The 288,358-nt window shown below is 35.7% G+C and overlaps 2 protein-coding genes across 3 annotated transcripts; one reads left to right on the top strand and one right to left on the bottom strand.

The window, feature by feature from the left end:
- Positions 1-68,453: 68,453 nt before the first annotated feature.
- Positions 68,454-163,424, bottom strand: SPATA17 (spermatogenesis associated 17; the record flags this gene model as incomplete). The annotated part of the gene is made up of 10 exons (XM_084283407.1): positions 163,326-163,424; positions 158,084-158,173; positions 155,618-155,699; positions 149,349-149,399; positions 144,664-144,767; positions 124,553-124,676; positions 106,052-106,255; positions 100,662-100,813; positions 91,534-91,669; positions 68,454-68,534 (listed from the first exon to the last, which is right to left on the bottom strand). Exons 1-10 carry the CDS (start codon positions 163,391-163,393, stop codon positions 68,454-68,456), a joined length of 1,092 nt encoding a protein of 363 aa, XP_084139533.1. The 5' UTR covers positions 163,394-163,424.
- A 302-nt stretch (positions 163,425-163,726) lies between these two features.
- GPATCH2 (G-patch domain containing 2) lies at positions 163,727-277,993 on the top strand. 2 transcript variants are annotated; one of them, XM_084283768.1, is made up of 10 exons: positions 163,727-163,854; positions 171,517-172,227; positions 176,494-176,555; positions 182,910-183,092; positions 184,173-184,252; positions 242,554-242,618; positions 245,274-245,313; positions 248,306-248,376; positions 265,007-265,089; positions 277,088-277,993. In XM_084283768.1, exons 1-10 carry the CDS (start codon positions 163,799-163,801, stop codon positions 277,255-277,257), a joined length of 1,521 nt encoding a protein of 506 aa, XP_084139894.1. In that variant the 5' UTR covers positions 163,727-163,798; the 3' UTR covers positions 277,258-277,993. The 2 variants fall into 2 exon arrangements, with proteins under 2 accessions (XP_084139894.1, XP_084139895.1); XM_084283769.1 differs by lacking the exon at positions 248,306-248,376 and having other exon boundaries at positions 277,088-277,209.
- The last annotated feature ends 10,365 nt before the right edge of the window (positions 277,994-288,358 follow it).

Below are 288,358 nucleotides of genomic sequence, written 5' to 3'. Positions count from 1 at the left end.
AAATGTAACATAGACAGCTTTTACCTAGATAAAATTCAGCTGTCGATATGTGAGTACTGACCTCAGAAAACTAATACTAACTGTAGTTGTATGTCATGTACCTTTATTCAGAGCGTTCTGCATCCCCTGTGATGGGTCAGTTCTGCAGAACAAAAATGGTCAGAAAATCAATAAATAGACCAAGAAATGAAATAAAAAGTGGACCTGGTTTAGGCAGGATGTTTTTCCTCCATCAATGACATAAGCAAGCATTTTATGACTTGTAACTATCTGCCTGCTGCTGAATAAATTTTCTTCATACTCTGTGATGACTTCTGATTCAAGAAGAGCAAACAGAGTATAAGATCCATGGCCAGGCCACTCTGAACTGATAATCCTTCATAGATTTTTCAAGTACTTTTACATATAAAATGTAAGACACAATGATATGAGAAAACAATGATACAAAAATTATCTGAAGTAAAACCTGTTGCATTTCCATATTACACAGACCTCAGGAGTAGTGGAACATGAATCTTCACTATTAGTTTCTGACACAAATATTGTCAGCTGCTTCAGGCTGGCGGGCGGTCACCAGTGGGGTCCCTCAAGGCTCCATTTTAGGGCCGGTACTTTTCAATATTTTTATAAACGATCTGGATGTAGGAATAGAAGGTATTTTGAGCAAGTTTGCTGATGACACCAAACTTGGAGGAGTTGTGGACTCGAATGAGGGTGGAAAGGCCTTGCAGAGGGATCTGGATAGGTTGGAGAGCTGGGCGATCACCAACCGCACGAAGTTCAATAAGAGCAAGTGCCGGGTCCTGCACCTGGGACGGGGAAACCCTGGCTGCACGTACAGACTGGGCGATGAGACGCTGGAGAGCAGCCTAGAAGAGAGGGATCTGGGGGTCGTGGTAGACAGCAAGTTGAATATGAGCCAGCAGTGTGCCCTGGCAGCCAGGAGGGCCAACCATGTCCTGGGGTGCATCAAGCGCGGCATCGCTAGTAGGTCAAGGGAGGTGATTGTCCCGCTCTACTCTGTGCTGGTGCGGCCTCACCTCGAGTACTGTGTGCAGTTCTGGGCACCACAGTATAAAAAGGACATGAAACTGTTGGAGAGTGTCCAGAGGAGGGCTACGACGATGGTGAAAGGCCTGGAGGCGAAGACGTACGAAGAACGGTTGAGGTCACTGGGCCTGTTCAGCCTGGAGAAGAGGAGGCTGAGGGGAGACCTCATCACAGTCTACAACTTCCTCGTAAGGGGGTGTCAAGAGGCAGGAGACCTTTTCTCCATTAACACCAGTGACAGGACCCGTGGGAACGGGGTTAAGCTGAGGCAGGGGAAATTTAGGCTTGACATCAGGAGTGGGTTCTTCACAGAGAGGGTGGCTGCACACTGGAACAGGCTCCCCAGGGAAGTGGTCACTGCACCGAGCCTGTCTGAATTTAAGAAGAGATTGGACTGTGCACTTAGTCACATGGTCTGAACTTTTGGGTAGACCTGTGCGGTGTCAAGAGTTGGACTTGATGATCCTTAAGGGTCCCTTCCAACTCAGGATATTCTATGATTCTATGATTCTATGATTCTATGATTGTCTCATTTTGAACCATATGGAAAGATATTTTAAATGTTCTCTGTGCAGACACAGTGCTCAGCTAAAATCCCACTCTATAAAGAGGGGAAATACACCACTACACTAATTCCTACAATGCTTTAATGAATGTCTTAACTCTATTAATTGTCCCAGGCTATCTCCTTTTAAATTACTCTATCTCAGATGTCCTCATTCAAGTGCTGGCAGCAAGACGACTTAGAAGTAGCACTTGAGCTACTTGGAGTGACTTGTCCAGCAACGTAGCTAACTGGTCCAGCATGCTGGTGAGCTCCACTGAACCATGCTCTCACCTCTACCTCTGTGGGGAAGAGTTTCATCCACTTATAACTTCCCATCTATTGTAACTTTCTCTGCAGCAATACTCCTTCAGTCAATGCCTTAAGCACATTGTACTTAAAGAAGAGAGATTTTTGTGGAGGTATCTGTGCATACTGACAATAATGGACTTCCATCTGTGGAAAGATAACCTTTCGGAAACTAATATTTTAATCAGCTTTAGTACCTGTTTATATTCAGAAATGTGCATATCCACATCTGAATAATTTAAAACCTGATTTAATTATTTTTATTTAAGTGATAAACAATTTAATATCTATGGAATTTCTATGGGGAATTCTGTCCCAAGTTCTAGAATCCTTTGTTCTTAGAATCAAGGAGGTAGAAAAGTGTTATTAGTAAAGAAAAATAGTATTCATGAAGGAAAATGGTAAAAACAGGCTAAATGACTTAAGTAAGTAAAACAGAAATCAATACCAGAATCGAGACTGGATACTAAATTGCTGCACTTCAGTCATCCTTTACTCTTTCCAGACAACAATGTTTGTGTCTCTCAATTTCACTTGAACTTATTTCACTTATTCTACTCTGGCAACTTTCTGGCAATTTGACTTTTCTCTGTTGCTTTGCAGTGGTGTGGTGGTTTTACCGTGCTGGGCAGCTAAACCCCACAACCGCTCTCTCACTCCCCCTCCTTTAGATAAGGAGGGGGAGAAGTAAAGCAAAGGACAACTCACGGGTTGAGATAAGGATAATTTAATTAAAGGGAAATAATTATAATAATTAAATAAAGACTACCATGAACTAAACAATTTAACTAAGGGGAAATAAAAGGGAAAGGGGAAAAAGGGAGGAAAACAAACAAACAAAATAAATGAAAGCTATATGGAAGTGCAGAGGAAAGAAATTACTCTCTACTTCCCACAAATGAGCGATGATTGACCACGTCCTTGAAGCAAGGCCTCAACGCACGCAGCCGGTGTTCGAGAGGAGGACCGACGTCTTCTCAACGAGAGCCCACCCCTCCCCTCTTCTTCCTGTTTCCACCTTTTATTGCTGAGTGTGACATCAAACATGGTATGGAATATCCCTTTGATTGGTTTAGGTCAGCTGCCCTAGTGATGTTTCTCTCCTCACTTTTTTGCCCACCCCCTAGGAGGGTTAGAGAAAGGCCCAATGCTGTGCCACTGCTGCTCAGCAGTAGACACAATACTGGTGTGATAACACTGCTGTTCCAGCTACAAGTACAGAGTACGGCACTGTATGGGCTGCTGCCGGGAAAGTTAACATTCCAGCCAGACCCAGTACAACCTCCACCCCTTATTCCATAACATTTGTGTCACACTCAGATCCCCATACTTTAGCATACAAGCATTCTCATCATTATCCCTTGTCCTTTAACAGGACAAGGATTTAACAGGACAGGATTAATAGGCAGATGTATCTTTTCATTCCATAGGTCTTTCTTGGAAAATGTTCATAAGAACTGTTGATGATTAGGTCTTCATCTGCCAAAGTGGTCACTCAAGGCAGGCGGAGTTGGATGTCTGGACACCAGCACCAGCTTAGCTCAAGTCCTTGTTGCACTGCCCGGCTCCTTGCAAAGTTGACCTGTCGTTGATCCTACAGCATCTTCCTACAACATATAACTTAGATTATAGATTAGTTTTCTCTCAATGTCAAATCTCCTTGAGGCACACACTTGATATCCCCATTCTTTTGCATGACCCACCAGGTATACCCTGGTCCTTGGGCGAAGACAATCCCACGAGTGGGTTTGCCTTTTCCCGAGGCAGGAGCAACCCACACTGCCTTCCCCATCCACCTTCCTATATGCACTACGGGAACCTTAGCTCCTTTCACAGTGTGTAGGGGTTTTGTTTCGGCAGGACCAGCACGGCTGTCAGACCCCCTATTGTTAACTAGCCAAGTGGCTTCTGGTAGATTTGTGTCCCATTGTTTCCACGTCCCAGCACCTAATGCTCGTAACATAGTCTTTAACAGTCCATTGTACCTCTCAACCTTCCCAGAGGCTTGTGGGTGGTAAGGGATGTGGTACACCCACTCAATACCATGCCTCTTTGCCCAGGAGGTAACAAGATTGTTTCGGAAATGACTCCCATTGTCAGACTCAATTCTCTCTGGTGTACCATGACACCACAATACTTGTCTTTCCAGGCCCAAGATAGTGTTTCGGGCTGTGGCATGGTTTACAGGGTATGTTTCCAGCCACCCAGTAGTTGCTTCTACCATGGTGAGTATGTACCGTTTGCCTTGGCGAGTTTTTGGGAGTGGTCCGATATAGTCAATTTGCCAGGCCTCACCATATTGAAACCCTAACCATCTCCCCCTGTTCCAGGGAGATTTTACCTTCATGGCTTTCTTGATTGCAGCACAGGTCTCACACTCATGGGTAACCTGTGTGATGGCCTCAATGGTCAAGTCCACCCCTCGATCACGAGCCCATCTGTAAGTGGCATCTCTCCCCAGATGTCCTGATGTTTCATGGGCCCATCGAGCTACAAACAGCTCACCCTTACGTTCCCAGTCTAGGTCCACCTGAGCCACTTCAATTTTCGAAGCTCGATCCACTTCTTTGTTGTTCTGATGTTCTTCAGTAGTGCGACTCTTGGGCATGTGGGCATCTACATGACGTACTTTAACATCCAGGTTTTCTACCCGGGCAGCAATATCTTGCCACAGGGTAGCAGCCCAGATAGGCTTACCTCTGCGCTGCCAGTTGCTCTCTTTCCATTGCTGCAGCCACCCCCACAGAGCATTTGCCACCATCCATGAGTCAGTATAAAGATACAATACTGGCCAATTTTCTCTTTCGGCGATATCTAGGGCTAGTTGTATGGCTTTTACTTCTGCATACTGACTCGACTCACCTTCCCCTTCCATGGCTTCCACAACTCGTCGTATGGGATTCCACACAGCAGCTTTCCACTTCCGATGGCTCCCTATCACACGGCAGGATCCGTCAGTAAACAACGCATACTGCTTTCTGTCTTCTGGCAACTCATTGTATGGTGGTGCCTCTTCAGCACGGGTTACCTCTTCTGTTGGCACTCCGAAATCTCTGCCTTCCGGCCAGTCCATAATCTCTTCCAGGATTCCTGGGCGATTGGGTTTTCCCATTCGAGCCCGCTGTGTAATTAACGCTATCCACTTACTCCATGTAGCATCAGTTGCATGGTGTGTAGTGGGAATTTTCTCTTTGAACATCCAATGTAACACAGGTAGCCGCGGTGCCAAGAGGAGCTGTGCCTCTGTACCCACAACTTCTGAAGCAGCTCGAACACCCTCATATGCTGTGAGTATTTCCTTTTCAGTTGGGGTGTAATTGGCTTCTGATCCTCGATAGCCCCGACTCCAGAAGCCCAGAGGTCGACCTCGAGTTTCTTCTGGGGTTTTCTGCCAAAGGCTCCAGGTGAGCCCATGCTCCCCAGCTGCAGTGTACAGTATATTTTGCACAGCTGGTCCAGTACGGACAGGCCCAAGGGCTACTGCACGAGCTATTTCTTGTTTGATTTGTTCAAATGCCTGTTGTTGCTCAGGGCCCCACTCAAAATAGTTTCTCTTTCGAGTCACTCGATATAGAGGACTCACAAGCTGACTATAGCCTGGCACATGCATTCTCCAGAATCCCACGAGGCCTAGGAAAGCTTGCGTTTCCTTTTTGCTAGTTGGCGGAGACATTGCTGTTATTTTATTGATCACATCCATTGGAATATGGCGACGTCCATCCTGCCATTTTACCCCCAAGAACTGGATTTCCTGTGTAGGCCCCTTGACCTTGCTCTTTTTAATGGCAAAACCAGCTTTCAGGAGAATTTGGATTATTTTCTTCCCTTTCTCAAAAACTTCTTCTGCTGTGTTGCCCCACACGAGGATGTCGTCAATGTACTGAAGATGCTCAGGAGCTCCCCCTTGCTCCAGTGCAGACTGGATCAGTCCATGGCAAATGGTAGGGCTGTGTTTCCACCCCTGGGGCAGCCGATTCCAGGTGTATTGGATGCCCCTCCAAGTGAAAGCAAACTGCGGCCTGCATGCTGCTGCTAAAGGGATGGAGAAAAATGCATTAGCAATATCAATTGTGGCATACCACTTGGCTGCCTTTGACTCTAATTCGTACTGAAGTTCTAGCATGTCTGGCACTGCAGCACTCAGTGGTGGCGTGACTTCATTCAGGCCTCGATAGTCCACTGTTAGCCTCCACTCGCCATTAGACTTTCGTACTGGCCATATAGGACTATTAAAGGGTGAGCGAGTCTTGCTGATTACTCCCTGACTCTCCAGTCGGTGAACCAACTCATGGATGGGAATCAGGGAGTCTCGGTTGGTGCGATATTGCCGTCGGTGCACCGTTGTGGTAGCAATTGGTACCTGTTGTTCTTCAACCTTCAGCAATCCTACAACAGAAGGGTCTTCTGAAAGGCCAGGCAGGGTAGACAGCTGCCTAATCTTCTCTGTGCTCAAAGCAGCTATGCCAAAAGCCCACCGGTATCCTTTTGGATCCTTGAAGTACCCTCTCTTGAGATAGTCTATGCCAAGGATGCACGGAGCCTCTGGGCCAGTCACAATGGGATGCTTTTGCCACTCATTCCCAGTTAGACTCACTTCAGCTTCCAGTACAGATAGTTGTTGGGATCCCCCTGTCACTCCAGAGATACAGGTGAGTTCTGTCCCTTGGTAGCCTGATGGCATTATGGTACATTGTGCGCCAGTGTCCACTAAAGCTTTGTATTCCTGTGGTTCTGATGTTCCAGGCCATCGGATCCACACAGTCCAATAAATCCGGTTATCCCTCTCCTCTACCTGGCCAGAGGCAGGGCCCCTCTAGTCCTGGCTGGAGCGTCTGCCACTTAATTCTTGCAAATGCACAAAGTCTGGCAAATGAGAGGTAGAGGTCCCTTCATCGTGGTCAAGAATAACATCAGCTCTTCTACTGCCTCTGGGGTACTGCCCAATAGAAACTGGAGCAGCATTTCTCTTAGGAGCCCCTCTTCTTGCTGCTGTATTTCCTTTCAGTTCACGTACCCGAGCAGCTAGGGTTGAAGTAGGTACACCATCCCATTTCCTCATATCTTCCCCATGGTCACGCAGATAAAACCACAAGGTGCCACGTGATGTACGTCTTGGGTACTCTCTCTCTTGAGCAGGCGAATGCTGATTCTTAGTGGCTGAAGTATCACTCTGTCTAGATGAGGGGGAATATACTTTCTCCACAAGCTTGTCAAGTCCTTTAGACAATTTCTCCACAGCTGAGACACAGGACTGTAGCGGAGCAGAGAGATTGTCTTCATATTTTTGAAGTTGGCAGGAGACGTCATACATTGTTGGTCCCATCCCCTCATCCCAGTGAATTGCTGCCAGGGTACTGGCATGTGCTGCTGGTGCACTCCGCACAAATTTACGCCACATGGATGTTGTGCACTGGACTTCATCGGGGTCTTGAGGTGTCTGGGCATTGTCCAAATCACTATAAATCATCTCCCGCACAGCTAATTCCCGCAGATGTTGGAGACCTTTATCCACAGTGGTCCACTTGCCTATGTGATATACAATATCTTCCTTATGGGGATATCTTTCTTTGATAGCTGCCAGGAGTCGTCTCCAGAGGCTGAGGGCCTGTGCTCCTCTCCCGATTACTTTGTCGATTACCCTTTCTCTAGAGAGGGATCCCAGCTGCTTGGCTTCATTGCCTTCTAATTGTAGGCTACTGGCCCCAGCATCCCAGCATCGGAGCAGCCAAGTGAGGATGTGTTCACCTGGGCGTCGACCATAATCCTTTCGTATTTCTCGCATCTCACTCAGGGATAAGGATCGAGTGATTTCTGATTCCTTTATGATTTCCGTCTCGTCTTCCTGCTGTTTTTGTGACGGCTCTGCTTTAGAGGTGCCTGCCAATTCCCCTTCTCCCTCCTTCTTAGGAGAGCCTTCTTCCCTTACTAAACGAGCTGACCTCCGTTTCCATTGTTTTGACTTGACTATGGGGGCGACTGATACCATAGTTGGTTGGTCCTCTGGGTCAGCCACAGCATGTGTTACTTGGTCATCAGATTCAGAGACTTCCTCCCTCTCTTCAAGTTGCTGGATGATGTTAAACAGTGTTTGATAGGAATAAACCAGGACCCAGCACAATGCTGCAAGCTGTTGTTCTCCGGCATTATCAGGATCAGGACATACAACTCTCAAACATTCTACCAAGTTTTTAGGATTTAGCACTTGCTCAGGGGTGAAGTTCAAAACTATTGGAGGAGACACTCGTGACAGGTATCTGCTAACATCATCCCACACACCGTGCCACTCACCACGAGACTGTTTCGGGACAGATTCCCAAATAAGTTTTCTAAACAATCGACTAATCTTAGAGAGAAAATGAAACCTGTTATTCAGAATTAGAAATAGCAATACATGGGTTACAGATGGATCTTCAAAATACTCCCAAACTGTTGTAATTATCCCACTGTGAAAGAAGGGAAAGGTACCATTCCTGATATTATTAATAAACTGGTGTCCAGATGAGAAAAGGAAGGCAGTGTAGTTCTGAATATTCTCTGAAAGATAGTTTCCATGGGACCCAAATGATAACAGCGCAGAGCCTGAATTCCAGAGTAAAACCAAGGTCAGTGCTTGGCAGCACAACGAATTAAAAAAAGTGAACACAGATTGTAGCACTTTGTCGGATCGGATATATAGGAGAAAGGAGAATATGACACGAATTGCATGACATATGAACAAAGCCATTATTATTAACAGGGCAAGGAACATGGTTACTAGCAAGCAAGTGTGTTAGTTGTATGCGTTTAATCAATTCTATTGTTATCTCAACCCTTCGAGCCCCACGTTGGGCGCCAAAAAGGACTGTGGTGGTTTTACCGTGCTGGGCAGCTAAACCCCACAACCGCTCTCTCACTCCCCCTCCTTTAGATAAGGAGGGGGAGAAGTAAAGCAAAGAACAACTCACGGGTTGAGATAAGGATAATTTAATTAAAGGGAAATAATTATAATAATTAAATAAAGACTACCATGAACTAAACAATTTAACTAAGGGGAAATAAAAGGGAAAGGGGAAAAAGGGAGGAAAACAAACAAACAAAATAAATGAAAGCTATATGGAAGTGCAGAGGAAAGAAATTACTCTCTACTTCCCACAAATGAGCGATGATTGACCACGTCCTTGAAGCAAGGCCTCAACGCACGCAGCCGGTGTTCGAGAGGAGGACCGACGTCTTCTCAACGAGAGCCCACCCCTCCCCTCTTCTTCCTGTTTCCACCTTTTATTGCTGAGTGTGACATCAAACATGGTATGGAATATCCCTTTGATTGGTTTAGGTCAGCTGCCCTAGTGATGTTTCTCTCCTCACTTTTTTGCCCACCCCCTAGGAGGGTTAGAGAAAGGCCCAATGCTGTGCCACTGCTGCTCAGCAGTAGACACAATACTGGTGTGATAACACTGCTGTTCCAGCTACAAGTACAGAGTACGGCACTGTACGGGCTGCTGCCGGGAAAGTTAACATTCCAGCCAGACTGTAGTCCCTGAAACCTCATTTTCTTTGCACCTGAAGTTTGTCAGTGTGGCAAAAAAAATTGGGCATTTGTGGTACTTGGCAGTTGTTCATATCTCTCAGAAAACATCCTGGTTTTCTAAATTGAGGTGTAACTGGTGCTGACAGACTGTGCATTAACACTTAATGCCAACAGAATGGGTTTTCACTGTCCTAATAAAATATTCTTGTTCATCTGACCATATGATCAACCTTCATGTTGCAGATTATAGAAATGTAATAAATATCATTAACCCACAAATTTTATTTTTGGTCCAAGATTTTACAGTGTATGTAGATTCTGGGATGTCAGAGAAATATCTTTCATCATCTCTGTTTGGAAACCAGTGTTTAAATTTGACAGACCTGAAGAAATTAATTTCAAATTCTGGGGAATGGCAAAATTCTACATCTCTTAGAATTAGCAACAGGATTTTTATTTCAATTTACCAGTTATGGAAGATATGTGGGATCAAAAGAGAGATCTGAACTCAAGTCCTAAGTAATGTACCAAGGATTGAAACACAGGGAAGAATTTGAAAGTACAATCAACCAAAACAGATAAATATTTTGATCCTCAATATCCCCCTATTACAGGACTTTCATTTCCATGCACCGTTTAGTTCACAGGTATCAATGTACTGAATGAGTTTTAAGAAACAACAGGGGATTTATGGCTTTCTGATTTGTTATCTGGGTCATGAATATAAGAATTTCATTCTAGTGTCCTGGAGCCATATCATGCCATTGATTTTTTTTAAGCAGATTTTGCCATTGATTTAAATGGAGAGTTCTGCTTAAAAATCAATGACACAATATGGCCCCGAGAGATTAACACATTCAGAATATTGACAGAAAAGGAAAAATAGAACCTATTTTCTAAAGCTCTTTCTCTTAAAACATTTTCTTCTCCCCAGAAGGTCCAGACATTCTACTGTGTGCTTTTAAGTTAAGCATAAATGTTTTTGAATGCAAGTTAAAAATTATATTTATTTTTTCTAAAACAAAACAAAACAAAAATGCACACACACACACACACAAAACACAAAAAAAAAAAAAAAAAAAAAAAAAACAAACACATATGACTGGCATCCAACCTTTTAATCAAATAATTGACTAATCACTCACTGTGGTACAGCTTCACAATCAACACTTTCAGCTAAATTCATCTCCCCTGACCCACTCCTTGCCACTTTCTCTATGCACTTTACTTCAGAAAATGTTCAGTACACCCCATTAAGGAACACTTTAATTCAAGAGGGTCTGGCTGATCAAGAAAAATTAAGCTCCTAATAACAGCAAAATCGAAAGAAATTTGGACAAAATGACTCTCCGCATCACAGATTTTGTTTACTAGTGGGTAATTAATTCTCCACATATGTTGGGAACATCTGTCGCAGTGACCTGCCATCGTATCTGTGAAATGACTGCTGTGCAGCTCCTCCGCAGGTCATTAGCAGCACTCGGAAAGGAATCTTCCTCTTTCTACCCTGAATGGGCAGCACTCTCTGGGGTGTCCACATCCCATGATTTGCCCAGGTCTCTGCCACCCTGTTTCTCAACTGCCTCCAGCAACTACTACCTCTCCTTCTGAGTCAAACTGTGCTTAAAGGAAGCCCCAGTGTCTTACAGAAAAGTGTGCAATAGAGGAAAATAGAAGGAAAAGGGAAAGGGAAAGGGAAAGGGAAAGGGAAAGGGAAAGGGAAAGGGAAAGGGAAAGGGAAAGGGAAAGGGAAAGGGAAAGGGAAAGGGAAAGAGAAAGGGAAAGGGAAAGGGAAAGGGAAAGGAAAAGGAAAAGGGAAAGGAAAAGGAAAAGGAAAAGGAAAAGGAAAAGGAAAAGGAAAAGGAAAAGGAAAAGGAAAAGGAAAAGGAAAAGGAAGATGGATTTCATATTCAGTTGCATCAACCAGAATTTTGTCACACCTCACCTTCTTGTATTAGCCTTCTTTTGGGCTAAGAAATCCTCCTAATTTAATGCTTTTGCAGCTAAACTGCCTATTCTGTTTCTACTTGTCCAAAGGGCTTTGATGAGAGGCGAAGAGAAAGAGAGCTTTTTTCTCTTTCTGTGCACAGCTTCCTCTTCTGTCTGACAGGGATATCAAGATACCAAAATAAGAATGTGCCAAAGGAAGTAAAGAGAAGACAAATTTTCAGGCCTCATCTTCCATGTCTGTATTTAATTATTCTGTAATATCCAAGGTACAGGAAATCTTCGCTGATTAGCGAAGTGTAATAACTATGAATACTGAAATATTTTCAAATCCCTTCTTTACCATAAGTAAAGCAAAAACCATAATAAACACAAACACAAAAAGAAAAGCCCTATGTCTGTACTTGAAAACCACATTTAGGTCATATGTTGGCCAAGTACTGCTCATGTGCCAATGCATAATCACATGCTTCAGAGATTTAGACGTTATTTTCAAGGTCATGCAGAGAATATTTTTCTGGTAAGACAAGTTCCCTTCCCTCCCCCCATACCCATAGGGACTACAATAAGCTGAGGAGGGTGAACACCTGCAGCTCTTCCAAGACACCTGTGTTTACAGTGTATGCCACAGAGCCAACAAATCTTCTTTCACAGGAAACAGAACAAAACAACAACAAAAGATGCAGACATCAAAGAAAATTAATCTATCTGAGATATCATTATACAGAAAACAAAGCATTTACTATAAGACTCATGTATCTCTCTCCCAAACATTTCATTGCATACAGTAATCCCAGCTCCTGCCATTATTAGATTTCCTTTACTTTTTAAATCCCTCTTCTTACCTTTCCTAAATTTGTATTATATCATGATGTTTAGGTTTAATGTCTGCCTTTAAGTATTTCAGTCTTCCCATCACTTCCCCCCCCCAAAAACAAAACAAAACAAAACAAAACAAAACAAAACAAAACAAACAAACAAACAAAAAAAAAAAAAAAAAAAAAAAAAAAAAAAAAAACACTGTCAAATTAAAATTCTGGGTGGATTTGAGCTAATGTAATCCAGTACAACTTCTAAGGTGCCCGAGAAACAATCCTGATTTACATCTACTGAGATTGCTCTCTGTTTATTAAAAACAACAGAAAGATTTTCTTACTGCTGTTTCAGATAATTGCAGGGAGTAGAAACCCTATTACTAATATTTCTTCTCAAATTAAGAAAATACTTTTATAAACATGCTCAAAAGAAAATAAAAGCACTTCTATTTTATCCCTTCTGTGGTAAAGGCTGCTTCATGTGTAGGCTGAAAACAAGCCATTAAGAAGTTATATTCTGTAAATCATGGTATATATATAACATACATCTTACCATTGAACAAAATTGGTTGTATTTGTTTTGCAAGATACATAATTTGTTTATATGTGTACAAATCACTCCTATGAAATTGTAGCCAGAGCATAGGTCTGGGAATTGGGAGATGGGAACTACTCCTGACTCTGCTGAAAACTACCTGTGTGACCTTGGCAAACATCTTAGGACTCACAGGACTGATGACTGCTTAATGAGATAATCTGCTATGAAAAATGGAGGTGGGGGTATGAGGTAGGAACATATGTGTGTGCATGAAAAGCGCAAGGAGTTTCTGAGGCCAGTAATTACTTAATCAGGCCAGTGTTTTAATAGATCTTACATACAGACTCTGAAATTAGCAAAACTGTAGCCCCACAACAGGAAGAGTAAGATGTTATCATCCTGCTCATACAAACAGAAAACCAAGGAACCAAATCCCAGAATCACAGAATAGTTTAGATTGGAAGGGACCTCTAGAGATCATCTAGTCCAAACCCCCTGCCAAGTAGGATCACCTAATGTATATTCCAAATAATTAATTTCTGTGAGTTGCTTGAATTTCCTAAAGTGACTGCTTCTAAGATATTATGTGTGTATGTTTAGAACAAATATATTATTGCTTTCATGTTCTGTTTTGCATATATTTTCTTTTCGTATTGAAACATTGAACAGGTAATAGCCACCTATGACTAGGCAGCTAGGTCTGCACAAGTAGAACACATCGACATTTGCTTAAGGTCTCTGAGGAAATGCTTTCAAATTTTTAGAGAAAGTGCTTTTGTGTATGCTTTCAAAACTCGGAGATCATCTTTCAAATGTTATCTTCCAAAGGACCAGAGCTTACGAGACTCTTTCTAAAGGAGAATAGGTTTGGACGCATCAGTCTGAATATCATGTCTGTCGTCTGCATTCTTACATGTGAAGTCCTTATGGAGATTTAAAGCAAGCCAAGGACAGTGAGCTGGATTATGTGTTTGCACAATAAGTATGTGCTTTATAAAACACTGTAAAACACAATTCAGAAGAAATGCAACAACTCAATTTTTTCATCCTTTGCTATCAGATAGACATTGAATGTTTCATCTGAACTGACCTTCTAGATAGAATTTGGAAATATTAAAATCATGACAAAAAAAAAAAAAAAGCAGAACTAATGGATGAACTGCATTACCACAGTTGCCTGTTGGTGACAAAACAAAACAAAACAAAACAAAAAGCAGGAGGAAGTTCTGAATGAAACAATGTTTGAGGTGTTTGAGGGAGAACTTGGTCTAGTACACAAGAAGAGAACAGGCTGCCCAAGTAACTCGTTTGTTGCTTTGTCCACGGGGAAGAAAATGAAGTTAAATCACTAATCCCTTACAGTAACAGAAATACTGAACCAATTTTTTGTTTGAAGATGTGCAAGTTTTTTCTTTGTTTTTATCATGGAGACTTGTTACAATGTTCTGTGTACTGCCTTTATTCTTCTTGTAATCACTGACAAAGGAGACCTTTCTGCATGTTTTTAACCAAGAGTCTAAAATGTAGCTGACTTTAAAAGAGCCAGGTTAGCTTTGGAAAGTAACAGCGTTCCAAAGAAAAAAGGTTATCAAAATGGCAGTGGTGACCCACAGGCAATGTCTCCACAAGCCCTTTCAAAGATAGCCTGAAACAGAGATTGATTTTGTCAGAATCTCTTGCATGTTAGAGTTATGCAAAAAGACCATGTTTACCCCTGCTTAGCCCTCCTTCCCACTGCTCCACATGCACCTCCCACCTTTTTTAAGCTGGAAGAAGTTGGAGGGAATTCTTTCAGAGAAAATTTTCAAGGTTTTACTGTCCCCAAATTCCTCCCTTGCATGGCTCCCCCCACACCCTCCAGGGCAGGCCTTGATCCAAACCAATATTATTCACTGAAGAAATTCTGCAGGCTGTAATCTCCAGCTCTCCCAGAGGATTAAAACCAGAAGCCAAATATCTGCTGATGGCTTTGCATGTGCAAATCCACAGCAACTTCATTGAAATCAGTTGAATTAGTCTGGCTCTACACCAGTAAAAAAGAGACACAGATTTGAGTTATTAACACAACAATGGAGAAATTAGATTACGTTAAGGATTTCTGTGATAAAAAAAACATTTAGTTTTCATTTAACCAGTGCAAAGGTAACAGCATAATTCCCTTAAGGAATGTGCAGAAATAGTAACCTATATACAAAGAAGAAAAAATCTTAAAGAGGAGTATGCTGTCAGGGAGAGTGATACTAATGCCCAGGAGAGCTGTATATAATTAGCTGTCATCATTTACATGGTTAGTTTCTTCACCACATACAAAATATACATAATTACAGTTCACTTACAAAGGATTCATTTGCCGTGTTCCATATCTTAGAAATTTTTATGGCACATAAGTCGGTTACTCTTAAAGTTAAAATCTAGTACGAAATTTCTAGAAAACTTCCAAGCAGCACTATCCTGCAGATTGCAGGGGAAACAGCAATGACTGCCAAATATTAGTCCTAAAAATCCTTCTAAGACTCAGTGTTTAGTTATTTAAAACTACATCAAATATTACAGATTTTGCTCTTGAAATGGTAATATTTGAATCAATTGCAAAAAAAATATATAAAATTTGTCACTCCATATATATGTCAAAATTTTAATTCATAAAGATTAATTCAAGATAAGTTAACTATTTCAGCTGAAATTATTAGGGAAAAATAAAGTGTTTTACTTCTTACAAATCTTTAAAAGGTTGCCACTGAGAAGCCATATTTGGGATTTTCAAGGCTGGTCTTTTTGTCAGGAATGGGAATGCAGCCATATTTGAGAAAGCTGTGCACTTCTGCAAAATGTCAGTTCCTGTATGATCTGCAGAGACTTTGGCACATAAATGGCCTAGATTCCAATAGATAGGTCCTCATGAATCAGATTTGAGAAAAAAAAAAAATACACAATGCTTTCCAAACAGAATGGAACCAAATATTTCTAGACCTGACTACTCCTTCAGAACTAGCAAATGAATGTGGTATCTACTGGTTAAATTGATTTTTTCATCTCTCTTTTATTATGAATTCAGAGTTGTTAACATACTACTGCTATCAGGCATTTTGTAAGAAAAAGTGTTAAATACAGGTGAATCATACTCACAAGCACTATATAACTTTCACAGTAATGAGTTCTTCAAGTTTTATTTAATACTTGAGCTTTCCTTAAAAATTAAAAATAAAAATAAAAAATCAGACATGTACAAAAGTTCAGTGATGTTTCAGATCTGGAGTGGGTGGGATTAAATATGGCTAGTGTCTGCATCTTCCGGGGTACCCAGCCTTAAATGGTGGTACAGGAGGTTGGCCAAAATAGAATAAAACCCCATAATCCTGTCATGACAAGCTCTGGATCTTCCCTCTGCAGTATTAGAAAGAAAATTGAGCAGCATGCATAACACAAGCTGGCATTTCCTAACTTTGATTCTCCTAATACGTGCCTCCAACAGAGACAGTGAGGACAAATCAATGGATTGGCACAGCCTGCCTGCACTAGGCACAGACTAAGGAGCACGAAGTTACATTATGTGCACGGACATTTTTAAAGGCTAGAAATTAAATCAACAGAGGAAGAAAATGAATGAAATTCCTCTGTGAGGAAGGAGAAATAATTTTAGAAGAAATATTAATGAATGTCCTCAACTGTAGTGAGAAACTGTCTCTTTCTTGGCCTATGTATCACTACATTAATGAACATGAATTTCATGCTGTAAGTCTGTGGAATAGTCTGACTTAAGAGTGATTGACTGAAATCAAAACCTCAGTGTTAACATGGCATAAAGTGCCGATTTAGTGCAAGTATTCTTGGTTGGCTCAAATTCATTTAACAGTACTTTAAAGGGCTAATATTGTCTTATCAGGCAGTTATACTGACTGTACTTACTTTGCTCTCTCACTACCAGCACAAGAGAAAGTATGCTTTATGGCTAATAATGTCTTTTTTAAACTCTTGACATACAAGACAGTCCTTTCTTCCTCATAGCTTAGGCTGTTGGAGAAGCTGAGGTCAAACGAAGGTTGAGATGGCATACAACAGGGCAGCAGTACTCTGAGGAGAAGGAAAGGTGAAACCTAGGAAAAAGGAGTAAAAGAATAGAAGTCGGAGGGCACTTTTACCATGTCAAGACTAGATCTATCATTGATATGTCATATATATATGTATGTACATGTATATGTAAATATATATTTTTCAGCAAAATACTTCTGGAGCATGATCCAAAATGCATTAAAAATGTCAGTTTAGAAACAGTTGTCAGACAAGGCCAGGGACAAAGTAGGGAGGAAAATATCTTACATGTTTTCATAGCTGTTGATCTTCCTAGAAAAAGGTTCCCCCGTTATTTCCACACAAAGGGAGAAGAAATCAGTCTAAAATATACTAGCCATCTCTGGAAATAATTTTTAGGCTCAACTTATGGGAGGGTGGGTATCTCCAGGAAATGAACAAATCTTCCAACATACGATGCAAAGGAAATAGTGTAGAATATGTAAGAATACAGAATATGTCTTAATTTATTTTAAAGAAATTAAAAAATCTAAAACCCTTTATGTACTCATGAAGGAGAAGAGGACTCCAGTCTGTTTGTTTGCCCCAGAATATAATGCTGAGCCTAGGGGAAATATTCAGATTCCACCCATTGTCTTTTCCACACTCAATGTCCTTCAGATTTCTCAGATCACTTTCAGCTTTGCACTACACAGTGAATATTGGTGCACTTTCTGTATATATGTGTATGTGAGCTACACAGTACATCTGCTTTTAGTTGCATTGTTACTGATGCATATAGTTAAAAATATATTATTATTATATTATATTTATTATATTATATTATATTATATTATATTATATTATATTATATTATATTATAATAATATAATATAATATAATATATTATATAATAATAATAATAATAATAATAATAATAATTGTGCTCATTTCTTTATTGAGTTGATCATCAAGTGCTAGTAGCTGTGTTCTTTGGATAGTAATTGAACAACATTGATTTAACTAAATTGTCTATCTGCACTTTGGTATGCTAACCACTCTAAACGTATCTGAAGACAGGAGCCTGACTGAGAAAAGACAGGAATATGCAGGTACCAAAACTGAGAGTCAATTGTTTAAAAGCCATCTTAAGTAAAAGCCCTGGATTCTTTATGAGATTTGTAACTTTTCTGAAAGGTTTTAACATGGGTGTCCAGGTTTCTACTACATTTCCCTTTGTGGGCAAGCACTGAATCTTTTGCAGAGGCTCAAACTTTTTCAGCAAATGTGAGAAATTGGTTGCTGTTTAAAGAATGTGATTCACATGGCACTTTAACAACGTATTTAAATTGTTGAGTGACGTGGCTAGGCAGACTTGTACCACACCTTCCTATACACTGCATGCAAGAGTGCATTTAAAAATTTGCAAAGTCTAAGCAGATGCTGTTACCATGACAAATCACTTTTTAATCAGTCATAATTTTGCACTAAGTGCTGTATAAACGCCCTTTGTTTCACTACTTAAACTGTCAATGGCTAACAATGGAATTCACAGACTAGTGCCTGTCATTAAAAGCAATGGTAAAAAATCAATACAATTTTTAATTAAAGGTGCCCAATGACTTGAGCTTTTAAGCAATGAATTTTCCCTGCCAGTACATCTTACCTCCAAGCATTTTCAGGCAGTTCAGAAGTTAACACACAAGCATATGGAGGTTTTAGCATAAAGAAATAAGAAGAGAAGGGGGAATGAAGAGAATTCAGGGAAAGTATTTTCTATTTGATTGGTGGTGTTAGGGAAGGGATAAAGTACATAAGTACTGATGTCTGTGGAAACCCTAGAGCAAGCTTTTCATTAGACTTTTAAAAATACGGAAGAATATATAAAAGGATATGCCTGTCAGTAAAATTTGCAATATAGATTTTTCTGTACACACTTGTGAAGAAACAGCTTGAAGAAAACTTCTTATTGCTGTCATTATTATTGGACTATCCATGTTATTGACTGCCTCAAGCATCTTGTCATTGTTTAGTCTCTTTGTACCCCTGAGTGCTCAGTTTTTTTTCTTGTCATGTTTTTACTGATACCTTCTGTTTCTCTGTCATCCACAAATGTGTTTGCTGAAGAAGCAGATGTATGTTTCACTCATGGTGATAAAATCTTCACTGGTTTATCTTTAATAGCACTACTTTTAGAACAGTAGCTGAACACTAATTTCTCAACATAAGAGAAATTTGACAGAAATAGATGATCTTTCTGGGTACTTACTGGATGAGCGTACTTACTAAGTGAGTATACTTAATTTTAAATTAGAGTAACATTTATAGATTAGGTTAAATTTTATCTAAAGACATATAATAAGAGGCAAAAGGACATTTAATACCATAGTATATGTTCATTTATGCTGCTAAGTTATCAAATAATTTTATAACATATGCAAGCCTGGAATCACCTAAAAATCTGAGATTATTTGTGTATTTCAGAAAAATTTGTAATCTTGGTAAGTATAAAAAATATAGATTATGATTTTTTTTTTCATGTAAATAATAATTCAAGGGTTTTGTATATTTAGATTTATAATTGCAACCTGAAAAACATTTGACTATGAACCACAATCTGCAATATGAAAAAAAATGTGTTTGAGGACACAGATTTTTGTAGGACAAATCCCACTGAATTTGACATTTGATTAAATATTGGAGCAATAATGATAAACTTCAGGGGTCCTATGACACTTTCAGAAGATGTATAACAGTATCACAGTATAACAGTATCACAGAATCAGAGAATCACAGAATTGTAGGGATTGGAAAGGACCTCGAAAGATCATCGGGTCCAACCCCCCTGCCAAAGCAGGTTCCTCAGAGCAGGCTACCCAGGTAGGTGTCCAGACGGGCCTTGAATATCTCCAGAGAAGGAGACTCCACAACCTCCCTGGGCAGCCTGTACCAGTGCTCCATCACCCTCACCATGAAGAAGTTCTTTTGCATGTTGGTGCGGAACTTCCTGTGATCAATTTTGTGGCCATTGCCCCTTGTCCTGTCCCCACAATCCACTGAAAAGAGGTTGGCTAAATCCCTCTGCCTCCCACACTTCAGGTATTTATATACATTGATAAGATTCCCTCTCAGTCTTCTTTTCTCCAGGCTGAACAGACCCAGGTCTCTCAGCCTTTCTTCACAGGGAAAATACTCCATGCCCCATATCATCTTTGTAGCCCTCCACTGAACTCTTTCCAGAAGATGTTCCAGTGCCTCACTACCCTTACAATGAAGTATTTCCTCCTAATGTCTAGTCTAAGTCTGTCCTCTTTTAGTTTAAGACAGTTCCTCCTTATCCTATCATTATTTACATCAGTAAAGAGTCCCCGGGAAGAGTAGAGGCAGGGTTTCCATTAGGAGTAATGAAGAAGAAAATGGCTGTAGAAGAAAAACAGCACCAGCTGTGCATAAGAACAGCTAGTAACCCTAGCAAATTAAAAAGTAAAAATAAAAAAAATTGACAATGCATCCAATGGTCTTGCATACAACCAGCATGGCTTACTCATGTTGGTCAAGCTCCAAGAAACACTCTGTTTTCTCTCTAAGCTAGTCCTTCTCCTGTGTTACTTTACAAAGGTTCAGATGCCTGGAATTTGCTTCTTTTATATAGCAAGCCTCATGCATTCCTGTGTGTTTCTTGCTCAGGTTAGTGCAGCTGAATAAGCGCGTGCAGCTGAGCTGTTGCTCCCATGTCCAAAACTGAGAGGTTACTGGGGTAATGGTGAGTGCAGTAGTGGAGCTCTGCAAGCAGGACCTATGTCTGGCACTTGGAGTATCATCTCCCTCTTGGCTCTTCAGGTACCTAATTGCATAACCTTGAACAAGTTGCTTTATTTCTATGCCTCTGTATCAGACTCTAGATTGGCCTTTTAAGTGCTATGAGTTCATCAAGCAAAAACACCATATAAATTTAAAGAAAAAAAAAATAGTGTCCTTCCCCGGTCTCTGATATCTTCCGTGGGCCTGTGTCCTCCATCAATACACTTTTTCCATTCCTGTCTCAGACAGTGAGCAGCAGTATTTCTGGGGAGCTTTTGCCTTTTGATCTCCTCTCTGATCTAATGCAATTGTCCACTGGCAGAAGCGCTGTGAGGTGCAGAATAAAGTAATGAAGCTAATCTGATTTCCACCCCCAACCCCAGTATCTACATGCCCTTATTATATTAGATTCCTAATGAGATTCTCTGTCTGCACTCCAGAAACGGGGCTGAAGATGTATGTATATGTGAGGAAGGGGGGAGAATATTGTGGAAGGTTGCCTCCATTTACATCCCATCTTTAATGGATAAAATCTGCCTGTCCTTGAGTCGCAAGTTATCTACCACCAAAAGATTTCTTGAGGGAGAAGCTTCTGAAATTGGCAAGAAAAAATAAATTCATTTAACTTTGTTTTATCTTTAATATGGCAACCACATAAACACAGAAGCAGGAACAGGGAGGAAACTTCTTGTGAAGGTATTGTGTTTCATGCCTGATAAGATATCCTTCTGTGGAAGGAGCATGTGTTGGAGAGATGTGCCTGAGTTTCAATTGACAAAAGAAACTCCAGATAAATTTGTTTTGTTAGGCAAAAGGCTTATGGTACGTGCCATGTCAATACAGAGCCTACAAGTTTCTAAAGGTAGAAAGAAAGAGCAGTGATGCTCTGTGTCATCCAATTTATTCTTAATCCTCTATAAAAGCAACACTTATCTTTCTCAGCTGTATAGAGACAATGCCAGCTTTTATAAAGAAGATGAGAATTCCTGGAAGCTGAAAATCTGGGCAAAAGTGGCTGCGCCTGCTAAAATTCACATACTGCAATCATGCTTGTTGGGCCATAAGTATGTCCTCTTCTGCTAGACTGGATGAGACAATGAACAGTGTTGCTCTGAGAGTGTGTTGAACATAGAAGTTACTTACTTTTTTCATTGGATTTCAACTAACTCACTGAAATGTACCAGTTACAATGCAGAAACTGGGAAGCATAATGGAGAAAAAACTCCAGCCACTACTCCACTCTGTGAAAAGCCATGTAAACAGGGGAGGTGAAAATCCAGTTTTAGTCTTGAAGGACCAAAAGTTGGTTACTTCAAAACTGACTTTGCCGTTTTATCCTGAGACCATAAAAATAAATAAATAAATAAATAATATATGGATAAAATGCTTTTAAAAGAAGTTTAACAGCCTCAGCTGGGTCCTTCATGGACAAAGGTCCATATCACAGAAGCACTATACATAATTCACCACAAGAGAGCCCCAGAACTAAGCAAGAAAGCTAAATTGCCTGTCACTTCCAGAAAAAGCGTTCCCTTTGGGTCAAGGCTGAAATCATTGGTAAACCAATGTGAAGAAGATCACATCGGTCTCTACATGGACTTCCTCCCTGTGTCAGGACTGTAGAGCAATAAGAGAGAGAAAATGAATGTCTACTAAAATTTCCATGTTATTCACAATTACAATTCACAAGCCAGCACATCTCTCTCTGACCAATGTTTGAGGTACATGTGCGGCTGCAGAGGTGAGGGTATCAATATTTCTAGAGCAGCATTGATTCTTTCACAAGGCTTCTAGCAGAACATGTATTCTGTTCACAGGGGTGTCCTGTCAGAGGTGCAAGCCATTACAGCCTAGTCTGAATACAAAAAACACTTCATTATTACCCTGGATAGGAAATGTTGCTGGTTACAGGCAGTGAGTATGACTTCAGGAGTACAGTTCATGAGAAGTAGATGCCATCTGGCTGTCATTAAGTAGCTGATTGTGGCTATCTGGGATTGACTGGCGATTGATTGACAGGTTGTGGAGAGAAAAGGGATACAGCATGTCAACCAGCTATGCAAACCTTTTGTTTCAGTCTTGTATTTTTTGTCATGTGTATAGCTATCATGGGGGCAATTTTTCTTTCACTCTCATTGGCATTGCAGCATCTATTTCAAGTTGGCCTGAAGTCTGCAGAAAAGAGCAGGAGGGTAGGGAGAGTGTTTGGTCAAACACTTAGACTCTTGGAAAGCAATGCAGCTTAATTTCATGACAAACTAACAGTGTAATTTAAAGAAGATATTTTGTCCCATCCTCACTTTCTCACATAAGCACTTTTCCAAAGGCTGTAGAAATTAACTTTTTTTCTGCTACATTTAGTTTATAACAACTTTAAACATTATAGAAATTTAATAACACATTTTCTAAATGTATTTAATTAATAAGCAGAAACTTAAGTGATAGGGCATATTAAAATAAACTTAAATTAGTCTTGGAAGGGTCCAAATTGCTGCAGTTCAACAAAATATGTGGGACTGAAGTGTTTTTGTCACCCTGAAAATTTGAGGTGCCTTAGCCTTTAATTCTGTTGAGCAAGGTTTGCTTTCTTTAAATATGAATAGAGTGAACTGAAGTTTAGAACTACAAATACTTGGCAAAGGGCTGCAGAGCTGGGTCATGTACACTCTGCGAGTGGTCTCTATCAGGGCTCCACATTACATGAGTGAGTAGGACACATTTTTTCTACATTGTACTTGCATATATTCTAATGAAAATACTTAAAGTTACTTGTGATTAAGCCATCTTTACTGAACACAGGACTTGAGGTTTCACTGGTACAGTCCTGGGGCTGACAAGCAGCCAGATGGCAGAGATGGTTGCTTGTAGGGGCTATTCCAAACTGAGAGAGGATGGGGCAGGAAGGCTCCAAGATCAGGAAACATGTCAGTAAGGCAACAAATCCTCTTGAAGCAGCTCAAGATAGTAAATAGCATCTAGTGACTGTGCCTGAAAACATAGAAGTTAAAAAATATATCCTTTTCATTGCAGTGGACTAAATTTTACCCCAGTGAAGGCTTTGTGAGTGGGACAATCCATGCTCATGAAGTGGCTTGTCTGCGTCTAAATTAGGCCTTCCTGGTTCTGCTTGGGTACAGTTTGTACATTAAGCTGAAGTTTCTCCTTGGGCAAAACATTCTTTGATTTCAGCACCAGGACTGTTGTTTCTAAATAAAATATTACAATATCTTGTACAGTACCTACATTAAACCAAAATAGCTGGTAAGCAGTCCCTTTTGATGTTAATGGGGATTTCTGTTTAAAACTTAGCAGTGCATTGCATCATGGTTACATAAAGAGCAGTTACTGAAATCCAGGTTTTCTACGTAGTTGGAAGAGCTTTCAGACTAAGCAGTCATCATTTTTTAAGTAAGTTTCTACAAATGTCCAGTCATTTTAAGAGAAAAAAAATAAAAATAAAAGAAATAATTTCCTTCATTTTTGACTATCTGTAGTAAAAAATTCTAGGGTTATGGGGAGGGACTTTCCTGCCAGGCAGCAGCAGGAACAGAGCTGCCCCATGATGGGGAACAAACCAGGAGCAGAGGGTGACCCCAGCAGGTCAGTGCTGTTAACTATCACAGCACACTTGCACAGGGGCAAAAATGGACAACCAGAGCTAGAGGCCACCAGCAGCCCCAGGAAACGCTGGGGAATCATGGGCAGAGGTTATGGGTAGGGGCCCCCATGTGAGACTTGTCAGGGTCATTCATACCTGTAGCTTTCTACTTTCTTTGATTACAATATTTAATGCACGTAATATGCCAACTGGGTTTGAAGAAACATTCATATAAAGGTCATTATTTGTGTAAATGCTTAGAAACCAGTGTAACCCAGAATATGAATTAAAATACAGTGTTTTCCAGGTGTAAAAACATCTAAACTAGAATGTATAATATCTTCATATACCTCGTAAACGGCTGACTACATGCACAGAACATAACTGAATCCATTCAAACAAGTTTTAATAGTTCCTATGGTAATTACCTAAGAATCATCTAAGTAGATAAAACAAAAATCAATTCATACTTGGATGACTTGATTTCTAAATGTCCATTATTTTTCTGATGTTACTAAATGGAATGAAATATTTCCCAGGAAAGAAAAAGGTAGGATCCCAATTTGATTAAGACCAAGTAAACAAGGTGGTATTTATTTATTTATTTATTAATTTATTACATTTACTATTTTGGTGCACTGATACAGAAAGTAGCTCTAAAACACAGTTCAATCCCTCTTCTCCAAGTCAAATCTTGTATTCCAGCATGGTAAGCCTAGAGTGTGTGCTCTCACAATGAAAGAAAAAATAAATAGCTAGTATTTTACAAATTATCACATGTAACTCAGTATTTTATTCTGGGAGTGAACAAGACTACTGCTGCTTTAAGGAAAGAAGATCTCCAAATGGTTTATGAAGTGATAGATCATATATAAATAGGTTGTTTGCTCTCAGTACAGATGCCATCATTACTAACTACTTTCAGGCTCTTTGAGAGCTAAATAATTTCGTAATGCATCATTGAACATTTAGTTGCTTCGCTAGCAGATGGTTTCAGGGGTCCATCTGCTCACAGCAATGTTTTCAACAAGCCCCCTTCACCTTCACCAAAAGGTTCAGAAGCATTGGAATATTCATCCCTCACCACAGGTGCCTTTCCTGGAGCCTCCCCATACACAGACAGAGTGGGTCGCACTCTCAGAAAGACAGAGGTAGTTTCTGAAATGTGTGACTTAATCTATTGTGTATAGACTACTTCTGCCAGCATGTGAAGATAGCAGCAATATTAGGAAATACAAAGCACCGGGTTACCTGGAAAGCAGCTTTCAGGGTTAGATTTTTAATAGCCTCACATCCAAATACAAAGAGTGGAATACATTTTAACATGAATAATTCTGTGTACACAGTAACAGTTACGTTTAACTTTGTGTACACTGTTACTTTTAAAATAACTATTCTATACAAGTATAAAAATAGTTATATATATACAAATATATAAGATACTATTAAAATTTATTCAATTCTTTTTATTTAGATGCATACATGGTTAAAAGATCAGTGTACTGCGTAAATATCCAGGTACCAGCTGCTAAAGAGAGAAATCTGATATAGTAGAATACAAAAATGTCAAATATACATTGCCTTGTAATTCTAAGAAACACAACAACCAGGGAATGTTATAGTAATCTTCCTATGAATTGCCTGTCCTGTACTAACTCCCATGCAGGAAATGCTGTGAAGGAACTCAAGACCAAGCTGCTAACCCTTTGTTGTCCTTTTCAGTTCTAAAGCTTCTGAAAATTTCCAGAAACTGAAACACATCTCTGACCACTGAAGGGTGGTTTCATGATTTTATTTTGGCACATGACACCATTTGGCTCTTACTATTGACTGTGTAGCTTGGTGGAAGTGGCTACAAGCAAAGCACTTCAGCTGAAAACTTCAATTTCTTGTCATTTAGTCTGACTAACTTTTTTTCTGTGAAGAACAGCTGTAGAGATACTCCCATCATTACTGAAACATTAGTGAAGCTGTCTTCTGAGCATTAGCAGCACACTCCTAGAAAAAGCAAACTGACAGCAAATCAACAGTCTCCTTTTTGTAGAGTACAGCTCCAAACTTCATTCTCATGAAAGATTAACCTTGAATTTTGTAAGTAGCAGGGTAATACTGCTGTCTGCAGGTCAGGCCATACTCAGATCTTTCTGTCTACTTCTGATTCAGTGAAGCAGGACAACATACCTTTCTAAAGTTTATACTCAGAGAGTCCTAAAAAAAATCTATGTATTACCTTGTCCTTCCCACAAAAACTTGGCAATTTAACATAGTAAATTTGAACATTTACTGGACAGGAAACACAACAGCTCATCCTGAAGGTCAGGGTTTTCAGTAAAGGGGACAGATTTCTAAAGCAATATGAGGGAATTGGGGTCTCCTTCCTATTAGGTGAATACATCAATCACTGGGTAATGCAAGAGACCATCCCTAATTTTGCACGTTTTGTTGGCGTTCCTTGTGGTTGCTTTATTTCTCTTGGCTCCTTCCATCCCTGCTGTAATACCATGTTGTATGCTGAGTGAACTGTTGTAACATCTAAAGTCTTTATTTCGCCTATCTTGGAGTAGGATGAAGTGTAGGGAAGAATGAAATTTGAGGAGGATGCATTATTTTGTTTAGCTGGAAAATAAAGTTTTCAGATTTTCCAGATATTACCAGATTGCTGACAAAAGATCTCATATTACATCAATGCAGGTACATCAGTCATTGAAACGCTGTTTGAATCTCAACTATAGTTTGGGATATAAATGTTTTTCTCTGCATAAATATACTTTTTTTTTTTAAATCATGTACAATAAATAACAATTGTAAACAGCACTTTTAATAAAAATCTGTCATGTAAAATCATTTTATGAAAGGAGAGGTTTTATCTGCACTGTACTTGGGAGTTAACATGTCAATAAAAAATGTGTTTTCCTTAAATATACAGATAGACTGTACCTGCCAGAGTAGGTATAATAAACCAACAGTTTGAATCTATGGATACATGATGGTTAAAATAGAGTCCCCAACATTATAAAAGCACTCAAATTGAAAAATTAACCATTCAAAAATGTAAAAGATTTTTCTGTAATGCTTACCAGCATTATATATTGTATATTCAGCATGTGTATAAAGCCACAAAATAATAAAAACTATCATAATTTTGTGTTCAAAAATAGCATCAATGAGATCCAAGCAATTTTATTCTTGGAAGTAAGAGATTGCATTTTATACCAGCACTGTCATTCCCATCTATACTGTCTACTTTGTTTTGTTATAGCATCACATTATTGTTTTAGATGGCTGTGTAAGTTTGTGATACTGCAATCTTTCTCCAGTGAGTAGCATCACTTACATTTTATGAGACTGCTCATTTTAGGAGACTGTTCTTTTTTGCAGGTGCAGAAACTCAGCCTAGATAGCAGGTGATTTTTTTTTTGTAGGTGATCACATATTCATCACAAGAGAATTTCGTGTTAGAGTGGACAAAAATCTGACACCTACCAAATAATTAGTTCTAACTACTCTTGCACATGATAAATAAGAGGGTTAGAAGATACAATCTGAACAAATCCTTGTCATTTACACCCTAAAAATACTGTGTCAAAAATCTGTTGCAAAAATGTTCACAATGCACTCTCTAAATAAGGGGTCAATAATAATAATAATAATAATAATAATAATAATAATAATAATAATCGGTCAATGAAGTTCCCATGTCTTTGGTGCAGTGTACTGTCCAAGTTAACTGAATGCTTCATGAGAAAAGTAAAATGTGCAGATAAGTGATTGCATCTTCTCTTATCTGTGACTGCATCTTACTCATCTGCTACTCTAAATGTAAATTCAATTTTTTGTTCTGTGTCATCAAGGATGGCTCACATCAATATGGCTTGGGTCTCGTTTTTAAAAAACAGAAAGAGTATTTCTACATATACACAACTTTTCCAAAGATTTTTAATAATTGCACTTGTGAATACAAGAATGGAAGGGGGAAATACAACAGAAAACTGCAATATATATTTTTTACTACAAAGAAGAAAACTTCATAAAAACATACCAAATATTGAAGAGGCTCATATCTGATTCAGAAACTAATCCCACCTATAGTTTTTAAGCAATCTGATAGTATTTCCTTTCTTCTGGTGTTTGGCGAACCAGTATTTCTTCTCTGTTCAAATGACATGACAACTTTCTCTTCATTAACTTCCTCACTCTGAATTTTGAGTAATTGTCCACTGGAACAAAAACTATAATACTTTCAAGCTACCAGCTAAAACTTGGGAACAGACAGCTGTGAACAATCCAAACTAAAACTGAGGCTGACTAGCACAAGGTGAGCCCCTAACAGAAATACAATCCAATTGGTCCTGATTTCTGACATTGAAAGCCTAAAGTAGGCCTTGTTTTCCTCTCCCCTGTAGACTTTGCCAGGATTAAACCTCATTCAGACCCTGAGTAGTCAAAGTCAAATATCATTACTCTCATTCCATTGATCCATTTCATAGCACAAACCATAAGCAGCAACCAAAGTGGAAGAAAGGAAAATGAATAAAAGAATGTGTGATAAAGATGGTATAAATATTACAGTGAACAATTAATAAAGAGAATATTTAGTCTAAAGAAATTAAAGTGAACTGTAGAAAAACATCAATTAGATCTTTTAATAACATTCTGTTGAAAACATAAGAAAACATTTAATAAGAAACAATCTTATACTAGCAGAAAGATATTTGGTATGTCTTTAATATCTCTGACTTCTATGTATTTAAGTTACTGATTTATAACTTGAATCACACTTGAGTCTTTGCTGGATTGCTCATCAGAAACAACATGCCTTCAAAACATACATGGAAGTATGGAAGCACCCTAAAAGAGAAAAAGAGTCAATAATTGAATCTGACATTTCACTAAAATTGAGTCATTTAAATGAAAAATCAAATCAGAACAAATTGATTAGTATCTGCTTTATGACATCTTTTATGCAATGTAAGAGGAAATGTTACCAAATGTAAACTTTATTATCTGAGATTTAACATTAATTTTCTGTTGGACTGAAATTTTATGAGAGTAATCCCTGTTTGAAAAATCCATCTGCTTCCAGATCAGGAGAGATTATTATTATATTTTTTTTTTTTTTCTTTCTCTCTAGAGAAGGAATTATGGCCAAAAAAAAATGATGAGACTCCAGATCTTGTTCTCTATGCCTCACTGTACTAAGTACTCCTAAATCTTTAATTTATCTTGTTGTGATACACCAGAAAATTGGTGTAAGATGGACGGGGAAGTTGCAGTTAAAATACATCAGCTCAGATTTTTCTATGTTTTGACCTAGAACTAACATGACCTATAGCTCTGCTATGTTAGTATAATTCCAAATCATCCTCATGTTAATATGATATCATTTTTATATGATTATATCACTGTAGTTAGTGAACCTTAATAGTCATTCAAAAGATTGGACTGCCAGTGCTATTTTTATTATATGTTTTGAATTGTATTTCTCATTTCAATGTTGGAACAAAACAATTGTGAATTAAAAAACATTCATTAAAGAAAAATATCTCCGGCATTTATAAAGATACTACAGCTACTGAGTAACTGACCCTTGATTTTAAAATGTGTAAATTATAGTGATTAAATCTAAGTCAATTTAAGCATTTCATTAAACATGAAGGATTATGTTGGTATCTATGTATGATTTCAATTCATTGCTAGCTGATTTTTTTTGCTTCTTATTACTAGCCATAGCAGTCATTATTCCCCTGTTTTAGATGTTCGTAAAAACTTTTAGTGACTCTAAATATCTTCCATTCCAAAGCTATATTGATGAAAAGTATTATCTTATAGGATAACTTTTAAATGAGTTTAAGAAATAAACTAGAAGAATAATCAAGTAAGAGTTTGACGTGAAAACTAAAGTGCCTTAAATCATGAACACATAAAGAAAGAGAGTGTTGGAGAACAGAAAACATTTATTTCTTTGTCTAAGCAGTGATTAACATACACATATATTCATAGATATTAATACTTTTTTTTTTCTTTTTTTTTTTAATTAGGCCCATGGAATTAATACATTTTAATTATAGAAACCTTACCATGAGGCTCTCCACTATGTTTCAAATACAGAGCAAGATCTACATAATGGGTTCTCAGACTTTACACCCACTGTACTTCATCTACTTCTAAAGGAAGTCCGATAAGCCTTGACTGATAGCTTTTCCCTTTTGATGCCACCACAACATTTCTAATCTTCCAACATTGTTTCATAAGGAATTTGAGTCATTTTCTGTCCTGACTGTGATGTCTCTAATGTTAGCCTTGCTTACATGTCTAACAGAACACAGGATGTTTCCTCTATTTCTGGCCTCTGGGTCTTTCTTTAAAAGAAAAAAGCGAACAAACATGCCAAGTGGTATAAAAAAGTGGGATGTCAGGGCTCTGGAGAAATACTGACATTCCATGTCTACAACCCATATTTTTTAAGGCAGTGTACAAGTTGGAAAACCACCAGTGGCAAGAGCAGTTGCCATTTTGAATTTTATTCCAACTCTCACAGTAACACCACAGAAGATACTATCAAGCTTTTAGTTTCTGTTTACAAATGCAGGTAGACAGTGGCCTAAGTTGGAATGATGCAAAACATGCCAAATCAATTACTGTATAAGTCTGGGGGCTGCACAGTTTTTATCCGTATAGAGAGAGCTTGATGTCCACCAGATATGTCCTTTAAAACATGTAAGTAAATAAAAATGAAACAGATAAGAGATGAATAAAGGGAAATTTTAGCCTTCTATTTATTTGCAAATTGATGAATTATAAGTGTAGGGATAACCAAGCTTGTGTTTTATGAGATATTTTCCTGACATTACAGAGTTTAAATTCAGAATTCATTTTATCAGGAAGCAGTTGTCTTTTTGCTGAAGAATACAATTCAATAAATTATAGAAAATAAAGCTTCCCCATTACTTGAAGTACAAAAAACTTTCTTATATTGTTGTGTGGATGAACGTTATCCTCAAACTGATGTGATTTTAATTTATTTCACATATGATCGAGAATACTAATAACCTCTTATAACTAATTTACCTTTAAATTTTTGTTAGTGTGTGTGGCAATGAGTATGTTTATCTAGTTAAAATATAAGTCCAATGTGGCACATCGATCTGCTCTGACACATTAATATTGCTGATCTGAAAAGTCTGCCTGAATTTTTAAATGTAAGTTAAAGCATTAAAATTAAGGTGACTTTTAATTGTAGCTGCAAATTGTATAAAGTTCCAAAAAGTGAGTATTAAAATCAAGCCAAAAATATGCTGTGATGTAATTGAGTCTGTACATACAGAATTAAAGAATAATCACATTATTTCATTAGTGTGTTGCCTATGAAAGGTAACAAAACAGTCCATTAAAATAATTAATACACATAAGAGTAAGTTTTATTATTCTTAGATGGAATTTGTGGTGGCAATAATTTTCAATTATGTTTCTCTTGCTTTGTTTAGATACTGAAATTCTATTCTCTTTGACAATGGAGTTTTATTCATAAGCATATATCAACCAAGAAAAAAAATAATATTTTAGTTTGATTTATTTATAATCTTAAATCAAATGGAATCAGTCTCACCTGCAATAAGTGAATCTATATCATTGTTTTCATTTGAAGATTTGGCCATGTTATTTAAAGCCTAGTTTCTGGGTAAAATCATTAAGATTTTTTACATAGAACATGGTACGAGGATTTATTTTCAATAATAATGACAGGATGCTTCTCTGACTAATCATAAAGAAAAGCTTCAATTTCTAAAATGCAAGATTACAATGTAGTATACTTGAATATTCACTCTTCTTGTTGTTTTGAAAGCTGGGAAATAGTTTAGTTTCGCTTTATTATAAATATGTCTGTGCCCATATGATTGTTCTGGAGAGGAAAATATTATAATGTGCATAAAACAATTTATAGGAAAATGTAGTGTGCATTTAAGTACTGCATGAAGCTTTTGCACTGACGCACTGACCAGTAATTTAGTCCATACCAAAGTAATTATTTATAAGAAGTATTATTTACAGAATCTTCAATATATCTTCCAGAGGTATACGCATTAATTCGATATTTTTTTTTCATTATAAAATTACCAAGAGACTTTTCAGTTTATAGGCAGCATTTTTAACCAAGTTCAGAACATAGATCATAAAGCTTATATTTTCTTCTGAAGAAAACAGAAGTTTGTCTCTTTCAGACTTATCTGTGACTTATCTCACCTTTAAGAAGAATCACAACATCTTTGAAATTTTGCAACAACCCTTCAAACTCCATCTTTAATTCATATGGCTTTCTTTCCTTATCTGCAAATCTGATTGTTCTCATCATTTGGAGTTAAGAAAACTTCTAGTGTTGGACATCTGAAAGGCAATTAATTCTATATTTTTAGAAAGGGTGTTTAATTACATCTAAAAAAAGTAACATCAAGTTGTTCTAGGGTGGAGGAGAATGGATGAAGGCATCTATTCAACCATTTAAACAAATGCCCTGTGTTCTTTTTGGAAAAGACAGGGGCTCCCTGCACCCATTTCTGCTCCAATTTAATGAAGTTGTTAAAGTAGCAAGACTGACAGGTTAATTATCCTTTATAAAAGGGGGACAAATTGAACTGTGTCTTTCCATCATTTTTTGATATATCAAGAAGCTCCTGAGGTGCTCAGATGCCACTCTGGTGAATAGAACAACTAATCCACTCTGCTATTCTTTTCTGACCCTGGTCCCCCCATCGGGGCCTTGCAGTATATTGCAGTTGATTTTTTGTTTCGCATTCAACAGATTCCACTTTATTATAAATTCAGAAGGATTTTTTTCCTCCATATGTTGGCTGACAGCTCCCCTGAAATAACTGATGGCTAAATTTAAACTCTGATGAAAATTAACCCGAGTGTTAAATGCAAACAGGAGCTGCTTGGAAAGAAAAGAGTTATCATGGTAAATGCCAAACAGTGGAAAATGTGTGTAAATTAATGGAGTCTTACTGGTGACAAGCTGTCAGGCAGTTTGATGGCTCTCGCTAGTACTTCAATCCCACTGAAGTTGGCCAGAGGGCAACATGGACAAGTCCTGCTTTTCAAAAAGACCGCGGGATGCTTGACAGTAACGCTAACTAGATCATCTAAAGTTCATGGTCAAATAAGATATTTTTTTTTCTTTTTGCAAAGCTTTGCACTAAGCGGAGTTCATGCACAGCTGGGCTATGAATGAGATATCAAATTGCAGCTTCAGGATAGCGGTCAAAACAGAATGCAGATTTTAAAGATCAGAGAGTGATGGTGAAAGGAATTCAGTTAATTTCAGATAGACATTAATATTCTTGTATTGCTGTATTTGTTGAGCACAGAGCAGTGCTTGAGGGCTTACTCATCCCTCTGAAAAGGGAAATCATCCCTTTTCAGATTGTATTTTAAATGGGTTTAAAAACTGATATTCATTTTACTCGTTAATTGAATCCTTCAACTGACACATCCTTCAACTCTAAAGAAACCATTGATATATATGGTAAGATATACTTTATCCACTATTTTTTATTTTTCTCTTCTGTTTTATTTTTCAGCATTTGTATGCCTTATATTTAATAAATTAATTAGTGCCCTGCTGCCTTCAGGAGCAGTGCAGTCTTGCTATTGACTTCTATGGAAGTAGTACCTAATTCTGACAGCATCTACTCTCATATCCTCTGTTCAAGCACAGTTTTAACATTGATTAAACTAATTTAATATGAATTAAGTTGAAACCAGCATAATGATTCTGGGTGTGGACTACACTTTACAAACCTAAAAGAGTCTGGTCCCAGCTGAGTTTTTTCCAAAAATTAGAAAGAACCATCTTAAAGCAAGTGTTCTAATCATGAAATCTTTTGTTATTGTTCTTCTTGTTCTTGTTCTTGTTCTTGTTCTTGTTTTTAATTATATTCTCAGTCAAATTAGTCAAACTTTTACTTAAATCATTTGTAGATTGGGCATGGAGTGTGAGACTCTATGAACTCTCACTCCTGTGGATAATTCATGGTCGCCAATGTTTACATGTAACAGCAATATTCCTTATGAAAATGGCTGTCTGTCATTGTCTGGATCATTTAGATTAATGCTCAGACAGACTGTTTTTAAAATCTTGGTAAATGTCATACGATGTACAGAGGAATTATATTTGAATAATACCTTGAAGAGGACAAAAGATGAAGTACAGAGCTACCCACCATGAGCCATCTAACTCATGTGACCCCCACTGCTTCATGTCACCTCCTGTGACTGATGTCAACTGTCCACTGATCTGTTCCTCCGTGGCCTTTCTCCATGGATTACAAATGCTTTTGCCAGTTCAAAAAAGGCACCAACTTTTTGACATTCTACTTTTACCTCCGCAGAAAGTTGGCTCCCCCATGAAAATGATCTCTGCCAAAAGATCAGGGAAGACAAGATTATGTCCAGAATCAATTAATCCCATTTTGTCTATATAAAATCATTTCAGTCTTGACTTCTGATATACTATGAAACTGGAGATCTGGACTAAGAAATCCTATAGCTTTCAGTATACAGTTTCTGTTTTACACTTGGAATTCTTGATTCTTTTAGGTGAAACAGAAGTAAACTAACTCATAACTGAAGATGCATTACATTCACTGTAAGTTTTCTTTCCCTGAGCCTCTTCTTTGTAGAAGGAAGAGTGACAGATGATATATTATTACAACCAGGTATTTAAGCATAGCTTAATGATGAGCATTGAAGCAATTCCATCAACTTCTTTGAGATTTCTCATACGGTTAAAGTTAGTTCATGAGTTGCTAAATCATATCTGCTTTATGTGCTTAATGGTTAGAGAGAAGAAAAATGTAGTTTAAATAGTCTGAATTCTTTGATTCATTTACTTGTTAATTGTACAGGTAGATGTGGATTATACAGGGTTGTTTTATGTGTAAGTCAACACAACACTGAGAAAGCCAGTGCTCTTTATAAAGCTGTCCTTATAAAGTAGCTCAAAAGAAATGATTAAAATGGAAAGGAATTTACAATCAGTTCCATAAATGAATCTCTCAGAAACTTAGAACCAACACTATGTTGGTTACTTTCTAGATTTCTCTCCCATGCCTGCAATATTTTTGCTTTTTCTTATATGAGGAAGACTTCTTGGTCAGTAAACTTAGAAACAGTCTCATAAACTATTATTCTAATTACCATTTCATAGTAATTTTTTTTCTCCATATTTTCATAAATTTGCTGTGACAGTAATATGCATTGCTGTTTTTCCCTTTCATCAATCAATTTTAAAATCTAAATTATATAGAAGGAAATCTTATCATTACAAAAATGTTTGCCAAGAGAGAATCATTCAGTATTGTTTCCAAGACTGTAGCAAGGTGAGGTTCATAACTGTGAGCACTTTAACTGTAAATCTTTTTTCTCTGACCTGTACAAGTTAAGCTGTGTGTTTCATAATTTTCACAACCCTTTTGATTCTACACTACTGTATGTGGGGACAGAGGTGGTTTATGAAACAGACTGGAGTAATCCTGACTTTTTTTAAAAGAATGGGTTTTTTGTCGTTACTTCAATGAACTGGGGGAATTCCTCTGCAAAATTTGAAGGAGATGAATTTTGCCAGAACTTTGAGCTAGATATTGCACCTGTCATGTAGATATGATGGCACACAATTTGCTCTCCTGCTTTGCTTCTACCACCTTTTGCAGACATACAGAAAGGCTGAGCACACCCTTACCTCTGAGCACCCAACAGCATAACAAATACATGATCCACCTGAAATGTATTAAATCCATACCTTCCAGTTTCTACCCTGGTATTATGACCAGTGATGTATTATGTACTTCTTTCTTTTGCATTTTAAAATGCTATAACAAATAAAGACTGTCATTCATACATTTCTACAGCACACACCATAAGGAGACTCTTCTCCATAAATAGGACCTATTGACCAAATAAATTATTTTTAGAAAGTACTGTATTAACCTGATCCTTGAAGGTTCATGTGATATTCAGGCCTGTGAATTTACTAACAAGAAATCATATTGACCACGGTGGAACCCAGTGCAGGGATGACTGCAGTTGTTTTTACATAACAGTATTTTGAAGGTACATGGTCAGCCCCTTTCCTTTTCTAGTTTAATGGCATGTGTTCAAGCTCCAAGACAGCAAGGTTGCCAGTCTTCTAGACTTGGGGACATTTGCTATATATATTGTCAAAAATATCAAACCATGGATTCATCTACAGGAAGAGGAATACCTTCCAGAACCCTTAGTTTCCACTAGAATCCAAAAAAAAACAATGAGAACAGATGAGTTCTTCTTATCTTCTCCATGCACACAGAAGGTGCTTTGCAGGACAAACACAGCATGCTTAACACCACATTTGCCATATGTTTTAGGTTAAATGGACCTCTCATGGAAAAGAGGGGCTGCAAGAAACATTTAAAATTAAATATCCAGAGCCTTGTGATTCAGGACCAGGTCTGCTTTCTACTTCACAGACAGCACCCTTTATTTCAGACACCATGGGATTGCTTCTTTCCTGATGTATACACAAGTATGTGAAATCAGAAGGTGGAATGGTATGCAGCCTTGGTGAAACCAGAGGAACCAGCTCATGCTCAAGTGCAAATTGCTGTGAGCCAAACGAACTGGCTGTGTAGTCAGAGCAGGATTCAAGAAAGGCCGATATTAGAAAGAGCTCTACAGCAGAGAGCACCTTAAAAGCAACTAAAATATGGAATCCACAGATCCAAAGCAGTAATGTGAAGCTGCTGCCCCTGCAAAAAAAAAAAAAAAAAAAAAAGGTTCTATGTATCTTAGGAATGTTGATATGGTTGTTACAGTAAATGATGCATCATTTACTTGCCTAATCAATAGAAAGCTGATTGACTATCAAGTGTGACTTTGGCAGTCTTCCTGAGCCAGGAGATTTAAAGAGTAAATATTTTCTAATTCTATAGTCTTAAAAAATAACAAAATAAAAATCACAACTCCTTAGGGAGCTGTAATCTTCAGTGCCCAATGTTATCCTACATATTATAACGCATGGTTGTGCAGAAATACAGCTAGTCTCTTAAATTCTCTCCAGAACAGGATGCAGCAGGGATCTGTCAGCATGGTCTTGTGTGAGTGTTATTTGCACAGCTGGAAGTGTAGAGCAGATTAGACTAAAATACTTTTAGTCCTCAGCCAGTGTCTCTTGCACAGAGCTGTGCTGTGCCATGCGTCAGTCTCACTGAGATCTGGCAAAGGGACTGCTAATACAGCTCATTTCTGCTTGGTGCTGACATTACTTGTAGAGTTCCTGCAGTATTTACCACTCTGTTGATGCTTCAGCCCAGAACTACTTCCCACTTGGCGAAATTTAAACATGTCCATAATGACCAAGTCCTGTCATTTGTATGCCTTGCAGCTCTTCTTTGAACAGTCTTTTTAGTGACTGCATAATAGAAATTTATAATTGATCCTTGAAAGTTGACTCAAGGATGACATTTTTTCTGATGAACATCCTGTTCCTTGAGATGGAAAATCCCTATCCTTTCCCCAAAGAGACTTGGCATTGTTTCATTTAAAGGAGGGGTCTGTAGGAAAGAAGGAGAATAACCAACCTAGAAATCTAGGTTTCTTCTGATATTTTCCAGGTCCTTCTTCTAACAACAAGCAGGTACATGAGCACAATCCCATATTTCTCTGCACTCACTTTTTGGTGAGGTGGTGAGGGCTGCTTTTTTTTTATAATATCATTATTTATATTTTTTTTACATTATCATAGGTAGTAGAAGCTGGTTTTGCTTAAGAGCTATTCTACTACATGGACTAAAAGAGAGTTTGCTCCCAACTTTTGCAAAAAAGTAAGCAAGGATAAAGAGAACTCCCAAGCAGTATGTTTAGGGAGGTAAGAGGAGAATGTGTCAAAGCTGATGAGCTGAAAGTCATGGCAAGATGCCAGGTTGATGGACAATGCTGAAAGGGATCAAATTAGAGAGATGGGATTTAGCAGCAAAGAGACCAGGGAGAAACAATAGTTAACATAGAGAAGGTAAAATGAGGAGCTATCTTCTAAGAGAGAAAGTAGGAGTGATGATATAAGGTTACAGGACAAATGCAAATAGAGCAAGTCAAGACAGGTAAATGCACCTGATGTTCAGCTGACTCTTCATCATGGATGATGCAGTATGAGAGGAAGAAAGTGGGTGAGGAGAAGAACAAGGAAGCCATCAGTCAAAATCAGAGAGGAATACTAAGGGAAGGGACCAAATGAAACTTGTGGCAGCAGAATTAGATGGTGACTGAAAAAGAGAGAAACTGAATCCTCAACTGAAAAAAAAAAAAAAAAAAAAAAAAAAAGCAATTAAAAATTTAGAAGGGAATGGGAGTAGCCTTTTGCACACAAGTCATGCAACATCTGGGGGATGAACAGCACAGGCAGTACCACAAGGAGCCCTTGTGCCAGTCAGTGTTGGAAGCAAAGAAAAAAAAAAAAAAGAATGGAAAGATCTTGAACACTCTTGTGTTAAGAGACAGGAGAAGAAACAGATTGAGAATAGTCACAGGGGAAAGATGGAAAAGTAATATGAAGTAGGAGGATGAAAAGCTGGCCAACTTTGTACAGGTGTCACCAAGGGCTGGGGAAGAGGGAAGAACTGGGAGAGTTCCTCATTAACAGTCCTTAACAGTCCTTTGCACCCTGTACAAAGCAGGATCTAAAACATGTATTTCTGTATATTTTTAAACTGATGACGACAAGATTTACAGTAGAAGGTTAACTTCAGATTTGTATCTGTAAAGTGCTGGAAAAAAAGTCTCTGGAATGCTGTGTTACTAGTTTTCTTGCCAGACCACAGTTATTAGTTCTTTTACCAGAGCATCAGTTGTCTTCCCTAAAGTCTATGAATCTGCTTTAGTGATAATACTGACCTTTTGACCTTTTGCTTATTTTTCTGATGGATCAGAGATTAACTTTCATGCTCAGTCAATATATTATTACAACTTATAGGCAGATCATCTGACAAATTATTAAACAGGGTGGCCTATGGTAACTCTGTTGTGGATATAGAGGTGCTTTTTTTTTCCTTTCCCTTTCCCTTTTTTTTTTAATTAACATATGATACTCATGAAGCTCTGGTAATTAATTTGTTAAAATATTGCAGAGAAAAGGTCTACATATGTTTAAGATACTAGTTGTGTTTTGTTTTGTTTTGTTTTGTTTTGTTTTCACTTTTTCCAGCTCCTATTTAATGCTCATTAACAGCTATTCAACTTAACATCTTCAAATCTGTTGTTTCTCTCATTCTTTTGGTAAAAAGATCTTTTTACATCACCCATAAAGAAAGAGGAATTCACTCCCTTGAAAGTGCCTACCTTTCCAATTAGTGTATTCAAAATTCTACATTTTCTGTTTGCCTGCAGGTATGTTGAATGAAAGAAGATTTCAGACTTCTCCAGAAACAACTTCACTAAAAATATTAATAATAAAATACTAATATAAAAACTCCTACCGAATAAGATGCCCCTGGTCTTGTTACCTTTTTAGATGTCAGAAAACATTTCCATGAAATGTGTTCTTACAAGCTAGTCTGAACTGCTCTGAAATGCTCAGTGGTTTGTGTTGAGTGGCATTACTATTGCAGACCTCTTGTAAAGGTGTTTTATCAGATGATGTTTTGACAGATTTTTACAGGCATGATTTTGTTTTCCCCTCCTTCTTCTATGAATAATTGGAAAAATTGATTTAAAATCTCTCCCTCTCTTGTGCATTGAGAAAAAAAAAAAATATTTTTAAGTCTTTACCTACTTTTGAAAGGCAATTAAAAAAAAAAAATGCTTCCAAAACTCCTGCAGTTGGAATTGCTGGAATTACACTGCTGTTTGGAGTTAGCAGCCCATAGGCCAGCATTAATAGATAACCAAGCTTCTTGCTGGTTTAATGCAGTATTAGCAGGCTCTCAAACATCCTGAGCGTAAAGAAGCAGTGCGAAGCCTAATCAGTGACCGACTTTCCGATCCCCAGCGGATTAAAAATAACAAGCCTGCAAAGCAGAGGAGCCTGAAAGATGCAGAACTGTCCTGTAGCGCTGTATCAGTCTACAGGTAACTGACACTGCAACTTCCTCTAAATAACTCAAGCCGGTCTTGCTTCTCCATCTTTTTACCTTCCTTGCCATCTGTTCCTGCTGCTCCTGCAGCCTCCCCGCTCTCCTCCCACCAGGGCCTGTCTAAGCAGAAGGGTACGAGAGCCTCTGATGAGGTAGGCCTCGGGCCCCTCCATCACTCCTAGCCACGAGGAGAGCACCAGCTGTCTGGCTTCATTTGCATTTTCTCTCCAAAATAATGAAATTAGCCATGAGTATCCTGAGGTGATGTGAGACGCAAATTTAGGCTCAATGTGTCAGTGTGCACTGGGGAGGGAGAGAGAAGGTCATGGAGGCATTCAGAAGATGCTCACAGCATGGAAATTGAGGGCAAGAAAGCTTCTGCCTGCTGCAAGAGGCACAAAAGCCCTGCAACTGAGGGAGACGCTCAATGTGCACCGAGCCTTCCCACTGCTCTCAGCCTATGTACTCACATCCTTATGCAAGACAGATATGTCTGCATCGCACCAGTAAAACCTCCAAAGTGGTTGCCAACAGAGGGATAAAATACAGCTGTGTTTTAGCTTCTTGCCAGTCATACTCAGGTCAGCAGATAGCTGAAAAGTATGGCTAGACAGTATTTTAATTTGTAGGTTACAGAAGTTTGTGAGGAGGCCACTCTTGCCTCCCAACACACATTTGCCACAGTGCTACCATTTTAATTATCACAGTATTTGGTCATTTAGGACTTGCCACAGCTGGTGCACAGCATCACAGTTCCCTCACTCTCCTTCTTATTTCTTGTTGCCTGAAGTAGAGAGGAAAATGTTTGCTGAAATATTCCTAAAACTACTGCTAGCACAGCTGAATGAGAACAAGCTGAGATTCAAGCCTTGCAAGCTCTGTTTGTGCTATGGATGTTTGCTGTTTCTTCTGGTTTTGCTCTTACTCTTTGCACATTCATAAATTGTGTATTTATAGAATATATGAGTAAGTTGGTGCTTCACATTCTGCAGTGTCTTTGTCTTAATATTCTCCAGTGATAAACATAAAGAATCTTTGGATAGTCCTTAGGTTACATGTAAAAGAATTAGAACAGTGGACTACTACTGCATCTAGATGAAGACAAAAAAAATTTAGAAATAGCCATTTAGAAATAAAAAAATAAAATAAAATAAAATAAAATAAAATAAAATAAAATAAAATAAAATAAAATAAAATAAAATAAAATAGACAAAAAATTACCTTCATTTGTGTGTATATTTGCTCATAGAAGCTTACGAATTACTCTATGTATGTAAGCAAATTATTTTGAGAGAATGTTATGAAATATTCTCAGAAAGCTTTAGTCTATAAAAGTTAGTATTCACTCACAAGTGGACACTATAACAGACTTATCCTATCAAAGATAATCAATGCACTCTGATTGTACTATCAAATGCTCACATTAAACTTGAAAAAAATGGAAACAGTTAGCTATGCATCATGAGCTTATCTCGGGCGATTAGTTTGAGCAATTAATACATTCAAGAATATGGTAGACTATAGACAGTTTAGATTATCTATTATTTCAATGCAAATTATTTGCTCTACTGCAGCAAGCTAGCTACGTGCATATAAATGTGTGTGTGTGTATGTGTGTGTGTGTGTGTGTGTGTGTGTGTGTGTGATGACATATAGTCCCAGCTTCCAGGACAGATGTGGCAACTCAGGACACCTCCTTCTGAGGTTGAACTTCCATTTGTCCCTGTAGAATATTCGAGTGTTCCCCCCAATTTTTCATCTTTCATTTCATGTATATATCAACTTCATGGGTTTTTCTTCAAATAGGTTTGTTCACAGGGTCATAGAGTCTCATGTTGGGTGGCCCAATTTAATCATAAATATTTATCATAAGATTTGAGTATAATTTGTCTTGATTTGCATTAATTGCAAAGTCTTGGTGATATCTTCAGCTCTAATTCAATTCTCCACTTCCATCTTGAAGCATATAGTACTTCATTATCCGCTCTCTGTTACCACTGTTCTCCACGTGTGCTTAAAGAGTAAATAAAGGTAGAATAAGCCAAGATGGTCTTGACTAAATTTTGAAGTCTTCCCATTATTCTGAAGTGAAAGAAGACATTTTAAGATTGGCCCAGAATATTTTCAAGTTTGTTAGAATTTCCAATGGTTAAAGACAAATGGTTTTGCCATTTGTAGTACAGCAGAACTGTACTTGTAAGGTTAAGATCTGACTAAAGGTAGTATCCAGCACCTGTGATATTTCTGCATTTTCTTAAGGAGGACATACACATCTTTTTCTGCAGCCATGAAGAGGAGTAGATTCGCATGTGAATGGTTACTGCCCAAACATAGGAGGCATCTGCTTCTTAGGGCTTTCAAAGTCCTGGTTTTGTAATATTTAATTTAAACGTCAGATACTTATCTAATGATGTAGATCTACCTATTTTTTCTCAGTTGCTTAATTCATTGTATCTCCCAGGTATTTCTCTGCTTACTCACAGTTCCGTATCATATATAATTTCCACTACTGAAATAACTTTCCAGACATCAAGCTATGAAAATATTTGGTTAGTAAAATGTGTAATCCAAGTACATGCTGAAAAATAGTCTCAAGAACCCAACTGTATCTATTTAATTATTTTTTTGGAAACCTTACATCTTTTAAGGACGGTGAGCATGGATGGTACAAAGTGTGCAGATTCTCTGAGATGGAGCAAGATAAGAAATACTTTGGCATCTACAGTTGTTCTCAGATCCACTCAGGATGTCTCTCTTGATTTATTCACCAGACAGAATGATTTAAAGATATGATAAAGGACAATGGAACGTCTTTACTACATCAACCTTTAATAGTTTAAATTGCAGTAAAATGAATTTTTTTTTTTTTGCATTCTTACTTTCTTGCAATCTGGTTCTCACCTCTTCTTTCTATTGCAAGTTATTTTTCCGAACATACCAATGACTCAGACTTCTTCAGTGCTTACTCACCACTTATAATGATGCACCTTTCCTGACAGCTCTTCATGTCAGTCAAAAGTCTGGGTCAGGCACTTATCAATTGACCCTGTGTTAAAGGTAGACCTTCATTTCAGCATCTGTCAATAGCATCTTTTGATGTATTTAGAGTGGAGGTTGTAGCAGTAGAGTGATTGCTCAGTATCAGCAAGTGAGCATGCATGGAGTTTGAAGAAATGGAAACATTTCTAAAGCTCTGAATCCAATCTGGTTTCTGGCTTATTGGTATTTAATAAAATAAACCTTTTTTATTCTTTGTCTAGAGGAAAATTCTCATTACACTAGCATAACTGGGAGATGTGCTCATAGTGAGAAATGCAGTAAATCCTACCAATGTGCACAGCTAAAATCCTTGCTAATCTCACATCTACTTTATAATAGCAATGAAAACAAATAAAATGCTGGTCTCTTGTACCGTACTAATGTGGAAGGAGAACCTTTTGATTATTAGCTGCAGTTACCATGAGCTCCCAACTTGGGATGGTGTCTACACTTCTCCTTCTGAGGTGTTAATCACAAATCTGCCAATTCTGTCCCACTTACAAGACAAGGAAAGAAATGTGAACATGTAAAAATTCACAGAGGGGCCCAGGAAAATTTCCCTGACACACTCCTGCTGTGACACCACAGCAATTGAAGAAGGCCTGTCATTTGGTTGTCAACCTTTGACCTCAACCAGACATATTTTGAAATGATGTGAAAAGAATTGCTGTGCTGTACGGCTGGCTCCATACAGCTTTGCATGTCTGTCCTTGATGTCAGTCAAAAGTAGTTAACTGGCACCCATGGAGTCTAAAAAAAAAGCTCCTTTAAAATATCAGTAATGACTTCTGTTAGCAAGACTAGCTCTTGTCAAGTAATGACTTTATGACATAAGGTATTGTTTATCTAGGCATCGTTCTCTTACTTGCATTTTAATGAGCCTAATTAATAATAAGTTAGAAGTCCTCAGCTATTTCTTCACAGCTGGACCATATGCACTAATTACACTGAGTGTGCAAACTTAGACTAATCCCTTCGTCAAAAGAAATATTTTAATTTAAAAACCTCAACGTACTTTTTTTTTTTTTTCCACTTGATTACTTTACAGATGTAATCTTTTCATTCTGGCAAATTTGCACAGAATCAAAGTAAACCTGGGAGTGGGGGAATTCCATAATTTATAATTTTTCTAGTGGTAGACTTCATTCTTAAAATAATTGAGGAAGATCTTTCAAGAGCAGAGTGGTGTCAGGTTCATTTCTGTTGTGCGTTAAGTTCCATAAAGGTAAGGGATAATCATTTTTAAGTTGAAGGATAATCACCAGTCTCTAAGACTAGATCCTTCCTCAACAGAGTTATAAAGCATAACTATTCTTAGGTGCAGACAAGCTGGAGTTGTTTCTATTGTTAAAACACAACAGAATGTATGTCACCAATTGAACAATTGCATAAAAGTGATATTATTACTTTGTCTATTAATAACAAAGTAGTCAATATTAGGTGAAATATTACCATTTTTAATTACTAAGGGTGGTTTCCCATAAATACGTATATTTGTAAACTTATGAAATTGTTTTTTATAATAATTCCTAGTCTTCATCTTATAAGGTAAGTCACTTGAGTAATTTATTACAATTTGCTTCTTTTTCAACATGAAAGAGGCTATACAGCATTGTCACAGACTTTTAATGGCACATTTAACTATACAACTCTCCACAGACTGCAATAGGGCACACTAGGGGCTACAGTCAATAATTACAGTTAATGTCAAACAGGTTCTATTTTTATATTAGATGATTAAGTATGCTGATAAAAAAATAGTAGCAGTATTCAATTACTAAGAGAAGGATGTTCAAAAAAATTCAGGTGTCAAAATTCTCTCACCAGATATGAAAATGTTTAGTCATCAGACCTTCTTATATTTTCTAACTTCATATGAGTTCAAGCTCACATCTGTCTATCTTCACAGCAGAAGCAGAAATCAAACAAGCCACATGAAACATGGAGCACCACTGATAGGATCACTGTTGTCTAGTTATGTTGCTTTCAAAAAAGTTTTGACAGCATTTAATAGTCCATTTATCTTTTCATGTTAGCCAGTAAAACATGCTAGATTCATAACCTTATTTGGGGACTTTCAATTTTGAGTTCTTTCAATCAGTATCCCAATAACAGCAACCTCAACATATATTTGGGTATATTCTTAGCAGGTGTGTTGTGTACCTGAGCCCAGGTTTTCTACTTTTTACAAGTTACAGTGCCATATATGGTTAGCAATGCTATTAGGTGAAGTGTCCACAAGTATCCTGTTTATATGGATTTCAGTGGCAGGCCTTGAACGAATAAACTGACTTAGCAAATGTTGTTATCTGAAGAAGTTTGATTACGAATTAATTCTTCTACATGTACGCATTGAAAAGATCTTTTCTACAACAAAACATGATGTTAGGCAGATAGATCAGCCTGGAAGAACATATAGAATTTGTGAGGACTTTCAGCAAAGGAAGAATTGACCTGATGTCATCAAAATTGGGTTGCCAGACAAAGAACCAGTTTCAGCCTGGAAACTCACTGATGTGGAACCTAAAATAGTTATTTGTGGAATGTCAATACTCCCAAGCTGATCAGGGACCATATTTGTAAAATTCACATTGCTTTAAGGAATAGAAAAGCATTTTCAATTTAATTTTGTTTTTCTTTTGAGAAAGGCACAAAGCCTATGCAAATGTGATTTTGTTTTTCCTTAACCAGCTATTTCTGCTTTTCCCACTTATGGAACTTCCAGTGGAGTCAAAGGACAGTTCAATGAAGATTTTAGATATATAGTGTAGATATTTCAGGGAATTTCATCAGTTCTGGCATATATTTTTGAGAGGCTGTTCAGCCTTCTAAAAGTTTTTGTCAATAATTTTTTCCTGATGTGCTCAGCCTAAATTTTCTATTTCTTATTTTCATTCCATTATCCTCTGCTGCACTTTACTGTACCTTTCTATAATCCTTGATTCTGACTCATCCACCCTACAGATCTTTGCAAACCATTATCTCATCCTCTCCTATTTGTTGTTTAGCCAAGCTTTCACTATGTATCTTCAGACCTTTAAACCTTTGTTTCAATGAAGTGCTATTAGTCTTTCAAGTATTGACTCCAGAAATATAATAGTTCTTTCATAATGAGTTACTCCATGCATAATAGTTTGCATGAAAAATTAATAATGATGCATTATGTTCTTTTTAGAAAAGCAAATGCAATTAAATTAAGAATATATTTTACAAAACTATAACAAGCTTTGTTGTAATTTGGAGCAGAAGAAAACTTTACAGAGATACAATTAAATGAGTTTGAGGTTTCTATTCCACATTGTTCTCTCAGAAATCTGAATGCTATTGATTACTTGTCTAGTTTGTACTATTTCCCTGGGTCTCACCAGACAAACAGAGATATTACACCGGACAATCTCCCCTCAGTTGAACACTTTTGGTCTCTGCCTGTTTTATAAAGCAGCTTCCTCTATGAACAGACTTACTAATCCGCAGGGCAACACACAGCTGGTATTTTCTGATCTGTAAATCATACCTCCAATAGCAGCCACCACTGTGTCTAGGAGATTATTAGCAAGGTAAAGATGCTTGGTCAGAAGCAAAAGAATTAGTTTTTTTGTTTGTTTGCTTGTTTGTTTTTCTCTGTTTTCTGTCAACAGCTGCATATTTCAGAAAAGACTTTTCCCTGTAAATATTGGCCTAAGATAAGCTTTTTTCTTATGGAGATGCACGTTTTTGGAATAGCTACTGCACACCTACTAGTGTCTTTGGTGCTAGGGAGAACTCTGGAGCCAGATGTTGTCAGCACCACTGAATGGAATTAAATCAAATAGTGGGCAGAGGGAAGACAGAAGAAAGGATCCTGAATTTAAGTCCCTTTGGTTCTCTTTCTGAAGAACAGCCACCCACTACAGTAATTTGGGGCTTGATCTAAGGCTCCTGGAAATCATAGAATTATAGAATGGCTTGCGTTGGAAGGGACATTAAAGACTATTTAGTTCCAACACCATAGGCAGGGATGCTGCCCACTGTTTGGCCAAGGCCCTAGCCTTGAACATCTCCAGGGATGGAGCATCCACAACTTCTCTTGGCAACCTGTTTCACCACCTCACTACCCTTACAGTGAAGAATTTCCTCCTAATAAATAGTCTAAATCTATCTTCTTTTATTTTAAAACCATTGCTATCTACACAAGTAAGAAGTGCTTTTTATTAGACCCCTTTAAGTACTGAAAACTGCAATGAGGTCTACCTGGAGCCTTCTCTTCTCCAGGCTGAATATCTCCAGCTCTTTCAGCCTTTCTTCACAGGAGAGGTGCTCCAGCCCTCTGATCATCTTTGTGGCCATCTTCTGGATTCTTAACAGATCCACGTCTTTCTTGTGTTGGGGGCCCCAAACTTGGGTGAAGTACTCTGTGTGGGGCGTCACGAGGGCAATCACCACTATTGACCACACCTCTTTTGCTGCAGTCCAGAATGCAGTTGGCATTCTGGGCTGTAAATCAGCCTGTTCTCATTTTTGGTGGTGTTATTAGTTATAGCAGCACTGTCACTGCACACCCATAACCTCCAGTTGTGAACCCAGACAGGGAAAAAAAAGAGGCTAATCATACCTAAATTACATTCTCTGTACTTCATACCGATCCTAAAGTTTGTTCTCTGAGGACCTTCCAAATAGAGACACAAAATTATATTTCCATTGGAGAGCTAAGAATATTTCCCCTCCAGAAGGTTAGAGCTCCATTTTGAGCTCAACCTTGATATATTGTCTGATACTAACTTTGTTTTTAAATTAAGTCTGGGCTCCAGAGCAGTGCATTTCTGAGGTGCTAATACCATGTTCAGTGAAGAAGAGGACATGGCTTTGGTTTTTCCAAGGGAGAGCACCACTGTAAGAATAAGAATTTAAATAGAATGCTATTTATAAGGCACAGAAATTACTTTTAATATTATAAAGGCTTTTATTCTTTGCTTCTCGTAAAAAAGATCCAGCTAATTTAGGTAAGTACACAATATGCACAATTATTTTTAGCTATGATTAATGTATTAATCTAACCATATGAAATTAACATATTAGTCTTGATATTACATTTGATGTCAGATTACTTTTCTGTCTTAACATTTTGAGAGTTTGAGGAACTGTTCTGGATGAATGTAGGGAATAGGAATGTGATTAATTTCCTTTCTCTTTCATCTTTTTTTTTTTTTTAATATATTTATTTATTTATTTTCTTTTGAATATAACTGCAATATTCTTCCCAGAACATACTGGGAGAGTGACCTCATCATCTCTCAGGCCAACCATTCAGATTTTTTAAGGGTCATTGTTATTTCTATTAAGAGCTCAGGTAAGGCTTTTACTTACATTGTTCTTTTTTTTTTTGCCATTTATGACCCTTCAAAATGACACAAAATGGGTTAGCTGAAGGTTGTTAACATATCCAGTGTTTACTACTGTAAGATAAACATGCTTTATGTATAGTGGCAGGTTGTTGGTTTTTTTTTGTTTGTTTGTTTTTTTAGGTAGCTATTTGATGTTGATCAGATCTTTTAAGCGATAGAAGGGATCCCAGTGGAGTTGGAATAGTAAGCAGAGGGTAGATGAGGCAGTCAAAAGCTCAAACTGCAATTTACCACATGGTCTGTGTAATTTATCACACAAAGTCTCTGACACATATGTGGTTCGTGTGCACCCTACAAGTATTTGTGTTGTTCCTATCTACTCACTTAAGATTTTACCCAACCTTCTCCTAGTACTGGAAAAAGGTTAAGTTGCACTGAGAGTTTGCTACTGTTTAGTCTATAGAGAACAATGTAGTTATGAAAATATTCATAGCACGGATTTTTCTGAGAGAATCATAACAAAATGTTTATTACAGCATATACTGAAAATAATGCTTACCTTAGTGCTCAGCCTAGGTATGAATGTACAAGAAAGAACACCTTAAGAACCTGACACAGTTTAGTTTAATCAGAAAATACTTTGTGCATCTCTATAATCTCTAAATGCAGTACTGCACAGAGGTGTTAGTGCTAGCTAACACATAGAGATGTATTTTTTGTGGTCTACAAATAACTGCATAGATATTAATGAGATTCAGTCATTAGTGCTAGAGGCAACATTTCTCCTAGATCATCTTATTTGTTCCACATTTTTATCTCCTGCTGCATCAGAAGGGTTTAGTTTGCTGGAATTTCTTTAAAAGTTACATTATGAAAACAGTGCAGACATCATGTTGTGTGCACCTGATAATGTTCTGCATGATCAGTAATTACTACAAGGCTTTGAGCTTTTATGAAAACACTGAAACAGAATCAGTGTTTTTTTAGAAAGGGCCTATTGATTAAAAAGCAACACACCTGTATTATCAATTTTATTCAGCTGTACCTATATATACTATCCAGGTACTTCAACAAATGAGAATGTTACCAGTAAAGGGTGGATAGCCACTATTTCTTAATCACATTTTAAATTAAATATAAAAACCACTGTGAATACTGTACAAGTTGTTAAGAAAACTGTGTTAACGTGAAAATAAACAGAAGAATAAGATACAAGGTTAAGGGTAAATTTTACTGGCAATATAATTTAGAAAAGGAGTCGTGATATCCTGCTATCAATATCATTTGATATCATTGCATAACACATTTCATGTTTTGTCTGAGGTTTGACAAAAGGGATATCCAAGGAAAATGAAATAGGTTTTAAAAAAAGATAATTAAAAAAAAAAAAAAAAAGCATTGATTAAAATTCTTTAAGTCCATGGTAAGTAGAGTAGTTGAAGATAGGATGACTCACAAAAACCTCAGTGTGGACGGATGAAAAGATCTATTACTCCTAGGTGTGCAGGTATGAACAATGTTATATCTCATCCCAGCTAAATGTTTGGTGAAAACTGAGTGAGGCACTCTTCTTTGATCTATTTTAAGAAAAGTATATTTTCCATACTTCCCCTTCCCTTTTCCCCTCCCCTCCATGATAAATATAAAAGATGGATTTTAAGTCAAGTCTCAGGTGAGTTTTATTCTGTGGAAGTCTAGGGAGATATAAGGCTGTACTGAAGTCACTTCTACCACCCTGAACTGTTACTTAAGAAAACTACTAGAGCTGCCAGATGAAGCTTGCGACATGCTGTAAGTTTAATTATGTTCAATTCATTAACACAATTAGAGTTGTGCACAATTTATTGACACAGCCAGAGTCACTTAGAAACAGCTATTGTCATAGATTATTGGGACTTTTTCTCCATCCCTATATGCTGAGCATGATTCCCCAGCAAAATACATCAGTCAGTTATTTGGGAACATGTCTTTGATGTAAGAAGTTTGCAAGTTTGCTGTTTTCTCTGAATAAGTTTAGTTGCATTGTACTGAAAAAAAGAAAAAAAAAAAAAAAAAAAAAAAAAAAAAAAAGCCTGAAAACAGAGGTCTTAATGTGCCTTAATATTACACAGTTATGAATGAATCTTCTGCTAAATTTACCTACCAATCTATTAGTTGATAAATGACAGACACATTTCAGGTCCAGAACTTGATCAAAATCAGAAATCCCTCAAAATTTGTGGGGAACTCCTCTAAGAGCTGCAATTTTGTTCTGCTCATAAGTTGCCAACATATCTCCATGGTACTTTTCACAGACCCACTGTGATAAGGTAACCAAGCAGATGGAAGAATATGACATGAATTATTTTGGGCTATCTTTCCCAGTTTGCAGCCTGATTTCTCTACTTTCCCTCCACCTTGAGACTTAGAACACCTAAGTAACAGAGAAAAGGTGGACATTAATTCTTTATATTCCTGAATGTGTGAGGAGCTTATGTGAAGGGTCCCTTCTAATCACAGATGTTTGTGGAAAAAGCTCATTTTGAGTCTGTGTAGTGCCAAGAGGCTCGTAAGGACTGTTGAACAGTCCTAGTTTCGTAACTGATAGATGATGAAAGAATGAAGGCTGTGTGCATATTGGTCTTCTTTCTTTTGTTTTCTTTAATACAACTTTAAAAGCACAGCTCTGTTCCCCTTGAGCATCTGGGCACAAAAGAGCCCCAGATAAAACAGCGAGTTTCATATAAATTTACTTTTAATACAGAAATATCAGCTAGCTAGGAACATACTAAAATGCATGGCCATTAGAAATCTATTTACAGCAGAGCTCAGAAGCAGCTTGATCTATTTTCCAAGGAGGTTTTTGCAACTGTAGGGACAATACAACAAAGAAAACCAGAATGTGGGAAAAGGATATACTGTTTGTGACTAATTTATGACAGTCAGGCAACAAACTGGATCATCACTGTTCCTTTCTACCTAATAGAACGCAGCAATCCACAGCTCCACATTGTCTGCTTCACAGATTTATTTCCTTGGAAATAAATTTGATTGGAATAGTCAGTTTCCAGTAGATCCTGACATTGATGTCTACAAAACTGCATGTGACTCTCTATCTCTGTTGCATCCTACGTAGAATGCATAAATTCTACACATAACTTCTCACCACAACTGTAAAATGGTCTGTGGCATTAATATGTGATGCAGAGATATATCTAATAATACAGTTAAGCTGATGGATCTACCATAATTGCACTATTAAAAAACATATATACTGTGCATAGGTTATTTTGCATGCAAGCCATAGAGCATCTGAAGGCCTTTAATAGCTATCATAAAAATTAATAATAAAATATGCAAATGATAAGATACCATGAAAATGGCAGAGGAAAAAGATGACCTGTATTATATATAGGTTATGTATTTTTTATATATATATTCCTTTATATATATATTATTTGTGTATGTATATTATATGTATTTTATATTTTATGTATATTTTTAATATACAGGTTATATATTTTAGATGATGTAGCTTACATATGTTGTGGTGCTACTTACAATCAGTTAATGATTTATTGTTAAGGTTTAATGTTTTATATTCTATTTAATTATATATACTTTTTATATTTTATATTTTATTTAAAGATTAGATCTCATAATGAGTTTATGCAATAGTTTTTCATGTCAGAATACTGAAGGTAGTCAGTTGTATTTTGGTGGGTTCCCCTTCTAAATGAATCTCTCGAGCAGGAAAACGAAAATACAGTTCGATGTAATTAATCAGCATTAATCTTTCCTGCAAAGGAAGAACCCAGAAAAAGTGCATTCATGGCCATGAAAGAGGTTGTGATGGTAAAGCTAAACTGCAAATCTTCTATCTGACCTATTGTGTCTTTAATGTCATTAAGTAAATACAAAATAATCCACTGAGTTGCTCACTGTGAGCATTACTCAGGAGCCAGTAATGGACTGGCAATAACAGACAGCCTTTTTTATCATTAACTGAAGGACCAGGAAATATGATTATTTGTAATGACGTAAACGTCTCAATGTGCAGCATCATGAAGAGATCCCAAGTCAACCCCAGGATAGTTGATTCCAGCACTCTTGTGTAGACTCGTGTCCATTCTGGGAAGAAAAGTTGTACTGTGTCCACACTATCTCCATTTAGCATTGCACTGTGCTGTGTTAGACACACCTGTCTGCTTAGCACCTGTGCAGGAATTTCTTAAACAGGGCTGAAATGCACTGACATAGACCAGCATTGACTCCGGGAAGGGAAGGGAAGGGAAGGGAAGGGAAGGGAAGGGAAGGGAAGGGAAGGGAAGGGAAGGGAAGGGAAGGGAAGGGAAGGGAAGGGAAGGGAAGGGAAGGGAAGGGAAGGGAAGGGAAGGGAAGGGAAGGGAAGGGAAGGGAAGGGAAGGGAAGGGAAGGGAAGGGAAGGGAAGGGAAGGGAAGGGAAGGGAAGGGAAGGGAAGGGAAGGGAAGAGAAGGGAAGGGAAGGGAAAAGTAACAGAAAGCTAAAAAAAGTTAACCTTCATAACTTAGCAACAGTTTTCAATCTGTAGCAATGCTTTTCACTATTCATCACTAACTTTTTTCTTCACATTACCATTTGGCATCATTATTTTAGTGTACTATAGCACTGAGTCTTTGTGGATCTACTACTGCTGTATCTGTGGCAGGAAACTTCTCTTTAATGTATCAGGGATACAAGTTCTGCCCCTGGGTTCCCAAAGTATCCACCCTCTTCTTGCCTACAGCACAAGAAATGCATTATCTTTGAGTCTGAATCAGTTGAGTGGCTGAGACTAAACTCAAAGCTGATTGATGAAGCATGATTCATTCTTTAATTAAGCAGAAGCTACTAATAAAAATGGACTTACTGGATGATTTGTGTGATTCTTCCAAGGCGGCCATATGTGCCACACACTAGTAGAGGGAAAGGGTGATATGCAGCTGATGCTGGGAAACTACAGAAGAGGAAACTTGTTAAGATAGGCTATTTGGGTGCTGTTGCTACTTTAGGGAAGTATATAATTAATGCCCACCTCAGTTATCCTTGCTTCTGTGATAAGTTGTCCTCTCCTCCCCCTCTGCACCCTTTAAGCATTAATGTTTGCTATCAATGCTGCTCCCACAACATCATCGTTTTACTTCCTTAGCTGTGACTTCAGCATTTGGAAGGGAATAAATTCCTTGAATCAGCACATAGCTGAAGCTGGAGTAGAAGCACACTTTGTGGGTGGGAGATGGAGGAGGCTCTTGGAAGTCATTCTTCGTGCTGTAGGCAGGCAACCAGCAACTAGCTGCAGTTGTTTTAGCTAGGTATGCAGTTCGCTTCTTGAAGATCCAAACGAATTTTAGTAAGATGGTATGACTTTGTAAGGAGAGCAGTGGCATTACCAACTAAGTAACAGCCTATAACTTAGGATGTTATGGCAATGTGGCAACATTTTTCTGTTTACCGTGCATGGTCCGCAAGACATCTTGCTGTAAGCCAGAAATGAGCACAGAATGCAAAGGGAGAAGAGATGTGTAATGTTTATATCCTCAATCTCTCCACTCTGTGTGTTTGAGAGTTAAATCATTATTTCCTGATCTACATTCCTTTACCAGGCTGAGGAAAATTGACTCTTTCACCTCGTTTTTTTGATGATATCTTCATGCATCTTCATGGTGTTTTTTTGTTTGTTTGTTTTGTTTTTGGTGAATTCAACAGTTTCCATCAACTTTTATTAAAATCAACCTGGAAGTGAGTGACGATGCAAGAGTTCTGTAGGAAAGGAACATGAATTTAGCATAAATGAACAAACCTAAACCTTAGAAAAGAAGCAAGCCTCTTAGAAGTAGACATAGAAGGAATGCTGTCCATAATAGGTGTGATACAGTCCTTTTTTTTTACTCAGCACAGCTGAGAGTACAGCTACAATGTTGAGTTTCAGATGCCTCTTCTGACAGAGATGTAGCCTAAGAGAGGGCAACCAAATGATCAAACGTCTAAATAGAAAGAAAATCAAAGAATTTTGATTGCATTTTTTAACAAAAAGAAGATACAAAAGAAACATACGAGTGATCTTTATATTTCTAAAAGGCATGTGGTAAAATAGAAAGAAATAAACTTTTCTCTGTGCCCTTGGTCAACAGAATAAAAAATAGCAAGTTTAAACTGGAACAATGGTGATTCAGATTTAAACGTTAGGAAAACTTTCAACTAACAAGGATAGTTAAACATTGGAATATATTGCCTAGGGATATTTTGGAATCTCCATGATTGGAGCTTTATAAGAACAGGTTAGACAAACATCTGTCAGGAATGATTTAGGTATAGCTGATCTTGCCTTGGGGTAGGGGGATGAACTAGACGACCTCTAAAGCTTCCTTTCAGCCCTCTTTCCTACTATTCTATTAAAAAAAAAAAATACACAAAATGATTGCATATAGAATTGAGCTTGGCACCTTTTGGTAAACCGCATTGTTTCTGCTTTTCTGTTGTTCATTTTGCAGCTCAGCCGTGCTGCACATTTCAGGTTTCAACAAGAATCTTAAAAAGCTGTTTGAAGCCAAATAGTGCTCTGGTTCTTTTACACTGTTACATTTAATTAGGGTTTCTAATTAATCTTCTTTGTGTATTACACTATACTCAGCTATCAATGTTAATAAAATCTTTGCTTAGTTTAAGGACTATCTGAAAGTTTTCATTTGGAAAGTGAGACCATCTGGCCTCTCTACCTCACTAGGATTAGACTCTGAGTAAAGTGCACTCCATCTGTTTCTGAAATTCATGTACATATTACACAAGAATGTGTGCTGGGGCAAAGCTAAGGAGGGATTTCACTGCCAAGATAGCAGAAATACAGTCAGATCTGTCTAGAGAATCTCTTTGATATTCTCAAGGCCAAAAAAATAAAAAATAAAAAAGTCCTTTCCAAAATGTTATCAACATCTCTTCAGAGTAGGAGTGTTTATTGTTTCCCACTGTGTGAGGTGAAGTCTTCCACTGAGGATATAACTCAGCACTGATTATATTTAGTTTAAAATATTGAAATGGTGATCTATGTTTTATACTGTGATACATGTGATGGTGATACATGGTGATATGGATACATGTGAATGGTAATACATGTTTTATACTTCAGCCTACCCTGAATATTACTGAGGTGTCCCTGACAAAGATGAAATAATGGAAACTATGGAACTATGTTACTGACAGTCAGTAAGGTTGTGTACAACAATCCCACTTATTAAAACTCAGTTCCTGATCTATCGTGACCTCAGTCCCACGTGCTTAATTGCACTCCCTGACAAAGAGTCCTTCCTCAGCTTTCCTGTAGGCTCTCTTTAAGTACTGGAAGGCTGCTATAAGGTCTCCCTGGAGCCTTCTCTTCTTCAGGCTTAATAATCCCAGATCTCTCAACCTGTCTTCAAAGGAAAGGTGCTCCAGCCGTCTGATCATCTTCATGGCCCTCCTCTGGACTTGCTCCAACAGGTCCATGACCTTCTTCTGTTGGGGACCCCAGAGCTGAATGCAATATTCCAGGTGGGGTCTCATGAAGGCTGAAGTAGAGGGGGAGAATCACCTTCCTCAGCCTACTGGCCAGGCTGCTTTTGGTACAGCCCAAGATATTGTTGGCTTTCTGGGCTTTAAGTGCACATTCCTGGCTCATCAGCCAACACCACAAGTTATTCTCCTTCGAGCTCAATCCATTCTTTACTCAGTCTGTATTTGTGCTTGGGATTGTCCTGACCCAGGTGCAGGACCTTGTGCTTGGCCTTATTGAACAGGCACACCTCTCATATCCCCCTAAAACCCCACATATAGTGTCTGACACCTCACTGACTTTATTAGACAAATTGAATGCATTGGAGTGCATTTGATTGACTTGCTAAACAGGGTACAGGATGCTAGAGGGAATTTTGCTAGAGGGAATTCTGACAGTTGCAATGTTTTCTCAGCTGTTGTTATATGGTGGCTTTTTTAAATGATCATATATCCTGATAACTAGACTTCCCTGTCTTCTCCCTTTAACCCATACAAAATGGCTTATTTGGAGCAACCTAGTGGTTGAAGCCCCTGTTATGTGGATTCTGTTCCAGACATAGCACACTCTTTGTTTTAGCCACTGCCCTCACCCTATTACTCAGAGAAGACAAAAATAAGTTATAGAAAGTCACACCCAGTCACCTAACATGTATTTATTTCATCACTTCAAGCCCATTCCCATCATTCTGTTCTGATCTGGGTTGGAAGATATTAAAAAGATCCTGGGAATTACAGTCCATATGAAATTTTGTGTCAGTCACAGGCTTCTGTCTATCACTGGGTGAAGATCCCGAGTTAACAAACTATTTTTCATAGTATTTTGATATGAAACAATTTTTAAAGTTTCATTGCTATTGGATTGAAAACTTACTTCTCGCTCCACAAAGTATACAGTGAATATCACATTTCCATACCTTTTTTATTCAAATTTGTTTGCTATAGTAAATAGACTGTATGCATGGAAAAATGGTACATCCTGTTTGTTTCTCATTCTTTTTGTCTGAGAGCCATTGAGACAAGAGATACACAAAAAATCTTTGAACATTAAAATTATTCCATTAAAAATTGTGATGGGTATGTGGAATTTCTTCCTCTCTTATAATGTATATTATTTTTTGTTCATTTGTTAAACAAAAACAAACAAAACCACTGACAACAATAAAGGATAGTTTCAAGATACAAGTATTAAAATATGTTCCCTGGATGTAAAGAAACATTATCTATGACTTAGCTTCCTTAGCTTAGCTGTTTAAAACTTCAGGTAGATAACGGTGACTTTCATTGATACTGGCAGATTTATGTGGCCATCACTAAAAAGACCAAAGTGGCCTTGATCAATGTTTTGAATGGATGAGGTATGTACTTGCTTTCCATCAATATGAGACATGCATCACTACTTTTCCTGTCTGTTTTGTTTTGTTTGTTTAGTTGTGTTTTGTTTTGTTTTGTTTTGTTTTGTTTTCTGTTATTGTTGGTTTAGAAAAGATCAATTTTGACCAAGTGCAAACTAAACTCTACTTGAAGCTCCCTGTTATAGTTTTCAATGGAGCAGAGATTCACATAAAGATTTGCATTTCTCCACACCTTCCTCTTTCCTGATAAGTTCCACTTCAGGTCTCCAAATGAAAGTTTGTATTATTTGGTCACTAATAGTGCTATTGTATTTGGGAAAAAAATCAACACAATCCTTTTTTTTGACTCATTAAAATCCAGATTATATCTGTCCTAGAATCCATCACCAAGTAACAAATACAAGTAGGTTTCATTATCAGAAGGGGCATCATTAGGATCACAAAGATGAATAAATTATTTTCAGCTTTTAATTCCATATGATGTTGTAGAAATATTTTCTTAAGTGTATTTTTCAAAGTCAGCTCTGTCAAAAAAAAAAAGTGTTAAAATACCCCATTTTGCAAATTCTTCAAGCAACCTATCAAAGGACAGAGAGCTATAAAACACACAATGCTTACTTCTGACATTCTAGGAATGTTTCAAAACAAGTGAAAGCAAAATGCTTCTGAATAGTCCCAGTAAACCAAGACAGGTAGGGTTAGGCCCACAGCTGAGACCCTAAGTTAACCTCCATAGTTCTTCTGATTCTGCTCCACAGCTGGCAATTTATTTACCTCTTTAGCTTTGTGCTACATCGCAGTCCCACTAGTAAGCAGGAAAACATACCTTCTGCTTTAAGTTGCTTGGGAACCACATGTAATTCCAGGTTCTTATGTTGATCACTTCTGAATTAAACTATTGTACTGCATACTGTGCAAAACTGTGTTCTGATAGATTAGTTTCTAATGCTTGTTGAAGTACCGGGCTGTACTATCTATAGTCCAAAATTGACTCCAGAGAAACTGAGAAGCACTGAAGAGATATGTATTTGACACAAGTAGTGAGTGGTCCTCTTAGTCCTATCTTCTCTAACATTTTCTTTCTTAATGGAAGAATTTTTGTTTCTATATGAAAATCTATTGGATGATGCCCTAATAAAAGGGTTTTTTCTGAAATATTTTTATGCTTTAGCAGCAATTCATACAAGGCTTTTGTAGGAGAAAATGACTCAGTTGTTTCTAAGCTTATTCACTTACATTTTTTTCATAGAAAAGTGCCAAAACCTATCCTCCTAGTCCTTGCTTCTAACAAGATAGCAATAAAATACTCAATATTTGAATTGATTTGCTAATTCTATGTGACAATCTGAGTAACAGATGTAACAGCTAAATGTGTTCATGCTGTGAAGAGTCAGTTTATCAACATATTTTGAGAAACATCATGGCCAGATTCCTTTTATCAATGTAACAACTGGGGCAACCTACTAGTTGTCAAGCACAACCGAGGGTTAGTAGTGACTTGTTCAAGGTGAATCTTCTCTTAACTGTCACTTTAGGCTTTGTGACCAGAGAATTATGTTACTGAGAAAATGTTTGCCTCTCTTCTAAACTATGAGTAATCTAGAATTTATGACTAATTTAGATTTGAATTAAAATTATCCAGTGCAGCGTAATCCATGTATGTATAACATAATGAGGAAAAAAAATGAGTCTTTCAAATTTCAGCTGTTTATATGAGCCTTTAATATTACAATAGAATCTTTTGGGAAAAAAATACCAGAATAACATAATAACAATTCCCTGAAGTTTCTATTTTTCTAAGTTCTTAAATTGACAGAGCAATTTTTTTTACCCTTGTTAAGACAATCAGCTTTGTAAAAAAACAGACAAACAAACAAGCAAACAAATTGTATTTTCTTTGACAAATCTTCATCTGTTCTTATAAGAAGCTATGATGAAAGGCTGCATTTTTGCATGCTTGAACAACTTCAGCTAGTGTGGCTTTGAAAATCATATGCATGTGAACTCCATCACAAGGTTACCTATATCAGTAGCATATGTGAAGTATATTATCATGAGAGATGTAAGTGGATTAAATACTGATGTAGTAAAAGCACCTTGTCATTTTAGATACTATTGTACTTGAGGAGGAATCATGCAGTCTTCACTAAAAACATTATATTAAAAAAGAACTGCACTTTGGAATGTTTCAAGTATATTAAAGATTTTTAGGGGAGGGTGATTCAACATTTTTTACAACAGTTGATTTCTTCTTAAAGCATAGTAGCGATGAAGGATTAAATAAACATATGGATATATTTTATGAGAAATTAAATATACCATCACTGTTTTCACAATACTAGAATATGCTGGGGGTTAAATGGAAATAAAAACTTGAGAACTGGAGCAAATATTCTTATCTTTTAACAAGAAACGTACCTTGTTGTCTTAAATGCTCAGATCACACCATTTGATTATGCATGCATAAAGTATAAAGTTGTCAAAAATCTTTCCTTATTCTCGGTGTTTGGCAACAGCTGTGAGATATATGACCATGAATAGAAATGAATGAGAGCTAAATCATGTGTTAATCATTCCCAGAACTAGGTCAAACATAAGCTCTCTCTTGATGTTTACAGACACAGCTGCCTGTCACGGTCATCCTCTTCAACTGTCATTAGACTGCAAGTGACGAACTAACAAGTTGCAGGAGCTGTGGCCCCAAGTATCTATGTGAAAAGTGGTCTCAGTCAGAATTTCTGCATTCTCAGAGACAACAGTGATTTTTCAGTTCATTTCTTACTGCAGAGACGCTGATTTGAGTCACCCCACTGTAGATTTATAACTATTGACATGACAGGTTTGAATACAACAGGGACTGATTAACATCCTCACCCAGAAAAATTCTTCCTCTTCCATTTTCCTGTTTGGCATTTGGATTAAATGTTCCCACAACTTGTAATATGTGTCACTGGCTAGATTTCACAGGGAAGATTGTTTCCATGGTTCTTCCAGTCACTACTTTCTTTGCTTGTTTGCCGTGGTTCTTAAGCTTTCTCTATGGTCTTTTCCCTTTTCAACTAATTTCTTTGTTCTTTACATTTGTACAACAATAGCATGGAAGGGTGTCTGTTCTGAATAGGGCATCTGAACCTTCTTTGTGGAACAAAAACAGTCTCTATCCTCACAGTACAATTCCCACAAAAATGTGATGGACAGAGACCCTGACAAGTCCTTACATATATGGAATTTAGCTCCAACATCTTCCATATCTAGTTTCTATTACTGAAACAACTATGTATTTCAGTGTGCTTGCATCTGATTGCATCACTGTAAATTACTTTGGAAACAAAGCCCAGAAATTTGGCTAGTTTAAGTAATCATCTGGACTAAAGAGGAGTTGGTGATGAAATTTAAGTTTTAGAAAATGCAGTTGTCACTCAATATATTATGTGATTTAGAAATAAGCTGTCCATTCAGACCAATGGTTGCAAAATGTTCATGTTTATGTCACTGTCATAAGTGTGTTCAGGGGACTGTGAAGAAATCAGCAAGACCTGTCTGTTTTGAAGAAATGTTTAGATGTGGTACAAAATCCACACTGACTGCTTCAGAATTCTCCATTTTCTCTGTTGTCGAAAGTAAAAGATTGATGGCAAACCAATTTTTGCCTCATCTGCAGATGGCAACATTTTGTGGTGGAGGAAATCAATACATTAATACAGGAGCTTGTATTACAGGAGAGAAAGAAATCTTACAAGAAACAAATTTCTTGAATATTTAAGCTTTTTTACTCCCAAATGATCTTTAACTAGTTTCTGTTAAATGTGTTTGTTTTTTTTAAATGTCAGCATAAACTAGAGGTATGCTATGTTGCAGTGAACATGGAGCAAGTGAGAGGACAGAAAGCAAAGATCAAACACAGAAAAATGCAAGAGGGTGAATGATTCCTAGCAGGAACATAGTAATCTCATCTATCTGGCACACAGCTTTGGCAAATAGGCAAAATGGAGCCAGCAAATGTCTTCTGAAGTAACAAGAGGCCATGTCAGTCTGTTTGGCCAACATCAAAAAGAGTTAACTAAATAGTTTTATTCAAAACTAGTAGACACATGTGAGATAATTATTGCTGCAAAAAGCACAAATTATGGGCAGTCTGTCTTATATTGGTTTTACATACTATGCACATCTTAGCAGTGACTCACTGGCCCAGATTTTGGTTAAAGTATCAGTAAGAAAAACTGATAATGGTCCTGTTCAAGACAGAGCACATATACCAAGGGTACATTATTATTATTATTATTATTATTATTATTATTATTATTATTATTATTATTATTATTATTATTATTATTATTAATGTTTTGCACCTGTTCTGCTTATATATAAATTATTAATATCTACAGTTCTACTCCTTCCTTCCTTCCTTCCTTCCTTCCTTCCTTCCTTCCTTCCTTCCTTCCTTCCTTCCTTCCTTCCTTCCTTCCTTCCTTCCTTCCTTCCTTCCTTCCTTCCTTTCTGCACCTTTCTACCAGAGTACCTCAGACTATACATCTAAAAAAATGACAATGAACTGAAAGAACCATTGTTACTAGAAAACAATATGATGGAATCAAGTGAAACATTTAGACAAGGAATCACCATCACACCACACACAGACCTACACAGAAAAAAGAGAAAAGACAGCTAAACCTGGCCTTACCTTCTTTTCAAAATAGTACAAAAATAGCATGTTTTTCTAATTTGTAAGCACAGTCCTGCTTTAAAGATAAAATCATTGTGGCATGAGCACAAACAGCTTGTAATTACAAGTGGTCCTTACTTGTACTACGAGCAGATATACAGAATGTAGAGTTGTTTTGTTTTGTTTGTTTTGTTTTGTTTTATGTTGTTGAATAGTGTGACCCAAAATGAAAGGAATCTTAAGATTCATTAGACAGCATAAAATAATGAAGTGTAAGAAAGAGGGTTCAGTTTGGGATAATTCAAACCTAGTTTATGTTTGTTATTGGCTGTTATAATAGTAAAATTACATGTGAGGATGCTATCATGCCACACATATAACAGCACCAGTAAATGTTTTTGTTTTTTTTTAACTGAATGGTATACACATGAAGCCTTGGTGTTTTTTTTTTTCTTGAAGTGCCTGAGTGATTTATCTCAACAGACTACTGCACTTAGGAATTTCTTAACCAAAAAATTCTCAAAGGAAGCAGTTTAACGCAAACTCTCAATATGTCACATTTTGGCAGTGATTGCTTAATGCAGCAGTGCACTAATGAATTGCTCCACTGCATCCTCTGATCATGAATATGAATCGGAGTACTATAAACTGAACTCAATGTACTGATAAGTGACTGCATCTGATTGTGCCAGCAGCCAGATGATTTTCTCATTAATGAGCTGAACTATTAAAAGATGGAAGAATATGAAGCCAAGCCAGTTTTGCATTGTCTGAGCTTCTTTGCTGACCAATAACCTTTGTCAACTGGTGAAAGAAAATACTTCAAAATGTGTTTAAAAAATGCAGTTAAGACAAATAAAAGCTCCAAGGCCCAAATTCTGTTTCTGATTAGATGGATATGGTTCTTTTGTGGTTGTAGTGTTTCTGTTTTAATATCCAAATTTTAAAATTATGGAGTTACAGACATCTTCTGCTTTTCAGTCTCTATCATTCTACCAGTCTCTACAGCTGGAGACCCAGCACCTCATTCTCCTAACAGACTCCTCTATACAGAACTTCTTGGCTGGAGGGATAGGCCAAGAGGAACCTCATGAAGTTCAACAAGAGTAAATGGCAGGGTCCTGCACCTAGGGAGGAATAATACCAAGCACTGGTACAGGCTGGGGGCTGTCCTGCTGAAAAGCAGCTCTGCAGAGGGGGACCTGAAAGTCCTGGTGGACAGCAGGTTGACCATGTGCCTTTGTGGCCAAGAAGGCCAGTGGTATCCTGGGGTGCATTAGGAAGAGTGTTGCCAGCAGGTCAAGGGAGGTGATCCTCTCCCTCTTCTCAGCCCTACTGAGGCCACATCTGGAGTATTGTGTCCAGTTCTGGGCTCCCCAGTACAAGACACACAGAACTACTAGATTGAGTCCAGAGGAGGGCTACAAAGATGATTAGAGGACTGGAGCACCTGTCGTACGAGGACAGGCTGAGAGAACTGGTCCTGGAAAAGAGAGGACTGAGGGGATACCTCATCAATGTGTATAAATACCTGAGGGGAGGGTGTCAAGAGGATGAAGCCAGTCTCTTTTCAATTGCACCCAGCAAGAGGACAAGAGGCAACAGGCACAAACTGAAGCAGAGGAAGTTCCATCTCAATATGAGAGGTCACTTCTTTGCTGTGAGGGTGACAGAGCACTGGAACAGGTTGCCCAGGGAGGTTGTGGAGTCTACTTCTCTGGAGATATTCAAAACCCACCTGGATGCCATGCTGTGCAATGTGCTCTAGGTGATCCTGCTCGGCAGGGGGGTTGGACTAGATGATCTTCAGAGGTCCCTTCCAACGTCGGCCATCCAGTGATTCTGTGATTCCATGACAAGTGGCAGATACTTCTTTTGGAATACAATTAATCTGACAGAAATATTTCTGAAATTTGACCTTCTCGGGATCTTATTGAATGTCAAGCATTGGTAGGTCAAACTCCATTATTATTTACAAGCATTACCATTTTGCTTTGCTGTTTAAATGTGGTTACATCTCAGCTGGAGACAACCTTCATTATAAATCCAGAATGAAGAATCTAGATCAGTTGCATAACCCCTACTGTCAGAACTTCTGCTCCTGTATAAATGTGAAGCGTGACTTACTTTAAAAAGCAACTACAAATAAACAAACAAAACTGTTGCTTGAAAGCTGCTGCATCATATTTGAGCAAGAAAAGTGTACAGAGCAAATCAAAATGTGGTAAACACTCTTATAGTAATTTTACCTGTAGAGGGCATTACAAGCTAAATGTTTTCTATGACAAGTGTTGAGAGCATCTTGGATCAGATCAGAAGATAGTCCATAAATTGCTTAAATTAAGAGATTTTCTGTGTTTACAACGTCAGTTATGTAGGAGTCAAACAAAATTATTGGGCAGCAACACTGAAAGATCTTTAATCCACAGAGTAACCGCAGACAGATATTGTAAGAAGAAAGGTTGCCAGATATTTTCAAATATCCCTGAAACTTCTCATGATATGAGATCCTGTGAGCAACTTGTAGCAGATGACTGTTCCATTTTAATGACTTCACCTGAATTCTTTTTATAAGTGCTGTGATCCTCATTGGTGGTTAAACCCAAAGATCATCAGGACATCGACCATTAGCATAAATGTCTTGAATCCTTAGCACCTGTCATGTAGGGCAGTGTATCCAGTATTGGAATAAATAACATTATTATTTGACTCTGTCAAGATCTATGATGATCTAATGTTACTCCAATAGCAGTGTGTGTCAAAGTATTAAGTTCCAGGCTTCTTATGCATTAGACAAAGGTATCTACATGGCATAGCAATATTCTGCTAATGAGGTTCTTCCCCGTATCTGCTGCTTCTTAAAGGTGTTTGATAAGCCTCTTTAGCCATGCAATACGAAAATGATCAACAGTACTTTTCTTCCTCTTTGCACGTGGATTAAATCAGTCCAAATCAAAAAAAAATATATATGTGTTTCTATGGCTGAGCAGCAAGGATTACACACCTACAGCTGTCCACTGAAGATATATTTTGTTATTGTAGGAATCGGCAATGAGGATGTTTTGGTATATGTATTAATATATATGTATAGTATTAGCATATAGTATATATGTATTAGTATTCACATTTTTTCGAACACAATTAACTAGATTACATTTAATGAGACAATTAGAGTAACTGGTCTTTTTATTTTTTCTGAGGACTTATAAGCAACTTCTTGTATTTATCTCTTTCTTTGGCATTGCAGTGATTCTTTTGATTTTTAGATACTGTTGTGAGTAGTATGCTAAATGTCATATCCCACCACGTTTTGAAAGAGATACATATCTTTCAGACTCATCAAAATCCATGAGTTTATTTCAAATTTTTAGTGTTTCTTTTCCCATGTCTCTATCTATATATATCCCATGTTATTAAAACATTGAAATGTAAGAATAGACTGCAATGTCCCTTATAAAACAAAAAGATCTTCTCTGAAGTACACACCATTCAGTCACAATTTTCTTAATAAAGAAAGCCTACAGTAAATAAAATATTTACAACATATTACTAAAAACATTTCAAGAATTAATTTTATAATTGAAAGTGATATGGTAAACTACATCAGTAAGAAAGATAATCAAGAGTAAATTAAAATCACTTACACAATCATTTATTGATAGACAGACTGGTTACATAATGATTTCATCAAAATCCTTATTGTGATGGTCTCTATATTATTGTAGTGATTAAAAATATCAAAATTTTAGCTTTAACTGGCTTAGACAAAAACTGTAAGTTTGCAACATGCAAACATTTTAATTTAAACAAGAGAGCAAAACAACATTTTCTTCACAAGTCACTTTCACTTGCTTGCCAGAGCAGATTACCAAATAGAAGTGCTAATCTGTCCCAGGGCTAAATTTTGCCTTCGATTTCTACATGCTGTAGAGATTCTTGTATTCACTTGCATATTATTTTCTCAATTGTCATGATGTCTGATTCCTCTACATAACAAAACACTACTGGTGTTCCTGTACTATATAATTCTGAGCATCTTTTCTAAATGTAGTCCAACATGTCGAAGAGGAGGAGCAGAGAGGGGAGGAGTGGAGAGGGGAGGTGAGGTGAGGTGAGGCAAGGTGAGGGTGGATGCTTATTTATCTAATAAAATGAACAGACTTATTTGTGTGTCAGAAGGTTTCCAGGAAGTAGGTAGTAGCTTAGAAACTAAAAAGGGTTTTTTGTTTGTTTTGTTGATTTTTTTTTGCTTGTTTGTTTTTTAACTTGTTAAGTGGAGGAAAAAGTATATTATATATATATACACGTCTTTTGATTGCTATAGATATATAGATATAGATGATTAGATATAGATATAGATATAGATATAGATATAGATATAGATATAGATATAGATATAGATATAGATATAGATATAGATATAGATATAGATAGATATAGATATAGATTAGATATAGATATAGATTAGATATAGATCAGTCAAACAATTAAAATAAATTATAGAAGTGTTACTTTTAACCTTCACTTGTGCTGCAGGGTCTTAGCTATAGAGCAGTATTGCAGCGCTGGCCTATATGGTAGGCTTTGTTTTGTCCTCAGGTCAGACATACTGAAAGGAAGGAAGAGAAAGAAAGATTAATCTGATAAAGACATTGCCGTTTCTAATCGGACTGATGGGAAATTGTGGTATGGAGCTCAAGAGGCAGCACAGAGTGAATTACTGTGAAGTGATGAACTACCTTAAAGCGGAAGCAATCAAATAGATAGCTCTCGCATCTAAAAATTACTGTGGCATCTTTATTCATCAACAGTTTTGCACAAGTGTATCATGTTCAATCCCTTCCACAAACAACTAAAGCACTCTAGCTACATTTGATCAGATTAAATCTTAATGGGGAGACTTAGCCAGTGAGGCGGTTGCTTCTCACTTCCCAGAATTAATTTCTCATTTCCATGCAGAAGAATAAACTTTTCAAAGCTTGACAACAACACACTCCAGAAAGTAGCAATACTACAGCTCAGGTTCTGCACTCATTATTTACTATAGTGGAACTACAGTATTTTTGTGTATGATAGCCCTAAAACATTTCCATAGAACCAAACAGCTGAAACTCCATGGAAGCAAAATTTTTGACTCCTAGTTCAGAATGCGTATATATGCATTTATACAAACCATCATCACATGGATCTTCCTGCACATTTGGAGAGAACAAAAGAGTTGAAAAAAATAAAAATAAAAATTCAGTAATGAAAAGCCTAACACTGATTATCTGATTCAAATATTATAATCAAATACTATTTGATCTAATAACATTTGATTCAAATACATCCAAATGATATGAGGAGAAAGCATGGTATCCTAGAAAACTCAGCAGAAAACTCCTGTAAAAATTCACTTGCATAATTTGAAGAATTAGGTTATGATTTGGTCCCAGAAAATCCTGAAGTTTTTTGAGTCTTTTAAATTAATGCGCTCTGAAGACATTCAACATTTTGCAGTTCAATTGCATGCTAGCAAACACAGCAGTCAAATATCAGTTTTGTGTGCTCAGATGTGTTCTTCTTTGTTAAGCATCACATGATCATGATAAGACTGACACGGGACCAAGAGTAAACACATAGATATTAGCAAAATAAATAAATAAATAAATAAATAAAAATTAAGAGGATATAGGAAAATTGATTAAATAGTAAGGTATATATGAAGCTGTTAGAATTTTAATTTTTCAGCTGTGAAGTTGCATCACACACAGAAGAGCTAAAAGGCTTTAAAATAGTATTATCCTTGTATAAACTATAAAACTATATATACTATAAAAATAGTATAAACTTAGCCTACCTAAGTTTATTGATCATATGAAGAGATGGAGCAGTATACAAAAAAACATGTATACTAACATAAAGGATGACGAACAACAGTGATGAAACATATCTACAATTGCGAGGGAAAAGATAGATGTTTTTCTCAGTGTTAATTTCACTTACAAATCTGTAATAAATACCATATGTTTCTGAGTCTTTTTTTACCTTGTATCCTATAGGATACATTTAAATAAAAGATAGCATTTTCAGAAGTCATTTCTAAGAGCCATTCCATTTTCTTATGATAATACTGACTTTTTTTTCAAAACAACAACAACAACAATCTTTGATTAATGTGGAAAGCTGTATTGCTTAAAGATCAAGCAAAATCAATTAACAGTACTTCAGACGAAGCATGCATCACTTTACAGAAATAATAGTTTATGGGACATTCAGTTGACATACTGCTATGCATTTCTTGAAAAGCATTTACTGATTACTTATCAAGTGTCTTACATTGTATAGTTTACAGAATGATTATGTTATTTGTCCACATCTGGAATAAGTTTTTCCAAACTTCTCAAAGAGTACAATCGATGGTGACACTGTTTGAAAGTCCTAAAGAAATAAAAGAGAAACAAACAAACAAACAAACAAAAGTGTTTAGTTTTCATGGCTTTACATTTCATTTTTTATAGTACTTTAAAGCACTAAATATTGTCTTCTGGTTAAATTTCATTGTATAAATTAGAATGTAAAATATGAAAAATAATGAACATATGAAATGCACATTTATGGATAGGAATTTGGAGAAGAAAACAATAATTAAATGACTTAATTGCAAGCAACTATGTGCATCAAATGTATTTCTAAGTACCTATAAACACTGCAAAGACTTCCTGTCCCACAAACCAGATTCTATAGTCTTTTTTGACTCATGGTATATGAAATTCTGTTCTCTGTGAGAAACAGGTAAGTTAAAGACAGAAAGTTACTCTCACAATATTTTAACTTTTCTATCTTGGTTGAACTTAAAATGCAAATATTAAAATAACATGAGAAAGGGTTAAAAAAAATAAAAAATAAATTAAAAAAAAAAAATTGACCATGGAGCTGTGGTAGAAAGAATACAGGCAGGATGATTTCCAAACACTTTTTTTTTCAAAGGAAAAGTTCTTGGTTCTCACATTGATTTTTTTTATTATTTTTTTTTAATGCAAATGCTTACAAATCTGAATTGAGTCAGGGAAAAATAATTGAACCTGTGCCTTAGAGTACAATGAAAGTACATATCACAAACAGGAAAGACAAATAAGATAATTATCCTAAACATTATTTTCATTTAGCTATTTACTAATAAATCATTGTTTCAATTGTAGTGAACAATTAGCAAGACCTCTGTGAAAGTGTTTCATGGAAACACAATGAGTCATTTTGTAATGGCTGGTGCCATGACTGGATGAAAGCTAAAATTAGTACTTTCTCGACACATTTCACAATTTGAAATGTTTGGTTCTCTCTCAAAAACAGAATTATTATTATTTTTTCTTTCTTTTCCGAAAGAAGACATAAAGCAGAATTATCATTTCCTGGATACTTTAGACTTAACCTAGATCACAGCCCCATGTCCAGCTGAACCTCCATAAGCAAGCAGCTATTATTTCTTGTAAGCTCCCTGCAAACTCAGGCTCACCTAAGTTTCATCTACACTGCATATTGCCAAACTGTGACCATATTATTTCTTAAATCTCAACCTTAAAGTTGTTTGGAGTAATTCCTTCAACACTCTATTGCATAATTATTAAAATAGCAAGGTAGGCATTCACATTCAAACTGAAATATTCCCTATGTGGTATGAAAATGCCCCATTCTTAACTTTTTAGAAGATTTAATTTCTAATGTATCTTTAATGACTTGTACCTCACATTTTCTTATCCAACAGAAATAACCTATTTGCATATCTTTACGTTATACCTTAAGAATGGCACAGAATTTTAATTTTCATTGTGTGTTTGGCATCACAAGCACCTTCTTAATGCAGAGGAAAAAAATCCATATAATTATTATAAGTGTTGTTATAAATTTAGCATAACTGTAAATAGTTGCCTTCTAAAGTGAAGCTAGTTACATTTAATTTAGTAAATTCACTGGGCTAATATTTGTTATTTGAATGGGGAAAAATAACAAAACTCATAAAGGAAGCTCTAGTTGGAGAGAAAGCAAACAGATAATACAGCTATAATTTAGGATCAAACAACAATTCAGAGAAGAAAATCCTATTATTTATTTTGAAAGTAGGAAATATGCTTCTTATCTACATGCAGGACAGTGAGGTACAGTTTAACAATTTGGATAAAAGTAGACAGGGTGAGATGAAGAAACCAGTATACACCCCCAACATCAGGATAAAATCAGGAACGGTGAGTCTGAGCATTGAAGAAGTCCACATTTGCTGGAGCAGACGGCTTTTGCTATTAGGATGCCTGGCCAAACAAAAACAATTGGCTGCCAAAATTAGCTCCTTGGGACGATTTAGAAGCCTTTGAAGTGAACAGTTTTTTGAGCTGGAACTAAGCCCAGGTCCAGCTTCAAACTCAAATCAAGATGACAAAGAGGAAATTTTCTGTGCCACACGCCCCCTCAGTGTAAGATTACTTTGGGTTGGCAGCTGTACTGTTTATCTTGTTATTTAAAGCTATTTCACTAGATACTCACAACTGAGCATTTAAACAACTGGCTCTGATTATGACGACAACAGTTATGCTTGACCACATTTAGGAAACATCACACAGTCTGATGGATAATTAAATTATTGCTGGCTTTACAGTTTGACTAATTAAAGAAGTTTATAATGAATACGAGATGAATGTTGCACGAAATGCACAAAAAATACAAATATATTTTAGGAAAACATACCCAGTCATTTTTGTATTTAAAGATACAGGTTTTATTCAGTTTTGAGTGGTGTAAGAAATTAAAGCCTGAAAATACCACTTAGCCTTGCAAGATCTTTCTTATAGCACTGAAGAGAGTCTATCCCATTGTATCATTGTAGCAGCAAAGAAGGGAAAAAAATTGGAAGTCAGAATCTCATGTCTGTAAAATTTGATAATGAAATGTAGGTTCAGATCTTCCAGCGATACACTGAATTGCACTGCTTTTTGATTCTGGTACACTGGTATATCGAGCCCCAGCAGGATCACCTGAAGTTTAAGCTGATTGCTACAGGGTATAGAATTTACAAAGTAATACAGATAATTCTTTTGAAGCTGCAAGAACAACAGTTGTGAATGTAGAAAACCAGGCTCCTTCAACATTGTTTTCATCCTGTCAGTCCCTCATTGTTGGTAGCTGGAATGAATTAGATTACAAATACCAATTCCCATGTATTGGTGAAATAGAGTTTCTCAATCTCAAGATCATAGGAGTACAGAGCTGACTCTTATTGATTTTTTTCCACAATGCATTCTCATATTGTACCATATAATTCTCAGCATTGGAGACCTGTAATTCTCAGAACCTGAGAACTACTTTTAAATTCCCAAAACAAGTTAATGCAACACTTCCTTTTTAAACTTGTCAAGCTTTGAGTCTTTTTACTCTATCAAATTGTAAGTGACTCAATCTAACTGACAAAGCTTAACAAGACCTATGGACCTTTTATGTATATTTGACTACTTGACTGTCATGTATGCTCATCAGTTCCAAACAACGGAGTAAAAAAGGTGACATAAAACCACCAAAGATTTGTCTCAATTTGCACACTCTGATGTCATAGATTTGAAATGTCAAATGCTTATACAGTATCTTTGAAATGTTATTACTAAAGCAAATTCTAAAGAAATTTTGCATCTGATTATGTGGACATACATAAATACAAACACAACATACAGACAAAAACAACAGGGGCAAACCAACCAAAGCTTGCAGAACAATACATGCACGTATGAGTATCAGCTTAAAGGACTTTAAAAATTGCCTCATATTTCTGTTGATGAATTTGCACTAAAAATGTTTCTTTCCAAACAGTCTTGAGTGTATAGTGCAATTTCTTGTAATATAAAAATTCACTTTGGAATGAGTTAGGAAGTATCATCTTAGAAATGTAATGAAGTGGAAAGTCAACTACTTCAGTCCAAAGTAGGGAGAGGCAAACGGCAGCAGCATATCCACTCACATATGTTAAGTCCAGAAAGCATTGTTACAATCATTTATACACACTCCTCTATACACACTTCAGATATCTTTCTACAGCAAATCTATCGGGTACATAATAATTACAAAGCTGATAAGCACATGACAAACTTGGAACAGTAAGCTTACAATAAACTAGTTTCTGCCTTATAATCTTGCATAATTTTTCTCTCTCTTTTTTTTTTTTTTTTCATTTTGTTGAGTATTTTGTCCAGTTTGGGGCCCCTCACTATAAGGATATTGAGTTGCTTGAGCATATTCAGAGAGGAGCAACAAAGCTCCTGAATGGACTAGAAAACAAGAGTTATAAGGAGCAGCTGAGGGAATTTGCATTGTTTAGTCTGGAGAAGAGGAGGCTATGAGGACAGGAAAGCTCTGCAGAGGGATCTGGACAGGCTAGATCGATGGGCCATGTCCAGTTACATGGCATTCAACAAGGCTAAATGCCAGATGCTGCACTTGGGTGATAACAACCCCATGCAGTGGTATAAGCTTGGGGAAGAGTAGCTGGAAAGTTGCCTGGCAGAAAATGACCTGGGGGTGCTGGCCAACAGCCAGCTGAGCCAGCAGTGTGTCCAGGTGGCCAAGAAGGCCAATGGCATCCTGATCTGCACCAGAAATAATGTGGCCAGCAGGACTCTGGAAGTGATTGTCCCCTTGTACTTTGCACTGGTAAGATTACACCTTTAGTATTGTATTCAGTTTTGCATCCCTTGCTGCAAGAAAAATAATGAGCTGCTGGAATATCTTTGGAGAAAAGCAGTGAAGCTAGTGAAGGGACTAAAAAACAAGAAATATGAGAGGCAGTTGAGGCAACTAGGATTTTTTAACCTGGAGAAAAGAAGGCTGAGGGGAGACGTTATTGCTCTCTACAGCTACCTGAAAGGAGGTTGCAGTGAGGAGGTTGTCAGTTTCTTTTCTCAAGTGACAAGTGATAGGATGTGAAACAACAGCCTCAAGTTGTGCCACAGGAGTTTTAGATTGAGTATCAGGAAGAATTTCTTCACAGAAAAGCTGCTTAGGTTGGAGCAGGCTGCCTAGGGAGATGGTGGAGTTGCTATCAGTAGAGGTATTTAAGAGAAATACTGATGTAGTGTTTAGGGACATGGTTTAGTGGTGGAGTTGGTAGTGTTAGGTGATGGCTGAACATAATGATCATAAGGGTCTTTTCCAGCCTAAATGAGTCTATAATTCTATGATGAAAGACATATGAACACAGCACTAAGGGGAATGGTTTATTGATGGGGCTTGGTAGGTCAGGTTCATAGTTGGAGCAGATGATCTTGAAGGTCTTTTCCAACCTAGATGATTCTATGATTGTATAAATAGAGATCAGGTTACACAAATTAAAGTTGTTGCATACGGTTGTATGAATGTAGAATTCCTTCATAGGTTAGGAAAAGTAGCATGAAAAACTACTTCAAAGATAAGTTGTATAACCTGTCGAAAGGAAAGTATCACACAGAATCACACAGAATTTTCTAGGTTGGAAGAGACCTCAAGATCATCGAGTCCAACCTCTGACCTAACACTAACAAGTCCTCCACTAAACCATATCACTAAGTTCAACATCTAAACCTCTTTTAAAAGACCTTTTAAAACGTCTTTTTAAAGACCTTGTCCTGTCACCAGGCACATGGGAGAACAGACCAACCCCCACCTCACTACAGCAGTATTATCCCCGTTGTGTTGGTTCAGAGCACAAAGTTCGTTTCTGAGCCAGTCTAAAAATATAGAAGATGCGGTATGATTGCATGATGTCAAACATGATGTCATGTGCTATGCAATGTTAAAACAATCCATGCAAAGTTTGGATCTCAGAACTTTTTTTGAGTGCTGGGATATCTGTTGCTCCTGTAGAGACCCACAACTGTACATAATTTCTGTTAGGAATCAATGGCAGAAGGAATAACTGAAAAGTGGGCACAGCTGTTAGAATCATAGATTTATCTTCATGCTACTGAATAGTAAAAACAGGGAACAAAACTCACTTTTCCCTAACTTGAAATCAATATCTACAGATAAATTATAAGATTTTAGAAAATGCAATGAGAAATTCTGAAAAACAAAACAAAACAAAACAAAACAAAAAAAAACAACAAAACACATACTGTAGCAATGTCCGTAGTTTATGGCAGGCACTCTGTGCCATCTCACTTTTTCCATAATACTAGCACAAAGCTCATGTGCATACCTGATTGGAAAATAAGGCAGCACTGCCATTGTACAGCCATAGTCTACAGCCCTCTCTGTTTAAAACTAAGCAGCCATATTTAAGTATTCCCTATGATCCTAATTCTTGTAATAGTAAAATTAGAGTTTTAAATTGAACTGTCATTGTAAGCCTCTTGACCTATTAATAGGCACAGAGGTCTATAACAAGGAAGCAAACTAGAAATGGCAAGTTGTTACTCAAGTGAAACGTTGATCCAGATAACTTTTATTCTTAGCAAATTTATCAATACTGGTTAACAATATTTCCAACTATTACAGGGCCTTCTGACATGACAAAATGAGTGTAACAACCCATTCTGTCAATACAACACAAATGTCATTTCAAGTGCTCAAAACCCACTAAGCTACCCTAAAAAAGATTGATTTATCTGCTCCAGTGTTTCTTTGGGGCAAACTTTTCTTACAACTGAAACCAATTAGTGGGCCTGGCACTTGTAGTGCAGAATGTAGGTCAGCATCAAGTAATAAAAAAGTATTGACTTTTCTCTGTCTGTAAGCAGCATGAAAGGGGTGCCATGGCCTTGTCGTATATGAAAAGAGCTCCATTAATTTCACTTATTTCAACCAGGGCTGTCAAATACTAATGCTTCTATTGCACTTTTCACACAAAGTACATTGACACCAATCCTGGCCCCAGTGAAACAAGTTTACAATATTTCAGTTAGTGAAAGGGGTAGTATAATTTTTAATTCCCTGTTGTACATTAAGACTCTTTAAGCAGCATTGCTCATAAGACCTATTGAGAGATATGAGCTGGGACATTAATAATGGCTTCTTCCCCATGGGCAACAAAACCTATTTCTTGTGCATAGCTTCAATAGCTAATTAGACATAAACTTCAGGATATAGTTTTTTGGCATGGCTCTGTTTTTTTGTTTTGTTTTTGTTTTGTTTTTTTATGTTGTTGTTGTTGTGGCTAGTGGGCACAGATTGCCAGTTCTGCTTTCCAAAAATGAGGAATAGGTCTTCTGTGGCTTAAGGCTATAAAATTGAAAAGCTAATGTGTTAACCAATTAGGTCAACTAGCCCCATCAAAAAAGAGATAATAACAAAAGCCTGGATCATGCCTTAGGGACTGGATCTCATTGTGTCAGTGCAGAGGTATTGACTTGCAGAGAAAAGCATGCTTAATCGGAGATCCCTGAACTATAGTAGACAAGTGACCACTGCTGTGATGAAGGGGGTAAAGTTATGCCCTTCCCTACTTCAGCCTGTCAACACAGTACAGACAAGAAAGGCAAAGGAGTCAGCATCTTCCCACTTGGACTGTCTACTACCATAACCTATTCTAAACCCACTACACCATGTTCTTTTGGGTAAGTGCAATGATAAAAAAACCAACACAGTGTTTCCATGAAAACTTGGAAAACGTTATCTCCATATCATGTTGATCAACACAGTAACAGTCAAACTGACCTAAGATGTTATGAAACTGTTTCCCTCCATTCTCAACAATTTCCCTCCTAAAATGTTTTTTTTTTGTTGCTGTTGTTGTTTTTCCTCAATTGAAGTTTATGATTGTTGAGGGCTCTGAGTGTGATGTCTAACTCCTTCCCTAATTATCTCCTGTGAATGCAAACAACATTAACAACAATAAAACTCTTTGATTTAAAAAGACTGGGTGACTACGGTAGAAGACAATTTTATACTTGCTTTAATGGCTTTGTAAGAGCAAATCTTACCCTTTGAATCAACTTGCCATTAGATCTCAAGATAAAATGATATTGCATAGACATCATAAAAGGGAACTTTATAACGTTCTGTGTTACACTTACATCAGACAAGTTTTTTCCTACTTGTTAGTTTTAATCTTTTATTGACATTATTATAATGTGTTGTAAAAACAAATCAGAAAATTATGTTCACAGTAGGAAATCTAACAACACCATTTTAATATCCTATCTTCCAAACAGAGGCAGAAAAAAATAATTGCTATATAATTTATATAAAAAACATTTAATTATTATTAAATTTTCATGGAGCTTTACAATTACTACTGGCTTTTACACTTTAAATCTTTTGGAATTATAAATAATGAAACCAAAATCAAACATGGTTTGCCAAAAATTATGAAATGTTCTGGCTCATGAATTCAAAAAAAACACGTCTGATAAGCATACAGGTTTTTCATACTTCCTGTATGATGTGTCCATTATGAACAGCACAACAGTCTATGCTCTTCTGTGACAGCCAAACATGGAAATTATAACTCTATTCCTCACTTCCTCTAATATTCTGAGGAGGAAGCATTCTGCTACTAATGTGGTGTCACTGAAGTTTTCTTTCTTAGCTTAGCAGCTAAGCTGCATTAATTGGTGCTTTAGAGATAACTGGCTAATGCAAGACAAGCTCTAAAACTTTTTGTTCTTCTCATCAGTGTAAGGTAGGAAAGGGGAGGAGTTCTATCCTTGAAAAGAGTCTATTTCTGCTCATATACGGTTAGAAACACCTCAAACAAAGGAAGAAAAGCATATCCCACTATACCTTTCCACAGTGGCTCAAATTAAGCTATGGCATGATAGAAAGTAACAATCCTTTTGAGAACACAATGGTTTGAGCCATTCTACAGAAAAACACAAATATTACTGAATGAACAACATATTTTTCAATATCTGTGTTTATTAAGGATTACTTCATAACCTACTGTGCTTTCTCACAAGCAAAGGCAAGTTATTTCTTGTTTTTGATAAAAGTTTTGTGTAATGAAGGGCAAAGAAAAAAATGAGAAGTATTTGGTCCAATTAATTATTTTTCTTAAATTTTGTTTCTCTAAAATTAATCTGGGATCTGAAGCAAGCTTGTCCTTTTTGTCATGTACAATATAACCAGCAATGGAGATTTGTGATCTGAATTTGTATTCATTAAATTTACTTAGCACCCTACGGTGACTGCAGTTGCCCAATAGGAAGGAAGGGTAGAATTCCCAACTGTACCTTCTAAGCTCATTTAGTCCATTTATGGATGACCTGATAGCCAGACACTTCCTGGTTCTTCCTCCCAGACATGTTCTAGCTCTGTGATGCTTAAATATATACACATATGAATTCTTCTTTATAAGTTACTATGTAGATAATGAGTTTATGTATGTATATATAGCTAATTAATGAGAAAGAATAAATAACCTTTATGTAGACACTTTTCAGGTACTCTTAGACATATTCAGAGTCAGTATCAATATTATAAGTATAGTTTGCTACACAAAGTTATAGTGCATGTGGTACTTTGTTCAATGTTATGAAACAACATCACCCAAATTCTGTTCTGCCTAATGTCTGCATTTGAACCAAAATTGTTAAAGATATTCTATTTTTTTTTTACCTATTCTATTTTTTACAAGTAAATTGAATTAAGAAAGCAGTGTGAATTTCTCCTCAAGCTATTTCATACTTGGATACCCTTGAACTTTACTGAAACTGGGCTAAAAAGCAAATGTGCACTTGAAAATAGTTGTTAGTACTCATAATACCAAGAGGTGTTTATTTGCTATTGTTATGCAAATCTCTACTTCTTGCAGGGTGTTAAAAAACTATATATATATTTGAAGAGTAGATGTTCATCTTAATTTAAGATACATAAATAACATTTTATTGGGTATGAAAATACACTGATGAGTAATGTATAAACTTATGAAGTTACTAAATCTGAGATAGAACGACACCTAAAACTACATTCCAATGTACAGAAAATGTACAGACCTTTAAAAGCATCTGATGAAAATTAAAGGACACATTTTTATTATAGTGGGCATATTTTTAAAACCATTCCTTATCTTGTCCATCACACACATTCTGCTAGCAAGAGGACATGCACTAGAAAATAATGCACTTAGGGATAAGTATCTTGACTTATGCCATTTATAAGCTGCCCCTTTCATTGTCTAATCTGTTCAACCATAACATTCTGATTCCAGTAGAAAATTAAGTCAGTGCCAAGCGCTGACTGCCAAGACAAACTCAGAACCACTTTTAACCTGCTGGACTATATCCAAAAGATGTTCAACCTGCCAAGATCAAGTTGCAACTACCTCTAATTTGCCAAAATCATGCCACTAGGAATTAAGGAGGAAAAATTTTGAATCTAAATCCTCATCAGAAATATATATATTTATATATATTATATATATTTATTATATAAATATATATTATATATATAATATATATATTATATATATATTATATATTATATATTATATAAATATTATATATATATTATATTTTACTTTAGTTATAAAAAAAATATATATATGCTTTTAAAAGTTTACGATAAACTGGCAAAAAAAAACAAAAAACAAACAAAAAAAATGAGAGAAACTTTAGACTTTAAAATTTCCTTAGATTTTTAGGAAATCTTGTGTTGTACAGAGAGTAACTTCTAGCATATTAGTAGTTATAGTTTGTTTTTCCAATATCAACATGCGCTAGATATTTCTGAACATCTCTATTATCAGATATTTTCAAGGTTTTCAGACTCAAATTCACATCTTGATGCAAATTTTTTGAGAGAAATGAGTCTTCCACTTTAGTGGGAGTACTTTTAATACCTTAGCACCTTTATAAGTAGCAACTGAACAATAAGATTAAGCTTAACTTTTTATTATATCATGTGTAGGATCCGTGTTTTTATATGGTACATCCAGCCAGGTATGCAGTACATTTTCTTGTATCTCACTCTTCATAGCAAGCATCTGAAATGCCTGAAAACCTTTATAAATTGAGAGGATATACTGTACTAGTAAAGCAAGGATTTAAAGCAACATTTCTCTATAGTAACACAGAAGGACAGACTGTCACAAATTGTTATTTAAATGACATTTCCTTCTTGAGAAAGTCTCCTCATTTGTTCATCTGACTACAATTAATTATATTCAGTTCTTAGTTTGCCAGTTTCTCTAAATACAAAACAGGGTTGGTATTCACTTAGCTCAAAGATATTTACTTGAATATGTAAATGAATAATGTAATGAATAATTACTTCAATTTCTGGGAAGTATATTTGGAAAAACTTCCAGTTCTTAGTGATTTAGGACAATTGACATAAGTATAGGTAAAATCTTTATTAAGTGAGAAGGGACAGGTACAGCAATTATATTTTTTTCCCACACAATTCTTACAAGCATTTTGTCCTAACTTCAAATGAAAAAAAAAACCAGAACTTTTACACAGAGAAAAAGGTTACTGAAGTGAAGAGCTCAGCCAGCTCTTTATAGAAAAAGAAGACTGTTTCATCAACACAATGTATTTGATCTTTATAGTTTCACTAAACATAACGTTGTTATTGGAATAAGGATTTATTTATTTTTTTAACATATCGGTGTATATGATCATCACACCACAATACTTGTTAGCAACTGAGTTTACACTATTATCATCTGAGAGTCTGCTATACTAGTTGCCTTCATCTTCAATTGATAAGAATTGGCAATCGCAAGAAGGATCCCAGTAGATGGTAAGTTAGAAACATGAAAAGCATTTTTGAAAGTTATGTAAAGTTTAGTATAATTGTGTTTCCCAGCTGCAATACTACTTTTTGTTGAATCATTTTTATATTTGTCTTTTATGCTCCACAAGAAAATAAATAAATAAATAAATAAATAAATAAATAAACAAACAAACAGTGTAACAGGGATTTCAACCAACTCTGTTTTCAAGGAGAAAAAAAAAAAAGTATATTTAAAATGTAGTGTAAAATAAAGTTACTTATTAGATATTCTGTACAACATGGAAAATTAATGATTGGTGAGCTCTATAGCCACCTAGTGTGAATAAGAGTGCAATTTTATATAACATATTGCTTTGTTATAGAATTTGTGTATGATTGTTTAAGAAAACAACTTTTAGCTTTAACAAAAGAAGTAACTTGAAAACAACCAACTCTATTCAAGAAGAGAATAGATTCTTATTTTGGTGCCATCAAATGAGTTTAGCTCATAATAATCATATGATTATTATGAGCTAAATCATATGATTATTATGAGCTAAATTCACTCTACAACAAAAACTCTGCCTTCTCAGCTTACTTTCTCAATTACTCTTTTCACAGAGCATCATTTAACTTGATCAAAAGCTTTCTCTGTATCTGGGAAAGGATGTGCTAAATACTGTGCTACTTTTCTCACTTTTTTTTTTTCTTTGAAAGCTAATAGAAATATATTATGGCATAATAGAGATAAGTTATGAAGTATGTACCAGTACTTCAGAGATAAGAGTTCACAAGACTTTATGGGTCTAATTCCAAGCATACACTTCCTTGCACAGACTGCTGCCAGAGCCCTTTGCCAGAATGCTCAGGGAGGTGATGTCTTCATGCCTGTTGGAGCTATAAGAAAGATGTGTCCACTGTCATGTTCCATGCAGGGTGTACTTTTTCTGGATGATATTTAAAGGAACTTGAACAAAATTCATGGCATGTCAAAAAGAAGAGTAAAGATGTCAAAGAGGGTTCCTCATGGTGATGAAGGTCTCCTGCTCCTATTCTTTGCATTCTCATTCCAAAAATGGATATGATTAGTCAAAGGGGCTTACAGCAAAATAAACATTCTTTATTCTCTCAATAAATTACTTTCCCGTGGCACACTCCAAGTTTCCTGTTTTGTGAATATAAGCTACCTTCAGAAACTGAAGAAACTGAAATGACAGAACAGGAGAAAGAGGACTTTCTCACTTTTTATGCAACTACTCTGAAGATCTGCTAACACTAGGAAAACTAGTCATCTCCTACCCTATGTTCACAAATGCTATAACTACTCAATAGGTCCTAGGCTAATATCTATTGTCTTTTCTTCCCCATCTTTTATTTATATATAATAGCATATTTTTGCATGTCTTTTTAAAAATTTTCAGTACTGCTTACTCTCCTTTGTAAATCTACTGGTTCCTTGGTACAGTTCAAGGAAAAGCATCAGCATCAAAGATAATTCACTCGTGCCACAGATTTGTTTTGGCACTGACATGAAACTAGTTCTGTCAAATATCACATGATTAAGACATTTCAGGAAGATAAACGTTTGAGATATATAGAGAGACAAACATTATTTTAGTTTCAACAGTGTTCAGAAAAATGAAATTAATTACAGTTATTAGCACAAATTCAATAAATAGATTACTTAGCACACTTGAACTAAAATCATGCTGTCTTGGTTCTGATATAAATACGTGTCATATATAGTAAGCATGACAACTTGTGCAAACATACTCTATGGTAGTATGCATGCAAAAGTTTATTTCATTTTTAATCTGTATAACTTTAAAACCAAATTCTACGTTCTGCTGTATATGCTGAGGAAAGAATTTAGCATTATAATTTAACATCTATGCCTTTAATGTCTATGCAGAACTTTCAATGTATAGCTGAATACTATTTTATCTTATAAATGAAAATGAAATAGGAATTTTTGAAATGTTTCATATGCTAATTTATTCATTGATGGTGTAGTAGCAACATCAGTTATACTGTAAAGTTTCCCATACTTCTTTGAGGATTTTGGATTTGACCTGATGTGCTGAAATACTTTGAATAGCAACACATTTTGGTTTTTCTGCTGCCAAAGGCTTGGGCATCTGCAAAAACTACAAATCATGACAAACTCTTTGAGTGATATATGGAGGACCACAATCCACTAGGAAATAAGCTAAGACCAACTCATTCATTTCATTTAGGTCCTTCAGTAGGATTTGAACCATCCAGCCCACAAACCATGTCTCATGAGATTGCAGTATACATTCAGCCCACTGTAATAATGATTCATATACATATATGTGTATGTGCTTTATTGCTACCTTTAGCTGGATTAAAAGCAATATATCAAGTTTTATATTTCTGCCTCTTTTATTAGCTTTCTAGCACTTGATCAGCTGATAGAGGCAATAATGAAATGTTTTTTTGTTTTTTGTTTTTTTGTTTTTTTGTTTTTTTATAAACTGTGGTTTGTAAGTCCTGTCCTGAGACTGTAATATTTCAAAAAATAGCCTAAGCTTTGGGGAAAAAAACAATTACAGAAACAGCATTAAAAATGCCAAGCACTGGGCAGAAGCAATTCTGGATCAGTTTAAAAAAGTGATTGATGAAACTCTAATCTGAGCTGAAGGAACAGTTTCACGACAAGCTGTGACCATTCCACACACTTCATTAGCTGCCATAATTAGCCTGGTGTTTCAATTTGTTAGAACTGGTGGGGACAATTTTACTCAGAATGCAAACATCAAAAAACAGGGTGCCTCTGACTTCAGAAGGGACTGATGAGAAGCTTTTCTAGTCTCTGTTAACTGAAAGATTAATTACAGCTGATGGGAGGCTGTACTCTGATTGTCACTCTGTCTATGTGCATTACTTTTAGCATTAGAAGAAAGACATGGTTGACACTGCACTGCTCAATCAAGCAGCTTCACATTAGTGTACAAAGTCTGTTAATATGCAGTGTTTTTATTGTTTCTCTTTCTTTTGTTTTCTAAGTTTGAGCCTCTCATACCTAACAAGTTACACTCTGAAAAAGCAGGGTATTCAGTTGCTAACGATCAATGTTTATCACTTATACTGCCATATACAGTATACTTCATATACTTCATACAAAATACTTCATACAGGTAAGAGAGATCCTAACAAAACTCAAGGCCATGGGCTGGAAATATTGTTAGTTCCTATTATCATAGTCAAAATGTAAATTCTTACTCAGATAGACTCATCGTGGAAAACAAAAACAGTACAGTTAGGAAACAGACACTGTGTACATCACAGTTTTTAGCTTAACCTATGTACCTTATCTGCTGTTACCCCTGTATGTTAACTCAGAGTTTGTAGGGTTGTTTAAATGAAAATGAAGACTGAATTTGAAGTGCAAAAGTTATTCTTGAATAATTCCATAAATCTCATTCTTGAATATTAACACATGCTAATACACTTGTTCATAAATAACTCCTTATGTGGTTCTGCTTTTCAGTTTCCATACATATTTTATGTTAAGATGAACAAAACCCATAAAGTATGTAGGAGAAGAAAGAACACAGTTTCTATTCTTGATCATGGTGGAACATCCTTTTAACTTGTGTTTGTAAAGGGCATTTTGAAAATAGATCTTCATTGGCATTAAATGAATAAATACTGAAGTGTATTCCAAAGTGAATATCATATTACTATTAAAATTGAGCAAACAAGTCCAGAGTTGATTCATGATCTAAATTTTAAAGTAGCAGTAGCTGCTTATGTCAAACCATTAAGACAAGCAGTGGTCTTACTTGCAGTCTCTCATTCACTCCAATGCCAGTGCACAAAACTATGCAATTTTACTATGATTTTTCCCTACTCAGGTAATGTAGACTACTCCAAGATTCTAGAGCACCATAAGAATTTAGTATATTTTACTGCACTGAATTTTACTGTTCTGAGAAAAACGTACACTTGCTCTCAAAACAACAAAAACGTCCAGCCTTTCACTCAGCTTGGGCATATACCTGACATAACCCATTATTTGGAGTAGCTACAGGCATTAAAAACACCATAAATAGTACAACTATTCAATCATAATAGATCAGTGCTATGAAATATTTCATTCAACTGTCATTTCAAGATGTGACATTCTGCACTCCTAAGTGTGCCTGTTGCAAGAAGCCAGCAGAATGTGATTCTTAGACTTCAATTAGTAAACCCAACAGCAATGTGCACTTAACGATGAGATTTTAAAAGTGTTTTTTTTTCTTCCCTGCAAAGATGGGTAACAATATTATTTCTAAGGAATAGGAAGCAGGTTGCATTTATCTATATATTGATTATATTAATCACTGGCCAGATTGTTACCTGATGAAACAATTAGCCTAACTCCACGAACATACCTTTTCTAAACAAGCATTGAGGATCAGTCCTAATATCTCAGAGGCACTTTTGAATACTTATATAGGTAATCTCAATCTTAGAGAGTTGTGAAAAGCTTTGTCCCTGGTCAACTGTTTCCAATGCCTGACTACTCATTCTGAGAAGAAATTTCTCCCAAGTTCCAACCTGACCCTTCCCTCACACAACTTGAGACCATTCCCTCTAGTCCTATCACTAGTTACCTGAGAGAAGAGACTGACCTTCAGCTCCCCACAGTTTCCTTTCATGTACCTTTAGAGAGCCTGTAAAGGTTTCCCCCAAGCCTCCTCTTCTCCAGACTAAACAAGCTGGAGAAACCAGCTCCCTCAGCCATTCCTCACAGGACTTGTACTCCAGGCCCTTCACCAGCTTCATAGCGCTTCTCTGGACATGCTCCACTCCAGGGCCTCAATGTCCTTCTTGTAGTGAGGGGCCCAAAACTGAACACAGCACTCGAGGTGCGGCTGCACCAGAGCAGAGTACAGGGGGACGATCACCTCCCTGCTCCTGCTGGCTGCACCATTCCTGACACAGCCAGGATGCCTTTGGCCTTCTTGTCCACCTGGGCACACTGCCAGCTCACATTGAGGCGAGCATCAATCAGCACCCCCAGATTCTTTTCGTCTGCACAGCTTTCCAGCCACTCTGCCCCAAGCCGTTGCATGGGGTTATTGTGGCCAAAGTGCAGGACCAGGCACTTGGCCATGTTGGTCCTCATCCCATTGGCCTCTGCCCATCAACCCAACCTGTCCAAGTCCCTCTGAAAGGCCTTTCTACCCTCTGGCAGATCGACACTTCCCCCCAGCTTTTGCAGATATGTTACATTAGTAATTGCTAGTGACTTCAATATCTAGATTTTTGTTTTTAAATTCAAAATAAAGATTAATTGGCTGTGTTGAAATGCATTATATTTGCCAGATGTATAAGCAAATTTCCTGAATCCCAAGAATACTGAACAGTCCTTCCAAAACTGTCATCAAAAGTCAAAGCCAAGCACTTCCCAGCTTAGTGCAAGGATTTGCAATTCCAACAAACCAAATAACTTCAGAATAGTGAACACCTAAAACTAACATCAATTTAAAAATTTCACACTAACATTTCCAGCTCAACTGATGTTTGCACTAAAAGTTCTACCACACCTTAGTGTAATGTACTCGAAGTGTATAATGAAGGAATTAGGCAAGATACTGTGTTTCTAAAGCTTTTTCTCATTAAACAAGAGGCTTTAAAATGTTTAAGCAATGTATACAATGGGAATTATTTATGAAGGTAAAAAACATACATATATCTCCCTCAAAAAACAGTGGTTAAAGTTAGCTCTTACTAAAATGGAAGATTTTCTTTCTATGCCACTAACATACATGTTGCATTATTAAATGAGGAAGGTAGGCAAAGCAAGACATTTATCATCCTACAGACAAATGACACCGGATTGCTAGTTAGACAGTATAATAAGGACCATCTAATTTTCTCTTTTGAATCAATTTATTCTTCAAAGCCCTGGATCATCATCAAGGGACTGAATTTTCCCACTGAGAAATCACAGAACTGAAAATCAGGTTTTATAAAATATTCAACTAGTTGCTGACAAACCCTTACAAATAACCACTAGAATGGATTTGATTAGAAAAGTGGTGACAGTATCTTTTTTATGCAAATATCCATCTGAATGGTTTGACTCTTCCTAGTCACTGCATTGTTTTATTCCTTCTTCATTGTACCCTGTAAGTCGCCAGTAACCTTCATCAGAAAGCTATTCCAGCCTTTCTTTTCATCCTTCTAAGTATCAACACATCATTTTCTACATTTAGTTAAACAGTAGCCATTTTGTATATTTTAATTTGCTTCATAATTTTAACCTTCTTTCTACACCTAAGAAAATCATTTAAGAGATGGCTTATATCTGGAAAAATTATGTCAACTGCCACAAGTTGAAATTTTAATTTACTTTCCTAGAAGGCTGAATGGATTCATCTTATGAAAGAGATTCTAGTCCAGTGGGTCAGAGGTAATGTCTGCTGTTCCTGCTGTTGAATTGACATACTCTTGGCTTTCTGAATGTTTGCTTCTCAAGAGGGGCAAAATTTAGAAGTAGTAGACTTTGCAAAAGCAATTTTTTTTGTTACCCAGTTTCAGAGACATCTTGCTCATTAATCTGGTCCATGATATTAGCTTGGGCACCACTGCTTTTTTTTTTTTTTTTTTTTTTTTTTTTTAAAAACACTACCTGTCCAAGAATGTAGCTAAATGCCTGAGCTTCAAGGAGCTCACAATTCTGCAAAGTAATGCTGTTGTAAGAATCATCCTATGTGAAGGCAGGCAGTTCCACAAGCCAATTATCACAAGAAGACACAAAGTGTTCTGACTCTCGGGGGTTGTTCTGAAGACAGCAGAGAGATACACGCTACAGAATATTGACTTTTTATGAATAATACAGAATGCACTGCTGTAGGACCAGATCCTTGGATTTAAATTGTTTGGTTTGGTGTAGGACGTATGGTAAGAAGCAAAGTGAAGGAAAGCAACTTTACCTTGGAATCAGATAGCTGATAATTCAAACTAAAGGTGCATTTGGAGCATCCAAATAGATCCATCAAGTTATGCCAGCAGCAATAATTATACAGGAGCCATGTCATTGGCTGGAGATTGCTGAAGTGCAACACAATTTGGTAACAACCCTTATTATTCCTGACACGGCTCATGAGGAAATTGGTAGTGTAAAACACAAACTCTTAAAAGATCACCTAATAATTCTCCTACAATAGAGTCACTTCTAGCTGCCACATTATGTCAGTTCTGCTTTGCTTAGGAAAACATGTTGCATTTGCATTGGGGAAACTAAGAACTGTTATTGAAAGTGTCCTGGCTCTTCTCATTGTATATTTGTAATTTTGTCACAAAGCATACTAGTAAATATGGCCTTAAAAGTTTCAAAACATGTAATACGGCTGACAACATAGATCCACATTCCTCAGGAATACCACACTGTATTAGAAAATATTCTTGTATATTTCTTCTCTGATTAAAAGGAATAGAAACCAAGCAAACTCCCTTAAAAATTGTCCAGGAGTCACAGTCACAGTATTGAGAGAAAAAGTTTAAAACTTCACATATACATTATACTTATCTCAATTATAATTGCTGCAATATTAAGAAAAGTCAAGTTAAAATGAAATTTAGTTAAGTTTCTGTATAAGATAGGGATGGAAGAACATTAGTAGTGTACCAATTCTGCCATATGACATTGACCAATAGACATAATTATAATATGCTGTTAGTCCCATGTGGGATAAAACTAGTTTTCAAACAGAACAAGTCACTTCGCCCTCTCCAGTTTTTTCTTTTCAGTAATACTATATAAATGTAAATTATCCGTAAAACCATAGGACACAGTGGCCTCAGAAGAATGTGAAAGAGAATAGGTTGGCCATGTAGAACAGTCAAGCCTGCTGTGGAAGGCACTGAGATTTTCAGGCCTTGTAATACACTTATGTAATTCTTCCCACATAGCTGGAACTTCAGGTCCTACCTGATAAAGTTATGCCACTTGTGCCATAACTTGAGTAAGAATGAAAACTGCTGAGGCTATTGAAGTTTTAGAGGTAAAAGACTTTATACAAAATAGCATGATTTTTCTGGACCTACAGAGAGTACTCTTTTGCACCACAGAAAGTCCAAACTTAGTAAAATAACGTGAGAGGAATTATGCAGATGAGACATTCAGAGTGACTTGATCCTTGCAAACTTCTTTATGGCAGAAAGCAAGTTAGTTAAAGATCAAGAAATTTCCTATTGTCTGTTATCCTAAATGGGGCACTTCTGCCAATTCTTAGACAAAGACAAATTTACACCTACTGTATATCAATGAAACTCTATACATTGTATTATCCTAATGTCCTTTATAAACTCAGGCTAAAGTACTTACACACACCTGGTTTTCTGTTATATTATTGTACAATTTAATTAAATACTTCTGCAAATTCATATAATCTCAGCTGAAGGCAACCACCACCCAACTACATTGATTGAAGATGTTGATTTTGCTTTTATCTACTCTGGCTGAATGTGGACCTGTCACCTCTGCCTCTGGTGGCAAAAGTGGAAGCAGTATAATTTTTATAACAACTATTGCCTGCTCTAGCAATTACACAACACAACATGAAAATGACAATGTTGTTGCCCAGTTTCTACTTCTCCAACAAAAACAGAATTGTGTTGGTGGTGCATTACAAATGGTATTTTTTCTTGCCTATGTGAGGCCATCATAATCAGAAATATTTGAACTTGATATTTGATTAATGCTGGCAGTACTCTATAAGTGATTTCCACTCAACGTCTAATTATTTATTTCCTGTTATTAATGGAATGAAACAATTCAAAACAAACAGCTAGAATGACTGTTTTGCAAGAAGCTCATAATCATCAATTCATACATGTAGAAATCTTCCTAAAATTATATTACACTGGCCTGTTGAACTTGAAAAGCATATTTTATCCCAATCAATGCATAAAAGTAAAATTATCCATAACTAAGGCATGTTTCTCTGCTGTACAGTTCAGCTGTAATGATCCCCACACACTGCACTTGCACATCAATTATGATAATCATAATCACGGTCGTTAAGCTGAATGTTCATTATTATCAGGATGCTGGTGACAGCAGATTCAATCATCGGGTGCAATGGGCAGGCAGTCGCAGTCCCACCCAAGTTTCTGCAGACAGCGTTGTGCCACATTAAATCTATGATGTGTTCCACATCCCACTCCATTCCAAAAGCTGTAGACGGTAAAGGTCAACTTTATGTTCTGTGCAATATGCTTAGGTTCTCTAAATTAATTCCTTGCAGTACTGGATATTTTTATGCTTTGTAGATAATAAAATTCTGTTTAGGGCCAAAATGCCTGTGCAAATAATGAAACAGTGATGCAGTTGTACTGTAATTCACCTATAATAAGGTATCAAAGGAAAGAATCTATCAACAAGGAATGCCTTCAAATGTCATGTCCCTAATTTTCCAAATAAGAAAACAGTAAATGCTGTCATTTAAGTCAGTTTTCTAAAATGCATATGCAAACTAACTCCAATACCAATTAAAGGCCATAAACTATCATTTCTGCTTCAGTAAATATGAACATATGTGAGTGTTTTGACAACTGAAAGATTATAGTTAGCATATTTGATCCCCTGACTGTCCAGCTACTCTGGGACCTATCACTCTAGATTAAACTCACAGTGACTAATAATTTTTTTTTCTTTATATCAATACTTCTTACAGAAATCAAAGGCATTCCAAGGTATTTAGACATATATTAATACAACTTTAAAAATAGGCAAGCATTTTATATTTTCATAGTAGTTAACTAGGATAACTAGATTGTTTCACTAGAAGTATAATATTTCCATTTCTTAACTCGTTTATTTTTAATGAAGATTTAGAGTACAACTGTTTTTTCCATTAGTTTAGTAACTTCTTAGAAATCTATGTGGAATGATTTTCAGATTATAACTAGATGAAAGGAACTATTAACTTTTCTCACATACCAATGGTAATTACTACGTTTAGAGGAAGTCTATGCTAACACTGTTTCATTTTCCAGAGGAAATATAACAATACAATATTTGTCATTGTTGCTCATTTTGCTTCTAAAGTAGTTATATAATTTACATAGTAATCTTTTTGAGACCTGAATTAAAATGCACACATATAAACACATAAAAATCTGAAGGAAATAGAACTCAGACACGCTCATGTACATAAACAGAGAAACTTTTTAATACTGAGTTTATATTAAAAAAGCAGCTAATATCGAATAATACTTCAGCAGCTCAGTGGTCATTGACCCACTGATCACTGCACTGCCTCCTTGGAAGAAATTACAGTTTTTCTTACCAGCAATGATTAGATGGACTTCTTTACTAGAATACTTTAAGAAGCCAACTATACAACCTGGCTGGGTTATCAGCTATTCAGGTTGTAATAAACACTGCATTCACATAAATATCACCTAATGGAAAACCCCAAAAAAGGGTTGTGTTAAGCAACATGTTAAGCAAAACTCAGATTGTTTTTGGTAATATCTTCACACATGCCAATTAGCCTGGTGATTAATTAATAGAAGATAATTTTGTTCAGAGCCCTAACGTATGGAAAATTTTACTAGATTTGGGAAATAAAGTAACAGAATTCACTGAAATTTTAGTTCTGAAAGTATGACCTTGTACCTGCCTATAGGACCTCTTCCATTAAAATGAAGAAAGGAGGTGGAGGGGTTTTTTTCTTTTCTTTTTCTTTTAACAGTAATAATGACTCATTAAATAAGTGGGTAGGTCAGAAAGAGATATTTTCCCCTCTTATCGCTCTGTCTGAGTAAGCAGCTCCTAACTGAAGCTTCATTTTAATTTAGAACAGGGGTTGGAAGACTGTAGGTTGTGTTGGATTAATGCATACAGCTATATACCCACAGAGATTTAGGCTGAAATCTATCCAAGATAGCAAGAAAAGCAATTTTAGTGGTATAAACTATGTCCTGTAATTTATATTATATGCATCATGTACATATGATAAACAGTAGAAATACCTTTACTTTGGTTGATATTGGTATCTGAGCCTGATCAAAAACTGCTAAAGACTGGAAACGTCTTTACAGTATAAAACAAGTAGGACCAACAAATTTTATATCATTTTTTTTATATATCATGCTGGTTCCATCTTCATTTCCTCCCATCGGTGTTTATATACATTAATATAAACGTATATATCAATGAGCCTGTATGAGCCCTGAGCCTTCTCTTCTCCACATTGAAGGGTTCCAGCTCTCTCAGCCTGTTCTTATAGAAAAGGTATTCTACTCCCTTTGAGGCCATGTGCTGGAACTGTTCTGTCAAGTCTATATATTTCTTGTACTGAGAAATTTTAATGTGATTATGATTCCTAACACAAAAATAAGTAATGAAAATATATGCACAAATTCATGTTAGAACACTGTTTAGGTTCATTTTCACCCTTTTTCACCCAATGAACTTAAGCAATACAATATTTTATATTTGTCCATTTTTCTTCCATAATTTTCTAAAGGTTTAGCATGTAAGAATAAATATACATATGTTATATTGTATGCCATATGTTGTCTTAAATCAGAAAAGGCATAACAGAAACAAAAAAATTTGCAAAACTGATATAACCAGATCTGTACTTATACATGCTCTTAATCCTTACCTTCTAGGTCAGAGAATTGTTGATGGCCCAAAGATACCCAGTGGATTCAATGATCTCAGAATCAGGCTCAAACTCACATATAATAGCAATCTAAAAAAGTAAGCCATTCTTTAATTTTTGTAGTGACTTACCTTGCCTGTTACCCACTTATTCGGCTGTACTTCTCGGAAATGTTTAATTCCGTAAGTTTCTTCGCCATATTTGCCTGACCTATGAATTGATGGATCATACTTCTCATTTTTATGATATGAAGAAAATGGCAAAAATCTGAAATTCAAAACATATTTTAAAATTATGGCCTACTCTGGATGCCACAGAAATCATGTAAATAAGATATCAATGAAGCAGAAAATGAGGTGGACACAAGTTTATGCTATTTTCCTCTACCACCTTGATGGTACTGTGGCAGAGCTACTGCAATTTCTTTGATAATTGCTTTTTAATAAAATTTGGAGCAAAGTGATAGAGATCTTCAATAGATAAAATGAAGCCTTGTAAGAAGATAGAACGTGGCGCACTTGCATTACCAGATTAGTACTTTGGCTATATTTGCACTGCTAACTGGTGTGGTTTAAAGAGGGAATAAACAGGGACTGGTTTGCTGTGTTTTCCTTATTGACATGTGCAATGCAGTATGTGCCATCAGTCAATGGAGGCCTCCACCATGCAAAAGTAGAGTTCACTTCTGTAGAACCTTTCATCCACCTTACAAGTAGTGTACTCTAAAAGGCAACCAACACAACCTCAACCTGATCATTCCATTCCATCAGGATGGATGCATTTCAAGCCTACCGACAGTGTAAGTATAAACCAAGACTAATTCACAGCAGAAAGAACTTCTTTTGTACCTTAAAGTAGAAAATGTATCCTTTGATAACCGTTAACCAATGCTATAGAAGCTGTAGTCTAGTTTAGACGAATAGAAATTTATACAGATAGTACTGTTGGCTTTCATGTATTAGCAGACCACAAAGCAAATCAATGATTAGTCCTAAATACACCAATCATGTACTTTGAAGTTATCAGTATGCCCTAACCATCAATCTTTTGGGATTTGATTCTTTCACCTTTAGTCATACTGAGGGTGAACTCCCTTCTTGCATACTACCACTGAACAGTGAAATTCCAGATGCCTTCTTTGGTTATAGAGGTTGTTTTAAGATAGATATTCATAAAGCTTGTGGACACCTACAGATTTTCTGGGTAGGCCCCACAGTAAACTGTATGGAGGAAGGTGAAAGACATCTCATATATAACAGATCTGCAAGCGATCCTACAAAGATATCAGTTCCATCTGCCCATTTTAGTTTGCAAGAGAGTTACAAGAGCAAAAAGATACATTTTAATATGAAGGAAAATCCCATAAATGAAGCTTATCATCTCTGGTATTTCAAAAAGAAATGGGTGTTCTTGATTCTACAAGTGCAGAAAAAAATATTACATGGTAAAATTAGAAATAAGTTTGAAGAGTTTAAAATATCACTTTAACAGCCACAATAATAGGTGTTGTTAACTAAAACCTTTTACTAGGTGAAAGTTTTTCAGAACCCAGAGTCCCAATACAAGGTATAGTCAAACACATTTTTGATAAAGATGGGGATAAAAATATGTTTCTTCCTGTTTCTCAGTTGATACTCACAAAATGATTTGTTTACACTAACCAATAAATCAAGAACTGTTTGGGTGAGCTTGTTTATTTGTCTTAAATTATATGCCTCTCTTTCCACTTCATAAAAAGAAACTATTTAACAATATTCCTAGCTATATCAATTTATTCTATCTAGTACCACAGTCAAATGTCATGTAAAGTTAGCAAAAAGAAAAACACTGAGTTAGCAGACTTAAATTATACAAAGCTATAGTAGTATGTGTATACTCATGGGAAAAGACACTCACATAAGACAGATTATGGTACTTGTAATGCTAATTTGCACATGGGATGGACATCACATGCACACAAAAATTAATGTGGCCCCAGTGTCCCAGAGAATACATCGAAGGTGCTGTGAGCCGGCTGCTCCACTTGCAGTTTTTATCACTTCTGAATTGCATTTTAATAGTACATTTTTCTTTTGTTCAGACATGAAAGAAAATTGGCTTTCTCGGGGGATTGGATATCTGAGAAGGCTAGCAGTTTAGGGATTTGCCCATATATGCATATAATTTAGTTGAGCCATAACATTCATAATTCAATATGAATACCACATCTGTAAAATTTATACACAAAACAGCAAAAAAAATAAATAAATGAGAGAAGTAGAAGATAAAGTAAAGAAAACAATAAGGATTCTAGTTGTTTCCCCTATAACATGTTCTATGTGAAGGGCTTGATTTTACTGTGGACCAGTTCAGCTTCATCTTTTTTGGCAAATCTATTGATCAAATCAGAGTTTGGAAAATCTGAGTAATTTATGTTTTACCACATTTCCGAACTTAAATATCTATGCATATATTCTAACATTTTAGGTCACAACTAACATCTTGTACTACATGTAGCTTAGCACAAATGTAATCTTCCACATTTTACTGCTTATCTCCTGTAAGACCATTGGCTGGTCTATGTGCTGTACAGCCTGGAATGTATGTCTATGGTTGAGGAAAAAGTTAAAGCAACAATGAGTTTTTGAGAAAGAACATTGAATAGTAAAAAAAATACTGAAAATGAAATGTAAGAACATTAACAATATGTTAATGGGTATAATGGCATAATGTAGTAATTATTTTTTCTTCTGTCTGTAGATCCACAGTCAGAGCCACCTGAGCAGTTGTTGATAGGGACAATGATCTAATGACAAGAAAGGATCATAATCACAAATGCAATGTCTGTTTAAAGCAACCAAATATTGTCATAATTTTATGTAAATAACTAATAAAAATACTAAATGTTGTTTATTTGTTTTAGGTAGATAAGCAAATTAATAGGAATCATACGAGCATCATAATACCTCTACCAACCAATGATAATAGTAAAAAGCAAGAGCACTGCAATATACTTCAGTAATGGCATTGTGTTCTGTAGTTCTCTCTCTATACCTGACACAGCTTTTCCCCAAATTAATGACAGTATGTGTTCTGAATGTGACAGAAGAGAGTGATGGAAGGAGAAGAAAATTAAATCCAGACAATGGTATGATAACATTATAAACTGCCCAACCTTAGACCTCAGTAGTTTTTTCCCCATAATAAGCTCACTTCAGTGGGATTCTTATATCTGGGTTTCAGCTTTTCTTTGTGATTTCAGTGTAAATTCAAAAGTTCTTGAAAGCTTTCAGTAAAACTGACAGAGACGGAAATAGCGGGATGAAAGACGAATCAAATTCCACATTACTGTCATATTGTGCCATAAAGCGTAATCAGTATAATCTGCACCTTTCCAAAACTGTATGATTTAATGGAAGGTGAATTCTCCCCAAAGAAATACACTTAAAAAATGAAAAATTATTTCATTCCACCCACTGCAAAAGCTTCAATGAGAGTTATGACAAATAATACAATCAAGATAGGGTGAAAGAGTTGGGACCAAAAAGCCTCGGAGCCTTTGACTTAGTAGGTAATCCTAGACCTGACAGTTTATAGCAGCATATATTTATATTTCAAAAGATATCCTTGATATCCTTTGTTGTTAACTAAAATTGTGTTCTCTCTCCTTTCTATCCTGTACCTCTTTGCTACCACTAATTTAATCTTTCTAATCCTTCTTTTCCACACATTTCAGCCCCCTTGTTCTCTTTCTTCTTTCATTTCATCACCTATTTTTTCTTCTTCCCATTCTGTCTCTTATTCCATTATTTCTTGCTATTTTGACAGGAGATGGAAGAGGCCTCTTAGATGCTAAAGGCTTTCTAGTTGTTCTTGATAGATGCTGTAGAAGGTACTACTGGACTCTGGTGTCTATGGCAATGCAAGAGGAGAGAAAAATCTTCCTATGCAGGAGCACAAACAGGAAGGAGGATTTGTCAGGGAGTGTAGTGATAGAACAAAGGGTAACAGTTTTAAACTAAAAGAAGATAGGTTTAGATTAGATATAAGGAAGAAACTTCGCATAATGAGGGTGATGAGGCACTACCAGGGCCTCCCAGAGAAGTTGAGGATGCCCCATCCCTGGAAGTGTTCAATGCCAAGTTGGATGGGGCCCTGGACAAACTGATTAGGTGGAAGGTGACTCTGCCTCTTCAGGATAAAATTCAGCAGTATTCACTTTTTCTTCTGTCTAAATGGCAGCAAGCAACAGGGCAGGCCTTCAGCAGGTTCTCTGGATCTCTGAAAAGCAGTCTAGCAGTGCAAACATATAATATTGATAGCAGAAATGCTTCACTTCACCCAGGCTACTGAGAAAGATCAGGTAGGAGATCTACTGCTAGACTATCCCACACCCCTTGGCACTGTAAGAAATATTAACACCAAAGAGAGGTAGGGTAAATATTCCTAGATTTTTCAAACTTGCACAATATTTGTATGTATTGTATGTTTTGGTAACTTAGATATAAAAACACTACCAAAATTTTAGCTCTAGATGTGTGATAGTGCTGTTAAATTTGTACCTAAACTGGTTCCGTGTAACAGTAATTACAGTAATTCATTTTTTATTGTCTTGACCTAACTGAAATAAAAAAAAAAAAAAAAAAATCCTCTCACTTTAAAGAAGACCACGAGCAATTAGCTCCAAACAAACTATGCTTCACCTTCTGGAAGCTGTGAATCTGATGTGTTGTTGTTTGTTTTTTTGTTTGTTTGGTTGTTTTTTTTTCTTTAATTTATTAAATAAAATGCGTAATTCATTTTAAACTTTCAGATTTGGGTTTCACCTAAAGTCATTGCTCAATCTAATCCAACAGACTATCTTTTCACTTAGTGAACAAAGCAAGAATCAAAATGGTTTTCCACAGCAAAACAATTGCAACAGGACAGTCATTACATAGTTCATAATGAGTGCACATTACAAATCAAAGTGTAATTCACAGTATAAAGACAGCACATTTTACTTACTGTATCTAGTCAGATTATGTTTAGCACAGTATTTTTTCCATGAGAAATTTTGGGTGCATTATTATGTTGTGTGCAATATACTAAATATCGATGCTTTTTCAGTAAGCTCTCAGTCATTTTTATCCTAACAGCAGCAAATCCAAGAAGCCTCTGTCTGTTTTTATTTAACCCATGTTTGCAATAATGTAAAGTGGCAAAAGAAAAAAATCATCCAGTTCTTGTAGAAAGTAAAAGATCTCTTCTGCAGCAAATTCTGGAACTTCTTAATTATACACTGACTTATCTGCATCCCCAGTGTTATAAAGTACTAGAACTTCATTAGAAAAATTAAGATGGAAAAATGAAGGCACTACTTTGTAAATTTCCAGTGGAAATTAGCTGGAAGAAGCAGAGGAATACTGGATCAAAAGAGGGTAATCATGCTTAACTGTGCCCTAGAGCACCCGCATGTATAATACGATTTGCACAGTAACTACCTCTCCTATTACTGCTTGTTTGGAGTATTCTGTGTTAATGGGGTTAGCTAATTTAGTATTTTAACTTAAAAAGACTCTACTGATTAATAAATGTTGCACACTGTGCTAGTAATTAAAATAAATGGAAGAGTTACAAATAGAAGTTGAATTGTTAAGAAAACATTATCTGAAAATATATGATAATCCCTGTTTATCATAATACAATAACAGTCCGGAAAATATGCAAATCGCTGAAGTTGCAAAGCATATGAAAAACTAAGCATAATTTGAACAAAGTTTTCAGATGTGTTATATTTGCATGACATAAAACGTAGTGGCCATTTTCACTAGGCTAATTCAGAAATACAGTAAAAAAAATCTTAAAAACATGCAAATGAAAAGATTTCTTAAAATCACACAATCTCATCAAAACGAAGTGACTTGCTTTTTAAATTTTAATTTAAAATGCCATTTATACTGGGCATGTCATGATACTGATGACTCCAAGTCATTAACCTTTCTGTAAGTCCATCCTTTGCGCACAGCACTGTGTAGTGCAGAAGTACCTACAGTGGTTCTAAAGGAAAACATTGTCTTGCCAAAAATAAACTTGTGAGGAGCTTGGTACTACAACACTCACACAATGTGTGAGGCATGGGGTATGCAAACAATGCGCTGTGCTGCACACAGGTGAACCAGTGTGTTCAGGACTAGCTTGGCTACAGCAACTGGTACAGCACTGAGCACAGAGAGAGCCAGAAACTGAGACGACTTGCCTGTTGTCACACCAGCAGCCTACAATGGATCAGAAATGCTCAGCTTTACACTATTGCTGGCTTATCCCTATTCTATCACCACATTGCAACTCATTCTGACATATGTTGACTTTATATAGATGTTTAATACTACACTCTCAGTCATGAGGCATATTATGTGAGGCAGATTTCAGCACTTAATGAAAATAATTTACATTTTCGTTCTCTGGAAAATTAGGCAAGCACACTGCTGCACGCAACTGAGTAAAGAACTTTTCATGCTTAGTGATCTAAATCTGCTGGATCCAGCAGTTGGTGTCTCAAACTAGACACTAGTTTATTAAGCGGTCATCCCAAAGGAGTCCAATTGTCATTCCTATCCAAGTGTAGGGGGAAATCACTCCATTTGTATGAAAAATAGCACAATAAGGCAGTAACAGCTTCAATTACATGAGAAAGAGGTATCACTCTTATTAGGCTAGATTACCCAGTTGCTGTTTCATTACAAAATAGGAAATTCCAGCAGTTGCTTCAAGCACACACATCATTTTCTTGTTTTGGATTTGTACTGCTTCTGCCTGCCTCAACCTCTTCCTTGGCTTTCTCTCTTATTTCTGCATTCATCAGAAGCAAGAAGTTTCTCAGAGCTTGAAATGTTTAGAGAAAACATATTACCTCTTAAAAAAAAAAAAAAAGAAAAAAAAAGAAAAGAAAAAGAAACAGAAATCAGAGGTGGGTGGGAATTCTTAACGTCTGATATAGAAAAAATATTGATGTTTTATACCTGCTATCTTAAAAGATAATGCACAATACTCATTCTGCAAAAATAAGATCAAGGATTGAGTTTGTCATTTTTATGCAAATACTAGCTTTCTCCACAAACTCCACACACTTCCTCATTTCTTTCTCTCCTTACTTCCTAAAATAGAAGAATGATCAGCATACAACCAGGAAGAAATACAGTCCCAAAGTATACAATTACATGTAAAGAGACGGAAATCTGTCAGTTCATAATAGGCACTGCTGAGAAAAAAATACTGTAGAATCTGAGTAACCCTTTGTTGACTCCTCCCTGGAGACCAGCATACCACAAAGCAGCTGCAGCACTGCTAGTGAGTCTTAGTCCTGATGATGACCTGCAGCTCTGTCATCACCTTTTCAAGGTTACAGATGTGACCCTTGCATGGTTGGTTGAATCTGAAGCACAAACGGAATGATCACAGCCTGAAAATGTATAATACACTATGCATTTAGTGCACGTGAAGCTGAGAATCACTGCTTCTGTGTATTAAGGATGGAATGAAATGCTTCCTTGCCCTTAAGGTAAATAAAGACCTCCAATTAATATCTGTCCCCCAATCAATTAATATCCCCAGTCAATTAATATCCCCAATCAATTAATATCTGTCAAAGTTGGAGACTCCAAATTTGAAGTGTACAAGACCAAAGCCTTTACAATTCACTAAGTGGGAAGAAACAGCAAAATAAATATTTCAACATATGACCTTCTGAAACTGTTGACATAATGACTTCTGGTGTAAATCATATCAAATAAAGACCAGGCCATATAGTCGTTCCCATAAATGAAAAATATAATCCCCCCTCATTTGGAATATATAATCAAAGCCTATCCAGTGTAAAGAACACGTTAGCTGAAAGAAAGAATCTTAATTATTACCCAGTGTTTTCTAGATTTCAGTCGTGAAAGCTAAAAATAAAAATATTTTTAAAAAATAATAGCAAAGATCACAGATGAGATTTGAAAGTTAAGCTGCTTTTTCCCTTCTCCAACGATAAAAAAAAAAAAAAAAAAAAAAAAAAAGGAAAAACGAGAAACCTGAAGTACACTTGTAACTATTCCCTATTACACTTTTGGTATAAAAGGGGTAAAAAATACTACATACAGTTTTTGTAACCAAATATCACAAATGACATTGTACAAATGTGGAAAAGTTGCTGAATTAAAAGATTTTCTTTCAAAATTGTTTTTAAGTAGAAGCTCCTTTGAAAGCCACTATTAAATCAGGGAAAACATGGGAAAAAAAGATCCAGCAATTAAAACAAATGCTAAAACATGCAAATGCAGTTGATTTTAGCATTCTTAAGTGCCAGTCCTTAAATTGACGCAGGCAATATGGGGCTGATAGCAAAGTATTATTCATTTCCAGTAAATCAGTAGATCACAGGCTGCCCACAAGGAAAAGGGATTCCCTTCTGTGCTGAATTCTGTTACTGAAGTGTCAATGAATTGCCAAGAGCAGTGAATTCAAGGGTAAAGTTGACAAAACATCATTTGTTTTTAGTTAACTACAAACCCAGAAAAAGTTAATTAATAGGTTTTATTATGATTGGGCAAAGGAGTTCCATCCCAATAAAAAAAGAATTGGGAATATTTTGGTGATTGCCTTAAATGCTGGGGGACGGATTATGTCTGTAATTTCGGTTTGTATGGAAAAGACGAGGCCCCTCTGATGCTATTACAGATGCCATGGCTCAGGAAACCAAACTGTCACAAAGATTTTACAGTTTTTTTTTTTACTTGTAAAACAGTTTTTTACTTGTAAAACAGTTTTTACATCATGTTCTAACATGCAACCTATGCTCCCTTCCCTTCCAAGTGAGCTTTTGTAGTTTACTGGAAAGAAAGCATGTCTCAGTGGCATGCAAGAACATATTTCCTCCCATAGTCTTTAAAATCTTTTAATAGGAAGACAGAAATAGTATTTGTTCCTTGACAAGGTGCATATGGCAAAAAGGAATTTGCATTTGTTTACTAATTTCCCAGTAAGTTCATCTGTTGTATCACATATTATTATTATGACATGTTCTATTGATTCATAGATACGGATGGCACATGTCATACAAATACAAGATAGGGTCTCTGCCCTGGGAAGTTTATAATCTAAGAACATAGAATTTGGAAGTATATACAGAGAACGTTTGCTACTGAGCTGTCAGGTTTGACGTTTCATTTTGTCAGGCATGAAAGGTTTCTGAAACCAATGAAATAAAGATAACATCCTCATAACAATACAAGAAAAAAAAAAAAAGAAAAAAACTTACTCGTTGTCATGTATATGGTTTCTCCATTCCTCCCTTTTCATTTCTGCTCTGGCCTTCCCTAGTGGTGAATCGATTGATGCTGCCACTCGCAAGGTTGGTTCCAAAGGCTTATAGCGCTGCCGCAATACCTCAGCGGTATCACGGAAAGGCCCCTGATGAAAAGTATAGGATAACGTAAGTGTTTTATTGTGGGGCTATAGTTCTTTCTTTTATTCATGAGACATCACCAATGAATGAGGACACAGAGTGTCTGGGAAGTGTAGCAAGACTTTTCTTCCAAAATAATTAAAGCAGTTCGTTTTGATAGAGAGTTACAGATAACACAAAGGTTGATAACATGCTTTAAAGCCCCAAAGAGAGAATGAGAAATGCGTACTCTGGATTTATTTAGCTACTCATAAATATTTATTATTTGAAACAATACATTGTTAGAACTTATTAGGAGACCTTATTTTTTTCCTTGGAAAAAATACTGGTGAAATAAAATTTGATATATAAGTGTTAACTTCATCTAGATTCTGTTTAAGCAGGAAGTCTCTTCCTTTTCACGGGATAAATCATGTTTTACCTTAAAGAACACGCTCTTTTCAATTTAACTATAAAACTATGTGGAAGAGAACTTAATACGTGACTTAAAATACAATTCCTCTAATATAATTCAAACTAACGTCTACAAAAATGGGACTATATAGTCTATTTTTGAAATGTCTAATTCCACATTAATCTCAGTAGTCTTAAAAAAAACTAAAAGCTTATAATTATTTCAGAGATGTGTGTATATATAACATATATACACCTACACTCACAAAAGAACATATGTGTATATGTATATATATGTTGTTTTTTTTAAAGCAGACTATTTAATAACTGATCAAACCACTATTTGCCATTTAACAACAGAGATAGAGAGCAACAGAAAGTCTTTTTCTACACTGTCAAAGTGATGTATGTTATGTCTTCCTTTTAGCACTAACCACTGAACTTACCTCAAGTATAATTAGTGCCATACTATGCTCAGGACAATTTAGTGGCAAGTCTAGATTTAGAAGTGTTATTAATTAATTTTTATTTTATTTTCACCATTACTGATCCTGCAACGAACTAGTAAAACCTTCTGAAACTATAAGCAGACAAAGACTCCTAATCACAGGCTTTATTCTTAAAGATATCCTTCTTTAAATAGGTTATCACTAACAAGTCACAGCTGGAGTTACTGCAAGCACTGAGTGAAGACTGTGGGGCTAATAAAAAGAAATGATTCACGCCTCATTTATGTTCACTTATGTTTTACATTAATAGAAACCAATAATAGGAACCAGTTACCATAAAAGTCATGGACCGTAAATAACACAAATGGCAAATAAGTATCATCTAGTACTTTTCACAGCTGGACAGGAGGATTGCTATATTTGAAAGTAGTTAATGGATTTTTATTGTAACTTTACTTTTTAAAGGTACAGCATCATGATTTGGAGATATTTTTAAAGATCATAGTAAGGAAGTAATGATAGCATTTATACTACTTGCAAATATTTTCTTGCTTTTACTTTCTAAAAGTGTCCACAAAAAATATGCATTCATTTAGTATGACCACAATAAAGTTTTTTTTTAAACCAGAATAAAAATCGTTATTGCCTTTAAGAAAATAATCAATACTAGAGAAGATCATTAAAACTGGTAAACAATGTTCTAGTAACACATAATCTAATGATCAAGATATAAAATAAGGTTTAACTTGCTAATGAAAAGATGAATACTTTGTATTGCAAGATGTTTGCAGAGAAAAGAAGAAAGAAGTGTAGTGTTATCAAATATTATAATGATAGATTTTTTTTCTTTTAGAAAATAGTCTTCTTCATTATAAAATATTTATTCATATTCCACCAGAGTAAGGGCCAAATCAGATGTCTAAGCAAGTTTTTTTTTTTTTCTATTTTTAATTTCTAAAAACTTCTAACTTTCTCAATTCATAGTTCAAGTGAAATTAATAAAGCACAGCAAATACTAATGGAAGGGGGGAAAAAGGAGTGTATAAACTATGCAAAGGTCTCTCCAATAAGGTTGTCATCATTAATGGTGGTGCATATTGTAGAATATGAAGTTAATTCTAAGCCTTCCCTGCATTTCTCTAAAACACATATTTGATGAAACTTGCCCAGCAATAAACAATTACTGAATCTATGTAAGATGACAAGGCCTCTAAAAAATCCATTTGCCTATTTGCATTTTACAAGTTGAACTTTAAAATGTATGTAATCTGCAGTAAAATGGTGCTCATAAATATTTTCATATCTGCAGTGCCCACAAGCATTTTGGGCATCTGGCTTCAAAAGGGAACCAACAGTTTTCACCCTGAAAGCAACTCAAACAACTCCATGTTCTATTTTGGAATGAATAGTATAAAAATTCTTGCTACTGACTGGTCTGCCAAGTAAAATGGTTAGCAGGGAGGCAGTCTTACTACTTTACCATAAGAAACTCATGAAAAAAAAAAAAAAAAATGAAATCTTGTGTTCTTCGCTGTTCCTATTCCATGACAGCCACCAGCATACAATATATATATATATATAATTCCCTAAAAATGGGGATGTACTTTCTGTTATTAATGCCTTTGAAAGAACACTTGACTAATTTTAGAATTATCCATTCTTCTATCAAACTGTAATTCTAGTTAATTCAGTAATAAAACTGATAGGTCTGTTATAACTAATGTGTAATCATCGTTAAAAATTTTCTTTTAAATACACTATATCTCACATACATGGAGTTATATATAAAATGCTAAATACCAACTTTCCCAAGAGAAAGCTAGTAGTTAGCTTTTTTTTGTTCTCTTAAGCTTATGTAATTTACATTCTCGTATAAAATATCCAGGCATATGGGCAACACAATTTTTAGATACCTGAAAAATCAATAGAGTAACAAGTGGCTCACACTGGACCTGAGATATATAAAATGTTATCACAGAGAACTAGGACACAAGTATAGGTAGTAATTAAATTCCTTATTGTCACACTGGACAACTTTCAGGGTGATATGTTCTGATGGGTTTTCATTTCCAGCTGTTTCATCATCTCAAACCAGTGTCCTTTCCTTAGACAATACAACCCTAAATTGTCAAAGTGTTGTGTAGGGATTTAGCCGTGTGACTCCCATTAACATCAATAAGAGTCACGCAGCTAAATCCACGTGCTGTGCTTTGAAAATTTACCCCACAGTGTACATCCCAGGGTGCTGAAAGGATTAAAGTATTATATAGTAAATTCCCTCTTTGAGGTGCAGAAAATAAACAGGGCTCTTCTGGTTTGTTCTAAAAGGCTATCTGTGCACTACTGCTGTGAATGCATCTGAACTTAGAAAGGTCTATAAAATATTCCAAACCCAAACAGAATCTTGTAAGATACTTTATATAAAGTAAAGTGATTTTGAAAGAGCAGCTTAACAACTCTGAGTTCCCTCTTTATTTAAAAAGCATGACTTCTGTACTGACAACGCACCCAGTCACATCCCACTGAAGGACTATAATAGCCCCGTTGGTCCCAGAAGGTAAGGCTATAATGTCATATGTATCTGTTTTTGAATTTACTTTCAACTCCAAAATCCCTGATCACTAAACCGTTGACTCATGCTTTGACTTGGTTCTAATATGAGTCAATGAGATCGTTATATGAGGAAGCTCAAATAGTCAAGGTGTGGGGATGGAAGGAGGGAAGGACAAAGGTGAACTACCTTGAAGTTGATCCTTACATATGGACACACATATATATATACATATATAAGTTATAAGCAGTATGGATCTCTGTGAGGCTCACCTCTATTTATTCAGATATATTTTGGCAGATCTGTATCTGTTCCTCATGCTTGAACCCAATTACCTTTGCATTCACATCCCACCACTGGTATCAACTCATGTTGATACAGAGAAGTCAGATATGATATAAAGGTGAGAAAAGCCTCTTCCGTGTCGGTTAGCCCATGAGCCTATGGCTGTTTCCACTGAAGAACAATGTCATTTCAATCAGTAAAACACAGGCAAATTGCATGGCTACAGATAGTTTGAATTCAGCTGTAGAATTATACAATCATAGAATGGCTTGGTTTGGAAGGAACCTTCAAGATCATCTAGTTTCAAGCCCCCTGCCATGACCAGGGACACCTTCCACTAGATCTGGTCACCCAGGGCTCTATCCAACCTGGCCTTGAACACATACAGAGATGGGGCATCCACGATTTCTCTGTGCAGTCTGTAACAGTGCTTCACCACCATATGAGTAAAGAATTTCCTCCTAACTTCTAACCTAAATCTCTCCTCTTTCAGATTGAAAGCACTGCCCCTTGTCCTATCACAATATACCCATGTAAAAAGGTCATTCACCATCTTTCCTATAAGCAACCTGTAAGTACTGAAAGGCTGCAGTGAGGTTGCCCCAGAGCCTTCACTTCTCTAGGCTAAACATGGAAGAGAAAATTTAAAGATAGCATGGAGTTCAAAATAATGTACAAGAAGTTCTGAAGTTATTGCAAGTGTTCAAAGTCAAGCTGGCACTAAACATATATGTATGAGGTACATAAAGCAGAAGTTCAGTAGACCATGCAAACTGAAAAAAAATCTTCAGAAGAGATAGAAAGACAGTGTATGTCTACCTCAAAAACATCAGATATTCACTGGCAAAAGCTACATGTCTGGATAAATATCCACTCATCATCAACTGAGGAACATAAGGGTCTCAAAAGTTTATAAATATTGGTCATATTCCCAGCAGGTTTAGATAATAAGGTGGCAAATGCTCTTTTGCCGTTTAATGGGACGTTATTACCTCAGAGATCTCCATTAATTTATGGGAGAGGAAAAAGGTTATCTGCAACATATGCTGAAATCAACTGAAATCAAAATCCAGACCATGACAGTTAAGGAAGGGAGCTAGGCATCTAGACAGTTGATGCAGAACATGTAGAAAATTGTAATTACTGACACACAGCTAGTTGATGTAAAAGTACAGGAACTACTTTATACTGCGAGGATGTCTCTTGGTCTCCACGTGGAAAACACAAAAAGAGTAATAAGTTATTTCAACTGGTTAATTTTATCTTTAATTTCTCCTATTTTTCATTGATTTAAAATTGGAACTTAGGAATTCTCCTTCTGATGAATCAGGATGATACTCAGTTATGTGAGATCTTCTCTTTGAAATCTCAGAGGTGACTTTGTTGTTTTTTTTCCAAAAAGACAAAAGCAAAGACACATTTCCTTGTTTTACATACCACATACGTCTCTTTTTCCTTAAAACAAATTTGTGTCAAAGAATTACATTGTGAAAGCAAGCACTAGTTCTATAAATAAAGAACATACACAAAATATTTTACCAAAAAGAGACACTGAAAACTGCTACCTGAGGTTTCTGTCTGCCAATAGGTGGCAGGGGTTCTCCTGCATGGAAAGTTGGAGGCCTTTTACAAGTTGGCCAGTCATAAAGTTCATCTGTGAAGGGACTCTTCACTTGCTGCTGCCTGTGGCTCAGTGGCTTTGACTGCCGGAGCAGCAGTTCCATTGGATCTGGGGATTTTCTGAACGGCGAATTATATATGCCTGCAATCTGAATAGAAGATGGGTTTACCTTTCACTTCAATTAACTCACAGTTGCAGTTACAAAAGTGTTTAAATAGGATAGTGTAACACATAATCTGTTTTAGCCCTCCCAGTGGGTATAATTTTCATTTTATTCAAGCAAGAAATACACAGCTGATTTTCGTGGACCTCAAGCCCTCTTTTCTTTTGGTCACATCTTTCCTCTTCTACAGTAATAGTCAAAGAAATATACTGTTTTTTCCTTAAAAATAAGGTAAATTGTACAAAATTACAACTAGCTTTAAAGACAAGTATTATGCTTGTTTTGAAATTTAAACTTGTTTATGTTTCTTTAAAAGCCATTTTAAATTACTATGCATAACAGAAATAAAAATGTATATTACTTATTATTTCTAAGCACATATGTAAAGGCTAAAATAAATATCCATACAAGGAAAAAGATAATTTTTGTCCCTTTAGACACTGTGTTAGCTAACTCGCAGTTTGGCATAAGATGGTTGAAATTACAACATATTTAAAAGTAAAACTGAGAGACTGGCTACAGGAAAACACAAGAATATTTATTGAATACCAAAAAATAGTAACTGTTGTTTGTTGTGTGTTTTTTTTTCAGCAAAATTTTTTATTACATTTCTTTAACCACTCACATCTATTTAGTTTTACTAGTATAAAAACTGTGAAAAACAAAAATTAAGATTAAAAAATATGAATTTTGAATTGAACTAAAAATTTACATTCTTCATTTAATTTTGTTTCTTTTTTTTTTCAGAACAAAGAAACAATATGCTATTACATCAGTAGTTGCATTAGTAGTGTGATATAATATAATAATTTCTAATATAAAGCATACATTTCAAATTCTTAGCTAGTAATCTCTATCATTAACAGTCTGTGAATATCTGGCAAGACAAAATTATATGGTAGACTGGTCCCAAATCATTCTGAATGATGATCATTCTACATTCTTAGAAATGTAGGAATTTTATCAGTTGTATATAAACAACACTCAAGCATATGTGAGTTTACTGAACAAGTTATATCCATTCTGGTTAATAATTACTATGTGCTAAACATGAGAATTGGTGTACCAGATTCCACAAAGCCACTAAATTTCCAAATTTCCAATAAAACAGACGAGATGCTTAAAAAACATTGGCAAAATAAATAAATAAACTGCTTTGCTTTAAGGAAGATTGTATTTTCTGCAACCATATACAGTATAACAGACTTTGACGGTAGATCAGTTTTGCTCAGTTATAATATATCATGTTTTGCATTTATCATATTTATTTGCTTTGAAGCATTGAATAAACATAGAATAAAAAAGACATCAGTCACTGGTTGTTCCTTTAGTTTTCAGGATGTCAACTATAATGGCAGAGATCCATGTTTCAAATAGCAGATAAGCAGGATTGAAGGGGTGACTGCAAAATTGCAGGTCCATCTCTGTGATCTGTAAAATCCAGCTGCATTTCAAGGTTTGGTTCTACACCTCTTGCTCTTATTCACCTAAACATCTCATAAACTTGCGGATTCTCCTTATGATTTATTTTTTGTTGTATTTCATCCATTACCTTGTTACAGTTTTCTTATCAGTGCAGCATAGTTTTGCTTGTGAACATTCAGTGACATGCAAGTCTTCCATAAGCACAAATTCCATATGTTGTCTCAGGTTTTTTTGAACTATTGAATGCATTCCTGCTACGTATTTGTTACACAAGTTCTCTCATATATAAAATGACACAGTCAAGGTCTTCCAAACAAATTAGATTCCAAACCAACCATGGTCATATAGCTCTTCACCCATTAGTCCTACCATGCCATCGGATCTGTCTATACTATGAATTTTTGCCTTTATTTTGCTGATGACAGTAAAATAGAAAAGTAATTGTGATTACCATCTTTGTACATTTCACTGAATTTCACTGTACTGATACTTTATCTTTCCATCCATTCCTATGTCCTCTGTGTTCAGTTGTTATATCCTGACTAATGTGGAGAGTACATTCTAGCCAAGCCACATGGCCTCTGCATAGGGCCCCAGGTAGTGAGAAAAATACTGCTCTTTTACTGTATATCTGCAGCACACATTTTATGGAAAACTACAATATAAATGAAAATACAAATGTTTTCCATGAGAAAAACATCTTCTTGTTCACCACTGAGAATCAGGGTGTTCTGAAATAAACTATTCTGCCATAAAAACGGCATGCTGAAGTTTCATCCATGGATTTATTAATCAGTAGGAAACCCTGATCGGGGTTTTTAAAAAATCCTAAAATTTACACAGCTTTTTAAGATATGTTTAAAAATAATATAAAAATAACATAACATAAAATAATAAAATAATAAAATAATAAAATGCCAAAAAGCAAATTGGTTAGGAAAATTTAACAGAAGAAAATTTAGATTTCTTCAATCACACAGCACAAGATTGTTTCTTGTTTGTTTCCACAAAGAATAAAAATACAACGTCTTAAATATTTCAAACATTTTTCCTTTAAAGAAATACAGGCAACAATAACTTTAAAGTAATGTTTATCTGGGCTCTGAGAAATGGCGTGACTTCTATCATTCACATTTACAGAAGTATTAATGGACCTATGAGTATAATGGCTTTCTGGAATGGCATTTCATAATCTATATTGCGATACTATGTATGTTCTTGACATTTCTTTGTTTAAACATTTGGCAATAGAGGAATCTGTATTCAGAGTTCAAACACTGAAATGCAGTGCACAAATAGGATTGGCTTTCAGCACTTCTAATGACACCAAAATTAGCCATAATAGCTTTGGGAACTCACTGATTCATTGTCATTTGGATTGTTATTTCTGAAGAGGTGCCTGAACATAGAGTCATCTTGTGCTGTTCTTTCTTTCATATATTATCAGGTTAAACATACATAAATAGTGTATCAGCTATGAAAACAGATTTGCAGTTTTAGTGAGGAACATTAGTGAGGCCAGCTAGACACTTTGCAAGATGTTGCTTCTTCTACAGTTGAAGCTCTTTGTGAGATCTGGGTCAAAATTAATTACGAACTGCATTTTAACTAATGATTTTTCAAGCAATCCTGTTAATTACTTTACATTTTAATTATATATGTTCAAGTATTCGAACAGACAGATAGCAGAGCAATCAGCAGAGTTCATATCTAGATGGATAAAATTAATACTAATTTACTCTAAAATCCCCAAGGTTTGTGGCTAGGATTTAAGCCTAGATTAAAAATTGGCAAAGTTTGGTAGCAGAGACAAGGGGATGAGTTTGGTTTTACTTTCTAGTTCAGACCAATCTCTGGCAAAATTCCTTCACTTTAAAATATCTCTGCAAATCAGAGTCATTTTTGTGACTCCTTGCTTGTGTGTTGTGTGCTGACGGATGTGCTATTCATTCTACCCTTTGCAGGAAGATAGCAGTGTGCAGAAATCTTAAGAATCTGGAGGATCAAAGGTTTTGATACTTAATAATTTTTCATATCTTCCTGAGACCAGTACAATATATTAAAAGCATTATTTCACCTTTTCACTGCTTTAATGCAATATCCTCTCAACTACAAAACCATTGTAGTTAATACTGCTTTTTCAGTGGTAGAAAAATATATGTCCTGAGATACTACTCCATCCTTTGGAATCAAAGTATGAGGTAGTTTTTGATTTTCTTCACTTTTAGTCCATACAAAAATATGCTACCATCCCAAATGTTATATGTTACAAAAAGTACCTCTTCTGTAGTGAGTATGACACATTTTTCTGTACCTATGTTCTTCACAACTAAGAAGGTCCTCTGTCAAAGCCAGCTTTCTGAGACTCCATTTCCAGGAACAATTTTCTAAAGTGACAAACACTATGGGGAAATCTGTGCTACTGTTAAAAAACCTGCAACTGAGTTATTTGCAGTACTGTCATGCTGACTTCCAACTCAATAAGACCAAAGAAATCTCAGGAGGGGACTCTGCTAATAGCTTCTTACTGACCTCCTTACATCAGGCTCTTCTGCTGAATGGTGGCCCAATGGTGAATATGGCAAATGAGGTGTGAAAGCACAGATTTTTGTATTTTTATTTTTTTTATAAGACTATGGTTCTGACTCGTCAGGGGAAAAAAGAGAGAGAGAGAGAGAGAAAGAGAAATGAGTTATACTATAGATATATTTTTCCCCTAGAATTCTCTGCCTCAGACCTTCCATCATGGAAACCCAAGCATGACCTGGAATATTAATTGTGTCAGGTCAACCATACTGGCAAATGTATCATTTGTTACCCAGTCATCCTTAGCATTACATTAGTATTTTGAATCATTTTGCATTTCTAACACTCTATCATTTAGTTTTCTCTCAATCATTTTCTTATTTTTATAATTAATGGTGGCATATAAAGAAAAAATAATCAGAAAAATAGATATTAATTTAATGAAGGAAGGAAAAGGAATCAAGGAAAAATGTCTGTGTGCATGTTTTAAATATTCTGTATCTCTTCCACTTCTTATCCTAATCTTAGTCTACACTGTAGCATTTTTGTCTTTTCCTGTTTATCATTTCTATAAGCAGAGAAAAAGTTAACTGTTACTTAACAGCTACTGTTCTGAAAATAATCACACCTGCAAAATTAAAAATCAATGAAGTTGAGCTGAAGAGTAAATGTAAGCATGAAGTTAACAGAAAATGTATCCTCCCTCATGTATTTTAAATATATTTTACTGTAATTCAACTAAACTATAATAAAGGTATGCTCTGTTTTAATTATTTTTCCATATCAACTCTGAAAGTACAATAAAAAATACCTTTGATGGAGGAAGCCTTTTCAAGCAACTGCCACGGTAAGAATCTAAATAAGGTTCTACTTTCTCAGTCTGCTCTTTTAATAAGGAGTTAAATGACTCCTTCTTCAAAATGCATATAAGGAGATAGAAAATACTTCAACAAAATGAGGAATTAACTTTAAAATTCTTTTTTTTCCAATACATTTTGTACTAAAAAAAAAAAAAATAAATCTAAGCAAGCTGAGAGAAGAGGTAAGAGATCTTTAAAAGCCATAAAAGTAAAAGCATGAAGGAGAGCTGTGAATGAAATATTTGCTAGAGAAGGGATTGCTGAATCAACACTGACCAGTGCACTTCATCATAATTATCAGGACATACTACTGCCAGGGGATTTATAAAAATCCCACTCAGCAAATAATTGCCCTGCTGTTAGGAGATAGTCGGAGTGTTAACACACTGTCACAGTCCAGCGTTTAGTAAGATATTCAACATTCAATTACTCTTGCTGAGAACTAAAAGGAAATATGATCATTTCTCAGCTACTGCAGTTATGCTTCCACATGAATTCCAAAGAACAATCTTGTTAATCCCCAGATATAGTTTCTCTAGGAGGTAAAAGAAATACCTCAAAACATTAATGATTCACAAGGAAAAAACAAAACAAAACAAAACAAACAAGCAAACAAACAAAAAATCTTGTTTAAATGATGCTGCAGCAACATCTGTAAGAAAATGAATTTAAAACTTCTAAATAACTATTTTTTTAAAACTTCTAAATAACTATTTATGTTTATTACAGGCTGTAAAAATTTTCTTTAAATTAAGAAAATAAAGGGATAACATCTTTAACATAAAATGTATTGGGGAAATAGTCATCTATTAAAAATTTGTATATAATATCCTAGTAGCAAGTATAATAAAATGATGTCCACTAAATCAAATTTGAAACTTCAAAATATTTAAACCACATGACAGTGTCTTCTCCTAGGAATAATCTGTGACTTTGTGATTAATATGGACATATTTTTATATGAGAATTAATAGATATAGCATAAGCATTATTCAGATATTGGAAAAAAAAAATTCCACATTCCAATTCAAAAGAAAATATCCTTGCCATGGCTGATAATAGAAAAAAATGTCACCCATCCAGCAAAATATATAAATGTCAGTTTAGTGCTCACTGAGTTAATGCTAGTCCTTGGGCCTGATCCTGTAACCCTTATAAAATCATACTTAGGAATTGTATCTAAATAAGAATTGGAGGACCTTACCTGTCATTATAGATAAGGTATTTTAGCTTTGTTTGAGATAGAGTTTTATGTAAAGACTGAAGAATTCATAAATGAGTGATGAGTAGTGTATATTCTTTCAAGTGGGATTAATTACCTGTCTTCTGCCTAATATATATTCTGTTTAAACAGAGTAATAGAAGCATTAATTATTGTTATTCTGCTTTTCAGATTTTAGTTAGCTTAGTTCAGTCCTTTTCATCTCTGAAATATTTTATTGATACCAAAATAATAGTACAATCACATTTTAAATACACATTTGTAAGTAAAACAGGCTGCAATTCTATGGACTATACAAAGAGGTGTCAAGGAAACATTCAAGTCCCTTGTCCTGGCCACAGATCATAAAATCAACCTCTAAACCTGCAGAGACACTAAGCTCTGTTGCAGGAAGCAGAACTGTAACTGAGTCTCCAAATAGGCAAGAATTGCTTGGGTTTAGACAACAAGATTAAAGATAAATAATAGCTTAATGCATGGATCACTATGTCACGATATCCAAAACACAGCAGACAAACAAACGCTGAGGCATCCCAAAAATATATTGTTCTTTCACTGATTGACTCTATGACCAAGGCATGTTCTGTCAAACCTAATTCTTATGCAGGCTCTTAATGACATGACTAGATCAGGAATAATAACTTGAATGAGTGAGTGATGGCATAGGAAACAATACTCATGATGAAGATACAAAAGAGACATTCAAAGTTTTTTATTGACTTCACATGTGACTTCTAACTGATTTCAAACAAGCAATTTTAACTTACTTAATGACTTTATTTTAGAAATAGGAATGGTAAATTACATTAGTGTTATCATTTGTTCTTTAAGTGCTAGAGTGAATATAGGATTATGTACAAATTCTACAAACCTCTAGAATCATCCTGCTTCTACAACTACCCTGTATAAATGGAAATTGAAGAAAAATCTCTGAAAGCAGTTTCATTATTCCATGTCTCAATAACTGCATGTGAAAACACAGTTTTTATTTCCTTACTGCACAGGAATATTTTGAGGCTAAAATTATTTACACTCATTAGAAGTTTCAAAGAACCTTGACACACTTATGTAAATGTGACATTATTTATGTCTTTAAAATTAAACTTTCTTCAGCTTTCATTGTGATAACGCAAAAGATTAGCTTTATGAGAAAAAAATCAACTTGAAAAGCACTCTTTTTCTTACTGGAGAGAGAAAAATTTTTGTAATTATACCATTTTGAATTTGAATCTTTGAATTTGTAACACTAGAGGTTACCTAGGGCAATTATACCAAAAGACTGGAGAACCTCTACTTGCTAGAAATAGAAATCATGTGGAAATTTACTTTGTTTTTAAAAAAAAAAAAAAAGAAAAAAGGCAAGAGAATTCATTCACTTCTCAACTAACAAACAAAAAACACACAACCAAATGATGTAACATTTAATTGATTTTCATTGTTCCTTATGTCTGTTGCATTGTGTTTACACATGAATCTTCCCTTACTGATACAGGTTTATTCTGACAGATTTATTAAACAAATTGCTGCAGTAAACCTGTAGGATCAGACAATGATTAAAACCTCAAAAAGTGGCAGTATGTTTAACAAACCACTCTTCAAAGAGACTAATAAACGATGAAGTGAAGGGAGGTTTAAGGTCCTAGTATTGTAAACAGGAAAGAACAAAGAAGAGGGAATGAAGCCATGTTAGTTAGATTAGTACAGACAGTCAGAAATGAGTAGAAATATGTGATATGTGAAATGAATATGATAACAAAACAAACAAACAAACAAAAAAAACAACAGCATTTTCTTAAAAGACTGTTGAAACAGAAAAACTGGAAGCAAAGAAAATGTAAAATAAAGATAAGAAAACAAACAATATATGAGGGAAGATATACAGTTCTCATGATGCCCATTGCAGGACAAATGCATTTCCCAAATCAACAGTATGTATTAGATACTAAGAAAGCATTGAATATTGAATTGAATATTGAAACAGTACAAGTTAATGAAAGAACTTTACTATTATTTACTATTATTATTCACTTGCCTAAGAAATGAAAAACAACAGAATTGGTGTGTACATCACTCATTTTGAAGCCTCATTAAAGCAAGGATACCATCAGTGCCACTTCTTAATCAATGAGGTTCGCTGTTGAGAAATGTATGGCATTTTATCTTCATGACTTCTCCCATGCCATCCTTAACTTCCCTTTACTTATGCACTCATCTCTTATTTAGCATCTACTTCTTCTGCTATTATAGGTTCAAAAGTTACCTCAGGAAGACCACACATCACATCAAACTTGTATACAAACCAGTTGGACAACTACACATCATGCGACTGTATTCCAATAACTGTTTCAGGAACATCAGTGGAGCTCCAGACTGTGCAAGTGTGAGCGAATGTGGCTCTGTGTGTGAGCTATTTAGTTCATATTTGTACTGTTGTAATTTCCCTGCAATATAGATTCTTTCTTAAATGTTTGTACCACAACATACACAAAGCCCCCATTCAATATATAACTCCCTCATCATTTTTCTGACCCTGCAGCAATCCAACCCTTTTGCCACCTCAATTGACAGTAAAACACAAAATGTGGTCATGTTTTTTTTCTAAGTTCTCAGCATGTACACTTCTGATAGAACACACAGCTTGTCCTTTAAACTCTGCCATTAATCCTACCCACAGGAGTAGAGCAAGAATTTTGTTGCCCAGAAAAAAACACAGAAACACAGATTATGCAATTCAGATGCTGAAAAAGTTTATGTAGAGGGACCTTCTAGCTAGTGGATTTTTAAATCACTAATTCTGAATACAGAGATCTCTATTATGCTATGCTTGCACATGCTTAGTATGAGTGACATGCCTTGTAACAAGCTATTTAACAGCAGCTCTGGGAAATATCACCATGCCTACATGGACAAACCTTTATACAACTCAGTTGTAGGTCTTTGCATGGGATCAATAACAAAAAAAGAACTCCAGCTTTACATACTATTGTGTATTAAGTTCTTTTTAACAACAGATAATTTTCCAGTGTAAAATCATTCTCATTTCTTTGGACAGTAAATTACAGCCAAATTTTCTTGCTGATGTTAAAAGTAGAAGGTATCTAAAATGATTTTATAATAAGGAGACTCTAGGAAAAATAGACAATGTAGTGCTGTTGCAGAACATGGCTAAAATGATTAAATTTGTTCTATTTTTAAGTTCTTTCACTCACTATCTCTACAAAATAGAATGAGAAAGAAATGAGAATGAGAATGTCTTTTTTTTCTTTTTTTTTTACCAGGGAATGTATAAAAGGGAGAAATTGGAAACACTTTCACTTAGCACTTGTACTTAAATAAGACTTTTGAGAAGAGTGAATGGGAAGGACCCAGTCTTAGGGAGTGGTGGAAACTACTATTTGACTTTTCACTGACAGGAGAAATACATCTGGAATGGTGCATAGCCATTTAATTCTTATAGAAGGTAGGTCACTGGACTTGTTGAACCTCAGTTTGTTCACATGGGCCCACTTCTCAGGCTTGTCCAGGTCTGTTTGGATGGCATCCCTTCCTTCAGTTGCATAAATTGCACCACTCAGCTTGGTGTCATCTGTAAATTTGCTGATGGTGCACTCAATCTCATCATCTATGTCACTGATAAAGATAATGAACAGCACCGATTCCATAACAGACCCCTGAGGGGCACATACCACTTGTCACAAGCCTCCAGTTGGACATAGAGCCATTGACCACCACTGTCTGGGTGCAACCTTCAAGCCAATTCCTTATCCACTGAATGGTCCACTCTTCAAGTCCATCTCTCCAATTTTGTTTCAAGTATTTCTAGAATGAAGAATCCTAAAGGGCAAAAGCTGGCCTCAAAGTCTAGGTGAACCAAACATTTCTGAGTGTGCATACAAATAATTTTTTGAGTTCAGAAGCAGTGAGAGTAACCCTCTAGATATAAATATTTCTTTGTTCAGGTACAATGCCTTCCAGAAACACAAACAGCTTAGTTACTGGCCACTTCTAGTTTACCCTATTTTGTCCTTCTTTTTGACAGGAACATTAAACAGCATTAACTAATATTCCTTCACCAGCAAACTGAGACTGTAGGTGTGTATAGTGTCCCTTGAGGCACAAGAGTTGAATTATTTTCCTATAGTGAATACCTGTGAATAGAGTGATACATCTGGCTTCCAAGATGGAAGTGAATATACAAAGAAGGCTTGCTGATCAAACATACCTGCCAGAAATACTGCAAGAAGGATTTAATGTACATTGAGAATCCTCTTGAAAGAATATTTTATAAAAACAGAACACTGTAGTATAAATTGCTTTATATACTAATGCCATTAAAATGTAGCTGCAAGTCTGTCTGAAAGCTAGGAAAGCTCACTCTGTCCTCTTTAATTTAAATGGGATTTTTTATGGTACAAGCTTTGGAAAGTAGTGAGAAACATCTGACTTCTTGGCAGAGAAGTGATGAGTGATTAAACATCCATGGATAGGTGGGGACATTCAGTGATTGGGGCACCTACATTAAAAAAAAATTAACCATTTTAGTTCATCTTCAGGAAGTATTAGTACTTATAATGAATGATAATTTAATCCCCTGAATGTTTTAGAGACAGGATAATAAAATTACAACAGTAAAGAGGGAGGAAATAAAATGTAAAAGGTAAGAGCTAATTCATTCTTCATGCTAGCTCAGTCCTTGGCCTTTCCTGAACAGGCACTGCCAATAGTAACAAATTATGTATAATCATTTTGTGATGTGGACTGTTCACTCGGGACTAAGCTCAAATGACCAAACTTGCAGCCTTGTCTCTTAAACTGTGCATCTGAAGATCAAAGGACAGTGCTTTATCCACTGAATCCTCACCTTTATAAGAATAAAACTGCCAGGTGTCCAGAGACAGAGTTGGTGTCAAACAATGTCATTTTAGACCAATTGTTTTTCAAGTTCTTACAGGACAGCACATTATGTTAGAAGCATTTTAATCAGTTGTGCCCTCTGAATATTCATTACTCTGCTCCAGGAAGAATTTTGTGGATTTAATTTTTCCTCACTTAGAGCATTTATACCTAATATAAGCGCAGTAATTTCAATAGAACTAACTCCTGATTTCCAGTAGTGTAAACAGGGGACACATATACTCCATGTAATGCTAATGAATTGCAACCTCTGTTGGCAGGAAAAATGTAATTAATAAAAACAATACAATTATCAAATTTATGATAATTTAGCATTGAATTGAATTTAAATACAGAGTTAAAATATTTTTATCATATGAATTGACAAACAGGAAATAAAGACTGATGTAATTGATAAAAGTTATATAATTTTGAGTTCTACATTAACTACAGAAAATCAAAACAAAAGCTCTGAAAAAAAAAAAAAAAAAAAGCTGAAATGTAACTTCATAGCATGTTTTTGCTTTATACAAAAAAATCCCTAATCCAAACTCCATGGAAGTCTGATAAATGACTTACATTATCCTAAAGTGGAATTGCTTATGGAGCATGAGTGTTACTCAGAGTAAAAGCAGCAAACTCCTGGGAAATGTTATCTCAGTTCTAGTTCTACCTAGTTCCAGACTACTTCTACCAAAAATACTTACTTATTTTACAGCATCAGCTGCTGTATCACTACAAGTCATCTTTTTCAATGTATGAGGGCAATGGGGATAAATATGCAGCAAATACTGACCACATTTCTAAGCACATTAGCCTTGACTCAACAGAAAGATGACAAGACACTCCAGCAGGCACTGAGAATTGGAGGAACTACTACAGTCCAAAAAGACAACACATCTTTTTATTGGCAGCTATTGAAGAAATGCAATAGATTTTTTTATTTTTATTTTTAAAACAGTAAAGACCTACTATTATACATGGACTTTATTTTTCTCTTGCAGCTCTAAATGACCAAGTTGCTTATGAGCGCTATCTGTTCATAAACTGCCAAATGATATCAGGGAAAATTGCCAACATTACTAAAGAGGAAGGAGAATGATGGGCTTTATTGTTGCTTGGAGTGGAAGAGGAAATCAGCAGACACTCATGAAAAGGAGGAGAAAGAATAAGGCACTTTGCAATTGCATATTCCCCTATGACAGAATACCAGAGACAGTATATGCTGTGAAAACAGCATGCTGCAAAACAATACTGCAATGAGAATGAGTCAACTTGGTCTTCAAATGAACAACAATCTAAGGGCTAGTGTTGTGGGCTTATGTTCTTTTCTGTTGAAGTTACTCCTTCTCTGAGAATCATCAGGAGATAAAGGAACTGGAGGAATACAGAGGCAAAAGCTCTGTAAAATGTTCTTTAATAATCCGTAAATGGAAAGCTCTACAACAAATGTCCTTCAACTACAGAAAATGGGAGAGTGTTCTTGGCTTCTCATTATATTGCTGCAGTGCCTCATTTTATCACTTTTCCCTAAGCATGTGCTGATGGCCACCGTCAAAGATAGGATGCTGGGCCAGGAGATTCTTCAGTTTGACTCAGATGAGTCTTCAAATTGGTCAGGGCCGAAGAGAAAGAAGATTCTGCTATATATAAGTCAAGAGTCTGGGTAGGCATACAAACACAAGTGCACAATTCATGTTTTTCAAGGTCTCAATACTTAATGCATTCAGAGAAAAGATCCCACAGAATGGAGGACAATCTAATCTCAGCAGGTTTTATCACAGAACATGAAATCCAGTTTTGGAAACAAGTCCACCAGCCAGAGCAATGATAAGCTGCAATGATATATGTATAACACCACATTCTTAATAATGTCAAAGTTTTGCAATTGTGTGACAAAGGCTTCAAGTTTTTGTAGACATTATATGACAAAGAACTTTTGCTTTCTGGACTAGTTTTACATTCATTTTTCTCTTAAAAAAAAAAAAAAAAAAAAAAAAAAGGTAATTATTTAAGAATTTTTGGAAAATTATACCAGAATACATTTAACTGCTTAGAAGCGGAGAGGAAAGTTGGAGAGAAGAGAATTAAATTCCCTTTTATTTCACCCAGTACATTTGTCTGTATGGAAAAAACTAAAGAGTAAAGGGAAAAGATCTTTTGCACCTCTGGTTCCCTAATACTTTTCTCAGTGACAGAAGGAACGATAATAGCTTTTTTTTAAGCTATTAAAAGTTTTTTTAAGCTATGAGGCTCAGAAGACTGTTTCTATAGTCTTTTCCCAGTCTCAGTGACTTAAAAAGACATGCAACACTCTGCTCCTACCACCACTTCCCTTGCTCTGGCTCCTTCCACTTACCACTGCCTTCTCCTCACCACAAGACTATCGACATGCAGGTCCTCTACCTGGGTAGTTAGAGTAGCGCTAACAGCAGTTACACGCTTGTTTTCAACCAGAATCAGACTCACCTCAGCATCATTGTCCATCTACAGATACTTAAACAATACATGTCAGTATTCTAGCTTGAATAGTTCTTTGGAGTTATTCTATCATATATTAATCATCATTTTAATGCTATGACCCAAATTTCCAAAATTTGTATCAAATGCTAATGATAGGAATCACTCCACCACACTGCAACAAATGAGGGCTCTTTGTACCAACTTCTCAGCCATTCTGTGCTTCTGCAAAGTGCCATTAATGTATTCAGTAATTCCAACTTTTGTTGACCTTACAGACAGCACTTTGCAAAGGATAGTGCTTCCTAAAATTGTTAGCCTTTTTTGTACGACAAAGAGCAGAAGGTATTCAATTACAGTGAGTTTTTTGAATACACAGACAGGATATACATGGGATATACATGTATACATGTATACAACAGGGATATATGCATGTATATGGATGATTTGTATAGATTGACTTATAGTAGAAAACCACATTAGATATCTAGTTCATTTATTAGTGATAGCTGAAAAAAAGGATCATTAACACTGCAGTAGAAACTGCACATTGTGATTATGGAATAATAATTTTTAAAAAATCTAATTTTTAAGTTTTGTGTCTCAACAAGAACTTGTAACTCATTCATTGTATGACAGATTAAATCAATGAAAAAGATAAACAGAAATAGATCTGTGCTGTTATTTCTATTGCATTACCAATAATAAGTGACAAGAAATATTCTGAACAAAGGCAAAGGCTTGTTAAACTTGTACTATAATTTGTATTATGTTCATCATAAAGTCAGAATTTATCACACTGTTAAGCTAAAAATGGAAAAGGAAAATGTTGCTACATATATAAATAATTTTAAAAATTGAAATAGAGGATGTTATTTTTAAAACAGAATTTTATTTGGAAGACTCATGTTGCCACCTCAGATTTATTTCTTACTGTATTTTACACTAGAATCTTGCAAAAAGCAACCAGTAGGTGGAGCAGACAACATAATTTATCACTTGATAATTTGACTTTATTTCATAATTATGTTCCCACAATTATGTAGGAGAAATTTTCTTCAAACAAAAGAAACCCATGTGAGTCAGATATTTCTTGGCTAGTTACTGGAGCTACTCACATATATAGCAAACTGATTAAAATCTCAACATTTTATAACCATGAAGTTTTAGATCTCATACTTTATTTCTCCAGACATTATTTGGCAACCAACTTAGTTTAAATCAAATAAAAATTTCATTTCTTTTTTTTTCAAGCCAACTCTTACACCTGTAAAGAGCATTACATTTTTGTTGTATGGGTATTGCTGGAAATACAGGAGAAAAACAAAAACAAAAACAAAACAAACAAACAAACAAAAAAAAACCTGTTACTTAGTAAAGCCAAAAAGACAATTTTTTGTGTTTGGAAGCTGGCAGGGTACATAGAAAATTCTACTTTCACAGAAAGACAAACAGTAATTCTATGGCAGCAAATTAATATTATTACTGTTAGTAATTATTGATTATGCAAGTAGCCAAACTTGTTTAGCTTTGTTTTCTTTAAAATTTTTTGCTAAAATAATTATTTAATTCAAATGAACAGAGTATGTGTAGTAAAATGCTTGTGTAAATACAGTGTATTTGTAATAGGAAATAGCCATATTTTGTTAAGTTTCCATGGCAAAATAAATTCAGTTGTTTGCAAAAAATATAGGAATATTGTAAAGTGTAGTATAATAGTTTACTCTTTTTATAAATAAATCATTTCCCTTAATGTCACTGTTTCATAGCAATGGAATTCAGTACACACACACACAGAAGAAAGAAAGAAAAATTTAAAAAGTAAAAAAGAAGGTAAAAAAAAAGTGAAGAACTGTAAATAAAACAACTTAAATGTAGGTATGCCTATATAATATTTTGTAGCAAGATCAAACTCCTTTTGCTTGAGATTAAAGTGTGCACACACTTATTCTGCTCATATTTGGAGCTGACTTGAAGCTGTGTAATTGCTTTAATTCTACAGCTAATATACCATGCCTCTCAACAGGGCTAATTAGTTTGGGTTCAGCCCCATGTTATAATTCCAGTTTTGTTTGGAAAGTAATCAAAGCAAGCTCGTATCTTTCTAATAAGACTATGTGTATTAACCTATACAATAACTATGTGTACCTGGTAACAATAACAGCAAATAATGCATACTATTTTTTTATTTTTATTTTTTTTACTTTATAAAGGTAACAGTTTCTGGAAGAAATACATGTAAATGTCTCAATAGGAAGCTAACATAAGAAAACAAAAAAAATAACATGCTGGCTTCATCATAGGCCATGCTTTTATGTAAGTACTCTAAACCCCTGTATATTTATGACACCAGCATTTGTAAGATTTACTTTTGGAAATGTAAAGTAATGCTATAAATTAGAAATTGGCACAGCCTTATATATGTATTTATAATCTGTGGAATAAGAAGAGAAAATTTTGCATTCAATAAAGGATTCATAAATTTTAAAGACAGAAGGGATCTCTGTATTGTCTGCTACATCATGCAGTGCTACATGCTTGATCATCTCCCTGCTTAACCTGTAACATATTTCTGAGTTGAGTTTGTAGGCTTCAGCTTGTAAGGAATAGAAATTGACACAACTTTCTTTACTAAAATTGAGGAGCAATAACTTCTTAATTCCTTTCTTTCCATAAGTAAACACACTTTTCTCCATGCTTGTAGTAAAATAAAAAGATTCACAACTATAGGATATATTTGAAACTATTATTGCAAATATAGATTTTTTTATTGCTCTCCGTATAACTTGCCTGAATATCTGTAGCCTTGATCCCTGAAATGGCTCAGCTCCATCACTATGGAAACTTTAGCAGATCATCTGCACAACTAATTGGGCTTTAGTTAATACGACTCTACAATAAATCCAGTTCATCACTCTCCTCTTTTCATTTACTATGTCCTCTGCTTAAAAATGATATTGTTTCCTTTACTCACTCAGAAGTGTTGACTTTTGCTGCCTGGTTGTACTGATACAATGAATGGACCTTGCTCGGTAATCCAGTTAACTGTCCTCTGAAGACAGCAAGATGCAGTTGTAGTTAGGTCAGAACAGCAGGGATATTGAGAGCAAAATGCCAGGAGCAGACCATCAAAACAGTAAATTCTGCACCAAAATAATTTGCCCTCTATCTTAGGAAGATATCAAATTCTATGACTATATAGAATTGTGGAATACATAGCTTGATTACAATTATTACTTACTTCATATATATGTATGCTGTTTTTCAGGTTTTTTGTAAGTGTTCCTTTAATTTACATTCATTCATGTTTTAAAGTACTAGCTTAGAAAAAAGATGGTTCTTGGAGCATAGTTCTGTGATAAAGGAAAAATTTCTGTGGGCTCCAAGTCATACACACAAAATATCTTAGCAGGCAAAACCAAGTATACTTTTGTTGTGAAAAATACTGTTAATTAAATTCTAATTCTGCAAAATTGAGACCCAAATTCATCAGATCATCATAGTTACTGATGCCTGCTACTGCAGTCCTCCAGGTGGATGGCTGAAATATGGGCCTGCTTGCTATTCCTTAACAATGCATTACAGTTTGCTAAGCCAGTATTATCAGAAGTGAACTAAGTTTACTACAATTTTGTTAGATCACAAGTCTTCCAATGTCTCTAACAACCTACTTTTTCTGCTCCAGGTAAATATATTGATGTTTACTTATTTGGTTTACATAAATTGCTCATACATAATTTCAGCTACTAACAAACTCCCTTGACAAAAGCCTATTCAGAAAACTTTTTATTTACTAGTATTTTAATGGGCTTTTTTTTTTTATTCAAATAAAATTACTTTTGTTTCAAATAAAATTACTTAAATTTTATTTACAAGTTCTTTTTTAGTGACTGATATTCAGTCAGTGCAACAATATTTCTATTAATGTATAGAGTACAAATGATTCCCAAACAGAGGAAAAGATTAATTTTTTTGGCAGTAACTAACATCGTATTTTCCTGCTTTAACATTTCTTACACACAGATTATAATTAATTAGATATGAAAAGCAAGAAGAGTAGGAATCAACAAAAGACCACAAGTATTTAGTTCATACCAGCATACCATGATTTCCCATTGTTCCTTATTCATATGAAGAACAACCAATTACCAAACACTTATGGATACAAAATCTTTTTTTACAAAAGTTTGCAAAAAGGGGACTAATAATAAAAGGAAAAACCACAAGCATTACCAATCATATTAATTTTGTATAAGATACATATACTGCCATGGTCACCTGTCTGCAAAGCAGCTTACATAAGAAATCTTGAAAAATATATCACTTTTATCAATACAAAACAAATTAATCAGTAAATATTTAAAATTTATGAGGCATTTCTATGTAAAAACAATCATTCTAAATAAGCTGATTCAGGCAGTTCTAGGAAAAGCTTTCACTGAAAAACTGCATTTACAATCTATCTTAAAAACAAGCAGAAGACAGCACTAGTCCCAGCATTAGCTCAATTAAAAAAGGAGGGGGGGGGGGAATGAAATCCCTTCTCAGCTTAATAACTTGTTAGTTCTTGACAAGTGCAACAACACAACAATAAGCCAGTCAAAATGAGTTTTTAAAGCGAGGTTATGCCCTTCGTGTTGTGTTATCACAGTGGCAGATCAAACTGCTGACTTGGACTCTTTCTGCCAGCAGTGCTGATGCTGCCTCTATGAAGCTGCTGTCATGGAATAGTCATGGTACCTGCTCTTGCCTACAGAAAAGCACTAAATTGAACTCGAAGTAGTGTCTTTGTGATACCTTTTCAACAAGTCATGTCCCATTCAGCCTGCTAGTTTATCTTTGTCAGGCTGGGGGCCCAAGTGGTTTGCATGAGCTGTCAGGGACAGGTATACCAACCTGCTCAGTACTAAGGAGGTAATGCATCTTTCGAGCTTGGTATTTCTTTTCCTTTTCTTTCTTTTCCTGGTCCTTCTTTTTCCTTTCATTTTCATTCATTTCTGCGTACTCTTGGAGTTCATTCCTGTAACAAAATAACTCTGCTAATTATATGCCAATAATAAAAGACCTGATCATGTTTTATTTTACTTTAACCCTTTTATAGCTTCATAGCTTTCGGCTATTATCTATTAGCAGTATACTGACACTACTGGAATGGAAAATTACAGTTCATTCAGTTCCACAGCAGCGTGGATGTAACTGTCAAGAAATAGAATTAAAATGCTAAAACTCTAAACTGTATATTAGTTCATGTAATTTAGTTATTATTTTGAAGATTATGTCAATTTGTATTTTAATAGTTTGATAAACTTGCATTTATATATGTCTTTTTGTTGTTATTTTTAAGAGTCATTTTAGTTTGAATTTTTCTAACAGAAGTTATTTTAATTTAGCAATGTTCCTTGAAAAAGTATCAAAATAAAAGTTGTTCACTTGTGTTTTGGTTAGTGCTTTGTGACATTTCCTTCTTATCTGCAAACAGGAGAGACGTTATGGCCTGAAAAAGGATAGCAGACATGGTGATAGTTGATATTCACTCCTGGGCCTTTTGGCCTTTTGTGAGTACATGCAGTTGGAGAAGAACTGGATGTAAACTTTTTGTGCATGCTATGTCCTTAAGAGGAGTTTCCATAGCATTAGGTTTCTTGCACAGGTCAATTTCTACTCTGCTCTGATAGCAATGGTACAGGACACCACAAGAGACAACATAACTGCCTCAGAATACAGTGCATGGGAGAGGTTTACAAACACATAGTGCCATCAAAAAGATGGGTCTCTCTTCAATAAGGGATTCACAGGATCTGTGAATCACAGATCACAGGAAATGATTTCATTGTACAAAAAATAAGGAATTGTAGCTAATCCCAGTTCCAAAGAATGGAGATTCTAACTGAACATTTTGAAGACAAGTGGTCATGGATTCCCCCTCAACGCCTTTTTTCATAGAAACAAAATTTTGTGCTATTTGCGTAGTGCACAGGTATGAAATTCTATTACCCAGTTCCAAAAGGCCAGTTTGATTACCATTTGTTATTTTTGTTATTACGAAATAGATAGTTCAAATTAACCTTTGTGCCAAAGACACCAAGAATATTCAGTCAAGCATTTAGATTGTTTAAAAGTTAATTAGGTGAGTAAACTCTAGGCTTTTTTTGTTTGTTTGTATGTTTAGCATGTGAGCATATGATAAAATAAAAAGCAAAGATAAATACACTGATCGCATATCTGGATCATTTAAATATTTCATCAAAACTGAGTATTTAGAGAGGTCCACATTAATGGTCTCACTTGTTCCAATGGATACTAAATAAGATGCTCTAGGATGAAGGTCAAATCCTGTCAAAATATGCATGTGGGTAAGTTTGCTAATGTGAAAGATCCCATTGGAAATTCATATTACTCCTGGAATTGTATTTAAGACTGTGAATCAGACTTATTCTAAATATTTTAATTATTGTAATGTTAAATTAGTTCATCAAAATATGTGAAAGAGCAATACTTGCTTTATAAACATGAAGACTGAAACTGCATTCTTAAAAGCAAGTTGTAATGTAGAATTTATATATATTTTATGCTATATTTCAAGTTTTTATCAACTATAATAAGTAAAATATTAAGTATTTACACATTTTATTTCAATCATACAAGAAAAAAATAGAATAAAAAGGAAATAGCGATTGGAAAACGTACAGGTCTTTCAATCTCTGGAAGTATTTTTTGTTGCAGTTTACTGTTAAAGTCTGCTAATACAATATTTCATACAAGGTTACTTATGAAGCACACTGACGTTTAAAAATCACCATGCTATGCTTTTGCAGCAGTGTAATTTTTTTCCAACATAAGATTAAATTGCAAAATAAATGAATTACTTAGAGTGGCATGGCCCCCATTTTGCCACCCTTCTCTTGAAAATTGCTTATTAATATGAAAAAAGAAGTTGGAAAATAGCCTGTTTTACTTTATGCATAGTGTTTCGGGGCCTCAAAGCCTGCAGAGCCAGACTAGCTGCACATTTTAGATTGTGTTGGCAAGCGGGTACGATGACCTTTCTGACCTGCATCTCAAGGCTATTATTAATCGCTAAGTAACCTGGTAAAGCCAAACAAATTTGTTTCCATTGAAGGGATCTCTATCTGTGTCTGAGAATTTGTGCTGTACCAAACAAACCTCATTAACTGTGTCCATTTTTGACAAAGAACTAGGAGTTGGAGAGATTGGTGACCTTTCTTTGTCCTTAAGGTACAAATTTCAGAGTCACTGCATGTAGGTACATAAGCATTTTTACTTGAAAACTCTTTGCTCTATATCAATCATTCATAAATAAATAGATAAACAGAAAAAGCACATAGTATCAACACTGCTCTTTTATTTTTTGCCACTTTACTTTCAATATCAGAGCATATGATCTGTTTAACATATTTAATACTATTTCTTGTTCTTTTTTGAATACAGGCATCTGTTCAGCTTTACCACTATCTATAGCTGATGAACCGTCTATCAACATATTACTAGAGTTTATTCATGTTCTTGTGTACTCATGCACTTCTTCCAACAGTGAATATGGAAGCTTTGTTATCTAGAATACAATCTATGATGAAATCTTCCAAACAAAAATATTGATAAGAATACATTTGTGTTACAAATGTAATAATAACGGGATGTAAAATGTTTCTCATCATCATTAATACAAATTTACAAAATTATTTTGTATATTTAATATTCAGCATATGCTGAAATTAAATAGAAATCAACCACTGAATAATTTTTTTTTAAAAAAAGGAAATTAAATAGAAAGAATGTCTAAAATACTTGTAGAAGTTCAATACAATTCATGATCCTTTTAGATTGTACTATCATTCAAATCATCATGATCCTTTCTGGATTGTTACACCTTTTCATTAATGCTGTACCCTAACACATTTAAAAGTTTGTGGTTTTTAAGCAGTTACAAGTAATCTTCAACATACTTTTGCAGTCCATACATTTTGTCAGTTGTGCTACAATATATCTATCACACATTATACTGTTCTGTAGAGATGTACAGAATATATGGATGATTCTGTCTTGGGGAAGAGAGCTCTTAAAATGATTCTTGTCTGAGAAGCAACACAAAATAAGAGGTATGTAGTGGTGCAAACATTGCTAGACTGGAAAGAATAAATGTTTTATCATAGATTTATTCTAAAGTTATTTGATATGTCTTATTTATCATACTTTCAAGGATTTCAAAGATTTGAATAGCAGCAACAAAGCCAGAGATTCTAAAAATAGACATGAATCTACTATTTCACTTGTTAGTGGATTAATACCCACACATTATGCATTGTGTAGTAGGTTTCACTGTTACTATACAGAAAAAAAAAAGTGTACAAGAGATATAGACATAAATCTAGACTTTTAAATGGAGTTAATGTTACACCTTCAACATATTTCCCTGCTCAAAGAAAACAAATCCAATTTTCCATTAAAGTCAATTGAAAATTCCATGAAATTAAATGACCTTTGGATTGAAACCTTAAGTTTAGGCCCAGCTTTCTCTTTGTTCACTCAAGTTCAATCAGCGATAGTAAATAATGTTTTCATGGGACCATCTGATATTAGGAATACTGCCTATCATGCATGATCCATAACTTTCTTGTTTGTGGACTCTCAATGCAGTTTGTTTCAGGAAGAACTTTTTATGCTTTGGTGTGAAGGGGGAGAACTGAATACAGAAAAACATTTTGGCCTGCATGATTAAAGCTTCACCAAATTTGTTGAGAGAAAAAGAGTTCTATAAATGCAAAACATGTTTTAGGTTAATTAATAATTTTGTTATTTTCATAAATAATCTGCCTTCTGCATGACTTACAGTTAGAATAGTACTGCTTATTAAACTAACTTACAACTGAAGAAAAAAAAAAAAAGAAAGAGCAATTTATTTTAACACATAATTTTTTCATTATCTTAAAGCTTATCTAAGTATTTTAACAGCACCTACTGCATCTTCCTACAAACTTGGCTTCCCCTACATAACAAGTCTAACCAGTGTTTCTTTCACAGAGATTTCACTGAATACCTTTGTAGAGGAAATATGTGTAAATTTTGACAAATACGATGCTTTATCACAATCTAAAAACTGTTCAGAAGAATATCAACGTTTGTTAGCACAAGTTTACCATGAATTTTCTTGCAAAAAGGGAACATACTGAGTAATATAAAGTGCATTTTCTTTGAAACAGGTAATATTTCTTTCAATTGAAACCAGGCATAGGATCATCAATTCATGTGCTTAAAGACCACAATTAAAAATGATTACATATAAGAAATCTGTGAAGTAGTTATTGATTTGTCAATGATAAAATTATTTGCTTTATATAGTTTGACAATAAAACATTTTCATATGACAAGGTAACTTATTTTTAGTCTGGTACTTCATTATGCAGTAGGCAGCAGTGCAGGTTCCAGCTATGAGATGCAAATTTGGTTGACAGTACTCCTGCTGTCTGTATAAAGGTTAAAAATATACACGTAATATTGTTCCTGGCACTTTTGGAAAGGGCTTGAAGTGATGATTTCAGCAAAATACAGATTTTCATAATTCTACATAGAGTTTCATCATTTTACAAATTCATACTGACCTACATTTATTGAACTTTATTAAACTACTGTGTTCCGTTTGCATTTTCATTGGAATTCTGTGATCCTTTGATTAGATAACCATAAAATAATAATAATAACTAAACAGAAGGGCATCTGAGAAAATCAATAGTTGGTATTGTTTTCTAGAGTACCCAGAAAGAGTACAAAGTTATTGTGATTTTAAATGATTCCTGCAATACAGCAGTAGGCAACCTTAACATAGAAGATGAACTAAATTGATTTTACCTTCCTGATCATGTATCATCCTCCCTGTTCAAAGAGGAACTGAAAATGAAATTAGGGGGACAATACTTTTCATATACCACTGCATGCCACTTGATTTCACATTACATTGGTGTATGCGAGAATAGAATATGACCTGCCATGTTATTATCATTTGACTTTACCTATTTTATTTGGGTAAAAGATGAAGTATATATAGACTTTCCCAGGATGTAAAAGTAGTTTAGAGAGCTTATGCTTTAAAGGCAAAGTTTTAACAGAAAACACGTACTACGTTCTTATGTTAGCCACAGCTTGATCATCCTCCACCTAGATCATTTAAATTAACCTGTTCAGATTTACTGAGCAGAGCAGAGAGGCTCTGCAACCCCCTACTCCTCTCCACCATGGCATATACTACCATGTTACATGACATATTTGCAACTGTGAAGCCTTGCCCAGTGAAATATGTGATAAATCCATTCTTAAAGTATATTATTTGTTCTGAAATATTTGCCATAGTATGTTATTCAAATACCTGAAAATTATACCACTCATTGGCAATGTAATGATAAAAATTGTTCTTTTCTCTGTGAAACACCAAGAGGATTTCACAGTGTATTTGCTCCAAGTGTAACAAAACATAAGTGAAAAAGTTCCAGAAAGTGCTTCTATAATTCATTGTTACTTTGTTAGATAGACATTAGCTAGTATAAAATTAAAAGAGCTACCCCATCAGACTGATTGCAGATATATGCATTAGTTTACATTCAGATTGGGATGCATTTTTAATACAAGGACAGGTATTTGCTTCTTGATAATGATAAAATCCCATCATTTTCAGTAAAAGAAAACTTTTAAAGTCTTCAAAGTAATTATACAATCATTTTGTTGGGAAAAAAAAAAAAATCAATGGTTAGCTCTGTTTTACACAACTTCTTATGCTGAGCCACTCGAATCTTGCAAAAATAATTAAAAAAAAAAAAAAAAGCGCTATTCTGATTAGTATTTTAAAGTTGTGGTTTGTTACAACATAAAGATGCATGCTATTTCCTACTTTTTCCAACACTTTGAATGTTTAAATAAAAGTAAACTAAAAGGTTAGAGAATAGGTTTAACAGCTTGCAAACATCAGGAAACTGATGAACTGTGCAAGAGATTCAGACAAGAATCAATACTTATACTTCTTTTAAGGTATTGTGTTCATATACCACAGAGAGTTCCCTGTTAAAAAATGGGTACTTACATTACTGTAAGGTATGTGCTGTCTTCATGTATCTGTTCAAGTGGCCTTTTATGTTCAAAATCATAATACTCAGCAACGCAGTATGTGTTTACACGCATATCCTAAATGTCCTCAATCTCCTCATACACGTTTTATAAACATAAAAGATGGGACAGGAGCAACTGTCATTCGGTTCCTTTCTGCTTGTAGAGGATCAAGGAAAAGCAGAAATATACACTAACAGTATTCCTTGGGATCTAATGAAAGGAGATAAATGGCTGGAGTTCTCCTGAAGACTGCAGATCAGAGATGCAAAGAAAAAGTCAGATCTCAATCTGCCTTGCATCAGGGAGTATTTTCTCACAGAGAAATTAACTGAACCCCAAGTGATTATCCTTGTAAGGGAACTTTAAGTGACTCCAAAGAGTAGGGTCACTTAATGTCAATTTCTGAGCAGGTGTCCAGTCTGCCAGGTAAAGAATGTTTCCACTGTCCTGAGACGTTAAAGTCCCATACAAGCAGCTGGACTTCTGCAGGCTGAGTTGACATAATCACCTGATGTGGTAATAAAAATTATGTCAGTCAGGTAAATGCTATTTTTACCACTATTGTATGCACAAGCACACATATACCTAGATTTTTAAAGCTTACAATGTCAAGAACCAGAGAAAATGCTCAGCAGTAGAAGGAACTGGGGGGCAGCTTGCTGCCCTTGAATACTCAATACACATGTGCATCCTGACAGAAACTCTTGATCAAAATGTTTGATCTCAAGTTACAATGGAACAGACGTTCAATGGTGCAGTCAGTTATTAGGGTTATGAGGTCTAGAACACCTACCACAAAACTAATTATATCAATCTGTTCGACAACTTAATCATGACACATCTCTCTTCAAAATCTGGAGGACTATTACCATTCTGTCATTGCAGTGCAGTGAACATGAAACTAATATGACTCCTTAGGATGAAAAAATAAACAAAAATAAAGCGACTGTGAAAAAACACCCCATAGATTCTATCATTAATTTTAAAGAAAGAAAATCATAACACCTTAAAATTCCATTATCCTTTGTGCATAGTGGAACATATTCTGCCCAACTTCCTGTAATTACATAGCGTACACTGACAATGGAATTAGGTGACATACCAGTTCAACAGTCAAGGTCCACAGTGTGATCAATACACTATGTAGGAAATGTGATGAACATAGCAGCGAAGGGCATACAGTGAATGAATACCTTGTGTAGATCAGGAGATCAGGACACAGCATGTATCAGCTGATAGGAAAGAACAGACTGATGTATCCTTCCAATTTCCACTGCTTCACAGTTACTCAACAGAATACAACAGCTTTTGAAGATACTGGTAACTGAGCCAGTTTATAACTAAAAAAGGATTATTTTCCCTAATCTATTATACAGAATTTTCTAATTAAGGTTTAAATATCAAGTTATACAGAACATTTCCTCACACATATTTAAAATCTACCAAATTATTTATTTTTTCAGAAACATGTAAAATTAACAGTCCAAATATTTTTCCTCGAGTATATAAATCCTTAAGCTGAATTTACTTCCTACAGATTAGCAACACAAAATGCTGTGCACTTGAAAGCCATTTTTGTAAATGGTCTGATTTAAACAATGAAGTTTTGTTAGCTTAACTATTTTGATTTAATTAAATTTTAAAATCTACCCATTGTGGATGTAGCATCAGAACATCAACACTACTGAAGCTTCTCTTGGTTGAGGAACTGTATCCAAGTATACTGGTTTGACTTCACTTATGCTCAGGTTTATAGTAATATAGCTAACAGTAACAGGAAAGAAAAAAAAAACAACTATGGACAAGCATTCGTTTTGCAAATGGGTGCAACTATTTAACATTTTTTCATTCCTTGTGTGCTTGTTATTGACCTCTTCAAGGAAAAATCACCCTTAAACAAGCTTAAACAGCGAAATTAGTAACTGGGGGTAACAAAGCTGAAATCTGGTCCTGAATGGATTACAGATTCCTAACACAAATTAGTCTGATGGCAGTTCAGCAGAAGTGATCATTTCTAGCACAGTGTCGGTGCTAAGCTGCTAAGAGAGCAGTCAAGTTCTTAAATTTTCCAGCAACATATGAAAGAAGATGTCTAAACATAGATAACTACCAATGAAAATTTACAATGAATGTCACGTGAAAGTATTTTTTATCTTTTGGCACTGTAATTCCCAGAAGATTATATGTGCTACCATCTGCACAGTAGTAACTAGAGGAAAGCACATTGCTATGTTTTGCTACAGTAAAGCTGTTCACATTACTAGAACAAACTCCTTTAACCTGTTATTTCTCTGCTGCAGTGCAGGACAACATAGACAAGCCTATATTCCTTTTACCTTCATATATGGTACTTGGCAACAGTTACAATATTCAACATTATGTGATTTAAAAAGCAAACACAATGTTATAACTTCTAAAGGTCATCAGCCAAGTTGATTTTCTTTCTCAGGGTATTAAGCAACAATTTGACTCAGAGGCCTACTGTCTGACTCATATTTTTCACTTTCATGTAGGAGCTTGCATATGTTTGCAAACATTTTGTTCACATTAAATAGGTTTTACAATGGCAAGGCAGAGAGAGCTTTTCTGTATTGACCCATAACACAGAGCACAGAAGTAATGCCAAATCTCACAACTTCACAGTGATGGTTTTCTCAAGTGACAGTTTTCTCAAGTTCCGTAAGTATGGAATTTGACTACAGAGTTTGTGTTACCAATTGAGCATCTATGATGTCTTTTTTTAATAGAATCATAGAATGGTTTGGGTTGGAAGGGACATTAAAGATCATCCAATTTCAACCTTCCTGCCATGGGCAGGCGCACCTCCCACTAAGCCAGGTTGCCCAAAGTCCCATCCTTGAACATTTCCAGGGATGGGACGTCCACAGCTTCTCTGGGCAACCTGTTCCAGTGCCTCACCACCCTCTGAGTAAAGAATTTCTTCCAACTATCCAATCAAAATCTATCTTCTTTTAGTTTAAAGCCATCACTCCTTGTCCTATCTCTCCACTCCCTGACAAAGAGTCCCTCCTCAGCTCTGCCTTTAATTATTGGAAGGTTGTTATAAAGTCTGCCCAGAGCCTACTCTACTCCAGGCTGAACAACCCCAGCTCTCCCAGCCTTTCTTCATAGGGGAGGTGATATCTCTGATCATCTTCATGGCCCTCCTCTGGACTCATTCTAATATTTCCTTCTTGTGCTGAGGGCCCCAGAGCTGAAGCATAGAAAGCATAACAAAGCACAAAAGCATTATGAAGCATAAAAAATTATGAAAGGTACCACAAAGAACTGGATTTTTAACATAGCTAATGCAATCATTCTGGAAGTGATCTGACCTTTTAAAGTATTTCAGTGCTACTTGTGTGTAGCGCAACTTGTGTGTGTGTACTTGTTTCACAGCAGTGGCTAATGAGGGATCTGAATCTATCAACTAGATCCCAATTCTTAAAAATGCTAGAATACTGTATCTCTTGTTGCCTTAAAAACATTGAAGTCATCAACATGCCAAAAAATATGCATTTTTTAGGCAATAGGACACTCAGTTTATTCTCTGAAATTTGGTTTCTTCTTTTTAAGACAAAGTACATTCAGTAAAAGATTTAGGCATCCTAAAGGAGTTATCCTAAAGGATTCATGCTAAGGAGTACTTCTAATGTTTAGATTCTTTTGTCTATATCTAAGCATATAATTTTTAATCTGACTTCTTGAGTAAAATACATTGCAAAGCTATATGATGGTGATGCCTCCCACCACCAAGTACAAGTAGACTAATAAGTGCTGCATCATTTTCGGTGCCATGCACCTGAAAAATCAGATGTGTCTACTAGATGAAGCTGTAAATTTCTTTTTGTTTGTTTGTTTTTGTTTTTGTTTTTGTTTCAAACAGCTAGTAAATTAGACAAGAAAATAATAGCCCACCTGAAGAAAAAAAAAAAAAGTTGAAAAAGTTTGCTTTAAACACTGTCAAGCTGTTTTGGTTTGAAGGCAGAAGGAACCATGAAGTTCAAGGTAAAAGAACTAGGATTTAGCTTCACTGTCAAGGATAAACAGCTTAATGGGTTCATGTAATTATCCCTACAAGGTGAAGAGTCTGAAGAATTTGAAAGGGGGATAACAATAGGAAAATGTTTTGCACAGCTTAAAACAAACAAACAAACAAATTGCATGCAAGACTTGTAAAGTGCGATTCACAGAGTTGAAGAAAAATTTTTTATGACTATGATAAAAAGGTATATAAAACAATACATAAGCTGACAGAAAAAAACATCAGAATAATAAAAAAAGTTATTTTTATTTCTTTATCAAAAAGAAAACTAAAAGGTTGCTATATTAATGTCTGGATTCTGGATACTAAAGGTGTTTTCAGACTAGTAGAGGAGGATATAACAAGAAGCTACGGTTCAAAGATGAAATGAAAGCAATTAAATGGAGAAATTTGGGACATACTTTGAATGGCAAAGGTAATTAGCTCCTGAAGTAGAATACAAAGGGTATTTTCTATCTTTTGATGTTATTAAATCAAACTAGATCTTGTTTAGCCAAACCTTATTGTGCTTTTTAAAATATTGTTATAAATTGATGGATATGATATTAGTGGTAGATCTGAAGTCAGACTAGACCATCTGATTCAGAATATTAATTTACTATGAACATCACTAGAGAAAAAAAAAAAAAAAAAAAAAAAGCCATGCATATGTCATGCCTCTTTACTGTTCTAGACTGTAAAAATATAAGAAAATTATTTTTTTCCTTTGCTTATCTGAGTGAGCTCAGAATTAAGAGAACTCTTAGCACAAGTGGCTGATCTAGATAATCTAAAAGTAATAAACCAAAAGTATTCATTCTTCTTCTTTTTTTTTTTTTTTTTTAATCCATTTTTGTCATTTAGGCCTTTCTTCAGAGAAAAAAAAATAAAGGAAAACACAACAAAGTGATGATAAGAGGCTATATGCTGCTTTGTATCTCACACATTTTTGTGAGAGTTTGTAGAATATTACCAACACAAAAGGAAAGATGATGACTTGCCACCATAAAAAAAAAAAAAAAAAAAAAAAAAACTCCAAGAAATATCAATAAGCTATCCTCAGTGAAAAATCAGGTCCTGAATTTGCAAAAATACAAACGGTTACATACCACACTTCTAAGAACAAACACAACTGCGGTGTGGTTCTTTTCAAAGGATTTCACCATTGTAGCTTCTACTTCTCTCTACTTCTCTCACGTAAATGTGAAATGAGAAATGCTGTCTAATCTCAGAAGCCACTCACTGGGTAAGGCAATTGAAAGAACACCTTATTTAGTTTGGTAGTCCTTAGCATACCTGCCATCTCAAAATGCTAACATTTTGTAAAATTCTGAGGTATGCTCCTTATTTAATAATGAGCTATGAAGTAAGTGAGCAGGTTAATGGTAAATTTTTAGTTTCACTCAGTCACAGTATCTTACAACATAATAAAAAAAAAAAAAAAAGGTGTCTCAATTTTCTTTTGTTTCTTTGGAGAACACAAAAATAAGCTAAAATCCAACAGGTTCTGGAAAAGATGTATGTGAAAACTAAGTACTCACTGATGCATCTGTAGATGCACACCCTCACATATGACCTGGACTATTTGAATAGCATAGAGCAAGCTTCGTTACTTAACTCTGTACACAAATTGCTTTAGCAAACAACAACAACAACAAAAATCTATTTTTTAATGTAGCACAAATTCATGCATTTAAATGTTATGCTTTGTTTTTGAACTGAAAATGTTATGCTTTGTTTTTGAACTGTACACCATCACCTCTTTATAATGACAGAAGAAACTATTCAAATGAGTTGAGTAAATGGCACATAAAATTTGTCATATTTCTAATGACCTAGACACCTGAAATGACTAGTTCTCCGAAATGCACATAAAAAAAATATTGATATACTTTCTCACAAGTCTTTAGTCTTCAGGTGGTAGAGCTCTTCCCTGATAACCTGGTATAGCCTGTATATAGATGGCCTGTCATGTCTCTACAATTAGATAAAACCAGAACTGCTATAATTTAATCAGTTACAACCTGAGAATTATATTTTGAAAATCAAGTTTATTAATACGTAATCTTTAGGTAATCATATTTATCCTCCTAATTTACACAATATTTATGATACTCTACATGTCCTTGAAATAAGGAACAGGGACACTACACTATGAAAAAGTGTCCTAGCTGCTGGAGTTCATAAATTTTGTTCAGCTTTGGATGAGTTCAAAGAATTGCCATGTAAGAAAAGCCTTACAGAGGGAATTTATCTGATTATGGCAGTAATAATTACCCAGCTGTTTATTGCAGATAGAGAAATAATTCATGTAGGCAATAGGCCGTGGTGGCAATGACACTCCGCATTTAGTAAATATGCAAACTGTTCACTTCTAATTAACCAAGCTAGAGGATGCCCTTATTAAATGTATAAACTAAAAGTGCCTTCCTGACAAGTGATGAATTGTTACATTGCACAAACTCTTGCCACAGAATTACTGGAGTGAACTTGGGGCTTAACTTCATTAAGAGATCTTGTGGGATAGTTAAATGAGGATGGACAGCATAACAAGACCTACCTGACAGTCAATGATATGTTAGAGCTTAATGAAACTGTACCTCTTCCCCTTTTCTACTTATTTTACAGCAAGATCCTGCTTCAGACAAAACGTAAGAGTGTAAAGCCTGCGTATGTAGGAGAATACAAAATGCTAAGGTTAGTCAGTCTGTAGAAAATGTTTTATGAACTATCAGTAATTTTACAGACCAATTTCAAAATAAATACGGTTTAATGAGTTAATGCCAGGACCTAAATTGTCTTTCTACAGACTCCGATTAATTTTTTTTTCTTTTGATACAGGTGAAATAAAGCTTAATGCTTAAGCTACTAGTCCAAATGTGGTGCTTAGTGCTGTACAAAAAAAATAAAATTAAAAAAAACAACAACAAACAACCTTCATATTTTTAAAGACCACAGTCTAACTGATTACTTATGTTATTTATACTATTTATGCTTATCTGAAAAACTTGATCTATATTACACAGAACTAGCTAAAAAATACGGTAAGACTGCCTTCGTCACTTGCTCAAGACATACATAAATAGAATAAGGCACAACTGAGGTGTTTCTAGCTGAATCTGCACTGGGAATTTAGCTTACTTTGTAATTATAATGGCTCCTACCGTAACCTCAGTACAATCAGAAAGTGCTTTCCTATGGAGTTAAAGCAAGGTATTGCCTGCTCTACAGCTTTAGCCAGTTCATTTCAATTGCATGACCAAACTAAAAAGACAAAAACTTAATCTAATATGTCTTGGTTTGCAAAATGCACTATTAAAAACCTATAGGAATAAAAGCATACAAGTTGTCTAAAAGGATATATGTATATATAGATATGTGTTAATATCTACAAAGGTAGGTGAACATAAGACATGAAAATGGGTTGATTTCTCACAGTTTTTTTTATGCTCTGAATCTGTGAAGAAAGCTGGATTTATGGACAACAAAATTTAAGAAGAAATAACCATCACAAATTGCATGACTGCAGATAATATAACTAAATATGTTATCACAAAGAGGATTCTGATAACTCATTTTTTATATCCTAACATCCTAACAACATCAGGTTTGTAGCCATGGAAGTACTCTGGGATCTTCAGTGATCTGGGATTTTAGTTCCAAGTTTCCTACCAGATCTAGCAGTTACACCTAAAGTCCTCTGGAAAAGGCATAGATGGCTCAAGTTCTGTGTACTACCACTCAAAAATAATATTTAAATTAAAGAAAGCATAATTGGCACTTGTTTTTGTTTCTCTATCTCCCAAAGAAAGCTAGCAGGATACATTCACATTCAGAAAATTCTAATACAGGTAGATCAGTTAAAAAGCATAATCTGTTTCTTCTAGATATCTTTGAAGACAAGCAAAAGAAGATGTGTTGAAGATAAATTAGTTAATTAAACATGAAGCGAAAGACAACATTACAAAAATGAGCTTTTTATTGTTGCAAGAACTCCAAGGAGCTGTCTGAAAGGCTTTGGCACTAATTGAAAATAGACTACAGAATCAATTGCTTCTGCAGTCAATGAGGAGGAACATTTTAATTGAATTATAAGACAATATATACATTCTTCAAAACACTTTGACACTTGAGAAAATAGCCAGCACCTGGACTTATCTTTATCAGAAAGAAGCAGACAGATGGAGGCTGAGCAAGTTCTCCTCATATTAGTATGACAACCCATGATTTATTTCAAGCCCTCTTTATGAAAAACAGCAATACCTCAAAAGTTTTAAGAAGCAAAGTGCTTGTCATGTTAAAAGTAAATAGGCCTCAGTAATGCTCCAGTAATCAAGAATAAGCTCCATGCTCTTACTTTTTTCAGTTCTACAAGATCATATATATTTGCAGGAAAGCTAAACATTGGATTAGATCACCAGCAACACATAACAGTATTGTATTTCACATAATATTTCACAATATTATAAAAAACTAGACTGCATAAAAGACATGGATATATGTATTGACAAGGAAGTGATTTTTATCACTTTGTATTCTCTGTTTTGCTTGCAATACCAGAAGACTAAGAAGCTTTTATAATGACTGAGATACTAAATCCACTAATACAACAGCTAGTCAAACTTGGATGAAAATCACACTATTGCGGGCCACACTCAAGGTCTTTTCACTACTAAAGCTAACAGTAGCGGAGAGAAAAATTTGGTGTTAATCCTCTAAGTGTGTGAAATTCATGATTTATACTCATAACAGTGTTTAAATACATTATAATGCTCGTTAGAGCTAGACTCGGGTCTTAGTTTGCTACCTTTAAGTCAGCGTTTATTCAATAGCAAAGAAAGCTGAACTACCTGCCTTGATTACATAAGCACCCCCTACACCAGTACCTTGCCACTGCTTTGTTAGTTTTCTGATAGTGCTATCTTACTGAGTTCTGTACCTAGGAAAAAAATTAAATGGTGCCATTCATCAGCAAATGGAGCACTACATCCCAAAATCTTATCTCTACTTGCACACCTGACATATAGCAAAGTTGCTTTACTATAGTTTAAAGGCCACCGTGTAGATAACCTTAGTCAAAGAACTGTAAGTTAATCACACTGTTGGGCAACTGACGTTATCCATAAATTCTTCTGATATAATGGCACCAGCATGCTAATTTATGTGAATTGATGTCCATTTGCTTATCATGGATTGGAAATTGTTTCACATAAAACAAAATTCTAATGCATCATATGAAGTCATAGTCTATGCTAATTGCTTTTGGCATATTTACCATTGTTTACTATTTTACCAAGTCTTAGAGATGCTGGATGTAGCTTTAAGAATGTTTCAAAACAAGGTATTTCTCCTCAAAATGAAATACACTAACTTCAGTGAGAAGTAAAGGAATTTATTTTAATGCATGCAATAATGTATATAACCAGCCAACTAATCCATATTTGGAAAGAATACAGTATGCATTGGTATTTTATTGAGTACAAATGGGTGCTATAGATGAAGAATTATTACTAAAATCTAAACAGCAAAATTTAGGAGGAAAAAAAAAATATTTAAGACTGTGTTTCCTACTTGATTGTTTTGGAAGTTCCTAATTTCATGCTATTTTCAGTTGTGTCCAGTGCCAGGACAAGAGGCAATGGGCAAAAACTGGAACACAAGAGGCTCTGCCTGAACACCAGGAAGCATTTCTGTGCTGTACAGATGAACGGAGCACTGGCGCAGGTTGCCCAGAGAGATTTTGGAGTCTCTCTCATGGAGATCTTCAAAAGCTACCTGGACATGGTCCTAGGCAACCTAGTCCAGGTGTCTCTACTTCAGCAAGGACTTGCGATCAGATGACCTCTAGAGGTCCCATCCAATTTTAACCATTCTGTGATTTTGTGAAATCTTTCAGGAATATCAGAATTCAGGACTAAGAAATTCATTTCAAAGTTACACTAAAGCTAAACTGTGCAAAAGTCAAGAAAAAAAAAAAAAAGAGTGCATCCTTATGTAGACAGAGTTTAGAGTTCAAATTCATTCTTTTGTCATTAGTCAAGGGACTCTTTAAATCTCTTCTTAACTTAACTACTAGGGACTCTACTTGGGACGCCCACAGCCATCAAACCTATCTGGTTCTACGGAGGTGGCAAGTAACGGGAGTGCTGGAGGAAGATCTCTCCATTCTTCAGCCAGTCTGGGAGCTAAAACAGACAGCTATCTTTAGTTCATGTGAAAACAGCGCCTTAAGTTAGGATAAACAGTCTGTTAAGGTGTGCAAACTCACACATAATATGACTATTATTATTTAATTATATTTTAGGTCAATTTCTGTTAAATCAATTTCTGTTAAACTTAATTACATCCCTCTATGGCTTTAAACTGGGGCAGCTTCTATTAAGTTTACTTTCTCCTGGGGTTTTCACGATAAAGACAAATGATAAAGGTCTGGCTACTAAATGAGGGCAGCTATTAAATAAGGACGGCTTGTATTAAAGCTGAATGGTAAAGATGTGGCTATTGGTTGAGAAAACCCCTTAGTAAGAGAAGTGCCTTGCACTGAAAAAAAAATGGAGGTAGAAGGAGGAGAGAGAAGGCAACCAACTCTGTTCAGTAATTCATGTAGCATACTGGGTTTTAAACTAACAGAACACCCAAAATTCCACAGTAACTTTTGTGAAGTTTTTCTTATACAGAAGCAAGTGATTGGTAATTTTATATGGCCTCCTCCTTAATGAAAAATGAGAAAAATAAGCACAAGTTCTGGTTTGGACACAAATTAAAACTGTACCTTGAAAGCACTTGCAATGTGCTTTCAAGCAGCTGTTGATAAATAAAAATTCTATCATTATTTTTATAGAAGATTGAGAAACAGGTTAGGACTGCATCATAATTTCAAAGAGAATACAGTTTAAACAAACTTTTGAAGTGATAATTTTTACATGTGTATTTTTTGTTTGTTTCTTTCTTTTTATAGCACCCAGGTTTTTAAAATCAGTTTCTGTTTTACTGTGGTTCTAGCACTATTTGTGGAGAAACTAGGTTCTATACTGGTACTGGCACAGAACTAAAGCATATATTCTGATGAATGAAACTGTAAGACAAATGAGAAAGCAATTGCATTGGTTTGCATATCATGCTTCTGTTGTTTTGTGGTGTTCTGGAGGTGTGAAACACTCAAAGGCTGCTTAATGTAAGTGCACAAGTGTATTAATGGCTCTGTCTGCCAACATGTAAATTTCCATAATGCCGAAGATGGAATAAAACACAGCCAGTTCATAAACACAGTCCTTCAGTTTCAGACAATTCCTACTGTTTTTTACAATGAACTGTTACAATAATTTTATATACACATAAATGGTTATTAACAATGAAGTTATACTCTTCCACTTAATGTGAAGGGGGATGGAAACATACAGAGAACTCCTCCTCCACCTTCAGTATTCCTAGTAGGTGTTTCCTACTCTGGGCCACCTTGGGGCCAAAGCAGTTGGCAGCAACTTAGCCCAATGACAGGAAAATCTGTTTGGCTGAGGGCCTACACCTGATCTTCACTAAGCATCTGTTAGATTTAATCAAAAGAATGTTGAAGATAATTTACATATTAGTTTTCAAATATACTCCAGCAAAGAATTACTGCAGGAATACTTGATTGGACTTGAGAAAAGACACATTTTTAAAAGTGAAATGACACTTATTCTCCATTTGATCAAATTCCCCATACAATTCATTTTTATTTTCATTTTTTTAATCTGAAAGATTTTTTATTTTTTTTTTCTGAAAGAAAAATATTCCTGTGAACTCCAGAATACAGAATTCAGACTGGCAGAATATCAATATACCTGTAGCCAAGTAAGTGCTCAGAGCAACTTTGACACATTTTCATGTACTTAAAATTATATTGTTCACCTTATCTGTTAAAGAAAAACTGCACAAAAGTATTTATTGACTAAAATACCTACCCAATACATATGCCTTATGTTTTTTAATGAACTGAAATAAATACTATGGAATTTGATGAACATGTGAAAATACCGAAACACAAAAATATTTTTATAGTCCTCCAAAATCACATGTACCCAACAGAGATCTATTGTGGGTGTAGAGAAATAAAATACAAAGCTCCCATCAATGTATTCAGTACAGCAAGAATACTACTTGCTATCTTGTTCTGTTTGCACACATCAAAGATCAATGTAACTGATGACTTGTGAGCTTTGTTTCAGGCTTAGGCAAAGTGAGAACTATTATGAGCACAGAGGCAGTTTGTGTCTCTGCCGTTCATACATTAATCTTCGTTTTAAACCAGAAAAGTTATGGCTTCGTTTACTTTCCCTGATTTAAACCAGTTTTCCTCGGATTTTATCTTTTCTAAATGAAAAAAAAAATAATCCAAGGAATTCTAAACAAGAAGATATGACAGATTTCTTTGAAGGTACTGTTGAAGAGATGACAGATATTTTAAGTTTGGCTTTGCCGAGTTGTGATCTAACATTCTACATAAAAATACATTTAAATGAACAGTAATCAGAGATTATGTGTTATCAACATGTTTCAATGTGATGCAGGAGTTATGACACTATGACAAAGAGGATGTAGCAGCAACAATAATAGTGGAAAATAATAGAAATTAATAATTAGTCTTCAAAAAAAGGTGGTTAATTTGTGTTTTACATAAAAAACATGCATATGCTATTTTCTATAACAGACTTCTAGCTGAAATGCCCCTGCCATGTGATCTAGATGAAACTTCCAGAAATATGACTGCCTCATATTTCTCCATTTCAAAAAGCAAAGACTTGACCTAGGTTTCTGTACAACAAAAGCTGCATGGATTTTGTGCAATACTATTTCACTTACACTGAGAAAGTAATACTTAAGTTTGGCTAGTGAGTATTTTGTTTGTGAGTACTTCTGTTACCTGAAGAAATAGTTACGTACCAGGACATCAAGTGAGCTAGAGGGGTTTTATTAGACTCTATTTTAGAAAGCTTTCAACTTAAGTACTGGGAAAGACAGGGGATAGGAGAAATAGAGTAGCAGCAGGAGCATACAGTAATAACAGTTTTAGCTAGAATTCTAACAGGGGAACCTGTACTATAACCATAAGACAATTCTCCTTAACTGTGTCCACACAAGGTCTTTCACAAGGCCTGAGGTCTGCCCACACATTCTCCACAGAGAGTCTTTAAGCCTGAAGAGGTTCTGATGTGCTGTGACTGTTCCAGCACTTAGGCCGATGTGTACAGGAATTCATCTAAGCTTTTGCTTTACAGGCATGCTCCCCACAGAGCAAGCCTCTTTGCTTTCTAAAATAGCCTCAAGTCTGCTTCTACAATGTACAGTCACCAATAAGACAACATGAGAAGCAGGGATCCCAGCACAGCAGCTTTTTAATTTTTTTCCCAAGTGATTGTGAGAATTTGAGCAAAGGCAAATAACAACTAAAATCAATTAATATTTATACTATGGCTCAAATCTACACTTTTATGATTTGGCAATAATCAAATTAAAAAAAAAAAAAAAAAGGCAAAAAAATATCTTTACTTCCAGTATACTGGAGGAAAAAAAGCAGTTCAACAAACCATATTTAGAACACAATGATCAATTAATTTTGAATATAGGTGAAGAGATAAATTAAACTGTTATAAAACCAGAGTACTTCCGGTTCATTCAAAGAAGTAGAATTCATAACTGTGTAAATGAGAACAGATTTTGGCACAACATACACTGGCCAAGAATTAAAGAGAATAATGACTGAAATATATGCATATTTTTGACAATAGAAGGGATCCTACAGTCAAATAAATAATTCAATTACTGCCATAAACTTCTTACAAATAAAAGAAAAGGAAATTAATGTTTTACCACATACAGTTTTTATCTTTACCTGACAATCTCATTATTCACAGAAACGGCTTCCAGGTATTTCTTCAGTGCATAATAATTATGGATATATTTTCGGACATAATATCCACGCCATCTTTTCTGAATCTACAGGAAATAAAAACTTGTTTAGTATATTTCAAATAGAAAGTTCCATGCATATTAAATGTCTGTAGTATTTCCCAAAGAATAGCATGTCTTTAAAAGTGATATCAAGTAGATGTGCCACTACATTTCAGTGAAGAAAATGTGGGTGGGATGTAACATATTGTAGCTAAATGGTATTATGAATTTAATATTAAATGTCAAAATTAAAAAATAATATCAAATTTTAAACCACAGTTTTTGCTTGAGTATAGCAATGAAAAAAAGAGTCTGCTGCTGCCAGAATGGTAAAAAATAAAAATAAAAAAATAAAGAAGTGATACCTATTTTCTAAGGTACAGAATACATTCCTTATTCAATCATCCACTTCAATAATATCTTCTGTGACACCCCCTGCTATGTGCTCTGGATATGATCTAAACTGAATGGAAGCCTCCCAGTAACTCAGTGAATAAGGCTTTCTGAAAACATCATTTACAAATTGCAATTGTTTCATCTCACATGTAAGATGATGTGTGTCTCTTTGTTACACATTAGTTATAATCTTCTATACACAATACTATTCCTCCTGCCAAACAGGAGGAACTGGAAAAGGAAACCTTTTTATCTGTAGCAAGTCCAGAGATTATAGTAAGAACAGAAACTATATAGTGTCCTCCACAAAAAAAGGATTCAGTCTGATGCATTATAAAATGCTTTATCTTTCCTTACCTCTTATTCCAAAGTAGCATGGTATAAAAGAGGCAGAAAGAGCACAATGTATATGTTTGAAGAGCATCATATTGTGTTTGAATTGGGAAGAAGGCAAGGAAAAAAAGCTGCCCCTTGCCCAAACTTCTAATCAGCCTTTGCACTCAGCAACTGCATAGCCTGTATCTTTGAGTCCTGGGAGTGCTCTTAAGTAACAGGCAAAATTGTCTCCTTCCAGTTCCATTGCAGTCCAATTCTGTACCAGTAACTATGATAACTGACAAAAGTTGTATCAATTTTGCAACTGCTGCAATTTCCTGAGCTGAAAACAGTAACATAGTGGAGCTGCCTATATGAAGTCTAAGGGTTGCATTCTTTCAAACTCTGGTATTCTCTGGTACCATTTTTCAATCACAGAAGCCAAAACTATTGTTTAAAGTAAAAACTGGCACTTAATCTAAACTGATGATACCTGGTGGTACAATTGTGATTATCTCTTTATCTAAGATTTAATAAGCATCACAGAAAAGCTTTCAGTAAGTCTTTGAGTGATATGTTGCCAAGAAAGTAAAATGATCCACTAAAGCTATGAGGAATAATAGGATATTTACTTTTAGTGTTAGCACACCTTTCTATTTCCCTTTTTTGCATCACCATTTATTTCTTGTCTTCTCAAACACGACTCAAAACTAACACAAAAAGTTGCTATTTCCTTTTACCTATGTGTCACTTATTTGCTTTTAATGAAAAAGGTTTGTGCTCTGGACATTGTTACAATATGAATAAATAATAGTTATGTGAGCAGTTGAACATGGGAGAAAGAAAGGTTAATGCTAGCCATGCTCCTTTTCACAAGGTGGTAGTAAATTTCAGTCTTTGCAACTCCCTTTCTCATACACAAGTGCATCAGGTTAAAAAGGGATATAGAAAGAGGAAAGAATGAGTATGCCTTCAGAGATCTGGGATTAAGCAAAATCCTTTGCATGTGAATAAGGATCTTAGCTTTGTTTCTCTGTTTGGCTTCAATATTTCTCAACAAGAGCAACTTGGCTCCTATATAGCTGTGTGCTCATTAATGCAGGATTATGGTCCCTTTGAAACTCTTTCTGACAGTCTTCACCTTACAGATATAAGTATAGAACTAGATATTTGTGGGTTAAAGGATCAAAACTCAAACTGAAAGACAAAGGGTAAAATTGTCTAAAGCTATAATTACCTCCAATGGGCTCAGTGTACCAATTAAATGCCACATTCTACCTTTATTTACACCACTTTCTGTCCAGAATGACCTCACTGACTTCAACTGAATGAAACATAAGTAAGAAAAACTGCATTATGTCTCAAATTATTTTATGCTAGATTTCTGCTTCACTAATTACTTGTGTCAGAGATTAGAAGACTGAAGACTAATCTCTTTGGAAAAGAGCATTTTACACAAAGATCCTGATGATGTTCTTATTTGCAATGTGAAAGTTCTAAATGTTTGCTTTTATAATGAAGTATAATGTGTTATTACAATATTTCTTTTTAATTCCAAGGTGAATGTTTTAAAAATTCTTAGGAAAAAAAGAGACAATGTGTATGCCCTTCAAAGTAATTAGCAAGTTTCAACAGTGATTGGTACAAAACAATTATTGTCATTGATCAGCACTGAACAGATAATTTTAAACAAAGTCATTGTGTGCTCAGCAGATTACAGCTTGTTAACGGGCAAGTTCTAAATGACCTCTTAAGCTAGTCAAATCAATGATGCATATTCCTCATTAAGTAACATCAAAATGTAAGTGGTCTTATAAATAATGTTTATTTTAAGCACTAAAACAAATGGCAAAACCTTGATATATCAAAAGCCATCTGCTCGTGGAAATATTTTTTTCCCTCGGATTACTTTTGCAGCTGAAAATTTATAGTACCTTAAATCTTTTAGGAGAGAGAATAATTTTGCAAACTAGTACTCAAAAGTAAAATTGATCGAAACAAGTTCTCTCTTTTAATTTACAAAGGTGAAATTGATAGTTATGGTTACAACTAAATGCAATACAGGGAGACAGAGTTGTAGACTAACTGCAAAACTATGAGCATGTGCACACCCTCAATAATATTTCTAATATCAAAATCAAAAGGGCCTATCTAATCAGTGACTAGCAACTGGAATAAACATTCAATAATAAGGCAAAACTAAGTGTCAAATAAAAAAAAAAAAAAACACTGTTATTTTTCTATTTTCAGAATACTGAAGTGAATCAAGTTCACAATGTGTGAATGAAAAGCACTGTTGGCTTCGGAAACGTAAATTCTGGCCATACATCTTCCATGCACAAAGCCAATGGGCCTCAATCACTACTGACCTGCACCTTGGTTAGTTCTTCAGTAACCAGATAATGACAAAAAAACAATTTAGTGTTTCAGAATGGTAGCATTTAAAATCTGTTCTGCAGATATGGCTGCATAAGATTTAGATAGAGGAGAATTGGATTCTGACATTTGCAACTAAATAAAGGTCTGTTCTCTTGTTTTCTACTGATTTAAATTTCCATTAAAGAAAAGGACGACTGAAAAAATGGTACTTTGAAGATTTATATCACCTAATGATTCAACATTACATTTCCATTACAAATGAATGGGAACACATTCAATTTCTTTCAAAAATGAAAGACCAAATGCAAAACTCCATTTGACTAGAATACATAATTACCTTTGAAATTTGGTCTTCAAGTGCCTTCTAAAAGTACACAGCCAACTTTTGAGAGATGGCTTGCATCTCATGTTTTCCCACTGATTTCAACTGTATGAGTATACAATATTTATCCCCTGTGGAATACTTTCAAACCAGCTAACAAAGTAATAAACTAAAGCAATTGTGCATTTCTGAGCAATTTGATCACCTTCCCCTTTCATTTTTCTAACATACTCTAAATGTAAGATTCTCTTTTGTGTCTTTGAAAAAAACAGAAACTAGTCATAAACCTGATGGGAACCTAATGACACATCTCTTGACTCTGAGTTATCTGGGAGAGAGAGAGACCACAAAATTAAATTTCATTCTGGGCATCTTCCTACTTCACAGGAATCTCCCTGGCTTACTCTCCATCCTCACCACATCCCTACATTTGGTACAATTCAAAATGTAAGATGCCTTACCTAAAGAAATACAAGCCACTAAAGTAAAGCAGTTCTTTTTCACAAAACAAAAGAATTAAGGAAGGTAAAAAGATTTTATCTCAAGGATTATCTAATGTCCTTACCTTGTTTGTTTTCTTTATTTGCTTAAGTACACTAACAAAGTTCAGGAAAAAAATAAATATGCTAATTTTAGTTTAAGATATTTTGCAGTTTTCTCCACAACAAACTTAATTTGCTGTATATTTATTAAAGTTCCAGAACTGCTTACAGTCTTCTTCATCTAGCAAAAATCACTTGTAATATCGTCAATGAGATCAGTGCAGTTCCAAATCTATTTAAGCAATGAACTTGTCCTGTGTGGTGTAACTCTTTTGAGATTCAATACTTCATTTTTAATGTACTAACAAAAAGATATGTACCACTACTTCAGTGAACACTGAAGTCCTATAGTTTGTCAGAATATTAGATATATGTCTATATTTGTATGAATACTCCCAGATAGAATGTTTGTTTTATTATTATAGTATATGGTAAGGTACAATGAACATTTAAATGGGGCAAGCCACACACAAATGCCTTAAATTCAGCTACAGTTTTCAAATACATCCCAGACTACTGAGTGTAACTTTAATTTTTAACTATGTACTATTTCCCGCTGTTGCCATCAGCATATCAATCAAGTGTATATTATTCTGGTTTGCTCATTTTATTAAAAGCAAATTCGGATCGCAATTGACTTTTCATTTGTTTAACAAGTGAAGAAATATTTACCCTGACAGCCATTTCATTGTAGAAATTCATCTTCATAATAAAATATGCTGTCTGTGAATCAAGGAAAAAAAAAAAAAAAAGATGGCATATATTTCAGTTACACAAAGACAGTGCTCCTATTTTTACATATAAAAGATAAGAATCTTTATACATAATACATAATAAGAGTTCTAGGCTTAGAGAGAATAAAATCAAACTTTGTATTGAAGAGATAGGCTTCCTAATACATAATGCAGGCTTAACCAGAAAAATCTATGGTAGTCAAACTAGGAGCTAATGGAGATATATGATCATAAAATGCTCTCCGCTGAGTTTGATAATCAATGGTGCTCTACTGAGAGTAGAATAACAAAGCAGAAATATTCACAAGTGCTGGTGACACATAGTATTGTATGATTTATTCACTGGGGTTCTTTTAGCCAAAACTCACAGAAACATAAAAGGAATTCATATTTCAAGACGTCTGGTTTAATGAAAAATTCAAAGAAATGCTGTCTTCAGTCGAAATCGTTCAAGGATACGGATGCAGTGATGGAGCAAAATTGTGCCTTCCAACCATCTGTACTAAATGTTATGTACTTAGCTGCCTCCTGAGTAATCCTTGGGAATTTTGTTTCATTTAATATTCATTTCAACATCATAAAATCATAAATACAATGATACCATGTTATAGTGAATCCCCTGATATAGAAAACATTTTCTGAAGTCCTGGTTTCTTTCCAATAAAGTAGAATTCCTCTCATAGTGAACGAATCCCCTATTATACTAAGCAATCACTTGGCAGCATAGGTTATTTTAATGGATACATCACTTTAAACTAAGCTTTCACATCTGTTCCGCCCTCTAATTACAAATGCAAAATGAACATAATTCACAATTGTATCATAAAAAGTAAAATATAAGTACTTTGAATGCAAGAGTATGTCCTTTATTTAGAACAACATGCAGCTTTTATGTGTTTCTCATGTTTTAGACACAAATCAAAGGCAAAAGTGCTTTCCCCTGATATAGTGATTTTCTCCCCCATGGCAAACAGGAATTCACTATAAAAGGGTTTCACTGTAATTAGTGTTATTTGAATTGCCTAGTCTGATCCAAAGCAAATTGTCTGTGGAGAGCAGCAGGACTGGATTATTTATCAACAGTCTGGGCAATTAAGAAACAGTTGGCTGCAATATGTTATTTACAAATGAACACAATGATGCTACTTCATTTTAAATTCTCTTTCTTCATTACATTAAGCAAGGCATAATTCCTGCAGTTTAATTAAGGTACATTTTAAATGCTCACTTTAATATTGTACCAATCTACTAATAACAGATACAGGAGAAAAGATATTCACTATTTGAAAGAAAAATGCAGGACTGCTAAATTAAAAAAAAGAAAAAAAAAGTTTTACTTATATATATATACACACATACACAAGTGCACTTTAGCTATACCCATATATATATATACATACATATATATGTAAGAGGGAATCTCAGTAACAAAGGTATGAATTAGAATAAATAGTGGACTCTATCTTCACTTTTCTCAGCTTAAATGTTTTCTAAGTGATGCTAACTGTAGATATTTGAATGAAATAATGGTTTCCAGGTCTAGGTATGTGCTTAAACAGTTCAATTAAATTGATGTAATTTTGCTTTGAAGCTCATCTTTTCTTTCTTTGGAAGAGAATGCAAGAGTTTCAGCACCACCAAATAGATCCATTACATTTTTAATGGAGATTTCTAAGCTTTAAAATGATCGCTATATTTCTGCCCATCAGTGATTAAATTAAACAATTTCATGCTTTTTTGTTTATTCTTCTCATATTTGAAGGCTGTGACCACTTTGATCTGAATTCACCCTAATTCACTGAAGACCCTAACTGGGAGGACTATTGTCATTATGTTCTTCATGTCATCATTACTGAAACAGGGAGATCACTTTTCCACAGCACTTGGTGAAGTACTGAAGGGCTCTGCAAATGCATCTCTCTATGCTATTTACAGAGATAGTCAATGGCAACTAGGCTCCTAACTCACATACCCCATTTAGGTGTGACAAATCTGGGCCTTATGCTACCACTACTTAACAAGGTCACACATAACAGAATGGGATTTATACATTCCTGCTTTTATTCAACACTGCTCTAAATCACAATTCAGTCAAATGGAGAATTGCTCTTACCACTTTGTCTTACAACTTTACCCTCGGACACAGCCAAAGTCTGTGTTGCCGTCTAGGTTTGTTTGCAAATGGATTTGCCCTCTGTTTTCTAATCTTGATTATCATGCCCTAAACTCTGTTACCACAAGTGATGGACAATGTGTTAATTCCTGTTCACAAAAGCATAGGCATAATTTAATGCTTAATTCAAGTCTGCATTTATGAGCTTTCCTAGTAAACAAAAAATTATTTTCTAAACTGGGTCCCTATTGTCCAGAAGACATGTCTCATGTCCACTTTTCTCATGTTTAAGTGGAATTTATTGGATTTCAACTTGTGTCCGTTGCCTGTCATCATTTCACTGGGTGCCAGTTCCAAGGTCACATTGCAGGCTGAATCTCTGGGAAGAATTATCTCACCATCCCATTCACACTCACAACCACCCCACCACTTCCAAACTATGTAGTGCTTGTATCTGTCTCTGATGTTTATATATGTCTCCCCACTAGTTTACTTTAATGGCTATGATTCCAGAATATATTTGAATCTTTTTTGTATAAACTGCTGGGAACTTAATCTACTTTATCATTTTCTTACTATTTAAAAACACATTTGGGGACAACTTACAAATGTGTCCTGATCGTGATTAGTGTTTTCTTTGTATTTAAACAGATAATACAAGGTAACATTTCAAAGGAGAAATAGAAATTTGATTGAAAGTAGATTTAAAGAAGGAATGAACATGTGGTCTAAGTCAACAGGCACTTTTTTTTTTTTTTTATAGAGCAAATATGCATTTGCCTAATTTCTATTGAACTGGGAATTTAAAATTGGTTACTGAGTTGAAGCTAAACTATTTAAGATGATTTCAAACTATGCGCCATAAAAAACTCACTTTTTACAAATGCATATCCCTCCAAAGTGAGCTGAAAATATGCCCATCATGAATACCAACTTCATATACCAATGAAATGTTAGAATTCTATTTGCCTTAGCAGGTGATTTCTTGTCTTTGAGAAGCATTAAAACAAGGAACACTGACATACAGTTTGATTCATGTTCTGGTGTTTGCCTGGTTTTAAAATTCATCCTTTCCTGCAGATATTACAAGACTTTCAGAACCCACTACTACCAATGTAACTAAGGCATTAAAAAACCTACAGGGACTCAGTTTTTAATTTTAGTTTGGTATCATTATTAGGAATCGAACTTTTTTACCAAAGCATCTATAGTTAGAATACAGAAAGGCACGTAACTCTGGTCATATAAGCACTATAAATAGTGGGATTATATGACTTAATATATTTTAAAAATCAACAGAAGCGGCACTAGAGGAGTTACAAATTAAATACTAGTAGTGATGCACATATGGACAGCCAATCTGATGAGCCTCAGCCTTTGTTATTTTCCGCATCAGTACCACTCACATTTCACAATTTTGAATATAATCATTAAAATGATTTATTATCAAGTAATCATGGGTATTTTGTGCATATGCTTTGCCTTGTTTGCTGGCAGCAGATACCAATCCAGTTATTATCATGAGAAAAATTTAAAGTGACCAAATAGTTTTCTATTTAACAAAAAAGAAAACATAAAAAAAAATCTGTTATGTCAAGTGTATTACTGCATTTCATCATCAGGAGTCATTACAAGTGTTATTAGCAAGAGTTCAACACATATTAATGAATCTTTTAACTTAAAAGCTCCATTAGTCTTCTGAGAAGATTTTAGTTTCATTTTAAAATTTTCCAAATTTCACCCAGTTCATTAAAAAATTAAAATTCACCCAGTCATTGAGTGTATAAAGATAGGGATGAATATAGGGAATGAACTTGAACTTTGTATCTAAATCTAATCTGAGAACATACAATATCGAGTACAGTAGTCAAAAGGGACAAAAAGATGCCTTTTTATCTGCTACTTGTATGGCTTTCAGGTTGGCTTCCAATCAGGCTATGCTACTTAGTCCTCTCTAAAGAGACAACAAGCACAAAATGAAGATTTTGATTGAAAATATGTTTTTCTATGTTGATTGTACAGTTCATAAGCTTGCTGACAGATTCTGTTTAAAGGTCTGGCTAATACTAGATAAGTGCCAGTATCCAGAATCCGGATGGATTTGTGGTAGGATTTAGAATGTGTTTTAAGTGGGTTTACCCAATATTTTGTTATATGTTATTCCACAGAACTTCAGAGTTGTCAAGGGCTTGTCAGTAATGTCTATTTGAATAACAGCAAAAATACCAGGCTTTATTACATAAAGTCTTTCTTCTTTTTCTTTTCAGAAATCTATTTTAAGAATGGAAAGCTAAGGAGTTTTCATGGTGCTAGTTACCTTGGCTGGGTTATTATAGGGAATGTTAATTGGAAAGACTGTCTTCAAATGTAATGGGCAGATTTAAGAAAAGAGTAAAAAAGAATAAAGAAATAATAAAGACAAGACATAAAACACCTTCCATATCATAGATACATTGAGAGGTGGGACTTCTGTGAGTGACCTTTGAAGTTCCAAACCCTTGCTCAAAGCAGAGTTGATTAGAGTAAATTGTGCAGGTCTTCGTTCAGTTGGGCTTTGAGTATTTCCAAAGACAGACTCCATAGACATGGCTTGCACTCTCTGGACAATTCATTCCAGTATTAGACCACCCTCACAGTTAATCAAGCCTTATTTTTAAGTGGAATTTTATTTTTTCCAATTTGTGCCCACTGCTTTTCATGGTGATACCACAGGTTGGCCCTCTGGGAAGAATTAGCTTGCCATCTCACTTACAGGCTCACTCAGAACTCTGCAATGGACAGTAGGCATGGTAGTGATGTATTCATTTTGTATCTTATCTAGGCATGACTGTTTTTACAATCTTATTACATAAAAATAAGTCTCTGAAGTGACATCTTTTTGTTTAAAATATGAAAATGATTACTATTAACAATGAAATTAGCATTTCAACATGGCTGCACGGATGCTTTATTTTCATTAACAAATTTTAACATTATCATATCTCTCTTTTTCTAAAGAAGGTTTTCTAGATTAAACTAAACTTCCTTAAACTCAGAGACAATATTCAGTTAAGTCCCCCCTATTTTTTGTTGTTGTTGTTTTAAAAGACTGTTTTAAAACAACAACAAGCAAACAAACCTATCTAATCCAACTATTCAGCTATCTAACTTGTACTCAAAAATAAGAGCATTTTAGAAGATGGACTGAAAACCACAGCTTGGAAGGATGATTCATAATTAAGCCAGGTAAACTGGAAGAGCTAAAACTTTTAATTAGGTTACTGATAGATTGGGGTAGGGGGGTGGTGGTAATAGATAAGCTTTCAGGCACACAAGTCCTTAGGCTCAAAAACATAGGAGGTATGGACTTTAGCCCATTATGGCTCAGGTTTTTTCCTTTTGCTTGACCTGTTTGTTTTGACTAAGAACAGCTGTTTAACAAAATTCATCATGAATAAATGACTATCAGGTAAAAAATATTGTAAAATATTAACATAAATTGATAAATTAGTGAAGCTAACTACATGTTAAGAACTTGATTGGTTTATGTTAAAGACAAATTAGCTCTTTCTTAATCTCCTAAACCTGTTAACAAAGCTTTTAGCCAGTATGCTATCATATACTTTTGCTATCTTCAACTCTGTCAAGGGAATTAGATTGACTGTGATCTGCTGTGTGCCTTAAGGCAAACCTCAAATACTTCAAGGTTCATTAAGTAAAAAATTTAAACCACTAAAACATAGAACAGCAGTATGTACAGTCATGGGCTTATTTTATTTTAAGAATTAAAAGTTCTGCTAGTGGGAAAAAAAAAATCTTGAAAAGCTCCAATCCTGCAATTAGCATCATGCAGGCAGGCTTCTGCATGAACAGATCTTATTGCTGGTTTGGGAACAAATACTCCAGAGCTGCCAATGCTTCAGCACTAACTTAACTTGACCACCATGAGTGGGTTTACTGAAATTAATGGCACTTTTCACGATAATAACAGTTAAGCACGTGTTTGTGTATATCAAGGATCAAAGTTTCAGTTTTTTAATTTCAAAGCAAATGAATGAATTACTTCATTCTTATTCTATAAATATGTAAACAAGATTTTAAAACTAGTTTTCTACCTTCACTATTTTTCGGAAGTATCTTCTGCTTTGAAAACCTCTCCACCGCTTCTGTATACAAATCGCCATTTTGTTCAGATGTCTAAAATGAAATATATTAAAAAGAGATAGTTTTGAAACATTAAAATGCAACTGTAAATACATAATTTTCTATTATTAAAAATAATGTATACTGTATTATCCATACTTGGACACAGGATATAATATCCTGCATTACCCATATCCAAGTTGGATGGGGCCTTGAGCAGCCTGGTATACACGGAGGTGTCCCTGCCCATGGCAGGGGGGTTGGAATTAGATGATCTTTAAGGCCCCTTCCAACCCAAACCATTCCGTGATGCTATAATTTTATGATACTTGAAACAGAAGGTCACAGCAAACATACTTCACACCTACAGATGTGTATATATGCTTGTATATATATATGCACACATACACACTTCTGACCTAATATTTATACACATACATTGTTGTTGGAAAAACTTTCTTCTATATTATTAAAAAAAGATTTATGGAATAGCTGTAAGAATGTGATTTACAAGATAGATGATTTTAGGAACTCTTTTAAGCAATTTACCTGACCAATTCAAAATCCATATGGGGAAGAATTCATACCACCTAACTATGAACATCTAATTTAGAAGCCTTGTAGTACAGCAAGAGTCACTCAGTGGAGGCAGGCCTTTCCAGCAGGTGATTAAAAGCAGCCAAATGTGAGGGTAATTCAGAACACTCGCAAATGACTATATTGAAATCGTGCTCCTAAATCCATCCATCTTTGGAAAGAGAACATTCATCTTTGGAAAGAGGACTGTGAGCAGGAGCACTGTACATGGTGGCAGAGAAAATTATCTTCTACACTCAGTGATTTACTTTTTCTTATATGCTCCTTATGACTATGTTGTTCTTCATATGTTACAAAAGTCAGGTATGTCGTTAATAAATATAGATATGTGTTTGGAAGAGCAAAGTTCATATCAAATAGATTGGCAAAGACACTTGGGATTTCACTTTCTTCTACAGCATGCTGTTGTTACTCATGTGCTGGAAACAGAAGGGCATTCCTTAGTCTTCTCTGTCTTTGTAGGGGCTTTTGACATGGATAGCATAGCTGATATTCCTTGGAGGGCTGAAATACCATATTTGTTTGCCTTCTGAACACATGCATGTGATGGCTGCATCCTGTGACAACACACTTGAAGCAGCAATGGACAATGGATTACCAGTGTTTCTTTTTCAAACAAGTGCACATGTAGTCTGTACCCATTGGTCTTTCAGTGATTAATGTTTTTTAGCCTAATAATTCATTAGGCTCAATACAATATATCTGGGTGATACAGAATGGCTTGTGACAAGCATGAGGTCAAACTAGAAGATACAACAATCCTTATCCTTCACAGTCTTAAGTTTAATGAAGATAAGGAAATTCAAGGAAATGAGTTTGACCAATTGGGCTTATGACCAAAAATGAAGAAGGGTCTTCTGGGTGGAGGGACCAACTACACTGCTTCCAAAAATATGTTGTATATGGCAATTTACAGAAAGAGTCATTGTTTTTTTTTTCTTTGTTTTGTAAGTGGAGAAAAATATGTAAAGAAAGATCTTTAAATACGACTTGTTCAAGCTGAGCTGTGGAAGTTAATTTTCTACAGCAAGAATCCTGTTACCATACACTTACTAGGCAATTTTTGTCTAAGATCCACAGTAAGAGAGATAAGAAAAGTCTATGTAAACAGCTTAACTGAAGAACGTTATTTTCTCCAGTCATGTCAACATCTCTCAGACAATACTGTCTATTAGTATCTATTAGCATAGCGTTGGTGGGACTGCCAATTATATTCTAAGAGTTTGACTTATGAAGTGGTATCAAAATAAGTACTTGTTTTCTCATTGAAGTTATTCATGGATAATAAGAGAGTGTCAAAGGTGCCCTGCCGTGTATTCCTCATAAATAGGGGAGGGTCAGGCTGGGGGGGTAGGAAAAGGTTCTTCGCCTAGAGGGTGGTCAGGCACTGAAACAGGCTCCCTGGGGAAGATGTCACAGCACCGAGCCTGGCAGAGTTCAGGAAGCATTTGGACAATGCTCACAGACATAGGGTTTGATTTCTGGGGGTCCTGTTTGGAGCCAGGAGTGAGGCACAGTAATTCTTATGGGTCCCTTCCAACTTGGGATATTTTATGATTCTGTATTGAAGACGGACTGTTTCTTTGCTACTTATTAGCTGCTTACTAGCACCTTGCCATTTTAATTGCATATAGCTATGAAAATCAAAAATAATTGTTTTTTACAGTGGCCCAGCATATGCTTCATTCAATTTAAAAGCAGAATAAATGATAGACTGTTTTTTTTTTGTTGTTGTTGTTTTTCAAAATTTTCTCATTTTATTAAAATCAAATAATACCATGAGAAATTTTGGAACTAAATTCAAGTACAAAATACAGATTAAAATAAGCCTAATATACTACCTCAGATAGGCTCGGACTCTGCATCCTCGAAACCAGCTCTGAATTTTGACAGCAGCTTTGTACTTTATTTTTCTGTCTTCATCTACACATCTGAAAACATGAAAAGTAGTAGTTACAGTAATCATAGAAAATATAAAAAGTAGTAATACCTATCAGCATGATAATTTAGTACCAAAACAGAAAAAAAGTCCTTTTAAAATATTTCTTACTGTTGAAGCTTGTGATGTTTTTCCCTGAATTTTTCACCTACAGTTAAAATTTTAATTCTATGAAGTTTAATAATATTGCATAACAATATAATTTAGGTTAGTTGTATAGTGTGAATATAAAAAAGTTAAGTCCCCTACAGAGGACTGGAGACTTGATAGCCTGTAATCAATTTTAAAAATTTAAAAATGAGTACAGAAAGAAGGACTAAAAAAGATTGCTAAATAAATATTAAATTTATAAACTTTATTGGGATTAGACAGTAATGGAAAAATGAAACAGATTGCTTCAGAACAATACATGAATGAACCCAAACCATGCTACCTACTACTACAGAACTAAAATATTTTTTAAAACATATGAAAACTAAATATGACTGTAAGCTACTGCAACACTAAGGTATCACAACCTACAGGTGATATAATGTTTGGAAGAGTGTAATTCTTATTCCCATACAATACTGAATACGCATGTCAGCAAATTATGTTCTTCTGTTGTAGGTGAAAAATCTGGATAATTCTTTAATTAGGTCTGATTTATAACAAAAACTCGACAGCTATGTATAAAATTGGATATCCCTGGGAATATTAAGTAACTTAACTACAGTCAATATTATCATAATAAATATCAATTCAATCAATAAGAAGTGTTTATTAAGGGTAAGAACTAGTTTTAAAACATTGTTTTACAAACAACACTTTTATTTTTATATTACTTGAAGAGTAATATTCTTCATCAGTATATCAAAATATCTGGTATATCAGAAGGGAATTTAAAGAAGATAAATATGGAAAAGAGGAAGAGATGAATGAAGAAAAGTGAGAGACGAATGTAAGGGGAAAATACAAGTTAGAACAATGAAAGCATATGAAAGAAATTAGATGTAGAAATTTGCAAATTTCAGAAGGCCTGGAATGGCAGAATATGGAATCTAAATGTGGCTTAAAAGGAAGAAGAAGCCAGGAATTAGAAACAAATGTTATTAGTAATTTGGAGAGATTCCAAAGCGATAATCACGGGGATCTTTTACACAGAATTATAGTAGTCAGTGCAACAGTTAATTGAGTCTTGACAGGACTTTGTGCACCGGGAATTCAAAGACATGGATTTTGGAGATAATGTAAAAATGAAACTGGCAGATTATTGGTGTGTGCTGCAGGCAGGCAAGGAGGGAACAAAATGAACCAAAAGAATCAGAAAACATGCTGAGATTGCATGATGGATTAATACAGATGCCAGAAGAACTGATGAAGTAGAAATGATGCAGAGAAAGATAAAGAATTTGTTTTTAAGTTACATGAGAAGAAAGGTTATCTATAAAGAGATACTAGTAAGGCAGCTGAAGATGCAAGATAGATGGAGATGGAGAATTAATGACTTCAAGGAAATCTTCAAGAACTATTAGTTGCCAAAGACTGGTGTTGAATGAGGAAGTACAAAGTAAAGGCACACGCAGAAGCAGAGAAAGAAGCACAAGGACCTCATCCTCATCAAGTTAGAAAGTAATTCTGTGAGATAGTCTTGCCTGTCTTCTTTCCATGGCTATTAGGAGAATGGTAATTGTGACAAAGCAAAAAGGCACATAAGGAAAACTGTGAATCTAAACGAGACTAATGAAGAGATTTTTCAGAGAATTAAAGAAGAAATCATGACTATGATGAGTCTCAGTGCCAAGGGGTAGAAACCAGCTATGAGATCATCTCTAGCTTTATTTATTTGTTGTTTGTTTGTTAGTTTTTCCAAATGTCAGAGTCAAGTTTATGAACTTAAAATTTTATCTTAATATTTTATATTTTTTATATTTTTATCCTATTTTTTTGTTAGCAACATGTTTACCAAATAGTTAAATTTCTTGCACCTGCCACAGAATAACAATTAGGCTACTATTAATTAGTTTTCTTATCTAGCTAATATTAGTGAGTTCTTGCTGTTGTTTCAACATTAACTGCCTTGGAAAACACTAACAAAAGCAATTTTTATCTGATAAATTAGTATTATCTTCATTATATGTCATGAAAAACTAAACACCAATTTAATACCAGAGATCAAGAAGCGTTAGCTTGGCTGCTATTATAGCAGCTGGTGCAGCATGTGCCTCCACATCACGTTACAGAAGCACCCATTTTTCTCATCATCTGACATGCATCAGACATGTTCCAGAACCTAGAAACTGTGGAAAAGAGATCTTCTTTTTTACACAGGACCACAAAACAAGTCAATATTAAAGCTGACGTATATACTAGAGGGCTTTCTTGCTATTTTCTTGTCTAGCTTCCTAGACTTCATAGGAAGCAGCCACTTCCAGAAATGAGTTTGATGAAAAACATATGAGCATATTTGAAAAACAATATGAACATATTTGGCCCTGGCCAACCAGCCACAATCACAGCCTGGAAATAAATGTGGGACTGGCCTACTCAGAGGTGGTAGCTCCCAAACCAGTCCTATCCATTGGGCACTGGCCAATAGCCATGGTCTGCTTCTGGAAGAGCAGAAGCCCAGCTGAGACGTTAGAAGTCCTTACAACTTTTACTTAAGTGGATCAAGAACAGACTTATGTTTCTTGCAATATAATTCCACAAGCACTTACAGCTGGCCTTGCCAGAAAAAGAAGTGGTTTGGGGCTTAAGTCGTTGAAGGCAATATCTGCCATTCTGATCAGAATGCATAGTTGTCATACAGTTTGAATTAAGCTTTCAGAGTTCCAAATACTTCTCAAAGACTTAAAAAAAAAATAAAAAAATAGTTATGATCAACGTCTAGCATATAGATGTTACAGCATATAAAAGTAGGCTCCTGGAAAAATAAGTGAATATACTAACAGGTCTTGTATATTCTAATGCTTCTGCTGAGAAATTGCAGCCTCAAGGTGCAGACTTAAGGCCTCTTTGTGTTGTACTGTAAATGGGTAAGTCCTCCCCTAGAAAGGTACTTTCCCTAAAAGGACAGACAGTTTAGAAGACCCCATGCTCTGAGACTAATGCAATTCTGTGTAAAGAATGACAGGAACATTATTAAGATCAGAAGAAGAACCATGTTAAATCGATCACTGGTCTAACCACAATCAAGAGGCAGGACATTACAGTCATCAGCCTGTCCTGATCTTTAATGGAACAGATGTAAAGTCGTGAAACAGCAAATGCATTCTGAAAGATAAAGATGGTTTTCCAATTTGGGATTTACTTTACGGCACTTCAATTACTGTGCTCCCCCTGCAGCAGTAATTGCTAGCAAGAGTACTTAGTTCTCACCAGAGTCACTTTAAGTCAAGCTGCTCTGGACGTTCTGTATGCTCTTGATGTTATACTAAGTTCTGCTTTTAGGTCTTGATAGATAGGCAAAGAAAGAAAGAGTTTTGTTTTGTCTTAAAATTTGCTTGGTACACATGGAAATCCTTCAGGCTTTACCACTGAAGGTAGCTGCAAACAGTGCAACTCATACAAACAAACAAACAAGTACTTTGCCATCTATATTCTTCTACACTGTCTGATACTTTATAACAAGTTAGGTCTTTTGGGGGATCCAGTATTTCACTGCAGAATATTGGCTTTAAAGAGTAAAGTGTTTTTTAAATATATCACATATTTTTGTATGAATACTATCCAGCTACTTGTGAATGATGAGTGAGTTCACAGATTACCCTTACTCATGCTCATAGCATCCCAAATTTGACAACTGTAACTGATGTATTACTTTATATAGAATAGTTCTGCAACTGAAACTAAAGTTGTTCTTTCATTTTGCACAAAATACTTCAAAGACCACTGCAAAATTGACACACTTCAATACCCAAAGTCTATTTTTTAAATTTAAAAGGGGCCCATCAAAATCTCTAAACAAGATATTCTGATATGTTTCATGGTTTTACTCACAGCTTTGCTGAAAAAGTTCAAGATTTTCACCCTAATGACAAATATCAGATTACTGATCAGGCCTTTAGTTGCTCAGATGGAATGCTCTCATGTAAATTCTCAGCTGAAAAGCTCTGAATTTCAAGAAGCTGATGGATTATAGCCTATTCTTAAAAGGAAACAATTCATTTTTGGCAAGCTGTGCCAAAAAACAAATCCCCAAACATCCAGCATGCTGCCCTCCAATGGATTTCGACGTCTGGCTCAGCCTGCTCTTTATAACCTGAAGTATGTGAAATACAAGTATAGTCTGCTGTAACTGATGCTCATTTAGTGAACTGCTGTGTGTACAGCCATGAGAGTATGAGCTAAAGTTCAGCAAAAGAATGGGAATGCTCTATATGCAGGCAGGACTTGACCTCTCAACTTTTAGATATGTTAGAGCCGTGTTAGTCATGCTAACATTGTTGTAATTGGTTTCTAAAATGACACATTAAACAGTGAAGAAAAAACAGAAGTATCCTGGATATGATTTTTTTTTTTTTCTGTTTGAGTATTAATGTTATATGCACGCTAGCAGCAACAATACATTTGAATAATAGGGTTTACAGTACAGGTGCATGAAATATTAAGAGCTCTCAAAATATCTTATTTCCTAAAATCTGACATGTGAAAAGTTGCCACCTTCATGGTCAGAAAACCCCGCAATGCAAAATGGCCCCTCCACAAAGGGGACACTAGCGGGGGGATCCTGTCAGCGTGCTGCTCTGTAGGTGGAGATGTGGGTAGGACAAGCATCTCTTTCTTCTCCTGGCATAAAAAAAAAAAAATCTTTCACTTGGCAGAAAAAGACTAAACGTATCTCAGGTACTAGAAACACAAGCTGTACAGTCTGCTTTACAGAGCTCAACTTGAAGCAGTGCGGATCAGAGCCACCAGCTCTCTCAGCGACGGGGGGATTCTCTGTCAATCTAAATAAATAAGTAAATAAATAAATAAATAAATAAGCAGACAGCGGACAAGCCCAGGCCGGGGAGGTGTACGGGACCACCGCAGGCTCCAGCCCCTGGCTTTGCGGGCGCCCCTTTGCCCTCAAAACGAGCCGGGGGGCCGGAGGGGGGAGGCTGCGAAGCCACCTATTTTTGGCGGAGCGCCGCCATCTCGCAGCCGGGCCCTCCGGGTACCTGTTCCTGTGGAAACACTCCTCCCGCAGCGCCGGCAGCCGGGCCCGCAGCCGGGCCAGGGCGGCCATGCTGCCCCCGCTGCCCCCGCCCGCCCGACGCCGCCGCCGCCATGGCAACGGGCCGTACCACCCCGCGCCGCCCGCGGGTAGACCAGGCCGCCTGCGGGTAGACCAGGCCGCCCTCGGCCCGGCCCGGCGCCGTGCGGGGAGCGGGGCCGGCAGCGGCAGCCCCGCGGGGAGGGACCGAGGGGACGGAGGGGGGCGGTAAGCGAGGAGGGGGCGCAGTGCTGCCGGCGAGGAGCCGGGGAATGGGAGAGATGGTGGCGGCCGCCTTCCTGCCGGGGCCCGAGCCGCTTCCGGGCCCTCCCGGCGGGGGCCTGCGGAGCAGCGCGGCCGCCTCCTGCCCCCGGCCCGGTGTGTGCGGAGCGGCGCAGCCTCCCCGGGGAGCGGCCGGGGGAGGGAGGCGCCGGGTTCATGTTGCGGGGCGCCGAGCACAGCCCGACCCCAGCTCAGGCGGCGAGGACGAGCTGGTGAGGGCGGGCCGGGGGGCGCCGGCCCCCGCGGAGGGCCCCGGGGCAACGCCTGGGAGCCGGGGAGGGGGCGAGGTGCGGGGAGGCGGGGGGGTCCCCGCTCCTTGCTGCTGGTCTGGGGAAGGGGGGCTGCAGGGCTGAGGGGGGCTGCAGGAGAAAGGGGCTTGGGAGGGGGGCTTTATTTTCGGGGAGGGGGTGTGCAGGGCCTGGACATGCCCCTTGCACGCCTGCCAGGCTCCCCAGCAGCAGGGGGAGGAAGGATTGTCCCCGCGCTGCTGGAAGAGGACGGCGGGCACGCAAACGAAAGCTGGTGGCACGGGGGAGTTTTATTTCTTGCGTTGTGGCAGACCTGTCAAAGGCCCGGGCGCTTTGGTGGAGGTTGTGGAAACGGCCGGTGAGGTGTGGCTGCCGTCCTGAGGCTGCTCGGTCGCGAACCGAGCATCAACAAGTGTGGCTGCAGCCGATGAGCAAGGAAAGCTTAGCCAGTGCTGCTGCGATGTAATTCACACGTCAGCTGTTGTGTGTAAGCCCAGATGTTAGCATAGTGACTCTACAGGGTGTATCGTTTTCTTCATGGGACTGTGGAAACTGGGTAACAGAAGAGAGCAATGTGGGTTTTATTAATATGCCATGGAGGCGTAAAGGCTGTAGGTGAAGAGACTCGATGGAACGGAGCTGAAAAACCAATTGTTGTTTCCTTCAAAACTTGCTGTTTTTAATTTCCTACGTGAAGTTTTCAGTATCTTGTGGTATGTTAGGTACCACTTGATGTGTGTAACTTTGTTTCACTTTAACTAATGGGAGTGGAGAGGAGGTTGGTACTTCTTTTATTTTGTTTTTCTTGAATATTGATGATAGTTTGAGGCCTGGGTTGAGGCTTTGCCACTTTTTCTAGAGGGAGCGTTATTGTCGTGGTTTAACCCGGCTGGCAGCTAAATACCACGCAGCCGTTCGCTCACCCTCCCCCCTCCCTCTCTGGGACGGGGGAGAGAAATGGAAAGTGAAGCCCGTGAGTTGAGATAAAGACAGTTTAATAAGACAGGAAAATAATAATAACATAATAATAATAACAATAATGTTACAATGGTGATAATAGGAAAATAATAATAATATGTACAAACAAGTGATGCACAATGCAATTGCTCACCACCCGCTGACCGATGCCCAGCCTAACCCCGAGCAGTCCGGCCCCCTCCCCCCGGCTAGCCACCCCTATATATTGTTTAGCATGACCCCATATGGTATGGAATACCCCTTTGGCTAGTTTGGGTCACCTGTCCTGGGTCTGTCCCCTCCCAGCTCTGACTGCACCCCCAGCCTACCTGTTGGCAGGACAGAGCAAAAGGCTGAGATGTCCTTGGCTTGGTATAAGCACTGCTCTGCAACAATTAAAACATCGGGGTGTTATCAGCACTCTTCTCATCCTAAGCCAAAACACAGCATTCCACCAGCTACTAGGAAGAAAATTAATTCTGTTCTAACTGAAACCGGGACAGTTATGTATACAGTCACCTGCAGGTAGGGTTGCCAGGTCTTCAACAGGTTTTATTTTATAGATCACTTTGCTTCTTACATGGCAACAGGAAAAAAGAGGAAGAAAGAGGCTTAGTTCTTAATTTTCTTACAGAACGAACTTCTTCCTCCTACATTTCAGCTGATACCACCACTTTGTGTGTGTGTGTGTGTGTTGGGGGGGGTAGTATTTCTATGGCTTTTTAGGTTTTGATAAATGAGAAACAGTCCTAATTAGAAAGCATTTTGCATAGATAGTATACAGTTCTAGAAATAATACACCAGCATTGGTAGGCATATGGATGTGCCCGTAAATGTAACTTCTTTTGGTTGTAGTCTGTAAATCTTCAGAGAATGAGGTATGCTCTTCTGGCAGAATTATTTTTATTTCAGTACCAAGACTGTCTATAGTAGTAACTCTGTCTAAGACGTTCATAGCTTGTATCTTCATTCTGGGAAAGTTTTCATTATAGACTTAACATGTCTTTTTTCTTTAAATTTAATTATTTTGTGTCTATATATATTCATTTGGTTCCAGAGACTTTAAAAACAATGTTCAGCAACACAAGGTACAGGAGCTTGGCATATTCTTCTGTAACTGTCATTAGACAGTTATATATAAATACACTGCTTAGAGTTATTCAGCACAATTATTGAAGCCCTATTTATTATCTATAGGATTGTTAATTTAGTAATTCTGAAATACTGCTAGAAGTCAGATGTACTTCTTCCAGGTTTGTCTGGCCCTAATTTTCAGGAGGACCAGCAACATAATCAGCTGATTAAATTCCATTTTTCCTCAAATACTATTAACTTTTCCTCGTGTAGATCAAGTGCAGGGGAATTCCTAAACATGTCTAAAGGAGTTTCTCAAATGCACAGTCAGTACCAAGAATTGATGTGCAGTGTGTAACAGGAGGTATAAAACGTTGCTTGTAGTTGTGTATAAATAAATGTATAGGAGCTGTGCACCAAAAAGAGTTCATAGAAAATCCCAGCAAGTGTAGTAAGTGCACATATTTCACTGTAGAAGTATGACTTCCATAATTTTTCATTTTTTCAATCCCCCTTCTGTACTTTTAGTAGTTTGTGAAACTGATTTGTATATATACACATAACTTCCTACCAAAAAAAAAAAAAGTTGCTATACCTCAAAGATGAGATATAGCCTGGGATTTGGGGTTTGTTTTTCCTTTTTCAGACATAGGCATGCTTCATTGACAGTCTCCTAACTTGTCTCAAGAGTCCTTGGTTCTTGTACTTGTTCAGAATATCTTACATGAAAGTCAAAGTCATTTTCTGATGCTTAGTTCTTGTAAGTTTTTGTTTTGACTCAGGTTTTTAAAATGTTAAAGTGAAGGTTACTTTTGTATCAAGTTTCTTTGATCTGTTTCTGAAACTTACTCTGAATGTGGTGGCTCTTAGCCTTCACAGGAAGCACTGGGTCAGATCCTGAGAAGCGGAGGAGAGCAGGGATTATCTGGTGCTCTCAGCTAGCTCTTCTGCCCCCCGTGACGGTTGGTGCAGGGCTGGAATGTGGTTTGCTAATTGTGTAACTCTGAAAACCTGATTGTGTTGGGGAGGACACCTAAAGACACAGATGGATGCAGACATGTAACTGCTTTGTGGCCTCCTGTCAGCGATGGCCGTTTGATGGCTGTCGAGTTTAAATAATGAAGGCTCAGCTTGTGTTTCTTATACATACCATAATCTTCTATGTAATGTGGGTTTATAAGTTATTTCCTCACCTACTGTAGTTTCTTGCTAGCTATTTAATAATTTTTACTTAGTTGTCTTGCTTTAATTTGTTTCCCCCTTTATGCATATCCCAAGAGCAGGGATAGCTCTTGGGTCTGGAATCTGTAAATTCTGCTGGCCAGGCAGTGAGATTTATCATCTGCTGCACCCTCCCAAAATCTCGCATCTGTTGACTCCAAAGTTTGGTCACGTTCAGTGATAAAACAGCAGAGGTCTCAAAACTATTGTTTTGAGAAAATCGCTTCTGATGCGAAGAAATGGGATTCAAATTAGCACCTGTCTGGGAGTAAAGGTACAGTGCGAGTACAACCAGTTTACAAGATGTTGGAGAAACAAGATTATATAAAGTCAGGATTTATAATCCTGATACTTGAGGAACTACTTGATTTGCTTTTAGCTTGTGATCAAGGTTGGTTGTGATGGCAGCAAAAATCGTGGTTCTGAGGAAATTGCTTTTCTTTGGATTTGTTATTGAGGGTTACTTTTCCGAATTGGTGAAATGGATGTAGTATAAGTATTGCTGTAAAGAACTCTTTATCTATTTAACATAAAAATCTACAGAACCAGAAGGTAAATGTAAATGCAGCTGTCAGATGGTTTAGTAGAAGATACTACCTCTTCTTAAGAGTCCTGCAACTCTATTAGCTGTCCCATCAGTGTATTAAATGTTTGTTACATGTTCAGTGAGTGGTCAGAGCTCTACATTGTTGTGTTTTAGGTGGGAAGTGAATAACAAAAAAAATATGATAGTCGACTTGCATTGAAAAATTAAGTGCCTGTTACTTCCCTCAGTAGTTTCTACACTGAATGTTAATGCTTAACACAAACTGTATTGGAAGAGGTGAAAGCAGTTATGTTGTTTCCTGCAACCAGTACTATTATGGTCTGCTTTGGTAAAGATAGAGAGGAAATGGGTCAGCCTTTAGTGAACTACATTAAAATTGCTTCAGATAAATGTAAAGGTCAGTGTGGGCAAACTATATTTTCTTATAGTAAAATAGAATCTTCTCCTAGTGAAGACATTACAGTTTATTACTAGCTGTGGGCTGTTGCTGTAACAGCATTTTTATAGCCTTGTGTGAGTCATGCTAAACTATGGCTCAACTTATATTTTATGTACCACAATAGGCTGTTCCGCACTCCTTATTACAATCTGTGAAATTTCTCATCTTAGTGAATGCAGTTGATACTGGTTATGTCTTTAATACTTTTTGTCTGACTTCCATTATCACAATTATTTTTCAACCAATTTCAAACACAAATACTTTCATTACAGTAGGCAATGATGATTGAAATATGTGCCACAGGTTTGGAATACAACCTTGACAGCTGGTTGTGATCAGGGCAGAAAGCTGCAAAACTGGACTTGTCTGACAAATAGTGCAGTAGTAGACACATGCTCCTGAATTTTGGAAACAGGTTTCAGTTTAACTCTTCTATCTGGTTGATGATGCTTCAACTACAGCATGAGAAATGAGAGATCCAATAAAACGAAACAAAAGAGATTTCTTGGGCTTTCAGGAGAAGTAAAGTTTTAATGTGAACCACTGACATGTTGAAGGTACAGTGTGGTTAAAAAGCTGAAGAATGGTGTGGTTTTTTCCCAAGCTACTACAAAGGATCTTCTAGTGTCCCAAATTGATCAATTCTCATAATCATCCATTCTAAAGTAATCGTGATATTGTCTGATCTATCCAAAATGTAATGCAGTTAAGGTACAGCTTTATTATGCACAAGACCATGGCTGCAATTAGTAGGGTAAACAAGATCACTGCCCTATACAGATCTTGGTTTATATGTTGCAGCTTTGAGATCAGCGAAGAGCTGTGATATTCAATAGAAATGATAAATTGCAGAAACACTTAAGATTCAAAGTTGTAATTTAGTGGAAACTAAATACTTCACTGCTTGGGGCCTTTTAAGAATCATGCTGTCCCTTTACTTCCAAAACACTTAATAGTGTTCACTCCTCTTGAGTTTCGTCTTTTAATCTGACACCATCTGTATTGATAGTATTTATTGAAGAATTCAAGGCAAGGTTAGATCAGATATATAAATCCAAAGTGGATATATTCTGTTTGATCTTGAAGTATTCCATAGAAGTAAAGCAACTTTACCAGCATACTTGCGCCATTATCTGAAGTAAATTGATATGCCCACTGTAGGAGCTACATTGATTTTAGTGATAGCTATCCATATGGATTAGGGATGCTGAATTGAATGAATTAATCATAAACTGTGGTGTAAGACATTAGTATCCCCATTTTACTTTGTGCTGCAGGGGAAGCAGCAGAATGGGCTGCAAGAATGTATACGTTCCAGTTAATGTTTTGGTATGGTAGCAGGAGAAATCTGTTCTTTCTGGGAGATGAAGGTACCTTTAAGCCTACTAGTTAGTTCTGCTCTGGATGTGAAAGCCTGCAGCAGAAGGGCTGGGCTAGTAGCTGTGGGAACAATGGCTCACACTAAATCTACTGGAGCTCATCTGAATCTTATGCTCCTTTATATTAACTCAGAAGGATAAGAAAGCCCCCTAAACCAGAAGAGCATCTTTTCTGATACCTGCACATGAAAGGATATCTGTCTTCACGGGGTGTTTATCAGTAAGGCTAAAGTGGCTAGTGCCCCCCCGGCAGTGGTTGTAGCTGCTGAGAAATGTGGGCCAGTTCATCTATGTAAGTAAATAGAAAAGCCTGTACAAATATACATGGACTTGCCTTTACCAGTGATTTAAGTTCCTACTTCAAAAGCCAAGACAAAACAAACAACAACAAAAAAAGCCCACTACCCTGTGATAATAAAAATTTAGGAAGTAAAACCAAGATTAGCTCTAAATCATTGTAATGGCACATGTCTATAAAATTGAATCCAAGATTAATTGGCTTTCTCTTCTCTCTCTGGATTTTCAGATAATTATTGCTTCATTTGAAACACTTTTCCTGTTCTGTTCTTTCTCTTGTTTCTGAGAAGTATTTTTATGTGATTATGGAGGTTATGATGCTTGGGAACCAAATAGCTTACGGAAACTTGTAGTATTCTTCCAGAGCTGTTTTCACTCATTACAAGATAATATAAAGATTCTGCTGTACCAGAGCAGAAGAAAGCAGATGAGCCAGAGAAAATGTTACGTTAAGAGGGAGTAATGGGACTACAGATTTGAGCAGGTTAGAAAAAGATATGAGAAACAAATGCAAGTGACACTCTAGTTTCAGGAATTCAAAATGAGCTTGAGTTTGTAGCACTCTGTGCTTCTGGTAATCTTGCAATTGGAATGTGTGAGTATCTGTGAAAAATATTTAAAAGGATAATACGTCTTTATGTAAGAGTTTTCATGACCAGCTTGGGTTTATTCTTAAAGTGCTCATCAGTTCCTTCATTAATATTTAACACTTCTTTGCATTCTTTGCGTTTGTAATCGTCACCAGGTAGGCATCTTTAACGCTGGAGCTCGTGGTGAATGAGAGGATTCACCACGAATGAGGATTAGAGTTCATCGGTCTATTGATGTTCTCTTTTAGTAGTTATGTTCATATAAAGTATGAGTGAACTTACTGAAGCACACTGAGTTAAGCATGCTAAATGCTAGTGAAATTTGAGAAGAGAGGAGTGAAACATGTAAAAGATTAAGGCATCCATCAGACAGTGTGTGTGGTTAGGGATCTTTTTACTTATACAGGCGTGTGATTCTGTTGATGGTGGTGCCTAGATGTGGTAGGAAACTTTGCATTTGATACTTCAGAATTACTCATAGCAAAGTATTCTCTCAACTTAATATCACTTCACTGAATCAATATTTTAAAAAATGAAATAGATATTAGCCATTTGGAAAGATGGATTTACTATTTTAAAAGTCATCTATTATCCAAGAATTGCTATCTTCGTTTTGGCATCTAGGTAGCATCAAGAGATAATTATCCTTTAAAGATTTTATCCCAATGACAACTCTTAAACAGAACTCGCTAATACACTACCAAGGAGTAATATTACATATTCAATTTCCCATTCATAATTTTAAAACATGCTCCCTGCCTACAGTTAGTGAGTGTTCTTGCAATGTGGAATCCCTGAAAATCATAAAAATGTGATGAGAAAAATTAAATACAAACAATAATAGCAAGGTCAACAATAAATAGGGGAAAAAAGATGCTCTTGTTTCCAAGACAGAAAATTGGGATGGTAACATTTTAAAAGGTGTACTAGTGTGTTGCAAGTAGAGTAGGACAAGCTGGCAAGGTTTTGGATCTCATCAGAAATAAGGTGATGTTCTAAGATGGCCATTAAGACTCCATTGCCTAAAGTGACTAAAATTATTTTGGCAGATGAAGTTGTATTTGACACTTTTCAGATTCATTTGTTGGTTTCTTTGTTTTCTTTTTCTCTTGGAAAATACAGGCATTTCAGTAGGACTATGGAGGAGCTGGTTCATGATCTAGTCTCAGCACTGGAAGAAAGTTCAGAACAAGCCAGAGGAGGTTTTGCTGATACTGGAGATCATTCTCGAAGTGTGTCTTGTCTTCTAAAAAGACAGGCAAGAAAAAGGAGGGGACGAAAAAGACGCTCATTTACCACCCATCATCCTTGGGAGACTGGTCACTGTTTAAGTGAAGGTTCGGATTCCAGTTTAGAAGAATCAAGCAAAGATTACAGGGAGAATCATGCTAATAAGAAAGACCACAGTGACTCGGATGACCAGTTACTGGTTGCTAAACGTAGGCCTTCCTCAAACCTAAATAACATTAGAGGCAAAAGACCTCTATGGCATGAATCAGATTTGGCTGTGGACAGTTTAGGAAATAGAACTTTGCGTAGGAGAAGAAAGGTGAAAAGGATGGCAATAGATCTGCCATCAGAAGTTTCTAATGCACTGACAATAACTCAACAGCAGGATAACAGAGATCAAGAAATGGACAATGACAACAAATCATACCAACATCAAGAGTTTTCCAAGAGCAAAGTGAAAAAAAGGAAAGTAGCTGCAGTTCGACAAGGACCAGAAGTCTTGGATGAAGGGGTAGTAATAGAAAACGAAGAAGTGAACCAAGCAAATAAGGACAAAATGGACTATGAGGAGCAAAAAGGCTCAGATGAGAACATGAGCGACAGGTTATTCTTTCTCTTCCTTTTTTACAGAAACTTTACCTGTTTGTTTGCTTATGTTACTATTGCTAATGTTGGAAATATTTTTTTCTTTAATTTCAAAGTTAAATCAGTAGTATCTGTTTTTAAAAGTTGCTCATAGAGTTGTTGAGTTTTTTTTCTCATAAATCTAACATTTTTAATGTACCAAGCTGAGTTGATCAGGCTAAAGGAATTCAGCATAAAATAGTCATGTAATAGAGGAATAACGAAGTAATAATACATTCTAATTGTTCAAGGTGAAGAATGACAGAATGCACTGATGATTAATACGTTCTTTTTCTGGGTATTTCAACTGGTGACAGTTCTCAGACATTCTTACAGACAATAATTTAGATTTTCTAATTTCTAGACATTGGTGCTTTGATTGTTATCTCGTTTCATCAGAAAGGCTGTCAGTGTTTAGATTTGCCATTTAGACAGTATGTTCCTTTGTGTCATGGGCACGAAAAGTCTGCAGGTTGCTAAGGATATACATCATTTATGAAATGCAAAAACCAATTTACAGTTCAGAAACACCTGAGCTTGCCATTAGAAAAATGGGGGAATGATGACCCTTTGGCAGTACACCTCATCCATCCATTCCAGACAGCAGGCATACTACAATGGTAATTGTTTCGAAAGTACTATTTTGACAACACAGTAAGGTGTAAGTCATTTTTCCACCATACACCAGGGACTTTACCTGCAGGGCCTGGTAAGCCTGATTATGTTTATCCCATGTGTCTGATTCTGAATGCAGAACTGTCAACAAGAAAGACTCCTATTAAAACTCGCAACTTCAGTCACTTGCTTGACAGTACTACTGTCTCTGGTTTTATTTGTTGTAGGTATTTTATCTATAAACTGTTGAGCAGACAAATTGGTTGTTTTAATGACAGCAGTATTGATAAGCGACTAACTCAAATTATTGTCAGAAAAGTTCTTCCAAATCTTTTTTAATTACATGCTGGTTTTGTCCCTCACCTGCAGACAACAGTTGAAAGAGCAATGTGAATCTTGACTCTTAAATTCCTAATGTCTTAACTAGTAGAACAGAAGCAGTATTTCAGGGCAGCAAGTTTGATTTCAGACTTCTCACTTCAGTGTTAAAGTTATGGGTTTGACTTGTCAGGGAGCCTTTAGAAAATGTCCTTTCCTTCTTTGATACTGAGAATTGGCCTCCCCCCATATTTGGTATTTCAAGACAGATAATTAGAGTCATAGAAAGGCTCGGGTTGGAAGGAACCTTAAAGATCATCTATTTCTAACTCCCCTGCCATGGGCAGGTCTGAAAAGAAAGTTTCCTTGGAGCTAGGAACTGTTGCATAATTTACTTTATGTCCATATTCTGGTCACGTTTTTATTTTTAAAAGACTTTTCTTTTATGTTTTTAGTTCAGTGCTCAGGCTTCAAGCTCATAAAATGTTGGCATCTATATGATTCCAAAGATTATTTCCTTTGCGCTTGGTTTTGAGCACTGGAATTAAGATTTGTGATCAGAGCATGCCCCTTTCTCATTCTCCCTTATCCTTAATGCTGAACTCCTTGGCCAAGTTCAGACAAATTTGGCAATGTGCGGAGTTCTGGATGATGATTTAAAGCCTACAAACTTTGGCATTTGTTTGCTTTTTAAGTGGCTAAATAGTGAAGAAATCTCAATTGCTGCTTTTGAAAATGAGAGCAGTTGAACTCAGTCCTTTCATGCACGAGATGCCTCCCCTCCAGCATCTGCCAGTTCCTGTGCGTATGGAGGCTGCCCAGTTTCTGGGGACAGGACTGAATGGGAAGCAAGGTCACAAGTTAAGGGACACTTTGCTGGTAATTATGACTATTAATCAAAATATTTATTTGCTTCCACAATTGTGCAAATAAAGTTGTAAAAACTTTTTGAGTAGCAAAGGTGTTCCTTCCAAGTTTTTGCTTGCTGTTTTATAATTAAAGGGATCTGTAGCATTTTTCTTTTTCCCTAGAAGTCTTTCTGGGGGAATTCTCTTTACAAAGCAGAGGAATTAGCAAAGTACAGTGTTAAAATTTATTAAAATTATAAATAACTTCCATCATAACAACTTTCATTTACTTAGATATTAATATGTTAATTCCAGAGGTTTATAATTTATTCAGTGAAATGATTGCAATGTGGCAGTTACCTCAGGTGTGGCTCCTGCCTTATTTGACTGTAGCTGAAGGGGAATGAATACTGGCTGCTGTGGGATATGTCAGTGTTACAGTTTATTTATTTATTTATTTATTTTTGACAAAGGAAAATAAGAATAATTTTGAAAGCTTCAAGTGGTTGTTTTCATGAACTGGTTAGTCCTTCCATGACAATTATGGCACAACTCAAATGTTTTATTTAATTAAAAAAAAAAAAAAAGTCTGTTCTCAGATAGGAAGTCTTGGCAAGAAAAGTGGCTGAAATACTAGGGTTGAAGGTCTTCCAGGCTTTTAAGTACAAAGAACAATTTTTAATAAATGGGTGGGAAGTACCTATGAAAAAGGGAGGGAGGGTGTTATTTTTTGGAGAAATGTGTAATGTAAACTTGTGCACAATAAAATGTAAGGAAAGTAAAGCCATGTGTTTTGTAATTAAAGTGAGGATGGGATGCTTGCTAGAGAGCAGTTTCTAGGCCTTGCAGCATCAGGAGGTTCAAGTTGTGGTCTCCCTCATGAAAGATGGTTCCATCCCCAGTGCTTACAATTCTTTGTTATGCTTAGGGCAATTGCACAAGTTAAGTACTTAATTCTCTGTTCTTATTATATTATGTGTAAAAGACGTACTTTATTATAAGTACAAAAAGTACTTATAAGTACTGCTTATACAGTAAGAATACATATCAGCAAAAGATACAGCAAAAAATTAAGAAAACTTCATTTTCAAGCTTTAAAAAAAAAAAAGAGAAAGGAAAAAACAAAACAAAAACACCTCACAGCTTATTGGCTCTTGATATCATATCATTTCAGATCATGTTGGAATGCCTCCCAAAGGAAGATACGAAACCAAATAATGTAGTTCCAATTAAACACAAATTAGACTAATTTTATCTAATTAATCTTAGCAGCTCAAAAATATAGAGGCTTATTTTTGAGATTAACATTTAAAAGGAAATAGTTTTAAGTGTACTAGTTATTTAGAAACAAAAATTAAAACTAGTCTAAATGTGTAAAAAGCTTAACTAAATTGAAATCAGTTGAATATAAGACTGTATGTATATAGGTGAGTGGAGAAACATAAACACACCTCAACTTCTTTTTACATACGTAGCTTGTATGAAATGTTGGAAGTAACTATAGTATTTATAACTTGTATTTGAATGTGTATGGTGAAGTGATTTTTTTCAAATTGTTCTACGTTTCATTGTATGTAAAATGTGATGAGATTCCTGTGAAGAGAGCAGTCCTGTTATGAAGTAAAGTAATCAAATGGTTTACAAAAAATTCTTTCATGTGAAACTCACCAAATAGCGATCTATGTTATTAAAAGACAAGGGAATATTTTAATTGGAATATTGCTTGTAATGTGTATACAGCAAAGAACAAAAAACTGCCAACTACTGATATTTTTTAGAGAGAAGTATGTGCATGTTGTGTACAGGCATTCTGATTGGAAGCCCCTGACAGAAATCACAGAAAAGTAAACTACCTTGCACTTTTCGTTGGTGCTGTGACCAATGATCATACTTTCTCCAGGGTGACGTTTATTTTCACTTAATTGGCTACCATTGTTGAAAACTTTATTCTTTCTTCCCAAGTAGCATGTTATGAATCCTAAAGCGGTGTCTTTTCCAGAATATTTGCAAATGATGTTTGGAAAGGTAATATGATTTTTTTTCAGACTCCTATACTTCATGGGCTGAAGGGAGCCTTAGACTGCTTTTGATTGAGACTTCTCCTATTTTATTGAGCAGTGGTGTTCCAGGATCAAGCTGAATTGCACACCATAAGAAAGGAGCAGTGAGCATTTGATGGAAGCAGATAATAAAATGCATCAATTGTGTCAGCACCTCGTTGCAGTCACATCTGGCTTAGTGTCAGGGTACCATTAGATTCCTGTGGTTTTATGTGCCAAAAATAATATGCTTTGTAGTTAATGGAACTAGGATATTTGCAGTTTGATTAAAAAAAAAAATCCTATTTTGTTTCCGATCTTTGTTGTGCTTAAGTTCCATCTGAGCACAGCCTTGTCTCCTTAAAATTTTACGACTGAAAGATCAATTGTTCTTTTGATCTGTTTCTTTCTTTCTCTTATTACAGTGAATCCAGCAGTCTGAGCAGCAGTGATGCTGGTTTGTTTACCAATGATGAGGGAAGACAAGGTATTGAAACAATCTTACCCTTCTCTACCCCTCCTCAAACCACATCAGTTGAAATTCTGTAAGCGTTACAAGTTATTTCATAGGTTAATTACTATTTCAGTTGTTATTACTATTTTAATGAGCTGAAATATAGCTTTCTTTCAGGGTTTTTGAAATGTTATGTGTGGGTGTCCTGAATCCATGACTTAATCAAAAACCTGTCTTGAGAAACAGTCTCTGTAATACAATAAACTTAAAAAAAAAATCTTTTGGAGATGTTCAAGGTATCTATACTAATAATTAATTCTTCAGTGGCTCTGGTTTTCTGACAAGACTGATCATAATACTGGCTTTCAAGCTATTTTCTTGACTCTTCCCTGTGTTTATTTTCCCAAATCGTTACAGCAGGATTTTATGATTTGTTTTCACCCAGAGATGGCATTTGCTAAGCAGCCATTCATTTTTTAGCAGTCTAAAACTGAAATCAAAAGATGCACCCTGTTTAAGTCTCTTCCCTCTGAAAAACTTATATTTATTTCACTTTAAATTAAAGATTCCAAAATTTCCTTTATTATGCATGATCTTCTCATATCTTTTTGTGATAAAATAAAGCTATTGAGGATGGAGGTATAAGACTTTTTTTTTTTTTTTTTTTTTTTTTAAGTTCAGTATTTATTGCGGTCTTAAATTAAGTGCAACTCATTTACCTACATTATGCTGGCATTATAGTACCCATCTCACAGAATAGGAACCTGCTGTCTTTGACAGTACACAACAATGAGGCAAAAATAGTCTGTCAGGTAATTAAGACTTGCTTTTCCATTGTCAATTCTAAGTTGATGGTAATGTAAACTATTTTCTTACGTAGTTTATCAAAGACTATTTCTCAAGCCTGTGCAAGAAAATGAAACTTGCTATTCCACAGCAGTGATCTAGGTTAAAGGAATGTTCTTTCTTAAACTCTTCTGTTTTTTCTCTTTTAACATTTAGGTAGTGAGATAATTATTTAGACCATAGAACAGAGATGTCTTCCTTGCTCATGTGTCCAAGGCAAACAAAAACTTGTGCTATGCAGACTATACCTCTCATTCTGTTTTTACTTGTTTTAACACATAGCTTTTCTAAATAATTTAAGCTGTCTTTGAATGTTTAGATCAATCTTCTAACTTCAGAGAAAATTTTCAAAATAAGATACTTCCAGAAGATCTCCTTTTACTTCCCTATGTGATCTTATCTTTTGACTTGCAGTTCGTAATGCATTTCTCCTCTACATTTATATGTAAGGTGACTTACCAAACTTCATAATTACATATTTTTGAAGTACCCTTTGAATATTTGTATCAATATTTTGTCCTTAGATAGTGAATTCTGTTATTTGAATCTTTGAATAATAATACCAAAAATGTCAGTTGCTTTCTGTTTTTCTTATGTTTTGTGGGAGGAGGAAAGGGGAGGGATCAGTGAAAAATAGGTTTTTTTCTCAGTATGGGAAACTTTTTTCAGTTGGCTCGGTTGGAATTCTTCTTTATGTCTGTTTGATTTTTGAGTCTTGATTCAATTTCAATGTCAGGAAGAAAGTGTTAAACCTGAAATAGTATTCTTAATTATAAATAAAAAGAACAAGAATAATTAATCTTGAGGGTATTGTCAGAACAAAATTTTATTTTTTTTCCCTCTAGTTTGCACTGGTCATTCTATGGTTGTGATCAGAAGTCCATTAAATTCACAATGAATCTCATTCAGATATTTTTTAATCTGCATTTAGCTTTCTTTTTGTGAAGACTTTTCCATGAAAGTGTTATTACAGACCCTACTGTAAAAACAAAATTACTTATTTTCTAACAATATTTATTGCCATCCCAAAAGCAAAATGATAGTAATTTTTATCTTTTTATTCCCCTTATGAAATAAGATGATATTTTTATTTCTTTGAATTAATTTATAGCTGTGTTGAGATGCAAGCAAGACTGAAAACAGTGAAGAAAGGGGAAAATAAGTCTGATTAAAAACAAAAGAGAAATCTAGGTGAAAGAAACAAATCTGGAAGAGGACTAGATGAAAACATTAAGGGAAGAACTATCTGATTTTGTTGGCCATCGTTAAAAGCTGTACTCCAGTTCCTGTCTTCACAGTGTCCCTCTTCCAGGATGTATGTTCAGAACATCAGCATCTTGACATCATTTGTAGTTCAAATTTTCTGCACTTCTGACTTCAGGTTTCTGCTAAGTCAAGTGGAGAAGCGGAGATTGATTAATGTTGCCTCGAGAAATGCTTAGTTTAAATGATGTGCCTGCCATCATTCAGAAATTTGGGTAGCAGAGGATAAGAGGATCCTGTTCTCCAGGGCAACGTTTGTTCATTTTGCCTCTCTGAGGTTAAGAACCTGCATATCTCATTTATTGCAGACAAATACTCTTTATAAAATCCTAATTAATTCCTAAATTAATCCTACGGGACAGACTTTCTAGAAAAGAAAGTGATCTAGGGCAGCAATTTCTGAGCAGTTGGCCGGAGTTAAATAATTCAGTATTCAGTTCTGAACTCAGGAGTGACTGACCTTGCAACTTCTAATACTTTCCAAAATTTTTTGTTTGTTTGCTTTCTACCATATGAAATGTACTCTGTTCACAGACTCTCAGAAGAATTTCAACTTTTAAAACTGTGATTTAAGAGCACCAAGTATAGACTTAGTTGGGCATAATAATGGGATAATCAAGATATATTTTGATTGATGTTCACCATTGTTATTTAAAAAAAAAAAAAAAAAAAGAATTATTCAGCAGAAAGTCACCGAAGAAAATAGTGGCTGAACTATTAACAAACCTGCAGTGAGATCTTATAAATTGTATGTTTTCACAGGTTTGTAAACTGGCCAACGCTGGAGTGACATTTAGTGTAGTTAGCAAAAAAACAAAATCCTGTGCAAATATAAAGCCCATGAGCCAAAGTATGGAGGTGGGAGAGCTTGCCAACAAAGTGATAAACTTTCAGCCACGGTTCTTTTTTTTTTTTTTTTATCAGAAATTCTTGCCATTTCCCTTTTTTTCCTTACTCTTTATTTCTAATATCATCTTTATAAATGGCTTTTTTTTTTTAAACAATATTAAAAACTAACAATAATGCTATGTCCAGTGTAGGAAATTTTTGTAAGCAGTTTTGGTAAAGAAAAGAAACGCCTAACCTTTTATTGCAACATATCATACAACATTAATTATAGGCCTAGATAATAGGATTACCTGCAGTTTCAAGGCACTTTACAAGTTGAGCTTTCAACAAAATGCAAACAAATCTAACGTTATTCCAATACTAATCGTTGATGCTGTTTTTGTTTTGGTTTTGTTTGTTTTTTTGGGGGGGAAAGGGGAAGGACTTCCAACCAGTGATTGGTTAATTTACAGTTGGAATCACTTGGCTCAGTGTCCCCAGAGAAGCCTACAGGAATAATTTCCTAAGTTTCCTATCAGAGATGCCTTATAATGTAACAGAAATGGATGGCAATTAGATAATTATGTAGATCCAACACCACAATGAAGAGTATAGAAAGAGTAATTGTGCAGAGGGGAAGCTTTAAAAATAAAAATAAAAATAAAAATTAAGCCAGGAACTGAAGTGCCTTGAAATTTTTACAATTAAGTTGACACTTCTAAGTCTTAAATTGATTCTAATTGATTCATATTTTTTTTCTTTTTGTTGTAATTGAGCATAAATTGCTTCAGAGTAAATCCTTGAAGCATTAGTACTATCCACAAGCAAGTTTGTTTTATTTTAAATAATTGGATTGGAGGCATGGGCTCAGAGATCAGTTTCTGGAGATCTAGAAACGTTTTTGTCTTTACTATATCTGGAAAGAATATGATGATTTGATGCAGTCTTGGACTGAATAGAAGTAGTGTTCAACAGCCCTAAGAGGAAAGGACAGTGCTGTGAATCTTTGGAAACATTTTGAAGTCAGAAATGATTATTTGGATTTAAGTATTACAAATAAAGTAAAATAGAATTCAAGTATTTGGTTACCCCCATCTTAAACAAGGAGGCCCCTGCATTATATTGTCTGAGATGTGGAACTGATTTAAATACAGTCTTCCCTGACTCCTTTTGAAAATGGGATCTCTTTAGGATTGAGCAGCTGTTAAACAAAATGGCCATGGGTGTTCTCACCTGGATAAGAATAGCAGTAATAGGCTTATGCTCATCTTGAGGTGATAATCTGATTGAAAATAGACAAAGGATTCAGAGCAGTTTTAAATGGACAGATAAGCTTAAAAAACAGGTATACCCAGGTCGTGGGAAAATCCTACACGGTGCAGATCCAAAGTTTTGTATTCTGTCTTTGGCAGTAATTGGAGTGCTTAGGAAATAGCATAACAAGTAAGATGTCATATCTGCTTGTTGCTTGACATACTAATATTTTTGATGCACAAGGATGAAAAGTCCCATTTCTTGTCATGTCCCCTACCCTGAACTGTAGCCAAGGTACTATTTCCACTAGCCACTATTTGCCTTATCTTACAGTCCACCAAACCTGTCTTAAATTCTAGCTATTTCTTCCAAGATTCTTTTTGTCTAACTCTTACAGACTTCTGTCCTTGAGCCAGTTGTGAAATCCCATTTCAAAATTCTCTCCTTAGTTTCCTAGATATGGATAACAAGACTTAACTTGTTAGTTAAGTTTTACTTAACTAAATAGTTCCTGTAGTATTTCTTATTAGTTAAGGTATCTAGAGCTCACTTTGTACAAAAAATATATTCAAACAAAGTGTGTTTACACAAACATTTGAAAAATCTAAACAAAGAAGTTCAAACTTAAATTGATCTGTGGTTTGGAATTAACTAAATGGTGTGATTTTTTTTTTTTTCTCCCTGCCACTCAGCACACTTTGACATCGTCCAAAGAAACCATGCCTGACTAATGAAACAAGGATAGAATTAATGGTGAATGCCTTTGTGAAATGTCATAGCTATAATTGGGGAGTAGAATAAATACAGTCAATAATCTGAATTGTGCCTGAAATGCCAACATGCTTAACATGCTGTTTGGACCTATGAATCTCTTTCCACCCCTGTTTTTCCCTTCCTTCATCTAAAAGTTCCTGTTCTCTAGCTTCTGATAATTTTGCTGTTAGTATTATAATTAAAGATGAAAAGAACCTTTTTTTGGTAATTGAAATGTGGCAGGTAAAATGTGACTTAATTAATCTACGTTTCTTGAAGTGCTTGTCCTGACAAATACTTGCATGTATTGTTTCTTGTGCTTGGAAAAGTATTCTTTTCCATGCCGCAACTTATTTGGAGGAAGTGTTCTGATTTATTTATTTATTTTTTTTCTCAGGTTTTGGCTTGGGTTCTTGTTATTTGTGTTTTCTCATTTGGGGATGGAGTGGCAATTAAATTTTGCACAAATGCTTTTTGTTCTTGTTGTCTAAAACCTTGCATTTCTCTCTTGCTTAGTCTTGCATAATTAAAAATTGAAAAACAAATGGTTTATGTGCAGAAATAGTGAGTCATGATTTGGTACTTTGAAGAAGAGTTAAAATACAGAGCACACCCTTTGAAATCTAATTTTTGAGTGTAAGAAAGGACACTTGCCAAGTCTCATGAGGCTACTTTCTGATATTCTATTGATTACCTGTTTTGTTTAAAAGAACGTGTTTTAAAAACAAACATAGCAATTTATTTTAATTGCTGGTGTTTTTTTATATGAAACATATGAAATATGTTCAAGATCAGATTTTCAGTCTTGTCTTTCGCCTTTGCCATGTATTTAAATACTACATCTATAAATGTTAGTAAAGTGACCAACTTTGTAGTATAATGCAGTGTAATTCTCAATCACGTGATACTGTCAGTTTTCATTTAAAATGAACTTTTTCAAAACTTATTTCTAAATGAACTTAATCAGATTAACTTCATTTAGTCACATCTGTTCATGATTGTTTTCCCCTCTTACTAGCCATACAAATCATGAAATTAAGCTAATTATATACCATTATCAACTGCAAAGAACTAGTTTCACAGTTTTATACCTTTTAATTCCCTGCTGGAAAATAAGACTTGTTTTTTGTTAATATGTAAAGTGCAGTAACTTAAATGGATTTCCCTGCAGTTATTGCCAAAGAATTAACTAGTTCATTATTGTTTTTTCACTATTGTAGATTGGTTTTAAAACATTACATTTTATGTTTTCATTGATGGCAACACTTGTCATACTATTGAGAAACGTTTTCCAAATAGAACTGCTATATACAAGTAATTGTTGTACAGATATAAAGCAAAAGAAATAATTGTCTTGTCAGTGTTTATTGATGGTAACATCTGATTTTTATCTTCTCTACTCCTCCCTCTTTGGGGGAACTGGGGGGTACTGTCCTCACACAGGTGATGATGAGCAGAGTGATTGGTTTCATGAAAATGAATCTGGTGGAGCATGTGGAATTACGGGGGTCATTCCGTGGTGGGAACAAGAAGACTCTACAGAACTGGAGAGAGAATTGCCTGATCCAGTCTTTGAAAGTATCTTAACGGGTACTTTCCCCCTTATGTCCCATTCAGGAAGGAGAGGTAAGTAACAATCAATCATATGCAAACAGTGGAATCACTTGGGTACAGTAGAAAGGTGTCTGTGGGTTACACAGAATGTGCTGAATGTTGACAAGATCTTGGAATTACCAGTTTTTCTTGAATTTTCATTTTTGAGATATCATTAGGCAGAAATAGTCAGAAACTGTCAATGATTAGAAAAGTCAGAAGGTGTAATACTTGGCTTATTTTTATAGCCTACTATTTTATTGTCTTGATGTTTGCATTGAAAAGAATTAAACATTATTTAAAGCGAATCTCTAGAGTTCTAAACATCACGGAAGCCGGGAAGAGACTTTATAAATTCATACATTCAGAGGCTTGAAAAACTAGTGTGGTCATCTGCTTTGCTTTAATGGTCAGGCTTTATTGGTTGTAGAGAAGAGGTAAGGGTTCATTTAGAGCACGGATTGGGGTTGTTACTTAGAAAATTATTCAGTATTCACTTAAAAGCATTTTAAACAACCGTGGATCCAGTGTGTCCAATGGTAAGTTGTTTCAGCATTTGATTGCAGCTAGGTATCCACTCTTGTTTCAAGACTGAAGTTGTCAGTCCTCAGCTTGTTGCCACAGAATTTTTTTGTGCCTCTTGCACAAGGATCACCTTTCACATTCTTTTATGTAAACAATGGTCAAATCAACTTTAAATTATTTCTCTGCACACTGAATGCATTAAATTCTTGTGAGACTTATTTTCTGGGTGTTTGCGATTTTTTCTTTGATCTTGGTCTAAGGATTAAATGTGATGAACATGCATTCTGGTACTAATACATTTGTAAGTGATGCAAAATGATTTTCCTACTGTAGTTTGGTATGTTCTGCTTAGGTAGCCAGTTGTGCATAGAACCAAGTTGGCATCTATAGAGAGACTTCATTTTCATGACAGCTTAGCTTTTCTCACGTATTTCCCATTCTGTGTTCTTTGTCTCTGCGGGATTTTTTTATGAAGATACTTTTGTTTAACTGAAGTTAGATTAATAGATAGATATGTAATGATAAAATTTCTTGGTTGTATGGTGTATAGGAAATATTCTTTAATCAATCCTTCCTTCTAATTTGTAGGTTTCCAGAGTAGATTTAGTCATCTTCATGGAATGCCAGCAAGAAACATTAAAAAGGCTTCAGGAAACCAAAATGCATTGGTAGGTCCTTTCATTATTATAAGCTTGTATGAGCTATTGTTGCTTTTTTGTTTATAAAGGAATATTCCTCATGCCTGTTTAATATTGTTATTCATAGGTAATAGAAAGGTAAGACTACAGTGTCACTGCTGCTATGGAATATTTCTGAGTACTTGAATGGTAGAAACAGTCTGTGATTGTTCCTCAGTACTTATTGTGCACTTCATGAAGGGAAAGGATCTTTGGTTTTCTTTTAATTAACAAAATTTTCAGTGTATATCATGGGGGTATCAAAATGTTTCTCCCATCTTGAAAAGAAAATCAAACCAAAGTTATTTCAAGTTTATCTAATACTGAAAGTATTCTAGGATGGGTATGTGTTATAATACTGACTTTTATTTTTCATTCTTTCCCTTTCCAAGGTCTGCTTTCAAAATGTGCCCTTATTTTCTTTTGTTTGACAAATATTGTTGGTTGACTAAGGGAGAGGGCATACACAAAAAACATAAAGCCAGTTAGTGATACACCTGTAACAGACATCACAAATTCCTTTGGACTGAGACTGTTCTAAGGCTATGAATACACAAGAGTTATTTTCTTTTTTAAGTGTCTTCAGCTCTAGGAGTAATACTTATAAGTGAAGGAAAAAATCCAGCTGTCTTTGCTTTTATATATAATCCAAGTCATTCCATTTTCCCATAGCTTTTCTCTAAAGTAAGATTCTAATGAGTTCTTAAGATTTTTTTTTTTCTTTGGAGGAGGGCATGAGTAGAGAGTTGATAGCTTAATTTACAATGTTAACAGATATTCATTGTAGTACAGTCTGTTCCTTTCTTATCAGAACAGTATTGGGAAAACAAGGAAGACTCGTGGAAAACTCTTTTATGCTGGGATATATTTATTACACAGTGATAAATACTGTGGCATCGATGTTCTCTATTTAATAATATTAAATGTTTCCATGTTTTCATTTGAACAAAATAAGGTGCTTCTGAGAAATGTAAGAACTATTGCATGTGCAGGGAATAAAAATGAACTGTTAGAAATTTCCCTCATTTTGAAGAGGGACAGTTTTTATAATTGAACCCTCTGTCCAGTAATTGCCATTTGGAGCTGAATAAGGTGCCTTAAAACCTTGGCCTGTGATCTTTGCTGTTAGTGGTCGTGAATTAGATGAATGCTATCTAGTTCTTGGTTTCCTATCTACCTATTTTTATTTTTGGTTCAGTGCTTGCTTGAGCATATCTGGGATTTGTAGCCCATTTTCTAGGCTTATTGCAATTTCACTCTGGTATTTTATAGGAGCTATTATAACTGATAGGTTAGCTTCATGGTATTGATGATACATGGCTTAACTACCCTAAAAAGGCCTTTTCCTCTAAATTGTAAAAAGGTGATTAAGTTTCAGTTGATGAAGATATACTGTGAATGTGTATATATAATAAAAAACCCCTAATATTTATTTTCTGCTGAACTTTCTGGATTGTCTTTAGGAGCCCATTTTGTCTTCCAGTCATGATCTCTCATATATAAAGACGGTATCATATTTCCCTTTGTAACAAATATGCAAGCTGATCTACTGAAGACTGATAATTCAGTTGCCTCCAGTTATTAAATAAATCTTTTACATAGCGTTGTGAAACAAAGTTGACATGTGAACACACTTAAACCACTATGTTTAGGCAGGAGTGCGTATATAGAATGGATGTGCAGTTGGCTTTTCAGATACAGAGTTTTCTGACCTTCGTAATGACTGTGTTTGTGGGCACATCTGCTGCGTCTGTCTTTGCAACCATAGCTGTATAGGCCGGAGCTCATCTACTTATGTCAGTGATTGCTTCTTAAAGAAATTCTTTTTTAGATACTTCAGCAACAGAAAGTCATTTAATACCTGTGACATCTGATAACACAGAACAAGAAGTAATTACTGCTCTTAGATGGTAACAGTGAAGGCGAGCAAGAATGCTTTTAGAAAGATTAATATCCTGAGAAAAGAACACTGTAGACTCAACTCATTGAACAGAGTTGTGGTGTGACTTATTTCTTTCATTTTTAACAGTAAGGAGTCTGATGTCTGTATCACTGCTTATACACAGACTTTTAAGGGAGACACAATAGAAAATGGAATTTCCTGCCAAGATGATTTCCTAAAGCACATATATCACATATATAATATACTCTATTCAGTCTAAGAAAGTGTTATTTGTATCCAGGAAATGTGAGAATATACATAGCCCTTTGCAAACAGTCCGTGTGTGTCTAAAACTTTTTTGGAAAGATTTAGTTGAAGGTTCATGACTATAGCAGCTAGTGAAGCCTTGACGAGATTACTGGTTGAGGGAATGCAAAATGCATAGCTATGATAACACCTTGATCATTAGCCTCTAGGAAAAATTGCTCAGGTGTCTTAGTGTAGGAGAAACATCAGCCTAAGGGTATGATTTTTTACTTGCTATATACTAAGGAAACTACCAGCTTTAAGTCATTTTCTCACCCCAAATTGTAGAAGCAATGGGAACTGAAAGCAAGGGGAAAAATGCTGCTCGTTGCTCACCAGTCAGTGAACTTTAACTTGGAGTAGCAATATCTGATATGCAGTTTGCCCAGATGCTCTTTCTGCAATTCATTGACTAGTTATATAACTTAAACTCTTGGACCTTTCTATCATCAGTTTATTGCCTTTGAGTCAAAACACTTTTTTTTTTTTTTTTTTTTTTTTTAAATAATTGTACAACACTGGTCAAATGAGAGAAGTAAAAACCAAGCATGCAAATGCAATGCAAATACTGTGGAAATCCTTGCATAATCTAAAGTGCAGGTGGAATGAGTTGTCATAAAGAAGGTAGGAAAAAGCAGAGCAAGAAAATGAAAATAAAAACACTTGTGATGATTATCCTTTGCATTGTTCAATCTACTTACTGAAGAAAGGTGTCTTTTTTATGGAATCCATAAATTAAATACTTTGTAGAGCATGTATTTTAGCATACAATTATAATGGCTGGCATTTCATGTCTGTTGCTTTGCTTTGTGATAGCATCATTTGTAACAGTACATTCTTGGAAAAGAAATAGAAAAACTTGTGGCTGTGGTTTTGATCATGCTTGTGCCTGCCTGTGTCATTTTTCTAGTAGCAATTTGGTAATTCTACTCAGAAACATGATACCAGTACTTTCAAATCATACCAGTATTTAGCAAACTTATTTTAATGTTGATTGCGTGAAATTCAGTTGTTTGGTTGAATTCTGTGGTTGCATATGACCTAGTTCTAAATACAGTTCCTTGCACAGGATAGGGAGAGATGTACACTTCTGTCTAAGGTCTCTTACATGTTTTCTTTTCCGGCCTTGATTCTCTATCTGGGCTAATATCTGGGAAGTGATTTCACTGGGTTAAAGTGCAAAAAGCATGACCAGTAACAATGATGCTTTCCTCTTAGCTCTGCCTATTTTTCCATCCATTACTTTTGTCTGTGTCATGGGTTTTGATTTTCATGGTATTAAAGAAAACCTATTTTAAATCTTGTATTTGTAGGATTTTATTTTATTTTATTCTTAGCACAGTTGTACTATAGTACTAAGCTTGACTATATGTAGTAAATGTATATGTAATTATTCAAAAAGTGTGCAAGGAATGAAATCTACGTTCTAGATACCTGTTATCTAAAGATCAAAGATCTAGTGTCCAGGGTATGTCTGTCAAATGCTGCGACTTTTTTCAAAAGTTCCAACATAAGAGCTTTCCTTTTTATTAAAAAAAAAAAAAAAAAAAAAAAAAAAAAAGTGAAGAGAACTAGAGAGAGCTCACGTTTTTTTTCTTAACTGCTCTCAAAATAAGAAAATCAATTTCTAAGTTTTTTTTCTAACTGAAGAAAAAGCCAAATGTGTTTGGGCATTTTTTTCTTGTCAAAGTATTTTGGAAATTCAGTGAAGTGATACCAGAAGGGTAACCCTGTTACAGATCTAAAGGAATGTTTCCTTAAAGAGCAAGTTGAGCGTTGTTTTCACAGGGTCAGTCAGAAACCTCTTCATGAATGCTCTGCTGCAACTCTTGGGAAAAACACCAAGTTTAAATTTTTTCAAGTTTAAATTTGATTTGGTTTTATGGGCAATTCTTTCACACTGAATGTGTGACATGTAGTCAGATAAAAAAAAATAAATCAGTTTCAGTTAAGTGAATAATATAATTTAGCTGTGAGACTTCATTTATTTTCTTCACATAACACCTGTCATTTGGAGCAATAGTCTCTACTTCACTCACTCTTCTACAGAGTTTGATACTAGGTGATGATATGGATGATACTAGATACTATCTTATCTAGCAGGATATCAAAACAGTCTGGTGACAAAGATAAACTTATGTCGGATTCCAGTCTCTCTCAGTCAAGATCAGGACATTAGAAACTTTATGCTGCTAAAGCTGTGAAGGAATTAGCTTTAAAGTGAGTAGGAGCCTTTGCTTATTTTTTTTTTATAATGGCTTTTTGTTACGTTGCTTGTCACCAAAAATATTTCTAACTCTTCATTGAAACATTTCTTGTTCCACTTTTCCTTTTAATTTTTTTTTTAAATATTATGATTTGTGCTCGTTTTGTAATTGTTTTCAATTCATACCTACTTATGAAAAATGTAGTGAATAAGGCATACTCTTTTAATTTTCACTTTAGTTAACTCAGTATCTTTGTCCTTTCTTCCTATGTCATGAAACTAACTTTCTTGTGGAGCTGGTGGCTTCTTGCATTCATGTGGTCCCTGCAGATAGGAGTTTTCAGATGGAGGTGAAATTGAGGCTGTTAGCAGAGGAGGTGCTGCTGTAATGGCAGGTTAGACCCCACGTTTCATTCTTGCAGTGTTCAGTCACTGTTGGCTAAAATGCTACAGTGTTCCTGAGGAATGAGTCAAATAGCAGTCTTCTAAACTTCAGAACTTGATCATGTTGAAATAGCTTTGTTTTTTAAGAAAGCAAAAAGAAAAAAGCTGCTGTCAGATTTCAAAGCTCCATTATAAACAATGTAGGTTTCAAAAATGGAGTGTAAACATTAGGGATGATGTCAACTTATCTACAATGTTCTTAACTTCATGTATCTAATGTGTATTGTAGAAGTGCTTACTGTTCTTACACCTGCCATGTATTTCACATAACAAGAGATTATTTTTTCCACAAATTAATTTAAGTGCATTTTTGCTAAAGCTTTCACATATACTGACACAAGCTTGATATAATTTGTTCTACCTGCCATGGTGAGCGCCTGATGGAAGAGTAAGTGCTTCCTTAGTGACTTCAGTAATTGCTTTGTATAATTACCCATCAAAAGAATCGTAATTGTGTCTGTACCACATTTCATAGGAGGTTAGTATTCCTCGAAGTGGTACTGCATTCAAGGCGGAGTTAAATATTGTGTGATCATTTAAGGTAGTGTACCAGAATTAGAAGATCAGTTTTGTCACTATAGTTGTCAGTGATGCAAAGTACTTTGAATTCCATCTACCCTTTATTAAATCTGAGTGGTTTAATAGTCTGTCTTTCAACCTATGTGTTTTTTTTTTAACCTGCAGAGTTTTTTGTGTCACTTATAATTGTCTAATTAAAAACTATAAGCACCTTGGTATCATCAAACCAAGCACAACTACTACTTGAAATAAAAAAAAAGAAAAAAATCAAACATAAGTATGTGAGCATGGTTTTGAGGAGGGAAGAAGGTTCCCTGAATATTTCAGGACTGACTGCTGATAGTTGGTATGTTGTGGTATTTTCGGTAAATGTCATGTAGTATTTACAGCAAGGAAACTTGTAACTGAAGACAGGACAGATAGATCCTTTTCTTTACAGAGCAGTGTGATTTGTTTAGGGTGTTTTTATGAAATCCTCAAATAGAATGAGTTGCAGAAATGAATACTTACTTAAATATGTTTATTCAATATCAGACTGTGATGCCAATTTTATATGAATGGTTATAAGCAATTCTGGAGTGGAAGGGCCATTCCGTGAAGTTAATCAGTCAATTAATAATGCTTCAGGTTTTGAGGTGAGTTACAGGAAAATATGAAATACCTGCATTTAGTGGTCTCCTGATATTTTTCAATGGAAAAGCCTATATACAGTACTGATACGATCTTTTCAAAAGCATAATGGTCTTTCTGTTTTGTATGTACTTAAAACCATTTGCTCTATTACTGAATTACATGTGATATATTAGGACAACATTTAATATATGTACATATATAAAACAAAAACAAGATGACAGGTATATAAACAGGACAATAAAAAAGGTTTGCTGACACCAACACAAATGAATTGGAGCCTTTCAAGTAATTACTGGTTCTTGCCTTTTAGTAACTGTCCCTTCACTTAGGACACAGTATTTGTTGGTTTTTTTGTTTGTTTCCAAGTGAAGTGAGAGTCCTTTGTAGACCCTCATAACCAATCACATGAGCCCTTTCAGTGCAACAGTTCTGATAACTGCTCAAAAAAAGTTTTACTCAGCCCTTTGCATTTTGATTCAGAAAATTGCAAACTTTAACTTGCTTCTGATCATATGATTTTAGTTGTTCATATGTCCTTTTCTGTGTATTAACTGTCCCTCATTTGTCAGGTGTTTTTAAAATGTGTATGCCTAATTACGAAAATAACTTCAATTTTCTGTTGTTTCTCAGCGTTGACTTAACACGCAGGCAGATAGTAGTTTTAAAAGTTAAGGGAGAAACTTATCCTCAGTTCAGAGAACTGAAAATTGTCTATTTAGGCGTTTTTTACTTCCAACTGATGACCAAACTGTTGCAACTGTCTTGTTTTAGATGAGTATTTTTAAAACACTCATAAAATCAACTTCAAGAGCATTAAGAAAAAACATGACCCATTTTTCTTCATCCCTTGACCTCCTCCTGTTGCATTGCTTAACTCTAAAAGATCTAGTACACAAAGACCTAAACAAATAGCTACAATAATTTGATTTATTTTTTATTCTCTATAGAACGGAGTCAAATTGGAGAGAAACCTTTTTGCTTGTTTGTTCTATGCTAGTACACTTTTTGAAAAAGAAAGGATGTGTGTGGTGATTGAGATTTTCTTGTCATACTCCTGTCTCTTTTTCTTTTTAAATCTGGGATCTAATCATTGATGTAGGTCTAAGGCAATTTAAGACAATTTACAGTACCTAGAATAACTTTAAGAGCATAGCCTGTGAAAGTTACAATAAGGCAGCTTTCCTGTGCACTAAAACGTAGCCCTTAAGTAAAAGATAAAAAATGACTGCATAAAAACTAATTTTTCTGAAAAGCTAGCATTTCAGTGTTAAGTTGGGCATAAATGTTTTAAAATATATTGTTATCCCATGTTCAGGAGAACAGAATACTTTTGCTATATTTTGCCAGAATGTGAATTAAACTATGTAATAGGCACTTCTCAAAATACTTTAAAATTGTAAAGGGTTTATTAACACTTTCTTTGTATACAAACTGATATCTTTATTACATTAATTCCCTTATATCAGTGATGTATATGCATATTTTCTTTAAGCTTTAATGTGATTTCTGTTGTAGGAAAACAAATTTAGCTTCATTTGCATAGGGTGTTTTACTGAATTTTGTATTAACATTACTAGAATGTGGAAAATGTTTTTAAAATATTTGGAGGTTGATGGATTAGTACTCTTCAAAGGGAAACAAAACACTAAATATTTCTAATCCTGCATTATTTACCGCTTGGGTGGTTAAATGCTACTTTAAGCCCCATAAAATTAAAAGGGAGAAATCTGCCAACTGTAGCAGGAATTGGATTTAGGAAGAGTGGTACAGAGCCAAAATATTGCTACAGAATTAGATGTCAAAAATCTTCTTTAATAGTAGATATATAGTTCACAGTGCCTGGTTATGATTAATACATTTAATCTAAATCACTGAAAGTTGCTCTCTCCTTTTCCATAAAATACAATAGGACACAAATCAGTTTTACTGTAGGTGGATAACAATTGGAAAATAATGCATCTTCCCGCCCAATAAATTGTCAGTTATACCTTTTAACTAAAATCGATTCATCTTTCCAAAATTTATTACAATTTCTTATAATAAATCTTTTCAAATGTTTATTCATTTGCTTTTTGATACATTTGTGCCACTTTTGCTATGGTCTAATGTTTTTTCTTTTGATTCATTGTAAATTAGAAAATCTATTTTGAGTCAATTTTCTAGTTAAGAAGTTAAAATCTATAACCTAGCCATTTTTTCATGGTCTCCTTTGCACATTTTAATACCCTTGAACTTGCATACAATCCAGTAAATTCTGATCAGAAGGTGATTAAAAGACTTTCCACTGCAACTTCTTGACTGAGGGCCAGATTCATAAAACAAGTACTTACGAGATTGTTCACTGGCTTTCTCCTGCATATCTCCCTGATTCAAAGAGGAAGATTGAAAGAATTACAGCAAATGAACAGATATGTAGGTTTTAGCTGAAGACTTTTAGTGCAGAAAATCAGAATTGCCTCTTTGAATTAAAATCCAGCTATGACCAGAGTATGACAGAAGCCTCTTTCTGTTGTCTCTTTATAGCAGCAAGACTGTAAATAACTAAAGCACTATATATAGTTTATCCAGTACTGACCTCTTAAAGCATGATAATCTGCCTTTTCATGTTCTTAAAATAACATTTTTGTTGTTGGTTTTTAAAGAAGAAAATACTTTAACAGAAAACTTTCACCACTTTCACTAATGATTGATCTACTAATCTGCATTGTGAAATTGTGTTCACTGTTCAGCAGTTTCCTGCTCTGTATATAATAAAATGTGTCAGAGAATGATAGCCTTAATTTTTTTAAAATCTACCAATAAGAATATTTCCTGTTCTGATCCAGTTAAGTAATGTGATTTTTTAGTCACTTTTCTGTCAAGAATTATGTATGAGAAGCTTGATGTAGTATGTAGACGCATCAGATTTCTTAATGCACAAATCCGTTTTGTTTGTAATATAAATGTCAGTGTTGGCAGAACAGAGGGAGAGGGTTAGGAAATGTTTCAAATATAACTATGAAAAAATGACATCCATAATTTGAACTTGATCTACAGTATCACTTACTGGTAAATTTGTATAGCTGAAAGCATCTTGGGTTTTGAAGTGATTGATTCCAGAGGCTTAAAAAAAATCATTTGTGTGGATGGATTGGAATTCATTAATTTTACTAATTACACAGTGAAGAAAACAGATGTTTTCTTAGGCAAAGATCAGGCTTTAATTACAGGTCTTACCTTTTCATCTAAAAATAGTGTCAATATGTTCATGTCTCTCAAAGTTTTGTTATATTTCTGTGGATGTTCCATTCTGTTTGTTAGGCCTTAATTACACTGTGTACAAATACAAATCATACACATACACAGAGTATTTACAAAAGTTTATATATGCCATAATGCACCTATGTAGAAAACTCTTCAAGAGTAAGTTGCATAGATAATACCTCTTTAAAATGTCAAAATCAGTACTCACCAGTTATTCTATTTCCCATTATAATAGTGTGTTACATAAATACTCAAAATCAATTCAAGATTCTGGAAAGGGTGAGGTTCCAGCAGTTATCTGAATCTGTCTAGAGTCTCCCTAGAACTCTTACTCTGAGGTAGATACTCTGTTGTAGAGAGTACAGCCTGTGTGCTGAAGGCAGAGTGAGCTACCATAGAATCAGAGGTAGAGCCTAACAGAGATATTATGTGTATTATGTGTGTTTGGTTTTGCCCTTTGGCAAACTGTTATAAATGTGATGTCTGTTTTAATTGCTTTAAATACATATTTGTCACTGTCCTGGGACAGTGGAAATCACCTAACTAGTACTAACTAGTACTAATAACTGGAAAGATCCAGAAAGAAATTACCTTTGAATGCAGAAGCTTGACAGTATGAATATAGAAGGAGTAACTGTTTTTGCCATGTGCTTGGAAGAAGCAATAAGAGAAACGAAACTAACAAAGCTTCAGTAATCATGGCTGGTATAATGAATATTTAATGAAGTAAATTGATACAGAACTGCAAATGAACTGAGATCTAACAATTGTAGTACTAGAAAAACACTATCATAACTTCAACTTCATATAAATTCTTTCAGTTTCTCAGAATTTTGTTATTTTATCTTCCTCAGACCTTACTGTTTCCCAATATTTATTTTGAATTTTTTAAAGAAAATGCATATTTTGGATTGAAGATGGTTCTCATAACTTCTCAGTGCAAATGTGTTTTCTTCAAAATGAGGAGCTTGTGAACAAGATTATTACCCCCCAAAAAACATGTTGAAATTTACGTACATTAAAGCAACACAAAATGATAAAACATTAAGTGGCCAATATAACCCATTAGTAGCAAATTCCAGTAGTTATCCAGATATTGCATGGTCTTTTTCCTTTAGATGTTATGGACTGGGGAGTTGCTTTCCAATAAACAGTCCGTTTGGATGTTTTTTTCCACGTTTTGGTCAGGGAACTTATTTTGCTTTTTTTCTGGTGACTAAGATTTGTGCACAGGGCTTTGGGTTGAAAGAGAGATTAAACATTATCTAATTCCAACTCCCCTGTCATGGGCAGAGAAACCTCTCTCTAGATCAGGCTGCCCTAAGCCCCATCCAACCTGGCCATGAACACTTCCAAGGATAAGGTGCACACAACTTGGGGGCAACCTGTTCCAGGGCCTAATCACCTTCACAATAAATAACTTCTTTCTATTGTCTAATGTAAATCAACCCTCTTTTAGTTTAAAACCATCACCCTTTGTCCTATTGCTATACTTCCTGATAAAGAGTTCCTCCTTATCTTTCCTGTAGGGCCCCTTTAGTTACTGGAAGGTTGCTATAAGGTCTTGGAGCTTTCTCTTGTTTTGGCTGAACAATCCCAACTCAGCCTGTCTTCATAGGAGAGGTGCTCCAGCCCTCCAATAATCCTTAAGGCCCTCCTCTGGGCTCATTCTACATGAGTAATTTCAGGGGAGCTACTGGTACAGGTGATGTGGTCAGCTCTCAAGCAGGCCTATAGTACAGTAAGTAGGCCCAGAATGTCTCTTGAATATGGGAAGTTCCAATTTGACTACCTGCTTTAATTGTAGTAATGTATCGAGATGCTGTGGGACCTTGCAGAGTAGGTCCATAATCATTTATTGTTCTTTCAATGCTAGGTTAATAGACATGAAGCTACTGTGTTGTATTAGATTGCATCCATTATATCTGTAATCTGCTAGTTTACCATATAGCAATGCTAAGAGTAAAAAATGTTTTTATTTTGTAGACATCTTTCACTAAAACGGCAGCAAAATTATCCAAGATTACTGCAAACTATCAATGTACTATTTTTTTACTGGCTCTTTAAGAGAGGATGGCAACCTTCCTATTCATGTTGTTGTATGCTTTTTAATATGTTCAAAAATTCTAGGTTTCTTTTGGGCATGTTTCTTCTATAGTCATTCTGTTAAGCTCGTAATGCAAAGAAATTTTAGTCTCAAATAATTGAAATGAGCATGCTGCATTATGAAGAACATGTTTGAATCAATAGCTCTCAGGGCTCATAGTGTTTTGATAGGATAGTCAATGTTATGATTCCATTGAATTTTCAATTATGCCTTTGTTGCCATGATGATCAACTGTAGAAGTATTATTCTTGAAAGGAGATTAATTTTGCCTCCTGTGCATAGAAATGTTTAGGGAACAGGTGGATGTTTAGACAGATTACTCTGGAAGGTAAATAATATCCTTGACGTATTGTACACTGTGCTGTCTGTGGCTTTCAAAGAGTGTTACTAAGTGCAATTATTTCTTACGCCTTCAAAGAAGATAAACAGGCTCTCTTGTCTACCTTAACCTAAAGGGAGACAGAAAACTGCCTGGAGATTCAGGTACATCTGGTGTCCCCTTAATTTTATTCTGTCTCGTTGGAGGAGCTGAAAGTGGCCAGCCGTGCTGTCAGCATATGCGGAGCCCAGAGGTCTCAAACGGCCTTGACTTGCACAAAATAGATTATTCCAGTAGGGTGACTGAGCTGGTCGGCTGTTAAGAGAGCTAATCAAAGCAGACACAAACCCAAGTATAATACCAGTTACTAGAAACTCGACTGGCGTCAGACTAATTAAACACCGAAAGCAGTCATTTATTTCTTTATCAAAATTATCAAACTGGTGAAGTGCACACAGCTGGGGAGAGGTGGGACTTTTTGACCTCACTTAACCTTTCTAGTATAACTAAGAGGATTTGTCTTGGCAGCCCCCTCTCCAAGGGGAGATTGTTGAAACCATTAATGATCTATTCTTTGGCAAAATGCCTGGCACAAATTCTTTCTGAGCAGACTTTTTGAAAGCTTTGTGTGTTTTCCTTTATACGTCTTTTAAGTCTGAGCATCTGAGGAAGTCGGTTTTCACCTAGGTTTGTTTCTTTAAGTTTAGGAGCCTTTATGCTTTCTATACATCGCTCTATTTGATCCATATGTACAGTGTTGGTAGTATCATCCAGATGCATAGCCTGACAAAACAGGATTGCTTACTGTTATTTCTTTGAGCTACAGCATCTTTTTGCTTAAGAATGTGTCTCTGAATAACAGTTTGGGGAAAGCTTCCAAATCCCAGGTACCTAAAGCCTTCTCCAACAAAAGCAGTAATAATCCAGAACTGGATTCTGCATTAATTCTCATATGCTAATTACACCTGGTCAAGAAACTCTTAGGCATTTGGCAGGGTCTTACCTACCCAGGGGCAAAGGCTGATTTGAGAGCTGTCAAACAAATGAGTTTAGACAGTTTTCTTTTGAAATGTGTTACTCTGAGGTTTTGTCACATGCAGCAGGATGGTAGATTGTTGAAGGCTGAGACTGGGACAATCTCAACAGGATTCTTCACAACAATTTGCTGTATGCTTTGTTTCAATTTGTTTAACCTGCTTCTCAGTGAGCAAATTGAACCAAGAACTTTGAATTATACCTGTTCGTGGTCTGTGTGGATCTTTCTCTTGCCAAGTGATTTACTGTTCCAATATTAATCAGTTGGTGTGCTTTCCTTGGTTTAGATGTCTCTAAATTCCACATACATTTTTGTTGAATTTGGGGAACACTAATTTGGTTTTCTGGGATCGAAGAATGGGTGCTGCTTCTAAGACTTTCAGAAGACTTGACAGCCTGACTGCATATTTTTAGGTTTCACTTAACCTATAGAAAATGAGTCTGCTGAAGATCTAACAAAATGGCTGTTTGCAGGTCGACTGTGTATAACATGCAGTTAGTAAATATTATCCATTTTGACCATTACAAAGAACTTTACTTTCTAAAGGACTTCTTCCTAGTGCCTCTTTGCAAAATCCCTTAGCTGCAGTAACTTTCACTCCCCCTTGACTTTTCTGACTTCACTCTCTTCTCTGTTCCCAGTGTTACCCACATTTCCTTTTTCATATGTCCTTTAAACCTGCATATGTACATACAATTCTCACAACTGCTAAGAGTTAATTTTGAAAGAAGCGGTGTATGATGTGAATTGTTCCAAACTCCAGGAACTGGCTGAGTTGAAGCTGATGTCTCCCTGGAGAGAAGGTACTAGTTTGGGCATCTCTGCCCACTCGCTGTCACAAATGGAAACTTATTTTCAAGACATCTCTCCTTGTTGAGCCAGTTGAAATTTGCTAATAAGCATGAAAGCTAGTGAAGGAGTGGCAGGGAGATGAAAAGTTGCAGAGAGTTATGCAGGTTTCTCAGAAAACCATGCTAAAAAATCATATCATGAAAGCACAAGTAGAATACTGACTTTGTGTGGAACAAATAGCGCAATAGTAAACTGTCTTTACAGGAAGAAAGTTCTCAGCATAAAGCATAAATACAGTATTAAGTATCCATTTATATTTACTAAGTACTACGGTCCCAGTGTAAACTTGCACATTTGTTTTTTAAGGCTGATGGCTTTCCTGCTAATGGGTATGTTGCAAGCCAAAAACCAGTTTCAGGTCAGAGAACGTTTATTGCCGATTAACAAATTTTCATTTCTTGTTCCTGATAAATGGACCAGTGAATCAGTTCCTGATGAATGACCTGGTGAACGGAGTGAAATCCAGCTGGCAACCGGTCATGAGTGGTGTTCTCCAGGGGTCGGTGTTGGGGCCCATCCTCTTTAATATCTTTATTGATGATTTGGATGAGGTAATTAAGTGCACCCCCAGTATGTTTGCAGATGACACCAAGCTGGGGGGAAGTGTCAATCTGCCAGAGGGTAGAAAGGCCCTGCAGAGGGACCTGGACAGAATGGGTCGATGGGCAGAGGCCAATGAGATGAGGTTCAACATGGCTAAGTGCAGGGTCGTGCACTTTGGCCACAATGACCCCATGCAGTGCTACAGGCTTGAGGCAGAGTAGCTGGAAAGCTGTGCAGACGAAAAGAATCTGGAGGTGCTGATTGATGCTTGCCTCAACATGAGCTGGCAGTGTGCCCAGGTGGCCAAGAAGGCCCACAACATCCTGGCTTGTATCAAGAATGGCGTAGCCAGCAGGAGCAGGGAGGTGATTGTCCCCCTGTACTTGGCTCTGGTGAGGCCGCACCTCGAGTGCTGTGTTCAGTTTTGGGCCCCTTGCTACAAGAAGGACATCGAGGCCCCGGAGCATGTCCAGAGAAGGGCTACGAAGCTGGTGAAGGGCCTGGAGCACAAGTCCTGTGAGGAGCAGCTGAGGGAGCTGGGGTTGTTTGGTCTGCAGAAGAGGAGGCTAAGGAGAGACCCTACTGCTCTCTGCAACTGCCTGAAAGTAAGCTGTGGGGAGCTGGGGGTCAGCCTCTTCTCACAGTTAGCTAGTGATGGGACTAGAGGGAATGGCCTCAAATTGCACCAGGGTAGGTTCAGGTTGGAAATGAGGAGACATTTCTTCTCAGAAAGAGCAGCCAGGCATAGGAAGGGGTTGCCTAGGGAGGTGGTGGCATCACTGTCCCTGGGGCTGTTCAAGGAAAGGTTGGACGTGGTGCTTAGGGACATGGTTTAGTGGGTGATAGTGGTGGTAGGGTGATGGTTGGACCAGATGATCTTGGAGGTCTTTTTCAACCTCTATGATTCTATGATGCTGAAAAAGAGTTACCAAAATCTGAATAACAGGGGCTTATGTAGAGTTTAGACTCTGTAAGTCTGTGTTCCCATGTGTGTGTGTTTTCCTATCTCTCTGACGACTAGCAATGCCTTCCCTTCCATTTGATATGTATGCAAGAATACCCATCAAGTCCTAAAACAGGGGGAAGGGTATGGATTATGAACATATAGCTATTTATGTTGATTTCTTTAGTACTGTAGGACTGAATCCTCAGTACTAGTTGAATGGATAGCAATAAACGCTCATGATTATTTTTTTATGCAATACATCTGCTTTTAAGCTATTGATTTCTGGTAGTTTGTGAATTTACTAAAAAGAGATTCATCTTGGGAGAAAAAAAGCAATACTGGAATACTGTCAGAAGAACCTTGAAATTGAATTATAGCTTTAATATTCAAACTGAGGCATGTATTGTTATTTGTAGTATATGTAAAATGACTTTTATAGATGAAATTTAAAATCGGTGACGCAGAATAGGGTTTATAGTGCATGGGCTTAAAAGAAGAAGCAAGGAAAGATCTTTGATGTAGAGCATGTGGCAGAAAGATGCATATTTATTAAATAAAGTAATTTTAAAATGGAGGTATGGTGAAAATAAAAGGTTGTTCTTGCCAATGTGTTATTCAGATTATATTGTGTTACCAAAAACAAATGCAAAGTATTTATGCTTAAGTATTTTATTAAATATTATTTATATTTAATAGGAACTAGTAATGTCATGAAGTATTTATCTTGCAAAGCAGTATAAAATAGCTGTGTCAAATCTTAATGTTTGAGGGTTTTTTTTCTGAGCCTGATGCTTTGTACTGCGGTGCCATTTCTAACAGGATGCTGTGGCTTCTCGTCCCTAGCATTCAGTCTAAAGTGCCAGGCTCAGCCAATTGAGCAGCTCTTTGATTTAGACCAGAAACTGCAGAAAAATCTGTGTAGGGTTCCTTAGCAGTCATCTTAACATCTGCATGTTAGCAGGGTTAAGTGTTCAGAGAGTCCTTGCATAAGGTACCAGCTCGCTGGAAGCTGCCTCCGTCCACAGCCGATCTTGCATCGTGTACCCCACTGCATGGAGCCACATGTTACGTGACCCCAGGGCATTAAGCTTAAAATAATTGGTAAGAATATTAAGGGTTTTCTGTCGCCCAAGGATGAGCTAAAATGTGTTGCTTAATTTTGCTGCTTTCAGACAGAAAATAAGCCAGCAATTCCATTCTCTCTTGCTTCAGTCCTGTGTTGAACTTAGTGTCACTGCACAGGCAGGTCTGGATGAGGAAACAGGAAAGCCACGTGGTATATTTCCATATGTTTCCTGAACCCCTGAAAAAAAAAAATAATAATACAGCATTTTCTCTTAACATGAGAGAAGCTCCTGGCGTATGGATATGCTGGCTGAACTTTAAAAATAAATAAATAAATAAATAAATAAATAAAACATACAGTCCTCCCTACCCCAAAGCCAAATCCCCCAATGTACCCACCCTGTCCAGTCATACTTCGACACTCTAAGACAGAACCCTTGATTTGTGGCTTTTCAATGAGCTGGCCGTAAATATCATGTGAAACACATGGTTGCATTGTTTTCATTTTTAGTGACAAGATCATGGTAAATGTTCTCTCTTAAAGATAATAAATAAGAATGATGTATTAAATAGCCTTTGTTAGCTGGTCAGCTCTCTGAGCAGGTACAGTAAGCTGGGAAACTTAGTGTGAAAATACTACAGGTTGGTAACGATACTAGTACACTTTGGGGTTTCCATGTTCCAGCTGAGTTTGGAGGTGATTTTTAAAACACCTTTGTGATTTATTATCTGCAGTACTTTCTCAGAAGCAGTTTCTGACTTCGTGTTTTGATTGTAGCTTCAGATACAGGTTAGCTATTAGAAATGAATATTTTACTGCTCACTGCTTACAGGAAATGGAGAGGAAGAGAGGCGAGTAATGTTTTTTCTTTATAAGAATCTAACTACTGAATCCCAGTTTGAGTTATTTAGTACTGTCTCTCAGTTCAAATGTTCTCTTTAAAATAATAATGTATTTTACCATTCATTGCAAATTTAGCATAGCATCATGGTGAATGAACAGTTGGCCTTTTTAGCACTAATTTGTTATGATCAAAGTTGTAGTAGAATTTCAAATCACTATGAACTTGATGAATTCATCTGCGGAAACAGCAGAACCTTTGATTATATGCTAGGTTATAGCAAACAGGGCAAACACAAAGAAGAGCAGTAGTGCTGCCAAGAAGAATTTTAGTCTATAAAATTGGTATGTAATGAAGGTGACATGATTATTTCTAAGATAAGCAATTATAACTTTATAAATTCAATACTGAAAATGTCATTGAAATATATTATTTTTTCTTAAGAGTGGATTATATCCCTCTATCACAATTGCTCTTCAGTGCTAAAGAATAAAAAATGAGAATCACAAAAAATAGCTATTATGGAATATATTAATTAATATTTCTTAAATTTGAGATTCTTTTGAGACTTTTCCTGCTAATTCTTAAATAATTGCTCTTTATATACATCGTTAATAGGATCTCCCCACCATCATCCCTTTTCTTAATGATTTCATAACAAATTCAAAAATTAAAGGTTTCTAAGAGTTTATTTTACTGACAAAAAGAGACTGGTCTTACCCCATAGTAAGTTTAAATATATATATATATATGTCATACATTAGCTATATTTTTGTGCCCATGTTAAAATGTGGAATTGAGATTGTGGATTTTAAATTTATGCACTTTTACTGAAAGTTTATTAAAGTTATTACATCTAAGACTGTGAGACTAGGAAAGCTAGCAAGGTAGTTTTGAAGTAGCCAAGGGAGAATGTATGGGGGCAGTATTATACCATAAAAAACAATTGGGGAGTCTTTACATTTGAGACTTTTAGAGCTGTTTTATCTGCTTTTCTTCTTCTGACATTCATTGTACAGAAAATTGCCTGAGTCTACGTGACAATAGGAAGAAAGTGGAGCATAATGCAAAAACAGACAAACTTAGAGAATTCTGATCATTTTCCTATACTGTACTTTTTTGACTTTATTTACTATTAGTTTGCCGTTACCTAATGGAGTTCATTGCAATGTTTTTCTATTTTTAGCTAGTACATGTTTTCCAAAAGGTTTATTTTTCTTACATGTTACTTGCACCTGAGTGTTGCAAACTGTTTTATCTTGTCAAAAATACCCAAGACGAAAACCCCTCTGATTTGTATGTGCTAAGTGCATAGATTTACTGCTGCAGTTTGAACATTTTTAAATTAAAATATATCTCTTGTTCCAAATGTATTGATTGATACATCTATTTGTCAATATTACGTAGAGCAACTTTTCCAATAAGTTAAAGATCTGGCAAGGCAGGTTACATTTAGTGGATTAGTTTAAGTTTATATTTCTGCATGTTACCCATATGTGTATTCTTGCTCTTTTGCCCTTTGTGCGCAGTCACTGTTTGGGATACTTGGAATGGCCCTTAAATGACAAAAGATGCAGCTAGTTACACTGTGAATTCATACAAAGCTGCAGTTATTCAAATGTGACCCAGCTTAAATTTTCTGAGTTCTGAACTCTAAACAAGTACCTAAAAAGCCTTAGAATGTGCTTCAGAACTCTTAAGCTTAATGGTAATAAAATGGTAATGAGTTCTCAAAATGACCGATTATACTGTAAATGCTCGAGTAAAATTTTTAGTTTTCTCTCTGTTTTTTGGAAATGATAATGAAGCTATATTTTCTGTCCACGTCTTGTCATCAGCTAGCTGGTTGTACAATAGTCACTTGCTGTTAGAATGTATGTACAAGAGTTACCATTGCAAATACTTTCCCCTTACCTCCCTTTTCTGTTCTTCTGTACCTGAAGGTTAAATTGTTTGATTTATTCTAAGAAAGCCTGTGAACAAATACATAGTAGTTGATGGACTGGGGGGTCATCTTCTAACTTATTCTGTTAAAATTTCTTTGTCCCTATCTGTTCATATCTGCTCAGCCTATTCTGTTGATTGCTGACCCTCCAGTTGCTTACAGTCTAGCAAGTCATCAAGAGATTGTCTTTGGTAATGAAGGATACAGGGTGGAGGGCTCCCAGCTGAAAAAGAAAGTGACGATCACTCTGGAAACTGCATATGCAGTTATGAGGCAGAGCCTCGTAACACTGGAGCATCCAAGAATGCTGTTGAGTTCTGTGGTATCTGCTCTGTGCACGCACAAGAAAAATTATTTATTCCCAAAGCTTCTTCATATCTGTAGATGTTTTAAGTTAGAAAAAAAATAAATCAGCACCTTCCTTTGTCTCCCCAACTTATATTAATTTGAACTTCCAGGTATCATATCTTAGACTTTCTAATAATGATGAATGTAAATACATAACTAGAAGTGTTTAACCTTCTTTGTGAAAGCATCTCTTTGTGTTATTGGTACCTCTGTTTCTTCTGGCGCACCCTGTCTGTTTTGTTGGTTGGAGGAGGAGGTTGTTTTATCCGATACCATTCTCTGGATGGAAAGCCAATTTTTTTTCTAGTTGTTCTTAACAGCGTTTTCTGTGGAAATGAGGTAAGCTGTCATCAGTTTTCTTCTTCCTTCTTGCTTCATTCTAATAACTTCAGAAACTCATAGTTAAATTTGACAGAAATAAATGATTATTAAATATCTAAAGTTTCTTGAAGAAGTTGTGAGGTTGAGGTGACAAATGTAGATTTAGTAACTTCCCAGAGGAAAGGCTATGACATAAACTCTGTTATTAGCATGAGAGAAACCCATGTGGGAATGACCTTATAAATGCTTCAACATTTGATCAGTGTTTGTTCCTTCATTAGATCTCAAAGTCAGTTAAATGTCAGGTGTAAAGCCATAAGGAGCTAAGTGTAGCTGCTTGTTTTTATTGTTTGTTTTTCCAGTTTACTGTATCCAGAACACTTATGAACAGGTAGAGATAGCTAGAATAAAAGCTTCAGAAACAGTGATTTTATTGATTTGCTGACAAGTTCGGTTATGTTTAGCAATTAGTGTCTGCTGTTACCCTTAATTATTTTGACAATGTTATTTATATTTCAGTTCACTATACACAAAGCTTTGCTTACCTTCAGAAGGTGTACTGATTCTTTTGTGATATAGTTGGATCTATGGCTGTAGTGACCTCTAAGTCTTACTTTAATTTTTCTCTGAGTATTCTAAAAGTGTTGTGTTTTCCTGTTTAAATAGTGTCTAAGGTTAAATTTCCCTAAGGTACTGATAAAAGAAGTTTCTTGGCAAATTTTCAAGAAGGGCAGGTCCCTTGAGTTTCAAGAATGATGGGTCAAGGAGGAAGCAAACGTGCTTCCTGGTAGCCCAGAATAAGAATTGGGTCTTTGCTAGTTTTATTCAGTTGAAGTGTGTAACAGAAATGATAGTATACTAATTCTTTGAATTTGGACTGTATATGAAGCACATTTATTTCAATCAGCACTAATAAGTATTAAATAAAGTGAAATAATTATTATGCATACATCTTCATACTTTTTTTTTTTTTTTTTTTTTTTTTTTTTGTACCTCACTTGGAATTTGTAGAATTTTAACAATTACATTCCTTTTAATTTCCTTTCACATTATATTATGTCACCTGCCATGCTGGATGCTTATTTGGACCAAATAAGAAATAGTATATTGAATATTATGATGCTAGAAAACTCCTTGAGTATGATAAGTATTTCTTGGATTTACGTAGGAATCAAATTTGTGGTTCAGTACTACTGATCATAGAGTTTAAAAAAAATAAATAAAAATTCAGAGCAGGGTAATTCTGTAGCAATTTAATACTTTTGCTGGAAAAAAAATTGTTTTTGTTATTCAAAAATAATGGCATGGAGGAGATTAAAGATTGTGTAAAATTCTCTTCTGAATTACAGCAATGTCTGGTAGTTTTGCCATATTTGTCAGTAGTGTTGACAGCCTTGTTAAGAAGTACAAACAATTAAAACATTTAGTACATCATCATAACTTCACTACAAGCTTCATTCACATTGATTGACTTATATCCATTACTCTGAAAGTGTTGGATAACGGTGAATGTTCACCATAGAAGGAAATTTTTTACTTAGTTTTAGTATGTTGTTGTTCTATGCAGAAACACAATTTTTGCAAATTTGTCTGTGTATAAAAAGAAAATAAAGAGTGATGATTGTAGCCTGTGATAAAATCTGGTTGCAGCCTGACAGTTATTTCAGTGACAATAATTAACCAATAAGAATTCCAGCTCTGCCCTTTTTCAACATTACTTGGAATATTAAAAAAAATTCCCAAACATTTAGAACGTAACTTGACAATATCTAGAGTCCACTGACTTCATGAGGACTGCTACATTTAACTGAGAAATTTTTATGGCTTTGTTTATTTCATTAAAATTGTTCTCAAAAACTAAGAAAAATACCTCTAACATAACTTACTTGTATTTCTTCACAGCTTTCAGATAATTGAGGCTGAAGTGAGTTGTCAAGTTAATGTCATGTCATGTGCTCTTGCTGTGGTACTTTTCTTCAATACTGTATTTAGGTTTTGGCATGGTTTTACGATTTAATGGAAGGAAATGTATATAACTGGTACTTCCAGAACATGCTCAGAGATATAGTACCATATTCTATATAGTACATATTTTCTTCCTATCTGAGTTTTTTCAGGCTTTCTGTAGCAGGAAAACAAACAAACAAACAAACAAACAAAAAACAGAACAGCAATGCTAGCTGTATACTCAGACATCTGCTTAATCCTTATCCCCTTCGCATTGTCAATACCCATCTAATTCCACTTTAACAACAGTAATTGGCTGATGGAGTAGCAGATATAGATTTGTTTTCCTGATGACTCCTTGACTTTTTTCCTCTGGTAATACTAATAGAATTCCAAATCCTTACTGGTGTGATCATGTCATGAGTAGGTCAACAGTCATGTCAAGGTCCTATTGGAAACTTCATAGCTAACATCTTAATTTAGACTTAGCTATCTTTTTTTCTTGTATGTGCAATTGTAAGCAATTCTTCCACGTATCGCACTCATTCCATTATAACACAATTCATTTGATGCAAAGGGAGGCAGTTCTGCATGTGAATTGTTTACTGAGTTGTAGTTGGCCATGTATGAATTCAGTAAGCCTCTTTCCAGGTGTGATGCATTATTTGAATTATGTCAGGAGCTTGAAGGAAGAAGAATATTGCTTGCTTGTTAAGATTTTCTGTTATTTCAGTCGTTCAGTTAATGAGAATTGAAATGGGTATTTTGTGTTTTTACTACTTAAGAAAAGCATGTCTGAAAACTGGATATGTAAGGTTTCTTGAGTGGTTGAGTTGATCCAGTGGTTTCCTGACACCAGAAGGTGTTTCCTTTTCTCTTGCTTTCTTTAATTATATCCTAGCTCTTAACCCCTTTTCATACCTGCTCCAGGCCGTGTTCATTCTTCTTCTATGTCTTGCAACAGCTTTGGGTTGTAAGACCCATTTCTGAGCTGTATCAATTCACCAGAATGGGCTAAAAATCAGACATTTCTGTCTGGGTCAGCTTTCTGAGCTTTTAGTGAGCCGGAAATCTTCTGGAGCCACTCAGGAGCATCAACTCTGACAAGAACATGAAGTTGATGTGGATGGAAAGGGGGGGAAGTGGAGCAGCTCCCTTTCAGTAGTAGGAAGTCATTTAGGACAGACTATGCTTCTTGGTGGGATTTTGCCTTCAGTTTTCGGTTATATAACTTAGATTTGAGAAGTAAAGCTCCATGGTTTCAAAACCTGTCCAGGTTTGGGGAGCTAATGACAGTCTTTCTCATCCCCATTCACCTTATTTTGTTTTTTCTATTACCTGAAGCTTTATATTTATTTTTTGCACCAGTATATATCCAGTGTGGGCATGGGAAGTTTGTCTTGTTGCCTTTCCTGGACTAGAAGCAGCATTGCAGAAGTTCTTGTTACTGACTTGAGAAAGATCAGAGTAGGCTGCATGTGCTTGCATTGTTAGAAGTAACAACTGATTAAACACCTTTTGCCTCTTAAAGCATGTGAGATTTAATTGAGTGGTTAAGAACCAATTTTGGCAGAGACGTAATCTCACTTAGTCGTTTGGCTAACTGAACAGTACTCAGTATTGAAAGGGTGTATGCAGTCCCTTGATAGAGATTCATGCACTTGACCAAGTGCTTAAATTTTACAGGGAAACATTTAAATTCAAGTGCTTTGGTAGTCCTGCACCAGAGGCAATGCCTATCTGGGGGATTACCACTTTTAAATCAGCAGAGAATGTTAACCAGAGTCTACAACCTGGTTTACTGCCTTATCAAACTTCTCTGTTTTTATACTCTGTCTAAAACCTTCATTTTGTGAAGTTGCTGACCAATTATAGTAAAGTCAGCCATTGTTAGCACTTCTGTCTAATGTGTTAAGTCGTCTTAACTTTCCTGCCAAGCATCAAATTCTCTGTTTAGAGGGGTTTATTCTCCCCCTCTCCTTTTTGCTTTCTTCCTGTTGCTCACACATAAACATTATCTTCTATATTTTGTTTATTCGTGCCAAGCCATGTAGGTCTTTGATTTCCACTTTAAAGTATAGGTACATCCCATATTAATTATACTGTTTGAGAATTTGACCAAATATCTGAAATATGCTCACAGAAATGTTCTTTTAGTCTAAAAAAAAAAAAAAAAAAAAAAAAAAAAAAAAAAAAGCACAGAAACTGCTTTACTATAATGAATACTGTTTGTTTATTGAAGTCCTGGTTATATTGATTTGCTATTGCCAGAAACAGAAGTGCAGAAAGCAAAAAGCATAGCAATCTGTTCTTATCTATAGGAGTATCAAATTTTCCCTCTTGTCTCTAACTGAAACAAGCAACAGCAGTTTAGGATGTTAATCTGTAGTTTTAGAAATATGAACCACCTTAATATGTAAGCCTTCAAGAATGGTAATACTGTGTTAAATTCTTATATTGAAATACTTCCATTTGATAACATAGACAAACGATTTTGAAATGCCACATGTTGATACATTAGATGTTGTCATATAAAATATACAAGAAAAAATCATATTCATTGGCCTACTACTGCTTCAGGGAAACACGCTGCATTTTCAGTGTAGATGTAAGCATGCACATTGTATAATGACCAAGCGTTATAATATTCATAACTTTCTGTGTAGAGTGAGTATATTATCTGCTGCCTAGGAAGAAGTGGCTGAATTTGATTCCCTGTTTCATGAATATTTGAAATATTATTTTTGTTGAAATATTTCATTTTTCTTAAACTTGCAGAATCCAGTATCACTGAAGTGTATTTGCATTTGTAATGTATGATAATTTAGGTATTAATCAGACTGAGATACGAATATGATAGTTAATAAGGAAAAGTGCCTTGAAATTATGTATGTTATTAATCTGAAACTCCAAATAATCTTTTCCAAACACCAAAAATCTGGATGTAAGACTGTAGTACAGTTTAATTTGGAGGAAGAAAAAATAAGCTTTTTTTTTGCTGTCGTAATACCTGTATTATATTTTGCCTGCCATTAACAGTTTTGCTTGGAATACTGGAATAAATTGTGGTGATCTACTTAAATGAGAAGTTCAGATTTGAGATAATGTCTTGCTTCATTTCACCACATGGACAACTGGGCAATGGAACTGGTTGCCCAGAGGGGTGTGCAGTCTCTGTCTTTGGCGGTTCTCAAGACCTGGCTGAATAAAGCATTTTGTAACCTGGTTTGACCTCAGTTCTGAGTCTGCTTGGAGCAGAAGGCCAGACTAGGGGTCTCTTGAGGTTCTTTCCAACCTTAATTATCCGGTGATCCAATCTTATGATCTTATTATATTGGGAAGTACCAAATCGTAGCTCTGTTTTGTTTTTTAATACCCACTTCTGCTCCCTTGTTGGATTACTTTTATCCAACAGGTTGTCAGAAAAACAGAATGTAACTGGGGTCCAAGAAAATGACCAAAAATTTTTTAATGCATATATGTTTATTTCCTCAATGGAGGAAAAAAATAATTTTTATATATATATGTATATATATAAAAGAAAATACTGTTTCAAATTAGAAAATTGGCTTAGAGGCATTTGAATTGTTAATATCAACAATATAAAAATTGAGAACGCTATGATCGTTCATCTGAACTTTTATGCTAGCACCACTTCACAGGGAAATGTTTTCCTGCTTTTTCTTTCCTAATGTAAATTAGGTTTTCTTGGCTTTTGGATTCTATTTCCATCTCTCTTATTCAAGGTGGAATAGGTTAAGTCAGCAGTATGGCTTTTGTTTCAGTACAAAGCTTGAAATAGTCTTAATCTTCCCCTACTAGCACCTTGAAGGTTAACAGCTTATCCAGTGTCTTAAGGAGAAGTTAAATGAAGCAGCTCAGCTGGCTTAGCAGCTTGCAGCCCCTAAAACGGGTGAGGGTAAGAGAAGATGTGCATTCTCTGTTGATCCTGCTCATTTCCGCTACTGGAATAGTTCAGTATTTCACCAAAATTACTCAGCTTGAATCTGTCTGCTCGCTTTCACCCTCCTACCACCCCACCATCAGCATTTTACTGCATAGAATCAGCTCGGCTGGTAGAAGGTGCCAAGTACTATAAGAGCAACATAGGAAAGGAGAGGGTAATGAGACCTGTTCCTCTCACCCATTGCAGTATGCAGTTAACTCAAGAAGTTTTGTTTAAATAGTAATAATTTCTACTAGTCCAGAAAAGATAAATATTGAAAGAAAGCATAAATATGGACAGAGTTAACTTGTTCGATTGTAACTGGAAGGAGTTAGTCAGTTCTAATGCGGTTACAAATTGAAGATTTTTGTTCCTAGCAGACTTGTGTTACATGCCTGTGCTTGTTTTCTGGTGTTCTCACAAAGTAGTAGGTACTTTCCAAATGTAAAAAGCACTGTCCCTGCTACAAGGAGGTAAAAACAGATGTGCAGAGGAGATTGAGGGAAGTAGTGTAGCAGGGTATTTAACCGTTGGCTGGTAAATAAGAATAAGCTTTTGTTGTGTGTGGTGTTTTTGTGTTTTTTTTAATTAACTTGTCAGTATAAATCAGTTGGATTTCCCATGGGCAGCATTGCAGATGAGGGTCTTCCAAAGGGAATTAACTGGAGGAAGGGTGAAAGCTATACAGATGAGTTAATGAAAAATGTTCAGCGCACAAGAGACTGAAAGAAATCAAATAACTACAAATGCTAGAAGAATTAAAAAATTGCAGAATCTGGTCTGTGTCAAGGGGAAGGGAGATGGCATGAAACAAAACAAGGCAAAATATGTGTGGGACATGAAAAATGACAGAAAGCTTGAATTAGGTTTTGTGATATTGCTGGTACAATTCAATTAATCCTGTAGTCTGCATGTCTGAAACACAAACCTTTGCCTAAAATGAGAATAGCAGACAAGGAGGAAGATTTGAGACATCAGTATCATTGCTAGTCACAGTCCTGAAGGATTGTTAGAAGGTTTTGGAGATAAGAACAAGGACCAGGTTTTGTCTGTTCTTGGTTAGATTTTTATGGTTGTGTTTGGTTTGGTTTTGGTTGCGTGCTGATGTTTTTATTAGGACTTCACTGGTGTTAAACTGAACATGACTGAACTTTGGGAGAAGTTTTAGGAAAGGAGTTGAGAACTGGGTTAGATGAAAGCTAACAAATGGAAAATTTGAGATCAGTCACATTTGAGAACCATCAACATGGATGTCCAAATTAGCTGAAACTGAAAGAGTTCTGAATGGGTTGCTGAAATTACTTCCCATTTTAGCTGGGCAGACCAGTTGAAATGGCCTAACATATTGAGCACACTGGAAGATCTAGCATTTGTCTAAGGGAATCTGCAAAGGAGAAAGTTCAGGGAGAACGGGTGTTTAGAGCTCTCCGTTTTAGTGAAGTCCAGACTCACATACAACATGCATTGCCATACTTCTTAATTGTATAAGAGATGTTCACTAATAGCAGTTAAGAAGCTGGTCCCAGAGAAGTTATTTCATAGGGTCTAAATAAAATAATTTATTTTTGGAATCTCAGCACTTACGTAAACAGTGAGACTTCCAAAGAGTGATTCAGAACACCAATGTTAGCTGTATGTTTCAGCAACTTCTTTTCATTTCTCCTCTTACCATTCTACCCCTAGCAGATGTTTGTTGGTAGAGGTTACACACAGTGTGTAGAAATACTTTGGGTAACAAGATAAAATATGATCTTTGCTTACTTAAAACAGTACCATTTGTTTTAGATGCTAAGATAACAGCTTGGCTTGGTAAGAGCTCAATTTACTTATTTGCTTGCTTGAGTCTGAATTCTGTTTCCTTCAGAAGTTTCTTTCTGTACTTTCATACTACCACAGTGCTATTCTGTTTTCAAGCCTGATTCTTATGGTGCTGTAATTAGCAGACAGAGGAGGTTGATCAAAAAAAAAAAAAAAAAAAAAAAAAAAGACATCTACTGGTTTTGACACTGAGAATTAATTATGAAATAAAAGACAGATTTGTGCTCAGGCTAGAATTAGCCTAGCAGTTCAAAATATAAGCAGTCACCTTGGAATCGTGTAACAAAAAGTGACACCCTTTCTTTTACTATAGGCTAAATATATCTTGTGAACTTAAGTTAGATAAATCATCTGTGTGTCAGTTCTATCTAGTATTCCATTTAATTAATTTGGAAAATAGTTGTTGCTTTCCTTTGACAAGCACAGAGTTCATGTTTATTAAATACTTTGAAAAACATAACTATTTCTTTTAAGTGGTTTAGATTATTATCAGAGAGGTTGTTCATTCTTACTACAAAAAGGTGACATTCAGCACAGCATTGGTAGCTGGTTTTAAATGAAGTAAAGTTTCAAAAGAGTATCTATAATACCGTTTTTCAAACCCTTTAATTAGCTTTTGCATGGAATACCTTACACAAAGTGCTGGCATCGTATTTTGCTCTTGTTCCTTGCAAGTGAACACAATTTGAATGCCATTAATGCAACTTTCCTTATTTAATGCAACAAAGACTTCTCCAAATATCTTGCACTGGTTAATGCAGAAACAACATTGTGATAGTGTGTTAATCTTGAGCACACAAAGAACCACTGGAGGGTAAGAGGAGGACATCTGTTGGATAAGCTTTCAATATGATGAGAATGATAAGAGACCTACAACTGGTGCAAAAAACAGCTAACCTTTTACAGTATGTGATTAAAAACCAATGAATATCTTCTTTTCAAAATTTGTGTATTGATGTAGAGAGTAATAGCCCCATATTTCATAAGTAGACAAAGAGGGACCTTGCATTGGAGAAAACTGGCCATTCTAAGCTGCCACAATTTGTACTAGCAACAGTGACCATTTTAAGTTTAGGCCTACACGTTCTGGGTGGGTTATTTTTATGATGGCTTGTCACTGTGATGGACGATCCCCTACTACCTCCTTTATGTATTTGTCAGCACAATAGTAGTTGTAGTACTTTTATAGTAGGAATTTGTAGGAAAAACTGTAGGAATTCTTGAGAAGATAGTTAATTTATAAATCATCTTGGAGCTTTGCATAACTAATAAAAAAGGTGTTATTACAAAGAAGTAGTTGTTATGAGGATGCTGAGAAATCAACTTTGGGAATTGCTAATTAATTTCTTCAATTCCTGTAGAATGACATTCGACGGAGTTCTCATGTATTGTCTAGGTCCAGTGCCATTGAAATTCCTATGGAGAGTCAATCTTCCTTTCGAATACAGAATTTCTTAAAGGATTTAGAAAGGGCTTGAAGCTATTGATATTCCCTTCAGGAAGGGGATCAGCAATTGATCAGTGGTGACTATCAATCATAATGTATACAATAGTATGCAAACATTTTTTTAGGCCACAAAACAAGGTAATTTTCAAGCTTTTATGGTAGTTGTTTCTGCTTAGTTGATTGCAGTCTAGCAACCAGAAGGTTATTCTTAAAACTTGTAAAACCACATGTAGAGCTAGCTTATTGCTGTCAAGAAGGATATTCTTAAGTTTTGTACATGAATGGTTAGTATTTGCAGTAAGGAGCTCTTCACAGCTCCATTCAGACGTTACCTATAGCTCTGTTTTCAAGAAAGTAAAATTTTGTGCATCTTTTCTGAACATAAATACACGATGTCATATCTGCCTTTTCTTTGGGTCTCAGTACTATGTACAAACTTGTTCTGTTTCATTACATTTCCATTATACAACGTGTATCACTTTAGTTACCAACACTGGTGAAGTTTTGTTCGGACTTGTATGAATACGCTCATATCAGTTACATATTTTCATAAAGCACAGGGGGTGGGGGCTTTTGATGTCAAGTAATGAAATGAATGTGGAATGGAATCAGTTCCTTACTCATTAAATCCAAAAGCACCTGCTGTATTATTATTTGGCTGTAAACCAAAAATAGAATGGTTTAGTTAAAAACTAGGAGGGTAGGAAGGGGAATCATTTAATCAAATTTATACAGCTTTCTGAAAGTTTTCTGGAACTAAAGTAGTTGGTGATGTAATGTATGAAGTCAAAGAGTATTTTGCTGTGATGAGGAAAACTAATGGAAACATTCACTTGGGGTAAGACAAATGGTATTAAATGAGAAAACACACCATGAATTGCAAATGGAGCTGAGTTAATTTGTTGCTACAGTAGTGTTGCCCTACTGTTAAATGAAGGCTGTGTAATTATCTTGCTGGCAGAGATAATGTCAAAACCTCATTTCTCCTTACATGCCTCATTTTTACATGAGGGCTAATTGAGCTGCAAGGTGACAACTGATTATATATGGCTATCATCAGGTCCTCTTGCTCAATTTGCAAATAATGTTATCTTTTTTAAGTGATGATTTTTATCACATGTCAAATTAAAGCATTAAAAAAAAAACTTTTTAAAGCTACTTTAGTAATTTGTAACATAGCATTTCTGTCACTATTTTATTTATGTTTTTCAGCATTAATTAATACTTCCTCTAAGATTCTTGACATCCATTTTCTTGCAATCTCTTTACTGAAAGCACATAGAGACATGTACTAATCAGTTTTCTTCATGCCTCTTGATCGTTATGAATGAAAGGGCCCTTTATAATCCAAAATATATTAAGTTTTCTTTAAGTTTTCTGTTGGGATTGAAGTTTATTGGAAATGCCACTGAATACTTCGTTAATAAATATTTGATTTAACAAATACCTAGGTTTAAATCTTCTACTTTTTGATCGTGCATGCATGCTTTTAAGTAACTTTTGTTTAACTGTGGGATTTTTAATCACTTGTTAAAAAGTTATGGATTCGTTTTAATTAAGGCTTCATTCCTGGAGATGGTTAACGTTGGTATTTTCCTTTGCTGTGTTCCCTTCAACCAGAAAAAAATGACTGATAAGGAAGCAAGAAACTTTTTTCCAATGTAAAAAGTTCAAAAATAAACCAAGTCAATTCTCTTGAACTGTAGTGTACAACCAGTGGGAGGTGTATCTGGTATGGTGACACTAGTAAAAGAATGTGTAAGTATAATTTTTTCATAGGATCTAGCATGCCCAAAGACAGTGAAGGCAATGTATGCAGGGATGCTGTGTCAAATAAAAGCAATATTCCCTCTCTTTACAGATTGGCTTCTTGAGTGCCAGCTTTGCTTGTTAGTGCAGAACTGAAGGCCTAGGCATGGCTAATGCCATTTGGCCTGACGCTTTTTCGTGGCCTCCTCAGTCGTTGCTTTTCCCTTACATACATTGCAGTCTCCTTTCAAGATCCCTATTTTTTTTTTTTTAATTCTGCTGCAATTGCAAAAACTGAAATAAAACCAGTTATTTTTTCATTCTAATATTGTAAAGCAACAATCTGGATTTGTGCGTTCCTGCCCAAAAGCGGTGAGCTACAGAAGTAACACATGAGACAAGACAAACCTTAAGAATATGCTGGGCGAAAAAGAAATTTCAATTTCAAAATCAGTCACTAATCCCAAGGCTGGGGGGACAATTTTCATAGCTCTTCTAAAAAAAAAAAAAAATGCATTATTTGGTAACACTGCTCACAAAATACATGCCATATATTTGCCAAAAAATAGATTCTGAAATCTTAGTTTCTTGACTACACTGTCTCCTTGCAGATACAACTTATGTTTAAGTGGAACCTGGGAAGTTTGATATCCTTGTAATGACCATCTTGTATTTTGGAGGACTCTGACTCTTACCAGCCTCTCAGATTTCTAATCAAACCAGGCATTAATTGTAGTCTAAATAATATTTTAGTACATTTAAAATAGGAAAGTATTTTTAATTGTGAAATTCCAAAATAGACTAAGCCAGTTTGTTTTGCATTAAATACATTTCAAAAGTAAAAAAAAAAAAAAAAAAATCATAACGTTTAACTGATTGGAGTTAAACAACATTAAACTTTTATGTTTGCTAACTCCCCATACTTGTTCAGGTTTCAAAGCAAATATACACTTTCATTCTCAGATCTTTTAGTAAACTTTAATATGTGTTTTTAAAATTAGTAATGTAGAATTAATTCGTAATTGGACCTGATAAAATTAAGCCCTGATTTACACTTTCAAACAAATGAAATAATGATGCAAGACTGTCTAAATAACTATTTAAGATACTGCCTATTTGTATCTTATAGTGTAGGAAAAATACTCACCTTTACTGGAAATCTTATGATTGGGATCTTAAAGAATTTTTACTTTATTAGATGGTTCTCTACTTAGAAATTAAATAATTCTACTTTTAAAAAGAAACAAACAACTTGAAGACAATTCTGTACTTCTCTTGCTTGTTTGACATCAGGGAAGGAAAAAAAAAAACACACACACACAAAAAAAAAAACCTACAAAGCTTCTCCAGGATGAAAGGAGTTACTTGAAAGTGAAATGTGTAAATCCATCAGTAATATTTTAATAATGCTGGGTCATGTTGAGTTCTGAATAATTTAATCGGTGTATGTTTGCAGTTCTGTATGAGATTGTTGGAAAATACCTTTTTAATGACTGACTTGAACCCTGAACTATTTTTTTTAATAACAGTGATGTTCATATGATAGTTCTGTAAGTCTGAGAGTGTGTAGTAAGTTTATACTTATTAAATTCTTCAGAAATGTAACAGTTCTCCCTAACGTAATATAGCTGATACAGGAACTGGGAGGATACTGCCAATCTAACAATACCAGAAAACTTAACATCTTTTTTCTTGGGCTTAAGCAGCACACATACCCATTAACCAGCTCAGACTTGCATTTTGTTTTCTAAAGCTGCATCTTTTGAGTGACTTTTAGGTAAAAGCATTTCTGCTGTGTTTACTTATTACATACTGTGAAGTCCTAGTTAACCCTCTTACTTGGCGACCTTCAGTCCATCTTAAGACTGAAGAGAATTTTAATTCTTCTCCTTCATGAAGTCCCTTGGCTAAAACCTTGGCTTGTCCCCTCCCTCCCTAAATGACTGCCTGTAATGAATAACAGAAGCATCACTCTTGGTTTCCATATATTGAGTTTAATATTTTTAGAATATTGTGGACATTAGAGAAATTAGTAGGTTTTCTTAATAAACTGTCCAGGACAGCCAGTAGTAGAGAAATCCATGCTTTACAAAATTTTCACGTAGGATAATAGTAATTGTTCTAATAATGAAAAAAAAAAAAAAAGTGGCTATTGAGTATTACAGTAAAACCAGAAAATATTTCAGTGGGTAGTAGGAATGGAAGAGATGATGAGGAAACAGTGTTCTGGCAAGACAACATTTGCATTTTTGGAAAGAATTTAACGTTCATCTACTTGAATGTGTACTGGTGAAAACTTAAGCAATAAGTAATCCATTTCAAATTCTAAAATGTTTGTGCAGTGAGAAACCCATGATAAAAGTACATGATTCTTTCAAAGATTTTTTCCTTAAGCTGTGTATTTTTGATTTATTTTACCTCAGCACATTCTGCATCGTGTTATTTTGTAGTCTTAAGAAAACCTATCTTAAAGGTACACTCCCATTGTACTTAGGATAACATTAGTTCATCTTAGCTACATAAAATAGCTATTAGCTTACAAATACATGAGAACTAGTACACAGACTGGCTGGATCATGAAGCAGGTGTAAAGTTTTACTACCTTGCAAAAGGACTTCAGGGATGCTCTGAAGCATGTGTGCACCATAACTATAGGTGAAACCCAGCACTCCAAAATGTGCAGAATAATGGTTCCAAATGTACAAGAGTAACAGCAGTGGTGTTTGCTGCAGATGCTTGTCAGGACTTGCAGAGCTCTGTGGATGTTAGGCTGCCCTAGCAAGTGACCTCATAATTTCCAGAAGCAGGTGGAGGTGGCAATTATAGCTATGGCCACTATCTTGAACCTTCTGTAGTAGGTGATGAATTGTAAATGGCTAGACCCAGTGCACAACAATAAACTCAAATAAATCTTCAATGTGTAATAATGACAAGACTGAAAGACTGGCAGTTATAACAAGGCTGCTGTTGTCACCCACTTTACTGTAGCCTTGATATCCATCATTATCAGCTGGAGCTAGCTCAAGAGTCGGACAAGAAGGTCTGAAGAAGGATGAGTTGTTTGCGCTGAAGCGTCCAGTAGGTCCCATCTGGCACAGAGTAAATGGGATTTTTTTGCCTGTTCACTGGGCCAGAGCTGTCCATCATCTTGGGCAGATATCTGATCACTTCATGCTGTGGGACAATATGGCTTTGTGCTGTTTGGTACAGCAATGGCAATTAAAATAACTAAATTTTTCATTTACTTCAAGCTTCTGTTTTACCTTAGCCAAAGGTGATCCTAAGAAGTGATCGTCATCTCTGCATTAATAGAACTTTTTATTTTTTTGAGCCAGGAAGTCAAGTTAGACAGGTCAGTGCCAAGTTACTGAAAACATTAAGGTGGAAATGGAAAAAGATTCAGAAAAACATGCAAGGTAGAATTTTTACTTCTGTTTTCTCTGTAGCATGCTTAAGATTACCTGAAAATATCAAAATACAATGCGAATTGGCAAAAATACAGAAGCATAGTTGCTGTTAAAGAAATAGTAGGGTTGCTTAGCCCCCAGCAAGTTTCCTGTAATTACTAAAAATCCTAATTGTCTTAATGCATCTTAATTTAATATTTCTCTCTGCTAAATACAACTCTTTTGAGTTTACATCATATGTGTAGCTTTCAAATGTATCTGTTAGACAAGCATGAAGGATTATTCAAAAAATTGTTGTACACTAAATAAAAATGTGAAAACTTAGTTTAACATGGCATCTTATCTAATATTTGTTTGATCTTCAGACTTTTCATTGAGATCATAGGATTAATCAACATAACATGTTAGTCAGTGAATCCCAGATTGATTTATTTTTTCCCTCCTTAGGTGTAGCAATTCTTCAACAGAAAACAATTGAGTTTATTGAATAGTAATTTATGAAGTCAATATAATTGCACTTTGTGGATTTGTTTTGTTCTTGTGCTTTAAGATATTAAGAGGAATGAAAAAAAAAAATTCCCCTCAGATGCCATCATTTTAAAATGAAGGTTATTTTATTAGAGGTTAGAATTTTATAGTATCTGGATTGCAAGCAGCTTAACAGCAGTTTCTTCTCTAAAGCTGTCTTATTTTACATTCATGGTAGGTTCTTACACAGCTTAATCCCAGCTTTAAAAGATTCAAACTTGTGAAGTGATGCATTATAGATATGTAGAGTCAGGTGTTCTTTTAATTTTAAGAGTATTAAGTGCAATGGGAGAATATTATTCTGGTTTGTATGTTCTTTTGTATATATTTCAGAAGCGTTAACGTTTTATATACGCTTTAGCTGTGAGAGTAGTTGTCAAACAAACATTTTAATGTCTGTGATGATTAAAAGAAAAGTCTTTTGAGATTTCTGTCCTTCCATAATAGCAGGTTCAATAGCTGATGTCCAGGCAAACTGACATATGATCACTCATGTTTTCTTTATTTCATAATAAATCTTTGAGCCTGGAGGCATCAGACACATGCAGATTTCTCTGCATTTTAGAGTCTTGATGGAATAGCAACTTCCGAATTTAAAGTACTGGCATATTGGTTTCCATCTCTGTAGACTTAGCTCAAAACAGCAGTAGCCACATGAAAATATACGTCAAGAACACTGTTTTCTCATACTGGAGTTTAGGCAATTTGTTTTCAGTCAGAGAGCTGTTTCTAACCTATTTTTGGAGCCCCTCTGTGGCCTGACCATACGTTCTAACATAATTTATGGTGGCACTGTAACATATGGACTTTTCATCATTGTCCAGCTGAAATCCTCTGTTGAACATGGATGCTACCCCCATAAGCTCCCAGAGCAGGTATTTTACAGTACAATTTAGTTTTGTGTAATCGGAATAAATCCATGCTAGACACACTAATGAAGGGTTGTTCTATTTTTTTTTCCTTTTAACAATAAGATGATTTTGTTTGTGCATTTTATGTGCAAATTAAATTTGGAATTTTTAAGGAAATAAGCTTAATAAATTCATCATGAAACCCTATAACCACAAAGCTTCAACTTGTAATTAGGATGGACAATACAAAAATAAAAGAGTAATTCTAGACCCCGGGAACTTTACATACTGAAGACAGTAGAAACATGGAAGCAAAAAGATAATCTCACACATACTAATAATTTGTGACTGAAAAAGTCAGTAGTGTGTTTGTAACACATATGTTTTATTTCTATTCCTTTCTGTGCTTATTTCTATCCCTAGTACTGTTGGGATTGAGTTGGATTTTTGGATACAAGAGCATGCATGAACTGAAGAAGCAGGGACACAGGGTGGGACTAGGGACGGGGAACGGAGTGGAAAGAATTCGGAGATTTTTTTTTAAAGTGCTTCTGTTTTTTCTTCTTTGTAACAATGGATGCAGTAAATGGTATCTGGGCGATATTAAACATATTAAGATATATTTTGACGTTAACTGGCAATGTAAGTAGTGAGTAAGTATTAGCACTTAATTGTGTCTACACCTTTTATAGAAAAATTATTATAAAAATATTTCTCCATATACTTGCAAATTCTTAGTCTGTCTAAATGAATTGATGCACGTTTGTGGTTGAAGGAAGATAATTCTTTTCCTTTCTATTTTCGCCTGGATGTCTTCATTTTCTATGCCTATCAGATCTTAATTGCACTGTTTAGAAGATAAAGTAATTTTTAGCAGCATTTTTTCCAAAAGGCAGCTGTATTGCTACTTATCTTTGCTACTTAGAAGATTGCAAGGCTTAAAAGATGTAAACACCTACAAACTTTAATTCAATAAATACCTTGTTGGCTTCTCATTGCTAGAGTACAATAAAAATTTGAATTTTTTTTGTTCTGTTCCTTCACGTGTAGGTCATATGTAGGTCATCAGGCATTTCAGCATGTCAGACCAAAAAGTCACACAGAATGAAGAGACACGCAGAATTAGCAAATATAAAATTATGTCTGAAACCCAATCTTTCCAGCAGAGCTTGGGCATTTGAGGCAGGGTTCTAGGCAAGTTTCTTTCTTGACAAAAAATTCAGATTCCTGAACCTTCTCATGTGAAGGGTACTGAAAAACATAGGTGTTCTTGGAAGCAATGGCTGTAGTGGTAGTGGCAGAAGCATCATCTGGTCTTCGCATAATTTCTTACTGTTTCTTGTATTGAACAGGAAAAGTGCAAGCTCTAGATTCACTGCTTATCCCTGCTAGAAGTTCTCTCTAGCCCACATCACAGAATCACAGAATCACAGAATTTCTAGGTTGGAAGAGACCTCAAGATCATCGAGTCCAACCTCTACCTAACGCTAGCAGTCCCCACTAAACCATATCCCTAAGCTCTACATCTAAACGTCTTTTGAAGACTTCCAGGGATGGTGACTCCACCACTTCCCTGGGCAGCCTGTTCCAGTGCCTCACAACCCTTTCAGTGAAGAAGTTCTTCCTAACATCTAACCTAAAACTCCCCTGGCTCAACTTAAGCCCATTCCCCCTCGTCCTGTCACCAGGCACGTGGGAGAACAGGCCAACCCCCACCTCGCTACAGCCTCCTTTAAGGTATCTGTAGAGAGCGATAAGGTTGCCCCTGAGCCTCCTCTTCTCCAGGCTGAACAAGCCCAGCTCCCTCAGCCGCTCCTCGTAGGACTTGTTCTCCAGGCCCCTCACCAGCTTTGTCGCCCTTCTCTGGACCCGCTCAAGCACCTCGATGTCCTTCTTGTAGCGAGGGGCCCAAAACTGAACACAGTACTCGAGGTGCGCATCTTGCATCTCAGCCAACAGTCTCCGTAACTGCCAGTTTATGTTTTGTGTGGACACCTTTTTCTCTTCCTTGCTGATGCTGTGGCACTGAGCAGAATGGAAAGTAGGACAGGAAGCAAAGCAAGGAAGGAGAATGTAGATCCCTAGATTTCCCTTCTGGAATTATTTCTGTGTTTTCTCCAATGACAGTCTGTTATAATGCATGGATCTATGCATGGGATTTGTTTGTACATATTTTAATTATCCTTCAGTAACAAAATGTTTTTTTTAATAAATATTAGTTGATACAATGCAGGTAGGCTAGTGCTCAGATAACAATGAACCTTCTTCACTTTGGTTTATGGCTACATTTTTTAAATGTATTTTAAAGAAAATGTTAAAAAAAAAATAAAAATAAATTATATATATATATATTCCCTTTTGCTTCTGTTGAGTGTCTCTGCCAGTCAGTTTAGGTCCCTGACAGTAAAATTCATTCTCAAGACTGTTCAAAATTCTGATCGATTAGTCAGTTGTAGGTTTTTGAACTGGTCCTATTTTAAATAGCATCTTAAGAGAATCAGAATATTTTGCATCTCCCCAGTGTGCTGATATTCAAGAGCAGCATCTAGAACTCCAGTGGGTTCTCTGATTAATTTGGAAGCAGTAATCTAAATTATAGTATTATTTATTAATTGAATTAGAGGACCAGTGAATACGTGCAGTTTGTGATGAAATATTCTCGATAATATGTTGGGCAGTGATGATTGCCAGCGATGTATTTGTAAAGACCTGTGTGTAAAGTGTTGATATTCTCACAGTCAGCCCACTACCTCACAATCAGTTGTAACTACTGTGTTTGTCACCTAGCACCTGTTGTGCGGTAATGTTGCTCTTCTACAACACCCTATCAATCCTTCTATTATGTTTAAAAATAAAAAAATAAAATCATAATTTGGTTCATAAAAACCTCTAACTAAAATGATGATAGAAGTACTTTCTGTCAGAAGTCTTTTAGTCTCTTCTCAGCAGTACAATTGTAATTCATACCTTAAGCACTCTCAAACTTTTACTTGCAACAATCATTTCCATTTTTTATAACTGTTCCTCAGTTGATCTTTATACCATAAAAAATTGCTCAGGGTTTCAAAATGTTATGCCAATCCAAGCATGTTAAAACAGATGTACTCCTGCTTTGTTGGTATTGTTGTATTCCACTAGTGTTTATTTTTAAAAAATATTAATAAAAATCTAAAAATGGAAATGGTTATGGTTGTACCTCATTAGGGGGATTATGTACATAAGTATTGCAATTTAATTTTTTTTCTCTAATGTGATGAGCAAAAGCACTTTTTACATTATGAGCATTTCTACACCAGGAACTGCCTTGAAAGTCTAGACTTTTTTCATGAAAATCCTCAGACTCCTTCAACTAGACATATGTTGTTACTGATATTTTAAATTATCTGTGCTGTTAGCATTTGAAAGCAGTTGCATTGTAGAGGATAAACATTCCATCATTTAAATCTGCGATATGTACTAGTTATTTGGATGATAAATTGTGAAAGACTGGAATTTCTTAAAACAATCTTCCATCACGTCAACCTAAATTTTTAGCAATTACATATGATAATCGCGTAATTGCACATCTTAATTGTTGTATTTCTTAGCAAGTTATGTGTTTGTACCAATTACACTACCAAAATGTTCAATTACTAAATTACAGTTGCGTATTGAGGGAGGGTAGGGGGAACGGGTCTTTAATATGCCAGCTAAATGCAAGTTTATATCTAGAATTCTATACTCAATTTTGTTTAAAATAAATATTTAATATTAAAATGATGGTATACTATTACTGTTTCAAGTTGAATAGAAATAGAATTTCTCTGCTAAGAGAACAGGAAGGAAATGATGATATAGCTGAAACTGGGATAACAATATGCCAACAGATGGAATAATAGAAAGAATTCAATATAGAATCATAGAGTCATTAAGGTTGGAAAAGCCCTCCAAGATAATCTGGTCCAACCCTCCCCCTACCACCAGTATCACCCCCTAAACCATGTCTGGAAGTACCATGTCCAACCTTTCCTTGAACACCCTTGAACACAGGGACGGTGACTCCACCATCTCCCTGGGCAACTCGTCCCAGCGCCTGACTGCTCTTTCTGAGAAGAAATGTCTCCTCATTTCTAACCTGAACCTCCCCTGGTGCAACTTGAGGCCATTCCCTCTAGTCCTATCACTAGTTACCTGTGAGAAGAGGCTGACCCCCAGCTCCCCACACCTTCCTTTCAGGCAGTTGCAGAGAGCAGTAGGGTCTCTTCTGAGCCTCCTCTTCTCCAGACTAAACACCCCCAGTTCCCTCAGCTGCTCCTCACAGGACTTGTGCTCCAAGCCCTTCGCCACCTTCATAGCCCTTCTCTGGACTCTTTTGAGCACCTCGATGTCCTTCTTGTAGTGAGGGGCCCAAAACTGAACACAGTACTCAAGGTGCAGCTGCACCAGAGCAGAGTACAGGGGGACAATCACCTCCCGTACACACTGTTTTAGCAAAGCACAAATAATTTTTTTCACAGCAAAAAGTTACCGATAACTAGTCTTTATTCCCACCTCACACAGACCTTCACCATCACGTCTAATATTCTTGTGTACCATCTGGGCCGTTGTTGGGGATAGGAGGCTGGTTGGTTGGTTAAATACATACGGCACTCCCTTTTTTTTTTTTTAGTAACCGTGGGGAATGTTCCCAACCTTGTCATATCAGTCAATAGTGTGTGTCAGCTTTGACTTAGCTTTCTTTCTAAATCGTGTTATTTGGGCTGTCTTGCTAAGAAACAGCCTGTCTTTTTCAGTCTTTCTACACAGTTTTAATCTTTTGCTCAGGCTCCCATCTTTCTCTATTTTCGATTGTGGTTTCTTGTCTAGTCTTGACAAAATCATTTTGCCTGTTTATACCCATTTAGAATGTGGTTACAAAGATTGTTTTCTTGGCTGAATGTCTTTGCAATCCCCTGCCTTCTTTTACCCATTTCTTTCATACTTCAGGTGCTTTTCTTTCTCTCAGGATCCTTCCAAATCTGTTTTTGTAGCTATTAACAAATAAACGCAATGACTTATCTGAGTTTAAAATCTGCTTTAAGATTCATAACTTGTTTCTGGGTAGTAGTGACTTTTTTACCTTGCTTTTGTGTGGGTTGTTTTTCTGTGTAGCTCTGTGTACAGGATACTGAGATTAGTTTCACATTGCTTCCTTTTGTTTGTTCAAGTACACTTGTTGTGAATACAGTCAAGCTGCCACCACAACAGTGAAAGCAAAAGCAGCTCTTCTAGTACGATGATGGGATCTTTAGTCATTCTTTTACTCACTTGCATTATCACTCACCTTCTTTCTGGTTCAAAATACTAAGTCCCTCAGTGTTATGTAGCCGAAGAATCTCTGTCCTTGGCACTTCCCTATGCATTTTGCTCAGTGATCTTTATCATAGGAAAGTTTTTTCTATTTTGCTTTTTTAATCAAAATGTACCTTTTTGCAATCCTGATTTGTTACTCCAGCAATCATAGGTGACATTATAGGTGCTTTTCTCTATAATAAATTTCTGTATTTGAGGCCTTGTATGTCATACTTTGCCTTTTCATACTAAGCCAGCACTGTGGCGTGTTAGTGAGTTAAGATGTGAGGAATCAGTGTCCCATCACAACTGTTTGGCTGTGTGCTCCAAGAAGGTGTCCTGTTTTATGAGATTAAGGATTGTTTTGTGTCATGTGTCTTTGTCAGCTTTTTGTACAAGAAACGAGAGTGAAAGGGCATGGAATAGAGTGAAGTTGGATGGACCTTGGGTGGGGTGGGACATTGGGACCATCCCCTTCAACGAAGTTTTGGTAAGCCATTGTTTCCTGAGAAAGGAAGATGTCAGTTTAACAAAATAATTCATAACCACCAAAAAACAGGAGTCTTTTTCAGCTCACAGGACAGATTGAGAGCTGTGAAAACCAATTTGTCTATTCTTGCCCCAATACCAGCCTTTACATTACCTGCATAGTATTTGCTATGCTTTCCTTTTTTTCCAGTTTTGCATTCTTGACTTTTTCCTTTTGAGAATCTTTATAAAACTCTTGTGGAGTGCCACAAGGAATGTCTATTAGAAGAAGATTCCCCATACGTAATTATTTTAGAAGATGATCAGCTGTGATTTTAATCCATTTTATATATACACTAGGTGGCGTATTGATTTTTGACTAATGATAACTTTTAATGGACCTGTGATGCAGTATCAAGTCAGATTCTTTAGAGAATTTTTAAGGCTTAGATGTATTTCATAACCCTTACATGATGCAGCAAGTGCATTCATATTAAAGCAGTAGTGTTATCTTGGCTGATGAGACTTAAGACATTCTTTCAAGCATGCCAAGAGGATCACTGTCAAGTACTCTGTTTATTATGGAAGAAATGGTGTCTTGCATCAAAACTAATAAGCCTTGCTGTTTGTGAAAAATAAGTATTTAGAATCAGTAATACTTCTGTGTGTGTTTTCCTATAATTAACTCACAGTGAATTCAGAATGAAATAAAGACGAGTTTTACTTTTGCCAAAAAGATGCGTGTGTCTTCCATGAAGAGACTTCTGAGTACAGAAATTAAACAAATTGTAAATTTTCTTTCTCTCTCAATCTCTCTGAATAGATGCAGGCTAACTGATAGCAGGATCTTCAATTGTGATTTCCATAGATGAACTCTTGGTCCTTCCTGTGCTGACAGTTGCTTAGTTTTAGTTTTCCTGGAAAAGTATTCTTTCTGCGCTTCCTAAACTATAATCTTTATTCTCTCCACTTCATAATAATGCGTTTGTGGAAGGTGTGCTGTGATATCGGTTCTTATCTGCCTCATTTCTTTTTTGAATATTGGAAAAGGAAGATGTTTTTTACAGATTAGTAACCAATTGGCTAGTTATCTGATGATTAGCAAGATAGCTGTAAAATTAAAGGAGCATTTTAAAAATATTTTCTGACTTTTACCCTCTTTATCTTAACAATTTCCTCATATAATTTCTGATGTTTTAATACACTTCTAGTTTTGTACATTCAGATCTTCATTTGGAATACCTTTTGTCTAATGATCAGTTTTGTGTTCCTAAGAGATGTAACATACTGTATTTCCAAATACATGCTTTCATAAAAGGAATCTTCCCTTTTTAGAGGAGTACTAAGACACGTATATGCTTTGCATACAAACATTTTCATTTCTTATTTTCTTTAAAATTTGCTGAAGCAATATACTACTAAGTGAAATAATAAAATTCTCAGTATGTGAAATCTTTGTTAAATTCATAAGTTTTTTTATCAAGATCATATTTTGTGGAGGGTACTAATCCAAAATAGAATATTATAAAAACATTGAGAGGCTCTTCAGAAACATTGTGCTTTAATTTATAATGTATAATCTATACATACTGTATAAACTATATAAACAATCAAGCAATCATGTCTTTCAGTGTTATCTATTGCCATCATTCCCCATGCATTGAGGCTCTCACTATAGCTATTACTATAAAACGTTCCCTAAGTACATAAAGGCTCTAATCGTTAAGATTTTTATTACCAGCCACACATACAGAGCTGCAAATTGCCTTGTTTCAGATTTATTATGTATTACTCCAGAAATTCTATAAAGATCAAAAGAACTGATTACAATGTTGACCTTTGCATTAACTCATCTGAATTTAAATTCAAGTGTTTGATTTGGGAAAATAAGTCCATTTATCATAGGTCTGCTACTGAGGGGATTGTGCAGCCCTGATTGGGAGTGCTGAGACCAAATTTATTTATTGAGCGTGGGCTTGAAAATTGTTTGTAGGACAAGAGGAACAAAAGTTTGACCTGCCATTGTGTTGCACCCAGGGAACAATGTGGCAGCTGCCTTTTTCAAAACATCAGCAGTCTGTTCTTGCCAAAGAAACAAAAGATATTTATAGTTTAAATGTATATAACTACTTTGAAAATACAAGCCAACTAGTCTTCTCTCACTGCTAAATATAAATGTTACAGTATAACAATATGGAGGAAGATGTGGTATTCTGGATCTTTTTTCTTCTTTCAAATCTATTCAAAGTTTACTGTCCCAGAAACATAAATATTGGAGAACTGGCTACTCAGCTAGTAGGATTGTAGTTTTATCAATTAAATGTGGCTCATCTGATGTGCATATTTATACCAACTGAAAGCCTAGTTCCTTCAAAAAACTAAATAAGGGTAAGAGGAATCAGTAGTTATAGAGCTGAAAGTAATATGCAGTGTGTAGCATCTTTCTAGTATTGTTCATCGTCTTGTGTAATGCTAAAGGTGGGGGCTTTGTCAAAGAACTGCAACTTAAAGTGTCAGAATTTGCAGTTTCGTGGGCTTAGGCAGGGATGTAATTTACTATTTAAAGATGCTCTTTCCACGCTGTTATGAAATAAGCATGTTCTTTTCAGTGTAAACTTCAGACAAAATTTTTTTTAGTCTACCATACATTTTGTTATCTACAGCACTGCCTGTAGGTTTAGCTTTCTGGTGGGTGAAAAAATGTATTCCAAAACTTGAAGGAAATAGAATCACACAGAATCACAGAATTTCTAGGTTGGAAGAGACCTCAAGATCATCGAGTCCAACCTCTACCTAACGCTAACAATCCCCACTAAACCATATCTCTAAACTCTACGTCTAAACATCTTTTAAAGACTTCCAGGGATGGTGACTCCACCATTTCCCTGGGCAGCCTGTTCCAGTGTCCAACAACCCTTTCGGTAAAGAAGTTCTTCCTAACATCTAACCTAAAACTCCCCTGGCGCAACTTTAGCCCATTCCCCCTCGTCCTGAAATAACTCCATTGTATTAGGAATGAGATTTTTAGCTCAAAAAAAAATGTTACTCGTTTACTTAATCTGACTCCTGAGGAACTGTGAAAATTTATAGTGCTGGAGCTTTCGGGAATTGCTTTTCCAGAATTGTATTAAATTGGTAGGTGGTGGAGATTAACACCAACTCTAAATCCATTGTTCCTTACTGAGGCTCGGAACGTTAATGAGGTTCTGCTTTAGGATCAGAATCGTAAAGCACATTGGAAAGAAAATATTTTTCATGCAGAGACAATGAAATGCTGGAATTTGTCTATTATTGTTGTTGTTGACATGAAGACATTCATTGACTCTGAGTAGGAGAACAGACACTGAAATTTCTGAAGGTAGTATTCTCCTTAGCTGCTGTTGTTTTGTTTTGTTTTTCTTTTTGAATGGTAGAGGTTTTTTGTTCTGTTTTGGTTTTGACCAGGTGAGGTTGGAAGGGACTTCTGGAGGCCAGGTGATCCAGCCTCTGCTCAAGCAGGGAGCACAGGGCTGTGTCCAGTTGGATGTTGAAGAGAAGAGCCTGGAATGTCCAATTTTGTAGAAATAAATATTTAAGTTTAGCAAAATAGGATGTTACTTTATTCTTGAATCAATCCAGAGCACCAAATTGTGTTGTATGCTTATTTTACATTTGCACGTGGTAAACTAAGATCTTATCTAAAGATAAATGGAGTCAATTCAAAGAATTCAAGGAATATGCAGAATTCTCACAACAGGAAAGAGGAATAGGATAAAAGGATGTTATAATGGTGGATCGTGCAATGTTATAGAAAGTAACTTCAGAAACTTTAAGCTAAAGTACAAATGGAAAATATATCGTTACCAATTGTAGCCACAAAATCTAACTTGAAGTAGCTCAATATGGAAACTTCTGGAGCAAAAATAGGCTTTAACTTTGAGAACTGCAGTTCATTCCCCAGAATCTTTCCACTCTATAGTTCCTTCCACTGGTGATAGAAGTAAGCAGGACTTTGATTAGGGGTGAAGCTCCACAGCTGATCTCACAGGTCTGCAAGTGAAATCAAAAATTGAAAATGAATTCCTGTAATGGACTGATGCCAAAGATATTTCTGAAAAGATTTCATGGGAATAGGAATTCACCCACTTCATTTACCTGGTATCAGAGATTCAGGTATAGTATTTAGCTATGGAAGGAGTTGAGGTAAATATTTTTATTGATGCCTTTTGAAAATAATAATGCATTTTTTTTTAATAATACATATTTGCCCAGAGAGGTTGTGGATTGCCCCATCACTGGAGGTGTTCAACATCAGGTTGGGTGAGGCCCTGGGCAACCTGATCTAGTGGGTGGCATCCTTGCCTATAGCAGGGACCTTGAATATGAAATATTCAAGGTTCAGGACACTGGATATTGTTTGAACCTAGTTTAGTTAAAAATAAGGACGATCTAGTTAAAACTGGAATAGGTCTGCATCACTTAACTTTAGAGCTGGGACGACTTTTCTGAAGATTAAGCGTTAAATCATGCCCTTTGCTTTCTGAGGAGTTGTTTTGATCTGTGCAACTAGTGCTGTTTTTTGACTCTTCCCAAGGGACAGGCATTTCCAAAGTAGGTAACACTTAACCCAATATTGGAGAGATGACCTCAGGTTCAATAGTAAGCTGAATATTCTTTTTGAATGTGAACTGCTTTGATAGCTTCCCAAAATTGTATGTGAGTTTTCTCTGTTCAGTTGATTACTTTCCTTGACACAGTTACATGCAGGAAGAACTTGAAATTGTTCCCAAATCTTTGATGGCATTTACTTTTCCCGATAAAGGTCACTACATAGGTATGATTTTAAAAATACAAAAACAAGCTCAAAATATATTTTGTTTTGTTACTTAAATACCTTGGATCATAATTAGAATTTATGTTCAACTAGTTTCTTGGAGAAAAGTTTCAAAACTGATAGCCAAGTTTTTTTTATTATTTGATATGAAAACATATTTAAGAAAAAATTAGAGATAATAGTGTCCAAAGTTTGAGTCTGAATAAATTATTGAACTACTAAAACCACAAACTATAAAAAAAAAACCTTCAGAAAAATGCAAGAGTTGCCAATACCCCTCTGTTCATTTTGACACTATTTTATCCTCATTGCTCTGTTTTTGTTTTTGTTATTCTTTCTGCATAAATATTCAATGTACCCCTAGTCTGCAGTTTCATCTCTTGCACTGATATTTACTACTACACATCATACCCTTGCCTTGCTTGACCCCAGATAGCTCTAGGATGGTACAGTATAGCCTATAAGTCTTTTTTTGTAACATCTGCTTTTAAGATATTTCTCACTTCTGACCTGATCTAGGAAGAAGTTCATTGCTTTTTCTTTCCTGTATGTGTGAGGAACATGACCGGAGCGAAGTCCTGTATCTAGAGTATGAACCAATGACTCCAGTTTTTGCCTTTTTCAGAGAAAAATGTGAAACTGTGTTGCCTTAATGTAGGAATAGTCTCACTGGGTAACGAGAGAGTAAATCAGGTAATGAAGATTCAAAAGAGTTTGGTATTTTTCTCGTCTAGAGGTAACTAGTTACTGATACTATCAGGAAGCCTGTCTTATGGCCCCTTGCACAACTCAGCCCTGCCTGAAGTTATGATATGTACAACAATGCTAGTCCTGAAACTTGCATTTAATAAGCAAATGTCACAGATATGAATTGTAAGCAAATGAAATGCAAACTTAACTCACCTTGCAGTCTGTGCCCAGGATACTACCACAACCAACTTAAATGATAAACATTGCACTGAGCATGTTGGTTATGTTATTTACTCAGTCATCTTGGGAATGGGACAGAAGATTAATCAGTGCGTCTTTGAGCTTCAAACAAAGCAAAGGGATTCAAACATCCACTGTTCTAACAAAACACAGTAAAACTACCAAGGAAATATGTGCCATGAAAGCCATAGGATTTTATATTCATCTCAATAATCAGAAAACACCAAAAAAAAAACATAGTAGTGATATGTAATCTTTCTAGAGGAGTGGATAGCAGATGCAACCATCATTCTGTTCCTAGAAGACAGGCTTTGCCTTCCTTTATGAATTAGCTTTTTGGCATAGCTATTGTTTTGAAGCATAACAAGTTTAAATTACTGTAAAGATCTATAGGATTTCTTAAGAGTCTAATGTGGTTTCCCATTATATAGAGCTTGATATCATACAAAGAGAACCTTGAAGCACTCTTACTGACAAGGATAGTAAGGTAAATACATTTAGTCTCCAAATCGAAGTTAGTGGTGACTTCGCACAATCCATTCATGGCGTTTTGGTAGAATACATCTCTGGTATCTGCATTACGTTAGAAATTTTGAAGTGCAACGCTACCTTATCTTAGCGTTGATGTCCTGATGTGGGAACACTATTAAGCCTAACAAGCTTGACAGTATCTTTTAAAATGTATGAGTGGAATTCCCACTTTTGATTTATTCTTCCCCCTCCCCCTGCCCACTAGAACCTACTTGTTTCCATTTCTTCTATAATAGAAGTCATGAATTATTTACATTTGATATTTGAAGACAAGATGATGGAAAAGCTTGAGAGCGTCTTGCAAAGAAAAAATATATGCATTGTGATGTATTTTAAAACATATTTTATTTCTACATCACTTTGCTTAGGGAGAAAAATAGTAGAGAGATCTTAAGCTAGAATTTATCTTGACCTTAAAAGTGTCCAATGAAAAGTTGATTTCTGAGCCTTCTACTTGCTTCTCCTGATCATCTCTGCTGGCATTTACAATTGAGATGGTGGTTACAGTTATACATTAAAAGTTCAGATGGCAGAGATGGTTCTCGCAGGAGGGAATTTCACCTGAAATGAACACAAAACGTTTTGTGGGCATTAATTCTTTAACTGTTCAAAAGGGTGAATGTTCACATGTGTAAATATCATAAGGTTTGTTATTTATCAAACCATATAAATTTTGAAAGCTATTTTATTCCACTCTTACCAAAAAATAAATCATTTTTTTCTGGTAAATGAATTATCTTCTTCATGTGGGAAATTCTTATATATACTGCAAACAACTTTCTCTTACACCCAATCTTTCTGTTGGCTCACTCTCCTGAAAATTGTTTAGTTTGTTTTTTGTTATCCAGTCGGTAATATAGCTCATTGATTGCCACATGTGAAAAATAAAAGATAACAAGGTTTTCCTGCAAATTAAACTTGACTGGTTCTGTACTTTTAGACTGTACAGAATTGTAGGTGCTAAAATAGGAAACCCTTTTGCAGATGAGAGGGAAAGTGAATTATCCTTACAGACGTGTTCAATCCACCTCTGTGGTTGCTTGTCCTAACCATTTTCTCAGACACTAGAAGTGTGGTAGTACTTGTGTCTGCTGCGGATCTTTTTCCTGTAAGGTACACTGTGGGCTTCGTTGCAATATAGGCAATGATACATTCTGTTCAATTCCCGAGGTAGGCTGTTTGTTTTTCATTGAGTTATAATTTATTTCACTAAAATCTGTTTTCCCTTTTGAAAATGAAAAAGGCAATACTTGCAGTTTGCATTCTAGTCATAGAATGCATTTCATGTACTTTCCGATAATAGCAGAAATCTAACATCAACATGTGTAAATATGTTCATTGCTATATACATTAATGGAATTGATGTCAGCATGTTAAAAATGAGTTTTAATGTACAAGTAAAATGAAAAGACTAAAACAAATTATTTGACTAGAAGCTCCATTTATATGGTGTATGTTTCAGGCTAATCATCAGGGCTTACTGTGGGTCAGTATGTCATATCCCAGTGGTGTCTGGTGAGATGGAGGGTTATCTCATATGTCAGCTAGATATCCCCGTGAACCATTTTGAGCAGTCAAGATAATAGGACTGAATTCTGAAATGGGGTAGAATTCTGAAATGGGGTTGAATTCAGAACAGGAGGTTGGAAACGTCATACAGTGTCATGTGTGAGCACAGTACTGCCACTTAGGAAGGCAATCACCTTTTGGTGTGAATAGTCACTTATGTTTGACAATAATTCCTCTTGATAAGTTACAATGAAAATGAGAGAAAATAGCAAATCAGGTACGTACTCCTGTAGAAAAGAAAGGTGAAGGAAAAAACTTAATTCCTTACTGGTGGTGCTTTCCTTTTTTTTTCTTTTAAATCTAATTACGTATTAGTTTTGCATTTGAATACTGATATTGCATGATAATCTATGCAGTATTTTTTAACATTGCTTTGTACTGCTTTTACTCTCCCCTATTGAAGTTGTGCTGACCACAATTAATATATTTTTTTTTTTGATTAAAACACCAACAACAAACTAACTTGAAAATCTAATGTTTCTTTTTTCATGAAAAAATCTGTATATTTATGTACCTTCAGGAAATGTTAGATCGCCTTTGTGACAATAGATGTACTTTCGAATTTGTGGGGTTTTTTTGTTGCTGTTATTGTGTATTTTATTTTTATAAATAAGGAAAAGGTCAAATATATTGCTCATTTCTGAAAAGAGTAGTAATGTAGTCTCTGGTTTCTTATCTTCTCAGATGACAACATGGTTTCTAATTTTGCATCTAAATCAAACCATTGATATCATAATTGAAGTAGTTCAGTCTTAAGTTATATAAGCAAAATAAATTACAAACTACTTGAGTTTCGTTTGCTTCCACCTTTAGAGCTAGCACAGTATATCCAGCTGAATTCCCTTGGCAATATTTGGAAAATCGCGTATTGCATGCCTGTATTTACAGTATCTATTTTGACAAATCTTAGGAGCACCAAGGCTGAATGTAATCCCCCCCCCCCACGCACACGCACTGCCTATCTACGAATGACTTATATTGTGTTTGCCTTTTATTTTTAGTCATGATGTAGGTGAATTAGCTGGTACTGATGAGCAAATTCTTTGTTAGCATTTCTTCACAGATTTGCTACCCTGGTTTTAACTCATAGCAAAAGCTTATTGCCTTATGTAGCTTTTGGTCAGCCAGTAGAGGCCACTCATAGCTTGCTACTGAAGCTGGACGGTGATTTGAAAATGGGGGTTTTGTTGTGTGCATCAGTTGTCTAATCCACTGTGAGTAAGCTTGCACTGCAATGAGCTGTCATAATATGACTTGTACCTGAAATCAGTTCTGCTTATAAGTAATTCTGCTCATATATGTAAATGCATTTAATATTGACATTTTCTGTTTCCTGTAATAAGTCTTATCATGTTAAGAATAAAAAACACTTCCAATAGTATACTTCAAGTCTTACAGGCAATGCTTTGATGCATTTTTTTATATCCTTTGTTGTTGGTACAATCTTTACTGTTGCTATATTACATTACTCTCATGAAGTAAAGATAAAAACACTGTAATTTGTTGCTGTGTGTGTGTGTGTGTCTTGTTTGTATGTTTTTGTTGTTTCTCCTAAATGAGGAACTGAGCTAAAGATAAAACTTAGCAAGGGTCAAAACAGCCAGCATGCAGTAGACAAAGGAATTGAACCTGTACCTCCCGGGTCAAGGCTAGTATCCTAATCACTGTGCTCTGCTCTTTCCTCCTGTCTATATCACTGAATCAACTTCAGGTACCAATAATACTTTTATATATAAAAACATCATTTCAGCATTTTATGTCATTCTTAGATAACAGGGATGAAGTCCTCATGCTACTGAATTCAAAACCCTGTTGCCTTAGTGAGTCTAAGATTTCACCCTAGAATAAGTTTTATATCTACAAAGACAGCTAAAATATAATAAGGGTTTTCATATGCAGCATGTGTACCTCAGCATTTTATTGGTAGCTTTTTGTACTAACAGAAATTTGGTTTAATTTAAATATAATTTGTTGAATATTAGCTGTTTAGAGTAATGAAGTCACAAATTTTTAGTGATTGTTTTGTTGTCATATCTAATACTACTCAGACAGCCACCCTGAAGATTTTCCCTTTCCTAATATATAAAGTGGAAATAGTGATGTGCTGTGTTTATGCAGTCCTGAGGCTCATAGGTGTGTCTTTACCAGGAGTTGGTTTAATAAAGAGTTGGTTTTTTTCCATTGTATATTTTTTTCTTCATACTAACCCCCAGTAATGTCAGCCTTTTTTTTTTTTTCTTTTTTTTTTTTCACTGCTCTGAGCTGCTATTGGAGCAAAGGTACCACATTTCGTATTGAGCATTAGGGATCTCAGAAGAAACTCTTTTAAAGACTCCTTTTTCAGACAGACATTTGCAGTTTTCACTTCACCTGATGATTTCTCCACTGACCAAATAAGTTGTTTTACATTATATACCAGCACCATGCCTATTGGAGTTTAAGAAGCATTTGGACTGTGCTTTTAGTCATATGGTCTGAATTTTTGGGTAGGCCTGTGTGGTGCCAGGAGTTGGACTCAGTGATCCTTGTGGGTCCCTTCCAACTGGGGGTGTTCTATAATTCTATAATAGCTCCTCCAGTGTTACTATATCTAAAGCAGTAATGTATATCATTGAGTCATCATCAAGCTTATTCTGTTTCCTATTCTAAAGCATAGAATAGCACATCTCTTTGGCAAAGATTTAGGACAAAACATGGTCTGTGATGTTTTCCACTACTGTTAGCATTTTAACTAAAACAAAAACTTCACACCCAAGCCACTGACTTTCCAAAAGACTCTTGTTTTAATTTTATAATGAGTTAATTTCAAGTGTAGGTTTTGTATAAAAGCTATGTAATAGTGTAGATTTACAAAGAAATTCCCTGTTTTCCTTTTATACCTGATTTAAATTTTCCATCTTACTTTGAAGGAACTGTGTTCAGTAGCAGACTTTTATTTTAATCTCAGATACAGTCTCTTTTCCATCTGTCAGTGACTCAATTGCAAATAAAATTTTAAAAGACAGGTATTTTGAATAGTTATGTAAAAAGAAATGTAGAGAAAATTCTAACTGTGAAATTGCTGGAGAGATAGGAGAACTTGGACATATTCCTTGGCTCTTAGAAACTTATTGATTCTCATTTTACCTAGTGTGTGTAGGATTTTCTGTTTGTTTTGTGAAAACAGTAACACATACAGGGAGATATGTGTTAGCTCTAGGGTTAAAGTCCAAGTCTTTTGACCTATTTTTCTTGAGGTTTTTCGTCTCCTATCACTTGCTTATTTTTTGCAAGCATAATAGCAATGATCCATTTATTTTTTTACAATACTTTGTGCTGGAGGCCAATTTTAAAGAATTATAACTGGAGTATCAAGGAACTGGCATAGAAATAACTATTCTGCTAGTGGACCGTGTCTTCATGAAGACCTCATAGAATAGGGTTTGACGGAACGTCACCTACAGGTAATCTGTACATTAAAGTGATTCTTCTCTGGAATGGTCAGGTGGACCCTTCAGCAAGAGTGTGCTTTTAGAGGGAATAAAAACATAATGGTAACATCAAACTAAGATTATGACAGTGTTTCGACAACGTATGCTGTGAAAGCTGTTTTTATTCTTTTAGTTCTGGCTGTTGCTCCAAGTCAAAGGATTTGCATCTGTGTTTTTTAAAAGCTGTATTTTAAATCCGAAGCTTTGTTTATTATAGCCAATTTCCTGTGCTTCTAGTGAAGAAGGGCATAAAATGAGTGATAATAAATTGATGCTGAAAATAATAAGAAATTGTTCCTAACCAGGGCAATAAAACACAGAAAATAGATTTTCTCTATTTCTTCCCTTCATATCGTTTGATTTAATTTCCTGTAAATTGGCAATTACAGATCTGTGAATTATAGAAGTGCCATTGTGATGCTGTAGTTTCTACTGCAAAATCCTAGTGTTAGGATTTTATTTTAATTGTGTTTTGTTTCTGGACAACAACTTATTTTGCAGAAATTCCTGCCTTAGAAAATTGGATTTATTATTGAGCTTTTCAAATTGTGTTCATCAAAATAGTGTTTTTAGAGAAAGATACTGTAAATATGTGAACTATCTTCTGGAATTAAAAGATTTGCTTAATTTAAAAAAAAAAAAAAAAAAAGAGTTGTTTTTGTTTTACATATGTTAGTCTGGAGTTGATCATAGCTGTTAATTTATAGGGGAGGAGGGAAAGGGCCAGTTGTTTTATACGGAAGAGTGATTGTCTTACCTGTGTAACTAATGGTCAGAGATATTTTGCTGAAATTTTACTGCTCTTGCTGAAGAGTATGTGGGCATAGCAAGAGCTTCACTAGACTTCAACTATTATGGCATAAACTGAAGCTTAGGTGAGACACATAACACAGTGTTCTGCTACCTGATGACCTTTGTTTTCAAAGGAAGTCATACCCCACTATGTATGTACTTTTTTTTTTAATAAGCTCATACACAGATACATAAAAATCCACCCTTTAATATCATAGTATATTTCAGGTTGGAAGGGACTTCTGAAGGTCGTTTTACTCCATCCTCCTGCTCAAAGCAGTGTCAACTATGAGGCAGACCAGGTTGCCCAGGGCTTTTTCCAAGCTGGTCTTGAAAACTCCCAGGAGCGTAGGCTCCACACCCTCTCCAGGCAACCAGTTCCATTGTTCGAAAAGAGTTTTATACATAAATGTATATTTTATTATTGGCAAAATAAACTTTCCTTCTAGCCTCACTTGCTGATTTAATGAAATGTTCTTTAAAACTGTAAACAACATTCTTGTTTGACAAAAATGCCTACTTTGAAAATGGAAAACTTCAGTAGTTTCAGCTTTTAACTGCAGCTTGCTGCCAATTGTATCTCAAATTAGATGATTTTTTCATAGTTCTCAAAATACTTAGCAGCACATGTCAAATAACCAATTCCACGTTTAGAGAGAATAAAACTGGACTAAGAAAGGACAGTTTGGCTGACTGACCTCTGTGCTTTGCTGTAATCTTGTTCTTTACTGAAAAAGGTGAAAGCAGTTGCATTGTCTATTCTGTATCTTTTCTTCCATATTCTTAGTGCTTAAAAACAGCAGCTCTTGTACATAATATTGTTTCTGCTGAGTGAAGTCTTCTTTTCCTTCCTTATCCATTTAGTCTCCCCATCCTTCCATACATCCCTTCTGAAGCTTGCTATATATTGAAAACTTTCTGAAGTAGGCTATAGACTCCTTAAAACTTTTCCATGTTATTGTGTCCATCCATATGGGCCATAATTTCCTAGGCTGAGCATTCTTGGGAAAGCACTCTGAAGGAGTACGTTGGCTCAGAGTTGGACTGACAGTGTTTCAGGGATGCTGTAAACCCTGTAGCCAATGCCTGGCCTTGTTACTCAAGCAATAATAAAAAGGACTTGGAGCCAAAAGAGAGTGAGTTCCAAGGATGACCTTAAGATTTCTTCGTGTCATACCAACTGCAGGTTACAGTATGTCATGTGCAATGTGTAGCTTGAAAGACTTTGCAACTTTGCCTAAGAGGAACATGGGAAGTGAGGAGGCTCAAAGGTCCACCCTACCTCCCGTTTGCACACTTTATTTTGCTGTTTTATGTGGCTGAGCATATTGCAGTATTATGTACATATGTACATATCTACAGATTACAGTACAGTTGAGCTGTGTGAAGTCGTATGATATTTCTTTTGTACTTTTGAAGATCAGTATTGTTCCTTGTCCTCTGTGACATCATTCCTAGTCATTTGATACATCTAATAAGTTTTCGAAAGGCTGCTATTCTTAATTGGGATAAAGAACTAGAAATACTTCCACTTTTTGTATTGGTTATAGCTACCTAAGATCCGTTATGAGTAGGATTACATCCAGCTATGTAATAATGTGACTTGTTGAAGTTCAGGTCAGTGCCAATGGCTGTTATGTTTGTCCAAGCAGAGAAGCAGATACCTTCAAGTCAATGAAACTCTGGCTATGATAGGGGCGTAGATCCTATATAAATCCTACAAAAGAGGATTTAATTATTATTAGCTTGCCTTGAACCCTCATGTAGGTGTACTAAAACAGTATAAGTCACAACAGTATGCAGCTCTTTTGTACCACTATAATGGCATGGGCAGACACAATTTATAAGCATATTTTTTAATTATGTGATCATTATTCACATAAAGGGATAAAGAAACATCTGAATATTTGCACACAGGAGGAATCTAATAACAAAAAGATGCCAACAACCGAAGAAGATGAGCACAAAGAACACCCACCAAAATAAAGTAGGATGACCAGTAAGACAAAAGAAAGCAAGGTACCTAGTATTAACAAGAGAAGACTACCTCCCACACTTTTTTTTTTTTTTTTTGAGGGAGCAATAGCATAAAATCACCAAATATAAGCAAGGAGAATTTGATGAGAATTTGAGGAAGACATGCTCATTTAAACTCCAGCTCCTCTTGTCAGATGGCTCAATACTTACCAACTTGACCCCTGTGGCTAAGAGCCACCAAGTACCATAGCTATTGGTGCTAACTACGTAGCATCAGTGCTATAATACTATGTGCTCACTGCTACTTTAGCATGGGAGTGTTAAAAGCTAACAGTTCCATGTGTGAAATGAGGACATTTAATACTGTGTAAGAATTGACCATTGCCAAGAAGTTTAAAACAGGGCAGATTGGTCAGTCTTCCATCACAGTAACTGATTCCCTGTTGCATATGCACACATATGCACTCAGACCAGTGCACACATTAATTTATTTGCAAAACAAACAAACAAAAAACACTTTTATAAACCTTGAACTGTATTTATTCTTAGTTACTCAGTGGAAAACTGTTACTTTAACTCCTGGTTTCTTCTCGTGCACTGGGACTTCTAAATCAGCTTCAAATAACTCTGCAATTTTTCTACATGAATGAAGAATACGTACAGTTGAGCAGGTATTTGTTTAGACATAAGTGTCCTGAATCTGCCGCCTCTTTCCAGAGCAAATGGTTCTCGGTTCTTTGGAGCTTCAGCAGAAGTTTAGAGTAGATTTTTCTAATAGTGAGTTATCAGATCAAGATGAGTGATAGTTCTTTGTTTAATTTTGTTTTCCCACCCTAGAGGACAGTTTTGCAAATATGAATTGATTTGCATTACATATTGTGAACGTTAGAATAATCAGCATTCTGTTTTATCTAAAGATCTGTATTTATGCACTATGATCTTAATTTTATAAATATTCTTTGGCTGCTTGGTAATTTAAGCTTTCTAGGGTATATAAGAAAAATCTGAACAGTGTGCTCTGTGATCAGTTGTCACTGTATTCCAAACAGGTTCATATTCTCATATAAATTAGTGGAAAAATGTATTTGTGTTTTATATATTATTTTTAAACTGGCAATTTATCAAGTGCTTTTTCTGGGAATTTCAATGCTTATTAAATTTCAGATTATGTATTTTGAGTAAGCTGGAAACTTAAACTTGTTTCCATAAGTATGGCTGCAGGTAAACAACCAATTTTAGTCCAGAAAATAGCTTTTGCTTCTGTCAACATGTTGTTTATTTTCTCCCTGAGATAAAAAGTTCAGTTTTCTGATATTTGTACCGAGATAAAGTCTGTAAACAAGATTAATATAGTGTGGAAAAGGTTGTCAGCAGCCCTGGCAAAGGAAATAAGTTGCCTGTACACAGAACATACTGTAAACTGAATAAAAGTGTCAGGTCCACCATGAGATAATGTGATCATGAACCTCTAACAAAGCATGACATAGGCACAGTTGGCTTTTCTTATAGCCATAGTGTAGAAAATGGATTACTATATTCCAGGGATACCCACTGGAATAGCATGAAAACCTCATTTTGAGATTAATGCAGGATGTAACTCTTGAGAGCTGAGCTACATGTTTACCTATGGTGTTAAAGTAACAGTTTTGTTATTAATCTTAAAATTTAGGAATTGCATATTAAACAACTTAATCATATTTTTAGGCCTGCCTTAGTGAAATCATGTTTCTTGCTCTAATTATTAGATGAATGATAACGTAAACATTGCATAAACTTTGGTCACTGATTCATTGTTACCACATGTATATGTTCAGCCTCAGTCCACCTAGTAAAACAATAAACTGCAAACGCCAGTAAAGCACTAGGTGCTGCCTCCCCCCATGTGTGTTCTGTGCTCAAGAGAATCCTTGAGACAGCAAAATTATGTAGTTGCCCTGATTTCCTCTACTGGGGATTTATATGCCTGCAAGATTTATATGCTTCTTTTGAATCACCACCAGCTAGAAAAGTGACAGTACTTGAGAGTTCCTTGATTTGGCCCCTTGTGACAGCATTTTTAAGGTCAAAGAAACATAATTTAATCAACTATTTTGAAGCCATGGAGCTTTTAAATTTTTTAGCAAGTGTTCTTTGAAAGTTTTCCAGATTTGGAGCTCCAACTGCCCTGGCTTTTCAGAAGATTAGATGAGTAGAGATAGTTTTTTTTTTCTTTAAAAGTTGAACGCATTGTTCTTTTAATAAAGTGTAGGCTGTTTTTATCTGTGAATCTTTTGCTTATGTACTTTTGGCAAGCCTGAGCCATATAAACGTATTATTGTTGAATTTTTGTGGCCTTCTTTCAAAACTGGCGGAACGTCTGACTTCTTTCCCACCTCTGGTCATCTCCTGCATACAAAACTATGTCCAAGCAACAGAAAATCGGTTTCTGCATTCTTTCCAGCAGAAATTCTGCTCTATTTCTTCAAGCATGAGTTTCATTAGGAGGTCCCTAATCCTACTTTTACCTATCCGCATGTGCAGACAAATTAGTTCTATTAAGCAGATTATAAAAATAAAGCTGTTTGTCTACTTGAATAATACCAGAATATTATCATCTACACATTACAGCAAAAGTCTGCAAGTGTTGTCACGCATTCTTAAGATCATGTTTAGATTGAACAAATTATGTTATTTTGGTTTCAGTGTATATAGGGGACTAGACAAGGACTGCAGTATAGTGTGGTAAAAATAATTTTATCTTTGCTTTTTATTCTATATTAACTTGAGTTTCAAATCTTAGTGTTGGGGATGCAAAGGCATTGTGGGAGTGGTTTTATTAGTATGTTGAATAGAATTTTTCAAAACACGAAACTTTCATTTTTCAGAGAGTAAGTGCATCGGGAGTTTTGAAAAGTACCTTAGGCCCCAGACATCTGTGAATGGATGACATCTGATCAGAATTAGACTTAAAAGACCTAAAGACTCAGATTTTACTTAAAAAAAAAAAAAAAAGAAAAAAGAAAAGAAAAAAAAAAAAGAAAAGAAAAAGCAGGTATTGCTAATTGCATTTGCAAAATATAGACAGTACATTAGATATACAGTGTTTAGTACTTGCAATGTGATTCCTTAATAAACAATCTCTATGTTCATGTGCTGCCCTGTAATTCAAAGACAACTTTTTTTTGCCTATTTTTCTCTTTTAGATAACTCCAGGACCAGGTGGTAGCAGGAAAACAGTTCACTTGTCCCAGGATTCTCTTCACCATGAGTGAGTACTGGTGATGAGACTTAACACTCTTTTTATTACTGTTTGCATTTACAGTGGTACCACTTTCCCAAAGCAACATTCTACAACTGTACAAATGTGATAAGGGATCCTCAGCTCAGTTACATAATGGTCTTTATTTAATAATATTTATAATCCTTTGTAATTCATTTTATATTTCTTAATGAAACATGAAGTTCAGTGCTTTGTAAATGTGTTTTTATTAACCTGCTCACTGTATGCTTTTCTAAAAAGCAGCACCCTTCAGTGCTCTGAAATAAGTTAGATATCAAATGTAATGGGTTGTTTAAAAAGACTTTTATTTTTCTCCAAATTAAAGGATTTCAGAAATGCCGAACTTGAACAAATGAAAATAAAAAAGCCTCGCATTCTTGAATCTTAAAGGTGGTATATCGTTTGAGGAAGAAGGTTATCATGAATTCCGCAAGAAGATACTAGTTATTCAGAAATATGTAAATAGGAAATGTCATTCAGTTTATTTAGGCACTCCCGTGTGCAATCAATGTGAACTGTTATTCTGACTAGCTGACAACATTAGCAGAATTATTTCTTGGTAATCTCTTTTGTATAATTGTGTTAAGAAGATGCAAGTTCTCCATATTTCCTATATTTTCCAGATCATACACCTAAAGCACGGGCACAGATGATTAGGAAATAATGTATTTTGGGATACACAGACCACATAACTTGCTAACGTGCATGTTGACTGAAGAGGTTTTGATTCCTTAAGTTATTTCTACCGTAAAGGAATTCAACTAATATTTTATAGTTTTCACTTTTTGTTCATTTTATTAAAACAAATAAATAACAGTAATTTAAGTGAATAGCCAAAATTATAAAGATGTGTGACATAAAGATTCATCCCTCATTACGAGGGTTATTACTCTTTATCAAGGTTTATTTAATGTCTAAATGCGAAACAAAAAAATATAGCACAGCAGTTTCAATAGAAATAAGTAGCACTAATTTTTTAGTCTGTAATCCATTGATTAGCTACAAACTGGCAGAGTGTTTGTGAAGGATGATTCTACACATACTCTAGTCTGCTGCTCCTCCTTGAACATTTGCTTTTGACAATCAGCTACAAGGATTTTAGATGTAACCCATTATAATTCTTTGCTTCATTAGCTTTCTTAAGATATTGTCTGGATGTGCATAACCTTTTTTTGGGGGGGTCACTAAGATATGCTACTTTTTTTTATTTCATTTCATCCACTCAAAGTTGTGTGTGCATGAAATCTCTGTTTTTTTTTCAGTTTTTATTTTACAGTAACAGTTGAACTATTCAGTGCAGTTGATGAACGTGTTTCATATCTAGCATATTAATGCTTACTAATTTTTATCTCAAAGTATACTTTCAACTTTAATATTGTCATTCTGATTTCATTTCACACTTATTTGCTTTAATCATCTTAAAAGTATGAAAAGGTTTTAGCAATATGTAGGTTTCAGTCACAACTGGTCTCGTATGGTTATGTACTCACAATACAAGATTGAGAGGGTGGACTGATGATCAGCTAAGAACTTTCAGATTTGTGATTAAAAAAAAAAAAAGTTCAGTAATTTAGATCAGGCAATTCCATGAACTTTGCTTCTTCTCAAAGTTTACTTGTTAAACTAAACATTTTAGTGTCATTAGGTAGCTTCTCTACCATGTTGTGGGGAGAAAAAAAAAGGAGTATTCAATTTAACAACTCATGAAAAAGTGTGACCCAGGTTAAGCTTATGAACTTTGTTTACACTTTTAGAGGAGCCATACAATCATAATTGCTGATAATGTGATGGTCTTTTTGTGTATTATTATAATTGATGGAATTATTTTATCCTTTACCCAAAACCCATTGCTTACTTACAGGAGTAATGTATAGGTACTATATATAATTTCAGATCCCCTTTCTTTGAATTTTTTCCTTCTCCTCTTTATTTTGCAAGTGTCAAGATTTGCCCATGAGTTTGTATAATGCTTGCTACAGCTACATACAGATGTTAATTCAGCTCTTGAGATCAAAGTCTGTATGCGAACCAATATTAATATTCTTTTACTTCTGTTGAAGAAAAAGTCAAAAAGTCATGTTGTGAATTCTTGTCCCTCCATATCAACCCCTTGGTCCAAATTTTCATCTCTGTGAGATAAGGTTGCTAATAGCTAAAATTGTGCAATTATATGTAAATCCACTGAATCTACTGACTTTGAATGTCACTTTAGATTCAGACTCAGACCTGAGTCAGTAAAGTAATGCAACGATTACCAGATAGTCCACAGTATATAAAAATCTTTCCAGCTATAATCATTAAAAAGCAACACCAGGATTAAAGACAGGATTAGTTTTATGTATAGCATGTGCATTATACTATATTAAAATATTATAGTTTATATATTATTTTAGCTTCTTTGAAAAAATATAATTGCCTATAAAGCTAGTGGCTACTCAAAAGTGACATTTGTAGTGCATTCTTTCAAAGCTGAAACAGACTTTGAGCGTTCAATAAAAATATCCCATTAAAATAAAGCATAGCCAAAGGCTGTATTTTCCTGGCAGACAATAAAATACCCAAAAGCACGCACAGACTGGTCATATGACAGCATGTGCTTTGTTAGTTATATTGTTAAACCTGTCTTTTCTTTTTCTTCCACAGCCATTGGTTTAGCCCTGGGGCTAGGAAGGAACATAGCCAGGTAAGAACCGCTTTGATCAAAAACAGTTTACTTGAGATGTATTAAGGAATTTAACTAACTGTAATCCAGAGGCAGCAGGCTAATATTTTAAGAGATGATGAGCAAAACAAGTATAATTCCATATTTCCTTGTAAGAAAATTTATTAACAGTGATGCATTTCAAAAAGACCTTTAGGTAATTAAAAATCTTGAATCAGTAACTTAATTGCAGTTGTTGCCTTGAGTTTTGACAGGTTAAAAGAAAAATCTCTTATTGCATTTGGTTGGTTGGTTGTTTTTTTTTTTGTTTGTGTGTTTGTTTTTAATTTATTTTGTTAATAGAAATATCTCTAAATATTCTGTTTCTCAAAACACTGCAAAGCAAAATGTTTGACTTGCAAAATCAGGAAATACAGAAGGGGGACAAGAGTGGGCAGGCTTCTACAGGATGATCTTCAATTCCATTTTTTTTAAGATTTCATTGATTAAAAAGACTACAGCACTCAAAAAGGAGCTGTTAAATTTCCATAATTTCTAGCTAAGCAGGGTGTCATGATGCAGATACTGTGTGAGGAAAAGCTACAGGTTTCCTTCCTGAGCCTCTGCAGTGTAGTCCCTAAGAGGCACAAGACTAGGGATGTGCTCAAAGGCATTAGCTTGTTTTCAGACGTGGAGGAATACCTTTCTTTATGGATGGTTGTAAGGTCCAACCAGAATATATTGTCTAAGAACTTAAAACTGTGAAAATAAATCTGTTTTTATAGTTAATATCAAATGTCCAGTAAAAGTAACTGAATCTACCAATGCACCAAATCTACTGAATGCACCAAAGACTGTGGTTCCATGGTACATTTTTCAGTTGGCAAAATTTGTTATAACACAGTTTATTCAATCAGATCTGTGCCAATTCAGTAGTACATTTACAAATTTAAATAATTTGAAATTTCAAAAGGAAATAAGATGCATAAACTCTTTTAAAACGTTCATCATGGAATGATCCATCATGAACACTTGTAACTCCGCTAAGTCAGAGTTTAATCAGCATGTTCTCTTTTCCATGCCCCACACTTCTTTTAAACTCCAGTGAAACTAAATCTCTGAAAGTTATTTTAGTTGCTCAGAACTGTCAGGGTGGAAAAAAAAAACACAATACAGTTTAGCTGTAACTTGAGAACTTCTGACATGTTGCAGGAGGCTGACTGACACTTATTTAACGTCTAAACAGACAGCTTTGTGTGATTCACATTTAACTGGCATCATTTTTGAACATACTTCCTGGTAGAAGAAGTGCAGTAAAAATAGCATTTTAAATATGAGCATGCTTCATCTTGGGGTATCTTTATCCTATTCCTGAAATGCTATAAGTAATCAGATTTCCTAGATTAAAATGAGTCTGAGTGTGTTTTTTGTTTGTTTGTTTGTTTTTAAGTGGGTTTTCTAATATACTGGTTGTCTTTCTTAATAGAGTATCATCTTTTCTCAGTTAATAGTAGCTTTAGTTTTAAATGTTACAAGTTTATTTGGTACTACCTAAGAGATGTGGTTTCAGAGATTGTCTTAAGTTCACTCTATTCATAACTTAGACTGAATTCATGAATTCTGAAGTAAATCTTAAGTCATCAAATCATGCATGAGCTACTGGTGCATAATTTTTTTAGATCAGTAAAAGAAATGAGAATGATGTTGCAATGTAATTATGACAATTTTGAGAGCCTACAGAATTCTCACTGAAGTTGTGAAGATCCATACCGTATATAAGTGTTTAATACATCCTCTTTAAATTTATTTCTGAAATTAAAATTATTACATTTGCACACAAGTTCTTAACATCTGGCAGGTGATCTGTATTTTTACATGCCATAATTGCACTTTACTTACCAGAGGGTGCTGATAATAATAAAACTGTTCTCCTTAGCCTCATCATGAGACAGACATACACTGTATGATAGTCATACTGGTAAAACATGTGGCTACATTTAAATAAGAATTGCAATTGCCCTGATTTGTTGACTCTAAGAAAATGAAAAAAGTATTTTGCAATAATGTATAAAATAAATAAAAATAAAGTGTCTTTATATGTCCTTTGCCTTTAAAAATAAGAGTGTACTAGTTTACTGCATCTGAAAATTGAATAGCTGAAATGACAAGGAGCACTCCCTGTACAACAAGCAAGTATGGTTGGCCAAGTTCGTGACTTCCTAATTTCTAATGGACTTTTAACTGTGTTTCCTTGGATATTAGATCCATTTATCCATAGTCTGTTTTGAAACAATATTTTATTTTATGCTTTATTCAATATATGATTAATATGATTTCTCTGCTGCAACTTTTTGCCTTTTTTGCTGTTACTGCCACTTTACCCATCTTGACAAATGTCACGATGCTGGAAATAGACTTCTGAATATTGGAGATACTCTGAATGAAAAGTCTTCATTTATTTATCTAAAAAGGAGTAAATCAAAGATTGTTCCAGAAGTTCAGTCAGTACTATAATTAAGTGACTTCTTCATTACCCCTGTTTCATTACTATCGTGGGAAGTTATAATAATGTGTTTCTGTTGCTTCTGCGGCTTTCAAATTGTAAAAGCTCCTGAGGCTTAGAAGAGTTTACAACTGTTTCATAATTGCTTAGATACAAACACCAACCTCAATATTTTGTAGGTGTTCCCCAACACTTTTTATTTTGAAAATTTGAGTGTGAAAATTATAAAATTTTTCACATAAGTTAAATGTGACATTGTGAATGGGCTTCTAATCTGCTTTTAGAGTGCTTAATGGTTTTCATTTTCAAGTATTTAGTAATTTGTAATTGGTAGATATTTGTGTATGTATCTTGCAATTTTAGTTACTACTGTAAAATTTTATTAGGTTTCTATCACTTTTAGAGTCTAGGGTAAAACTATTATTGAAAGATTACTCAAAAGACAGGAAAGAGTGGCATTGTCAGGGTAACATTTCTGAAAAGCAAATAGAGGCATTGTTTGTGAAACTGTTCTGAACATTTTTTGAATAGCTTCAGCTCTTGCGAGACAACCGATCGGACAGAGGACACAAGAAGAACAGCTCTGTAAAAACAGCTAGCAGGTAAGTTAATGTTGCAGCTCTCATTAAAACTGTTTTTGCAGTTGTTGATTTAACTCTCAAATTTTTGTATTAGAAATGACGACATTCTTTTGGGGTATTCTTCATTTTTCTTCTGCTCTTGTGATTTACTTTAAACAATCTCAGTTATATAGCATAATCTTTGTATTACTTACATACATATATATAAATATATATTAGATTTTACTTGAATCTGTATCCAGTTTTACTTGTTAAACTCAATCTCTTTAGTAAACATCAGAATTAAATGGATACCAAAACGAATTTTGTGCTTCTGGCATGTAAGTTAAGTGTTGAAAATGTATGAAATTACCATTATGCATACATGCTTTTGATATCAAGAAGATAAGTCAAATACTATAACACTTGAATTGTTCTTATATCATGTTTTGACAACAAAAATCTCATTGTGAAGACTTATTGAAACAAATCTAGTCTATCTTCCAGCTTGCTTCTTCCCCTTAAAAAAAACAAAGGAGTTAAACACTGAACTGGTAGGCAGTAGTCTAGGAGTCTGTTCTTAGATGTTTTTGTTTTTTGTTGTTTTTTTGTATGTTATCTGCTGAATTTATTCTGCCAAATGCTATTTTAACTCTAGTATTTTCAAAAAATGAGAAATTATGAAAATGTTCCCCTTGCCACACATAGTACCTTACACAATTTTTATGTTGTTGTGTAAACCTGATGTCGTGATACCAAATGGCTTGTTTTGAAAAACTATAACAGATTTTTTTATAATAAAATACTATGGTTTTGAGTGAGACTATGAACTTGTCTTTCAAGCATTTGCCTTTTAGTGTATATGTGGTTATAGTGAAATTAGTTTTTCATATGATTAAATAATAGTTTTGATGAATAGCTGGAAAGTTGATTCCATGGTTCCCTCAAAAATATGCTCAATAAGTATGAATCTATTTCATTGTATAAAAGTTCTGGTTACACACTTTAAAGTATTGTTTTTGCAAGTGCTGGTCATTCATTTTCAGAAACAGATGCTATGTCTCTTAAGGAAAAAAAAAAAAAAAGTTTTGCATCAGGTTATTTCACAACAATTATTTGTGTTTTTACAGAAAACCATCATTTTCTCTGTGTACCATGGAAACTTTGTCAGTTCTTGGGAATGACTTTAAAGACTAGTTCTCAGGTTTTTATGGCAATGATATTTTTTATAGTCTGACTGCTGTCTTTGAATATCAAGTAATTATTTATAAGATGTATATTGAACAAATTTTAACACACTTTCAACAGTTCAACTACTGAATATAAGAATTTAATTTAATTTGCATCATGTGCAACTGTACTTTCTGTCAGGCCAATAACATTTCTAGTGACTACCTTCTTCCTACAGTTTAGATGTTCGTTAACCTAATATTTCACTTTTTATCAAAAGCCGTTCTGACCAAAATAGAGATTGAGTTTCAGATGTATCGGATCATTACGTGACAAATACATACCTTATATCCTCATGTGTTCATAGTACTTATCACCACTCAATTCAAGACAGTTTCTCTGGTATTTCTTTACTTATAAATTAAATTCATAACATTGTGACATATGTAAGATTTATCTGTGGTTAATGTTCAAGGTCGCTTGTGTTAAAAATTAATTTTAAGGTGTCACTTGTACCATAAGGGTTAATCTTAGTTTCACCAGTCTAGACAGAGAAAGAAAATATTTTTGCATAATGAAGTACCTAACAGAAGTTACTATTTTAATAGCAAATATTGTTCACAGTTAATAAAATGGTGAGCTCCAACTCAGTTGCAAGTAAGCATTTCCATTGTTGTGTACGGAATCTTAAAATGGAAATCTGTCATTTATAATTTGCCTGTGTCCAAATACTTTGAAAACCACTGAACTACGATGATACCAATCAAGTGTCACAAGGTCACACTACAGCAAATTTTCGCTTCCTTCCGAATTAAATAACCTTGCCGCAAATCTTTCACGATTGCATTGTTCTGTATTCATATGCAGTTAAATCTTTTGCTGAATGCAAGTGTTTACTCGCACCTGAAAGTCTGAAGCATTCTAAAATTGACTCTAGATTAGTTGATGTTTTAAACTATTACAGTAGTTGCACTGAGATGAGTAACCTCTTTAAAAAGAGGCAGAGAAGTAGTAGTGGCTGTGACCTTATATGTCTTGCTTTTCTGTTGGTAAATGTGGTGATAGGATAACAGCAGTGGGATAAGAATTGGAAATTCTATGGAATGATTATACTTACCCAGAATACAGTTTAATCTGATTCTCCTACTGCAGGACTGAATTTCTCTGGCTATTTATTTAAATATTTGTCACATAACTGTATTTCTACTGATGGGACTGTATCTTTTCTTTTCCTGTTCTGAAAGACATCATCTCTTTTTTTTTTTCATATGTATATAAGATGTGTGTTTTTATGCTTGCCTCGATTTTTATTTTTTTTTTTTTTACCCCTTTTGGATGAGTGAACACAGTTCTTGTCTCAGCATGTAGACAATATGTAAATACCTGCGTTACGTTAGATCCGTGACTTGTGGAATAATTTATTCTGTAAATACATCAGAAAGGTGTGGAGCTCTAAACACTGCAGAAGTCTGCAGCTGCCTCTCTATAATGGAATATCGCTGAATACTTTCTGAGTAAGGTTTACCATACAGGGTTGCTTGTTAGGTTTCTTCTGTGAAAATTAATAATTATGAGCCAATCCTATGCAAATTAATACCAAGATTTATTACTGGAAGGATAATTTGATTGTTGAGAACTGCTGCTAAGGCTACGGATGAACAAAATATTAAGGAGGGACAGTCCTGCACCCAAAACTTAGAACCTGGTTAGATTATATGATGCTGATACAATTCAACATGTGATCTTCTGTATTTGACACATTATAAAATACATATCTATTTATGATACCTTTACAGATGAGTTTTAATCTACAAGTGCTTTTGCCATTGATGAATTAAATTGTATACACAGTGCTACATATTACTGGTTTAAAGCTTTTTTTTCCTTCTACAAAACCTTGAAAAAGTTCTCTGTTTAAATTATCTCTTTGCATTAGGACAGGAGCAGTCCCCTCCTATAGCCTGCTGCACTGCTTGAAGGTGCTAATTCTCTTAATTCTGCTTGTTTTCGTCCTTTGCTCTTTTGCCAGTAAAGAAGTTTTTTTGTCTGCATTTTTTAATGTGCTTTGGGCAAAACCAGCCTGGTAAGCTCAACTCACCTATTTAAATTAAATTGGCTGGTTTTGTACAAACCATATTAGGGAATGCTCACATGATTTCTTCCTCCGGCAGAGCTGTGGAGATGATAATCTCCAGCAGATGTGTGATAACAAATAGCTTGGGATAGTAATGTCTTCATCTGGCGCAGTTGTTAGCAGACCAAATGTCTGTCTGTAGCCCGAGGCTGTGGGCAAACAATTGAACATGATTGAGTTATGGTGAGTTAACAAGTTGTTGCTTGGCAGCTGAACTGCCATAGCTGATCGTGTGCTCATTGTTTGCATGCTCCCATCATGAGGAGAAACACATTTTCTTAAGTCACCTGTGTAAAATTTTATAAAAATGAGTTCTACCTAAAGGAAGATTCCCCAGGGCTAAGAACATGCATTTGGTCAGCTGTGGAGACAGAGTTGAACCATATTTTGCTAAGCTGCTATAGCATCGTTATATTGAACATGTGATTATCCTGCTAAGTACGTAGAAGACCTCTGTCACACAGAGGTCTGTGTGCCTCTTAATTTTTTATGTATTGTCTTCACAATATCCCTATAAAGGTAGGAAGTAGTTTTATTCTTGCTTGACAGACTAACCAGAGTACTTAAGCAACTTACTACTTTGCCTTTGGTTATACAGTCAATGCCATAACTAGTTATTTTTTGCTATAATCTAGAAACATTTCAGATTGGGAAAACAGCAGACTACTGAGTAAGTTAAACCAATACATGTGTACAATTATTTCCTTTACAGTACATAATGGTCTTGTTCCATATTTCTTTTTGCAGTGTGTTCCTGTTAAGTATTGCTAATTTATCTACCTTTTTTTTTTTCTTATTGTACTGTAAGTAGAGTTTATGACACACACATGAGTGGAGAATGAATGAAAAGAAAATACTACCCAAACGTCTGCTGTTTGCCAGTTTTTTGGTCATACATTGATAATTCCATGTTGGCTTTCCACACTCAAATATTCCCTCAGTGATCTTTAAAAGGCAAAAAGCTATTTGTAATTCTTACGTAGCTCAGTCCTGGCTTGAAAGTAGGCTAAGTCATACTCACAAAAGTGATTTCGTGGTGGTGTAGAATTATACTAGTTAAGTTTAAACTAGGTAGTTGATGCTGTGCTAACTATTCTATCAATGTAGCGGCAACTTAGGATGAACTACTTCTTGTGGCTGAAAAGTAGACCATAACGTGAGGTGGAACCTTAATTCTTATTTAAAACTCAATAGAAGCACCTACTGAGCAATTTCTATAATGCACATGGAGGATGGTGAGCCATTCTTCCAACGGTAACCTGTTGTGGTTCTGTTTTGAGATGGCAAGAATTCCTTGAAGCCTGCTCTTGCCTTAGTAGATAGCCCAGGCTGAAATATAGGTCTTTGTAGTGTGAGAGACCTTCTGGAAAGAAGACTGAAGTAGTTCAAGAAGTGTTATGTAAAGGAGATGCTACTAAATAGTGGTAAGTGTCAGTTAAATAGAATGTTAATTATGACTTCCCCAGGTTTTCTGCAACTGCTTCACTCCTTTTCTTAGGTGTTCTCAATCCAGTTTAATTATGTGTCTTGTAAAAGATGATGTCTCTCAAGAACATATGTTTGTGCTTTTTACTTTTTATGACTAACAGTATTCTCTTAAAGAAAGTACCTAAGAAGAAAAATGACAAGAGAGCTGATGAGAGTTTTTCAAAAGCGTATTATTGCTCTGGTTAAAAATATGAATTTCAGCCTTCCCCAGTTTGGAAGGGAAACCGTTATTTGTACATTTGTATAGCACTTGTTCATTTTCATCTGATGATGTAGATATGGTATGTTTTTAAACAGATGTGACAAGTAGTATTACAGCTGCTCTTTATTTGATCTTCTAAAGAGACAAAGATGTGCAAGGATTCTGTCTGCTCCCTCTTTCCCACCGTGTCATCTGTTGTTTGGGAAAGAGTCCTAATTTGCAGCAGATACAAAACTATTTGTCGTGTTGCAGGTTTGCCAAAAATAAATGAAACCATTAATTACTACATTTTTTGAGCAGCTGTTAATAGATTGGAATAAGAAAACTGTACATTAGACTACTGGTTAATTACAAGAACTGTAATTGTTTAATGTGGCTTTTGTGGAATGAAATTACAATACCAGAGGAGGTAAATTCAGCCTTTTTTTTTTTATTATGATTTTAAATTAAACATGAAGAAGTGCACGTAGTTACACTATAATAAAACTAAGGAATGCATAGCTGTTTTATTAGGTGATTCACTTTTGCTATCACATGAACATATTCCCAACAAAAATACTTTAAAAGGTAATATTTAAACATGCCTTTTAATTTGAATGTACAACTATTAAAGGTAGTGAGTTAATATCTTGTAACCCTAAAGCTAATAATGCAGGAGATCCAGATACAACATTAAAATCCAAATGTGTTTACATCATTAGAAATTAACTACTAAGCAGTTTTATCTCCTCTTTGGAGTGCCGTGAAGCAGTAACTCTACAGTTATGATTCATGTTTAATAGTATTTGCAGTTCCAGATTAAATTATGTGAATGTTTGAGGACACGTTGCTTTCTTCCCCTGCTGTCACCCTCAGGGACAATGTTATTCTATCAGTCTCCTCTTTGAGAAAAGACAGTGCCATTTTGGAAGAGGGCAATTTCTCTTTGAGTTTTCTGCACTATGGCTTTATTTTTAAGATTGTGAAAAGACTTTCCTTTGTGGACAGGGGAGAGAGCAGTTTGCTATTTCAAAATGTAGTCAGTATGTGGTGCTTTGGAGAGATTTAGTTGTATGGAAATATTTCTTTATTGGTTCATGGATAGATTTAAAATATCAATTAATAATATCAACATTAATCACTAATTGTCTTAAAAGTATCATACCATTTTAACTCAGCCCCTATGAGTACATTTCCAGAAGTAGCAGAAGATTTGAAGAGACCATACTCTGTTTTGGAAAATACATTCTTTGATATGCTCTGAGTGGTTTCATTGCATCTGTAATGCCAAACTAAGTTTTAACTACAAAACCACAAGCAGAATTTCATTGTTACTACACTAAAAGCTAATATAATTTATAATATTGTACATAAATAGGCTCCTAAGTTATATACATATATATATATTATTTAAAATTGAATGGGAGGTATACATGAATGTATGAACTAACAGTAAGTCAATTAGTCATGATTAAAAAATAAAAATAGAGACAGTGAACCTCCAGAAATGCTGTACCTCCACATCTTCCTTATGTACAATCTGGATTGAATTTTGCCCTGGATGAATTGACAGCAAATTTCTATCTGTCAAATACCTGAATTTCAGCAAGATATGCTTGTTTCTCACACCTGTGTTTTGTTCGTTTTTTTTGTGCAGCTTGCTTCAGTTTGTACTCCACAACTCAAGCTTTGTTTCAGTTCACCTGTTAAAATGCTAATGGCATAAGGATAAAGTTCATTTGGGCTTCAGAGGAGCTAAGGCCCCTCCTGCTATTAAAGCTTAGTGCAGGAGCAATGCACAGTAACTTGTGCTGTAGTTCTGCAAACTGTTTAGTCTGTTGTTAAGCAACAGTGCAATCAAAAGAGGCCATTTCATGTTCTGTTTTTCCAGCACTCATTTGTCCCAACATGAACATACATGCAGTCATAGAAAGACTCATGCTGGGGAAATGATTTCTACTAGGATGATCCAAAAATTTGGATCCTCTCTGATTCCCCATACAGGTACATGAAAGCTATATACCACTGATGTAAAGATAGATAGCCATGTGCTAAGGAAGGGTGGGATTGCATCTTTCTGTTCTTACTGTAATTTAAACTGTGTAAGTTTCACATCAAGTTTCTGTTGATCTTGTAGGGATCCCTGGAACTCTATATATAAAGCAGCAGCCACTGGTGCACACTGACTCAAATTCTGAGCAACAGGTGCAGGCACACTGACTTCTGTTCAAACTGGGGTTTTAACTAAGGAGAGAAAGAGTGGTGAAGAAAATATAATTAGCTTGTTTCATATTATATAGAATTTCCATTTTTTTTGTTTGTTTGTTTTTGATATTTTGAAACTGGTCATTTATTGTAATAATACATTTCAGCCTATTTGGAAATTGTTGTTCAGTAACTGTTGTAGCTTCCAAAAGGAAGAAATAGACAGTATTCAGCATGCTGATTTTTGGATTTTGTGTTGCTAAGACTTCTGTTACTTTTTTTTTTTTTTTTTTTTTTTTTTTCCAGAAATGTTAATACTACCAATTAATACAGAGCAGGAAGAGATAAGTCAGTGTTTCTAACTTTCTCCTACCTCCTCTTCTTTGTCATTAGAAAGTCTGGTTTTGCATTTGCTCCTACATATGCAGGCCCCTTATACTCAATGGGGTTTCATGACAGCTACTAAGATGAGTGGGTGCAGAGAGTTAGGAAGCATAATTTACTTAATGTTCAGTGTCAGGTTTTTTTTGTGTTTTGTTTTTTCCCTTCCTCTCTCCATGCACACAATTATATATTTGTTTACAATATTATTGTCAGATTTATAGGTGCTATCTTGGCCAGACAATCAGATTGTTTAAAGAGTTGTTTGTCAAGCTTAGTATTAAAAATATGGAAGTAGAAGAACTGAGGAGAGTGAAGCTGTGGTCCAGCTTCAGGATTGTTTTCTTGGAACCAGTTGAAAGGTAGTAGGTTAACTACTGACTGCATTGTTTGTAATATGACAAAAAGCTTCTGGATCACTGGTCTAGATCTAGGTCTGAATGGCCAGCTGAACATCATTACGTTGTGCTGGCTGTTTACTTGCATGAATTGAATTACTGGTCTCTCACAGTGGACCAAATACAATCCAGTTGTCCATACTTTCTCACCTTCTCCACACAGAGGCAAAGGAGGAAATTGGCATAAAAGTTGAGTGCTTTCAAACTTGTATTTCCCTTGTTCCATTTTTAAGTTACTATGTTAGATATTTGTGATGGATTTTTATGCTGTTAATTCATGTTCTGTACCTGCTCTAAAAGAGAATTTTGAGTGTGGTACTAATGTTTGCAATGTTTTAACATTATATGAATATAATCCAGAACTGTAGGTAAGACAAGTTTTGCAAGTCTTTTCAACAACATACATTTGTCCTGTACCAACTATATTTAGTCATACTTAGTAAACAAATACGTATTCAGAAATACCTGGAATAAACAGTGTAGCTGAGTAAGCTATCCAGTCCTTCTGTGAAAGTATCTGTTCAAACCCATGGTTATTGCTTAAGTCAAAAAAGATGTTTTCCAAGTCATTTCAGAGATAGATCAGGACCCATATCTTTTGGATATTAACGATGTTGTCACAAGATGAAGAGAGAAAAAAAAAACATGTTTGCTTTAGAATTTGTAGAACAATATTGCCCTGTAACAGAATGGCATAATATTACCACAACCTGTTTCCTAGCTACATTTCCTAATTACACAAATATCAGCATTACTATTTTTTATCAGGGGTTCTTCAATTCAAAATAATACTGGAACGTCCTGTCATAAATATTTTGAAATATTCTGATATAAATATTCATTTCCTCTCTTGAAAATGTGAAATCATGTGATTTGTTGAAGAAAGCTGTAGTTTTAGCTGTTTAATTTTTAACAGAAGTGGATTTTTTGATTTTATTCCCTCCGTGTTCCTTGGTGACTTGTTCATACACCAAGATATTGGTTTGGATTTGCCTTTGTGTAATTCATATACTTCTGATCAATTCCAACTCATGCCCAATTATATTACACTAAATTAACATAATTCAACAGATGTTGATATTTAAATGTTTTCTGGCATTCACATCTTGGACAGCTGTCTTAGAGCTTGGGGAAAAGGCAAACATTTAGAGTTAAATGCTGAACATATGCTTAAATTACTAATTAGAAACAAGAAAAAACAATGCATTATCCTTTCTGAGGGCAGTAGGCCTCTAATAGAGAACAAAATTTTACAGACTCTTGATTCACAAAGTACAAGTGACTTGAGATTAGGTGTCACAACATCTATAGTAGTATAAATCTGTATTTTCCATTGTGTTTGCTGTGTCTGTATAGACTTGCAGAGTTAGATAAATTTTGGACTACTTATATGACTACTTAAATGACACTTAAAAATGCTGAAAAAGATAGCACAAAGGATTAGGATACAGATAATCTTATGAGGACAGAAGGAAATTTTTATTTTGTTCATTCATAATAAGGTTGCAATATAAAGGTATGTCACCCTTACGTTTAAAGTTACGTTGTGAACAGATTGGCTTAGTATGAAAGGAGTTTGACAGAGTTGCATTGTTTTATCACATCTGTTTAAAATTTAATGAAAGGAAAATACAGTGCATAGCTCTTGTGGTTAATGTAATATTTTTCACACTTGTGGAGGCAGATGCTGCAATCTGTTCTATAGATGATATCATTCTTTAGACAAGTTTGAAGAAATGTTCAGTGTTTGTAAAGGAAGTAGAGGAATCAAGTGTGGCACTGATTTCACGTGAATGGTGTCTGAGAAAGTGATACCAAGAAGAAATCCATATTCATCTTCATAACCATTAAAAATTAATGTTTATGCTGCAAATGACATTTATTTCATTGTTATTTTGCCAATTCTTTAGCACTGAATAAAGTTTCTGTGAAAACTTTTAACATATTTTGCAGACAAGACTAATTTGCAGCAGTATTGGTCTACTACTCCTAGCCAAGAGAGAAGTAGAGGGTGAGGGGTGTTCTTTCTATAACCTCCAGAAAGTTAGTGTAAGGGAATGTGTATACATTGTGAACCATGTTACATATTAAAAACAAAATCAAGCAAATGGGAGATATTTAAGTTTCTGATTTGCAGGAACCTGTTTCCTGGTGCAGATTATAATCAATGCAGATTTTGCAAGTTCTATAAAAGCCACAAAATCCTTCTAATGCACCAGAAGAGTATAATGGAGGTAGAGGATAGACCTCAGATATACTTGGAACATATGATCTCAGCCATACCATTACCAAATGTATTTTTTTCTAGAAGATAGGTTAATTGAAGAAGGTTCTGAAGGTTTACCAAGAATGCAGCTACCATGGTAGCTTTAGTGTAGACTACACTATAGTGTAGTGCGGACCATTCTGGTGCTTAATACGTTGTGCCCAGAATAACACCAGGCACACATGCATGTGATGTTTCTATGACAAACAACAAAATAGGTAAGTCAGGTAAATTTATACTGAGTGACATCTCAAATACTTTTATCAAAATGTTACTGGACTGTTTCCCAAGATTGCTCTGTATCATTACACTAAGATCTGGAGTCCTAAGCTTCACTGTTGAATGAACATTATATTGTTATATTGCTCATTCTCATTTGTTGTCATTTAATCCACGGAAATGACCTCACAGCAGTGTCCTGCATATCTACTTGAACTGCACATGCACTGTAGGATGTAGGTACCATTTTCAGTACGGACAAGGAACGTTCCATCCATGTAATTGCTCATGGGGCACATGTTACCACAGGGTTATTGTTCTCTGAGGATTCACATGGAGACCAGGGGCTGTGCTCACATTTTCACTAAGCTGTGTGTTACAAGGAAAAGAGGAGATTCGAGATTTATGAGTAAATCTTCCCTTATAAAATTCCCTAACCATTGTTTTTCATATTCTTTTCCCCAAAAGCAAATGTGCCTTGCTTATTTCAGTGTTATATTATGAAATTGTCATGTGTTATTTCTGTGGTTATACTGAGGTACATGCCAGTGGTAAAGCTTACAATTATTGGTTAATTGTAGGGTAATACAGCATCATCTTCACAGATTTACAGCACCAGTTGCCTAGTATGTATATTTGACAGTGCAGGGAGTAGTAGCTTTTGGTCCATACTCCTGGAGATTTAGTCAAAAGGATGTGTAGAAGTTTTTGCTCAATGTATCTAATTAGCTAGTAGTGTGATTGGACATTTAGTAAAACATACATAGTTTTTAAATTGTATTTACCTCTAAACTGATGATAAACTGTTCTATGGACTTGGATGGTCTTGAGTTAAAGAGTTAAAAATTAGTAATAGTTAAAAATGCATCCAAGTTCTGTTTAAGCAGTGCCAATACATGTGCTTCCACTGGCTACTACATACAGCAGTGTCTTCATTTTAAGCTATGTAATAAATGAGAGTCTGTGCTACAGGTCCGTTCTGTGTAAGAATTTGAGATCCTTTTCAGTGTTACTTTCATGCTGAAGATACTTGAGTATTTGGAGATTCACTCAGATTATGCTTTAATTTTGTAAAGTTGAGTTGTGCAGCACACTTCATTTTTTAATCATTTTATTGGTTTTCTTATCTTTTGCAATTGTGAATTCTGTTTTTTTGTTGTTGCTGTTTTGTTTTGTTGTTGTTGTTTTTAATTTTTAGCTGCTGACCTGAACATTACGTCACATATTCCCTACTCAATTTTTGTTTATAAGAGCCATTTCAAACTTAAAGTGAGTCATGGTCCTCACTGTATTCTCTGTTCAGTGATACCCATATTCATATCTATTACTTATCTGTATTTTAAGACTATGAAAAGACAGTGACAGTTACATCTCCACTTCAAAATAATTCTCTCAAGTCCCTTCTAAAATGCAAATAGGTCAACTCTTGTCTTATTGTAATCTCTTGTTAAAGAAGTTCACTTAAACTTTTGTCAAGCCTTTACATTACCTAAAGCATTGTGATGATAAAATTGAAGAGTTCTACAGCCATCTGCAGGAATGCATTGATACTGTGGCAGAATGGTGTGGCACTGTTTATAGTGAATTTGTTCCTCAGGTGAGAGAGATGCTCATTGGAATATAATGGATAGAGAAGTATTGATCATTGCAGATTCATGTAATTTCAATATAGAAATCAAGCTTGAAAACATTACTACATCATAATAGTATACAGCATAGGATTTTCCAAATCAGAGGACAGAAATTTAATAAACGTTGTTAAACAAAAAATACACAATATTCCACATCTGGCTTTGTTAGCAATCAGTACTTTTATGCATTTTTGACACAGAGCATAAAACCATTGTCTCCATTACTTAGAAGTTATCTTAGCAATGTCATAGTGTAGTCTGGTAAATGGTTTGACAGTAAATATACTGGGGGACAAAATGAAGCTTGCGTTCAATGACGTTGTAACTGCTGAACACGATTACAGTGCATTAACGAAAGCAACTGCTCTGATATCAAAGCATTGCAGCTTGCAAGGAAAGTGACAGCTGCTAAAAGCAGAAAGAGTAAAGTGAGCAACAGACATCTTACAATGAAGCATATAAAATAAACATGCAAATATTTTGTTTTTAATGCACTAGTACCCAGAGTTCCCAAAATGGGATGACAGCCATGACAAGGGAAGCTACCTGCTATTTAACACTATCTTCACTTCTTTCTGAAGAGACTGTGGATAAATTATTGGATTTTATTAGGATTTCTTTTAATTTGGGAGAGAGGTTAGGGTTGCTTTTGTTGTTTTTGTTTTGTTGTTGCTTGTTTTATGTTGGGTGTTGTTCTTTGTTTTGTTTTGTTTTTGTTTCTTTCTTTCTTTACACTTGGAATGTCAGTGATAACAGATCCAGGTCTTTGCATTAGCCTTCCCAGAGACTAGGCTAGAGAATTTCTACCTCCAACAGCAGCAAAGATTATAATTACTAATGAGATAGTCAGGAACCACTGTCTGAGTTCGGTTGCTCACAAGGCGGATCACCATGTGAACAGTGCAGCTGTAGGTTCCATCCCACAGCAGTTCATTTAGGGGATGCAACCAAACGGTCCATTGACTGCAAAGGTCAGGTTAGATAAAAATCTGAAATAACCTACTAGAATTGTCTTGGAGAGGTGAATGTATGTAACAGCAGAAAAAAAAGGCACTCATCAAAAATACTTGCTTGTTGAGCTTTGACAGTTATGGAAAAAGTGAAGTTTGTGTTGCATGGGCATGGATAGAATTATATGGGGAGTTCAAAGAGACAATTCTTGGCTTGTTACCATAGCAAGGGCAAGTACCTTGAAAAAAGAAATTGCAGGGAGGCTGCAACTCTTTAAGAAGAAGAAAACAAAATTTGACAGAGTGAATGTTTGTCACAGGGATGTATAGATGTGTGTGAATTGCTTTGCATGACATTGCTTCTGTACAGAGGAGAAACATATTTGCAGTATCAAAACTACTTTTCATTATGTTTATTATTATCAAAAAGGGTTTTTTTGTTTGTTTTACAGTTAGTGCCTTCCCCAGTCTGTCCTCAGTTTTTTTATTTACCACGTAGAATGGAGAATCTAAATTCAGCACACTAGATTTAAATATATAAATAAAAATTGACAGTAGTTTTTCCGGTGTTTTTGTTTAATATGTTGAGGCATGACACAACAACAACAATTCCTGGCATGCTAGCATAAGTTCACACCAGCCTGGCTTTTGCAGCCCTCTGATTCCCCCCTGCCACAAGTTTGCCGCGGCTGTGACACTTGCAGGCCTGCTCCACCATGGTGCAGCTGATGCCCTGTCCATGCTCATATTTTTCTTATTGACAGTGAGTGTTCTTGCCAAACGCCAGGGACCATAGTCACATCTGTTTGTCTCCCAAGCTTGTCTGAGGCTGCTTAGGAACACTTTTTATCCAGAGGGCAGCTTTAACTAGGCCTAATACTCTGGAAAGCCTCTATTTGTAAATGCATACAATGAGGCGACAAGTTCTTGTTGTCGTTCCTTAAAAATTATTCCATTTGACACTGCTTGCTCCAGTCCCTGTCACCAGCACGTCAAAAGCCAAGTTTTCAGGCAAGGTGGTCTTAACAAGTTTTATTTTTTCCCTAATAAAATGCCTGGCTTCCCTCCAGAGTACTATTTATAAATGATAGCTAGAAGCAAGCTAGGGATAAGTAGAGAGAAGTCAGGCAAATAGCTATATTCCTTTCTGTAATCCTCGCTCTTCTGATTTAATGCTAAGGAACATAATGCTGAACTTAGCCTGATTGAGGGTCAGAGTTCTCCCTACTTTCTAATACCTCCATTACTAACAGTTCAAAATGTACTGTGTGGCTGAAGTATAATGTTTCATTTCATCCAACCTGCCAGTTCAATAGCTGTGATAGTTCTTGTCTCTTCCTCTTAAAAGCCCTGGCTTTTTGTTTTGCTGCAATCTGAACCAACAGCGCAGATCAGACGGTGAGACCTAGTGAAAGTAAACAACACGGCTTTAGCACTGAGAGTTAGTCTGAGGTTTGATGTTAGCGGCCATAAAAATGGATTTGACAAAGCTTAATTGGGGCTGTAGCGTATTGTTCTTTATTTGTGGCACATGGTATTTTCGACGACAACAAAGAAATACCCACTCTCACCTTGTCTGGTGATCGCGCTGCTGCACTTTGCAAAGACGAATGATTCATTTACGCTGAAGGAACAAGGCTGCCTTTCAGACATTCATTGATTTAAATTAAAAAGTAACTGCTGTGTTCTACATGAAGGGTGACAACAATAACAAAGTAGTCCTTACTTAGTGTTATTTGTTGCAACTCTATTTGGTGTGCCTGGAGGAAAAGTGGGGAGACCCAAGTACCATAATCTTACAGATCAATAATCTAGATATCTCAATGTAGTGTAACAGATAATCAATTCAGGGTAAAATAACTCAAATGCTGCTAGCTGTTACTCCTGTAGCTTGGGTCCTCAGGTTCAATTGCCTGACTTTATTAATTTTTATCTTTCATCCTGCTTGTATTCCTGAACACTTTCCCACTTTTTCATTCCAAAGAGAAAACACAGAGTTGCACAGTGTTTGATGTATCATTTACCACACCACTTATTCTGCATATAAGTGCATTATTCATTGGTGTATATAACATGTTTAACATCGGTGTTATATAAATATTAATTCCTCCATATTTTGTTTAAATATTAATTTTCTTTATTGTACAGTCAGTTACAGAAAAGTTACAATTACTGATTTCATTCTGAATTTAGAACTGAAATTTAGCACCACGCTAGTATCCTGGTTGTACTGCATTTGGTTTCTGGGTGTTAAAATAAGATGCAGTTTCAGCTTGGAAGAACTCTAAGGAAGAAAAATTTTGATTTAAAGTAAGAGACATTTGTGCTGAAATAGTTGACTTAATAACTGAAGCTAGAGTGCACTTCTGTGTGTATCTTTTTTTACTGGCATATTTTAGTATTTAAATAAAAGCACTGAAGTACATTCTTGCTAGTTTACTGTATTTTTTTCTTACATATGTAGAAGATTGTACATTGCTTTTTTTATCAAGACATTGTTTTCCCTCTTTGCATTATTGATCAGATCTGAGGTCTCTCAACATACATGGACATTTGCTATTCATTTAGATGCAGAACAGCTTAAAAATGTTTTTAAATGCAGTAAAGGATAGGTCATATACCCACACTTAAACAAGATCCCTTGAGTGACAGAGTATTACTGTGCTACAGTAGACTATCAGATGCAGTTCTCAGCTTGTACTTTTATCAACTTTCAATGCTGCTGTGGTAAAAAGTTCATGGTTTTGAATAGCATTTATGGAAACATTAAAAGTATGACATAAATTATTCCATTTTTCCCTTTTCTGTTTTAGTTCTTCACAAAAAAAAATTAATAATAATAATAATGCAGGCTACATATATTCCATTCTACAGGGATTGTACACTCCTGTAAGAAAAATCATTACTAAAATTCTCCTTTAAGATTATCTCCTAAAATTCAATATTTGAAAATTCCAAATTTACCCTCTTTTGTGGTACCTGACTGTGACTAGCTGGCTGGAGTGCAATAAGTGCTTGTCTGTCATCTTCTACAGCCCCACCAATTTTCCAGTCTTAAAGTGTAAATTCATAATTGTTTAATGTGCAGACTGGATAATGTGCTCTATTATATCATTCTCACAACTAGCCAATGAATTAGGAAAGGGCAAATTGGTGTGCTACAAGTTGACTTCATATACCTTTGAAGAGTTTACTGTTTCACGTTTTCTCATTCATTCTTCATCTTACCTTAAAAGAAATTGATAATACTTTTCCTGTAATAAATGTTGTTCTGACAGTTAGGCATTACTAGCCAATTGATAGCCTACCAACAATATTGTGATCTCTTTAGATAATTAATCTTCGCTATTTTCCTGTCAGGAGCAACAGTGTTTTTGTTTTATGTTGAGCTAGAAAGATCGCCAGTTTTGAAAATTAAAAAGCATTCCTTTTATATTATTCATTCCAGGAACAATTTATGATGCTGCATTTAGATACTGAGCGCTTGTCAACAAACATAATTATGCTTCGATATAAACAAGATTGGTGGCTTCATTGTGCAGCTTCATCTTGGCTGAATGTTTTGATATAGGTTCAGATTATACAAGCTGTGTATTTATGTGACATTTTTCTTCCTTTGTTAATAGTTTTCTCCTATAATTACTTGCAGGCAAACCAGTGTGCATTTAGGATCATTGTGCATGGGAGACATCAAACGGAGAAGGAAAGCTGCTCCCCTGCCAGGACCCACAGGTAACCAATTTCAGTGGGACAGAACACAAAACACAGTGTTAAATCTGTAAATACAAAGCAGTAGGTCAGTGACCCAGAGAAACGCTGGGTAAATTCAGTAACTTATTATGTAACTTCAGATTTGTCCTATCCCTACTTGACAATGGAGTTAAAGAAATAAATATACTTAGTTCTCCCTCAGACATTCCCAATTTGTAGATCTATGTAACATGGCACTTCTTTAAAGAGAGTGAATCTTTTTTCATATACTGAGAATCACAGGCAGTAAAAATCACTGCTTGTGTCTGTTTAAGTATTACAGGTTAGAAGACATAAGGTATCTTTTTTCTGTGAGGAATTTATATGAATATAACAAGTATCCTGTACCATTAAATCACGATATGAATTATTGGGCAAACAATTGAAAATGTAGAGATAAGCTTTAAAACTAGTGCTGTATATTAAATAGGAGGCAAGTTGCAAGCACATTTCTGAAAGATTTTTACAGATGCGAAGTCACAACCATTGCATGTATTTTGCTGATGTCACAGCTGTGAAATAACTTTTTCAATACCTAGCAGTGATGTATAGGACTCTTGTCAGTTTGTATTAATTATTTCTGTGCATACTGGAAGGATTAGACTGCATGTGTGTCTGTGTGGGGCTTTTTCTATATTGGTAATATGTAAATCTGGATTGCACATGGTAGTCGTATATCAATTATTATAGCAACATATGCAATGCATCTTCAAGTATATTCTAGATATCTGTCTTTAGAGAAGCCTAATGTTTATATTCGAGCTGAATTCCCCCTCCTGAAATTTCATTGTTTTAAACCTCAGTGGCAGAAACAGATCAAGAATAATATTAAAAATGTTATTAAAGCACCTTAGTGGCAGCAGTATGGAAAAAGAGAATGTCTGGGTCAGGTTCTAAGACTCTGAACATATGTGAAGTGAGAAAGAAAAATACTTAATGGCTGAAGAGAGAATAATATAATTATTTCTACAAGGTGATTTTCACTTCACAACTTTCAAGTACTAAAGGATGTCATTTTGTACTAAGAGGGTATGAAGTATCATGAAATTCATTTTATTACTCATTTTACCTTGTACTTTCAGTGTTCAGTATTTTATTTTACAAGCTGGTTCCTCTGTGTAACTTTGCAAAGCCAATATTTTGATACTAAAACAAATATATTCAATGTTATGTATCTATATATTCACAATTTCAGAGGTTGTGAATTTCTAAGACTTTCTTTTATGTGGAGGGTGACGGAGAATAATGGTGGGTAAAGGTATCATATGATGTACCTTTTAACTAGTATGTAGGGTTATTTTCTTTTCAAGTTCAAGGTAATCTTTTTCAATTTTGCTCCCTATAGAAGGAAGGAGGATTTTTACTGTGTACTCACACAAGCTTTTTTCTGCATTTCATCACTGTAAATTTTTAAGCAAATAGAAACTTTGGTAAACTTTGACTAAACATATACATATTCATAGGTAATGTATAACATTTTGTAAATTACAGTTTTCTTCACTACTAATCTTGCTACAACTTTGTTGTTCAACTGTTATGGGCCTTGTTTGTTTGTGCATGTCAATATTTTATTCCACTTTATGAAAGGAACAGGGTAGAATTGGAAATATATCTGGAAATAAGGATAAAAAGAATGATTATGTTTATTATTGAATTATTCTCCTTTAAGTGGCTTTAGCAAAGGTACAGGAACAGAAGAAGTAGATTTTATACAAAAGAATTTGTAGATAAACTGTTTTCTTGAAAGAAAGAGGAAGAAAAAATATATGCTTACTTGAACACCAGTTGGAAAATAAAAGTTAATTATCTTCCATATTTAACATCATAGTGAAACTTGAAAGGCTGTCTGTAAATGAGTGATTAACTGCAATTTTTTTCTTGACCTGCATGTGTTACGTATTAGTAAAGTTTCACCTAATATAAGCCAATCCACTAAAGGAAAAAAAAAAAAAAAAAGTATTTTCAAAACCCCGTGGTTTTTGAAAAAAATGACACTGGGTACAGTAATTCCTGTAGTGCTCTACACAGTTTTGAAAATAGTCGTTTAAATGTTTAGATTCGGTAGTACCAGAAAGAATGACTGGTGATACCGATGCAGTATTGAAATGTGTTCTCTGTTTTTGAGTCTCACAAGGGTAGCACCTGCTACTTTCAGACATCTTACAGAGCTATAGCCTTCTGGAGCAAGCAATGTTATTGGTTAAACATTTATTAATTGTGACAAGAACACCCAATTTATTTCAGTACTCCAGCTTATTTACTGCTCTTTCACCTTTGTATTTTGTATTGAAAAAGTAAAATGAATATTGATAGAGTTAGATATTGATTTCTAAATTTATAGCCTGTTCTCAGACTGCAGTCAAAGTCACATACCAATAGGTTTGTGTATATTAGTAACAAAGGATGTAGATTTACTTGTACAGCAATGAGAAACTATTGAAGCAAGAAAGTCTTGAGCAGCACGGTGCATTTTACAGTTTGAAAAATGTCATTTGTAAAGGTGAAGAAAAGCTGTGTTGAAAAGCAATGAAGAAAATGGGAGATAATATTAGGTATGGATTGTTAGGAGCTGACAGTACTGAGATGGTAGGGTCCTATTCTGGCTTTTTTATTTTATTGAAATAAATATTCTGATTTGTGAATACTTGATATAGCCCCATCTGTGTGTTACCAAAGCTTAGATAGATAATTGGTTTAGCAACTAAATAAGGTACTAGGAAAAATTGTTTACTTCCTACAATTTTTTTTAAGAATCAGGTGTTATGCATTATGAATATATACTTTTTTGCACAGCTTCTTCCATGAAATCAATATTATTTCAGTGATTCAGCAGTCAGATTTGGGGCCAGGTCATTCTCAATGACTTTATACCTTCTCCGGCTACCTGAGCAGTAGAGCAATTTCAGATGACACCCTGACATATTTCATTGCAGCAATACAGTGCCCTCAAGTTTGTACAAAAAAAAAAAAAAAAAAAAACTCTTAGGCAAGCTAATAAATTATCATGGAAATAACGCTATCAAAACTGGCTTCCAATACCAATGAAAATAATAACAAAACAAAAAAAAATCATAATTTGTATGCAAGAGAAAGGACGTTCTCAGTAAAGTATTGTTTATACTTGAAATGCATGCATTAGGAATGCTTACAGTAATTTCAGTGAACATCTTAGATTACCTAGTTAAAGTCTCATATCAAGCCAGTAGATGCTACAGAATTTCAGATGCCATGTTCATATACTGTGTATGCATTCACCCCAGTTCCTTTCCTAGTGACTGTCATCTTCTGTGCAAGCTTTATTTCTCACCCCACTTCTGTTCAATCCCCAAGACCTTTTAGAATGTTTTTTTTTGTTTGGTTGGTTGGTTTGTTTTTGTTTTTAAATCAGAAACCTCTAAATCTTGCTTGCTGGAAATTTTCTTCGGTGTGCAAATTCTGCTTGACATCTGTGGGATGTTAATAACTTCATTTACACAGTGTAGAATGTTGGATCCAGAATTAAAAAGGTTAAGTTTTGCTCGTATGCATTACAAATAAACATTTATTTCTATTTGAAAACGACTTTTTTTGTCTGATATTTACATTAGTGTGCTTCATGGTTTGGAGCAGGAAGAAAGTCTGCAAAATCTATTTTAAAAATATAAAGCTATTTTGTAGTTAAAATGCAAAGATTTTTCATTAAAAATGTATGTTATTATGCATTTTATGGGCAACTTAACTAAGACTGATAATTTTTATGAAAAACACATTTCAGATGTTAACATCTTTGTCTGGATAGCATGTTGCGTTGCTACTCTTCAGGCTGGTACAGACTGAAATGACCAAGCTAAGTGTCTCATTTTAAAGAATGTGTTTTAATGAAAAATATGACAGATTCTTAATTACAGTAGAAATACTGAGCACTCCTATAATGCCATCATGACTCACTTTAACAAGGTAATCAAAAGGGTACATGTTTTCATTCCTTTTTAAAAATTGCCAACGGAACAGCTAAGCAAACTATTTTGCTGATGCTTAATATGTCAGTGATTAAAAATCAGGCCTGAATATCTGCAGTACCAAAATGATGATTTGAAAAAGATTGTGATTACAGTGTGATAACAGAGGTGTCTGAGGGTAAGTTTGTAGTGAAGGTCAACTTCCTGAGATAGTTGCAAAGAAAGGGAAAACTTCTGCTGACTTGGTTGAACTGGCAGTAAATTTCCAAAATGCTAGCCAAACTATTTTATGCCTACTTTCTTTCTAGTTTGATTCATTGCTTTTCCATCTAAATGTACAACTCCATAGACAGAAATCACTTTTCACAGAGCAATACAGCACTGACATGTTGTGAACACTTCACCTTACTGTGTTTCTTCTCCTTGGTCTACCAAGGTCCTTTCTGGGGTACAAAGCCTAGCTGCTTGATCTTCCAACATATGGATGCTCCTTGATACTCTTTTTTTTTTTATTAACTGATTTCTTCAGGAGGTGGAATTTTAGGGACTTCCTGTTTCGTTTCTCTTCTGCTATCGTATTGTTTCACTAAATCAGTTCAAAAATTAAAAGATCGGGGAATGCCATACAGTATTTGAAACTACTGCCCTTGCAGAGCAAAAGACTTTTAATGTTGAGCAGAGGTCATCGGTTCAAGCAGGGTCCCTTTCATATGGTCACCAGAGTAACAAGGAGAGTTCAGTAGCAAACTTCAGAAGAAAAGATCCACAATGCAACAAGAACCGAGTTTATACTGGGAATTTGCCAAGGAATTTCTTGTGATACAGAGAAAAGGAGAGAAGACAGAATTCTTCAGGCTCTATGCACAACCAATACTGAAGAACCTTTCAGATCAGCAGAAAACTATTTTCTACATGCTCTCTTCTCCCAAAATGCAAAAGATTCAAAAATAATTCTCCAAATGACTCTGGCAGTCTTTCCTAAGATAGTTGTTACTTTCTGGCTGTGGAAAGCATTCCAATTGCCTTCTGTCCACAGAAGGCGATCTTTTGGACTTCACCTTCAAGAATCATAAACCGTCTTAACAGAGAATATCCCCAGTGTCCTTAAAGACAGTATTTAAGAAATTTCTGCTAGAAAAAGGCTAAACCAGACTTTTTGTTTTCAAGTTCCAAAGATACATCTTGGTAGGGGATTGTATGCGTAAGACATAACTTCCAATGAAGCTGAAGGTATCAGTAGGAATATTCATCCTCTAGGTGCTCTGTAAGTTCTGCTCTTTCTCCACTAGGTACCATAAAAAAATGGTGCCCCACAGAGAAGCCACCTCCATTTTACATGCTTTTTTGTTGGTGGTGCTTTGTTTGTTTGTTTGTTTGTTTTTTTAATCATCGCCTTTTCCATATGGGCTGATGCCATAATACAGTTTTCCCCAGAACGCTGTTGGTAATACGGTATAGATGACCTGTTTCAGCATGTAGATAAAGGGCAGGTTATGAGAGGAAATTATTTTTCTCAGGTCCATTTAATATAAGAATCCTGTTTTAACAAATTCTTCAAATTACTGGGAAGAATTAATGAAATGAGCAACACTTCATATTCCTAGAACTCAACCAATAAAAGTGGCACATGACACTTCTGTCACCCTGCTTTAAGTTGATACCAAAGGACTTCTCTAGACCAGGAAAGGTTTGAGAGTTAAAATGTGCACTCAAGAGTACTCCAACCACATAGGCACAGAAAAGGCAATAGAAGTGCCTATTACCTCCAGTATCTTGGCACTCCATCCCAATTTGGTTTAAGATCGGTTAGAGCTACTGTAATGGGTGTAGTCATAATATCCATTCAATCCTCAATCTTTCCGCTGAAATTAATAACAACCGAGCTGTCCATTTGGAGAATATTACTGTCGTTTAAGTTCTTTCCCTGTGGGATTCAGTGCAGGGTTACAGTTCTTTCAGAAAAATCAGGGAATGCTAATTAGAAGCGAGCAATTTTGCTGTAAATTCTAGGTGTATTGAGCAGAACTTAGGAATGCTTCCTGGTGGAAATGCTTCTTCTGAAATTAAGTCTACTGAGTCTTTCTGTCAGTATATCTGGGAAGTGAAGCTGACCCCAATTTGGACCCAAGTGAAAAGATGGGCTTGAATTTCAAGAGATTACCCTTACCAAGGAATAAATGGGATTCTACTAATTCTACTGTCTCTCTCAAGACTGAAAAGGCAAAAGGTACTTTACCCACAATGTGGTCTGATGGAGCATGGGAGGGGAAGAACATCTGGAATCCCAGCTCCAAGTGACCTGTGGTGCTAGAGATGACCAGTTTAAACCAGTTCGGTGCCTGACTTTTCATCAGTGTGTGGATTTACATTGGGAAGGTTGGAAATGAATATAAAATTTAGGGTCTATAGTGCAGGGAAGGATGCATCTACCCATGCTGCAATTGTGCAACCATTCCTTTAATACACCCAGCAGTGGGGCAATAGGAATGAAACTCTAGCAGTGCCGACATTAACAGCATTGTGGTGTGACTGCTGGGTAGGTATGGAGGTTTCCAGCACCACCTGAGGTTCTGACTCTGTCCTCTGTGATGTTCTTAACACTGTGCCAGCTAGAGCAGAATACAGCGCAAGCTATAAGTGGGACTATAATTATTCTAAGATTGTTCTTTAGACACAATGTTTGATACCTCAATGTGAAGCATATGTAAAAGTCTGTTCTAAAAATCAAATCTCAAATACTTAGCTAAATAATATGGTATTTTCATAAGTGATTTTTTTTTATTATTTATGCAGCTATAGAATACTGAATTGTGAAAAACACTGGAGGTACTGATGTTAAAAATACCAGTACGTCTGTCAACTATGTCACATTGCTGACTTTATACAATTATCCAAAATGGTTTTAAGCATCTAGGCAGTCTGATTCTCATTTTGTTAGAGAGAACTGGCATTAAAAAAAAGATGCACTACAGCGACATGTTATTTTGATTATGTTCCTTCTAAAATGTATTGTGTATCAAGATCAGTCCCTACTGTTCTGAGCTCATCTGTCTAGTGAGAAATCAGAAAAGAAAAAGAAGAGATGGAATATTAAATGCTTTCAGAAAATGAGGGGGAAAGTGCACTAGCTTTTAAAGTGAAGCAGCATGTATCGTTTCGCCTTCCATTGGCTGTTTATCCAACATCAATACAACACTTTAGGAGCCAAATTACTAAACAAGCTGCCAATTAGGCTTGCAGTCAGCTGGATAGATTAGTGGCTAAGAGAGGCAGATACAAGATTTTCATCTCTTGAGCCAATTACGCAAGTGAATTACCATCCACAATGCTCCTTGGAAGATTTGAGGTAGAAAGACTGACTCTGCTGTGATAGACATAAGTGAGATCCAGGGTAGGGGGTAAGGGTTAGCAGGCCATGTATTGCAAAAATTACCCAAGCAAAAAGAGATCCTTCTAGGAAAGGATTTAAAGGATTTAAGGCTGCTGGGAGCGATAGAGGAGGAAATAATAGTTGTGGTATGCTCTGCAAAGGCATTGCTGTTCTACTCACAGGTCTTAATCATATAAAAGAAAGATGAAAGGCCAAGACTATATTTCTGTACAGTGTCATTTTCTCAGAACTGTTTAAAAAAACATTTTCTTAACATCAAAAATAGTTTAGCAGCCAGAGATTACTTCAGTATGCCTTCATTTTTTTCTTCCAACTGGAATAAAAATTTTATTTTTTTTTTTAAAAAAAGCATTTTCTTAAATAAGGGTTATTTAAGAGATTGAACCTAGCTATATTCTGATTTTATTCACTCCAATTTAAACCAAACATACTTGATGTTAGTCTTATCCAGAAATTGGACCATACAAATAAATATTGTCACAGTAATAGTTGATAGGGTCACAGTTGCTTTATTATTCTATAATAAATGATAACTTAATTGGTGAGCTTTTAAGTATTTTAGAAGAAGCATTTTTCAAATACAATGGATCTGTCAGATAAAAACTGTACGTAGGCTCATTTGTTTCCTGCTGAGATGGTGCAACATTGTTTCTTAAATGTGAAGCAAGTTTAAAACCTGAACTTTTGCAAGCTGTTGTATCCAAAAATGATTAAACAGATGTGGAGCCTGCAGCAGCATTAGACCTCTGATCTGATTTTAGCTTACAGATGGAATTAAATTAATTCATGGCAATCACTGTAAAATCAAGGGTATGGCACTGAATGCTAGTGTACTGTTTAACCAGGACATACCTGTCTCAACAGCTGTTAAGAAGAAATTGCATACCTTTATTTTTCACTGAAGCCTGCGTTTAATACCATCATAAATATCATATCAAAATTAAACAAATGCGATGACTTCTTGGTTTTCATGTGCTAATTTTGCTTCTTCCTTCTCATAGGTACCATGCTCCGTGTATGTAAGGTCATATGCATAATAAATGTAGACCTTGAAGAATGCCCATTCATGTACACCAAAGTGTATTGCTGGTATTGTGAAGTGAAGGGATGCAAGTGGAGGAATTTTATAGTGCAGTCCTTTCAAGCAAGCTGCTGTTCCTCAGTGTTAGCTCCTCAGTTGTGTAATGGCAACCACTCCTGCATCCAGACAGCATCTGGTAGATCAGGAACCAGATTATTATGGTTGCTAAGACTTCTCAGTCTGTAAAAAGAAAAGGCTTTGCACAGGGAATTCCAACAAATTCTTACTACAGAGATTTCCGTATAACTCCTGCAACACCACTAAACCTCATACAGCAATAAAGTCAGAAAAAGGCATCCCTGCTTTTTTGCTTAATACAATGTTGCATAGTTATTTTTCGTGGGATGGCACAATGGGTTGATTTTGTTCTTGCTCCTGGGTGGGTCGAGACTGAACACGTCCCAGAGGTAGCACAGCCCTTTTCAAGGCCAGTGTGCTTGGACTATTCTCTTTAAAAGGGCCTACTGGCTAGTCCAAGAAGTGCCATGGGCATGAATTAAAAACTGAACTTGAAGATGAATATTACAAGGACAATTACTGATTTTAATTAGAAAATGAAAGCCCAAAGCATAGGAATGAGGGTCAGGGGAATAACAAACAGCGTAACATGATTTTTAAGAGCTCTTTTCCATCATGCAGTCAATCAAAGATGCAAGGTTGTTTTTTTCTGTTTGCTTATTGGCCATGGAATGGAGGAAAAGGGCAGTTATGAATACAGCTATCCATATTCTTCTCACTCAAGTAAAATATTGCATTACAAGTTAACATTCCTGCAATTTTCATCCATCATTTGAAAAATTTAAGACAGATGTAGATATATTTTTAGATAAAAACTGACTCTACTGCAAAAGAATGTCCTGCATACACTAAACCTTTTTTCAGACTTGAAATAAAAGCTATCTATATCTACCTTATTTGCATGAAAGAGTAATTAGTCAATGTACATGCCCACAAAATAGGCAAGTTGGGTGGCTTTTTGGTTTTGCCTTATTCTTATTGTTGTACAAAGTCTCCAATCACAGTATCCTTCGGACAGTGGACGCTGTTTGATTGTTTGCCCAAAAGTGAGTTGTGAAGCCAAGTTTGTGGTGGTTTCTGCTCTCTTTCTTTTTGTTACAAATTGGCAAAATGTAAGAATAAAACAGAAGGCTTCAGGGCAGGTCTTAGTGTTCTCACAGGAAATAGAAAAGTATGCATGGTGGAGTAAAAAAGATTTTTTATATACATTTTAGAAGCACTTTGTATCTGTAAAAACAAAAAGTATTCCAATTTTCCTGTTAGTTACAGGAAAGAAAAAAAAAAACTATATCAAAGAATATCAAAAATAGAAAGATGAGTTTGTTAAATAACATGTTACGGTACAGATTATTCTTTCATATATCTTTTGTGTGAGGTTGATCTAGATGTCTTGAGAATTGAAATTCATGTAGGAGGGTATATATTTTGCAGGAAGAAGTCCATGGGTTTTCCTCCAAATAGGATAACAAAAAAAAATTGCTTTTTTTTTTTAGCTCAAGCTGTGCTTTGCATGCCATCTTAGCAGCATTTCTCTTTGTTGCCAAGCAGCATTATGAATCATTTAATATTCCCAATACTTATAAAATACACTTGTATACTTGTTCTGTACTGCTTGATGGATCTCTTGGATCTTTCCTTGGAAGTTTCCCCATTAATTGTACCACAGACACTAGAACCACATCCCATTTCTTACCATGAGTTGTAAAGAGTAGACCAAAACGCGCTTCCTGGATTTTGCTTGTGAGGTTTTACCTTTATTTTTGTTGAATGGTAGCCTTTCTTCTTTTCACCATTTTTTGAGCTAGAAAGTACAACTAAGAAGGTTGCAAAGCCTGTGTTGTGTATGCCAGGCAGTGTCAGGGAGTTATCTGTATGAAAATTGACTCTGCCTGTGGGGGCCTGAAAAGAAAGGAAGTCTTGGTCATTGAATTCTGTGCTGGTCAGTTCAAGAGGAACCCTCTCGGGGACAGGAGTTGTCTGACTTAAAAGCCTTTATTTTAAGCCTAGCATTAAGCATAGCTTCAAACTAGTATTAAAGGACGCCTTCTCTCAGTACGTTTCCCTTTTTCTTTGACTCAGGGACCGAGATGCTTGGAAGCTTCCTACCTTTCATGTGGCCACTGTTTTGCTGAATCTAAACAGATCTGTAGTGAATAGTGCTTGAGTACTGTACATTCATCATCTCAATCACTATCAGGTTTTTAATGTGCACCTCTCCTTTTGACCCTCTGTCTGTGGGGGGGGGCTTCCACTATGGGGCTTTGTTTTCATTTTATGTTTGCGTGATAAATGAGGATTTTCAGAAGAGCTTGTTCAACTTTTGTTGTGTTCCTGTTTAGTAAGTTAATATAACAATGAGCCAGCTGCTTGTCAGTAGTAAATACTTGATTGAAGACATCATGTTCTCCAAAAGCACAACACCATGGTCTCCTCCTACAGTATTTTTTAAGAAGCAGTATGTCAGAATAAGTAGGTAGAAAGTTAAGCAGATAATGTTTGAAGCTGGGCATGTGGTGAGTTCTGTTGTTCTATTATCAGGGGAAGGAATGTGTTGAAAAGAGCTGAAAAGAAAAAACAGCTGCCTGTATAAAAAAGCTCATGTTACTTCAAAAGCTTCATCACTTTTTAAAATTTTGTATGGTGTAACTCGTTAAGTTCTACTGAAAATTCTTGAAACAAATATCATTTGTATTCCTCATGCAAGACAGCTACATATGGGAAAGCTTATCCATGCATCATCTCCAAAAGTCTAGCTTGAGGATCTTGGTTGATGAGGGAAAAAAAACAGTTTTGTTACTTGACATTCACATTTCTTTATGCTGTAGTCATAAGAAAATGAATCTGTTACATTATACTTGCAGTCCTGACAATCTCTTCAGTAGTGTGTGCACAGCTTTTCTGAGTTCTCAGTTGTACAGGAAGAGACCCGATGTTACTGAAAAATACCAAAAAATAAAGATGGATATATTAAACATCTCTTGCATCTTTAATAAAAGAGAAACTGTGTAAGGCTATGGCTGAATTTCAAAATTTTAGACCGCCTATTTTTATCTTCTGTGTAGCATCTGTAGTTGTTTAATCAAAAATATTTAATGTGTTTTACTGAAAGAGATCTTCTTGAGCATTGATAAATATTGCTGAGAATGAAAAGATGGTTGTGACATTATGGTGTGCCTTGGTTTAGTAATTTTATAGGACCACATATCTGGGCAATCTTGTCTGTGTATTGGTAGACTTGTGCAAGGGGGCACATGTCCTCTGAGACTGACATACAACCCACTGTATTGAAATACAAAAGGATCTGCGGCAATATTTGTCACATCTGAAAACTAAGCAAGACTTCAGAAACATTGAAAATAAAGCAAAACCTTAGGCTGTATTATTTAGACTCATAAGCAGTGAGGAGGTCAACATGTGCAAAGACAGCCTGTTCTAGCAACCTATTAGATGAATTAGGAGAATAAGAAGGTTTAAAGCTTTAAGGGAGATTATCCTGCTATTCTCCACATGGCAGGCAGTGCTGATTAATGCTGTGTGTTTCTTTAATCTCAGGGTTTGTAGGTGAAAACACCCAACCAATCCCAGAAAACAACATTGGAAACCGAATGCTTCAGAGCATGGGCTGGACTCCTGGCACAGGCCTCGGACCAGACGGCAAAGGGATAGCAGAGCCAATACGAGCCATCCAGAGACCAAAAGGACTCGGACTTGGATTTAGCTGACAGAAATATACTCTGGCTGCCAAGTAAAAGTAAAGATCGAAAGTAATTTAAAAAGACAAGGGAAAAAGTTGCTATCTTGTGTTATTCATTATGATCAGCAGATCCAGTTATTCTCTTCTCAAAGATCACTGAAGTCTTTGTGCTTCACATCAGCTACACCAGCTGCAAACTACAGCCACAGCGGCAGAACCGGCGTTTGAATCTAACTTTACAATGGTGCTAAAGTGTATGAACACTTGTACTTTTTTATTTTCTCTGGTCTTAGAGTTTGTATTAAGCATAAAATTCAGTATATTCACTTCTTTTCATAAAAGCTTCTGACGCAGCAGATTTTAGTATCTAAGCAAAATTTTTTTTGTACATATAATTTCATCTCAAGAGTCTTGATAAGATTTGTCAAGGAAAATGGAACTTTATACAGCTATTGTGTTTTCCCCCTTTTCAGGCAAAATTTCCAAACCTAATATTTCTAGTGTTTAACAGTATTTGAGGATAAGCTGTCATTTTGCCCGTAAGATATACATGTTTCCAACTGGAAGGTGATATGTTATATAGTTTTGTATAAAAGCATGAAAAATGGTTTTGTCATCATAGCAATGCCATTCCAACATCGTAATCTGGCAGTGTATCACAGTCTTCCATGTTCAAGCTCAAAAGTAAAGCTTTTATAATTGTTTTTACATTTACAGGATTATCTTTTTTTTCAGCAGATATTTAAATTTAAAGTTTATTCTGAGTTTGGATTTCTATTTATATCAATAATCTTCAGTGTGTCCACATTTAAGAATAATATCAAATTTGAACCTGGAAATTGTATTTTAAAGATAACTTTGTCTTTCAGTGTTTATATACCGGGGTTTAGCATATTTTAAACAATGCAGTCAGTGTTCAGCGTTCGTTTTGTGATCGTGCTGTTGTGAGTGAGCCACAATCTTTAATGATCATGAAGAAACAGAAAAAGGACAAGGAGAAACAAGATTAGAGTGGAGGAAAGGAAGGGAAAAGATACTTTGGCATCTCACAAATCTAAGCTAGCAATTTAAAATCAAGAGGGATCATTAAGTGTTTTAATCAGTATCCTAATGTATCTAATGTCAGCAGAAGTAATTTCATTAAGCAGTAACCAATCAAGCTCCTAGGGTACTCTTGGTCTGCAGTATAAAACAAATTCTACTTTAAAATTAAATGATAGGGCTGAAGAAAACTGTTGGACAAAGGAGAAAATCCTGACGCTGTTGTAGTAGTTGGCAATATTTACCCTGTTTACACAGGGAGCAGGATTTGATTCTTCAGTCTTTTTTTTTCCCCTTCTCTGCTACCAGACTGCTTAGAAAAATATTTACCTCTAGATGCTTGCAAAGATGACTCCTTAAAATAAAGGGAGCACAGCTTCCTTCATGTGACTGTGAAATATAGTGAAGAATTTTAAGTATTTTTATTACTTGTCTTTTTCTCAGCTTCACCAATTATTTCCACAAAGATAATGCTAGGAAAAGAAAAAGTGGCAGCATTATAGCACTGAATTTGCTTAAAAATAATGTTCATCCTTTCCACTGTGAGTACTGTCAGTTTGGGAACATTCCTTCACAATTACCTAGAGTAAAAGATTAGTACCTAACGTTGTTTTTAATGATAGCTGAATGCACATGTTCTCTGAGTTTCAGAAGAACTATCAATTGTTGTTTCGAGCCTTGGTATCATTGTGTGGTTTTACTTTTTGACACGATAAGAAATTTTAAACAGGCTTGATATTTATAATCAACAGCAACTTTTATGGAGGGTTTTGGGGCATAGCTTAATGTAAATTAGCCACCTCAAATATCTCTTGCACAACTAAGCTGAGTTAAACACATTCCATATCTAAAGAATTTCAGGGCCACATAATTGCAAATGGCCAAGAACCTGGAGTTCTGCAGACAGCAGAGGTGCTCACTTCTGTAATTGTGTTGGTTTTGTTTTTTTTACAATAATGAATTTGTGTGGCACATTCCCATTCTTTCAATGCAAATGTACTGCTAGGGCAACTGAAGACCTCTTTGTCTTGTACACTATCAGAAATTCCTTCAAATATTTTGAAACATGTGAGTTAAGGACAGGAAATTCATATTTTTCTAATTGTTCTAGCTCTAAAACTGTAGAGGAATATTGATTTTCTCTTAAAAACTCATTCTTGTTCTTTGGTTACAACTCCAACATATCTTGGGTAGGAAACTTTAAGTATGGTGTATATAACGCTGACGTATTTCTGTGCATTTTATCATCATAGTAGTTCCTCAAGAAATCAGTCTGCAGCTCCAAAAGTGCTTGAAAATATTTCCTGTTTTATGAAGATAAGGGGAAAATAATGGATACTTGTTGAGAGAAAACCTCTTTTCAGCTTTCAGCTCTATTCATCCATTCAAACAGATACACTTGAGCATAAAAATAAATAGCCTTAATGGAAGAATTATTTAGTAAGATCAGAAATCTTACAACTTTTTGTTTTATATCAGTGTTAGAAATGATTAGACGTTAAAACCAGTCACATTGATTTTGGTATGGAGATAAGTAAACCTTTGTTTTCCAACAGGTATTCCTATAGATGCCACAGCTAACAGTCAACTTCATCTTCTAGAAGCTGTAGAAGAAACTGATTTATTAAAATCTATTAAGCTAGCGTTTCAAGACATTTTAATGTCACAGTAAAATTCCCATTCAGGCTCACACTATCATTTTTCTGGTTTTCCACATCTCACAGGAGTGATTTTAAAGATATTCCAGTAGTGTAATTGTGCACAGTTAAAGCTAGTGTTAAACAAAACAAAAACGCATCGCTTTTTGTTTTTTTCTTCATTTTTTAAGCCACTGCAGTGTTAGATGGCTTTGAAACAAGTCAAAGTACTCGAATTTTTTTTCTTCAGGTTTTTCCCATACCTAACTTGCATTCATAATATGACACATGCCATAAAACTGGCTCACACTACTTTAAAATACATATACAAGTGTTTTCAGATAATAATTCCTAATGGCTGTGATACTGAAGGTTTTTATGCCTATATAAATAAATACGGAATCATCTTGTATCTAAAAGTTACCATCACTCACCAGATTCTTTCCATTTAGGTGTTTGATTAATTGGTAGTTCAGCTGATAACATAATATTCTGCCTGTGCAGAATGTTTAGTAAAAAGAAAAGTGCACACAATATTATTGGCATTGCATTTTGCTACATGTTCATTGTGTCTCAGTTCTGTGAATTAAGCCATTAACTGTTAATAAAAGAAACACATGAGCGGTTTCTGGCAGAATCCTGTTTTTAAATAAATATTTGTTGAAGTCAGAGAAGCATTATCAGTATGCTTATTTTAACAAGTTTGTCCCTGCATCCATCTTTCTGCAATTAGGTCAATAATGGGTGTAGAATGGCAGTAAATAGCTAATAATATGTATAGAATGCTTTGCTTTAACAACACAAATGCAAGATGAAATAAAACAATTAGACTTCATTCTTCATGGGTTTTGTATGTTCTTTTCTTTAAACTGCACTTTTTGATAGCATTGTTATTGCTCAAGTGAATGCAAAAACTTTGTTTCTGAAAATATAATTAAGGTTGCTAATATCTTATAGCAAGTACATGTATATTCTGCTAAACCTTAGAGAGTTGTACCTTCTTACTCTCATTTATTTTCTAGCTGGTTATTATCCAGCATAAAATATTACACCACAATGTCACAAAATGCCTTGTTTAAAGTGTTTGCAGTACTCTTGTTGTTATCATATTCTTCTAAGACGTTTAAATACAAGTCTTTAAGTATGTGTAAGTATGTGTATACTTTGATAACTGTACCAGGACTGTATGCTCTCTCTTCAAGCACGTCTCCAAAACTGTTGCTTCTCAGAGAATTCACGCTACATTTGTTTTACCTTCCTGCTCCCCATGCTCACTGAGTAGTTTCAGTAAAGCCGTATGAGAAATGGGGATTCCTTCCCTATCTTACACTAAATTCAGGAGACCTTTTAATTAGGTTTTCATTCACAACGGTGGTTTTGGGAACAGTGGCATAGTTAGCACACAGTGACTACAATAGAAAAGGTGCCCACAGTAGAGTCCCATATCTAAAGGCAGTGTATGTATTCAGTCTGTACTATTCAACTTAGTGAAAAGCACAGAATTATTTCTTTGTCTAGCTGTAAAGATAATCTAACGTGTTAAAAGAGAAAATGTCATTCTTAAAGGTCGTCATGTTTTTGCTTTGAATTCTCTGTGGAAGAGCTTTGCTGTGATTGTTTTTGTTCGTTTGTTTGTTTTTACAGGTATGGTATTTAAGATTGTTTTTTGTTGTTGTTTGGATTGGTTTGGTTTGTTTTTTCATGACATATACTTTAAAAAGTCTTGGAGGAGGTGCAACAATTTCAGCATGGATGTTCTGCTTAAGTGGTTGGTTTTGCCTTTTTTTTTTTTTTTAACTAGAAAAACTGTAAGCTTAACAGCTTAACAGCATGGATATTTATAGGCTTTATCTACACTATAAGAGTTTGGTAAAACTGTCAACAAACTTTTTAGTGTAGGTCTGCAACGAGGAAAACTTTACCACAACAGTGAAAGTTTCATGATTAACTGGCAGTAGGATAACTCTAGTGGAAATGTTTGGGCTTCCTATGAGTCCCTTCTGTAACTGCAATAAAATAGATACTGCAGGTACTTTGACCACGGTGGTAAGTTGCTTGTCAATCTTTAAGTAAAAGACTGAAAATCACTCAGATTCTTTAAACTTGATCTCCTGCCTCTATGAGAACTGTGATTATTAAAAGCTGTGAAAAGTGATTTGAATTAATATGAGATATGCCATCTATTAGAAAATCATGATTTTGGCTTGACTGTTTATAGTATTGTTATGATGAATTTAAGTAATGTGGAGTCTGACTTCTGAAACTGTGAATATAAGTCGTTAGTCTTCAAGGATTTTGTTTTATTGTCATATATTTACACTGATTAAGTATATGATCTTATTAAAATGAGATTATCTTTCAGAATATTTGATCATATGTTTATATGTTTAGTTTAGTGTGCTTTAAGTCATCAGCGTAGTCCTTCATCCTTGTCCTTTTTTACTGAAGAAGCATAGCCCTATATATGTGTTAAGTGATAATGCCCTGTGGTTTCTCTCTTAGTGTTATCTCATGTATGTGCTAAGTGATAATGCTCAAGATCATTTGTACCAGTCTAGTGAAGTTGTTTTTCAGTACCTCACCTGGCCAATTTTCTGAAAGGCCTACTGCTGCCTTTGTCAGTTACTGTTCAACACTTTGACACTTCAAATTGAAATTTCTTCCACCTTGACAGGGTGTTGTGTTTGCTCAACCCCAAACTGATGAAGACTGGAAGACATGTAACACTTTCGGCACCTAAATATCTCCATTGCCTTCAAGATGGAGTACTTCATAGGTCTAAAAATAAACATGCATGCAAATGTTTGAAGACTGGGGCCCTAACTTCCTTCTCTGTAATAGAAATGAGTCCTCAATTTTCCATGGCATTAGAGTTCCTGCAAGTCACTGGAGTGACTTGAGTCAACTGGATTGTGCTGGCCCATCTTCACAACAACTGATTGGCTTCTCTACCTAGTTCACCATACTCCTGTTGGTTTCTCTCTTGCACAAACTTTGCTGTTTTCTTAGGGAATATGCTGGAAGCCACAGGAATTTCTCTTGTTGCATTTGCAAGTAGCAATTCACAAAATTTCTATTCTTTACTACTAGTTTCAAGTGTTAAAAAGTAAGTTTGAATTCCACAAGCGTTGCCTTATTTTTTTCTAAATGTTCCAGATTACTGCAAGCATCTAAATGTTCTACAATTTTTAAAGTAAGTAGAATGGTTATCAAAAATTTTATAAATGTGCTCTCTGTATATATGATGGTGTCTCACATTTCTAATAGTAGATATGATCTACAACATACATATGTAAGTATAACTAACACTAAATGTACAAATTGCTTGAACAAGAATAGCAATAATAGTGTGTTGATTTGAACTGAATTCTAGTAGTCCCACCATCTGTGAGAACACTGCTAGTCTGTTATGTTTCCTTTCTGTATGCCATGATATGCCTTTTTACTGACAAAAGATATTTTGAGAGTGAACAAATAATAATTATAAGGGTTTTCTTAATGTGATGCAAATAATAAGTAACAAAAGTATCAGGTTGCTTTTATACTCTCTCTAGTGTAAATTGATTTATTTTTCATATACTCTTTGTCAGTGAGTATATGAATACTAGTGGATTACAGTTCTGATTAACTCAGTTTAGGCAATTTCTACCCCTTACACACAAAGGTTACAATGCCATGGTAAAGGAAGCCTCCTTGGATTTTTATTTTTTTCATAATCCAGAATAGTGGCTAACAGAAGAACTTTGGCCAGAACCATATTTCGGTGATGTATTTGGACCTAGTGAGTCAAAAAAGAAGAAGCTTGCAAGGTATTACTTTGTAGTAAAGCAAATTAAGTTATCTGCTTGTATGAAAATTAACGTGTCTACACAAATGAACACCCATACATGATATAGATGTAGATCCTTCCTGAGAATAACAGAATAATACATAAATTTATTACATGCTGGGCCATTTGTTAAGCTGTCAACCACGTACTTCACCAAACTGTAACAAAATCTTTAGTTCTGCTAACCCACGTTACTTAAAAGGGGTGAGGTGCTTTATGAAAGTCAATAAATCTGCAATGTATTGTTTCATATTCTGTCTTTATGTAAACCTAGCTAGGTTTTTCAGTTGTCTTCTTCCTAATCAGTGGTAAAGTGCATTTAATAGCTCACTTAAGGTGTCATCCATTACTATGAGTTACTGTTAGAACTAATTAATAGAGCTGAAATTATTTTGTAATGAGAAATTGAAGTATTGCAGTGTTAAAAAAAAATACCATTCACAGCTAATTAACATTTAACAATGCAAATAAGCTGATAATTATTTTTCAAGCCATAGAAAAATTCTGTGACACTTCATATACTACCTTTGTGATCCTAATTGTTTCTGAAAAATACCTTTACAGAGAAATACTCCAAAGAGATTTCCCTGGACAAAAGGCAATTTCTATGCACACAATGAATGAGAGCTCTTGTTTTGTTCATATGGGTCCAGATTCAGCAGCTATGTCTTACAGTAAATACTGATAAAAGAAAAAGCAAGGATCATGAATATAATTGGAAGGAGGAAATCATGTGAGATGTTGGACAAAATTTCCTATCTGCTTAAAGTCAGCTGCTCTTAAGGTAGTGTAGGTATTACAAATGCATCCCAGGTGGCCTGGTGTCATAGAATCAGCTTGGGATGGAAGGGGCCTTGAAGGCCATCTAGTGCTAACCCCTGCCATGGGCAGGGATGTCACCCCCTGGAAGTTCGCTCTTCTAAAGTTTCAGGGTCCTGACCTTGCTCTTTGCCAAGCCCATATCCCTTGAGATCTCAAACTCAACCAGGGCATGGCCACAGCAGCCCAGGCTGCCTCCAATCTTAACCTTTTTAACAAGTTTGTCTGCACTGGTGAGCACCAGGTCCAGTAACACCTCTCCTCTGGTTGGTTTGTCTGATACCTGGACCAGGAAGTTATCCTCAACGCACTCCAGGAGTCTCCTGCATTGCGCACAGCCTGCTAGGTGGCCTTTCTAGCAGACATCTGGGTGGTTGAAGTTCCCCATCAGGATGAGAGCATATGAGTGTGGTGCTTCTTGTAGCTGAAGCCAGAAGGCCTCATCAACAGGCTCCCCTTGATCAGGCGGCCTGCAGTAGGCCCCGGCCACAATGTGTCCTTGATTGATCTGGTCCTTGATTTTTACCCATTACCTCTCAACATGTTCCAGGCTGCTAACAGCAAATGAACACTGTCACTGTATTGAAGCAAAATATATTTTTAAGTCATGGTAATATATTTATACATGGTAACTTGATGCATTTTAAACTATCCATAAACAAAGGAAATCTGGCAGTCTGAGTGTAGTAAAAGTAGTGTAACAATCCCTCAAAAATCAAGCTCTTTTTTTTTTTTTTTTTTTTTTTTTTTTTTTTTTTTTTTCCCCAGGTATAATCACCTTGCTTGTTACTGTGAGTCTGTTTTCAGCCATGAGGTCACAAGGCCCTGCTGTGACACCATGGCATGGGGTTACAACATGCAGTGACACTGCTCCAGGCAGTGCGTTCACAAGGTCCTACTATGACTTTGTGCTGGGCAGTGGATTCACAAGGCCCTGCTATGACTTTGTGCTGGGCTGTGGGTCCGTAAGGCCCTACTATGACTGTGCTGGGCCATGAGGTTACAGTGTTTCACTGTGACATTACGTCAGGCTGTGAGGTCACAAGGCCCTGCTTGTGACACTGTGGCAGGATATGAGGTGACAAAGCCCTGCTGTGACTGTTCTGGTCAATGAAGTTACAATGCTGTGCTGTGACGCTGTGCTGTGACACTGTGCTAGGCAGTGAAACCACAAGGCCCTGCTGTGATGCTGTGCCAGGCTGGGACGTCACAAGGCCCTGCTGTGACCATGTGCTGGGCCACAAGGGTACAACTCCATTCTGTGAAGCTGTGCTGGGATGTGAGTTCACAAGGCCATAATATGACTATGTTCTGGGCCGTGATGTTACACAGACATGCTGTGACACAATGCTGGGACATGAGGACACAAGGCCCCACAGTTACACTGTACTGGGCTGTGAGATCACAAGGCCCTGCTATGATTTTCTTCTAGGCCATGATACTACAAATGTCTACTCATATCTCTTCAGTGCCACGTTCAGAAAGAATGTGATTAAACTCAATCAACTTTACCTCTGACAATATAACAGTAAATAATATAAAGCTGACAACCGGTGATTAATAAATATCTGAAAAATTATTTATCTGTGGGGTTTACTGAGCTATTTTTAATGGAGATTAAAATCTGCAGGGAAAAAAAAAAATAAAAAATAAAAAAAAGTGATACATTGGAAACAATTTCCTAAAATCAAGACTGCTTAATAGAAGAAATCAGGACTCCAAACTACTATATACTTTTCTTCAACCAGGGATCTCAAACCACTTCAGAAAGGACGATGGTAGTTTCATAAAGGAGCACCAATGGTTTAGACGACCAAAGTGACTTGCCCTAAGATCAAGGCCAGACTGGCTTCCTATCTTAATATACCAATATATATATTTTACTAACAAGATCACAAATGAAACCCTAGATCCTTAAATACTAGTTAAGGAGGCTATGACCATGGGTAAATGTCAGATTTTATTTTTAACATCATTATATTCTATAAGACACAGAACCAATAGGATCTTTATTTTAAGAGATCCATAATCATACTATTTTGTAGTCTTCTGATGTAGAAATCTTGGATTTGAGATCATTAGCAGCTCAGCAATTGCAGCACTTGAGTTGAAATGTAACATCTACCTGGCATTACAGGTACAAATGGCATGCACAATGCAGATTTAAGGATAGAAAACGATTATTCTGTTGAAGACAACCAACAGATTACTTACAATCACAAGGAAAACTAAATCATTTCCTACAGTACCAAAGCACCCTGGATCACAGCATCAAAACGTCTGAAATTTCAAACAGACAGTGTGTTTCAAATCTGTTTTGTAGGTAGTGAGGTACTCAAAGTGCTTCCACACTCACAGGCTGAATAGAGGAGATGAGCGTCAAGAAAATTAAAAAAATAAATAAATAAAAATAAAAAATAAAAAGAAGAGGGAGGAAAAAATGAGGAAAATGGAGCAAAATTGGCCAAGTTTTAATAGAAATAACATTTTTATATAATTCAGAACTATACGGTTATAAGTTAGGGTCTGTGTAAAAATATGGTCATTTGCCTAGAGTAAAGAACCAGCTTTCTGTTTCATTCATAGTACAGAATATATCCATTTTGGCAGGAAATGGTTCAAAATACTTAATTTCTATGAACGTTCATCATAATTTGTCTAATTTGGCTTTATAATGTTAGCCACTGCAAAATAGCACTCAAAACACAAATTAAAATGTTTAATTGAAGCTGCAATAGTCATTTTGGAAAGTACAACATTAAAGTGTTCAAAATGTCAAGGAAATCCAAGACACTTAAATGAGAATGAGAAGCTGGTTGAGGGAAGGAATGTCCTGTTCTACTCTTGAGGTGCAGGCCTCACCTCAAGTACTGTGTGCAGTTTTGGGCACCACAGTGTAAGAAGGACATAAAACTATCAGAGAGCATCCAAAGGAGGGCTAGGAAGGTGGTGAAGAGTCTAGAGGACAAGACATGTGAGTGGCTGAGGTGATTGGGTTTGTTCAGCCCAGAGCAGAGCAGGCTGAGGGGAGGCCTCATGGTGGCCTGCAGCTCCCTCACGAGGGGAGCGGAGGGGCAGGCGCTGAGCTCTGCTCTCTGGGGACAGCGACAGGACCCGAGGGAACGGCATGGAGCTGGGACAGGGGAGGGTCAGGCTGGGGGTTAGGGAAATGTTCTGCACCCAGAGGGGGGTCGGGCACTGGGACAGGCTCCCCAGGACAGCGGTCATGGCCCCGAGCCTGCTGGAGTTCAAGAAGCATCTGGACGATGCTCTCAGGTATAGGGTCTGGTTTTTGGGTGGTCCTGTGTGGACCCAGGAGCTGGATTTCATGAGCCTTGTGGGTCCCTTCAGTCAGGATATTCTATGATTCTTCTATAAGTTTTCAGAGCAAGTATTAAATTATCATTGTCCTTGTAGGTGACTTGTCTGATGTCATGGTCATGACCTACTGACCAGGCAAGGCTCACTGAAGGCACAGGTGAGAGAAGTGCCCAGTCTTCAGCATTTTTCACTCTGCCACGACCAGTCCCAGTAAATACTAAAATATGTTCTGAAATGATGCAATCTGTCACTTTTTCATCACCATTAACTTTGGTAAATGAAATACACTCATAGTGTGTTTTGATTTTTAACTCAATTTCATAATCTTTATTGTAGTCTCAGGTGTCAATTTAACGTCATAAAAAATATATATATATATCAAAGCTTATCCTGAAAGTGTTGGGTATTACCTTTTTTTTTCCTTTTTTTTTTTTTTTTTTTTTTTTTTCTGAGGTACCAGGTAATAAATACTGTTTTATTTA

The sequence above is a fragment of the Netta rufina genome (assembly GCF_964035555.1).
Source record: "Netta rufina genome assembly, chromosome: 3".
Lineage (NCBI taxonomy): Eukaryota > Metazoa > Chordata > Aves > Anseriformes > Anatidae > Netta > Netta rufina.
The sequence above is the reverse complement of the archived record's forward strand: the minus strand, read 5'-3'. Positions and strand labels throughout refer to the sequence as shown.

Coding starts and splice junctions, on each gene's coding strand:
- GPATCH2 (XM_084283768.1), top strand. CDS start 163,799: ATGTTGCGGGGCGCCGAGCACAGCCCGACCCCAGCTCAGGCGGCGAGG. Junction 242,619..245,273: donor CAGGATTCTCTTCACCATGA/GTGAGTACTGGT, acceptor TTTCTTCCACAG/CCATTGGTTTAGCCCTGGGG. Junction 265,090..277,087: donor TCCCCTGCCAGGACCCACAG/GTAACCAATTTC, acceptor CTTTAATCTCAG/GGTTTGTAGGTGAAAACACC.